Source organism: Myodes glareolus, chromosome 18, assembly GCF_982192425.1.
Source record: "Myodes glareolus chromosome 18, mMyoGla1.1, whole genome shotgun sequence".
NCBI classification, from domain to species: Eukaryota; Metazoa; Chordata; class Mammalia; order Rodentia; family Cricetidae; genus Myodes; species Myodes glareolus.
In genome coordinates, this window is record NC_142043.1 from 38,186,131 (window position 1) to 38,474,488 (window position 288,358).

The 288,358-nt window shown below is 45.6% G+C and overlaps 2 protein-coding genes across 2 annotated transcripts; both read right to left on the bottom strand.

Annotated features, from left to right (window-relative positions):
* Nucleotides 1-203: 203 nt before the first annotated feature.
* On the bottom strand, nucleotides 204-43,339 carry Creg2 (cellular repressor of E1A stimulated genes 2). The gene is made up of 4 exons (XM_048430258.3): nucleotides 41,967-43,339; nucleotides 39,106-39,275; nucleotides 7,186-7,299; nucleotides 204-5,921 (listed from the first exon to the last, which is right to left on the bottom strand). The coding sequence occupies exons 1-4, from the start codon at nucleotides 42,399-42,401 to the stop codon at nucleotides 5,774-5,776; spliced, it is 867 nt and encodes a 288-aa protein (XP_048286215.1). The 5' UTR covers nucleotides 42,402-43,339; the 3' UTR covers nucleotides 204-5,773.
* A 13,174-nt stretch (nucleotides 43,340-56,513) lies between these two features.
* Nucleotides 56,514-116,896, bottom strand: Rfx8 (regulatory factor X8). Its single transcript, XM_087897838.1, has 15 exons — nucleotides 116,808-116,896; nucleotides 114,020-114,143; nucleotides 108,034-108,095; nucleotides 106,548-106,634; nucleotides 87,640-87,703; nucleotides 81,800-81,910; nucleotides 80,346-80,423; nucleotides 76,386-76,499; nucleotides 74,360-74,510; nucleotides 73,040-73,098; nucleotides 70,972-71,128; nucleotides 68,955-69,049; nucleotides 62,838-62,952; nucleotides 60,196-60,512; nucleotides 56,514-56,847 (listed from the first exon to the last, which is right to left on the bottom strand). The coding sequence occupies exons 1-15, from the start codon at nucleotides 116,870-116,872 to the stop codon at nucleotides 56,653-56,655; spliced, it is 1,794 nt and encodes a 597-aa protein (XP_087753964.1). The 5' UTR covers nucleotides 116,873-116,896; the 3' UTR covers nucleotides 56,514-56,652.
* Nucleotides 116,897-288,358: the final 171,462 nt, after the last annotated feature.

Below are 288,358 nucleotides of genomic sequence, written 5' to 3' on the forward strand. Positions count from 1 at the left end.
GTTCGAGACCAGCCTGGCCAGACAGCAAGCTCAGTCTCAGCAGAAAAAAGGTCCTAACAAAAGTCGCCTGCTCGTTCTTTCCTTTCTGCTGGACAGTCTTCAGCGGCTGCACTGTAGTAGCCTCTTTCCTTAGGAATCTAATAATGTTAATTTATAACAGTTCATATAAAAGACTATGCACAAATATCTTGACACCATTAGGATAGTACAGGCAAGCATAGAAACTGTATTGGGAATGAAACAGTTTTTTGACAAAACAGGCAGGCATACCTAGTGTGAAAACAGACCGTGCTCCACACGCCTTACACAAGACAGGCAAACTATGACTGTCGTGACGACGTTTCCCATAAGCAACTTGCTATTGCAATCAAACAGACATCAATGAAGCATTCTAGAGAATTTTACCATCAATAAATACTTCACTGGTGACAGCTATATTGTTAAAGATAAAATACAAGGCTTTGGGGAACAATTTCAGGAACACATTTCAATCCTAAAATAGCATAGTCCCCAGGCATCGACGGCTACAGAATTTCACAACGTGCCAGCTCCATAGTCGTTGGAGGCCATGACAAACATATAGGGGTCTTGGTTTACTTTAGATGCCTCATTAGGAGAAAGCAAAGACTGGCCCCTCTTGGTGATTAGAAAATGGTTGCTGATAATCTAGTGAGAACCTTATTTACAAACTCAGTTACTTATCACACTTATTCAACAAGTATATATTAGAAACTTGAAGACATTCATCTCTCGTAAATGTCCCACAGAAAATCTGGACAGCAAATTCATCCAATTTTCTTTTTCATGATGCTTGGAGTCACTCCCAGCGCTATATATATATATATATATATATATATATATATATATATATATATATATACACACACACACACACACACACACACACACACACACACACACACACATATGTGTGTGTGTGTGTGTGTGTTCCATTGGGCTACACCCCAGCCCCATGAGGTTCTTAGTAATTTCTGTTCAGCACTAAATTAAATACATTTAAAAAGCTTTTAGAAGAAGGGTTGCATGGCTCTCACAAACGTGAATATCAGTGATTAACAAAAGACATGTCTCCTTTCTGCTAGGTGTTGATGTGTGGCTCTTTGTTCTTCATTTTGTTAGGGACTCACAGGCAAGATGGCATAAAGAATTTATTTCAGCAAGTTTTCCATTAAATTCTCCCTTTGAGGCAACTGCTGATGCTGAGATAGTTGTAGATAATTAAAGATTCAGATGCAGTTTTAAGAAATCATACCAAGAGGTTCCATGTTCATTTTACCCAGTTTCCCCAATTTAATATTGACTTAGGTCAAGCTATGGATGCTTCATCACCATAAGAATCTGTCATTATCCACTTCCAGCCACGTTCAAATTATGTTCGCCTGTCTCATTCTGTGCTCCTTCCAGAAAAATCACAGCATTCAAAATGTTACGTGAATGGAATTAAATAAAGTGAACACTCTACATGGCTTGTTTAATCACTTAGCATAATTTTCTGCAGATTCCTCAAGCTTCTGCTTGTATTAATAATTAGCTCCTTTATGTTACTGAGTAGTATTCCATGGTATAGATAATCTGCCATTTGTCTTACCAGCCATAGATTAATGGACATCTAGTTGATTGAGAGAGAGAGAGAGAGAGAGAGAGAGAGAGAGAGAGAGAGAGAGAGAGAGAGATTTGAGGTCTTTCTATGTAGCCCTGGCTGTCCTGAAACTTGCTATGTAGACCAAACTGGCCTTGATCTCACCAAGATCTGCCTGTCTCTACCTCCCGAGTGCTGGTATTAAAGATGTGTACCGCCATGCCCAGCTGATTCCAGTTTTCTAATGTTGGATAATTCATGTGGAAGTGTTTTTGTTATTTTTTTTTTGTGTGTGTATGTGTGTGTGTGTGTGTGTATTATGCAGCAGTGTGCATGAGGAGGCCAGAGACCAACCTTGTGAAGCCAGTTCTCTCTTTTTACTGTTTTAGGTGGGTTTCAGGAATTGAATTCTGGTCAGCGGAGTTGCCTGGTAAGAGCCTCGCTGAACCATCCTCCTGGCCCTCTATTACATAAGTCTTTGTTTTCATTTCCGTGGGATCAATGTCCAGTTTCTGGTTGGTAACTGCTTTAGGAAGCAGTCAAGTGGCTTTCCAGCCCCTGCTCTGTCTGATGGTCCCAGCACAGCATATGTCACCATCTGTCTCCTTTACACCCTTCTTGACATTTGTATATATTCTCAATGCTAGCCCTTGGCCAGATGTGTAGCCTGCAGACATTAGCATATTCTCTCAACACTAGGATTTTGCTAGATGTGTGGTCTGTAGACATTCTTCCACCATCATCTGTCTCTTCATTCTCTTAACAGAGTCCTTTGTATAACTAAACTTTTGCATTTTAATAGGTCTAACTCATCAAAATTTCCTGTGATGGAGTGCACTACTGTTATCAAGTGCAAAAGCACTCTGCCAAGCCCTTGTTCCTGAAGTTTTCTAGTTCTTTCTATTGCATGGTAGTTTCACATTCATGTGCTTACACACATGAGCTCCGCTGACATAGTTTTTATGTAAGTTAGCCCAGGGCTCACTATGGGCGTCCACATGCCCTATCACAATTGTTAAAGGCTGTCCTCACATGTTAAACCTCTGTAACTTTGTAAAAAAAATAATTTGGCCAGACAGTCATGGCACAAGCCTTTAATCCCAGCACTCGGGAGGCAGAGGCAGGTGAATCTTTGTGAGTTCGAGTCCAGCCTGGTCTACAAGGGCTAGTTCCAAGACAGTCTCCAAAGCTACAGAGAAACCCTGTCTAAAACAAACAAACAAACAAACAAAAATTCAATGCATCACATTTCTAGATTCTCTGTTCTGTCCCATGGATCTTTGTGTCCATGATGCTATTAAAAGCAAACTGTCTTGAATAGTATTGATATACAATAGATCTTCCCATTGGTTCGACAGATTTCTCCTACTTGTCCTCTTTTTAAAAGAATTTTAAACACTATTTCAAAGACTACACACCTTGGAACATGTAACTGTCTGTGTGCGTGTATGGTGCTTGGGATTGAACAGGGCTTTGAGCATGCTAGGCAAATGCTATGCCGCTGAGTTATACTCCTATTCTGCAGTACAACTTTTATAGTAAGCTTACATATGTTTACTAAAATTTTGCTGGGGCTTTCATAGAAATGAACCCAACCCAGAGCCCAGTTAAGAAGAATTGATCTCAACTCTGTTTTGTGTCTTTTAATCCGTGAACATCTTACTCGTTTAAGTCTTTGATTACTTTTGTTAGCACTAAAAATATTTTTTTATCATATAGCTTCCACACACAATTTGTTAACTTTATACCCCAAATATTTAACTTTCTTTGGAGGGACTGTCTACGCTTTTAATTTTGTCTGTTTTTTAATACGTGGAAATTGGATTGAATTTTGTGTGCTGGTCACGGATCCTAAGACCTTCCTGTGTCCTTCAGGCTTGTTGATTTTATTTTTTCAAAAATTTTATTTATTTATTCTGTATACAATGTTCTGCCTGCACACCAAAGGAGGACATCAGATTTCTTTATAGAAGGTTGTGAACCACCATGTGGTCACTGGGAATTGAACTCAGGACCTCTGAAAGAGCAGCCAGTACTCTTAACCTCTGAGCCATCTTCCAACCCTGGCTTATTGACTTTTAAAAAGTGGATTATTTGCAATTTTCTGTGTAGATAATCATGTCATTGAAAATAAGAATGTGTTTTTTCTTTCTTTCCACTTTGTATGCATTCAATTTTTCTCGCCTTATTGCTATTTCTAAAACTTCTAATTCAGCCCTACACATTTCAATTCAGTGTAAATTTTGTTTCGAGCCCATGAGCTTTCAATATTGTTCTTGCTGTCTGGTATATTCAGATGTCATTTCTCGTAGTTTTGATTTATGGTGTTTCTAAGCGGAACCTGCTCTTCAGAGCTTTGAAGCACCATCCATAAAAGGAACCTGATCATACAGGCTAACAAACAAATATCAGTAATTCAGCCTGGGAAGCAGTGATACTTCAGGGATTGTTATTTGAGATTGATTTATGGAATACCTTTAACACATGCTTGCTCTTCCAGCACCCTTCCCCATCTTATTCTAAATTGGGAGTAGCAATACTTTTAAACTTGAAATATAAAATATCTTTAGCAAAGCTACCCTATGACTACATATTAAAAATAATGATTGTTGGGAACTCTTATGAGCTGGATTGAGTCAAATAAAAAAATTGTGCAGTTTATTAGGTTTCTAGTAAGGAGTACTTCAAAATATTTTGGCAACAGAAACTCTGTTTGTGTCTTATTTTGTTAAACAAAATTGCTTTGTTTTAATAATGTGTATATTTTCTACATTAGTGATGTAATTTTAAGTTATATAACGTACCTGATCCACTAAAGAGAGTTTCTAGCCTTTATGGAAAGATAGAAAGCATGAATACTGTTAGATCCTTTCAGGCCTTGGTGGTGCATGCTTCGGTTCAATCAGGCCTCAGGTAAACACACAATTTCAGTCTAGCATCTTCTAAATGCCAGTAATGTAATTTGATTTGTTGTAAAAAAAAATCTTGTAAATGATTTGTTGAAAAACTTCAAAGTGTGCTCCCTACCTCTGCACTCCTGACACCTGCAGCAATGACAAGCGACCTCCAAGCAAGGTCGTCATTCTCCTTTATTATCACGATCCCAGCTGGATGACTACCTGAGCGCGTCAGTAACTCCTTCATTTTAAAACGGGAAAACGTGGAGGTAGCATCCCATCCTTTATGTGCAGTGAATTCAGGAATCTGCGCTGGGGATACCAATTGGACCTCTCTGAGCCTCAGCCTCCCTGTCTGAAAGGAACACTAAGGACACACATCCTCCTGGGTGAGGCAACTTCTGTTGAGGGTCTGGCCCAGGATTGGGCAGTGAGTAGACCCCCAGGAGGGGTCCTTCTCTTGCACATGGCCTTTGCTTTCTTGATTGACTCTCTCCCCTGTCTTCACTACATCACGTGGAAGGAGGCGCTTCTTATTTTGGATGTCACATATCATGAAGGGTAGAGGGGCACTTTCTACCGGAAATAGTAACAGTGGAGAGCTGGGAAACACTATGCCAAGGTTACCCCATTCTCGCTAATGGTCTGCTCATCCAGAACAGGGTGCGTGCAAAGCTGCACCTTCTTCCTCCACCTGCTACACTACAAGGGGGGGGGAGGGAAGGCTCGCCAAGTGACCAATATGTTCTAGAAAATGCATTGGCAATTCTGTGACATCTAGTGAGTGACCTTCAGACAGAAAACCTTCCACCTTGCCCTGAACCCACAGCAACTCAATGTGGTGCGCATTCAGCTCTTTGAATGCAATGAGCTTCCATTCAAAGCATCGCTTTCGGATAGTAAGTAACACGATGTTCTCATGATATAAGGCAATCACGTGGTACATACGATCATTGCTTTTTTTTTTTGAAAGAAAGGAACAGCAACCACTACTTCCCTTTGGACAGCCATGATTTCCAAATGGGTGTGTCTGGATTGAGTGCAGGATAAACAAAATCTTTCTATGTGAAGTGCCCGTACGAACGGTGGACCCACAAAGGACCACTCCAGTGAATCTGAAGTCTAGCCCAAGGTTCCCTGTTCACCCTTTCCCATTCTGCTGCAGGATGACAGGGCAGCTAGGCCTTCAACAAAGAGACAGCAGTCAGTGACTGTCTGGCTTCTTCACTTCAAAGGTCTTCACTTTAATGCAAAGCCCAGGACTTTTGTGTTACCGTCAGGCCTTCCTGGGAGCTGCTTTGAAGTACTCCTCCCTTGGGATGTCGGCTACACCCCCATACCACTTCTGAAGCCAGATGTGTTCTACCCACATCTTCATGAAGAACCATTCATACTGGCGGGGCCACTTTCTCATCCCTGGATGCCTGCAGAAGCAGAGGGAGAAGAACGTAGCGAAACAGTGCATCTCAGCCAGTCCCAGGGATCTCCCACCTCTAGGCCTGATTTGGACTCAACACCCCCCGAAATGTAGACACTGATGGGTTGGGGAGCAGGGTCTGGGGGAGCCTTAGCAAGGCAGGAAGCTATGGTCTCTATTCAGAGTGGCTAAGAGCTCTGCTCTGGAGCCAGGCTCTGGGGTGTGAATCCCAGTTCCATAGCGGATGAGTTCAGATGCTGGTGCTGCGTCTATGGCTATCTCCTCACCTGTCGTGTGGGTGAAGGTGATGATGCTCATCACAGGGCTGTATGGGGAGTAAGAAGGACGTGCACAGCTCCCTAGCATTTGGTCCTAGTGCTTAGTGATTGCTGATGACTGCCAGTGGGAAGCATCAAGAAAGACCTTGTGTGTTTCTGTATGAAAAGTAACAGAATGGTGAGCCCATGAATGTATCTCCTCCTGGAGAGATTTCCAGTCCTGCAGGAAGCTGAGAGCCAGGCAGCGTGGACAGGGAGCTCTGTCCTCCCATTGCTATACTGACAGCTACCTTCCAAATGCATGGGAATATCTTTGGAGGCAGGGGCTATAGTTGGTCTGTTTTTTTTTTCCTTCCAATTTTATAAAAATATTTTTTTTCACATCTAAAGATGTTATAAACATAATTCAAGAACCAATAACAAACGAGAAGGACACCTGCAACAAAACAAATGTCACCATGGTCTTGATAGAGATGTCCGAGCATGTCTGTGGCACTGGTAGGGCTAGGAAGGCTCAGTTGTTTTCATGGCAAGGCACACGTGGTGGTTGGTTTTATCGCTAGTTTGAAAAAAGCCAGGGTCATCTGGGAAGAGGAAACTTATATGGAGAAAAATGCCTCCATCAGATTGGCCTATGGGCAATTTCTTAATTAATGATTGATGCAGCAAAACCCAGCCCTTTGTGGGTGGTGCCATCCCTATGCAGGATGGTCCTGGGGAGTATAAAAGCCAACTGAGCAAGCCAGGAAGAGCAGGCCAGTAAACACCATTCCTTCACCATCTCTGACATCCACTTATTCTTGTCTATATTGGGACAAACAGGTTTTTTTTTTGCTGTATTTTTTTTTTTTTTATGATAAAGTCCCACTTTGTAGCTTAGGCTAGCCTTTAATTCACTCACTATGCAGTGTGGACTGGCTTAAATTTCTGAATCTTTCTGATTGCACCACCATACTTGGCTTCAGGGAGACCAGTTTTAAAGCACCTTCATACCTTGAAAACATGGCCTGCTTGGCGAATTCTAACTCTCCTGGTGGCACTGTGATCATCCGGCCAGTGAGCGTTAACCGGGCACATCGGGGGTCTTCTGGGTCGACGATGTTTTTTCTGCAGATGAAGAACATTGTTCATGCTTTCAGACAAGGATGACACAAGAGCCTGAAGTACCAAGGATTTTTATCAAACATTTAAAATGGTCACATTGCTGATTGTACCACCGCAGATTTTTATATTGTCCGTAAGCACTGTAGCATATGTTTTCATAGGCAACGTGTGCTTTGTGCATATGTTAGACGCAACCAGAGTAGTTACAGGACAGCTGAAGTACGACAGTCGTGGGGCCACATGCCATGGGAATGGTGGGTTGTCATTGTTACTGTGGTAGCTTGGTCTTTGTGCTAAGGACTTGGTCACTAGCTTTGCGATACTGAGAAAAGATGATGGCATCGGGATGTGGAAGGAAGGGTATCTGACGTTGACTGGTGATGGTGACATCAGGATGTGGAGGGGAGGGGATCTGACGTTGCCTGGTGATGGTGACATCAGGATGTGGAAGGAAGGGTATCTGACGTTGCCTGGTGATGGTGACATCGGGATGGGGAGGGGAGGGGATCTGATGTTGTGTGGTGATGGTGACATCAGGATGGGGAGTGGAGGGGATCTGATGTTGCCTGGTGATGGTGACATCAGGATGTGGAGGGGAGGGTATCTGACGTTGCATGGTGATGGTGACATTAGGATGTGGAAGGGAGGGAATCTGATGTTGCATGGTGATGGTGACATCAGGATGTGGAGGGGAGGGTATCTGATGTTGCCTGGTGATGGTGACATCGGGATGTGGAGGGAGGGGATCTGATGTTGCATGGTGATGGTGACATCAGGATGTGGAGGGGAGGGTATCTGATGTTGCATGGTGATGTCCCCATTCACTTGTTATCCGACAGCCCAAGGTGTGTCTCAGGAAACCCACAATCAGAAAATTCCTGATTGTATCTGAGGCTGGGGCTCAGCTCCATCCTCACCGCTTGAGACAACGTACTTGAACTGCTGTCTGTCCATCTATCTACCTATTCTGACCATGTTTGGGGACTTTCCTCCATTTTTCTGTCTCTGCAGCTGACTCAATCAACATCGTGCACCCCCAGGCCAGCTCACCTGGGAGACCTGCAGTTTTGTGTCTCCAGCAACACTTTGATGGGTTCCTTTTTTTTTTTTAAAAAAAATTAATTATGTATACAATGTTCTGTCTGCATGTATCCCTGCAGGCCAGGAAACAGTGCCAGATCTTATTCCAGATGGTTAAGTCACCATGTGGTTGCTGGGAATTGAACTCAGGACCTCTGAAAGAACAATCAGTGCTTCTAACTTCTGAACCATCATCCCCCTTGATGACTGTCTTTTATATTTTTATTTATGTGTGCAAATGTTTTTCTGCATGGTATCTATGCAGTAGGTGCAACCTCGTACCCAAGAAAACCAGAGGAGGGCATTGGATCACTTAGAACTGGAGTTGTAGATGTTTACAAGCCACTGTGTGGGCTTTGGGAACCAAACCTGGGTCCTCTGGAGGAGCAGACAGTGCTCTTAACCACTGAGTCATCTCTCTGGCTCTCTTTAACAGGTTTCTCAATATCTTACCTACTGACTGCAGTGATCCTGTATCTTCCTGTGAGGCTGCTTTAACCCTTTGCTGGCCATTCCATATTCCACATATATTTCCTCATGGATATAGATAAATGTACTCACTGTGTAACACGACATTATCCTCTCCTTAGAGTATTTATTGTTGGAGGGTTGTCACCTTTGGACAGCATCCTGACACACTGAAAGCTGACTAAACTAAGAAATCATGGGGCCAAAGAGAGCAAACCCAGTTTTACTTATGTATAAAACAGAGCCACAAACCAAGAAACCAAGGCTTGTCAAAACTGAAAGCGTGTTCTGAGAGGAAAGCCATTGAGCTGCTCCCAGGTTCAGCCCTTGGAAGCTGATGTGTCTCAGGCTGGTACTGAATTTTGTCAGCTCATTGGAATGTTCTGGATAGGAGGAAAGACTGGTCACTCCCGTATTTCTCAAACCTTGGAAGGTTCCTGAAAAGTGTTCCTCCGGGCATATTCATTTCCAGACACTGTGTCTGTGTGGCTGCCTTGTCAGCAAATTTTTAAGGCTAAGTTAGGAAAGATTCGTCCCATGCGTCTCTCTCTATCTCTCCACGTCTCCCCCCTTCCCTTTGTCTGTTTTGTAACCATTTTGATTTATTTTAATAATATGCATCATGCAACCTTGTCAGATCTTACAGTTTCAAAATCTTTGCCCATTTCGTTCCTTCTTTCTTCTCTTCGTCATTTTCCTTTATAGGGAGACAAGAGCAATGACGCGCCCTCCCCCCATATTGCCTCAATGCTATTCTCTTTATATCTTTTGGAGTTACCTTTAATTTAGTGTTTTACATCTAGACATCTTTTATTTTATTGTTTATAGGCACCGGCAAGTAATATCTTGCTTTCTGTGTGCTTAGCACAGTGTGCATATATCAAATCACAGCCCTGCAACTTGATGCTTTAGCACTCGATTTATGTTAAAGATTTGTCTTGACCATGGGTAGCTCTACTTCATTTATTTTGGTCTTGCCTGTAACAGTCTATGATAAAAACATTTCTGAAATTTATTTACTTATTTATTCTGCTTTAGTTGCCCCACCTCAATTTAATCTGGTTGTAAATGATTCCACGATAGTCAATGCTGCATATGATTCCCTTGGCATAGATCTGAGGGTTGCCGTTGGGTTGGCTTGATCTCTTTGGCTTTGCAAAGCGCTTTTGCAATTTCTATTCCAGGCAAGAAGGACCTTGTGGCTATTTGTTCTCTCTGACACCTCCTGATATTAACAGAATGAAGTTTTTTCCAACTGAAAGTTTCAGTAGTGTTTTAGTAGTTGCGTCTCCTTGATTGCACATAGTTAAACATATAACATGTTTATATATTATAAATATCATAATATATAATAATATATAATATTAATATTATATATAATTTATTATATTATAAATAAATAATATATTATATATATTATAATTTATTGCTCTTGCCTTTTCTTTTCCTGCATATTTTCCTGTTGGGTTAAGTGGTTTGTCTTTCTGTTACTGGTCTATAACCTATACATGTGTTCACACATTTTAGTTGCAACCCAGATATCTATATATTGAATATGTAATAACCTAATGAGAGTTATCAGATAAAAGAGGTGCCTGGGCCATACTCACAGGAAGAAAAGCATTTGTTGTTTATTAGAAATTCAAATACATATGGTCAGTTTTTCATCCCTGAGAAAAATAACTTAATGGAAGAGGGTCCACTTTGGTCCCTGACTTCAGCAGTATCAGTCTGGCATCAGCAGACCTAGTGCTGTGGATCCAAAGGAAGCTACACACTCTCACGGGGGAGCTTGAGAAGGGAGGGACTGCTCACTTCATGATGGACAGCAAGCAGAAAGGGACAGGAGGAAGGGACAATAATAAGGTATATTTTTCCAGGGCATGTGATTACTTCCTCTGTGCTGCCTATTCTTGGTAGTCCACCTGATTATATCTGGTATCAACTAAAATTCAAGTGTCTGGGCACACCTGTGAGGGATTCTTTCTTCTTAGTTAAATAATTTGAAATGGGAAGACCCAATTTTAATACTGATGTTTTGAGGTGGGAAGATATATAGTTTTAATCTGGGCCATACCTTTTATTGGTCGCCTGTACAAAGGACTTGGAAGAAGAAAGCTTGCTTTCTTTGCCTGCTTGCTCTTACTGGCAAGTCTATTTCTTCCCTGGGATTCTGGTGTATACGGAAGACCAGCTGAGACATCCAGCCTTGGGAACTAAACTACTGGATTCTTGGACATTTACTTGGTAGACAGCCATTGTTAGACTAGTAGGACCACAGCCTGTAAGTTACTCTAATACTCCCACCTACCTACCTACCTACCTACCTTCCTACCTACCTACTTACCTCTATTTATCTATCTATCTATCTATCTATCTATCTATCTATCTATCTATCTATCCATCTATCTAGAACTCTGGCTAATATATCCTTTAGCCTATATGATATGGGTTTCTCCCCTGTATGCTGTGATATGTTTTATTACCAGTGGTTAATAATGAAGCTACTTTGGCCTATGCTAGGGCAGAATATAGGTAGGCAGGAAAACTACACTGAATGCAAAGTCAGATAGATACCAGCAATCACTAAGGAAGCAAGAGGTGAGGTAACAAACCACGACCCTTGTGGTAAAATGTAAAATAATAGAAATGGGTTATATATTTAATATGTAAGAGTTAGTTAATAAGCCTGAGCTAATAGGTCAAAGAGTATATAATTAATCTTAAGCCTCAAAGTGGTTGTTTCATAAGCAGTTCTGGAAACAGGTAGGCAGAAAAGAAAACAGTCCAGGGGGGACCAGTGGAACGGAGAATACTTCTAGGTACATCTATATGCTTCACCTTCTGGAGTTTTCATCAGGTACCAAATTATGTTGTCAGCTGGGGACCGAGTTTTCACACATGAGTCCATGGGGAGTATTTTATTTCTAAACCATGCATTCTGCCTGGGCCACAAAGATTCACAGTAAACTTTTGATAGCAATATACATTTAGTCCATCCCCACTATTCCCCCAAGTCTGAATGGTTCTAGCAGGGCTTAAAAGTTCAAACCCAATGTTTCTTCTAAGACTCAAGACAAACAGAGTGGAAAGCCTCTATACATTTAAATGGCCAGTTACATACTTACAATGCACAATGACACAAAGTAAACATTCCTGCTTCAAGAAGGAAGAGTCAGGGGGCTGGAGAGATGGCTCAGAGGTTAAGAGCATTGCCTGCTCTTCCAAAGGTCTTGAGTTCAATTCCCAGCAACCACATGGTGACTCACAACCATCTGTAATGAGGTCTGGTGCCCTCTTCTGGCAGAAAGAATATTGTATACATAATAAATAAATAAATAAATATAAAAAAAAAAAGAAGGAAGAGTCAGGGAACAGAAAGGAGAGGGTGTAAGGAAGGCAAGACCAAAACATAGCAGGGTAAGCATTAAACGTGTGACGTCAGCTCCACTCGGCTGCTTTACCCTTCACAGCCCTCTAGGCTGCTCTCTTACGCTGGTTCCGCTGGTTCCGTTTGCTGCCTGCCGTTTTCCATAGAAGTTAGTTGTTCCACCCTTGGGGTTCCAACATCCAGTGTCTATTGCTCTTAGGGTCATCCGCAAGGCTTCGCTCATGGGCCTTTCTGGGGTTGCCGGAAGAGATTCCAGCCCCACCACACATTTTCTGGCCTTTTACACTTTCCTTGGAAACCTGGGTGTAAGCTTCCCTGACTCCATTATTTTACATTTTGCATGCATGCAAACATCAGGATGCCCGCGGACAATGCCAAGTTCTACTGTTAGATTAGCAGTAGGCGGTTCTTGGACCCCATCTTGGTGGTCTCTGAGTGCCTATGTAGCTGCAGACTGAAAGGAATTCTGGGAAACCAGCTTTCTGGGAGGCCCTCTGTGATCAGAAAGCCCCAGAGCCCTCTTTGCCAAGTCAAGTCTTCTGAACAAGTTTATTCTTTCACATCTTTAGACCCCAAATGGGTGGAGTTTGCCCAATTCTCCAGATGCCCTCAGACTATCTTTTACTGTTGTTCTGGTGTAAAGTAAGAAGTTTCTTTTTTTCTTGGCGTTAATCTGTTCTGTAATGCTGCCTTCCTTACACCCAAACTTGAAAACCACTTCTTTGGTTGTCTAAACAGCAAATTTTTCATTTATTTATGATCTTTCTTTTTGTTCTCAAATCTCATTATAAAAATAATTATAAAAAAAAAATCCAGAGAAACCCACTACACAGCCAAACGCCGAAAAACCTCCCCCAAAGTGTCAGGGAATAGGCACAACAGAGACCAGAACTTGGTCACAGGGTAACACACAGTCTCCAGTCAATTCTCAATACTTGCTCCCACCTGAAGTCAAAAGTACACAGTTTTGCTGATGCATCCCAGTCAGCCAGATCACCCACTCGATTCTGCCCACGGTGTTCTCTGGCGCTTCCAGACTTCTAGACTTCTACATTCATCTAGCAAATCAGCTCCAAGAGCTTCTAAACCACTGATCAGACTTTACCACAGGTTTTCACTGAGCAAAACCAATTTAAAGGAGGGTGGATTTGCTTTGCCTCCGGCTTCAGAGGTTGTAACCCACTGTTGCTACCTCTATTGCTGTGGATCCAAAGAGAAGCTGGGGATCAAGGCGGGGAGCTTCTGATGGAGCAAGCAAGCTCACCATAAGATGGACAAGAGGCAGAGAGGACCAGGAGGAGAAGGCAGGGACAAGGTCAATCTTTCCAGGCCTTGCCCCAGTGACCAACTTGCTCCAGCCAGGCACATCTCCTGAATTTTCCATCTCATTCTAAAGTAGTGAAACTTTCTAGGGACCCAGCCTTTACCAGTGTAGAGGATACTTTCCACCCAGACCATAATATATTTGTAAAACATAGACTTGCACTTTAAACACATAGAGTGCTGGAGATTGATGTATCCACAGACTTGTACCCCAGTCTAACTGTGAATGCTGGGATTAAAGGCATCTGCCATTACACCTGGCTCATAACTAAATCTTTTTTTTTAAAAAAAATCTATCCTTTGGGCTGCAGTGGTGGCACATGCCTTTAACCCAAGCACCTTGAGTGTAGAGGCAAGCTGATCTCTGAGAGTTTAAAGCTAGCCTGTACTAGGAAGGTTCAGACTATACGAAGCTCACAGGGAGACCCTGTCGGGGGAAAAAAAAACCAAAAAAAAAATTCTTTGAGGGTGGGACTACTAAATTAAGCAAATAAAGACACACACTTAGGTTTATGACATCATAACAATATAATTTCTGTAGTCTTTATAGTTTCCAGTGATGTGGTTAGCTATATGAATAGACTTCCTCTTTTTGCTCATAGCTCTGCAAATCTAGACGGGTAGCTAGGAATTGTGAGTGCAGCTTGCTAACCATGTATTTTGGACATCTGTTTCTGTGTGAACTATTTCAGAACATAGTTTCTATTCTCTGGGCAGCCTAGCTGGTATTGTTTATATTCACTCTGTAGGATGATCGGGCAGACGGCCCCCAAGAAACCACATCTCAGGTTGGCCGTCCTCTGGCCCCATGCTCGTGCACACACACATGTGTGCATCCACATCCCATGAAGAGACCCACGTATCACACTGCACACAAGTACATTCTGATTGGGTTCAGCTATTTAAATGTGCTATGTGGCTTGCCAACACATCAGCAGGACTTTCACACCACATGGTTAACCTTTCAGCCATCGGAAAGTCTCACTACCTCCAATAAAGCCAAGACTGAGTCCTGTATAATATTTAACAAGCACTGGATTGCATCTTAGCACCCTTATTATCTTTGACAGGAGGTTGACCTCCTGCTCATACTCAAGCAGAGGGGGTGCACAGGTGTCCAGAGATGGGGTGAAAGATGCCTGTGCCAGTGCCCGTTTCAAGTTCTGCTGCCACCCTTACGGGGAGAGTAAGAAACTATGACAAAAATCAGGAAACAGAAAACTCAACCAAAATGACGTCAGTGCTAGCCTGGGTGCAGCCATTTTCTTTCAAACCACCGCAGGTGTTTTACCTGCATGTATGTCTATGGATCAGTTATGTGCCTGGCACCACAGAGAGCAGAAGAGGGCATTGGATCTCCTAGAACTAGACTTCCAGATGGTTGTGAGCCACCATGGAGGTACTGAGAATGGAACCCATGTTCTTTATAAGAGCAGCCAGTCAGTGCTCCCAACTGCTGAGCCATCTCTCTGGCCTTGAAACCTATTGTCTACATCCCTTGCATCACCGAGGGCACAGCTGTGCTTATGGCAGATGCAGATTGTTGCTGCATTGAAGGAGATTAAATGAACAGGGTAGTGTATGAGACATGATGTGGTCAGGAATCGAGGAACACGAAAAGTTGAAAGTGTTTCGGAAAATTCAGGTTTAAATGTAGACTGGCTGTGTTTGCTACGGATCTTCTTCCTGGAAATTCAGAAGCATACGGGAAAATATGTCTTATACCTTTATTATCTTTAATATACCAAACGTGGTGCCCTGGGTTTTAGCATCAGGAGAATGACAGAAGAGATGCTGACGTCTGCCATGCCGTAGCGAAAGCTGGGCTCCGTTTTAGTCAGACCGTATCTTGTGGGATATGGAAATTAGTTCAAATCTCCGAACCTAGTTAGTTAGTTGTTTAGCTTTAAAGACAGATATAATTACTTAGAATGGATATATTTTATACATCAGAGGTTGATTAATCCTCACAATGTCCATTTGATGTAGCAATACACCAAGAACAGCGACGGTGCTGTTAGGAGAGGACTAACTTAGCCGGCTTGGGCTGTCCAAACCCAGCATAATCTAAGAAAGGTCCATCTTCAGGAGGTCTGACCCTTGAACAGGTCCTGCATGACAACTTCTGAGTCCTTTGAGTGTTCTGACTGAGGACCTTGGCCACGCACAACATTTGGTCCCTTGGGAAGTTGAAGTCTAAGGAGCCAAGATCAGATACAGCTACTAATGGTGTGCACAGGACCAGGTTACACCCAAAACCCGGTTACCAGGGTCCAGAGAGGCTTGATTGACAACACTTTGCACAGATTTCCATGCATCATTGCTTGAGAAATTGAATTTGCCCCATGCAGATGCCCCATGCTTGGTGGCTGGCTTATGTCTGATATCTTGTGGCCTTCACGGCACACACCTTGCGCCTTTGCTTATCTCTTCCTGTGTCTTTTCAGTGAAGTCACCCGTGAGCTTCTGAGTTCTGTGAGTGCTTGTAAGAAGTCACTGAGTCTGGGGGAGCCTTGGGGATCCTGACACACCTGACCAAGCAGACACTGACAATTCGTCGTAACACTGATGACAGATGTCATAAAGCAGCTGTCTGGAGGCGTGACTCAGCACCACTGCTTCCCACTCATTATGTTATGGGAAAGTCTTGAGAAAGATGCCTCTGCCAAGCCATATACATGTTTTGCATAGACTTAAGGAACTTGTCTTTACCTGCCTGGAAGCTTTTCTTTATCATACACCCTGTTGAGTCCTGACAAGAGAGGGTAATAGCTGGCCATGCCCACGTATTCAGACAAATTGCTGTATGGAAGAACACCATGTTCTGTCCAAAAGTATTACGGTCTGTGGTGTTTTCAACACTGCAAAAGTCTAGCTGCTGAGTCATGGATTTTTCTTGTGGGCTGAGACAAAGGAATCCCTGGATGCAATCACAAGAAAAGTAGAATCTGCTCGGCTCTAAAACAAACAAACCCTGAGTCACGCAGGAGACAATAAATACAATCAGCAAAGAAGAAACAACGTGGCGTGCATTACAAAATACAAACGGCGAAGAAGAAACGGTGTTGGGTACAAGAAATTAGAAGTTGTCCCGGTGAGAACACCATCAGCTTTATTTGTTCACGATTAAAGTCAATTTCTTCAACAAAAATCTCTCTTGAATGAAGCAATGGAATTAATAAATCATTATATTTAAAGGAGGAACCTTCTTTTCTTCTCTATTGGCGGTGGTTATACAGAATAGAAAAGAAATTATGTGTTTTGTGTATGTAGAGAACTTTACCTTTGTACAATAGGAAGTCCAGTTTATCTTGGTATCACCCTCCCCCCTGTCTTAGGCTGGCTAGTGAGGCCTCAGGGGTGTTCGCATTCACACCTCTGGAGTGCGTGGATATGCTACCTTAGACAACAAGCGAGAACTGAGGTCAGTAATCACCTGTCTTTGAATAATGAGGTTTTCCTGGGCTGTGGCTAGGTCCAAGATAATCACAAGGGTTCTGTTGTTCTTTCTTTTTAATACTGAATTACTGACATAGAGTCTCACTGCCTAACCTAAGCCGGCTTTGAACTTTCAATCCTCCTTCCTCAGTTTCCTGAGTACTTGGATTAAAAGAATAGGCCACCATTCATGGTTATAATTTCAAAGTAGGAGAAGAAGACAAAATGAAGTGTTGAAGGGCTAGGACGTGAGACAGATTCAGTTGGCATTCCTGCCTTCTAGTATGGCAGAGGGCACAAGTCGTAGAGGCTAGAAAAGCTAAGAGAGTGGCCATTCCCCTAGAGCCTTCAGAGAGGAACAGAGCCCGGACAACACCTAGACTTTAGTTCAAAGAGATCTGATGCTGGTTTCTGACTACACTATGATATAAGAAACCTGGGGTGCTCAATGCAATGCCCATCAAAATCCCAGCAAAATTCTTCACAGACCTCGAAAGAACAGTACTCAACTCCATATGGAAAAGTAAAAAACCCAGGATAGTCAAAACAATCCTGTACAATAAAAGAACTTCTGAAGACATCACAATCCCTGACTTTAAACTCTACTACAGAGCTACAATACTGAAAAAAGCCTGGTATTGGCATAAAAACAGACAGGAGGACCAATGGAACCAAATTGAAGACCCAGATATTAATCCACACACCTACGAACACCTGATGTTTGACAAAGAAGCAAAAAAATTATCAAATGGAAAAAAGAAAGCATATTTAACAAATAGTGGTAACATAACTGGATATCAACAAATAGAAGAATAAAAATAGATCCATATCTATCACCATGCACAAAACTCAAGTCCAAATGGATCAAAGATCTCAACATAAAGCCAGCCACATTGAATCTAAAATGGCTGAAAGATACTTAAGGAAATGTTCAACAACCTTAGTCATCAGAGAAATGCAAATCTGAGATTCCATCTTACACCTGTAAGAATGGCCAAGGTCAAAAACACTGATGACAACTTATGCTGGAGAGGTTGTGGGGAAAAGGGAACACTTCTGCTTTGCTGGTGGGAATGCAAGCTGGTACAACCCCTTTGGATGTCAGTGTGGCAATTTCTCTGAAAATTAGGAAACAACCTTCTTCAAGACCCAGCAATACCACTTTTGGGTATATATCCAAAGGATGCTCAATTGTACCACAAGGACATGTGCTCAACTATGTTCATAGTAGTTTTGTTTGTCATAGCCAGAACCTGGAAACAACCTAAATGCCCCTCGGTCGAAGAATGGATAAGGAAAATGTGCTACATTTACACAATGGAGTACTGAACAGCAGAAAAAATAACGACATCTTAAATTTGCAGGCAAATGAATGGATCTAGAAACATCATATTGAGTGAGGTAACTCAGACCTAGAAAGACAATTATCACATGTACTCACTCATAAATGGTTTTTAAATATAAAGCAAAGAAAACCAGCCTACAAATTACAATCCCTGAGAACTTAGACAACAATGAAGACCTTAAGAGAGACATACATAGACCTAATCTACATGAGAAATAGAAAAAGACAATATCTCCTGGGTAAATTGGGAGCATGGGGACCTTGGGAGAGAGTGAAAGGGGAGGGGAGAGGCAGCGAGGGGCGCAGAGAAAAATGTAGAGCTCAATAAAATCAATAAAAAAAATAAATCTGGGGTGCTCAATCCACTGAGCTGCACTAGCTGCTGTAGCAGCCACAGTGCACTGACGCATTGTGTAGAGGACTTTGACTCGAAGCTGCACCATTGGTTGCTGGCCACTGCTGCTTCTAAAATGGCAGCACCTTCACTGCCAACCAGGAGGGAGGATCCTGTGTACCCTGCGGGCCCCAGTGGGTGCTGCCAGTCTGTGAGCAGCCGCATTTCTGAAGAGGGCAGAAGGAAGCATTCTCTCTTTCTCCGAAACACATCTCAAATATTTCTCTGCCCTCTGTTTCTCTCTTTTGCCAGATTCAGGAATCCTGCTGCATTCTCAAGCCTCAAACCTCAGGAAGAATGCAATTGTTCTAGTGAATACATATGCAGCCTTTCCCAACCCTTTGTGACCAGAAGGTTAGTTATTTAGAGGTCTATATGTTCGTGTTAAGGGGAAAAAAAGAAAAATTAAGGAAAAATGTTATAGGAAAAACTATGTCATGATCTTTGAGGGTTTGGAAAGTTATATCAGTACCTACAAATATAAAAAAACAAATTATATTAAAATAGTTATTCAATATCACTTGGATCCTCTTTTTTTTTTTTTTAATTTTTTTTTTTTTTTTGTACATTTTATTAAATTATAAAAGTTTCCATTTCCGCCCCCCCCTCCCAACACCCTCCCACTCCCCCTACTCCCCCTCCTCCTCCCTCTTCGTCCCCCAGGGCAGTCAGGGTTTCCTGCCCTGTGGGAAGTTCCAGTTCCTTCCCCCTCCCTCCAGGTCCAGGAAGGTGAGTGTCCAAACAAACTGGATCCCCAAAATCCATTATATGTAGAGGAAACAGGTCCCAATGTCATAGTCAATGGCTTTTCAAAAAGACTTCGGGTCAGCCACAGTCAGAGAATCCGGCCAAATTCGGAGAGTCTGGTTAGATCACGTCCTCGTTCAGTCCCGGTCCAACTGGCCTTGGTAAACTCTCATCAGATCCGTTCCCTTGTATCAGTGGGTGATAGCATCCCTCGCAGTACTGATTTCGTTTTTCATGTTCTTCCTCCATCTGCTCCTCATTTGGACCTCGGGGGGCTCAGTCCGGTGTTGCAATGTGGATCTCCGACTGTATCGCCGTCCTTCGTCAGATGAAGGATCCCCTCCACAGGATCAGAGCCCCTCGCTGTCCAGAAGTCTCCTTGCCTGCGGTCTTAGCTTGCTGCAGGCCGGCTATCAGAACACCGGGACTCCCGTCCCTTTGCACTCACCGCCTCCACCCCGGCCCCTCCACAGGATCAGAGCCCCTCGCTGTCCAGAAGTCTCCTTGCCTGCGGTCTTAGCTTGCTGCAGGCCGGCTATCTTTAATATCGGATATGCCAACGTCACTATCGTTTCCGCATAGAGATCACGTCTAGATGCCTGGCAACAGGCGCAAGCGGGATTCCAACCTGCGACCTTGGCACCAGGCACTCAGCGTTAGGCGCTCCTACCGCTCTGAGCCACGGCTCGAGCTGCTTTGGATCCTCTTTAAAATTATTTTTCTTTAGTAATTTCAGATATGAACACAATATATTTAGATCATAAATACTCTCACTTCCCTCCTACCTATAAGTCCTCCTGGGCCCCATCCCCCTCTTGTGACTGCCTCACTGAAAAAGGTACCGAGCCATGTGGCTAGCATAGACAAGAATAATGGGCTAATATCAGTTATAAGAGTTAATAAGAAGCCTGAGCTAATGGGCCAATCAGTTTATAGTTAATGTAGACCTCTGTGTGATTTCTTTGGGACTTAACGACTGCAGGAACCAGGCAGGACAGAAAACTCAGACAACACCCTCCCAACTTAATGTCCTTGTCTTTTTCAAATACCACCGAGTCCATTTAGTGCTCCCCATATGCACATCAGTGCAGTTAGTGCTCCCCATATGCACACAATGTTTGCAGTATGCACATCAGTGTAGTGCTCCCCATATGCACATCCGTGTAGTTAGTGCTCCCCATATGCACATCCGTGTAGTTAGTGTTCCCCATATGCACATCCGTGTAGTTAGTGCTCCCCATATGCACATCAGTGTAGAGTATCATCCATGGGAACATGAACAACCTACCACGGATCACAATACTGAAGAAAACTCGCTCCCTCCATTTGGCTACAAACTGCCAAAGCTCATCAGATGGGCTGGGACCTTGTGAACCCCCTCCCCTCCCCACGCTGGACTATGGGTCAGCTTAATCTTGTGCCAGCCTTACACCACCAGTCATAGCTGCCTTGAGTTTATGGTCAAAACAACTCTGCTTAGTGTCTTTAAAATACAGAAAAAGAGAATCCATTCTGTTGAATTTCCAAGGGTAAAGATTTCAAGAGACTGGACACCCTATCACTGGCAAAATAATAGTCACTGCACGGTGGTTTTCAACTGCAGAGAATTCTTTTTAGAAAAAAACAGTTGAAAATCTGTGGTCTGTCTTTGGTGTCCCAGAGGTTAGGGAGGGCTCTATTTGCATTTAATGTGTGGAGACCAGGGATTCACTATGGTCTACGATCATGGGATGATCCTACAATGAACTGTCCCACCAAAATGGCAATAACCCACTGAAGCAGGCGGTAAGGCTTTCTTTGATGTCTCTGGCCAGATGGAGAGTGAAGGATGGTGTAAACCAGAGAGGCTTTTTGGGTTTTGTTTTATTTTTGTTTGTTGATTATTTGGTTTGTTTTTAACCTCAACACTATTGACTTTTGGGGTTGTTAATTGGTTTTGTGTGTGCATCTGTAGGGGTGTGTGTATGTGTATATGTGTAGGGTTGTCCCATGGTTTGTAGAATATTTGACAGTTCCCATACAATCTACCAACTAAGGTGTAGGTAACATCCCCTACCTTCCATCCAAGCTATAAAAGCAAATTATTTCTAGGCATTACAAAATTTCCCTTAGGAAGGGTCTTCCAGATTTTCTTGCTGGAGAATCACTTGTGTAGCCATAGATGAAGACTCAGTTAAGGAAGAGGAGTGAATTGTATTGAGTGGCTTCATACTTTGATATAGAAGTGTGAGTGTCTTCTGCCCCTGAAGAGAATGGAGAGGAATGATTAGATTTGATCTAAAAATGGCAGTGGGGTGGGGAAGAAGGTGTGAAACTGGAGGCAGGAAAAGCGGCTTGCAGGGAAATCAAGTGACATTTCCCAGTAGTGCTTCGGGGAAACCTGGGGATTTTATTTATGAATGGAAAAGCAATGCAAGAGCCATTTGGTCTGCCTCAGCTATGGCGAGCTATATGAGCGTAGGCGCAGGGGAAGCAAAAACAGGACGGAGAGTGTGCCCTACTCCAGAAAGAATATGGGAGGAAGATGTCCAGAGCTTATATGGGCGAAAATAAAGATAGACCACAAGATCTTGAAGGACCCCAACTCGTTTTAACCACAGTTATACCGTTTTGCAAAGGTTCACAAATAACAAGCTCAGGGCCTCCGGAATGCTGAACAAATAACAAGCTCAGGGCCTCCGGAATGCTGAACAAATAACAAACTCAGGGCCTCCGGAATGCTGAGCAAAGATACCTGAGGTTAGAGCAAGGACAGCCTTATCTGGCTGCAGGATAGGGGATTTATGGACTGAGTAGGAACAAAGACTTCAAGGGATGAAGAGAGGATTGCGAGGCCTGAGTCACGTATAAAGCGGGACTCGTCACGAGTCAGGGGCTGTGCAATCAGACATCTGGTCGCCAGCCAGGAAAGGGGAACAGGATAAGAGGAACAGTAAACCGCTGAGTAGTCCCCTCATTGTCATTTAGGTTAAGAATTTACCACCCTGCATCTTGCTTCTGTAAACCTCGCTTTTTGCTCTCCTATAAAAACCCCTCACCCCCAAACTGCAAGCGCGCAAGTCCTCCGAGAGACTTTGTCACCCCAGGTACCTGCGTATCCAATAAACCTCTTGCTGTTTGCATCCGGCTGCGTGTTTTCGACTGATCTTTGGGCACGGGGTCTCTCCCGAAGGAAGACGCCCTCGGGAGTCTTTCAATCTAACCTGGGCAAAGAGAAAGGGGTGTTGGGTGGTATAGAGAGACAGACGATGCTGTGGATAAGGGATTGGCAGACTCTGAGTGTGAGCACCTTGCGAGGGTTACTCCTCCAAGCATGGTTCTATGTTAGTAGAACCTAGGAAAGTTGCTCAGAGGGAGGGTCTGGGTGTGTTGTATTTGCTAACATGTCTGGGATGTAGTCCTGGATGTAAGCCTGAGAACATGTGTAGGAGGGGATGTATAATGGGTATGCATGATACCGAAGGCAAATATGAGAGTTACAGAAGGAGCTATGAGGTCGCTGTGGTTTGCTTTTGTCTAGGAGATAGCCTAGGAACAGACATACTTTGTTTTTGCTGGCCTGGCCTCACAGACATCTGCAGAAAGCGCTTATGTCTTTCCTAAGACTGCCTTTAACCAGGCTGGCTGTTTTTAGTTAACGTGTAATACCCTTGTTGAACTACACTGTCCTTGACTCCCTAGCAAAGGGAGGCTGGGGATCACATCCACTCCCTCTGCTCCATTCTTTTAGGGGAACAGTTAAAGAATGTGCTTGTTTTATTTTAGTGTAGTTTAATTTAATTTTGTGGCATGCCCACACAATGCTTCATCCTACCTGGTTAGCGTCAGGTCCAGAAGAAATTCCATCTCACCAAATTCTAGTGGCTAGACAAAAGCCAGCATTCATCAGGAACTTGTGAGGCTGGTTCCCCTCCACCAAAGGAACCATTTCCCTCACCACTTCCAGAAGGGACAAATGGCTATGTATGATGCCTACTAGCCTACCAAAGTACATGCTGGCCTTCAGACACAGTGTCACACAACAGAGGCAGAGACACTTTCTTCAGTGGTGTAGCCACCAGTATGTTGCCCATGCTCCTGTAAATAATCATTCCCCGGCGCTCTTGGAAGTGGAAGGGGATCTAGCTGGGAAAGGGATCAGTGGTTAACACAAGTGGTAGGGGACATGAGAGGGTGTTGCAGAGGAGGCAAATATGATAAAAATACATTATGGACATGCATAATGCAACAATGAAATTCACTACCATGTATAATTTATATATTAATAAAAACTTCTTAAGATGAGATTCTTCTCTTTAAGAAGGTTGATTTACTAAATACCCGAGCTCCAGGAAGCTGACTAACATGGAAGCCTGTAATGATTCCCCCAGTTATCATTGGGAAGCTATGGAAGGAAGGCTGGCCTTTTGAGGTGCAGTTCTCCCCTGTAGGTGGTCATCTCTCAACAATCTGAGAAGGAGTCACTCCTAAGTCACTTGTATAGCCCACAGTCTATACTTGTCACTTGTATACCCCTCCCAGTCTCTGGCTTTTCCAGCTCTGAACATTTGTCCATATCTTCAGGCTCTTGCTGTGCTTTCCAGAGCTCGTTCGCAGTTCCTATCCATGAATTCCTTGTGTCTCTTAGAAAGAAATTGGAGTGGTTAGAAAGCTTGGCACACAGATACAAAGGATTTCTGTATTTGTCTGGGACTAGGAATGTCTCTCACTCCTTGTCAGGTCTTGAGATGCAACAGACACTGGTCAGCCACACACAACACTGGCTACACACAACAGGGCCAGACAGGAAAACCTGGAAGGAGAGCCGCTCCTGGGAGGAAGGGTAAAACCATTGCACTGTGAGCGGCAAGTCACTATCTGAATGAAGGTCTCCATGCTTCCCTTCGTAACTGCTCTCATTCGAGTATGATTGGAATATGGCAAGATTTACCTTTCCAACTATATATAATATGTATTAGAACCATACATACATTAGCATGCATACATACATACACATGTATCTACATACATACACACACATACATATCATGTGTGAAAGAAAATTCCCCCTAAAAACAGGGCCCTAAAGCAGGAGCATGGTTCTAGAAAGTCAGGCTCGTGGAATTCCCGATGAGCAGCTAACCCCCACCACTTACCCAGAAGTCTAGAAATTGCAAAACCCTCACAGCTTAATTTAGTGCCCACCCCACAGTTTTGAAGCCATGCCCTCCCCACTCTCTGCCCACATTTACAAAAACTGTGCTCAGGCTCTGGGCACCATGTTCCCCTGCGCCCTGCGATACTGTGCCAGGGGGCCACGAGGCTCCCCTCTCAGACAGCAAACGTCTGCCCTTGTCATTGGGGTCGACCTGAGTTTTCATTCTTTCATTCCCTCTGCCAGTTTCTCACAATGTGTGGGGAAGAGATAAGTGTGCTTGTGTGTGCCTTTTGGCTTGTGCATGTGTGTGCATGTGCATGTGGAGGCCCAGGGGTTGGTGTCAGCCGTCTCCTTGACCCGTCTCCAGTCAACCAAACTCAGAGCTCACCGATATGGCTAGTCCCACTAGCCAGTGGAGAGATGGCCTGTTTGCTCCTTCTGAAGCTGGAAATACAGGGAAGCTGCTATGACTACCGGCTGTGAGTTCTGGGAATCCTGGGAATCCAAACAGGTCCTCTTATGCACATGGCACGCACTCTCACGGCTGGGCCATTTCCTTAGTCCAATATTCCCACTCCTATATTTTAAACCATTTAGACTATAAGTAAGTACAATCGTGACACCCCCAAAATACCAAACGGAGGCACTGCATACATTAGCATGAATTATCGTGTGTCTGCCCCCATTGGCCAGCACATTTAAACTAGCACAGCCATCTTCCGTGGGCTCAATTAACAGCTCCTCCAGAGAGGTCCATATCCCAACCCCCAAAAGCACCGGCTGCATCTGATTCCACAGATGCAAGCGGGTTCCACTTCTGGAGAGAGAATGATGACCCTGTATGAGCCCACAGATAAAGGGTAATCAGCTGGATCTTCACAGCAGGGGTCAGAGTTTAAAGTGGGCAGAAGGATCAGGAATGACAGAGGCAAGGGCTGCAGTGGTGAAAGTTTGCGGCTCTGAGCCGAGTTCTGTGCGTGTTCTCTGTTCTGAGCAAAGCAGGGAAGTGAGTTTTCCCTTGGAACCACCAGAGGAAAGCGATCCCAAGGCCTCCTTGGTTTTAGCCTTGTAAGACTCACTGTAGACTTTGGTGATCTTGAGTAGAATCGATCTGGTGACCGGGGAGAGGCAGAAGGACACAGCTTCAGAGGCAGGACACAGCCCCAGGCCTCCTGAAGCTCGCAGCCCAGCAGGAAAGTCTGGCGAGCTTGCTACATAATTAATGGTGGTTTATTTTCTAGGTCCTGCTTGTGTTCTGGGGGCCAAGGACAGTTGAATACTGGGAAATTATTTTAAATTAGATGAGGTGAGGATAGGAAGGGCAGTAAAAAGGAAGTGTCCCCTGCAATTACAGAGATCACCACCTGTTCTACCACCTGTGGATGACAAGAGAAGTTGCCATCTGTGAAGGAGGAAGTTACTGAATGGGCCTTGCCCTTGGGCTTCTTGACTCCAGAGCTGTGAGAAATAAATATCTGTTGTTTACAAACTAATTCAGTTCATGGTAAATGCCTGTTGAAGAGCCTCCGGTCTATGGTGAATATCTGTTGTATGGGGTAAGCTGCTCTGTGTCTAGTCCTGTTACAGCAACCCAAGGGAGTCTCGTTGTCACTGAGACCAAGAAAAAGCAAAAGGGAGGGTGATGTTAGTCTACACATGTGGACCACCTGGGACTTAAAGGACATGGTAAAATATTTTATATTTGAGGCCAGCCTGGTCTACAAAAGTTAGCTCTAGGACAGGCTCCAAAGCAACACAGAGAAACCCTGACTTGAAAAGCCAAAAAGAGAGAGAGAGAGAGAGAGAGAGAGAGAGAGAGAGAGAGAGAGAGAGAGAGAGCAAGAGAGAGAGAGAGAGAGAGAGAGAGAGAGAGAGAAGAGTTTCATATTTTAAAAGGTTCATTTTTCTTATTTTAAATTATGTTTACACATGTATGTTCATGTGTGGGTGTGTACACGTGAATTCAAGTGCTCTTGGAGGCCAGAGGCATCTGATCCCTCAGTCACCTGATGTGGGTGCTGGGAACTGAACCCAGGTCCTCTAGAAGAGCAATTCCAGTATGTACTCTTGACCGCTGAGTCATCTCTCCTGCCTAAGAGTTTTAACTTTTATCCTGAATGAGAGAGCAATGAGCAATTTTAAGCAGGCTGGGAGAAGGATGAGACAGCCATTATGAGCTAACCTCTGACTTCAGGATGGAGAAAGGGTTTAGAAAAGGGGTCAGTTTGGGATCCAGTCCGGACCATGTGAAAGAACAAGAGTGGCAATGGGGTCTTGGTGCAGAGAAACAGGGAGCAGTCTCAGGTGAGTGGGGCTATCCTACTACCTGCTAGAAAAGGGAGAAGCAGCCAAGAGCACCACATGGGGGTCTTCTCAGAATACCGGAGAGGGTGGGGACCACAGCAGAAGAGGACTCCGGGGATCTAAGAGAAGGCTGGTTTCAAGGTGTCCTTGAAGTGTCCAGGAAGCAGAGAATAAAAATTTATAAGTCACCGGCACATGTAGGAAGTTGTTTGGGGTGGTAGGTTAGAGTGGGGAGAGATGGAGGATGAGAGGATGCCAAGCATCTCCAGCCTGATGTTGGGAGAGTCTGCTGGCCTGATTTCTGTGGGTGTATTTACCACGAGCCTCGTGAATTACCTCGACTTCACTGCGAGGCATGGGCTGGAGATGATACACAAACAGCACAAATTAGCCTACAAAACAGTGTAGCAACTGAGTCTATTCTTTTTGAAACTCAGGTGGTCCCCTCCTCCTGTTTCAAGGATGTCGCTTGTGATTGTGAGTGTTAGCTGTTCACTTGAGGAAATCTAGAACTCTCTGGAAGATGTGCATGGCTCTGAGGGATTTTTTTTAATTAAATTTTTTATTTTGTGTGCGTTGGTATTTTGCCTGCATGTATGTTGTGTGAGGGTGTCAGTCTTGGAGGTACAGACAGATCTACGCTGCCATGTGGGTGCTGGGAACTGAACCCGAGTCCTCTGGAAGAGTGGTCAGGACTCTCAACCTCTGAGCCATCTCTGCAGCCCTGTGAGGAATTCTCTTAATTGGGGTAACTGAGATGAGACTGTCCGTCCTGCAGGTGGATGGCGCCACTCCAGGGGCCAGGCCCTGGAATGAGACCGAGCACTGGCAAGCACGCATGAATTCATCGTTCTCCGCCCTTGAGTACAGATGCGATGTGACACCGTCAAGTTCCTGCTGCCTTGACCTCCCCCACAATGACGGACAGAAACCTGGAGTTGTGAGACCAACAAACCCTTCCTCTCTCAAGCTGCTTTTGTGAGGGCATTTTTATCCCAGCTGAAAAGGAAACCAAGACGAGCTATGTGAAGAGGCGGGGGCAGGGGCGGCAGGTAGATGGGAAAGTTGGGTCATCTGGAATTGAACCCCAGCCCCATTATAATTGGGTGTGTTGATCTCTGTGCAAGTTCCTCGCACCTGTAATGCCTCAGTTTCCTTATTTGTTGAGACAAATCACAGCACCACTGTCATGAGCTCCCTGAACACTTTGTACATCACATGTGCCAAGTGATCCTTAGAGTTACGCAGAGTAAACAGGGCTCTACTGACTCATTTCTCCCTGCTTCCTCAGTCCTGCAGGGAGGCAACATCTGCCAATGACAATCACTACCCTTTGTTAGTGCTGAGCCAGGGGCCACACACTGAGACAGTTCATCCCCACAGCAGCCTGACAGCCACCGTGACTCCTATTTTAGGGTACAGGAAGTTGAAAAGCAGACATATTGAGGTACTTAAAGCAAGGCTGACATCAATTGGAAGACTTAACACACAGATCCATTGACCGCAAATCAGAGGCTCTTTCATCTCCCAGAGTCAATTCTCAAATACAAGGGTGCATCATCCGGGTTCCCTGGCTGCCCTCTGAAGACTCCTTAATCAGAGACTCCTGGAGTCGGTAACGGACATCTATGAGTGGGCGAAGTAACCGCTGGCCTCAGCTCGGTTTCTGCTGTGGTCCAACAGGGTGGTCCCAGAAACAGCACTGATGGGGTCAGGACTGGTCTTGATCCTGTTCCTACTGCTAGTCCTACCTGGACAGTTGGATTGAAACTGGGGAACTCCAAGGTCAGTTTTAGGGCCATGTTGAAGCTTTACCCTCAAAACCACTGACCGGTGATTCCCTACCAGTCTGACTTCCTGGAGCCAGTGCAGACCCTGACAGGACAGCATGGTGGCAGCGCTCCTGAGACACCGTCTAGTGCTCACCCATTCCGCCAACACTGTCCTGGGCAGGGAAGGTCTGGCTGCTGAGTCCTGGTCACTTCAGATCACCTGTGGCTCCTAAGTCTCTCTTAGAATCAGAGCAGCACCCCGAGAAGGCACACTGAGACCCACAGACCTTTCGGGGTGACTTTCCTTTCGACTTTATTCTGCATTGCAGTACACCAGGGTTGTCCCTGTTCTAACATGTTTGACATGGGCATCTTCTAACGATGATCTGAATGGCTCACTCAGCTACAAATTCTACTGTCCTCCTTGCTTAGAGACGAGCAGGGCATGCATGGAGAGGAAACTCCCTACTATGTTAAAGGAACGAAGGCATTTTTAGTCTCTGTCTTGTTTTTTTAAAACTAGTGAAGGTGCCTCCGTCTCCTGAGACTGCAAGGCCTTCATGCATCCCAAGCAAGTGCTCTACCATTGAGCGACACCTAGTCTGAGTCTGTGGATCCGAGCCTGCTTGTTTCAAAGCACTTGGCATTCCAAAGTCTTATGCTTTGAGGTACTGTGTCAGAGTTTTACCGCTGCTCATTCGCCCTGCCGTGGAGAAGCATGGGTTTAACTCCCAGGAGGCTCCTTACACATGAGAGTGTGTCAGAGCCTCCTATACCGAGTCAGCTCATCGGTACCAAGCAGTCAGGGAGCAGTCAGTGTCGTTAAGTCCTATCCGTGCATGACAAGTATACAGTAAGTGCCCAATAACTATCATTTGAAGGAAAAAGACATTGTTTCAACCACAATATTTAATATGTTGCTTCATGCATAGTATACTTAATAGGTTTAATTGGATATGTGATAAATCCAATTAAGGTTTAATTACTTTTATTATCCCACTGTTTTTATATTATTGGAGTAAGAATTTTCCCTCACAAAATCTTTTTAATCTGATTAATTAAAATCTGGGTTTTGTAGGTGTGTGTGTGTGTGTGTGTGTGTGCACATGCTGGGAATTATGCCTAGGGTCCTGCACATCAGCAGTCAAAGTTTGTTTTCTCACTCAGACATTTTATTACCAATTTCTACATCCTAGGCAATTTACTCTACCATATTATCTTGGGAATATTAGTTTAGCTCTTTGCTAATTTCATGGGAAAGGCCACATCTATAGTAGCAAAGGGAAGCTGCTTGTGTGGTGACGCACATCTGTAAGGTCAGTCACTTAAGAGGCTGATGTGGGGATAACTGAACTCCATTCCAGCAGGCCTCTGTCCTACACACACACATACACACACACACACACACACACACACACACACACACACGATAAAATGCTAGCAGAATGGCACCGTAGCAGAGCACTTACTTAGTGTGTGCAAAGTTGTGTTCAAACTTTATCACCAAAGAGAGGACATTGACATTGACCAAGAATATATAGAATTAGTATGTTAATATTGAATATTTAGCAAGTTTATGTTTCTCCCAATGACAGAAGAAAATTAAACACAGGGGAGAAAAATCTACTTGCAAATCATTTGTCCAGAATCATATCTAGACTATATAAAGAAATCCTAGAATTCAATAATAAAACGATTGATAATCCAATTTTTTACATGAGTAAAGGATTTGAACGATGGTTCTCCCAAGAAGAGTACAAATGATTAGTCAACCCACAAAAGAATACTTACTACGACCAACTCTCAGGGAACTGCAAAGTAAAACCGCTGTGTGGTGCCATTCCCACAGCTGGACAGACTGAATAAAAACGTCAGGATATGGAGCAAACAAAGCCCTCAAATGTTGCTTGTAAGAATATAGAGTAGCATGGCCACTCAGGAAAACAAGCTTGGCAGGTTCTCAAAGAGTTAACCATGGAATTAGCATATGATCTAGCAATTCTACTCATAGGTACCTACTGAAGACACCTGAAGCGTATGCCTGCCCAGAAACTGGAGAAGGATGCACACAGTCACATCCATTATTCACAGTCCCTGCAGCGTGGGGACAAATGCCCATCAAAGCACCCAGAGATGGATAGAAACTGAGGAACATGATACAGTCAAACAATGGAACGTTATTTGACCACTAAAAGGAACGGATTATTGATAAACCATGGCCTTTGAAAGCACAAAGGTAGGTTGTTGTTTTTTTAAAAGTCAGTAAGAAAATATCACATATTATATGCTTCCATTTATACGATATTCAGAATAAATAAATAAAATGGCCAGGATATCTAATTCCATAGGGACAGAAATAGATGAGCAATTGTGTGGGGTCTGCGGCCCTTTGATAACGGGTTTTCAGCCACCTTCACAGCGATAGTGCGGAAGCCTTTCGAAGAGTCTACATTTACGGGTGTTTACCACCTTGTCTCATATTTGAGTCATTCCTGTTTACGATAGAGACACTTCCAACAACATTTGTGAACCAGATGGGGAGGAATTGTCAGAAGACAGAATGAAAGGACGGTGCCACGGCAGAGGAACTGAAACATCGGTGAATTAACGATTAGCCGGGAACCCCAGGGACTGAACTTCATAGCGAGAGCCAAGTGGCTATCGCTTGCTAAGAGCTATGCCTGCAGAAATGAGCAGAAGATGGGAGAGAATCCTGGACTCCCGCTCATCAGACTTGCTCTTTGCGGAGTCTCCGCGTGCTCTTCTAAAAGCCACTGAGGTTGGTTTAGCTCCAGGAACACAGCAATGTTTAGGCAAAGGAGGAGAGGGCGTGACAGCTGCACAGAGGGCCACTTACTTAGAGGATTTATCGATTGCCTTCAAGAGGCATGAATAAGAACTAGAACAGAGAAATTGGGTTCAGTTCCCGAGTCTGATTAGGGCTGGACCTGTACATATGTCGCATGACACACGTCATGGAGACTCATCACAGCCACTGCCAAACAAGTTGCTGCCAGCAGATACTTATAACGTGTCCCTTGGATGAAGATCATCCTGGGAGCTGCTGAATGAACAGGGCACCTTTCGAAGCTGTCTAAGGAGTCTGCCCCAGAGTTGTGCTTGGTATTAGGCTGAGCTGATGCTTACGGCAAATATGCACATTTAGTCTTCTGTTTGCTTTTGTTTTCGAGACAAGGTCTTGCTATGTAGCCCTGACTCGTCTGGTGCTCATAATTTAGCTCAAGCAGGCCTTCAACTTGTGGGAATCCTTCTGCCTCAGCCTCCCAAGAGTTGGATTACAGGAGTGTATTTTCCACCCGGCTCCACATTTTATTCTTATAAAAACAGTTAACGGGCATCTATGTGAAATACAGGTTGGCCACCCCTGGCCCATAGCTGCAATCCCAGGGTTGGCAGGCATTGATAGGTGAATTCTAGAAACAACAGCAACAAAAGATATGGAGAGTGATAGAGGAAGACTCTCAAGACTCCCAGCATCCTCCTGTGATCTCTGTAATCACAGGGAGGGTTCAAACATGTACACACACACACACACACACACACACACGCACATACACACAAATGCACACACACACACACACACACACGGTTAAATAATAAAGTGGTCACATTGGCCATTGGTCTTTGTAGTTTCTACAACCTTTTCTTACACATCACAAAGGAATCATTAAACTCAGACGTACTAACTCAGATGTTTCTGCTCAGTAAAGATTGGGGGACTCTGAGCCCTGGCAGCATCTCCGACACCCTTTTTATCAGAAGCCTTGGGGGAAGAAGGGAAATGTTTCTTAATCCTTGTTTATGAGAAGCAAATCAGTGTACCTAGCATTTGTCGAAAGTGACCCTTCAATTCGTTTTGACTTCGGGAAAAGCATTTGATAACTCTTTGGGTTCCGTGGATAGCCCAATCTCCCAAGTGAAAACTGTCCCATCACCACTGAGTGGAATATGAATCAATGGAACGGCCCTTCCTGGTCCAGAGGGTTTCCTAGCCTGCTCATCTAGAGGATGCAGTACTAAACCCATGGTTCACGTATGCTTACAACATACGTGTTGTATGTTGAAGATGAAGAAGGTGAGATGCTACAGTAGAATTTTTGCTTCTGTTGATAACAGTCAGTTAGATGTTCACACAGCCAAGTCTAAGTGTCTGAGTGTAGAAAGGGAAACGGAGGAGGGCTAGCTGGTTGCCGAGATTTCTTTTAAGGTGGAGTCTTTTTCAATTTGCCATATTAACCTGGGCTGGGAAATAGATTCCCAGCCCTAATTCATTTAATTAATTAAATGAAGAAACCACAGCACCCAAAAGTAAACAGACTAATTAAATAAACCACTTGAGGTAAACTAATGATTGTTAATAAAGACAAATTTGCAGGCCGTGATGCCGACAAGCAGAAAGGTCTCCCTTGCTGCCTCTCAGACTGTAACCTTTTCATCTAAAATGTTTGGTTGTCAAATACAGACAAAATACATTGAAGGGACACAATGCAATGACTTGCTGTATGCATACATCGTGTAATGATTGCCACAATCAGCTTAGGTAGCCTATGTACACTGAGCCACATGAGCATTTGAGCCCCAAACCTGACTGTCTTACGGCTGGAAGTCCTCACAGTGTCCAGCATTATTGCATTCCTTTCTTTCTTGGCTCCTGGAAACAGTCTAGTCCTTGATTTTGGGAGCTCAACTCCTGAGCTCACACTTCTTTTCTTCTTCTCCACCTCCTCCTCCTCCTCTTCTTCCTACCGTATTTTGAGACAGGTTTTGCTGGTTGTGCACTGTGCAGCTCTGGCTGTACTGGAACTCACATTGTAGATCAGGCTGGCCTCAAACACATAAAGATCCATCTGCCTCTGCCTCCCAGTTGCTGAGATTAAAGGTGCATCACCACCACCCTTTTTCTTTTTGCCAGACTCATTTTAATTTCGATTTACAATGGACACAAGTCATCATATGGGCCAAATTGTAGTTATTCATAGACTTTTCTCAGAAGCACTGGAAATGCATTTAAGACTCATGTACGTGTCCATCTTCCAGAGACCTCAGACTTACCCTGGAGCACCTTCAGCCTATAAGCCCTCATATCATGTAAGAGGTCTGGTCCTCGGGCTGAGGGAGGAATGGAGCTGTCGTGGAGAGGTCTCTTTTGTCTCTGCCTTCCAAGTGATTGAAAGGAATTCTTCTCTCAAGTTTTGGGAGCTTGTACTTTACAATATACAATCTTTGTAGAATATGCACAGCTATCCCTGGGGGTTATGGGAAATTGCATTCAGAATGCTCTTTGGATGCCAAAATCTGCAGGTGCCTATGGTGGTTGGAAAGAAAATGGCCCCCACAGGGAGAGGACCTATTAGGTATGGCTTTGTTGGAGTAGGTGTATGTAGTCTTGTTGGAGGAAGTATGTCTCTATGGCGGTGAACTTCGAGGCCTCCCATGCTCAAGCTACACCCAGTGTGGCACACAGTTGCTTCTGCTTCTTGTGGATCAAGACGCAGAACTCTCAGTGCCTCCTCAAGCACTGTATCTGCCTGTGCACTGCCATGAAGATAATGGACTAAACCTCTGAAACTGTAAGCCAGCCCTAATTTAATGTTTTCCTTTTTAAGAGTTGCTGTGGTTGTGGTGTCTCTTTACAGAAAAAAACACTTTAAGACAGCACCTAAGGCCCTCTATAAAGTAAAAGTATTATATTATACTTTATTTCTGTAGCATGTGTGTGCATAAACACGTGAACACACATATAAACACACATGTGAATATGTGAACATATATGTGCATGCCACATCACATGTGTGGATGAAAGAGGACACCTTGGGGGAGTCAGTTCACACTCCATGCCATGTGGTCCCCAGGGATCAACCTGAGGGCATCAACCTTAGCTGCAGATAGCCCTATCTGCTAAGCCATCTGGTCTCTACAAGTATTTTAGTAGTAATAACATTTGCATATCATCCTACCCTCCACATAACGTAAATCATGTTAGGTTCCTTATAATATCGACCTGATGCAAATACTATCCAAAGAATTGCTATATTGCACTGTTCGGGGATGGGGGCAGTCACAGCTAGAAAATGTCAGTTATGTTCAGTATGGACACATTTTTTTTTTTCTGTAGTGGGTTACATCTATGGATGAAGACGTCACAGGTGGGCGGTCCCACTGTTTAACACAGAACTTCCTAGGTGACTCTTCTTATTCAGGATTCACTGCTGCAAGGTGTATTCAACCACAGATCCAAAGAGCCCTCAGATTCAACCCCCACATCCTCCAAAATGCCAAGGAAAGTCTGAATAGACAGCATATTGGACTCTATGCCAGCAGCAACTTTTCTTGGCTACACAGATGCATCAAAATGACTAATCTAGTACTTTTCTAGTATTGAGTTGCTTTAAATATGTTTATTTATTTTGATGTGTGAGTGTTTTGCCTGCATGTGTGTATGTGTACCACATACATGCAATGCCTGGGGAGGCCAGTAGAGGTCACATGCATGCCCAGATCTGGAGTTGTGCACACTTGTAAGCTGCATGTGGGTACTAAGAATTGATCCCAGGTCCTCTGCACGAGCATTCTATATTCTTAACCACTGAATCATCTCTCAAGCCCTCATTGTCACCTTTGAAGGACAGGGCAAAGGCACTCAAATCCATATGCCCTGGCCAGGACAGTTTCACTCAACTAATCTTAGAAACTTTACTATGACTTTAAGCAATAGAATGCAATCAAAAGTTTTGGTAAAACCTCAGACAAGATAAAGTGGCACAATTCAGGTTCGTTTTACAGATTCACGTAAAAACCCCTTACCGGGACAGAGAGAGAGCTCTGAAAGTAAGAATGAATTCACGGTCAAGCAGGCTGGGGTTGGGACGCCAGCACCCAGGTCATAAGCAGGCGTCCCACAAAGGCCTGCAACTCTAGCTCTGAGGGCTCTGTCACCCTCTTCTGGCCTGTGCACCTGCACACACACACACACACACACACACACACACACACACACACACACACACGTGCACCCACTCTCACACACATCATCTACACGTAAGTAAAACAATCAATCTAACAAGGACAGGGCTTTCTGGTCGTCTAAAATCTGCCTCTTAGGAAGGAGTATTGCATTCCATTCACCAAGATACCAGCCTCTCTCTCCTTTGATCAAAGAAATTACACAAGCAGAATTTTCTCCATGGTTCCATTTCCAGAGACTCTGGAACCGTGAGATTCTGGAGTCCCGAGTCCTCAGTTTCCTTCACTCTTTCCACTTGGAATCAACCTCTACAAAAAGATTTATTTTTATGTGTATGGGTGAGTATATGCCGTATGTACACAGGTTCCCATGGAGGCCAGGAGAGGGTGTTGGATCTTCTGAAGCAGGAGTAACAGACGGCTGTGAACTGCCCAGCATGGGTGCTGGGACCAAACTCAGGCCTTCTGCAAGAGCAGTAGGCACTATTAATTGCCGAGCCATCCCTTCAGTCCCTGGATCAGACCTTTTAATACACAGGCAGCTGATGGACTGAGACAGCATTCTGAGTGACTTGCTGTGGGGGTTACTAAGTGGAAAGTGTTTCCTAGCTACCTGCCAAAGTACTTACACGAGCTTTGATCACAACGAGCCTTCAGGTCAGACTTTTAATTTGATAAAAACTGGGTATAAATAAAATATTAAGAGAGCTGGCAAAGAGAAGCAGCAGGCACAGCGATCTGCTCCGAGTAGGAGCGAATGCCTGGTCACACAGGGCCTGGGAGGGTTCTGTTAATTTTCTTCATGAAAGATTTTAGCAGAAGGTTGGACCAGTGCCTTCACTGTCATCATTATCAGGAGAGCTGGAGGTTTCTCAGCCCCTGCCCCAGATCTTGGAATTGCTGTAAAGCACTTGACCATGAACCCTGGTCTCACGGTTGGTATTTCCAGGCCCTGGGGACAGGCAGGAGTTGGCTTGCTGGTCTTTCTAAACTCTACCAACATGGTTGTCTGCAATGCAGTTCTGGTAGCTGCTTCTACCGGATGTCTCTCTCTGGTCGGATGGCCCCAGAAGCTCCAGGCTTGCTAATTTAGGGGGGTTCTGGCCTCCATCTGTCTTTGAACACAGGCTTTGACTTAATTCAGCCCTTGTATTCAATGTTACTAACATTCTAGGTTTCAGGAGTAAGGTCAAACGCAGTGCTGAACTCTGAACCTCACATCTGGGCCAAGTCGTTCACCGGAAGGTGCAGGCTCACTCCAGAGCACTTGCTTGGAAGTCTGATCCTTTCTAAGGCGAGTTTGATTTATATCATGTTTCAGTACTTCATGACTTTAAGTTAGCTGCTAGGGACTGGCAGTTTTGGAAAGCAGTTCCTTGAGAAGATTCCAGATACAGGGTACCAGTGGGTGTGGGTTTTTTTTTTTTCCCTATCCATAGGTTAAGGATACAGGTGTACCCTTGACCCTGGAAGCATCACTTCTGGTCAGCTGCTGTCTCATTTCTTCCATAGATGTTTGTAATTTCTCTGTCTGACCTTGCTCAAAGGAATTACACACACACATACACACACACACACCCTGAAAGTTGCAGGCAAAAGTAAGTGACTGGACTGAGGCTCTCGGAGACACGCCCCTCCCAAGCCTCTGTGGAGATGGCCTCCTCATTGCTTCAGTTTTCAGTCCTTGCACCCGCCTGCCTGCCTGACGCATGCTGGTAGGCAGATCTTGTGCAGTCAAGTGCAACTGCACATTGCTCCTGGAACTGAATTCTGTGGCTTGTCTTCAAGAGTGGGTATGCTCTGGGTTCTGGGATCAACATGTTACAGCATGACTGCTTTTAGGGACCCTGGAATTAGGGAGCCACTATTCTCATGAAATTCTCCTGGGAACAAACCTCTAGTAGCAGCGAACTTGCTGACTGACAGTAAGGAGACTATTCCATGACAAAGGAGTACTGCTTCTCTGGCTGCCAAAGTCTGGTGGGAACAGTGGAAGCCCTGTAGTTTGAGTCTCTCATTGATGAGCATAGGTGATGGGAGTGGGGTTGTCAAGGCCTTTCACGGGCTGCATTTGATACCCCATTGTTGCTCTAACTGGTTTCCACAAGAACAAACAGGATGGGTGCTTGTTTTCTATGCTGTGCGTAGAGAATAGGGCTTCGTTCTAAATCACGTTCTGAATCACCTCTGTATTTGCAGATGAAATGGTAAATGCTAGGGGTTATTCTTCCCCCCCCACCGCCAGGCCACTCAGTGACAATTGTTAATCTTTTGGGGTGGGGAGGAGACCTCCATAGGAACTCAGTCCAGTGTCTCCCTGGCAGCAAATGATTTGGGGCTTTGCATTTTGAATTTAGACGATGATATCTGAATGGAAGCTCTATTTTTGCTTAAATGTCTTTAGAAGGCTTTTCTTTTAGAGATTTTTTTCGAGAAAGTGTATTAAAGGATGCTGGCTTTGTAGTACATGTATTTCTTGGGGAGAAAGGAGCTATAAATGAATTGGAAAAGCAATGTGCTCCAGCCCGTACACACCAGAGAGACAAACTGCTGGCTCTCCTCTCAACTCTCAACCCATCCTTCCCTCTATGGGACCAGATCTTTGATGGCTCACCTGGATGTCAGATGAGGCACCTTGGCCTGGGGATGTAGCTTAGCTGGTAGAGTGGTCATCTAGCATCCATAAGACTCTGTGTTCAAACCCCAGGACAGCATTAACTAAGTGTGACATATGCATCCTTGGCTACAGAGTAGGTTCAAGGCCAGCATGGGCACACAGGACCATGCCTCCAAAAAAAAATTGTCTCCCAGAAAATACCCTGCATCTATTTCCAAGGCTCATAAACACTCTCTAGGATGAAAATGATATGAATACTAACTTTCTATGGCTCAGCTTATGAATTTTCATTTTTATGTTGGTTTCGAAGAGATATATATTCAGCAAAGTCTACATTACAAATTTTGCTCTTTTCCTAGGCTGTGGATACAGAAAAAAGCCTCTGCTTTTCCTTCGAATATGGTAGTCAACAAAGTATATTGTCAAGATTTTGTTATAAAATAGGCTTTGCGTTAGATGATTTTGTCTGCCCGCAGGTCAATGTCAGCGTTCTGAGGAAAGTTAAGGTGTGGTGGGTTGAGCAGGGGTGTTCCATAGGTTATGTGTAGCACATATATTTCAACTGACATGTTCAGTCTATAACAGGCTCACAGGACATGTGACCCCAGTGAAAGTCCAAGTCCAGGGACCCTCCCATTTTATAGATGAAGAAATGTTAGATAGCTTGTTCCCAATCACACTGCTTGGTCTGCAGTACAATTCTGTGAGTAAAGGAGTCGGTTTCCCTCTGTGACAAAGAACAGCCCACCTCCCACCTCTGCCCAAATCTGTAAGAACAAACCCTGCCCCTCCTTTTCCCCCTCTCCTACCTGCAAAAGTCTCCTTCAGATTCCGGCAACATCAACGAGGCAATGGGGTTCTTCACTAGGTCAGCCACCACTGGGTCCTTGGCTGTCATGTAGAAGAACGGAGTCCCCGTGCTGTTGTGGACGGGGCCATCGCTGATGGCCAGGCAGCTCCCAAAGGGCAGGCCTTGGATCTAACAAATGCAACAATAACAACAAAAAGGCTTTTTAGCGGTAGAGCTATGGGGAACACAAACTGGGGGAAAACTTTGTGTTGCCGGGTAGGAAATACAGCCCTGGGACCTTGTTTGGACCGGTGGATTTGACAGATAGATTAAGACTAGGTGGGCCCAATCGATGCAATTCACCCAGCGATGGTTTCAAAATTTCTCTGCTGGGAGAGGCAGGTAAGAGCATTCTGTCTGGGAGCTGAAGGATTCTGGAAGCTGTCTTCTCACAGAGGATGTACTCATTTTATTGAAGGGTAAGGACAATGAGGCCTACGGAGAAAAAGACAGTGCCAGGCCTTTCCCACAGCTCCTCTTCAACGCCTTCTGCCTGCATCATCTCCTCCATTCTTTTTAAACGTTGGGGATAGAATTTATTTTATGAACTGTTTGATCTTTGGATGCCAAGAATACTCTATACTGTTTCAATTAGAGTAATATTTCTTTGTTTATTAGTTGTATGCTATGTTGAGGTCAATAACCTTTTGGGGTATGACTGAACAAGTTATGGGAAGTTGATATGTTGGATACCCTTTTAGCCTAAACGGAAATCACAGAAGTATGACATACTGATCACTGCCTGTGTTCATCTAGTAGATGGGGGAGGGTCTCATGTCATGTCCATGTGACTTAAACAGAAGCAACAGCATGTAAGTCTTAGTGTTCCCCCAAACTCTCCTGCACCTGCTTTGTCCCTTACAAAGAGCCCCCTCCTAGTGAGGCTGCCATTGTTGTCCAAGCACTAGACAGAGCGTGCAAGATTGTGAAAGGAAGGGTTCAAATCATTTAGAAACATGAAAAATTAACGAGTTCTCCAAATGGCACTATTACATCATCCATACATTCTATTTTCAGCCTATCATGAACCGCTTAGCAGTTCATGCAAATGTTTTCTGAATTTACCGAGCTTTGGATTGAAAGTCAATATTGCAAGGGGAAGGCCTACGGACGCTAACAGAAGAGCTGTCGGAGATCAAAATATCTTCAATACAAGGACACTAGATGCGTTTTCTTCTTTGGTTGTTTATGTTTTTGTGAGGCAGGATCTGGATATGTAGCCAGAGCTGGATTTGAACTCACAATTCTTTTGCCTTAGCCTAGATGATGCTGGGACTACAGGGGTGGGCCACCAAGCTGGACGGGCACCAGATTTCTTTTGTGTGTGTGTGTGTGTGTGTGTGTGTGTGTATGTGTGTGTGTGTGTGTGTATGTGTGTGTGTGTGTATCCATGCATTCTAGTGTGCCCATGCACGTGGTGCTTGTGCATAGTGTGTATAGAAGGTCAGGGGACAACTTTCTGACTTTCTGGTGTCATTCTTTAGGGTCTCTTACTGTTATGATTTTTAGATAGGGTCCCTTGGTGGCCTGGAACTCTCCAACTAGGATAGACTAGCTTGCCAGCAAGTCCTTAAAAAAACCCACCTGTCTCAACCTGCTTAGCACTGTGATTCCAAATCAAGACACCATGCTTGGCCCAAAACAAAAACAAAAGAAATCAAAGCAAAGCAAAACAAAGAAACCCCAAACAAACAACAACAATAACAACAACAAAACATGGATTCTAAAGGTTGGATAACTAAGTCCTCAAGCGTTCTATTGCTGAGACATTTCCCAAACTTTAGACACTAGGTTTTTTGTTTTTCTGTTTTAAACCATGATTAGCTTCATATTTAAGCCCCATATTTTATTAAGGTATGTGTTAGAAGTATAAAAACTGTTCGCACACTGGGAATACAGAACTGGCTGGGATTTTGACATAGAAAGAGGACAAGATCGTTGTCATTATTAGGATAAACTTGGCATTAGATATTTTTTAAGAAAATGAAAAGAACTTTTCAGCTCTGCCTACCGAATTAGTTAATTTTTTTTCAAGACAAGGTTTCTCTGGAATTATTTAATTTTATAGATGGAAAAACAGGGTGCTTTGGCCAAGCTGTGGCTAGTAAGACCCAGAGTTGAGGTAAGAACTCGACTCCCACACGGTGTGACTTGTATCCTTCCGTGCACAGATTAATCAGTAGCTCGGATCACATCTCTGTCTCTTAGACATGACTGGAAGCTTTCTGGAGGCTATTCTGATGGAATATGCGGCTTCAGGACGTCTCCATGCTGTTCTGGGAGGAAGCAGGCTTAAAGGTGAATAAACCTTTGTGGCCTGAAAGAGAAATTGCTGTTCAAACAGCTCCCTTCAGCTTTGCCTAAGTCGTTTTTCTCAAAAATTCGAGTTCCATTTTTTTAAAGTGTAAATTTCTATCAGTGCGTGGATGGTGCCTTTCTTTCACGCCTTTCTGGTGTGGGAGGTGGTGCGGGAGTCTGCCTGCGGGACAGTGTTCAGAGCCCACAGGGGCTGAATGCGCCTCATCTGTGATTCCAAAGGCGATCCCGTCTGCTTTCCAGGTCTCTGTGTGACACTGATTATTTGACCACCTCTTTGGCCATTTTAAGACAGGGATTAAGTCACTAACCACCAGACTGTTTCCCAGGGTCGCTTTCCTCACACTCACGTGCAGATGAACCGACTCCTGCACTGGTCGGGTTCTGCTATTCACAAGGCTATGCACCTGTGAAACCCTAGTCTCCTGTGCCTGGGTGCTCGCCCCAGAATTGCCCGACCACGACGAGACACGCACCACCCCCGCGTCTCGACCTCTGGCTTACCTTTTCTTGGGTGGACGCGGTGGCCAGACAGCCCCAGGAACTGGCGTGGACCAGGGAGCGGGCGGTGCTGGCACTCACCCTGGGTCCAGGGGATGCTGCGGATGAGCCGCTCTCCCGCCTGTAGGAGAACATTCCACGCGGGACCGGTGCGGGCCTGGCGCGGGCGGAGCCCCGAGGCCTCAGGTGCGTGTCCTCCTTGTGCGCCGAGGCCGGGAAGCTCTGCTGCCAGATGCTGCCCGAGTCCTCCAGCAGCGCGGGCAGTGCCTCCTCAGTGGACGCGCTGTCCAGCTCCTCGTCTACCTCGTTGGTGACAGCCCAGGACACGGAGCTCACGATCACGTAGCCGGCGACCGGAGACAGCAGGGCGCTGCAGCATAGCAGCCAGGACAAGCGGGTCCCTGGACCCGCAGGGCGCTCCCCGCTGGACAGCGACATCTTCTCGCAGGCGACGGGCCCTGTGGCGGGGACCGATCGCCTATCAGCGGCCGGCCAGGGGCGCCCCCCTGCGGTGGAGCGTGAGCCCCTTCTCCTTGTTGTAGGATTGTCAGGTCTGCCTTTATTGCTCTACACCCTGGGGAGAAGAGATGTCTGCTGCAAGACCAGACTCCCGTCAGCTGTGCGCACCGCCGCTACCGGACTCAGAGTCCAGGCGTGCCAGGGCCGGATGGCTTGGTTTTCCGCAGACTGGCACGGGTTCTGCAGCCAAAGGGTGGGCGTTCACAACTCCAGCTCAACGCACTCCTCCGCTCGACAGCTGTGAGACTTCCTCCAAGCTGTTTAACTTCTCTCTGCCACCCCAGGACCGTGCCAGCACGGAGGACATCACAGGTTCAGTCACTGCACCTTGAGTCCCAGAACCATAAGGCACAATACACCTACATCGTCCTTAATTCTCCCAGTCCGTGGTGCCATGCCATTAGCAACAAAGACTAATAGCACATTTTAAAACATCTAATTCCAGTAAGGAAAAAGCTTAATAGACATCAAAACAACTTAAAATTAATTATTTCTTACCTCGTCTTATGACATCTAGACTTAGTCTCACTAGGGGACATGCTCTATAACTTGCATCCCTAAAATGCAAGAGTCCTTCTCTAACTAGTCCCCAAAGAAAATAACTTGAAATAGCATTTGCGTTTTTACTACATCATGTACCCAGCTGCCTTACCTCCTCTGCCCCATCCTGCTGCTCCTCCTGGATGCCCGGATGTTGGAGCACCTGCCAGTGTGGGCACAGCTGGCCTCTCCCTTCTACACGGAATCGGTCTTGGTTTCTTTCCCTGGCGACTGCTCTTTTTCCCTTTCTGCGCCCTTTTCTCTGCTTCTGAACACTGACGTTGTCTTCAGCATCTCCCGGAGACATCTGGTGTCTGCTCACTGCTCCTCCCGTTGCCTGCTGCTGCTCTCCCCCCCAACCTCCCACTTGCGCTCCCTCTCACGCCCCGTTCCTGGGAAGAGGTGTCCCGTAGTTTTATAGAGGCAGGATGGTAAGTCTTTGAAATACCAGCCTCTGCAGTCAGCTGTGATGGCAATGCGCCTGTTATCCCAGCACTTGGGAGGTGTAGGTGGGAGAATGAGGAGTTGAAGGTCATACTTAACTAGAAGGCAAATTTGAGACCAGCCTCGACTGCTTGAGACCCTCTCAAGATCAAACAGGTAAAAGAAACCAAACGCCCCTCCTACTCAGATGTGCCTTCCGGAGTAAGAACAATCCAGATTTTGCTCCTCAGGTCCTGATGGTGGGAGAGTGGCGTGTCACCGGACACTTTCTGTCTTTGTGTCTTAACTGCAAAATGGGGACAGTTACATCTCCCTCGCCAGGTTTGGGATGTCAAGCAGACTGTCTCTAAGTGTCCAGGGAGTGCTTATGACAAGTACCGACTCTTGCTCTGTTTGCTCAGAGGGAAAAGGAAATCTGTTCCAATCTCAGAAAAGGATGCAGAACTAATGTATCAGTCCCATGAGACAACCTGCACATGGTGGTCTCAGCCCCTAGTTAACTTTTCACTGCAGGATCAGCCTACCTTCTCTTTCCTCATGCCTAAGCTGGCCAGCTGCGTGGGAGGCATGCATCCTCTTTGCCTAACCTGCAACTGCCTAACCTATGAGCAAGTTCAACCGTAGAACCCTGTAGGAATCTGGCTTGTCCCACTGTCTTTATTATTATCTCCATTATCTTTCCCATAATCCCCATCGTGCTTTTGGATTCCTGTATTTTATTGCCCAAAGTAGGATCCAAACTCAAAGCAGATGTAAGGCAATCAACAGCCAGGACATGACAAGTGTTGCATATATGACAGCAGCTTTGTCTTTGGCCTTCAGGGATCTACCAGGCCTGTCACTCAAATTTGAGGAGATAATTTCCCTCAGATTTCTTGCATTCCTGCGGGGTCCAGACCTGTTTGATTAGTCTGAAAAGCTAGAGACTGTATATTCATCTAGATTCACACACTGCTTTTCCTTCACTATGACTAAGTTACCCGACATACCCAAATTGAAGGAGGGTATGTCAATACCTCCTTGGTTCCTAATTTCATAGGGGTCAGTCTGTCACCGTGGGAAGGCAATAAGGAACAGAGAAGGTCATGTCGCGGTGCTTCAGGAAGCAGAGGAAGGGGCATTCCAGTGTGCTCCCGTGTTAGCCTTTTCCTGTTTGTTCCCAAACAAACACCCAGAGCCAGGCCTCACCATTCTAGGCTGTTCTAAATCCAGTCAGGTTGACAGTTAAGATCACCCCAATGAAACAGGTCATGTTTCTGTTTAGGGACCAGGATAAAGTCCTTTGTGAAATGCCACTTCAGGGTGTTGGCTTCCCATCCCAGCCCCCTCTGGTGAAAGCCACAGCATCAGGTTTTTCATCTATGTGTCAGAGTTCAGCACTGTACTGTTGATGCCATGTGCCTTGCTGCACGGGGATCTGTAGAACGTTTGCATCTTGCCTGAGCCAGCAATGTCCTGCTTCCTTTGCTCGGCCTTTGGCAGGCCCTGCTCTGCCTTCTGTTTTGACCACTTTCATACCTCAGACAAACTGGATCCTGTAGACTTTGTCCTATGACTGGTTCATTTCCTTCAGCACGATGTTCTCAAGGTTCATCCATGTTGAAGCATCCCACAAGTTTCTCTCTTTTCAAGACTAATATTCTGCTTTTGGGGGGGTACTGATTTCTTTATCTATCTGTCCATCAGTGAGCACTTAGGTTGTTTTCATTGGGGGGACGCTATTATGAGCTATTTTGCAACGAACTCAGGAATATGGATATATGTTGGGAGCGTTGTCTGTTCTCTCAGATAAATACTCTTAAGTGGGATTAATGAGTCTTATGGTAGTTTTATTTAAAGGTTTTTTTTTTGAGACAAGGTCTCTCTGCATAGCCCTGACTGTTTTAACTTCTTTTTTCCATTTTTTCCATTAAAGAGTCAATTAAAATGTATTTATGTCATTTGCCACCTTCCCTTTCCTCCCACCCAGTGCTTTCCTTCCAGCCCCTGCCATCTTCCCCTCACCCTGTCTCAGCTTCATGGTCTCGTTTCTCTGATTATTATTGTTTACATATATATATATATGTACAGAAATACATGTACTTAGCTTCATGTTGCTTGTGTGTCTATGGTTTCACGTCTGACCTGTTGGTATTGCATAACCAGTTAGGGGGCTCATCCCTGAGACAGACCGATTCTCCCTCTTTTGGCAGCCAGTCATTAGGTGATTACAGTTCTCTGCCTATGGATGGGGCCCCCATGAGAGGTCTCCTTCCATGTTAGCATCTCCATGTCAGCTGGTACACTTCTTCAGGTCCTGTTTTGATAGCCGTATGTGCTATCATGAATGGCTTTCCTGTCATTCTAGGAGACACAACCTCATGGCAGACTTCTTGTTTCTCTGTTCTTACAATTTAATTCTTTGTATTATCTCCACCCCCGGTTATTTTCTAGTTCTGTTTGTGTTTGCTTTTAAGGAATGGCCATCCTAGCCGATGCGAGGTGCTACATCTCTGCATTTTCAGTTTGTTCTTTCCCGACGGTTGGTGATGTTAGCATCTTTTCGTGTGCACTCTGGCCGTCTATGTATCTTCCCTGTAGAAAAGTCTATGCAGGTTCTTTGCTCATTTAAAAACCAGGTTTTCTTCCCGTTGTTGAATTGAAGGGGTCCCTTATGTATTGTAGATGTTAAGACTGTGCCCTGGTTTGCTTTCTGTGGTTGTGATTAAGCACTTGGACCAAAAACAACTTGAGGGGTGTGTTAGTTTGGGTTCCGTTGCTGTGATTAAACACTGACCGAAAGCTGCTTAGGAAAGACAGGGTTGATTTCATCTTAAAACTCCCAGGTCACAATCTATTACCAAGGGAAGCTAAGGCAGGAGCAGAGAGGCAGAAACTAAAGCAGAACTCATGGAGCAATCAGTCTACTGAACTGCTGCCGGGCTCACGTTCAGATACTTCTCTTACACAATTCAGAACCACCTGGCTGGGGGTGACACTGCCCACCGTGGGCAGGCCTTAGCCTATCAGTTAGCAATCAAGAAAATGCCCCATAGATGTGCCCACAAGCCAATTTGACAAAGACAAGCCTTCAATCGAGGTTCCTTTTTCCCAGGTGTCTCCAGTTGGTGCCAAATTAGCAATATTAACTGCCTCAGGGTGAAAGACTCCCGCTGGGCGTCTTCCCTCGGAAGAGACCCCCATGCCCAAAGATCAGTCGAAAGCACGCAGCCGGATGCAAGCAGCAAGAGGCTTATTGGGAATACACGGGTACCCGGGCGACCAAGTCTCTCGAAGGACTTGCGCGCCACCGGTTGGGGGTGAGAGGTTTTTATAGGAGAGCAAAAAGCAAGGTTTACAGAAGCGAGATGCAGGGTGATAAATTTTTAACCTGGATAACAGTGAGGGGAATACTCAACGGTTTATTGTTCCTCTTATCCTGCCTCCCCCTCTCCTGGCTGGCGACCAGATGTCTGATTGTACGGCCCCTGACTCGTGAGAGCCCCGCTTTATATGTGACTCAGGCCTCGCAATCCTTTCTTTCTTTGTTTCTATGGCCAGTTCATAAATTCCCTGTCTTGCAGCCTGATAAGGCTGTCCTTGCTCTAACCTCAGGTATCTTTGCTCAGCGGAGGCCTTTAATTAAGCCTGTTATTTGCTCAGCACTCCGGAGGTCTTGGGCTCCAGAGGTCCTTAGTTAAGCTTGCTATCTGAAAACCTTTGCAGAACGGCATAACTGTGGTTAAGACGAGTTGGGGTCCTTCAAGGGGAGGATAGGGTTTATTTCAATGTGTAGGTTATGGATTGATATTGAAGGAACTCAAGGCAGGAACTGAAGAAGAAACCACGGAGGGTCGCTGCTTGCTGACTCACTCCCCAGCTCACACCCAGCTAGCTGGTTTGTACAACCCAGGAGCACCTAGCTATGGCGGCAGCCACCATGGGCTGGGCCCTCCCACATCAACCATAAATCCAGATGGTCTCTTACAGACATGGCCACAGGCCAATTTGTCTGAAGCAATTCTTTCTTTGAGATTCCTTCTTCCCAGGCGGCTTTAACTTGTGTCAAGTTGACAGTCAGAATGAGCCAGGACGCACCTTGTCAGATATGTCTGTCATTCATATCTATCTTCTCATTCTGTAGTCTGCTTTTCATTCTGCCGATGCGTCTGCCATCCACTGCGTTTGGGGCTTTTTAATTTGGTGCAATCCCGCTTGCCTGGTTTGCTCTTATTGCCTGCAGGTTTGGTGCCATTTCCAAAACATCCTTGTCGCAATCAACCTGAGACGCCTTCCCCCTGTGTTCTCCTCTGCAAGCCTCACCTGGATTTCATGTTTAAGTCTTCGGTCCATTTCGAGTTAATTTTGTTTGTGGTTAAGATCAAGGTATGCAGACATACAGTTTTTAAAAGAACACGTTTGTAGACAAGACTATCCTCTCCCCATTGTGGTTTTGGTGAATTTGCTGAAGACTGATTGACATATGTGAGCAACTTTTTTTTTTCTTTCGGTTTTTCAAGACAGTTTTCTCTGTGTAGCCTTGGCTTTCCTGGTACTCACTCTGTAGACCAGGCTGGCCCAGGCTGGCCTCCATCTGCCTCCGCCTTCTGAGTGCTGGGGTTAAAAGCATGCACCACCACTGCCCGGCATACCAAACTAACTTTTTTCTCTTCTCTTTGTGTTTTATTTCTACTCTAATCTTTAAATTTCCTTCTCTCTACTAATTGTGGACTTAATTTATTGGTAATTTGCTACAGTGTAAACTTGGGTTATTTGCTTGTTTGTTTGTTTACTGAGACCGTGTTTTAGCGTGTAGCCCAGGCTGGCCTTGAACTCACAGCACGCCTCCTGCCTTGAGTGCTGAGATTACAGGCACACAGCACCACACCCGACCTCCTTCTTTCTAAATGTAGGCATCCGAAGCCGCAAATTTCCTTTGTTACTACTTTTTTTGTTGTGCCTGGTAAATTTGTGTGGGTGTCCTGGGGCTGTGTTTTGTTTTGTTTTGTTTTGTTTTGTTTTTATGACAGCTTGGCACAAGCTAGAGCTATCTGCGAAGAGGAATCTCAGGTGAGAAAATGCCTCCAATCAGACTGACCTGTAGGAAAACCGTAGTGCATATTCTTGATTATTGATTGATGCACAAGGGCCCAGCCCATGATGGGGTGGTGCTCCCCCTGGCAGGTGGTCCTGGGTCCTGGGAGGTTACGAAAGCAGGCTGAATAAGACACAGGGAACGAGCCGGTAAGCAGCCCTCCTCCATACAGTTCCTCCAGGTTGCTGCCCTGACTTCCCTTCATGATGGATTGCCGCTGTAAGATCCCCTGCCTGCCCCGCCTCCACCCCAGTTGCTTTTGGTCAGTGTTTATCACAGCAGCGGAAATCTGACGAAGACAGTATGTTATGCTTACTTTTCGTTGTTTCAAAGTGTTTTCTAAATTGTCTTTTGATTTCTTCTTTGACCCATTGGTTGTTCAAGGGTGTATGATTTTCACATATTTTCAAATTTTCTTTCCTGGCTTTTGATTTCTTGTTTCATGACATTATGATCAAAAGGTACTTGGTATAATTTTAGTCTTCTGGATTCTGTGTTATTTTTCTTCCTTTATTTCATCTATGTGTGCTGTATTTACATCATTCCCCTTGCTCCCTCCACCTCCTCCTTTATCTGTCCTGCTTCCTCTCACATTCTTGGCCGCCTTCTCTTAAAATTATTGTTTTACACACACACACACACACACACACACACACACACACACACACGCACACTAATATGTAAATACAACCTGCTTAGTCCACTCAGCATTTCTCATATATATGTATTAGAGCTGACAACTTGGTAGTGAAAAACCAATTAGGGGGCTCATCCCTGGGGAAGACTGATTCCCTCTCAGCAGCCATTTAATTGCCTGTACCTCTCCATCTAGGTCAGTCTTGTGAATGTTTCTGTCTTGTCTTTACGGAAATACAATGCATTGTGGAGGAGATTTTGTGTTTGTTTGGGAAAAGTAAATGTTCTATTACTGGTGGGTGGAATGTTCTGGAATTTTCTATGTAGATCAGGCTGGCCCCGAACTCACAGAGGTCTACTTGCCTCTTCCTCCCAAGAGCTAGGATTAAAAGCATGTGTCAACACACCTGGTTTATTTATTCATCTTTGAGACAACGCCTCATGTTAGCCCAACCTGGTTTCAAGTTTGTAATGCAGCTGAGGATGATCCTGACTTTCTGAGTGTTGGGATATAGGCATGAGTCAATATGCGAAGTTTTATAAGTTTCTGGGGATCAAATCCAGAACTTCATGCATGCCCTGAAAGCTATACTCCCAGTCTAGACTGGTATTTTAATTTTGAAACATTTATTACTATTTCTATCATTGTGTGTGTGTGTGTGTGTGTGTGTGTGTGTGTGTGTGTGTGTGTGTAGGGGTAATGTAGATGACTAAGGGTGTGCACATGCTATGGTGAACATGTGGAGGTCATAGCACAGAATTCAGGTTTTCTTCTTCCACCATGGGATCTGGGGGATTGAAAATAGGTCCTTGGGCTTACACAACAAGTGGTCTTCACTGCTGCTGAGCCATCTTGCTATCCCCAAAGTCACACTTTACATTGAAATCTACCATGTTTGTGTTGGTGTTTTTGTCTCTATTCAGTATTTGTTTTGCTTTTTGGCATGTTGAGGATGGTATCCAGGGCTTTCTGTGCTAAGCATGCGCTATCACTGAAGCCTTGCTACATGCTTTCTCACACTTCATACCTGATATCCGGGTGTCTCAATGTTAAGTGCATATGTGTTTAAATGTTTTTGCATATTCCTGGTGTATATTCACTTTTATGTGGCTGTGATAAAATACCATGACCAAATCCATTTTTGAAATAAAGAGTTTATTTTGGCTTATAGTCTGGAAGAATGAGCATCCATTATGGCAGAGGACGTGACAGTAAGTAGCAGGCAGGGTGGCAGGGACAGGAAGCTGGGAGATCACATCTTTAAGCATACACAGGGAGCAGAGAGAGCGACCTGGAAGTTGGACCAGGTTATGAACTCTCAGAGCCCCATCCCAGTGATATACTTTCTCCAGAAGGGTAGCATCGAACCTCTGAGCCTGTGAAAGACCTTCTCCTTCAAGTCACCACACCTGCTAGCTGATCCTTTCAACACCACAGAATGTCTTTGTACTGTCTCAGCTGTCGACCCTAAGTCTATTTTGTCTTGAATAAATTTGAGGACTCCTATCTCCTTTAGCCACCATTGGCCCAGGGCATCTGATCTGTCTCCATTTTCCTACAGGTCTGTGTATGTCCTGACGTCTAAAGCCACCCTGTGCGGACAGTAGAGTTTGATTTTACCCTGTAAACATTTTACTTATTTGGTGTCTTCCCACTGGACAGTGTAAACCAATTACATTTAAAGTGTGTTCTGATGGGGAAGGGCTTTGGTTGCTTTCAGTCTTGTAGCTTCTGTTCCCCTTTCCCTCTCTTACCTTTTGTGTTTCTTTGATTGTTTTCCCATCAGGACCGACACACTTTGATTCTTTTTAGACTTTCCCTTGTAAGTCAATCTATTTCAAACTAATGAGAACTTTGCTTTAATTGCACACACAAATCTTACTCTTTTGTGTCCTCTGACCTTGTTTAGTTAATGTCACACATTACATCTTGTTGTATTGTATAGACAATATATTCTTAGTTATGGTTATTTGTTCTTGTCCTTTGATTTCTTTTTCTTTTCTTTCTTTTATGATTTGTTTGTTTGCTTTTGTTTTTTGAGACACGGTTTCTCTGTGTACCTTTGGAACCTGTCCTGAAACTCACTTTGTAGACCAAGTTGGTCTACAAAGAGATCTGCCTGCCTCTGCTTCCCAAGTGTTGGGATTAAAGGTGTGAGCCACCACTACCCAGCTTAATTTCTTTTTAAAAAGATTTAATATTATTTTGTTTGTGCCTTTGGGAGTCTACATTAACCATGTGTGCTCAGGTGCCTGTAGAGGCCAGAAGAGGATATCAGATTCCTCTGGGACAGTTACAGGCACTTGTCAGTTGCTTGCTGTGGATGCTGGGAACTGAACTCAGTTCATCTGCAAAGAGCAGCAAGTATTCTTAACAACCAAGTCATTTGTTCAGGTTCTCATCTTAATTTCTATAACAGAATTAAATGTGATTTTTGCACTATACCAGTATCATAATATTTATAGCTGCCTCTGTGATTACCTTAGTATCTTAGTCAGTGGTCTATTGATCTGAAGAGACACCATGACCATGGGTACTCTTATTGATGTAGGAGGGCCTTCTTTCTATGTGTTGCTTTCATTGGTCAAATAAAGAAACTGCCTTGGCTTTTTGATAGGGCAGAATTTAGATAGGTGGAGTAGACCGAACAGAATGCTGGGAGAAAGAAAGCAGAGTCAGGCAGACACCATGGCTCTCCTCTCCAAGATGGATGCTGGTTAGACTCATACCAGTAACCCACAGTCAAGTGACAACACAGATAATTAGAAATGGGTTCAATCAAGATGTGAGAGTTATCCAATAAGAGGCTAGAACTAACGGGCCAAGCAGTATTTAAATGAATACAGTTTCCATGTGATTATTTCAGGTGTAAAGCTAGCCGGGAGCTGCAATCAAACAGGCAGGGCATGCATGTGAGGAGCATGCAGATAAATTAGATTCTTCATATATTGCTGATGGTTGTATAAAATAGTGTCACCACTAGGAAATCAGATCGCCAGTTCCTCTAAAGGTTAGACACAGATGTTACCATCTGAGCCATGTTAGTGCTGAGCATATATTGAAGACAAAACTGCTGCACAATTGTTTACAGAAGTATTACACATCACAGCCCGAACTGGAAACTACTTATGACCACCGTGTAATAACTACAATGCACTAGATCCATACAGTGGGATGTATTTGTCAGTGAATGGCTGAGAGAGGCAGGAAGAAAAGAAGGAACAATTACCAGTGCATTTGAGTTTCTTTTCAGGGAAATGAAAATGTTCTAAAATTAGATCATGGTGGCAGTGAATTATTTCAATGTTCTAAAATCCATTGATCGCATATGCTCAGTATTAGAATTTTATTGAATATATGTTATGTTTCAAAATTTTGCTTAAAAACTTCCCTGGTGTAAACAAAAATAACAAAACAAAAAAACCCGCTGTGGTGCAAAGGTCAAGACCTCCAGGACAGCCATCCCACCCTGTCATCTGCGCAGTGGCTTTCCATGTCTCTTCTGGAGCAGAGGGAGAGGTGGCTTACATTCACCAGAGTATGCAGTGGGTCGGCTTTTAGACTTCACACCCTGGTTGGATCTAACTTTGGACAGTTGTCCTGTTTATCCTGAAGTCATCAAATCTGAAACCCAGGTTTGCCTGAATTGGAGGAATCAGATGCCCTGTCTTCCTTCAGCTGCTTTAATTAATTCCCCTGTTATGGTGTCTATCATCCAGCGCTTTGGCAAAATGTCTAGCCACCCCAAACGCTGGTACTTCCAGGTTCCAGGGCCGGACAGGAGCCATCAAGCGCCCAGGCAATTTACATAGCCAACCAGGGCAGCATGGCCACGTGGTCTACGCATGCCGCAGCTACAGCTACGTAAGCCCCTGTGCACATGCGCTAAGCAGCCTTTAAAAAGCTGGACATACTCACCCCACGCTCTCCCAGCACCAGCTTCCTCAGACCTGTGCACGGGTCTTTCTCTGTCTTAATAAACTCTTAAAGTGGGTGTCGTTGTGTGGTTTGTGATCCGTTTTTGCTCGTGCCTGGTAATTTCATCCTATTCAATCTCTGGATTTTTCTGTCATCTCAATTTAAGACTTTTAAGAAAAAAATGTGGTGTGTGTGTGTGTGTGTGTGTGCATGCGTATTGATACACATACACGCACATATAATAGTGTAACATTAGATATCACGGTGTGCCAAGTGAGCTAGGTGTCTTAGGTCTAGAGCTTTTATTTACTGGGGATTGTATGTAGGCTCTTTCGTGTCCAGGACAATAGCTCAACCATTGGGTTAGTTCTCCCTTAGATAACCATACTGAGTTGAAATCCAGGAATTGCTTTAAATTCATGGCTACTGACTCCAAGGGTGGCCCCAGACTATAAGGCAGGGCTACCCACCATTTTACTCTCCCTTCCCTTCTAGAATCCGACTTTTCCTTTCTTTACCTTCCTCACATCTGTTTCAAAGCTACATCCCGGGAGACGGCTCTGCTCCAGTTCCTCCAGGCAGCCTCCTGTCGGTCACTCAGGACCGGGTAAGTTATCCTGCTTTGTTTATTGATTCAGTGTCTGCCTCCCCTACCTGGCACATAAGCTTCATTGTACCAGGGTCTTATTTATTCATGGTACCTGAGAAAAGAATAAATCTATGACAAATAGTTAATTTTGGAACATATTGCTATAAATTTTAAATCAAATATCCCTTCCTGGGAAATCTGTCTGCTGCCAGAATGTTAGTGGGCTTCTAACTTATCATCATGAGGGAGAATTTATGTTCCAAGACGTCTGTGGGTGTAGCTATTATTACCCCAGTGAGAGATGTGATATGCTTCTCTTTCCGTAAGCTCCGCATTGGCAAACAGTGGTATGCCTTAAGGAGATTCCTGTCTGTGCAGGGTCTCATCATTATCCCTACTTCCAATGATTGTTCCAGAAAGTACCGCCGCTAGCGTGCATTCCTAGGGGGCTTTTGCTTCATCGTGAGTTCAGGACCCCATAGCGGTGACACGGAGTCTTCAGAAACTCTGGTCTTCTCTCTTGTCTTTATCCTGGAGTCACAGTTCAGACTGTCCTAACAAGACGATTGGGGGAAATGTCTAGACAATAGTTGAAATGAGTTGAAGTCCACAAGGTGTGGCAGTTCCAGAGGTTGGACAACCCCCATTCATGTTATAACAGAATAACCCACATCTGTTATTGCCATTTTCTCTCTGGCTCTGGGCTCAGCAATATGACTCACTTGGGCCAATGGCACAGGTATAAAACTAAGGTACCATGCTTGTGTGTTTTCTTCTCTGCTCGCCTCAGAGCTCCCTCTGTTAGAATAAACACAGGCTAGCTTGCTAGAAGCTCCCTAGGGGATAATCAAGCCATCCCAGCCAAGGCTATCCTAGCCCAGTCAGCCCCCAGCAAGCCTGTGAGGGGCCATAGCTGAGATCCAAGTGAGCTTTCGACCCAAAGCACTCAAGTAAACCGTGGACTCTGAGGACTTCTAAGTGAACGGCGCTGTGTCAGAACTCGAGGGGTGTTCATGGTGCGGCAGCAAAGCGATTCACAGGAGCAGCGGATAACAAGTTGTGAGTCTGCTCTGCGAATTATTTGTGATCTTTGGATAAAATTCCAAATTTGAGGAATGGGGTAGAGAGGTTTCTTGTTCCCATTTGTGATTAAAAAAAAAAAGGAGGCTTCCATATTCCACCCTTACACCTGTATCCCACGGAGAATGACTGCAGGCCTGAGGCCAGCAGAGGGAGATTAATGCGATTGCTTGTCACCCCCAACCTCCTGCCTGACTCAACAGGAAGGGGCACTGGGAGTTAAAGTATGGCACTTCTCTGGGGTGGACTTCTTCTGTCCACACTCCAGTGCATGTGGCTCTAGTGGCTTTTCAAGCCCAGCTTGTTGTCTCTTGGAATCCTTTGGGTGCCTTTTAGTCCCACTCTCCGGGAACCCCCGGTCCAGTCCTCATCATGTAGGCAATCCACCCTAGTAATTGATCGACTAATTTCCTCCTCTGGAGACGGAGCCCAGGGTCCTGTTCATGCTACACAAGTGCCGTACCACTAGCCACATCCCCAGTGTCTCAAGTTCTCCATTTATTATTATTTGAAATTTTTATTTTATTATTTTTTATCTTTGATTAATTAATTAATTGTGCATGTTGGGGGCAATCAGAAGAGGACCTGTGAGAGTCGGTTCTCTTCTTCCACCATGCGGGTTCCTGGGATTGAACTCAGTCATCGGGATTGATAGCAGTGCCTCTACCTGCTGAGCCATCTCACCCGCCACTATAGTCGCCTCTGCCAATGACTCAGCTACCAATTGTCTGTTTATATGTAGCAAACAAGAGACAGGCAGAGTCTCTGGATGGCAAGGTGAGCCTCAGTGTCTGAATTAGCCCCCAAGAACCTCCAGGATGGAGATGATGCAGCTACAAGGGGGTCGAAAACAGGAGCGCCTCCAAAGCTACTATGATGAATACTTTTAAATGATTTTCATTTGAAATTTTGATTTTTGTGTATATATACATTTGCCCATGAGTATAGTGAACATAGAAACCAGAAGAGGTCGTTGGGCCATTGGATCCCCAGAACTTGAGTTACAGGTGGTTGCAAGCTGCCAGACATGGGTGCTGGGACTAGAACTTGGGTCCTCTGAAAGAGCCACAAGCACTCCCACACGCTGAGCCACCTCTCCAGCCCCAAGGATGAAATTTTCTAGTGTGACCTAGTTCCTGTTTCTTAACATTTCTATGCATATAGGAAAATTAAATTCATTTTGTAAGTAAATCTAATTTACTTCATATGTGGAACTAAATGAAATTTAATTTATCTCACATGTAGTAAGAGACCAATAAAATTTCTCCAAGTAATTTCATTTATACCAGAAATCATGTTAACCATGAATTCTAAAGTTCATTTTAAACATCCTAATCAGTAGCAGAAAATATATCCGCGTGGCAACGACACACAAATTTCAACAGCTCTGAGATTCCACTTCACAAAGGGAGCACGGGCGCCTGCTGTGGACACTCTGAATTTACAATTCTACCTCATGTTCTGAAAACTGGGGTAATGAACCAGGCGTTGAGCCTGGGAGTCTCAGGAGGACTTGAGCTTCCTCTTGCCTGATGGAGTTTTCTACAAGTTCTGTTGTGACTGGGTCACAACAAAGCAGAAGAGAAACACCAGTCTGTAGTTCTCACACCGTATCTTTCTCTGGAAACAGCCGTTTCTCACTCCTAATGAGATTTCTTACATCGCTCTTCTGTACCCAAAGAGAAGTGTCCAACAAGACCCAAAGGAAAAGCACGAGGCAAAAAGAAGGATTCTGCAAATTAGTTTATAGTTTGATCAAAACCAATTCCTCAAAACACATACAAACATAAAGTGCTTCATCTATTATATACATAAAATCTCTCAGGTCAATACAAAAAGCTGTAGGATTTAATACATATTTTAAGATTCAAGCCTGTCTCCTCACGCCCTATTCCAACAAACTGCCTTGCATATTCACATTGCTTTTCCTGCAGCAAGTGTTTTCCGAGCTTTGGGGCACGTCCGATATGTGAATCACGAATCTCTGTCCATTGCTTAGGGTTATGAGGGCTTCTTGTCCCACAGGGAGACTGAGTTTAACGGTGCTTTCGGTGGCCTTGTCTTCGAGCAATACCTGGATGAGCTGCAAGGGGGAAGGGTTTGAAAGGAAAAGACAAAGGGATAGTGTTATACTAGTCCTGGTTGCAGAAGCCACCCGCTTGGGGGCCTACAGAACGTGTGTGCACTTCCTCCGCTCCTGCCAGAAGATCCTAATTTCTCAGGGGAACCTTTGGGGTCTGGTGGAGATTTCATGGGAGGACACATGATCGTGGGAAAAGGCAGGAGAGATGGCTCACGTCAAATGGATTGCCTTTAAAAATGGGGTGAGGGTCCATGGTTTTGAGAAACATCCTAGAGCTGACAATTTCCCACAAAGACCCCCCTCCACCGTTCCTCAAACGTACAGTCAGATTCGGGAGGGGCTGTGAAAACAGTTGCCCTCTACTGGCTGAGTTGACATGAGGTTGAGAAGTAAGAGATTGCAGAGGTTCACAGGCTCGTGTTCCCTCTCTCAGTGACCTGCCTACACCCCGGGGAACGGGGAATGGATAGAGTCATAGAGTCGGCTGTGAGTCCGTCAGCTCTGGGGGAGTTGGAAAACCTGCAAAGCTTTGGGCATGACTGACTTTAGAGTAGAAACGAGTGTCTCCGCTTGATCTGACTTCATCAGCAAAGACGCCATAAAGTGAATATATTTTTACAAAGATGTGCACGAAATACATGTTAGATGCTAAAACTCATAAAAGTATCTCTCTCCAGCTGCAACAGTAACACCCCTCCCCCACCACATCCCCAAAAATCTGTCTGTCTTTGGGCTAGCGAGATGGCTCAGCTGGCAAAGGCAGTTGCTACCAAACCAGATGAGTTTGATCTCAGAGACCTGCATGATGGAAGGGAGAGAATCAGCTCGCACAAGCTGTCCCTCTGACCCTCACATGAGCACATAGGGGTGCTACACACACACACACACACACACACACACACACACACACAGGGAAATAAATGGAACGGACAAAATAACTATCTTTATCTTTGACCCCAGCATCGATACAATAGTCCTTTCCCGCCACACATACACCTCTCTCTCTCTCTCTCTCTCTCTCCTTTAAATCTGAGAACATGAAGGCAGAAAACATAGTTTGTCTTTAGAAAAGGGTTTCCTTATGTGACGTCATCACCACCTTTTGGTTTCTCTCTTAAACATGCCTTGGCATCTCAGGATCGTAGGACTGCCGCCACTGCGCCCAGGACTGACAGATGGATGTGTCAGTCTGGAATGCTGACACAGCTGTTACCCTAGGTGCAGGGCAGCGCTAAATTGTTCTGAGAACGAGGCTCTCACAGATGTGCAGTGCACGGGGCGTTAACTCTCAGCAGATGAATACAGATGGGATGGGGGGCGGAGGGGGAGAGGCTTTTTTGGCTGCCAATGATGAGCGCGCACGCCGAATAATGAGAGCAAAGGAAATTAGAGGCGTGTAGCTTTCCGGTGTTAGCTTGTTTAAGTCATTACAGCTGATTCAGCAGGCGTGAAGAAACAGGGAGTTTTAATTAATCCCTAATGCATATTACCTTGGATTATCTGTCATTCATCTGCTTGTACTGCTTTATTACCAAGTTCAATTAAGTTCTTAATATCTTCTCTATTGTTTCCGCCAATTAAGCATAAGTCAAACCTCATTGTGATGAACTTCTGGGGCGCTATGGGATTGGGTGGAGGGTTAGGGACGGGTGCTCAGAGCAGGAGGCTCGAAGGGAGAAGCGACAATAACGACCAGTGGTTGGTTGGTCTGTGTTCTGAGGAATTTTCTAAGCCTTTCTCAGGGATTGGCTGACTGAACTCCTATAGTCCTAAGGGATTAAGCGGCTTGCTCTGGCTTCTCAGGTAACAGATGAAGAGGTGAAATTCTGGGGTTCATCTGCACGAACCACACACTCACCAGTCACTGACTTTAGAGTTAATCCCATCAGTGAAAGGGTCGCTGAGGATAGATGCTGGCAGGTCAGTCTCGGAAAGGATGTGGACCCTGCATGCTGCCGGTCCTCAGTGAGGTGACCTTGGCAAAACCTCTCCACCACCACAAGCCTTAGCTTTGTCTCGTGTAACACACAACCGGTGACGTCATCTTCCCACACAGCCGGGTGATGCCCCTGCCTGCTCTCCATCCTGTCCAACTGTGGCTCAGGAGGTCAGAGTTCACTGTTTATCTTGCTGGCTAAGAGCGGGCAGCCAAACTTGAACGCGATTCTCTTCTGCCTGGACAAACTTAACTCTGAATCTTCTTCTAGAACCATCTATGCACTTAAGGAAATCTCTAGTCAATTCGGGGAGATCCTACTACCCCTTGATACTCTATCACCCTCCATATATGGTTCCTCAGTCTAATCCCCAGAATCAGTATAGTCACCATGGTCTATCTTCAGGGACAGGCCTAGCGAGCTGATTTACCCAGACCCTTCCTGACTTGAGATGCCCTCTTAGTGATTCCTACTCACTGACTGCTCCTTGACACTTATCTATACATCTCTCTATATCTTCTTCATGTTTTTAGAGTCGAGCAAGACCCTGTTCTGTGGTCCTCGCACCACCATAGTGGTCTTGAGTAGTGGTCCTTATGTTTTAATCAATATCATGAAGCAATGTGTTTTCTTTAACAAATCCTCATGCTGCAGCCCCATACTCTTCCTGGAAGCGGAATACTACAGCCCAGCACTAAAGCTGGTGGTCCTACAGGGTTCTACAGAATGCTCTAGAATAGGTTCAGATGGGCCTGCATGGATTTTTCCAGAAGGCTGTTGTCCAGGGAAAGCCATCGTCCTGTTACAGCCTTTGTCGTAGAGGTCCGGGGCTCCTTTCCGTCACTGCTCCTATGACGCTATGAGAGCACCGTGAAGGTAAACTCGCCGATAACTTAGTCACACTGTGTGAGCAGTGTGAACACAAACTCACCGACAGCTTAGTCACACCGTGTGAGCAGTGTGAACACAAACTCACCGACAGCTTAGTCACACTGTGTGAGCAGTGTGAACACAAACTCGCCGACAGCTTAGTCACACTGTGTGAGCAGTGTGAACACAAACTCACCGACAGCTTAGTCACACCGTGTGAGCAGTGTGAACACAAACTCACCGACAGCTTAGTCACACTGTGTGAGCGCCGTTTACGCATTTCACCTTTCTCCTCATGCCCGGCACATCACTGTACCACATACTACACTACATACCTGTGCTTCCCGGCAGTGAACAGACAAACTACCCTAATCGCCCTTCACAAAACGACTACAGACCCAAAGAGAGTTCTGGAAGCCCTGATCATTGTTCAGTCTGTGTGGTCTTTATGAGCTTCCTACCTCTCATGCATTTTTATTAATTCTGTTTCTGTCTCTTTGTCTGTCTCTGTGTGTGTGTGTCACTGTGTCTCTCTGTTTACCTTGTTGCCTGTGGCGGTGTCCACCAGGAAGCCCAGCACCTGGAGGACCATGCTGCTCACACCCACGGGACTGCAGCTCTGGTTCATGTGCTTCAGTGTCACCTGAGGTGACTCCACACTCCGGCTTGCACACTCCGATGATGGCAAAGTATCCAGAGGGTGGAAAAGGGCCTGGTCTGGCTGGGTGAGGAATTGCTCATCTGACAGCAAGTCCTGGAGACTCCCCAGGTCCTCCTCTTCCTCTTCTTCCTCTACGAACGACTCCAGAATGTGAATCACATATTCCAAAAGCAGCAAATGGAACAGATGCCAGGCGCCTACATTTCAATAACACCAGAGATGAATACATACAATAGACGGCAGACAGACAGGCGTAAGTCAACCTCTCCCGAACTGATGCTTTGAACTCCTTGCTACCAGAGAATCAACTGAATAGCTGCTGTGGTTGGTGGTTAAGGGTCCTGTGACTCTTGCAGCCACCATCCACATGCAAGAAGCCTTGCAGGTCAGCCCTCAGAGACAGAGATCCAAAGACTCGAGCTGAGTCCCTACGAAACAACTGAAAACTCACCTGGTGTGAGGTAGGAGAAAAGCCCACCACAGAGATGGGTGCTGTCCCTTTGCTCTTCCAGAGAGAAGTCTGCCCTTGATGTTTGCCCAAGAAACAGAACGGGAGATCTGGCCTGTGCAATCTTTAAAGATACTTTTAAAACTAAGGCAGAACCGTGGCTCTGATGTGATTTACTTAAGGAGAGAGAGGATGAGGGAGCTGCAGTGGGTGAATGGAAGGAGAACTGGAATTGTGAGTATAGGGCAGCAGCGGGGACTGGTGACAGGTAGGTCACAAATAAATGCAGACGTGACCTGTTCTCTGGGCGGTGGTCAGTTTCACACGAGGACACCAGCAACGTGCGCCTGTGTGAGTGGACATCGCTAGGGGTTTCAGGTGGCTGTGGTTTACAATGGTGAACGTATATGCCAGAAGTGTGGACTCCATCTTTTTTTTTTTTTTTGCCTATTTCAAAGCTTCCACGATGTCCCCTATCCAGTGTTCACCCATCCCTGATGGACGCAGGGGGATGGACACTCCCTGTGAGACAGTAGCTGACTTGCCTATAGTAAGGTTGGTCAACGATGCCCAACCTTCTAAGCCTTGTGAAAGCTAGTCTACATGAGGAGGGGAGACTGCTGGTGTGGATGCTTTGACTTTGAGTGACAGGCCGGGAGCTGGAATGACGTCCTCAGACCCGCGCATTCTTCTGGGCTCACACATTGGTCGTACTCCACTTCTTTGCCGGGATGAGTGTTAGCATCAAGCTTGGACCTCATTAGAAGGGAGTGCCTCATTAAAAATGGGTGTCACCCACACGGTAACTTCTAGCAGCCATCCTCCCAAGAGCTACAGGGTGTTTGCAAACTGATGTAGAAAATGGCTTGCCTTCTCCTTGCTCGGTCTGTGTAGGGTGAGGACACCTGGCAGCCGGTGGGGCAAGGCTGACTCTGACCGCCTAATGCATCGGCTGTAGGAGTGGAGACTCAGTCTGCCGCGTTAGCTGTCACCAGTGGGACTAAACACCCGATGGAGGCAGCCTAAGGGAGGGAAGGCTTGGCCTACAGTTTCAGAGGGCTCAGCCAACCACGGTAGGGAAGGGATGGTGGACCTAAGCCGTCCACACCAGAGAACACAGACTGCCTTGTCCCCTCTACTCCGTGGTGGGAGACAGCAGACCCTTTTCGAGTTGGATCATCCTTCCTCAGGTACTTTACTCTAGAAATGTCTTCACAGACACACCTGGAGGTGCACCTCACCGGTCTGCTAGGAGATTCTAAACCCACAAAAGTTGACACGCTATCTGCTCGGTGCCCATGAAAATGCCTTGAACATTGCAGGCGGGTGTGGGAGGGAGAAAAACCTGTTCAATGAATGATTCATCCCAGGAAACCGCCAAAACAAACAAACAAACAAACAAACAAACAAACAAACAAAAAACCAGTTCCCTCCCCACAACTCCTGTATGCATCATCCCTCACTGGCATGGCTGGCCTCGACAGAGGAAATCCAAGTCTTGAGCAGGAAATCTGCTGCGGCACTTCCTTCTGTCATTGCACGCGGTGGTGGTTTTAGCGGTGGCTGTTCCTAACAGTTAAAAAAGGGCTTCAAAGCACATGTTTCCCCTCCAGCTCTGAGCACTTTTCTCAAAAATGTCACAATTTATGACTCAAAAACAGGGATAGTTTCCCCGTGTGTTCAGCTGTGACGGATGAGAATGTCCCACTGTCCGGTTATTCGATGGACAGTCAGTCACCTTGCCACCGACGAACAGATAACCATGTTTTTTTGTGTCTGTGGTGCACATTGTACAAAATGTTAAGGCAAAGAGGAATAGATTCTACACAGCAACATTAATATTTATACTACCGTAACATTCTTTTTATTTATTGTTTACCTTATCATTTATTATTATTTAATAAATAATAAGACATTATTTATTGTATATGGTTATTATTTCTTTACTTGCTTTTCAGTGCCAGGGCTTGAATGCAGGGCCTCACACACGTCAAGCAAGCGCTGTCTCATGGAGTCCGCCCCCACCTCAGTGCTCTCTCGACCCCTTAAACAGGTCTCCGAGTCTTGGACTTACCAAAACTGTCTCTGTGGCTCAGGGTCATGGCTTTGCTCACAGCGGTGAGAAGGAAATTCCATCTTAGCTGGAAGCTGGAGGCCAGCTTGACAAATTCCTCTTTGCTTTTACTTGGCTATTATTTGTATGTATGAGAGAAAAAAAAATATTGGTGTCTGCAACAAGATTTAAAAAAAAATATCCAAAACACACCACCACCACCAAACCCCATGTTTCCAAACACACATATTTGTCATTTTAAAAGGAAACATTTTAAAAGGAGAAGGCCAAAGAGCGTGACAGAGACGGCCTGAGTAAGAGCAGAGGCAGACTTGGTGTGAGGGCTTTGCCTTGTCTTATTGGGTTTTGTTTTGTAATGTTTGGTGTTGCCCTTGGAGGCCTGCTCTTTTTTGAAGGGAGATGGAGGTGGGTAGATGGGAGTGGGGTGAAGGGAAGGTGGGGGATGGAGGGAGGGGAAACTGTGGTTGGGATGTACTATATGACAGAAGCATTTGTTTTCAATAATAATAATAAAAAAGAACCAGAGGCAAGGGAAGCAGCGGGCCTATTTCTAGTCTTGTAAGAAAGACATTGTGTCCACTTTTGCTGTTCATCCTGATCCCGCAGTTGGACCTACAGACACTTGATGGATCCTTATGTTAGACTTAGAGTTGGGCTCAGGAGACAGCTGTTGATAAAGTGCTTGTCTCATAAACAGGAAGACCTGAGTTCGGTCCCCGGAGTACACATGACAAAGGAGAGTCCAGTCAGTCTAGCCTATTGATGAGCCCTTAGCCAGTGAAGGACCCTGTCTCAAAGAATTGCCAGGGAAAGCCAGGACCGGACAGCAGCAGCAGAACGAAAGAGAACCTGCCTCAAACACAAGATAGAAGGAGAACCAACGCCTAGAAAGTTGACCTCTGACCTCTTCATACAGGCTGCATACTCACCTGCCACCCCACCCCCAATCACCCGTAAAATCTTTACAGTGCTTTCAGGGAAGTGCGGGGGGGGGGGGGCGACTCTTTCTCAAGAAAAGAAAAGGGGTGGACAGTGTCTGGGCACAGGACCAGTGTTGTCCTTTGGCCCGCACACATGTAAACACTGCCACATCCACAAACAAGTTTGAAGTCTGACATTTCTGCTTCTGTCTGTCTCCCTTCCACTGAGTCATTTTTGAGGAAGTCCCCCTTGATTCCAGAAGCAACATGTGAGGTGGATAAGCCTCTTGTGACAAGACTATGTCTCTTCCCACAGACAGGAGCAATCTTCTTATGACTGGCACAGCCCAGCCTGACTAAGCCTGATCAAACCACAGTTGAATCAAGGCTGAATAATCATGCCCACTTCTTAGCCATCTCCTCACATCCTGACCCCACGTCCTGACCCCGCATCCTGACCCCACATCCTCACCCCACCTCCTCACCCCGCATCCTCACCCCACACCCTCACCCCGCATCCTGACCCCGCATCCTGACCCCGCATCCTCACCCCGCATCCTCACCCCACACCCTCACCCCGCATCCTGACCCCGCATCCTGACCCTGCATCCTGACCCCACGTCCTCACCCCACATCCTCACCCCACATCCCTACCCCCACATTTTACCCCATCCAGTTCTGCCCTTTCCATATACAATTTAGAAATGCATGTTGACAATCCAAAAATTAGTCTGAGGAGGCTGGTTCCCTCTCTCTCTCTCTCTCTCTCTCTCTCTCTCTCTCTCTCTCTCTGTCTCTCTCTCTCTTTCTCTGTGTGTGTGTGTGTGTGTGCATTTGCATGTGCTCGCGCACGTGCGTGCACTGCCTGTGGAGGTCCGTAGGTGGCACTGGATTCGTTGGCCCTGGAGTTACAGGTATGAGCTTTCCCCTGTGGGTTCTAGGAGCTGAACTTTGAGTCCTCAGGAAGAGCAGCAAGTGCTCTTAACCACTGAGCATCCCTTTAGACCCTACTTTTCCCGTTTGTTTTGTGGTATGAGTGACCAGACCTGATTTGTTGGGGTCACTGGGGTCAGGTCACCAGTCTAGGACTCTAGCAATCAGCTTGCTTCATTTCCTTTGGGTATGGGTCTGAGGTAGAGCCCTTCGAAGTAGGTGGAGAGAAGCAGGGAGGTAGGAAATCAACCTATTTCATTTTCAGTCCCCATACAATTTTTAAAGCGAGGTCAGTTGTGAAGTACATTGAGTAAACTTTACGGGGGGGGGGGGGCATTGATTTGAACTGAGTTCTTGTACCGAGTCCCAACAGGTCCACATGGATTCACTCAGACTAATGCTCTGTCACCAAAAGAAAACTAAGGCCTTTATTTGACCCAAGAAATCAGGACAGAGGGGTGGGCAGAGGAGAGGGGAAGATTAGGAAGGAGGGGAAGGAAGGAGTGGGGTCTAGCCAAGGTCTCAGGCCATAATACGTGGCATGATATGACTTTGTTGAACCTTAGCAGCCCATTGACTTTTCGTCCCTATTTCTTCCCTTCTTTAGCTTTTCCTGTCTACAAACACTGCTGATGTGACAGGGGTGTCCTTTCTGGCTTTGGGGGTTGCTCAGTGCAGGAACCATTCTTTGCTGAAATTAGCTTTGCTCAATTCACTTTCTTTAGCAGGTACCACAAAGAAATGCTGTGGAGAAGTACCACTGGTGCTTCCTGTAAACCAGCTCTTCTGCACGCCATGTCTAACTGACAGGGGGCACAGAACCCACAGCACTAGAGCGTGGGGGCGCCAGTGTGGGAAACAGCTCTGGTTGCTAGGGGTGAGTCCCTGCCTTTGCATTCACAGAACTCCGGTCAGCTCTGGTCACTAGGGGTGTGAGTCCCTGCCTTTGCACTCACAGAACTCTGGTCATTTGATGACTGAGGTGGCTGGCACTAACCTGGATGCCAATCGGACGCTGCCACACGTGACTATGATGTTCTCTGTGGAAGACTAGGAGCAGCATTTGGTCACACGGGCACTACAACCATGGAATGCTGCGAGTTTTAAGTGTGTATAATCTATGAGTGTCCTCAAGCCCTGTCTAAGTGCCCGTGCGTGAGTGGCAACTGTATGCCTTTGAAGAAGAGAGGGAAAGTTTGGTTGGAGACAGGGAAATGTCTTTTCTTCTTACTGCCCCCTCGGAAAACCTGCACAGGTCAAAGGGCTTCTCTGAGCCTCGTCATCTTTCTTATCATGTTTCTCACCTCTGAGGGGCTCCCACTAGTGATCAAGAGGGTGGAGTGAGGGTGAGGTTGAAGGACACTGGGACTGCAAAACCACGGGAGTACATTTGTTTGTTTATTTGTTTATTTATCTATTTTTGAGGTAACCCTGAAGCCCAGCCTCAAGTTTGGTGATGCATTTCTGGTCTTCCCGCCTCCATCTCTGAAGGCCAGATGCACCACTGGGGGCTAGGATTACAGGGGTGCATCACTGTGTATATACCTCTGAAGGCCAAGATTATAGGGGTGCATCACCGAAGGCCGGGATTACAGGGGTGCATCACTGTGTACACACCTTTGAGGGCCGGGATTACAGAGGTGTGTCTCTGTGTATATCTCTGAAGGTCAAGATTACAGGGGTGCACTCCTGGAGGCTGAGATTACAGGGGCACATCTCTGTGTATAGTTTTTATGAGATGCTGGGGATTAGACATCATCTATGCTAGGCAAGAACTCTACCAGCTGAGCCACATCCTCAGTTCACAGGGATGGGGTGAGCTCTGGGTGGCCAGAAGCACCAGTGAACGTTTGTCCCACCACCATCGCTCCAAGGCACTTCTTATTTCTACACTTAAAAGGATTCTTGGGTCCAAACTGAGTAAGACGAGAACAAAGTTGGGCATTTTCGTCGCTAGCATCCCGCCAGATGCTGACAACCGAGGCCATTAGTCACCTCTGACAGGCCTAAGGCTCTGCACTGACTGTTTGATTGACAATCATCTGTATTTTTTTTTAAAATCAGCTAGACTATTTTATAATAACAAGCCCTTCCAGGACATGCTCTCCAAAAGCACCATTTTCTTAACACGCCTCATTGGTGAAGACTGCAGAGAGGGTGCTGAAGATGGGCAACACGTGGGGTCAGGTGATGTCATGTGATTTGCACTGTGAGCAGGTCAGCAGCCTGGCTGCTTAGAGGCAGGACTGGCATGAAAGATTCCTTGGTTCAAGATGGAGTCTGAGTGACTATGCAGACACAGGGTAGACCCTCAGAAGCCTGCGTCCTTGACAAGGAACAGCCCTTCAGCTGTCCAGTCCATCACTTTCTAGTAGAGAATCTGGAATTATTATCACCCCTTTTTGTTTTTTTACACTGGCTATGCAGCACAGGCTAGTCCTGAATTCATAATGTTCCAGCCTCAGTTTCTTAGTCTTAGGTGTGCGCCCTCCTCACATAGCTTGGGGGTGATTATCTTTTAAGAAGCCAAGAATGAGAGGAATCATTGGAAAGAGCTTCTGGGCTCTTAGGCATTTTTCTGGCTCATCTCTTGGAGATGCAGATGCTGGCCAGGGCTACCAAGAAGGCTGGGAAGTGCTGGTAGGAGAATGCCTGAAGCCCTTTTCCAGGCCTCAGGCCCCAGGGCCTTGGATCTGGCCTACAGGTCTATGCTAGGGTTCTCTTCCCCGAAACTTTGTCCCTCTCACTCAGCTGATATTTAGGCTATGCACCCTTCACTCGTCACTTCAAGTCCCTTGAAGGCGAGTCCTGGATTCCATCTACGTTCAGATCCAAAGCCCTGAGCTGCCCCGCTCAATAGGGACCACAGGCACGCGTGTGCACAGAGGTGCACAGAGGTGCGCGATAGCGCCTCTCGAGTATTCGTGGCTTTTCGTGGCTCGCTGTTCACTTGGATGGTGATGGAAGTTAAGCCCAGAACCGCAGTGAAAGGAATCCCAAGAGGCCCACATGCCAGAAGTAGCTATCCACTCACACTCATTGACCACCCGTCTGTGTATGCGCATGTGTGCATGCATGCGTGCGTGTGTGTACATATGTGTGTGTGGTCCTGGGAGTGGAAACCTCAGCTTCACACATGCTAAGCAGTTCTGTGCCTACGCACACCCCCTGACCTATACACAGTTGCAGCCCCCTTTCAGCTCTTCCTTTCTTCTTCTTTTTGTTTTGTTTGTGTTGCTGTTGTTTGAGATAGGGTCTCTCTATGCAGTCCTAGCTGTTCTGGAGCTTGCTATGGACTCATAGAGATCCTCCTGCCTCTTCCTCTAGAATTCTGGGATTAAATTAAATTAAAGACACCATGCCCAGCCTTTGAGGTTCTTCAAACCACTTTACTGGGACATGTCTGTAAAACACCCAGATGGACACTGCTATTCCCAGGGAAGACCCTTCCTCCTCAGCAGTCCACTTGATGCGCATGCCCTCACCCCTCACTCTCTCTTTCTTTTCTTTTAAAATATATTTATTTATTATGCATACAATATTCTGTCTGTGTGTATGTCTGTAGACCAGAAGAGGGCACCAGACCTTATTACAAATGGTTGTGAGCCACCATGTGGTTGCCAGGAATTGAACTCAGGACCTTTGGAAGAGCAGGCAGTGCTCTTAACCACTGAGCCATCTCTCCAGCCCTCATTCTCTCTTTCTAAGGTTTATGTGTACACCTAACTCCACTCATCTGTAGACACATCCCTATTCTAACAGACTCCTGTGTACCCAAACACATGTACACGCACAACCATGTACCTTACTCCTCCCATCTTGCACTTCTACTCACATGTATGCTACCCCATGTTCACTTAAATACAGTACACACACACACACACACACACACTCATGCACGCATGCACGTGTGTGCGTGCGTGCGTGCGTGCATGCGAATGCACAACATGGCATGCCATCTCCCAATTCTGTGCCTTGTTAGAGAGTTAGAGAGGCCAAGTCCCTGTCATAACACCCATACTACACCAACCCACTTGTGACCATCAGAGAACTTCTTTCTCATGCCCTCAGGACAGACAGTACTTCAAAGGGACTCTCCCAAGGCCTGTGCTCTTTGGAAACAAAGACTGAATTCTGAGCCCAGCTTCCCACCTCCAAGGCCATCAAGGCCAGAGTCATACAGGTAAGTGCTGGGTATTAGAGGCTATAATTTAGCTGGAAGGATCAACACCCTCCTGTCCTGTAAGAATTCAGAGTTTTCTACCTGGAAGACGAGCGCTTGGAGGCTTGAAGAGACACAGTTCAGGAGTTCAGCAAGATCCGTTGAGGTTTCCAGCAAAGAAATCAGACAGCCCAAGCCTGCAAGGGCACAGAGTGGAATAAACCAAAGATTGCATGAACTAGGTACTCATGCCCCAGTAACCCAGGGGCCAGACCCAAAGAACAGTCCAGAGGGAATTCCTGGGACTCATCTTGATCGCAAAGGATCACCCCAGTCATTTCTGGGGCCACCTTGTTGGTAATCGTAGTCTTATCTCTGCCATTTGGTGCAATGGAAAGGCATGTTTGGAGACAATAGCTCTACCTTGCAATTACACCGAGTCTGGGCTTCAGATGAGCTCACTGCACAGTGCAGACATGACCTCACCTATCCTTGACAGTTTCACAAATGAGCTAGTTTATTAGTGTCACTTAAATGATGGGGGCATCAAAGGCAGTCAGTGCCTTGCCTGGGGTTATGTACTGTGTGTGACGTCAGGTCTGGGTGTCCCAGGTAGCATAGGAGGAGGAAGAACTCCCCTTCCTTCCTGGGGGCAGCTGCCCAGCAAGGGTTTAGGAAAGCAGCAGGGTGCCGTGCCCCTGGATTTCAGAAACACGGGGCCTTCAGGTACCAAAAGTAACTAGCAAAGTGCTGACTGAACGCTGCAGCCTCTCGGAGGGACACAGAGGGATGCTAGTAGACACACATGTGCCCTAGGCAGGCCAAGAGGAAGTTTGTAGGCGTCTGGGGCCCCTGTGTCTTCATTGGGCTCTATGGATGGGCTGGAGCTAGGGACAAGAACAGTGTATGGATGCCCAGTTGGGTTTCCTGGGGAAGCCGGTGCCCTTGGAGGGAGACTTTTAAGCCTCTCACTATTGGGAATTGATGCCCAGAGCTCTGAAGCTTGCTGAGATAAGGGAACTGGGGCATGCCAGGGGCATCTAGATTGGAGACAGCCAGGGTCTTAGGGACACAGGACTTATGTGACAAGTGAAAGAGGGTTGACAAATACTATTACCCAAAGCATAGATTATTCCAGTGGCTTAATAACTGGCATAGCCTTGGCAAGGCCACCTCTACTTCTAGGTCAAAGAAAAGACTATTTTACAGGCGGCTTATGTGTTACTGAATCCACACATCCATTGGGTCACAGAAACCGAAGTGCTGCTATGTGGCAGGGGCCCTCTGGGTGGCCCAGTATGAGCACAGCTGACATCGGAAGGCGCTTGCATCTTTGCAGGTGGCTTCAGTCACAGTGGAGAGGGCTGGGGAGGGGGTTAAGCGTTCAGAGGGAGAAGCTACTAGATCTTCCTGGGGTATTCTGACTGGAAGTGGAGCTTGGCACCCGTTGCCACCTTCTGGTAACTACCAACTCCTCTCCTGAAAGGTCCTCTGGGAAGGTTCCAATCACTCTATCTGTTCCTGCCCCACCCCCACCCCCCAAACTCAGTGGGTCACCAGCAATTAGCTGGGCCTCTTTGTAGAAAATGAATTTCCCTTTCTTGGAAAAGGATTATAGTTCTCGAATGTCAAGACGGGAGGAATCTGGCGCGCTGTATGGGTTGTTTGTGGAGTAGTGCCATGGTGAGCAGCCGGACCCCTACACCCCGCATTGTTAGAATTCTATCAGGCTAACATCAGATCAACAGGGCTTGGTAAGGCACGGAGCTGACTCCACCCCATCACACAGGATGGATTAGTGTGCATACAAGACAGATGCCGAATGACCCACCCTGTTCCCCTGAGGAGGGTATCTGGATAGAAACGCTGTCAAGCAGCAACACTGAGGCTTCATCTCACTGCGTCCTCTCTCCCCAAACATGCATTGGCACTGACACCCTGTCTGGCCCTCAGGAAGGCCCTGGGAGCAGATGCCATAGGGGATTTCCTGGGTTTCCTGTCGCCCCCTACAGGAAGACATGCGTTGAGCATGGTATGTAACTCTTGCTCAGCTGTCCAGGGATCTTCCTAGCGGTGGCTATGCCAGCCCCAAAGGGAGAGTGCTGTGAGGGAAGGTTACATTTCATCTCCGTGTGACTCTCCAGATCCTCTTCATGGCCCGAGTCACCTGCCAGGACCTTCTTCGAAATATCCAAAGTGCCTTCGCTGATGATGGCCCGCAGATCTGACTTCAGGAGGCCGACTCGCCTGTTATTCTTCAGGACCATCTTCATTGTCTAAGGATGCAGAGGGAGGATAAGGATTACCTCGTGTGGTGGTACTGTGGCTCATCCCCCTGGACATCCCAGAGCTTCCTATTGCTGTTGAGGGGAAGGAAAAGTGGCTGTGGGTACATCCATCAACACCAAATCTCAAATGGCATGAAATGTTCAGACTGTGTGCCTTCTAGCTCCCGAAGCCAGACCTGCCAAACTTCCTCTTCCTTAGCACCCTACTCAGGCCCAAGACCCTAGAAAAGAATCTGGAGGGAAATTGATGAGTATCTTATAATGTTGCCCTTGATACTAAGCATATGGCAGTGGGGTTTCGGAAGCCTGCCTTCTCTCCCTCTCCCTTGCTCTGGGCATCCAAGGAGTCACTTTGTCTCTGCGATGCATTCCCAGCCCTGTTTCTGTGCCTCCTGCTGGGAAGCTTCCAATAGAAATGCAACCTTTAAGAGCTGATTTGCTGAATTATCAGGCGGGAACTACAGAAACCTTTGCCTTTCATGACTTCATAGTATAGGTGCTGGCCAGTCTTCAACTGCACCAATCTGCATTTCCCAGAGGAGGGAGCCGCATTAGGCTGCTTAGAATATTCAGTAAATATCCTCACGGGGGGGGGGGGGGGGACAAGAGCAGAGATCAGGCTCGGTGCAGGGCTCACTTCGGAACCCAAACGCGCCCCCTGACGGGGATGAAATCAAGGGCCCACTACATAGTCATTGCCAGACAGACCCGTGAATGTGTATGCACTCCAGACTAAGGAGTGCCTGAGGACCAGCTCCGAACCCAGGGAGGGCTGCGTGCTAGATGAATGGACTGGTTAACAGAGGACCCGGTGAGTTCCTCTCCAGCTCAGAAGGACTTGGGGCATAGCGCTGGTGTCCGAGCTGTCTCCTGGTCTGCTCTCTGAAGGATTTCAGGCTCACATCCAGGGTCCCTTGGCATCAGTGCGGGGTTGGTTTCTACATGCTCTGTATGCCAAGGTACAGAGAGAGCTGAGGTGACTGGAATCTCCCAGTGCAAGGGCCAGGGTGAGCTTCTTGACGAGCACCATGAGACCTGAGGGCCTCCCTAGACAGTGGCCAGTGGGCTTTCCTGTCTACCTGTTGCTTGTGGGTGGGCTGGGATGGATGCCAAGGTTTGTGGGTGCTCGAGCCCCTTATAGATGCAGTGTTTGTGCACGGTCCATACGGTCTTCCATACAGCTGAGACCATCACTAGGGCGCTCGGAGCACCTGATACGGTAAATGCTGTGTGGCGGGGGATTGCAGCAGGCAGGCACGATGATGAGGAATGTCTGTCCACACTCAGTGCAGACACGACCGTCAAAGGCCTTTGAATCATTTTCAGGCTGAGGTGAGTTGAGCCTATGGGGAGAAACCTACAGATTCACTAGACTCGGGCTGCATCGCCAGCCTCTAGTGTGTACGCCATCAACATAACCGCCACAGACGCCAAAGGCTCAGAGCCGAGGAGACTGGAGCCCCAAACACACAGGGTCCAGAGGGTTGCATATAGAGGGGGAGGGGTTTGTCTGCCTGCCCATCTGTTCATCATAGGGTCTACTGTGCTGCCTTTAACCTTTCACCTCTCACCTTTCACCTCTGACACCAGCTGGCCCAGGTCGGCACCCCCGGGACATCCCTCCCATGTCTGTTAAATGCTGCTCTGCTTTCTCTCTTGTGCAGAGATTAGAGGTATTGGAGCCTTCCAGTGCCAGGGGCAGGGTGGGCTTCTCGCATTGCACCACAGGACCTGAGGGCCTCCCCAGCCAGTGGCCAACAGACTCCCAGATTCCCCTATCTGCCTATGGTTGGGATGAAATGGCCTCCCTCCTGCAGGCAGGGACCCCCTGCTCTCAGGGAAGATATGGAGCTTCACCGTGTGCCTTAGGAAGACGCAGGGAGGTTGAGCTGGGTGTACCTTTGCCATGTTGGAAAGGTATGTCTTTCTCCTGAGTCTTTTGACGAATCCGGTGACTTCTGTGAAGAATAATACACAGGGCCGTTACTCCTTCTGTACATTCTAGCTCCTCTGGGCAGGCGAGGGAGGCACCCATGGCTAAGCAGAAGAGCTGGGCTGCCCGAGTCTGGGCCTCCTCACCCATCTGCTGGGCCTTTCCCCAAAGGCTGAGGGAGTCTGGGAGCCATGCATGGCCAATAGAGGCCCGCTGGCAGAGACTTGTATAATCCTAGCTTCTGGATTGGGTTGCTACGGGGTGGTTTGTGTTCCCCCTTATCCACACGGTGAAGCATCGCTCCACAGCGATGATACTGAGAAGAGGTGCCTCTGTGAGCAAATTAGTCATGAACGTGGAAATTTCCCAAAGGGGATTGGTGCTTTTAAGAAAGAACTCAGGTAAATTCCTCACCTCTTCCCCAGGGTGAAGGCAAAGCAGACGGACTGTCTATGAACCAGAAAACAGGTCCTGACTAGATCAGATCTGCCATCGCCCTCACCCTGGACCTCCAGCCTGTACAGCATCCCTTCCTCACAAACAGCTGAGGAGCAACTCTTAGCTGTCGCATGATGGGGCATGATGCATTATAGCAATCTGAGCTAAATAAGACAGGCATTCTGAGGAGTCTAGAATTTTCACCAAGATCTCCAAATACCCCAACTATCTCATATCTTTGGAAAAACTATTAAAGGAAAGGATGGGAGGGAAAAGCTGTGTGTGTGTGTGGGGGGGGACGAGGCTGTCTGTGTGTGGGGGAGAGGCTGTGTGTGTGGGGAGAGGTTGTGTGTGGAGGGGGAGAGACTGTGAAGAGGGGAGAGGCTGTGTGTGTGTGTGAGGCTGTGTGGGGGGAGGCTGTGTGTGTGGAGGGAGAGAAGCTGTTTGTGTGTGGGGGAAAGGCTGTGTGTGTGTGCGAGGCTGTGTGTGGGGAGGCTGTGTGTGTGGGGGGAGAGGCTGTCTGGAGCGGGCGAGAGGTTATGGGGGGAGGCTCTGAGGGGTTGTGGGCGGTTGCTTACTCTTTCCCCTCTCCTCCTGAATGAACTTGGCTATCCATTTGACAGCTACTGAGGAGAACATTTCCAGGCAGTGTTTGCTGTGGGTGGCTTAGCCCAGGAAGCCATCAGAACCACTGATGACAAAATCACCCAGGCAGACGGGGCTCTGCATCCATTCCTTGGGCCAGGGGCCAGGGGTTACTGTGTACGACCCACCAGTGGATGGAGCTGCCCTTGTGGCAACATTCAACTCTTCGTCTCGCAGAATCTGGGTTTTGTGTGGCACCCTACCTTTGAGTTTGGAGATCTGTAAGATGGCTGGAAACCCTTCCAGAGCACTGAGAAGCCACAGTTTGAATCTCTTACTGAACAGCCGGACAGATTTCAGGTACTGGATACTAAGGTCCTCCAGGAAGTCGGGGAGGAGCGTGTCCTCCAGGCCCTGCAGGGAAGAATCAAACAGCCTGACCCGGCCTGCTGCCGCAGGTGCTGCCAGCAACTGACACAGGGACCCAGCAGGTCATGGTAGGTCTGAGGGAGGTCACTGATGACCTAATGCAGCCACTGTTTTTTGTACAGGACATCCTGGCACCATTGTGTGCCAGAACTGAAATCTGGATTTCCAAATATTGATACCGGAATCTTTTTTTTTTTTCTTTCTGATCCTGCAGATGGATTGTGCATACCAGGCAAATACTAGCCACCGAGATCCACTCTAGCCCCTGATTCAACTAAAGCAAGCAAAAACCCAGAGCCAAACCAAATCAAACAAGAAAGCAGCCAGCACTCTGGTTAACACCAGGAGGGTCAGAATCTACACGTTTAAGGGCAGGGTCAGCTTCTTTCATCCTTCTGTGGCGAAAAGCTAGAAGCTCCAGATCTTGAAAGCCTGAAAGGTGAGATTTGTGATGAGCAAGACAAGATCACCACAGAAACAATGCCTGTCTGACCTTCAAAACCCAGGGGCTGCTCCAGAGACGGGAGCGACAGAGCAAGGCAAGCCCCCAGACCATGAGTAACCAACCATGGCTCTGCATTCAAAAACATCTTTTCTTCTCTGAAATTTTATTTGTTTCTATTTTATGTGCACCAGTGTTTCCCTGAAGGCACATCTGTGCACATGTGTGCAGTGCCCGATGAGGCTAGAAGAGGCTTTGGATCCCCTGGAACTGGGGTGACAGAAGGTTGTGAGCTGCCATGTGGGTGCTAGGAACCAATCCCTTGGAAGAGCACTCAGTGCTCTTAACCTCTGAGTCACTTCCCCCGTGACTGCCCTGGAAAATGTCCTTCTAAAAGACTGGCCTGGGAACATCTATAATCCCAGGACCAGAGACTGAGGCAGGAGGATTGTGAGTTCAAAGTCAGCTTTGACTGCATAGGAGGATCCTGTATCTAGGAAACAAACAAACAAGCAAACAAGATAATAATAAATAGAACATCTTTGGTTGGGAAGTCCAGAGATGGAAACTGGCTAAATTCTGAATTATGGGTCATTGTTTTCTTTGTGTGAGGAAATTAAAAAAAAACACAAAAGGCCCTGGTTCATCATGTACTGGTCTGTGTGTGTACTGGGGTGTTTTTCTGGGCCAGTGTGTGTACTGGGGTGTGCTTTTCTGGGCCGGTGTGTGTACTGGGGTGTGCTGTCCTGGGCCGGTGTGTGTACTGGGGTGTGCTTTTCTGGGCCGGTGTGTGTACTGGGGTGTGCTGTCCTGGGCTGGTGTGTGTACTGGGGTGTGCTGTCCTGGGCTGGTGTGTGTACTGGGGTGTGCTATTCTGAGCTGGTGTGTGTACTGGGGTGTGCTGTCCTGGGCTGGTGTGTGTACTGGGGGGTGCTGTCCTGGGCTGGTGTGTGTACTGGGGTGTGCTGTCCTGGGCTGGTGTGTGTACTGGGGTGTGCTGTCCTGGGCTGGTGTGTGTACTGGGCTGTGCTGTCCTGGGCTGGTGTGTGTACTGGGGGTATGCTGTCCTGGGCTGGTGTGTGTACTGGGGTGTGCTGTCCTGGGCTGGTGTGTGTACCGGAGGTGTGCTGTCCTGGGCTGGTGTGTGTACTGGGCTGTGCTGTCCTGGGCTGGTGTGTGTACTGGGGTGTGCTGTTCTGGGCCGGTATGTGTACTGGAGGTATGCTGTCCTGGGCTGGTGTGTGTACTGGGGTGTGCTGTCCTGGGCTGGTGTGTGTACCGGAGGTGTGCTGTCCTGGGCTGGTGTGTGTACTGGGGTGTGCTGTCCTGGGCTGGTGCGTATTGGGGGTGCTGTTCTCACTCGACCACTGGTGTCTGTTTCTGGCAGGGATGCCCAGGAGGATCAAGGGTCTGCCCACCTTAAACAGTTGCATGTCATAGCATCCAAAGAGCTGGCGCACGTCGGGCAGCGACAGGAGCATGGCGGTGTCTTGCTGCAGAGATTTCCAGAAGGATGTGATTAAATCCTCCACCTAATGTGACGGAAGGCATCATCAGAAAGTCAGGCTGTGCCTTGTGGGCCTCACTCCCATACAGTCAGTGACCCCGCAGGCTAATTGTGCCTTGTGGGCCTCACCCCCATACAGTCAGTGACCCCGCAGGCTAATTGTGCCTTGTGGGCCTCACCCCCATACAGTCAGTGACCCCGCAGGCTAATTGTGCCTTGTGGGCCTCACCCCCATACAGTCAGTGACCCCGTAGGCTGTCAGAGGCCCTGAATGCCTGGCACAGACTTCATCCCAGGGCACACGAGGCTGTGCTATCAGCCTCACCAGCCGTGTTCGGAGACTATTCTATTTCGTGTGCACTGGTGTTTTGCCTGCGTGCGTTTCGGTGTGAAGGCCTCAGATCCCCTGCAGCTGGAGTTACAGACAGTTGAGAGCGACCATGTGGCTGCTGGGAATTGAAGCCGGGTTCTCTGGAAGAGCAGCCAGTGCTCTTAACCACTGAGCCATCTCCCCAGCAGAAACTACTCTTCAGCAACCAAAGCGGGCCTGCCCTGCCTTGGTCTCACACCAGGAAACCTATTTCCTTGAGGGGGCTTCCTAGATGTAACGCTGTTTCTGACCACCAGGGGGCTCCAGTTGCTCATAAGACGAAGGTTGAGCCACTGGGGCCCAATCAAGGGTTGAGAATAAAAGTTCACGGATTGACTGGACGAATCCCTTTGTTCATTTTCCAGCTCAAAAAGAAAAGGGAGGGCCTCGCGCCTCGGGCCTCCCTCTCAGCACCGACTGTGAAGTCAGGGGAGGCAGCACGTTGAGGGGCAAATTGTCAGTTTCCTTCTTTTCCTGTTTTATCCGCCCATTTCCATTTTTTAAAAACTAGATTGGCAGCTGCCAGTCAGTGAAGACTGCCGCCTTTAAAGGTTTGTTATTATGTGTGTGTATGTGCACGTGTCTCTGTGTTAGTATCCACAGATGTGTGTGTAAGCCTGCAGCGTCAGAGGCATTGCATCCCCTGGAGCAGGAGCTGCAGGTGGCTGTGAGCCACCATGCTGGTGCTGGCAACTGGACTCGGTCCCGACGAAAGCAATGAGTGCTCTTAACCACGGAGCCATCTCTCCAGCCCTGAGATTCTTGCCCTGTGGGGTTTATCCAGGCGGAGACATCCTGAGGCAGGACAAAGCCCTCCAAGGACCCCAGGATAGGCTGCCAAGGAAGTGAGAGCCACAGCGAGGACCTTGACTTGGGATCCTATTGACAGGAGACTTCTCCAAAGAGTCAGGAAAATGCTATGTTGGAGGGCGGGGTGTGTGTCTCCATCCACTTATAGCCTGGTTGGTGACTCTTGCTCCAAGGTCCCTGCTCCTGCTCACTGGTGAGCAACATTCACAAGTGTTTCTCTAGTATGTCCCCCACTCCCTGATAACTGTTACTGACCAAGGCTTCACAAGTGTTTCTCCAATATGTCCCCCTCTCCCTGATAACTGTTACTGACCAAGGCTGAACTGTGTCTTTTCTCACATTGAGAACTCCTGTCCAAACACATCCAAAATGGTGACCTTCCCTATTTTCCCACTGGGTTGGAACTTTGGGGAGGGGGGCAGGCAGAAACTTTGCTAGTCCAGCCTCCTCCACCATCTCCTTTAGGTTTGGAGTCTTTCATCGTCATGTCCCGTTGGGGAACATCTTGCTGCCTCTGCCCACAGCACAGGCTCCATCTGGATGCCCTTCTGTCCCCAGGCTCTGACTGCTAAGCCTCTGCTTTTTCTGCTGGCATTGGAAGCAGCATGGCAGCCTGCTTTGGGAGTCCTTTTAGCTTCTGCTCTTCCTCTCTGGGTACCCAGAATATTCTAACATGCAGCCTGCTATGGTTTTTCCTCCTCTAAACTTATGCAGGGGTTTAATGCCATTGTGGAGGATGAAGATATCAGTGTTTAGAGACAGGGCCTGACTTGGATTATAGGAGGTCATTAGGGAAGAGGCCTGTTGACTGGATACTCATGGTTCTATAAGAAGAAGAGAAATCTAGGCGTTCATGCGCACGCACACACGCACACACACACACACACACACACACACACGATCTGCTGTATTGTGCTGAGCTGCCAACAAGAACGCTATCATCAGACCAAGTCCTTAAGACCTTGAACCTTTAAAACTATGACTTTTTTAGTCTTTATAAAGGGGCCCTTCCCAGGTATTTTGTTACAGTAACTGTGATAGTTTGAATGTGGACTATCTCCCAAAGGCCTATAGGTTAAAGGCTTGGTCCTTGGCTGGTAACGCTCTTATCAGGTTAGGCCCAGTAGGCAGTGTCCCAGCCACTGGGGGTGTGTCCTTTAAGAGAACTGTGACACCTGGCTCTCTTCCTTTCTCAAAGTGTCTCGCCAGGGGGAATACTTTGTTCTGATGCTCACTCACTGCCTTCACGTATTCTGCCTCCTCAGAGATGCAAAGTGATGAGGTCAAACAAACACGGACCGAAATTTCCCAAACTACAGGTGAAAAGAAATGCCCCTTCATTGTAAGTTTGTCTCAGGTGTTTTGCTGCAGTTCACAGCAGCCGGCTAACACCGGCAGGAAAAGGTGACCAACAAACAGCTCTAGGGCCCACCAGGCTTATTGGGTAACATTGTTCCTTTCCTTACCGACTCAGACATTTCTCAAGCTTCGGGGAAAATGCCTTCCTAGTCACAGAGATGGAGCCAGTCACAGGACATGGTTTAAGCAAATCTCTGCTGAGCAAGTGGAGGAAGCTGTGAGAGACTCGGGGTCGCGATGCTGCAGACAGAAGAGGGGCCCGCTGGTTCTCTCTCACTGTCATGCTTCACACTGGCTCCGTAGCCCGTGTGTGCATGCTGAGCGGCCTGCCACTCGAAGCTGAAATGCTTAGGTTCGAAAAGCATCGGGGAAACTTTCACTGGAGTGTGCCCTTGTTTCCCTGGATTTTTATCTCACGCTTAGAAAAAGTAAAATCCAGGCAGGCAAAATGGCCAAGTGTACGCTGCCAAGCACGGTTTCTTGAGTTCCACCCCTGGCCCACATGGTGGAAGGACGGAGCTAACACCTGAAAGTTGTCTCCTGACTTCACACATGTGTCATGTCCACACACGGAATAAAACTGTAATTCAAAAATTAGTTTTTTTAAGCCCAGCACTTGGGAGGCAAAGGCAGGCAGATTTCCGTGGGTTTGAGGCCACTCTGGTCTACAGAGTGAGCTCCAGGACAACCAGGGTTACACAGAGAAACCTGTCTTGAAGAACCAAAACAATTTTGTGTTTTCCACAGCCCATTCTACGCCCCTCCTTCTGTAATGGGGAGGCCCCATTTATACTTTATACTATAGGTAGGTGATGTATCACTGAGTGCCACACAGTCAGTTCTAGAATAAAATCTACAATGCCTATGCCAGATCACCTGCCCCAAAGTCCTTTTTCTTCTTTCTTTCCTCTTTTTTTTCTCTTTTAGGCTGAAGACTGAACCCAGGGTCTTGTGCTTACTAGCCAAGCTCTCTACCACTGAGCTAGCTAAATTCACAATCCCTAAGGTTCTGTTTCTTTTGACATGACATGTGTTGATAAAATGACTTGGGCATTACTGGAAAAAAAAAAAGGTAGCTATTACCACCCCGTACTTTATTCAGGCTCGGCTGAATCTGTTCTTCAACAGTGATGATGCCCGATGCCCGTATTTAGAACCTTGAAGAATTTCCAAATGCCTATGTTGAGACTAGACCTCACCAATGACCAAACGGTTGCAGGATGAGTTGTTTGATGCAGTGGGATAGCTCTGGGTATCCCTGGAGGGATCTGATCAAGTTAAGTGGTTGACCACCAATCACAAGTGCTTGTACTTTTATAGACAAAAGCCTACCTTTTCCAGCTCTTGGTTCCTCACATTCTGTAAAATGTCTTGACAATAATTGCAGTACTCGTCAGCAAGGAAGACCACCTAGGAAAGCACTGGATGTCAGCTCATCTGTCAGGCTACTTGGAGAGCAATCATCCTGAGAGAGCCCATGGAATCTGCTCTCTGAGGCCATCCCTGTCACCGTTCTGACATGACTGTGGCCGGACTTTTCACCCTGCCTGTGTTCTTTGTTTGCAGGGAGTCAGCACAACTTACGGGCCGATACCTCATGGGCTCTAGTTTCCTTGTGGGAACTCACCTTGCATGATTGGTTCTATCACTGTAACTTTTTTTGGGGGGGGTGTAGTGTGTTGTATGTGTAGGTGTACATATGTGTGTGTGAACATGCACATGTGTGTGTAAAGGCCAGAGGCTGACTTCCAATGTCTTCATCTACCTTTAATTCCACCTTTAATTTTTTTAAAGACTTTTTTATATTTATTTATTCATGCATGTGGGACCATGTATGCCACAGCACAGGTGTGAGGTCATATTCATGTGGGTGTAAATGGGAACATGCACGCCACAGCACATAATGTGAGGTCATATTCATGGTAGAAGTATATATGGAAACATGCATGCCAAGCACATGTGTGAAGTCAGAGGAATTGGTTCTCTCCTTTCACTGTGTGAGTCCTAGGAACTGAATCCAGTTTATCAGGCTTGGTGGCAACTGCTTCTCTCTGCTGAGCCATCTCACTGACCTGACTCCCTCTTTTTGCTTTTGCTGGTGTTGATATTGATGGTGTGTGTGTGTGTGTGTGTGTGTGTGTGTGTGTGTGTGTGTGTGTGTTTGTGTGTACCTGTGCATGCTTACATAGGCCCATGGAGGTCATTGGGAATTCCTCTCCATCACTTTTGCCTTGTTCCTTGAGACAGGGTACCACTGATCCTGGGCCACTGATTGGCTAGATGATCTGGCTAAAGAGTTCCCGCGATCCTCCCGTCTTCAGCCACCCCAGCACTGGAGTTGCAGACCTGGGCCTCTGCCGGTGTCCAGGCTGCCGGGATCTGGACCTGGGTCCTCATGCTTGCACAGCGGGCACTTACGTTATTGACTGAACCATTTTTCCAAAGGCCACCAATGTTTGGCACTTTTCTTCCTAAATACTAGCACCCTGCATTATTTCCCAGCTCCACTTTCTAGAGAATCCAATCCTCTGCCTCCTTGTTCTGGCCCCCTCCTTTCATGCAGGAGACCTGCTTTAGAAGCTGAACGGCAGCAGTCCAGGGAGCCTTGCATCTGCTCTGAGGGCCAGACCTCCATTTTCAGGCCCATGCAGAAGGTTGGTCCTCTCAGGTTTGAGAGGAAGGAGGCAGTATCCCAGGTGATGACTACCTCACAGGCAAAGTAAGAAGGCCCTGAAGTAAAACCCACACAGACTAAAAGGCCAATGTCCTGCAGGACACAAACCTACCAGCTTACAGGAGTACTTGTTTGCCAACTCTTGCTCCCAAAACGGACATCTTCTGAAGGGAGACACGGGTGATCCCATCCGTTCCGTCTTTATTGGTGAGTGATTTTCACACTATAAGTCATTTATACAATGATTAGTTCTTTAAAACAAAATGAGTTCTCTGGCACATAGACTAAGTCACAGATATAAGTCACAGTGATATAAGTCACTCTGTCTCACAGTCTTAGACGTGGTACCTGTTTCTGCAACTTCCCTCATAGTACAATGCTAATGGTTCCTATAGTACTGTCAGCTACATGGCCATGAAAGGAGGGGTTTAGGCTTTAACACGTCTTAGGGTTTCTGTTGCTGTGAAGAGACACCATGACCTCAGCACCTCTTATAAGGGAAAACATTTCATTGAGGTGGCCGCTTACAGTTCAGAGGTTTAGCCCATTATCATCGTGGCAGGGGCATGGCGGCTGGGAGTATGGCGGTGTGCAGGCAGACATGGTGATGGAGAATTTTACCACTTGATCCAAAGGCAACAGGAAGTGAACGGTACTGCTGGGCATAGCTTGAGCATATATGAGACCTCAAAGCCCACCCTCACAGTGACATACTTCCTCCGACAAGGACACACCTTCTAATAGCGCCCCCTTTGGGGCCACTGTCTTTTAAACCACCTCAAATACATTACCCAAACGGATCATTCTTGGGGGGGGGGTCCTGTGTTACAGTCAGGAGCTGAATAGTCATGATCAACAAAAATATCAGCTATGAGCAGCCTAATGTCACTATGTATTTCTAGAACCGTCGTCTGTAGAATGTTGCTTCTTGATATAAAGTGGAGTCCGAGCTGTGAAGAGAGTTGTTTCAGAAATCCTGGGCTGACCGGAAGATGACTGTCACAGGCTTCACTTTAGAATGACAAATTTCAGGCTAGAAGGGAAGGGGCCAAGGATGTAACGGAACCACAGAGGCCCTCCTCACACTGCTGACCATCTGGGCAGGGCTGGGACTGCTCCAGGCTAAATGACACCAATTTTACTTAGTGTGACATCTTTGGGATTTTTGAAAGCTTTCCCTATAATAGAATCAGCTGAAGTGAATTCCACTAATTGAACTTTGATGCAAAGCCAACCACACAGATTGGAGGCTTTTCATCTCCTCTCCATCTTAAGGATATGCTCAGTTCTGGCCTTGGAATTCGGGCAGCTTCCGGGTCAAGGTTTCGCATCCTACCCCTGGTTCCCTCAGTTTCTACATGGGCATGCCGAACTCAGTCGCTTGCTGGTCTCTGGGGTTTGGGTATGTTGCTGTCTATCAGGCTTCTGAGGGTCAGCAGCTTCTTTGAACTCCTGGGCACTCTTCCTCAGGCAGAGGGTTGTGCTTAGTCATCAACCCACACACAACAGCTGATGACTGAGGCATCACCCCAGGAGGCATTGCTCCTTGTCTGTCACACCCCTTGTTACTACTGAGCATCACACTGAGGACTGGGGTGTTGGAGAGGCCACCCAATAACCAGTGCATCTGGTAAAGCAGGTGACCCTGAACTTCAGAAAATGCATACATACTGTGAGTTTAGAGTTTCCAGCATGCTGGACCGACACCCTTTCTGTAGACTCTTGGAAAGCAGTGGGACATCAATGTCTACACACACACACACACACACACACACACACGCACACACGGCAGGAATATAGAGTGGTGTCGCTCAAGGCTTGTTTCTATGGATGCTGCCCGTGCCCCAGTCCTGCCGTACCCTGCTCTCCGGTCTGTGGGGGATAGTGAGGAGACTGACCATTAGGAAGGGCCTGTCTCACAAACTCACCAGTCTGATCATCAGCGCTTCTCTTAGAGATGACCCAGAGAATCCACAGTTCTAGCTCTGGGCAGCTTCTCACAGTGAAAACCCCACTTCCACCCACCGCCTACCTCAGAGTCCAGATGGACCTGGATGTAGCTGCTCTCCGGCTGCTGCTGCTGTTCCCAAAGTCATGTTTCTCAAAGTGTGGTCCTGAAACTACACCTTTGTGATAGGGGTACATACTCTGAGTCCCCAGGGGTGACTCAGAGGAGGCCAGAAATCTAGCATTTCCACCACCTTTCCAGCACACTCGGGTTGAGATCAGGCAGGTGTGTGGGTGTGCACACACGTGTGCTCCCAGGCAGAGGCCGGAGCAGGATGCCCGACATCTTCTATTGCCGCTGGACTGGATGCTTGATGTTTTGTCTAGGCTTGCTGGCTGCTGAGCTAACTGGATCCACCTGTCTCTGCTCCTCAGTGCTGGGTTTATAGGCATGTGCAGCTGTGCCTGGCTGTTTCTATGCGTGCTTGGGATCCAATATCAGATCCTCATCAAGCGTTCTCACTCACTGAGCTACCCCGGAGTCTCTAGGCAGACTTTCTCTTTTCTTTTCCCTTCTTTCTCCCTCCCTCTCTCCCTCCCTCCCTCCCTCCCTTTTTCTTTCAATTCTGAAGCCACTGAAGTTCTCTATTTCAACATGACCAATCACTGTCCCGCCACCACCCAGAAGGCATGCTAGGATGTACAGGACACTGAAGGCTCCTCAGCTCTAGACTGAACTTCCCTCCCCCTGTGAAGCTGGGGTGGGGAAAGAATGTAAGAGCCCGAGGCGGGGGAGGGGGTGCTGTGCACTCACAGCAACTCCTGGTGGCTGCAGTGAGCTGCATAAATCCACACAAGGTGAAGCTACCCAAGTCCAGCATGGTTGCAGAGGAGCTCACAAGGCCCTACTCCTAGCTAAGGAGCCATTGGCAGTTGTGAGCTCCTCTGCATCCATGCTGGACGTGGGTAGCTTCACCTTGTGTGAATTTAGGCAGCTAGCTGCAGCCACCATGTGTTCTGCTAGAGGAGAAAGCCACTTTTCTTTGGGGATGTGGCCACTGGCAGGTTGCCCATGCTACAGGGAATGGCCCCCCACCTTTGGGCATATGGGCAGAGCGAACTGAACTCAAGAGGACCTGAAGTGTGGAGGGGGCGGGTTGGGAAGCTGTCTGGAGCGGGTTGCTGAAAGGGAGCAGGGTAGACATGATGAAAATATGTATGCAAATATGATCTTGTCAAATAATATAGATAAATATAAAAACAGATAGATATAAACGATTCTAAGACTATAAAGGTACTTGGCTATGGGACATCAGAAGGACAATTCACAGGTGCCTGGCACGTAGGGCACTTGGGTCTCTCTCCCTCATGTCATGGCCATGGGTGAACAGCTGGGCTTCAGCACACACACCCCACCATGACCTTCTGCTTCACCACAACCCCAGAGGAAGTGTGAGCCAAAGTAAACCTCTTCAGCTTTTAAATTAATTGGAGCAGGTGTTTTGTTACAGCAACAGAAAGCTGACTAATACAATGCTTATTGGTCAATCCCTGAGGATACAATGAGGATGCCATCTTAGTGTTGCCAGATGTCTCCCCCAGGCCTTCCCTGAGTTACGTCATCAGTTCTCTCGATCGCCTTTTTTCTTTCTATATCTTTGATCACCCCCATATTCTGTCCTCCTTTTGAAGAGGCTTTGATGGTGCCCCACACCCCCATGAATGAGGGATCCAAATCCCTCAGTCTGGGATTCGCAAGCTCTTCCCATTTGGCACCTGCCTACCTTCCTCACCCAAAGCATAAGGCCATTCCTCATTGCTGCCATGCTGTTAGCACTGCCTCCCAGGTCAAATGCAAGCTACACCCCAAGATGAATACTCTTCCAACGAGGATCCGGGGAATCCCCTTCAGGACCAGCTATGTCCTAGCATACCAGGAAGAAGCCCCAAGTTAGTCTACTCTCCAGATCCCAAGACTCTGCTACTTTACATGGCACGAGGGACAAGGGACATATCCAGATGGCCTTTGGAAGCTAGAAGGTGAGAAACAGATTCCCCCAGGGACTGCGGTCAGGGGAGAGCTCTGCAGACATGGTGACCTTAGCCTGGTGGGAACTGCTGGGGACTCCTGTCCTCCAGAACAGCAGACACTCATTTTTGTGCTGTGCAAGGCCACCGATACCTTGTTAATTTGTTACAGCACCCGTGTCTTCTGTGGTCTCTTCCTAGTCATTCCTTGTGGCTGAAATAAACGTCAGGGCTAAAGCAGCGCGCAGGAGGGGACGCAAAGGGAAGATAAACAAGAGTGCTTGCCCCTGGGTGTGAAATGGCCAAGCTGGTCAGATAGAAGGAAGGACAGGGACCAACTGAAACAAGTTGAGTCTGTCCTAGCTACCCCCACCCCCTTCCACACGCACACCAGGAGCTCCACAAGGTAACTTGCCCTTTCCCCTAGCTAACTTCTCAGTTTTATGGATGGTTACACTTCTTTCAAAAGGATTAATTTTATTTTATGTGTATGGGTATTTTGCCTGCATGCACAGATAGGTGCACTGTATGCATGCTTGGTGCCATGGATTCCCTGGAACTGGAATTACAGCTGTGAGCTGCCATGTGGGTGCTGGGAATCTAAGCTGTGCCCTCTAGAGGAGCAGGACCGCTCTTAACCACTGGCCGTCTCTCCAGCTCTGGGGCAGTAATATTTTTAAAAATACATTCTTGCATCTAACTGTAACAGACATTTTGAATTGTGGGCACAGACAACTTGCCTCTTAAGAAAAGCTTCTGCCTGTTCCATGAAGGAGGCCGCCCCAGACCACCTGAGGGGAGGAAGGGGAGGAGAAGAGCGTACCAAGACTGGGAAGTCCAGATGCGCCTGGCTCTGTGTGCTCTCACTCTGGGGAGTGGTGCACCTCGGCTCTGTGCGCTCTCACTCTGGGGGGTGGGCTCAATTGTTGCTGACCCAGCTGCTGAGCCTCCCCCTTGATGGCCTGCTCCACCCACCTGTGTCCTGGAGTGAATCCAGCAGTACAGGAGCTAAGACCACCAGTACAATCAGGGGACTCAAGAGGAGGGTCAGCTCTCATTCATAATCGCCACTCTGACCCCCACAGACCCTCCTGCCTTTGCAGACTCACGGCCCTTCAACACTGTCCCTGTCTCAGCAGGTCAACCGCAGCTTCCTGCCCACAGACCGTGCTCCTCAGGTATAAGGCTGTGGGATTTTTGTCTTTACAACTTTTGGGTTATATCCCACGGAGCCCCCAATAGTACTGGTTACAAAATAGATGCTTTAAAAATAATTTTTCGTGAGATTGTATCTGTTAGGGACAATGTTTCTGTCCCTCCAAATCCCTGTGATGCTAATCTTAACCAAACTGTGCTAGAATTTAGAAGTGGGACATTGGGAGGTGATTAAGTTAGGAGGGTGGGACCTTGACTGACAGGAACACTCACAAGGTCAGAGAAAGCTGTGCAAACCAAGGTCGGCGGGAGCAGCCTGCTGCCTGCAGTTCAGTATAGAGCCCTCGCCAGCGCCACCCAGAACCACGAGAAATCAGTGTGTTTAAACTGCGCAGTTCGGAGTAGTTTGCTTTAGCAAACTGAGCTAAGACATGATCAGAGTACTGCCATGATGTCTTGGCCAACTAAAGCAAAGCTCCACTCAGTGTCACAGATTAGATGTTAATGGTTCTGATGTACTGATTCTAAGAGTTGAAGGGATACCACAGCGGCGCACTGTCGCAAATTTATGGCTAGCCACCTTTGCAGCCTTTAGAGTTACACCTCAAGAAATGCAGCTCAACAGTGACAGCGGTTGAGCAGTGTGGTCCTTCGGGACAGGGGCCAGGTCTGTGCTAGGTGAGTGTAATGTATGCTGGATGCTCAACAACGAGACCAATGGGTGGTGGATTAAGGACTGTCCAGGACACCACACACAAAAACAGTTGCAACTCCCAAACACAAGGGAGTCTGTTAACCACATCTATTTTACACCATACTCACGATTTCCTCCTGCTTAATAACATTGTTAAAATCAGTAGACTTTCCAAAGGCAACAGCATCACCACTGTGGAAGAACAGACAATAGAGAAATCGCATGACTAAGACGCCGCTCTCTGAACGGGAGGAAGGAATTTCTCCTGCAGCAAGCTTGTTTGCTTAAGATATAACTCTTTATCAAAAACTTGTCCTCCAAGGTCCTATTCACAGATGGTGATTGTCACATGTTTGGGATTTTTTTTTAAAAAAAATCTATTTCTGTATCTGGGACAACCTTGCGTTTTAATTTTAAAAAATTTATTCCCTCCAGAAGCAAGGTTATGATACCATCAAGGATATAACTTCTCCTGTGGGAGAAGAAAAAACCACGGTAAAAAAAGGGATCTTTATTACTTTCTGATCCGGGTGTTTTACATTGGCAACCCAGATATGGTAATGCCACTAGGTGACGGAGGCGAGAGCATCTTCCTCTCTCTCTGCCCTGGGGCTAAGGCTGAGCTGATGGCAGGCATGGTTGTATAGCTTTGTCCACCACCTCAGTCATCATATTGTCTTTGCCTCAGAGTACTAGGCTCTCTCCCCTCCCCTCAAAGCAGGGAGCCATTGTCAGGTGGACACTGAGGGAGTGGGCCAGCAATGGTGCCCCACTTCATATATTGGAGTGTTAGCCTCTAATGTAGCTATATATAGAGATAGAATTTGTATGTGTGTGTGTGTGTGTGCGCGCGCGCACGCGCACGTGTGTGTGGTTATGTTGCAAACTGCCTTTTATTTTGTAAGGGCTTGCTTACAATTAAGAGATTGCCTTGAGGTCTTCCAAAAGTATAAAGTTTTGAAGAGTGGAAACTATGGAGATTATGGAGGCTGTTGAATTTGGAATGGTACATTTTGCATTATGAGACAACCATGACCCTATGGGATCAAGGGTGCTATGCTTGGGTATCAAGTTGAAGAGGGTGGGCTTGGGAGGGAGAACCTGAATTGTCAACCTGATTAGTTTTAGGAACACCTGGGCCATTAAGGAGGCACGTGTTTGAATGAATCTATGAATGTGTTTCCAGAGCCACTGACGGAGAAGGGGAGACCCACCACGAATGTGGCAGAACTGTCTCCTGGGATGGGGTCTTGGACTGAATAAAGAAGGGGAAGGCAGAAAGTCAGCTGAGAATTTGGCAGTCCCCACTCTCTGCTTCCTGGTCAGCACTGAAGACAAGCAGTCCACTGTGTCTTGCTCTCAGTGAGGGAATGTGTCACTCTGAACTGCAAGCCAAAACAAAGCCTCGCTTGCTTTGCCATTTTGTCGGGTACTTAAGCCACAGCAGCAACAACAACAAAAACACAACCAATCCATATAGATTCCAGGACATTATATCAATTAAAATGAAGAAACTAACAATGCATGAACTGTGAATTAATCCCTAGAGTAAAACAAGACAGAAGAAACGTCTGAAGTGAAGATTCACGCAACAACAGAAAAAAATTTCACCAGAAAACTATGGTTGTCAGCATTTGGGGACGTCTTAAGAATCATCACTAAAGCTTTTCCCTTTTTGAGACAGGGTCTTATTCCGTAGCTCTGTCTGGTCTGGAACTCTCTTTGTAGACTAAACTTGCTTCACACTCATAGAGATCCATCTACCTCTACCTCTCAAGTGCTGGGTCTAAAGGCATGAGCCATCACACTGAATCCCTTCCAACAAAGTAGGAGGAAATGCAATTTCTCTACAATTCTACATTGTGTCAATACAGGATTCCTAGTATCCTTCCTATGTAAAAATAAATACAAGATTACAATATGAATATTAGATCCATTTATCCATCCAACCATCCTTCCTGCTAGTGACCATGTAACCCATCTATTTGTCTATCCGTCTGTCTGTTCAACTGTCCATCCATCCACCTATTCACCATCCATCACTTAACTATCCATCGATCTGTATCTCATTCGGTCATCACATACTTGTTAAGTGTCTACCACATGACAGGCATTTTGCTGGCTGTCAGGCATAACTGTGTTTGAGACACACATCTGTTTTCTCAGAGCCTAATCTATTGAGGAAGAAAACAAAATGGAAAGACGTTGAGAGAATCATGACAGCAGACACGTGAGGCATTATGATGGATGTCGGAACAGTCCTATGCCCCTGCGAATTCAGTGGTTCATAAACATGCCCACTGGTAGTTAGATGAGCTTACAGGAGCTGCCTTTGCAATTGGCCTCACGTGACTGAAACGTATACAAGACACTTGGATAATACTTATTAAGCCCTTTCGATGGTGAGGGTGAGCTTCACCAGGCATTCCTTACGATATTCAGACAGAAGAAAGTGGCAGCTAGCCGATCCGGGTCAGATGAAGGGAACTACGATGGGACATGTCACCCCCCTCTCTCACCCCTCTCCCCCTGCTGACTCACAGCCTTGGAGCAACTAGCGCCGCTCATTAGGACTGAGTCAGGTCCTCAAGTATTTCCAGCTTTTACACAAAACTCCCAAATTCCTGCTAGGTGACTGGTGTTAGAAATGGGTTTAACTCAAGGCTAACTGGAAGACCAAGGGGACCGCGTAAGAGAATACAGGACCTGTCTGTGACTAGTCTCACTACGGCAGCCAAGTTATCCTTTAATGTTAATGAGGATACTTTGTGCATTGAAATAACAAGAGTGAGAAAGAGAGAAAGTTTCAGCCTCACAGAGTGAGGGGACTGTCCAAACAAAATCCACTTGTCAGCCAGAGAGAACCAGTGGGGCTGTCTCTACCCAGTTTTGGTTGATGATGCTCAACACCTGGGGCAATAAATAGGTTTGGCAAGTTCAAACCAGTTTTCCTTCACAATCACCTCCTATTAGAGCAGTGATTCTCAACCTTCCTAATACTGTGACCCTTTAATACAGTTCCTCATATGGTGGTGACCCCCCAATCATAAAATTATTTTTGTTGTTACTTCATAACAGGTATTTTGCTACTGTTCTGAATTGCCTGTGTTTTCTGATGGTCTTTGGTGACCCCTGTGAAAGGGTCATTTGACCCCATCAAAGGGATCGTGACCCAGAGGTGGAGAACCACCGTTTTAGAGCCTCATGCAAGCAAAGATGCACAGAATTCATGGGATCGGGCATGCAGATCAGCCTAAACATGCGTCAGACATGCACAAAGGCCTGAGATGATCTCTATTAGTGTACTGTAGATTAAACAAAATATACATCGAAGCAGAGGGGGAGATGTTTTTGGGAGAGGAAGGAAGGGAACCAGGCGAGGAGGAAGGGAGTCAAGAGAGGGTAATGAGGGGGTAAATATGATCAAAATAATCATAACTGTGTGCGGAAATGTTCTAACAAACACTATTTTTTTACAGCAAGTATATGCTAATTTAAAATAAAAAAAGAAATCAGCATGAGTTAGGATGCAAACTGGAGGCAACAAGGTCAATGAACAGAGAACCTCTGTTGGGTCTAGCTGTAAGGCTAATACAACATGGCGTGGGGGCCTGGAGGTCTCAGTCAAAAGTGTTGGTGCAGTGAGGGCCTGGTGGATTGGACCTAGAGAGAACTGCAGACACTTGCTGGGCTTGAACTTGGAAAACTGAGCTAGCAAGTAAGACTGTGGTAGACTTGAGTTCCACTTGTCCTACCCTGGGGTCCCCTGCCACCCAGGAGCAGCCACAGTGAGAACAGGGTTGGAGCGGGTCTGTCCAGGGTGCCAGCAACAAGGGCTGCGTGTCTTTGGGCGCACTGGCTCCTGCGTCATTTCCTCACTGCGGTTCTGAATCAGACCATGGGGACATTTATTAGGCTCTGAGTCAAAGCAGAGTCATTGCTGAGCTATGGCCCTAGTGAAGCCACACACAATACTCAGAGCTGGCCTTGCTGAGAAGGACAGGCTTCAGGTCCCCCTCTGGGTGTCTAAAGCCTTAGTAGTTTCCAATCACCAAAGCAGAGCCAAGAACAAGCCTATGGCACAGGAGTGGCCATGTGTTAGCCGGTCCCATGAGGACGTGTGGCCCTTGTGGGCTACCCCTTCAGCTGCTGTGCCCTACCTAGGCTATTAGGATTTAATAAACTCTGGGCAAGAACAAGGACAGTTAGACCAGGGGAAGACAGGAGACCAGGGAGGAAGGAGGTGGCATCCTGTTGTAGCCGCTGAAGACTCTTGGGCTCTGGAAGTCCTGAACAGGAATGGCGTGGAGCCAGATGACTCTAAGTCCTATTTAAGGCCCAGAGTCTCTAAATATTTGGTAACATGTGAACTCAGACTTCCTTTCCAGGTTCACCTATAGTCAGATTCTTCTGAGTCCCCCTTGGAGAAAACCCAGGGAACCCTTGTTTTTTTTTGAGAACCAGCAAACACCCAGAGTGCTTTATGTAGTATGAAAATCACATTACTTTAATCAGTTGTCCCAATCATTTGGCACCGAAGAGACCAAGATACTCTTCCAGGACACACAGTTAATCTTAAATAAATAGATAAATAAATATCCCCACAAGCCTTTCAAGTGTGGCGTTAGCTCTACCTCTGGTTTGTCTCTACATTCTTGGGCTTTGACATCATTGTCATTAATCCAGACTTTCATTACATCACTCGGACACCCCAATCTCTCTCACACATTGCTCAAACAGTGGGAAAAACAACTTGAAGCAACTACAAAGGCAAGAGAATAAAAATGCAGTAAAATCCAATTCTCAGCCCATGCTGGCCTAGCATGAGCGCCCAGGCAGAAGCATGGCCTCGCAGCCACCGTGGACCCGACTGCAGTGCTCTCTCACCACGGGTGACATAATTATTTGGGTTTTGATTGAAAGACACTCTTCATGGATAGCTTTGGAAATAAAGTTAAAACGTAAACATAGATTCAGATAGGGACACACCATGATGTCACAATTGCAAAATTTGTACAGTTTGATTATATTATAATTACAGGCATTTCAGAAATACACCAACCACTTGTTTGGTGCTGTGCTTTATTCACCCTAACCATTAGGCCACCAAGCAGAGGTAGAAGCTAGGAGCTGCTGTCCTGGTTTATAGATAGGGCAGGAGAAGGAGAATTTGGAAGAGGAGGTTCTGATCTGAGTTCAGAGCGATTACCTATCATCCTGGTCTTTTAGGGCACACATGTGCCAGACAAGGTAATAATAATAGGGGCTGTGGATATAGCTGAGTTGTAGAAACCTTACTTACTATGCACGGGGCACAGGGTTCCATCTCTCCCAGCACACAGACACACAGACAGACACACAGACAGACAGACAGGCACACACGCACGCACATGTACACACACACACACCTCCACACACTGGTTCCATCCTTCCCAAAACACAGATATAACAGACAGACAGACAGACACACACACACGCACGCACACACACACACACACACACACACACACACACACTGACACTGGTTCCATTCTTCCCAAAACAGAGATAGATAGACAGACAGACACATGTACTCACAGAAATGCACGTGTGCGCGCATAGACATGCAAACACACACACACACACACACACACACACACACACACACACACACTGGTTCCATCTCTCCCAGCACACACAGAATGACAGACAGACAGGCACACACACACACACACACACACACACACACAAAGGTTTCATTCCTTCAAGCAGACACAGACACAGACACACACACCACTCACACATGCACAGAGAAACACACAAAACCCATAGAAAAAGTGTTTCGAAACTAAACATGTACAAGAATTATGCTACTGGAAAAAATCTGCTGGCAAGCTGAGCACTAGAGATTAGTCATTTTCTTCATGGAGGGAGATTGCTACTCAACTATTTAACTGTCTCCTGACCCATTAGATTTAATGAACAACTTAATTGCAAAATGACGACCTGTGGGAAAGCCTCCGTAAGTGTTGAAAGTATAAGTTATCCGCATTTGCCTTCCTGATGCAAACTTCAGCCCCTGGGTGTGTGTGGTGGTGGTGGGGGGTCAGGTTTCACAGGGAGACAGCAAATAACAGCAGGCCCTGCAGTGGGTGGTTCTCAGCAGAGATGGCAGGGAGGGAGGGGTCCTTGAATCAAATGATCAGTTCCTGAGGATGTCAGGGGAGCTTGGGGCTGAACCCTGCTACCAAAGTCTTTGCGAGCCAGAGTGTCATCCAGGGGCATGATTCTTCCAACACAAGTTTCTTTTCTTTCTTTCTTTCTTTTTTTCTTCGAGCTGCTAGAACACAAGCGGGTAATGCATATGTTTAACCTTAACAAGTCCTAACCAGCCCTGAAAGCATAGGGTGGACAGGGCCAAAAAGCTGGTTGCAACTTGGACACCTCATTAGTGGGGAGACTCATCAGCGGTCTCGCTGGGGGGTCCTGGCCCCAAAGGCTCTGTTTTCATCTTAGCCCCTTCTTGTACACTGGCTGCCTAAATGGAAGGAAAAGAGGGCATTGCTGGGCCAGGGGACCCTTTGGCACAGCTGCTGTGACCTGGCACTGTCAGGTGGTGGTGGCCACAATTGCTAGGCTGCAGCCACCTCTGCTGAGCTTGCTTTCCCCAAGGGGTGGGGGGAGGCTGGAAGAGGAGCGCTCTGCCTGTCCTGCGTTGCTGGTACATGGATCCAGCTGTGGACGGATCCACAGCCACATTCCACAGGCTCAGGCTGCTACCCCAAGGCAGTCCCCTGAGCTCATGAACTGGCAAGAGAACAAAGAAATGGAAGTACAAAGGCTCAGCATTTGAAGGACAGCTTAGACACTTTCAAAGGCCTTTAGCTGGAAAAGTCCCGTGTGTGTGTGTGTGTGTGTGTGTGTGTGTGTGTGTGTGTGCGTGTGTCTATATATGTGTATGTACATGTCTGTATCTGTGTACTGGGAGAGATGAAACCCGTGTGTGTATGTGTGTTGTGTGTATATGTCTATGTGTGTGTTTATATTTGTGTGTGTGTGTGTGTGTGTGTGTGTGTGTGTGTGTGTGCATATCTGTGTCTGTGAGCTGGAAGAGATGGAACCCATACCCAAGTGTGTGTGTATGTGCGCGCGCGCCTGGGCGCACACACATGCTGTGGCAGAGAGGAGGGCAAAGATTAGTTCCATTACATCTTGAAGAGAAACATAAAATCACATGTAATTCTTTTTGGAATCTATATGAAGTAGAATGGAAAAGGATAGACTAGTTTTTTTTTAAATGTTTTAACTTGGGATTTAAGTTAAGCAGGACCACTTCCCCAGGTATGATTAAACACACATGTACATACAGAGATGTACACACACACTCCACACTGACAGGAGAAAGAAGCATTTTGCACCTTGGCCTCAGTCTGATTAATTTCTAGGTCAGCAATTACACCATGTCCAGGTCTTAGTTTGGCTGCCTGCTAAACACAACAGGACCCTGGGAGGCTTGTCCCTGTAAAACCACACTACCTTGGAGAAAGAGAGAGAGAGAGAGAGAGAGAGAGAGAGAGAGAGAGGGAGAGAGAGAGAGCGAGAGCTAGCTCTGCACTTCATGAGGGGGTCTTTTTCATATAGTAAAAAGCAAACAAAATGTCAAGATGTTGTTCATAGTGTGGCCTTTCTTGGGTCTAGGGTGAGATTAACCACACCCCTTCCATCCATGGATACTGCATCTATCTTCTGTCACCTCTGCAGGTGATAAGCAGACACTGTGTCCTGGTCCTTTACTGTATCTTGGGACACTTCTCCCCAGCACAGGCATGGAGAAAGTGGCATGGTGGTAGTTCTAGAACTTGAGTGCAGACTGTTTGGGCTGATGGGATGGGCTATAGCAAAGCGGTAAGAAACAGACAGACGGGTTTGTCTCGACATTGAATGTATTTTAGCTAGGCTATATGCCTCTTTGAAGTATTTGGGGACAGGGGCACAATGCTGAAAGCCACTTTCCCTGTTCTTAGCCAAATCTCTGTACTAATGCTTGTGTGCCTGTGTGTATGTGTGTGTGTGTGTGTGTGTGTGTGTGTGTATTTTCATTACCTTCCCTAACACAAAGTCCAGAAAGTGTGTGTGTGTTGGGGTTGGGCAGGGCTATGCATTTAAACCAGACCCTTGAACAACCTAGGCAAGGGTTTGCGTCCCAGACAGTTGCTTTAGCTTGCTTGTATGCACCACTCTAAATCGGTTCTGGTAAGAAATGCTTATCTTTCTTTCAGCTGTGGCGCTGTAACTCGGGACTTCACAAGAGCACGTGCTAGACAAGTATTCCAACCACTGAGCTACACCCTCAGCCCAAGGCTGCCTCCCCAGAGGAATCTCCATCCTGCCCCTCAGCAAATAGCAGAGCTGTTGTGCATTAGCCGCCATCCCTGAACTCATAAAGAAACGCCGGCCTCGGAGAGGCAGACTACTTTGGGGGAACCTCAAAACCTCTCATCTGAAGCCTTGCCCAGGGCTCTCCCTTGGGTCTTAAACGCGGGGAAGCGAGTGTAAGCAGAGCCAGCTGTGCTCTCTCGGGTTGATGACTTCCAGGTGTGCAGAGCTGGGCCCTGCTTGCTGGCTTCCCTTTCCAGCACTCAGATCTGTTAGAGGCAGACAGTTCCCGTACCTCCCAGGCACTGTCACCTCACCTCTCCTGTGGGGAGAAGGGCGAGAGCTTTGAAGGGAAGCAAGGACTGGGGTGGCTGTAGCCTGTGTAGATCTGAGATCCCTGGCCACCCCGAGGACTGGGCTGGGAGACATCACGGGGCTTACCACGCCTTTTCTCCTAGATTATGGAGCTATGCTTGTTTTATTATTTTTAATTGATTTTTTTACTGGTGTAATTATAGATTTATGTGTGGCTGTAAGAAATAATTAAGGGAGAGGTCCCTTTTATGCTCTGCTCGGTTCCACCCAGCGATAACTGTTTGAGAACTGTTGTACAATCTCCCTTCGGATCTACTGGGCACTGATTCCAGAAGCCACCAACCCGCTAAGGAAACCTAATTCCATGGCTGCCAAGTCCCCATATGAAACGTATAGAATGTGCGGAGACCTTGCACACACCCCTGGACACTGTAAATCAGCTCCAGTTGGCGCATGCACCTAGGACAAAGGAAATTCTATGAAAAAAAGCTGCAACACTATATCATGTAGGGAATGATGCTTTAAAAAAAAAGCAGTTCCTATATTCCGTGCAGACAGAATTTCTCTTCCACATAATTCCCACCCACGGTTGCTGAAATCTGCAGAGGCAGAGTCTGCTGTTCCATGTCACGCTCAGATATTGCCACTGATACCACTCGCCTACCTTACTCACATTTTGTTTTACTTAAACTGTGCTTGTGTGTGTATGTGTGCAAGTGTGTGCACGCATGCGTGTGTTTCTAAACAATTCTATTACCTTCATAGGCTCCTATATCTCTCACCATAACTGAGATGCTGTTATCGGGAAATTCATGGGATAAGGATGGAAAGACAAGATACAGAATTCACAAAAATATTTGCAAGCCACATAAACAACAAAGGACTAGTATCTAAAATGGAGGAGGAAGATAACCTGGAAGTACTGAAACAAGGATGTCTCACGCTTTTAGAGCCAGGCTCGTCTCCAGCCTCCCTCACCCTGGACCACTCAGTTCTGCCAACCGTCTGCCCCTCGTCTCATCATTTGAACATGCCATAGAAGCGGAATCTCTTAGGGTTGGGGCTGTTTTCACTTAGCGCAATTCCACAGAGATTTATCCAAGTTTCGACATGGGTCAACGGCTTAGTCCTTTTCACTGGTGGGTGACAGTCTGTGGTGTGGATGTATCACAGTTAGATGAACCTGCCACCTGCTGCAGGGCATCTGGGCTGACTCGAGTCCGAGGCTGTTAGCACTGCAGCTGTTGGGAACATTCTTGGGGGGCGGGGGTGCATGTGGATAGGAGGTTTCATTTCTCAGGGACAAATATCTCCGAGATTGATGGAAGCTTAGACAGTATTCACGTGCCGGTTTTGATGAAAACCTGCCAAACCATTCTGTAGGGTGACTAATTGTTTTACATTCCCACCGGAGATGTGGGAACAGTCCGCTTTCTCTGCATCGTCAGTAGGATTTGGTCTTGGTAGTTCCGTTCCTCCCACAGGTGTGGAGGCACAGCTCACAACAGAAAGGGCCAGCGGTGTGGGGTGTGTGCTTGCCTTTTGTCTAATAGGGTCGATTTTGAGTTTTCATACTATTGAGCTTTACATGCTCTTTCTAAACTCTAGATTCTGGTCCTCTGTCAACTGTGTGCATTGCAAGTATTTTCTGTCTGTGTCTTTTGCACCCCCTCTTCAGGACTTTTGAAAAAGCTCAAATAAGTTTTTCCTTTTAGGGTTCACGCATTTGGGGCTAAGCCTGGGAACTTTCTGCCTAGCCATAGGTCCCATTAAGCTTATTCTACTTTTTAAATTAAATATTCGTATAGTTTATATATTTGCTTTTTGTTGTTGATTTTGTACTATAATTTTGCAAATAATACCTAGGAAAATCTCAAACTCTTCAACAGTTGGGAACCTCAGCCTCCCTACTAGCTGGGGTACAGCCTTATTCTTTTGTGGAGGTTGAGACAGGGTCTTTCTACATAACCCTGGATGTCCCGGAACTTACTATACATAGGCCAGTTTGGCCTCAAACTCATGGATGTCTGACTACCCCTGCCCCTTGAGTACTGGGATTAAAGACGTGTGCCATCACACCTGGCACAGCTTTATTCTTATCTTTATATTTTAGGTTTAAGCTTCTGACCCATCTTGAGTTAATTTTCATCAAAGCTATAAAGTTTATGTTGACATTCATTTTTCTTTTGCATGTGGGGTTTCTGTTAAATGTTACCCCTCTCCTATCAGTTCTCAACCTGTGGGTTGAAATACCTTTGGGGATTGAACGACCCTTTCACAGGGGCCACCTAGGACCACTGGAAAATACAGGCATTTACATCTACAATATGATTCATAAGAGTAGCAGGATCACAGCTATAAAGTAGCAATGAAAATGATGTTGTAATTGGGGGGGTCACCACAACATGAGGGACTGTATTAAAGGGTCACAGCATCAGGAAGGTTGAGGAACAATGCCCTTCTATAACGTTATCTGTGTACCTTTGTCATCACTTGAGGGGCTGGCAAGGTGGCTCAGTGGGTAAAGGCCCTTACTGCCAGGCCTGAGAACCCAAGCTGGATCCCTGGAAAAGCAGTGTGGGGAGAGGCCTCGTTCCCACAGGCTGTTCTCTGATTCCCACTGACACGACATTGTAGGCATGCATATGCACACATGATTATAGATAACGTGTAGTAATTTTAAAATTAAAAATCAGCTGGTTGCATCTGATGGGTCTGCTTCTAGAATCTCTCCCCTGCTGTGTCCCCGTCCGGTCAGTCCAACCAGGAGACCTTGACTGTCACAGCCACTCGGAGCTCAGTAGATAGAGCGCTTCCACGTTGCTCTGCTCCGTTGAGGCTGTTGGGGCTGCTTGCCTTCCCATACAGCTTCTGAACAAGCTTTTATGTGTCAAGGGAAAAAATCTTGCTGGGATTTTTGTCCTTTAAAGCAACCTCAGGAAGAGATGCAACAAAATCATTTAAAGAGAGGAATTCAAGGTTTTCTTAGTATATTCGCAGACTTGTGCAACTGTGTAGATAACAGGTCAGGGACACTGAGCATTAGGAAGGTCTTTTCAAGGCTGGTTTTGGCTGGAGTCTGGGAACTCGGCCTGCTGAGTGTTCCCAGTGGCAGTTTGCTGGTAGGAGTGGCTCACTGAGTGGAGACTATACAAATAACACAGCTTCTGCAGAATGCCTGCTTTCTTCGGGGGTATTTTGGGGTGTTCTATTATTTAGAGTTGTGCTGTTTTATCAGTTCCTGATTGGAACTTTAAATATCAAGTCTCTAGTGTGCTTCCTCAGGCCAAAAAAAAAAAAAAAAAGATTATTCACATACGGCTACATTTTGTTGGCTGAGGAGGGGGTTCAGCAGGACTGAGCTCGGAGAAAGATGACAGAGCACATCCTCATAGAGGTTCCCACCACTCTTTCTGTCTCCCTGTGTGTGTGTGTATGTGTGTGCGTGTGCATGAATGCATGCACACATGAGTACATACGCATGTGCACATGTGGAGAGTAGAGGTCAATGTCAGATGTCTTCCCTGTTGCTCGCCAGCTCTTTTTTTTTCCTGACCGAATCTCTCACTGAACCTGGAGCTCACCGACTCAGCTAGACTTGCTAGCTAGCTAGCAAGCTGCCTCCCAGCACTGAACTGCAGCCGCATGTCACGTGCTGCTTTTCCATGGGTCAAACTTGACACTCCAGCCCTTCCCTCCTTCTCTCTGTGATCTGGTCGGGTATCTGTCCATCACTGTCACAAATCTTAGACACTACAGTCTTACTCCAAGTCTGATGAACTTCCACCGGATCCCTGAATGTGGAGATGGTCTTGGGAATCACTTAAACAGTGGTAGCAGTGATGAGGGACCCTAATTCAACGAGGCCATGCTATAACACCATCCATTTGGGTTAAAGGTAATGGGCTAGGTTGCTAGGTGGGCACACATTTAGGATAATCATCTCCTAGCGTTGTATAAGGTCCTCTCTTTGTCCCAAGGATCTTTCTTTATTTTGAAGTCTATTTTACTGGATATGACCACAGTCACTCTTGCCTTTTTGGAATTTGTGTGTGTGTGTGTGTGTGTGTGTGTGTGTGTGTGTGTGTGTGTGTGCGCGCGCGCGCGCACCTGAGTGTAGGTGCTTGCAGAGGCTGGAGGTGTCAGATCCCCCTGAAACTAGAGTTATAGGGAGTCATGGGCCACACGATGTGGGTGCTGGGAATTAAACTGGGGCGCTCAAAAGAGCAGAGCGTGCCCTTTACCACTGAGCCATCTCCCCAGTCCCCGAAAGACAATTGCGTTCCATACGGAAATTGGAGTTGACAGACCTTCTCCCCAGCTCCTGAGAACTCTGGGGCCATCTCCTTCTGGCTTTGATGAGAAAGACGCTATTGGAATCTGCTGCAGGTCACATGTCACCATCTTGATAGATTTCAGAATTTTTTTTTTCCTGTTTGTTAATCCCCTCCCCCAAAGGCTTCACTTTCAGGGATGTCCCCATTCTGTTTCTGTTTAGTGGTTTAGCTGGTTTAGCTGTTTGTAGAGTGGGCAGAAGGGTGTGGGAATTTCTTCCAGTGGGCTCTGTGGAGGTCATGCTCACCTTTCTCAAGTGCCTCAGCTCTCTGGGGAAAAGAGACTTGGGCTCTGGGGCAGGCGGTCTTCCTACACCAGGAGTCTCACTGGATCTGTGTCTTTCTGGACAGGCCAGCTCCCGTTCCTCAGTTTCTCGTGGGTGGAAAGAGTGTCTCAGACTCCCGGATAAAGGCAAGTGCTGCCTGGATTGTTCATTTTTGACAAAAATTCCTCTCGACACTCAAGGGTCAGAGAGAACTTGAAAATCTTGGACTTGTGCTAGGTTGGGACTATGGAGCACTGTTTCTTGGTGTAGGGATGAAGGAGGACTGGAGATGGAGGGGCCCTGTTCCTGTGCTGGGCCCACAGCCCCGGGGTCCCAAACCACCTCTTCTTTCCGCTCCAATCTCGCTTGGGTTGCTTCTTGTCTCCTGGGTTTAAAATTGTGCCTGGAGAGCAGGGTCAGGGAGAAACAGGTCTCTATGCACCTGCTGTCCCAGCTGGAAGTCCCAGCACCACATTTGAAGGCAGGTTTAAATGTACTCTGCACAGTTGGATAATTAAGCATTCTGCGAATGAGCAGCGTTGGTCTACAAGGTATACACAGTTTGCTTCCTAGAAGTATCTGAGGTGACTTATATAGACGATAAGAGGATGTAGATTCCAAGACGGTACGGATTTGTGCTGCCTCACTAAACATCTGAACACCTGGAGACATTGGATGCACAGTGTACCATAAAAGAGCTCCAGGTGACGCCACTCAGTGGTGGTGCATGCCTTTAATCCCAGCACTCGGGAGGCAGAGGCAGAGCCAGGTGGATCTCTGTAAGTTCGAGGCCAGCCTGGTCTATAGAGTGAGTTCCAGGACAGGCTCCAAAAGCTACAGAGAAACCCTGTCTCGAAAAACCAAAAAAGAAAGAACAAAAAGAGCTCTAAGCACTGTGAAGGATGGCTGGAAGCTGGGGACTGTGGGAGTGGAAAGAGGCCTGGAGGAGGAGAGGGAATCCTAGCCCTCTCGGTAGCAGGACAGAGGCTGGTGACCCCAATGACCACAGCACCAGTCTCAAAGTTCTAGCTGTGAAAACTCCCAAACCCCACTCAGCACCCATTCCACATTTGGAGCACCCAGTGGAAAGGTTCTCTGCTATCCACAGGGGCAAAGAGAGCTAGCAGGACCCAGGTCCACCTCCCTACTCAACAGGGCATAAAGAGAACCAGGCCCCTCAGGAGCCACACCCCACAGAGATGAGGACACTGCCAGGGACTGGTAGATGTGCCAGGAACACTGCAAGGATGGAGCACAGGGTGGCATGCCAGTATAGAGAGCGGGAGAAGTCCCTGAGAAATGCATGTGCGTGCGTGTGCACACACACACCCCGCCCAGATATTTACAGTCTAAAACCTGGTCACCCACAGAGACTACCCCTACCTAGAGCTTTAGAAACAATCTCTTAGTGGCCCAGACGTCAAAGTTCATTGATGATTAAATGTGTGTTGGCCACACAGTACAGGGGACAGGACATGTCTCCCTGTCCTTATCTCTGTCTATGGTTAACCCTTCTCTCTCTCAGGGCTGATAAGGTCATTGTCATCCCTCCCCCACCCCACCCCCGGTCCTGTCTCTGTACCACTGAACAAGCGCAGACTCCCTGTGTATCCACAGCCCATGCCACCATGGATGCCTGCTGGTGAGATGTTTCTTTAGGGCATTCCAAGTGCCTGAATGTCTATAGGATGATTGACAGCAGGGTGGCTTGAACAAGAAAACACAGAAGTGCAGAGTCAGGCAGAATGCTCTCAGGGTGACTGAAATCCATCTCTTGCCATGCCCGTTCCCTCTCTTGATGGTTTGGATAATGTGACCATTCAGGTGTTGTGACTACGGGGTGGCAGAGAGGTCTAGGAGAAGACCTGCTCAAGGCAGAGCATGATGGCTGTATTTGAAGTTGATCTTAAGACTTGTGGGCATGCTTGGCTATGCCGTTTCTCTTCCTTTCTTTTAACACGGAGTGCACTGGCTGTCAGTCCTGAGAAGCTGGTCTCAGATCTTCTGAATGGCTCCTGGCTGGTGAGCACACATCTGATGACTGCAGGGCCCAGGTACCCATCCCTCTCTCACCCAATCTCGTCTTCTGAACCCTCACTTTCTAGTTTTCAGTTCTTCAGCAACTGTTCCAGCACCTGCTCTAACTGGGGCCATCTCTGTCCCTGCAGCTATGACAAAGCACCATCAGTGAAGTAATACATGAACAAAAGAAGTTTCTCTCTTACAGATCAAGGGGCTGAGAAGTCCGGTGGTGGCACCAGCAGATCCAGGGTCTGGCAGAGGCTCCCTCTCTGGTTCTAAGGCTCTAAGATGGTACCATGTTCTATATACCTCCATAGTGAATGCCAGAGGAGCAAAAAGGACAGATGCTCTATTCTTACAAAGCGGAAGAGATGAAAGGGCCAAGTTGTGGCACGAGGGCAGAATGTCATTCATGAGGGCAGAATGTCATTCATGAGGGCAGAATGTCATTCATGAGGGTATTGTCCTTATGGTTTCAATCACTCATAAAGATCACCCCCCCACACACACACCATGTCTGTTTGTGTGTAGATGTGTGTGCATAGGTGTGCGCTTGAGGCTCCAACTCCTAACACTACTACACTGGGGATTTTAGTTCATCTTGAGTTTTGGTGAGACATTCAAACCACAGCACAGTAGAAACAGGCGAAGCTCCATGGTTCTGCTGCTGTGAAGACTCTAATCATGAGCCCACACCGTCTCTCAGGAGACCCCTGGACCTTTGAAGTGGTTCTGCTGCTGTGAAAACTCTAATCAAGAGCCCACACAGTCTCTCAGGAGACCCCTGGACCACGGCAGCCCCAGCCTCACAGGCCGTGGCCTCTCCCCCGCCTCCCATGGTCATCTTCTGCCCAGTTTCACAGCTGCACAGCAGGGTGCCCAAGCTTTCCCATCCCTTCGTCTCCTCCACAGAAGCCCTGCCTGCTGCCCTCTCCCACTTCACCTGTCAGAATCCTAACCTGTCTGACCTTCATGGCTCGGCGTGGAGCCCAAGACCCCCATCACTCCTCCATCACCTCCTGTCAGAATGTCCGTTCCCCTTCTCACTGGGACCTTGTACATTTCTGACACTTACGTCATGTGTGAATCACATTAAACATGCATCTTAGTTCTCCTATTAAGCAAGCAGTGGGAAGGGGCCATGTCTCATTCGTACTACAGGCTCAGCAGCCACTCTCCAGGGAGGGCCCCTTATACAAACTTGTTACAGTCAAAGCTAGAGGACTTTGGTAGTGAGTGGGGTGTTGATGATGCTGCTGAAGATGCCGTGCTACAGATGAAAAAGAAATTGCCCTTGGTTTCTCAGATGCACAACCACCAATTTGTGCCAAGTGAAGGTTCGGTAGATAGCTAATGAGCAGAGCAGAAATGCTGGCTGGGTAGAGAGTCTATGAGCCGTGTGGAAGTGTGGGGGCAAGAGGCTTCCCTGGGGCTGGCACTGTTGAGGATGGTCCCCCTGATCCCATCAAGAATGGTGGGTTCAAGAGGACCCCAGCAGAGAATGAGGAGCAGGATCGCGGAAGGCCACGCACATCATGGTCACAGGAAGGTGAGTATGGCTGACAGTAAGGCTTATATTATAGAGAAATATGAAGTGTGGTCAGAAAAGGAGCAGGATTGGAAGGCTGCCAGTGGTGCCTAGTAGGTGGTCTTTACCTTAGGTGCTTCTGGGAAGGGAAGAGGCAGGCAAATTAGGACGCTTGGTCTAGTGGCTATGTTTGGAGTAGGGGGAGACTGAGAAGAGGGCGGCCATATGAGCTCCATGGGAATCCAGATGTCCTCAGCATCCACAGGGGACCGGCCCCAGACCTCCTCCAATGTTCAAGCCCCTTCTATAAAATGAGTATCTGCAAATAGCATAAGTGACTCCTCAAATATGCTTTGAGTCATCTCTAGATTACATAATGTCGAAAGCAATGCCATGTGCTGTGGAAGGACTCTTAGGCTATATTATTTAGGATACGGTCATAGGACGAGATGTCTGTGCGTGCTTAGGACAGATATGAAGACCACAGACTTAATTGCCAAGCACAAGGCCTCGGTTTGGTTGAATCTGAGGATGGTGAACCTTTAGCATGGCTCAATCTGTAGATGTGGAGCCCATAACCACTCTCTAAGCAGAATGACGACAAGGGCTTACATGAAATATCAGTATCTCAAAGGGGAAGAATGAACAAGGCTTTGTAGCCTGATGGAGTCAGTGGTGGCTTAGGGTGACTATGAGTTGTCACAAATGGAAAGTCAAGAAGTGGAGGCAATTTTCAGGGAGGTTCTAAGTTAAAGTTTCCACACCCTGAGTGTGAGGCTCCCATGGGTCATCTCAATGGGAATGTCTGGCATACAGCCAGAGAGGGCTTCCTAGGGAGTGGGCAGGGAAAGGCCTGGAGATCATGAGATGAAGCAACATCCTTGTGGAGTGAAGGGTTAGTGAGAGACAAAAGGTAAGAGGCTCCTGGCGCTGATGAGAGTGACAGTCTCTACTCACTGGGAAGGGCAGAGGTTAAAGGAAAGCACAGTGTGCGTGAAGGGACACGTGGAGTCCTGAAGGCCATGGATGCTTGCAGAAAGACTTGACCAGAAATGGCTTGGGTGGCTAAGAAATGACTAGAACGAATCACCTACAGAAGTCAACCAGAAATGGATCTCTGGCCAATAACATTGCCAAAGACTGACAAGGCGTGTTGGCCACATGTCATGCATGTTTCTGCCCTCCAAAAGGACTTGAGGTAGGATAGCCCACAAATCAGTTAGGTATGACTAAAATTGGAATGATTTTCAAAGAAACAAGACTGGCAGGGGAGAGAGCTGGCCCTGGGGTCACAAGAGTGAGAGAACCAGCCCTGCCCCACAACAGCTGCAGCACACGGGAGAGCGGGCCCTGCACCCTACCCGGGCAGCACACTAGAGCTGACCCTGCTGTCTGGTCAGAGATGGTCCAGCCCTGAAGGCATGAGAGCTGACCCTGCCCCCCATCTCATATGCCCCCTACAGGAATCAGGAGAGAGGGCCTTGGATCCTGCCTGGACAAAAGAGCTGAGAACCTGAAAAACAGAACTGATCCTGCCCCTTACTGCAGGCTGCATAGGGTGAGCTAGCCAAGGCAGTGCTGGAGAGCTGGCCTGGGTAGTTGCAATGAGGGAAAGCTAATGAGCTGACCAACCTGCCTACCACCCAGGTCCAGAACCAGGGTTATGAGTTGGCCTACACCAACATCTACCAAATCTACGAACTGTTGGAGCCTGTGAAGGGGACAAACCTCCAGATTCAAAACAACAGGATCTCCATGACACAGGGCAACAGCAGGATACCCCAGAGGAGCCACAGTGAGAGCCCATTATTGGTGCTTTAGCAGAAACCAGAGGCCTCGAGCCAGACCGATGACTCATGGTAACGAACACTTGAGAGTAAAGACGAACAAACTGAAGGGCAAACTGTGTGTCTCAACCAGTCACACTATAGCTTCCACAAAAAGTTTCTTCTTTGTTATTGCTTTTGTTTTTATTTTTATTTTGTTTCTTTGAAATTTGTTTTCTTTTGGGGGGGGATGCAAGGGCAGAGAGCGGATGCAAGAGGACAGGGAGATAAGTGGGAACAGAATGCATGATGTGGAAGACACAGAGGATCAATGAAAATACAAAGAAAGAAAAGAAGGAAGGAAGGAAGGAAGGAAGGAAGGAAGGAAGGAAGGAAGGAAGGAAGCAGACTTGTGTCCCATGACCAAAGAACTCAAGGACAGACACTAACCTGTGACAGCTTTTTTTACCCAGGAGGTAGCAGTAATGGGAGTAGAAGAAAGAACTTTTCTTGATATAGATCCCATCATAGTGGTACCTAGAAAACAGAGGGCATCCATTAATGCTTGTCCAAGTGCATGATTTGTGTGCACAGTTCCTCTCAGTGAGGACCGCAGCAGGTTGGGTGTACCCACCGCATCTCTGACCCAATGGAGGCTGGAGCCCAACACCAGACACATTTCAACAGCCCTACGAAAGGGCTTCTCAATTTCAAGCTTTCTCATCTCAGAGAGATGTCCCGGGGCAGGGCTTCCTGTCCTACCACCCTTCATGCAGACTCCTTCATGGCCCCATCTCCTCTGCAGAGTCTGCAAAACTACAGCACTGTGCCCAGGCTGACAACAGACCCAGATTGCTTCAACTTAATTACTGCCAAGGTTAGATTTGGCACTCGCCACTGTCTCCAGCCTCTTCACGGGCAGCCAGTCCTTCCTCTAATGCACTTCTGTCCCTGCTCACTGATTTCCTGTCTCGATTTAAAACAAACACCAAATGACGATGATAATTGCCTGGTAATTTTGATAAGGACACATTTGATGGCACTGGAATTTCCTTTCCTGTTAAAACTATCAACTTGGGCCCCAGCCTCTTCCATATAACCCACAGGCTAATTGACCAAATTGACATTTTAGTTCAAAGTATAATTAAAGCAACTGGCATTATTCTATGTGTGTAATGATTTAAACTTTTTAATAAGTGGACACATTTCTGTGGCATGAATTCTAATTGGTATTAATAATAAAAACCCAGAGTCAGAAATTATGGGGTGAAAGCTAAGAGATCAGAGAAGCAATGTGGCCAGCCACTAGAGAGACTTTTTACCTCGACCGAATCCTCAGACCAAAAAGGCGATCTGTCCCCAGACTGCATCTCCAGACTGCATCTGTCTCCACCAAACCTCAGACTGTTGTCAGAGACCAGCTTCAACAAAAGGACCACTCACCAGGGTAGGGGCATGGGGATTTTGGGGGCCTCCGCAGACTACCCTGCTCCTCAGACTTGTCCCGCCTTATATTCCTCTCTCTGCCCAGACACATCATTCCTGGCTTCACCTCTCTAGTGCTGGGGTTAAAGCCCCGGGACTCCCAAGTACTAGGATTAAAGGTATGAGTCACCACTGTCTGGCCTCTAGTGGCTTAGCTCTGCACTCTGATCTTTAGGCAAGCTTTATTTGTTAAAACATAAACAAAATATCACTATGCACATCTAAGCATCTGAAGTATATTTAGCGATCCTTATATTTTAATAAGATTTTGAAGCAAATGAATGCAGTGCTGCCTGAATGGCTTCAGACACGGATTCAGCCTAGGCCACGGCACCGACTGGTAAACGCTGTCACGAGTGGCTCATTCTGTGTCACTCGTCTTGTCATTTCCTGTGATGTGCCTGTATTTTCATTTCCACCATTTAACACAAAACAAACATCATTACTCTACCTGGCACTTCCTCGTGTGCCCAGCCTCCGGGTGCCCAGGTCAGGGAAAACCAAGCGCACGAGCTGCAGGAACAAGCGGATTTGAAGATGCAGTTTGAAAACTGAAGACAAACTCATTTTTATCTACACTTACCAAAGAGTTACACAAAGTATTATAACCGATTATGAAAAGTATGCATGCAAATGAAATTAGGGGAGTATATCAGATATGTAAAATATGACACAGAGGGAATGGTGCTATTTTAAATAAACCTTTCTGTCCAGGCTGTGGTGTGTAATGTCCTGGCTTACATCCCCAGCACCAAACCTCTAAAACAGTGGTTCTCAACCTGTGGGTTGCGACCCATTGGGTTTGCCTAAGACCATCAGAAAGCACAGACTTCTACATTACAATCCATTACAGTAGCAAAATGACAGTTATGAAGTAGCAATGAAACAATTTACGGTGAGGGACCACCACACATGAGGAATTGTACAGAAGGATCACAGCACTAGGAAGTGTGAGAACCACGGTTCTAAAACCAAACTTCAATTTAGAGTCTCAGTATTCACATGCATCCTCTGTGTTTCTAGACGAAATCACAGGCATCTGATGGTGTGTGCGGTCTTGCATTCTGCTCTCTTCAACATCACACCGCAGACTGGAGTCTTGAACTTCTCTTCAAACTGGAGCTGTGGGGTCCAGCCTGGGGCTGTCATCATCATTCCATGGCTTTCCTCCTTTCCTGGTATCACTGTGTTTTCATGGCTCCCTCCTTTCTCGCATCCCAAGGTTTTTAGGAGAGAACGGCACTAAACTGTTAAAATAACAGCCACCTGCATTCAAATTCTCATTCTTGGGCTGGGTTGCCTTGATGTGCCCATGTTCAGTGAGACCCCGAGTTCCACTCATCCACAGGAATCTATTATAGTTGCCCGATCAAGGCGTTAACCACAGGCACAGTCTCCGGGCTCACGGCTGCTAGGAGAAATCTTGCATGTGGGGACATGTTGGAAGCCAGAACAGGGAATGCCACATCACTGCCGGTGATGTCTGCTCTTTCTCTGCAGAGCGGCTCGGCCAAGCTCCTGCTTCCCTTGTGCCACCTGCCTCAATCATGGATTATCTTCCAGGAGCTGCATTTGAGAGAATGAGAAGGGGCTTCATCTTATCCGCCTTACCATCTTTCTCTCACCCCTATCTGCCTGTCTGTCTTCCTATCATCTATTTATCTATCTATGTATCTATGTATCTATCTATCTATGTATCTATCTATGTATCTATCTATTTATCTATCTATGTAGCTATCTATCTATCATCTATCTATCTATCATCTATCTATGTATCTATGTATCTATCTATCTATCTATCATCTATCTATGTATCTATCATCTATCTATATATCTATGTATCTATCTATCACCTATCTATCCATCTATATCTATCTATCAATATCTATCTATTATCTATCTATCTATCTATCATCTATCTATGTAGCTATCTATCATCTATCTATCTATCTATTTATCTATCTATGTAGCTATCTATTTATCTATCTATTATCGATCTATCTACCTATCTATCTATTATCTATTTACCTATTATCCATCTAGCTATGTATCTTCTGTCTGTCTACACATCAGCCCAGCATCCTTCCATGTGTCACTCTCTAATCTATCTATCCTTGCCGTAGCTATACAACAAGGCAAAGCAAAAAGGGGGAGAGAAGAATGAAACAGTGAACTGTGTGACAGCCCAGCCTCGGGGCTTATATCTTCCGGGCATTTGTTATGAAATGAGCATTTACTTAGGAAACTAAAAGAAAAAATGCCTGAGCTCATTCATGCATGATGACGTAGAGATGAGGAAATACGAAGGGGCTCTCACTAAGGGACCATGCTCTCTGCCGCGAGAGGTGTGTAGGAAGGGTGGTCCAGTCACTCACAGTGTTTCCTGTTGCCATTCCGTGACAAGCCAGAACTCACGTGGGTAGGACAAGAAGGGCCTTGGTGCTTAAAGAGAGAGAGAAAAGCTACGGCTCTGGTTCCGTGGGCGCCACCCACCGTCTGCTCAGGCCAAGAACAGCCAAGAACTTCCTGCGGCTAGAAGTTAGCCATGTGTGATAAAGCTGGAGTTGGGGAGAGTGGAGACTTTCCTGTATCACTGCAGAACACGAAGAAAGCAGACTCCAGCGGGCTCCACCAGAAAACTTATCTACCAAGCCAAGGGACACGTGATGAGAAGCACTCAAGGCAGGCACTGAAGAAGCCGTCACCAGAGGGTCCAGCGGGGGCTGGAGAGATGGCTCAGCGGTTAAGCGCACTATCTGCTCTTGCAGAGGACCTGGGTTCAGTTCCCAGCACCCACATGACTGCTCACAACTGTCTGTAACTCCAGTTCCAGGGGAACCCATACCCTCAAACATGCTGGCAAAATATCAGTGCACATAAAATAAAAATAAATAAATCATTTTTAATAAAAAAAAGGGTCCAGCTGGCTCTTTAAAGGAACTCTTGGTCCTTCCTCCCAGAAATGTTCAACCAACACCTGGCAACTGAGTGAGGCAGGGATGCAGGAAACAGGCTCCCACACCTGGTTCTTTGCGGCATGCCCCAGAGATGGGAAATGGGGGAGACCAGGCCACTTGGAAGCTGTATTAGGGCTCGGACACTATGTGAGACTGGACATTTCAAGCAAAGTTGTCGCCTAGGGTTTCTAGGGAGGCCTGCTGCCTGCTCACAAGAGAGTGCTAGGAGAGCACCAGGAACACAGTGACAGGGACACGAGAATAAAGTCTGTGACTACCCCCAGCTCCTGCTGCTCACGTAGGTGTGTGTGCATGCGTGTGCAAACGGACCACGCCCGTGGCTATACCTTCGAAAGGGAGGCTACAGCCAGCATTTATTTTCCCCTTCTTAGCACTTTTCCATTTCCACATTGCCCACGACGGAGATGCAATTCTTTCCTAATCAGAAAAACATTCATCCAGTGTTATTTTAGCAGAGGAAGTCGGCCTCCGGAAACTCCCCGATCCATGGAAGATATCATTTGCGGCCAGAATGCGCATCGCGCGCACTGGATGCCCGTTCGAATCATCTGCGCAGGAACTCCTTGGGAATCAGCTCAGTTCCCAGGGGAGGAGGGAGGAAGTGAGAATTGGATATTCTGTTGTTTCTCTTGTAAACATGCTTTGTGGTCATATCCTCTTCCCCTTCCCTTCCCTTCCCCATTTAGCCAGAGCTTTGACACAGGATACATTCCCAACAATCAGTCCCATTCCACTGGCCTATTCTCCAGGCAACTTGCCTGCCAAACTTAATGTTAGAGCCTTGGCATCTTGGGGAGTGGATTCTAAGGGAAATATTAAGACAAAGAATTCAAAATAAATGTGGAGGTCAGACACCGGAGTCTCATTTCTTTCCATTGGAATGTACTGCCGTCTAACAACCCACAACAACATCTTTCTCTCTGTTTGGTGCACAGACTGGACACACAGGGGCTCCACATGCTAAGCAAGAACTCTCCCGCTGAGCTAGATTCCCTAGATCTTAAAAGGAGGTGGAAGAGAATTTTCTAGAACTGAACAACCTCTAACAACACCATTCAGAGAGATGAGAAGGAAGCCGTCGCTGCAGTCTTAGCCAGGGAAAGATCATGCCCTGCTGACGTCACCCACTTCCCTTTGAGAAGACTGGCAGGCGGGCAGATAAGAGAAGGCGGCGATGCCAGGCTACTCAGTACTCCGCAGCGTCTTTGATGCTGTTCCCTAAAATTCTGAGTGGTGAAATCGCAGACATTTGGGCTGCATGAAAGCAGGTGGGGAATTCTCAGTGGGCTGGAAAACCTTTCTGAGTCATCCCATAAGATCTGGTGATAAAGGGACCTTGAGTGTAGTTTTCCGCTTTGGTTTTGGTCTGCTTATTTTCATGCAGTATTTACAGCTTATAAAACAGTCTCGGGAGAGCAAACTTCATGCTCACTTATGGGAGAAAAATATTTATTTTTGTTGGTGACAAATTTGCAGTGGAACTAAGGGAATGACAAGAAGGAATAAAGCCCCAAAGAAAATGGAAAAGACAAATGGAAAACAAACAAAGAAGAAGAAAACAGTCCTGTGTCTGAGCACACTTTAGAGGCACAATGTGGTACTGAGCGGCACTGGGAGGCAGTGGGTGGCATCCTTGAAGCCACTTTTAGGGGGGAATAGCCACAAACTGAAGTCACGACGAAATGGATGGGCAGGAAGCTGGCCTTTTAGGAGCCAAGAGTAGTCCTGACAGAGGCATGGCAATAAGGGCAGTTGCTTTCTTCATTCAAGCAGCAGCCACACTGGAAGATTCGACCACACATTCCAAGCACAGAGGGGTCCTCAAAGACTGGGAGCTTCAGCTGTGAGAACTGAGTTGGAAGGGTAGATCTAAATATAATAGATATGGAGGCCAATAAACCCCCAGGACCCGCCTCTCTCTGTCTCCTAGTGTTACAGACACGCACCCCACCACATCCAGCTTTTTGCATGAATGCTAGGGACAGAACTCAGGTTCCCAAGCTTGTTCAGCAAGCAAGCACCTTTCCTCCTGAGCCATCTCTCCAGTTGATCTAGTTCTTCTGTCTTTACAGGCTCTTTCGTTTTCTTATCCAGACAAGATGATGACGACAACGATTCATTTTTTAACCATCAGGCTATCCATTCACCAGCGAGCCAAGAACACCCTAAAGCAATCCAATCCTGTGTACACAAGGACCCTTACAGAGATAGGGCAAAAACATAACTGGCAGCTCTGTGGCCCCCATGAACAAGCTCCTCACCTAGTCCTTTAAGATCAACCTGGCTATGCGGTGCAGGTTGCCGACTGTGCCCAGACCCCTGAGGAGGGAGGAGGTGAGTGATTTTCATCCGTCTGTGTTCTGCTGGCCGAACGACAAATCGTGGCCTGCGCTGTGTTGTCTGGAGGAATGGCACCCTCGCCTTTGCAGAAATGTGCTCTTCTTCACTGAGCTCTAGGTCTCAGCCTAGGGAGGGCACACTGTTCTCAGATGAAGTCCACAGACAAGGTAAGGTGCTTAGAAGGCTCCTCTTGGTCTGGGCATCACTCAGACCAGGTGATCGCCGATGTCTCCATGCTCTAGGGTCTATTTTAGTGACATCAATAAGCGGAGAGAACTCTGTGCCTGCCTCAGGAGGCTAGATCCTGCATCGTGGCCAGCTGTGGGACCCTTGGCTTTCATCCCTCCAGGTTTATTTTGTGAGCAATAAAACAACCCCCGAGGATCCCTGCCGAGGCCTGGTGGCCTGAACACCTAGAGTGCGGTGGCTCGTTCTCTGTCAACCTCACCACTGCAGTCCCAGCATCTAAAAAGTAGGGTCTACCCTTAAGGAGTTGTTCATAAGATCTGTGGAATGAAGAGGATCTCATCCTGTAATTTTGTTGCGTATTAAGTGTTCTCCGAAGAAATTCTTGGATATGAATACTAACTTCCAAAGCCAAGGAGTTCTCTGAGCCCAGCTGAAGTGCAGGAAGCAGCCATCTGTTGGGTACCAGAGTGGTTCAGAACTGTGTTCTGGGAGCTGCGGCACTTCTAGGCAGGAGGAAGCTCCTAGCAGACCAAGCTCTTTGGCGAATGTTGGGGTTGTCACCAAAAGAGTACTTCAACTTTCCCCCAAACCCCTGGAAACCGTGGGTATGGAAAGAGGATTTTCAATACAAATGAAGGGTATTGTGTGGTGGCTCCTGAGAACAAAGCCCATGAGACCTGTAGAGACCCCATTGAATCCAAATGCGTGTTAGACTTTCCTTAGAGGCAGTCAGCAAGGGTCTACATATATGGGGTCCTATAAGGCTTTGCCATCAGCAACACTGAACCTGCCTCAGCCTGTTTGAACCACCACATAACCTGACAACATTTCTCTGAATGTATCTTCACACTTAAGCGCCCCCCTAGGGGGCTGTAACTTACAAAACAAAATGTCTGCATGAACACAGCTCTGCGAGGTCTCCGTACTTACCTTTCCGAATGTTGCTGGGTTAACCTGGTTCTGAGCACTCTGCCCACAGGTCTCCACATAAATCTCATACATGAGACATCGAGGCACACTGAACCCTTCGCAGACGCAGAAATTGTCAACTAGCCTGCAGAGACAGAGGGGAACCAGAAACAGGAAATTGGCAGCTATTTTTCTGGAGTAGGACACTCTGTCAAAACCCATGACCGGCCACATATGTGGGTCCAGCCAAATGACCCCCTCTAGCTTACGGGAGGGAGCAGAAGCTCACAGGCAGCAGAGGAAATGATCTCTTTTGTCCTCGGGCCAGTGGTAGGAATTCAGACTATGGGTTTCCAGTTGTCAGCACTGTAAGGCTGGGGGGTTTATTGGAGGGGAAGTTACAGGCTAAAAAGTAGGTACTGTCGGATGAATCTTTTCAGAGGCTGTAGCTAAGGTCTACGTAACTACAGGATAGAGGATTATTTACCTGGTAAAGCAACGAACTAATACCACAGGGTACACTCAAGGAGTCAAGGCAGGTGGGAGGGTGTGGTGTTAATTGGTCCCAGAGGCCCACAGGCTAAGAGCTTGGCCACCGCCTGCTATGTGCTAAGACAGGGGGATGGAGGGACTGGTATAAGGACATTAAGCCTTTTAAGGGGATATTAGGACCCCCCATCTGCTTTATGACTGCCATCAGCATCATGGCTCTCCAGACACTCTCCATGATGCTATGTCTTGCTGCAGACACCAAAACTATGGGGCCGGTTGACCCTGGACTGGAACCTCTGCAGGAGCCATGAATCAGAGGAAGTCGTTTCTTTTTTTCTCTTTTCCTTTTTATTTATTTATTATGTATACAATATTCTGTCTGTGTGTATGTCTGCAGGCCAGAAGAGGGCACCATGTGGTTGCTGGGAATTGAACTCAGGACCTTTGGAAGAGCAGGCAATGCTCTTAACCACTGAGACATCTCTCCAGCCCCCCAAGCCATTTCTTCAATAACTTTATTTTCTCAGGGATTGCCATTTTTATCTCTCCCATCATAATGCCAAGCAGAAGCGAGAAAGCCATAGGTATTGGAGGTGTTAGCAGACTGCCCCCTGGGAGCGCAACCCCAAGGAGAAACTGCTGTGGTAAGCCTGACCTCTACCACATGTGGCTCTGGGGAGAGGATGTGAGGCAAAACTACCACAGGCACTCTGGTTAAGGGGCTGCCATTGTGCCACCAAAATGCCATTGTATTTGTCTGCGGTTCTGGATGCTGGGGCCCATCCCGGCTATGTCCTGAGGGTCTGTACCCATTCTTATGTTTCCCAGCCTGACGGTCTTTTCCTGTCTCTGAAATGGAAACCTCTTCCTTCCATTCCCCTAGACTAGCCAACATCCCGACTTTTCTCCTGGGAATAATTCACCATGAGCAGACGACAACAGCACTGATGTCCCAGAAAGATCCCGCTTGACTAACAGATCATTGCTGTCCCACCTAACAAATCACTGACTGGAAGAAAAGGGTGAAGTAAAGGAGAAACATGGCTCTTCTTCCACTCGACAACAGTTAAGGCCCCACCCTACCCTCTCCTGAGCTTCCCAGGGCCCTGGCTCTTGGCCATTGCTCTCTCTGTAGATCCATCTACCCCTCTCTTTGGGAAGCCTGGTCTTTTCCACCCCAAGGCTATCTACCTTAGATAGGCGGTGTTCTGAATGCTAATGCTAAGTGAATTGAAGTTTTCCAGGCCCCTCTCCCAGCCCTGAAGGTCATGTCAGCAGAGGCCTGCCTACTTAAAAATTCTGGGCGTGGGACTTGATTTGGACTTTCTGCTAAACCTCTTGAAGACATCAGTTATCTCTGAAAGGGATTTGGGGCACCTGCTTTGCTCCAAGCCCCAAGCCACCTAAGGAGGATGCCCAAGTATTTTAAATTTTATAATCATTCTTTCAAATCTGTATAGCAAAATTCAAAACCCCAGACACGCATTGGTGAGCTGAAGCAGTGAATTGAGGTACCAAGTTGGCTCTTCCTGCTGAGGAGGCGTACAAGGGGACCTGGTCACACGGTGATGTTTTTTCTCATTCAGGATGAGAAAGACCATAATTCTTTTTGGAGGAAAATAGTAACTATTTATAACCATAAAACTCTGATTTTTTTTTTCTATTTCTTACTCAGGTGACTCTTTAAAAAGAGGTTCCCCTGAGAAAGATTTTTTTAAAACTTACAAAAAGAAAAACGTAGGCTGATATATAATAGTCACCTTATAAAGCCACAGTCTGAGGACTGGTTTCAATTATTTCCCCATTTATAAAGAGCCACAAACCCCTTTGAGTTTAGTCCCACGGGATGAGGGTATTTTTCTTTCTAGTTTTTTTTTTCTTTCTGTATTTAAAGAGCCAAGAAATGAATTTCACAAATAATATGGAATGCATGGTTGAAGCTAAAAGTTGTTTTAAGTTAGGCACATTCATTCTAGAGCTTACGCCAGGAGAAAAACCAAAAACCAAACAGCAAAACCAAGAAACGTTTCCTCCCCTGGCCAACGCCTGCCTGAGTTCCAGGTCTCCTACCAACAGGCCTAGGTCCGGGGCAAGCAGGATTGCTTCCCATGGGAAGTGTGGCCCACGGGGACTGTCGAATGTAAAACTGGAGCCCAGTGCAGATGCGGGACCGCGTGTGTGGGAACCGGCGTCCTCAGCCATGGTTTCCCGCCCTCGACCTACCAGGGCTCCTTCTCTCCCTCGGCCTGGGCTCCCCGCCCCGCCGGCCTGCGACCTGCCCTGTCCCTCGGCCCTCGGCCATGTCCCCGCCGCTCACCACTGGATGATGCCCCGGTGCAGGCCGCGGCCGCCCGAAGGGGAGGCCGGCACCGCCTCCGCCATGGGTCTAGCCGGCTGCAGCCGGGCAGCGAGCGGGCAGCACCGGTCCCCTCTGTCGTGTTTACTTTAGAGCTGGGGCGCGCGGGGGACGCGCGCGCGCGCGCGCGGGGAGCCCTGCCGCCAGGGAAGAGGACGCTGGGCCCATGCCCTGCAGCCAGAGGTGCGGGTTAGGATCGCCCCCCCCATCTAAGGCCTGATAGGCACCCCACCCTCACCCCACCCCACCCCGTGGCAGCCAGCTTGGGGTCAATGAATCAAGCCAGGAAGCAAGAAAGAATAACCGAGACACATGATTCCAACCAGGTCGCGAGTTGTGTTTGATCACCAAAGGTCCTCGACTGGACTGCACTTGGAAATTATTTGGTTATTTTGGCACTTTTGAAAAATACCGATGTCCAAGTAACTTCTTCCTCCAAAGGGGTTCAGTATAACTGGTCCGGGTCGGGGTGGGGCATGGGGAGTGGAGGTGACCTGGGAAAAGCCACTCTTTGAATGAAGCTGTATTCCAGGTGACTGAAAAGCTGAAAACAGCCTGGCCTGCAGGCCTGGAATTCTAGATAGATAGGCAGATCCCAGGTAAGGCCAGTGTGCAGCTTCAGGTGACTGCTGCTGTAGACAGATCCCCAGAGCCGGCCAGGCCAAGTACTTCCCTGTCCTGCAGAGCCAAGTCTCTCTCTCTCTCTCTCTCTCTCTCTCTCTCTCTCTCTCTCTCTCTCTCTGTGTGTGTGTGTGTGTGTGTGTGTGTGGTTCACTTCTTTCTTGGGGAAATAGGCTGTTGTACCCAGTGATGCTCCACAGACATGTCATGCCTCACAGCAGGAGCCCAGCAGCCAGGAGGTGACACCCACTGCCCGCTGCTTCTGAGTCTCCTAACGCTGTCTCAGTCTAGATGAAAAACATTTGACAATCATTTTCACACGGTATCAAAACTCAACTTAGAAACAAATGGAATACATGGGCATGCCTTTCTCCAAAGAAGATGCACAAGTGTTTGCTAAACACCCAAAGTGATGTTCAACTTTAGACATTAAGGAGAGGCCAGCCTAGGCCGTACCCATTGGAATGACTTTTAAAAGTCCTTAGGCAACAGCAAATGTTGGTGAAGATGTGGAGAAACTGGACCCTGGTTTCTTGCTGGTAGGGATGTAAAGTGGAGCAGTTGCTATGGGAAACGGTGTGGCTTTTCCTCTAACCGTGGAATTATCAAATGTTCGAGTAGTGCCCAGCTCTAGATACACACTCAAAGAAACAGAGAGCAAGCATTGAAAAATGTGTGGCTGAGTTTACAGCATCCGTGGGGGGAACCATCTGAGTGTCCACGGACAGACAAACGGGGAAAGAAAATGTGGGATAGCCAAACCATGTGCTGGTGTTTATTCTTAAAAAGTAATTAAAGTCTGACGCATGCTCCAATGTGGATGGATTTTAAAACTGTTAGTCTGATTGAGGAAGAGTCGAAAGGGTACTCCTATTTATATGAGGTACGTCGGGTAATCAAACTCAGCGAGACAGAAAAATAGCTGGTGCTTATCTAGGGGTAGTTGCAGAGGGTGATAACTAGGGGACACACATCCGTCAGCGTGGAGTCCAGTCTATCATGATGGAAACGTTGCAGAGATGGATGGATGATCACTGCACAACATGTGAATGTACTTCATGTTACTGAGTTGTGCGGTTAGAAATGAGTAGAGTGTTTTATGTGATATATATACTTATCACTTTTTGAAACAATCTGCCCCGTAACGCACCTATTTGAAAGCCACTTCTGCAAACAGAGCAGAAATCCATTAAGCACGTGGAAGTGCCGACTGCCTCCCATGCGGGGGCACATCACGGGTTGTGGCAGCCTCCCTTCCACGGGAACACCATCATCACGGGACAGGTTCAAGGCCGTTCCAAAGCAGCAATGACAGGACACCCAAGGAGGAACCTTCACCTTGAGGGGTGACTAGGTCACTGGAGCTGGGACAGGATGGCATCCAGACCTTCTCGGGGATACCACACTACACTGGGGTGAATTCAACCTTGTCTTGAAGCAGGGAGAATCTACAGGGCTGGCGTGGGTGGGAGTCGGGGGAGTTAGAATAACCCGGTCCACAAGTGACACCAAAAGAGACACCGTTGCCGTTTTTCTTCTTCATTCGGTGTTTTTGTTTAGGAAAGGCTGATTTCAAAAGCCATCTCTAGGGTCAAGTGGCCTTGCATCAAGCTCTCGGAGTCAGGAGCTGAGACTCTTCGCGTCTCTGGAGAGCATCCCTCACGGCAGGGAATGGCAGCTGTGTGTGCGCGGGTACACGGGTACGAAGCGCGTTGGAACGCCGCTCTCAAGCTCACCTAGGAGAAACTGCTGAATGGAGGGAGGGGCATAAAATGCCAGCTTCGTGGAAGAATTCGCATCAGGAAACACAGAGATGAAGTGCTGGGAAAGACTCTGCAAGGTAGCTGTCTCAGAGTCAGCCATCTTTCCCCTGAATCCCCAAGTGCTGCTAGGTCCTTTGCTGCTTCCACAGGAGCCACTGTGGTGCTCAGAGGCTGGGCTTTCTGAGGTGACGCAGGAGGCTCCTGCTCCTAGGTTCAGGGAAACAGAGGGCGTGGCTCCTTCCGGTCCGGTCTGACTCAGTTATGTTTTATTGCTGTGAGGAGACACCATGGCCACAGCAACTTGTATAAAGAAAAACATTTAATTGGGGCTGGCTTACTGTTTTCTGAGGTTTAGTCCATTATTGTCATGGTGGGAAGCATGCAGGCAGATGTGGTGCTGGAGGAGGAGCTGAGAATTCTACATCCAGATCAGCAGGCAGCAGGAAGTGAACTGACTTGAGTTTCTGAGACCTACCAGCGACACACGTCCTCCAAAAAGGCCACACCTACTCCAACAAGGCCATACCTCTGAATAGTGCCGCTCCCTTTGGACCAAGTATTCAAACACTGTGGAGGCCATTCCTATTCAAGCCACCACACTACCTCACATGTTGCTTCATCACTCAGGCAATGTCTTAAGACACCAGGTCCTGGCCCCTAGAAAATAGACAGAACCAAGTCAAGTGTCTGTTTGTCATTCCGGTTCTTGTTGCCCACCTTGACTCTGTAATATTTGCTTGTGCCGCAAGGACCATAAGTTCCTGGCATGGGACTGGACTTTGAAAATACAAGGGACAGCACACCGTGACCCTTGGGACGACTGCAGGTTTCTGCCAGATGTTACTTCCAGTGAGAGAGGGTGCGAAGTGCAAACATTACTCATTGTAACCCCAAGCTACTGAGGCCTGTTAATTAGAGGACTCTAGAAATGAGCCATGGGGTCAATTTACCTTCTACTCCCCAAGGGTCTATGGATTTCAGATGCCACCTGTGTCCTTTTATGATCAAGCGTGTTAGAGATTCAGACTTTGACTAGCTACATGCTAATACAGTGACATTCTTAGGAGATTTATCCTGAGCCTCTGCCGTCATGGTCTACACATGCAAAGGACACTTCTCTTTGCCCGTGACATTTTATCAGCAGACTATCGATGGTTCTTATCCGAGTTGAACACACAGCTACCTAAGTGCTAAGCAAAATTAGATCTACAGACCATTTTCATTTCAAAGGTTCATTCACAGCAACTGACGGAAAGAAACCCCGATCTTGCAGCAGAGGGGACAGCCTGGCCCACGCTTCTAGCTCATTCTAGAGAAGCCCCACCTCTGACTCCAGCTCAGCATCTTCTCTCTGCTGTCCTGTACCACGACCATGAAACTCAGTCTGCACGTTTCTATCACACAGCAATTCGGTTCCATAAGCTGCACCTTCATGCGAACAATGCCTTTCCTGCTCCCGCTGAGGATGCTTCTCTTACCGCTAAACCAACCTCTCTTTCCCCCTTCAGGCTAATTGGTTTCTAGATTATCCAATTAGTCTCAATTCACCTTCCAAGAAGCACCAGCTGTGCTTCATCCTTGCACAAAGCCACCTCTGATGATCCTGGGTGTTTAATTTTGTTCAATTCTTGCAATTATTTGCCTTCTGAGAATGGACCCAGGTGTCTCCAGGCAATGATAGGTTTTAAATAAAGCTAATGAGTACAGGGAACGCCCAGAAATTTCACAGTGAAGCAGGCAACTGCACAAAGGGGCCATTGCAGAGAACGGCCCAGCTCTCACTGTCCGTCTGGGTGTGCAAGACACTATTTAAAGTGGCAGGCTGCAGGCTTTCAAATCATATTGGCGTAAAACACGCCCATTGGAGAGAATGAAAATCACCTCCGCATGTCACAGGAGTGTAAAAACTGCTCTTCACTTACTAGCTGGGTGTTGTCCCAGATGGAAGCAATAGGAATGCTGAAAATCTAACAGTATCCCCTCTTTCCCATGGAGGGGTGTCTCACTATGTAGTCCAGGCTAGCCTGGGACTCCAGGGCTCAAGTGATCCCTTTACCGCAGTCCCCTAAGTAGCTAGGACTATTCAGACAAACATAACGGGATGACTGGCTCCCTGCCACTCTTCATGCGGGGCACCGTAGAGACGCCCACTTGCCATAGAGGTCTCTTTCCCTTCTCCTGTTTCCCTTCTGTTTCCGCTGGCTGTGTGTGGTATAACAAACAACATTATCTGCAGAGGAACTCAGAGAATGTGTGGAATGAGAAGGCACTGCCTTCCTTTGTCTCAGAATGCGGAGCACATTACAGCTCAGAGGGTCATGTGTTTGAATGCTGGCACACTGGCAGAGGTCTTCTCCAGAAGGCTGATAGACAATCAGGCAAAATGAAGATGGGAAGCAGTTTCCTGTTCTTTGCAGGACTGGCGGGGGCTTCATATGTTGTTGCATGAAAGCTGTCAAATGAGGGAGGCAATTAGGTACCGTTTCATTCATAACTACCCACAAAGGCTTACGTCTTTGCCTATTTTGTTAAGTAACAGTTAAAAGAATGGGTGAAAAACACACTAAATGACTTTAGATGTGTGTAAATGTTAGTTTATCGGGTTTTAAGGGCGGGGAGGTTACTTTGCAAAGTGGATTTTAAGTGACAGCCCCGGAGCCTGACTCATCTTCCTCCTCTCTTACACTCTGGTTCACTCTTCGGTATGAACACAGCCAAGCAGCTGCTTGCTCCCATCAATTTGAATGGAATCATTTCCCCGTACTGACCCCACCGTGAAATGAATTCAACTGAAGCATCTTCAAATCACGCCTGTGTTTGAGATAGCTTCCTGTAGGCCGTGGGATGCTCCTACTAATTACCCGTTGGGATTCCCCAGTAGAAGGAAGTCGGAAGGAAGCATTATTTACAAGGGCATCTGCTGGAACTTTCCCAGTGGCTGTCTGCAGATGGTTACAGTAAAGCAGGCTTCAGAAGCCTGCCTTCATAAACGCTGCCAGTGGTAAGACCCCGCAAAGCCAGTCCAAGATGGAAATACAGGTTAAATCTTTTAACTGAATGGTGGAACCAGAAGAATTTCTTACTTTAGATTTATTTATTAAATTTGGAACATTTGCATATATAAAATTATTATATATTATATATATATAATTATATATATTATATATATAATTTGTATATATATTGTGCATGGGAAGGAGTCTAGTCCAAGCACAAAGTTTCTTTCTATTTCAAACACGCCATAGACATACAGTTTGGGGTTGTACTTGGGTGAAAGACATCCACTACTCAGAAAGTTCTGTCTCTGGCGCCCTTCAGATTTCTCGTGTTTGGATTAGGTGTGCTCAACTCCTACGGCCAAGGTCATCTTTTAAAGTACAGCTTTCACACGTGACAGCTGTGCCAGGCTTCTGACAGTGTGTGCAGAGCCTTTGCACGGACATGTGTGCAGACAGCGTGTACAGTGCCTTTGTACAGACACGCAGTTAGACCTCTCCACCCATCCCCACCCTGCCCAACCACTCAGCGTGGGCACAGCTCTCAAAACTTTGCTCAGGGAAGCTGGGGTAAGAGGTCACAAGACAGACAGATGCCTGAGAGTTCTCTAACTCCAAGTAGCCCAGCTGTCCCTCCTGAAGGGAAGGGCGACGTGGTTTCTGTGCCTCCCCTGACACACTGCCATTCCACTTGAGCTAATCTGAGCAGGTTTGCGTTCCCCTTTTCAAAGGGACAAACTTCTAACAGCTGTCATTTGTGCTCTAAAGGGAAGGTTCTGGGTTACTCCCACACCAGCCCTGAGGTGCAGAGCCGGGGGAGGGTGTTCACTCACCCGCTCACACGGTGGCTCTCCAGGTAACTCCTGTGTCCATCTGTGTGCTGGGGCTGGGAGACCCCAGTAAAGGTGTGCTGCAGTGTTTGTGTTTATGGTATCCATGGTAACTACCACCTTTCGTTAAAGACACAAGAAAAAAGCTGTACAGGTCTCCTACAGGGTATAGCTGGACCACAGGGACCTATAATGACATGGAATATGCAGGAATAAATCTGAGACGAGAGGAAGGTGGGTACTGAGGTCCAACCATGCCCAATCATATGGATGCCCTGGTTGCCATGGAACAAGCATTGCCCAAAAGAACAAGGGGTTAATGCAGACAGCAGTCTTGGAAGGGAACTGCCTGGGACAGTGCCTGCATGTGCCTGTCACCTCCCCACAATTCTTCCTGTGTGTCTTACTCACTCCAAAGGGTGTTGTGACTTGATCTCTGAGTGACAGTTGCCCTCCGCACACGCAGATCTAGCCAACATGCTTAAAAATGTTTAGGGAAAATTAAACATGAATAATCTCCTCAAATCTTGGTAGATAGCATGAAGCACTCTTAGACTGGAATCAGAGGTGGATCTCACCTTCAAAGACCTCAGCAAGCCATGTCCGTAAGACAGACCACAGTCCCCAAAACATCATGACCCAAAAAACCACCTCTGTCGGATGAGGATTAAATGTTCAAACACATGAGCCTGTGGGGGACATTTGTCTTTCAAATCATAACACCTACTGTAGCTTTAATGTTCCTCTTTGAAACTTGATGTTGAAACTTAATGCTTGTGTTGGGGGTATTAAGAAGTGTGGCCTTTGGGGGCAGTGATTGTATCATCCTCATGAATATTAGTGTCTTAAAAATGACAAGCTTTGCCCTTTATGTGCTTCTATCTTTTCATCTTTCTGCTACACATGTTCGGTTTTCAACATCCCATCTTGGGGACTGGAGAGTTGGCTCAGTGATTAAGAGCTGGCTCTGCTCTTCCGGAGGTCCTGAGTTCAATTCCCAGCAACCGCATGGTGACTCACAACCATCTATAATGGCATCTGATGCCCTCTTCTGGTGTACAGGGGTACATGCAGAAGGAGCACTCATACCAAAAACAAACAAAAAGCATAAATAAAATTTTATAGAAAGATCCCATCTTGGAAGCAAAGCTAGTGTTCTCACCAGATCCAAATAGGCTAATCCCTTGATCTTAAACTCCCCATCCTTCAGAACTGTGAACAATAATCCATATTTTTTATAAGCTACACATAATGGCTGGTGCTTGTAATAGGAACAGAACTGTTCCAGTAAATTACTTGTGTGTTTTATACTTAGTTGCTATTTTAAACAATGACAATATTCATGTTAAAGATAGTTCTCAACAAAGAACAGGAATTCATTCAAAAAGCTCTCTAACATAAGTACTTACCTGATGTTTCACGTAATGCTCTGAGAACTCTTGAAACTGTCTAGGGAATTACATCATGTGCAATTAATAAAGGTAAACTTTAACCAGAGAGTTTGACTCTTCCTGTGCAGTCTTTTCTTAATTTTGTTAACTAGTCTCAAAAACTAAAATTGTCTTAAAAATGTGAAAAGAAACAAGAGATCAAGCCCTTGCTTAGCTATGTATTACTATAGCCATAAAATGTTTGGGTCTTTGATGTTCACCCTTCTTTTTGGTTTCAAAACTCCTCAAACATGTTAAAAAGAATATTGAGACTTGGAACTCTGCCTTCAATAAATTTATGAGAAGACAAAAAATAAATAAATAAAAAAGATATGGCTTGCCTCTTGCTTCTCCATTCCTTGCATCCAGAAAAGAGGAAGTCCCGGTGTCCCCACAGGAGTAGCATCCCTGGCTTTGGCTGTAGAAACATTTCTAGCCCTCGGGTCCCTAGGTCTGAGAGACAAGCAAGGTTCAAGTTGCATTGTTTAGCCCTGTTTAACATTGCCTTTGTGGGACCTAGCGTCGCTTTTGTAGGTTCTTGGTCCTGTGTGTTAGAGAACCTCAAACAGACACAGAAGGAGGAGCAGGCAACAGAGACCGAGAAAACAACAGGGCAGACAAGTTTGGAATCCTCACAGCTCGGAGGAGGGAGATGGAGGGGAAAGGGTGGGGAAGGGGAGGTGGGACTCTCTGAGTTAGAAGCCACAAGAGTCCAGCTCAGCAACGGAGTTTTCTTGTATGAAGAAAGGAAGGCTATGGGGTCCATACGTGCACGTCTCATTAAGGGGACGTTGTTTCTTCCATTGCTTTATCTTGCCCCATGCTGTATTGTATCGTCTGGTATTCTGTAAACCCTATCATACTGTACTGAACAGTGTGATATTACATCATATCACATCATGCATCCCACATCATATTACACTGTATCATATCACACTATGCGATACCATATCATACTGTACTGAAGCATTTATCATACCATGTGTCTTATATCCGATTTCTTTGCATGTTGCTTCTTTATGTTGCAAAATGAGATTCTCTCTTTCACATGGGAAGGGTCTTATCTCAAAAGAGACAGCCTCAGTGGGAGGCATGTGTTTACATTTGTAGAGGGTGTTACTGACTGCTTGGATGGAAGCCACACCCCAGTCTGTGGCATCTATATCCAAAAAGTCTGGGATGTTCGGATGGAGGTTCTACCCCAAGCCCTCTCCCCTCCCGACTCCACCCACAAGAAAGCCCGACAAATGATGACCCCTCCCCAGAGATGCTAAAGGCCACTTCCACAGGATATTTAAACTACCCCCAGAGAACAACATGGGTGGTTTTCCAATCTTCCTTTCCCATCTCCTCTCTGGGGGCAGGGGTTAGAAAGCCATCCAGAAGCATTTATATCTGTAAAACCTGGGCTTTTTCTAATTCGGTTGATTTGGTCTGATCTGCATTATGGCTTTGGTGGGGGCGGGGCTCCACCGGCTGTGTCTTTTGTCAAGGGTGTCGGTGGCATTTTCCCTCTCACTTGTGGCAGAGGGGTGCCCACACGTTGATATTCATTTGTCCTGAGTTGGCAGGAAACAGATGGCTGAGAGGGTTCTCTCTTCCTGCCACGATTCCTGAGTCACCATTGGACAAACACACATCCTCTGGTTTTCTCCTCGGCTAGCATGGGAACTCATGTTTCAGCGTGCTGGCACACACTCGGAAGCCCGAACACACTTAGCACAAAGGACTTGCTTGGCTCTGGGGGCTTTACTTTATTTTAGTTTTAAATCAAGGGTAAGATAACAACTTTGCAGGGAATACGTGGGATCACCAAGTGCAGGGTTAAAGACTTTATTGCTCCTTCTCTCAGCACACAGCTGACCACCCTCTGCTTGGTCAGTCCAGCCTCACGGGCCCTCCTCACTCTCAGGCAGGCTTTCCTTGGGGGTTCCTCAGTGTGGCAAGGAGGGAGCTGCTTGTTTAGTTCCCGGCCGCCTGGCTAGCTTACACCCGAAATAATCACACAGAAACTGTATTCATTAAAACATTACCTCTAACTTCTTAATTGGCTAATTCTTACATCTTAATTTAACCCATTTCTATTAATCTGTGTATCGCCACGTGGCAGTGGCATACTGGGTAAAATTCCCAACGTCTGGCAGATTTGTGACATCACTCTGACTCTGCTGCCTTCCTCCCAGAATTCAGTTCTGTCTTCTCCGCCTACCTAAGTTTTGCCCTATCAGGCCAAGGCAGTTTCTTTATTCATTAACCAATACAAGCAACACACAGAGGGGACTCCCACATCACACCCAGGGGCTCTGGAAGGCTGGAGTTCTCTATACTCTCTCTTTTCGTCTCCCCTTCTCTATCTTTTCCATCTCCTGTCATTCCTAGGGGTGGAGTGATGAAGATCAGAACGGAAATAACGTGGGTGCCGAATGAGCGCTCTGTGATGGGATCATTGCTGCCCTGTCACAGTCTCTTCAGACGCTCACGTCTAACACTAAGGCTAAGATGCAGTTCCACTGCACAGAGCGTGCTTGGCGTGGTGACCCGCTTCCATCCTTCACACCAGAACAAACAGAAACTCATCAAATGCTTTCTCGTCTACTGACCTATGCAGTGCCTGAAGCTTAGAACCGGCCGGTCCTTGAGGAGCAACACATTTGCATGCTCTGGCCTCTGCATAAACTGCCCTTTCTGCCCAGCAAGGAAGGGTTCTCTTCCTCCTAGGGGCCCATGCTCCTTCAGCTAATCTCCCTTTGCATGGAAAGCCTTCCCCAGAGGCTCCCATTCTCGCTGACCCCCTGCCTGTGGCTCGTGTGTGTCGTAGCATTGCACAGGTTGGACTCTGACAACACATGCTTTGTGCGTCACTGTCCTGCTCACTAGTGAGGACTAGCTAGGACTAGCCTGGTATTAGCAGATACCTGGGTGTGCCAAATAAGTGTTCATTGCATGGCTGAAAAAAAAGAGAAACGTCTCCCACACAGAAGTGGTAGAACTGGAAGCTGTGCTTCTTCAAGACTGTGTTTTGTGGTTTGTTATTGTGTGCGCACGCACCCGTGTGTGTGTGTGTGTGTGTGTGTGTGTGTGTGTGTGTGTGTGTGATTTTTGCTGTAATGTCATGGCTTCTGTTTCTCGGGGTGGGAGTATTGCTTTTGTTTGGAGCCACCAGGAGCTGACACTTGTCACTTGAACTTCCTGACTTTGTTGGCTCTGCCAGACATACAGAGGCCTCTGCGTTTGATTTCCTCTGCAAGGAAGAAAAACAAAACAAAACAAAAGTCCCAATTTATCATGGGACTCGGCACAGGAAAACTTGCACAATAGCTCCCAAGCTCCCTCGCTTTTTGGAAAGCTGTCTCAAGCCAGGAAGAGAGTTCCTCAAATTCAACAAAGGCCTCTTGTCTTCCTGGAGAGAAAGCAGCTTTGCCAGCAGACATTCACGGGGCAGTGGATGGCTCAGGGGCTCTGTGAACCTGCAGGCCAGTCAAGGAAGGAAGGCTGAGGGTTCCCTGGAGAGCAGAACCATTTTACTGGGGTCACTGAATGATGGCAGCTATGAATTACGACTTCTTTGGATAATGCACATGTTTGAAAACACTGTGAGGTCAGCAAATGTTTAGGAGGAAGTCAGAAGGCCCCAGGGATTCCAAAGTCAGCGAGATAAACATTTGCCCTAGCTTGCCTCACTCTTCCCTGTCTCCTCTCCTCCCTCCCTTGGCTACAGTCAGTGTGGAGCGCCTGTTATTGCCCCACCCACATGCCCCACCCATTAGACTATCTGATGTCTGTCAGTCTTGGTTAACGATGCTGATTTCGTAACAAAACTTTAAAAACCTTCCTCCATTTTCTTCCTCCCTTTTGGATTAACTTAATATTTTTATCACTTCATTTGGAAAAGAATTCCTGGAGTTGAATGGCAGTAATAACCTGATTCTCAGCCGTTAATAATTATTACAGAAATTACAGCATACACTATTATGTCTAAATCAGTACAGCAGCCTCACACTGACAGTAGACATGCATAAACATTCTGTTTGCTTGTCTTCCTGCCGAGGAGACACCAGACATTTCCATACCACAAACACCGGACAGGAACAAACAGACCAGCTAAGCCAGGATGTGACCAGCACCCAGCTTTCTCAGGTTCTCCCACCCACCCAAAGACGACACCCACAAATAAGCAGGAAACAGTCTTGCGAATCTGCCGCCCCAATTCCTTTAACCTAACCTCCTGCATTTTTATTATAAAAAAAAGATGGGAATGTAATGATCTATTCTGTCCCTTTAAGAGACAAGCCACGCCCACTCCCTCCCCACCTCATCTGCTGAAACAGGCAGATCTTCTGATCTTCTGCTTGCAGCCCGAGTCTCTTCTTCCTTTTTTTTTTTTTTTTTGAGACAGAGTTTCTCTGTGTAACAGCGTAACAGCCCTGGCTATCCTAGAATTCTCTTTGTAGCTCAGGCTGGCCTCGAACTCACAGGCATCCACCTGCCTCTGCCTCCTGAGTGCTGGGATTAAAGACATGAGCCACCATGCTCAACTCCCCTTGTCCTTTTAATAGTGTGAGCTGCCTTGTTCTCCAGTTTAACAATAGCAGGATTTGGGGTGCATTTCTTACACTTTGTCTAGTTTGGTACCGGTTCGATTTCTTCAGTCTTATAGCTTAGAGTCTCACTGCAGTTGTAAGAGCTCCTCAGTCACTGTCTCTAAATACCTCCCCGCCCTCTCCTGTTCTTTTTGAGTTGTTGCTGAGTGTCAGTGCAGGGTCACTTCCGCCTTCCACATCTGTCCGTCTCTTTCATGGATCTTCTCTTATTCTGTTTAACTCATAGATTTTAATTTTTTTTTCTGTTTCTCAACGGTAAGAGTTCTGTTTGGTCATTATTCAAGTCCACTGTATCACAAGCCACTTGTGGTACTCACCCGTACTCCTAGCATGCAGGGATCTAAGATGGGAGATTTTGAGGAGGAGGGTAGCCTGGGCTACATAACAGACCTGCTCTTTATTTCCTGAAATGTGAGTTTTATGCCTTTTTCCCCCTAGAACCACACCACATGTTGTTTTAGATTCTGCCAGAGAACTGAACTCTGAGGCCTTTGTAGTTGGGCCTCCCTAATTGCCCTCTCTGCACAGAGCATCTGGGTACCTCCCATACGTGTTTGATCTGCCTGGTTTGGCCCCTGCCCTTGACGATTTGTCTTTGGGTTTTAATCTTAGGCGAAGGAAGGTACTTTCCCCTGGAGGGAGTCTCTGCTTGTTTCCTCCAACAGTCTTAGGACCTTGTGAGTACAGGAGATGTTTAACTTCAGAACCTGAACTCTCTGGACCACCCAGAGAACATGGTTGTGGTCTGTCGGTCCAACCAGAGCCTGGTTTGTGGTCATGATCCTGTAGGCGAGCGTACCATGCCTTGTTGGTATTGATTGAACGTTCCTTAAAGTCTTTTTGATGGATGCTTATTTAAGGAATGGCCATTTGTTGATTTTAGCTTTATGGAGGGAGCACCCCAAGAGACCCAGGCCACTCTGATCATGTCCAGTGTTGATTTTTATCCACTCTCCTGTGAGGCCAGAGTTTTAGTGCCTCCAAAAATACAAGTGTTAGAATTCCAGTCACCCACTTAGAATTCTGGTTTGCTAGTTTCTTACTCTCTCGTCAGTTCTGTGATCTTTAATGTATTTTTAAAAACATCTCCTATGTTAGTTTTTATTGACATATTACTATTTTCTGCCTTTTTTGAGAAAATTCACATGATGCTTTTCCTTTAAACTGGACAGCATTGTGTGGTAGTTGAATGAGGTGTCCCCCATATGTCCCTGGCATATGAAGACTTGGTCCTTAATGGGTGGTACTATTTGGGGAGCCTTAGAGGATGTGGCCTTACTGGAGGGAGAATGCCACTGTGGGCTTGCTCTGAGGATTCTAAAGCCTGGCACCATTCCCAGTGTTCTCTCAGTTTTGGGCATATGGTTATGTAAACGGAGAGCGCCCAGACCTGAATAAATACACAGGACGTATATTAATTACAACACTGTTTGGCCAGTACCTTAGGCGTATTCCTAGCTACCTTTTACATCTTAAATTAACCCATTTCTATTAGTCTGTGTATCACCAAGAGGCAGTGGACTATGGGTAAGGTTCCTGAGTATTTCTCCTTTGGCAGCTACATGGTGTCTGCCTGACTCTGCCTTCTTTCTCCCTGTATTCAGTTTAGTTTTCTTGCCTAACTCTATTCTGCCCTGCCATAGGCCTAAGCAGCTTCTTTATTAACCAATGGTAATAAAATGTATTCACAGCATACAGAGGGGAATCCCACATTATCTCCCCTTTTCTGTCTAAATAAAAAAGGAAGGTTTTAACTTTAACATAGTAAAATCACATATAATAAAACAGGTATCAAGTAAGAATTACAGCTACAACATTTCTTTATGAATCTAAAATTTTATATCTATTTTATTTTTTATCATAACGAAGGGAAACTATAACTATAATTATCTGTCTTCAACTCCGTCAAAGACCACAGAAGTATATAATATTACTTAAGTAAGTAGGAAGTGTATTGTAAGAAACTTCCAAAACTATAGAATTGTCGGAGACATCTTGCTGTCTAGACAGTCACCCAAAGTTCTTTTGTCCATTGAGGCATCCATCTTCAGCCTACTGGCCCATAGTATCTGGCAGACTTTTCCGTGGAGCAGAAAATTTCAAAGACAGTTACACCTATACTGGCAGTTTGTCAGTCACTTTCTTCTGTGTCCTGCAGAATGTTTGGCAGACTCCCTCATGAAGCAGGAACCTTGAAGGACTGTTTCACCTTCTTTAGGCAAGTTCAGCAGTCATTTTTCTGTGGGCCCTGCATGTCCAGTTCATATGCATACCATCAAGCAGTCCAGGCAAGAACAGTTCCTTGCCCAAATGACTAGCCTTGTCACATTGAAGGCAAATTAATTCTATAACAAGTTTCTTCAATGCCCATCAGCCTCTCTGCAGTAATTGGTGCTGCCAGAAGCAGACGTATCTCAGTGTTGAAAAAAAATTCTAAGTTCTTAAAAATTTCTAAATGTCATATTCTGTAGGTCTTTGAAGTGTTAAAGATTATCTATCTACCTGAAATATATCTCTGTATAGTCACAGCATCCATAAAAGAATCCCACATCAGGGTTGGAGATGTGAGCTCTCAGCTGCTGTTCCAGCTGCCGTGTCTGCCTGCTGCCATGCTCCCCTATCAAGTTGGTAATGGACTTTGGAAATAGAATCTCAAATAAACTCTTTTCTATAAAGTTGCCTTGGTTACGACATTTTATCACAGCAGTAGGAAAGCAGCTGATACTCAGCAACTTATATTAGCTGTCATTTTTAAAATGAACTCTACTTGGTCTAGCATATTACATCATTAATACATCTGTTTGAACTATTGCTACTGGAGACTATGTTTTTCTCCCACTCAGATATGGATACAGAAATTGAATCTTCAGTGTGATGAAACTTTAAGGTCAGAACTAATGGCTAATTTAAACTGTCAGCTTGGGAGAATTTAGAATCACCATGGACATCTCTGAACATGTCTGTGGGGGGAGTTTGTAGACTGAGCTAATTGACGCTGGAAGACCCTACACTCAAAGCGATGACCCAGTCCATAGACTGGAGCCCTGGATGTAATAAAAAAAGAGAAAGCTGGTTGAACGAGCATTCATATCTCTCTGTTTCCTGACTGTGGACGCCATGTGACCAGCTGCCTCCAAGTCCTGCCACCATGACTTTCCCATCATAAGATACTGAACCCTCAAACTGTGAGCCAATTTAAATGCCTTCTCCTTTCCTTTGCCTTTGTTGTAATATTTTATCAGAGCAACAGAAAAGGGACTAATACAGGAAGAGGCTTGGTGTGTCTGTGAAGCCACACGAACAGGATTGGTGTCCTTATAAGGAGGCCATAGGGAGATAGACCACCAACCCACCCGTGAATCAGGACGCTTCCTTCTGTCTTCTCTGAGACAGCTATACAATATTGGTGCTAACTTGGGAGAAATTGCCTGGGTCTGGATGTCCCTGAAGGGTTCCAATGCCATCATGGTTACAGTTCCAACGTCCGAATACCTACTGAATCAGTGAAGTTTTCTTTTCATTTGTTTTTTCCTTGCTACCAATTTGGTAAATTGAGCTTCCCTGGGAGGTTTTAAAATAAGAATTTTTCACAACATTCTTTTGTCATTTTAGAGTCTGCAAAGACATCCCTCACCAACTTTCTCGGCATTCTGAATCTATGTCTTTTCTTTTTTCTCAGAAGTTCTTCAAACACACACATTAGGTTTGTTAAGCTCCCAACAAATTATTTTTTTTACTTCATTTATTTTCTTTATTATTTGTTTTCTCTAATCTTTTATTTTCTATTTTTTTAAATGTTCTCTGTATTTTGGGGAATTAATTTTTATTTTTTTCCAGACCTTTTTCCCCCTCTCTTTTTTATTTTCCAAATCTTATTATCTTGTAGTTCTTGAAAAATTATTATCATTGTGCGTGCATGCATGGTGTATGTGTGTATGTGTGCATGGAGTGTGTGTGTATGTTATCTGAGTGTGCAAGTTTGCACCACCGTGGATATGTGGAGGCCAGAGGACAACTTTGTGGAGTTGGTTTTCTCCTTCCACTTTTGCATGCATCCTAGCACACCAACACAGGAGGACAGGCCCACACAAACACCTCACCCAAGCCTCAGTTTTGTAGTATTTTCTTATCATTTTGTGCTGATTTCTATTTTGGTTTATGAGAAATTGGTTTTTAACTATAAACATGATGGAGTTTTGTTTTTTTTTTTTTTTTTTTAAGGAAAGTAAGGGTGTATGTTGAGACAGAATCTTGCCATGTAGCCCACCCTAGTATTGATGCTATACTAGGATTATGGGTGTATGCCAGCACAAAACAGGAGTTGTGGTTTTATGATTTGTCAGAGAATATACTGTGACTCATTATCAATCCTTTGAAATGTGATGTGTCCATCATAGCGTGGCTTAGTGTGTCATGTGCTGTAAAGACTGTAAACTTGACAGGTCGTTCAACATCCCCATTTTGTTCTGTCTGATGAGTGCTTTCATGTTTCCCCTGAGTAATATACAAGTAGTAGGCATTCAGTTTTCATTTAAAAATATCCCTACTCCCCACTCCCCATTCTTATGGTGGCAGTGTGTCATACAGGGCAGTCTGTGGGCATTTACGAGTTCCATTGCATGAGTCAGGCATGCCCCGCCAGTGCGTGGACTCCTGCCTCTAACCTGATTTTGTCAGTTAGGGGGGTTTGTGTTTGTTTGTTTGTTTGTTGTTTGTTATCCTGAGAATGAAACCCAGAGTGTCAACTGTGCTTTCATTGTGCTTTTGAGTTTGGGGACTGTCTTAATCGCTTTCTGTTGCTGTGATTAGACACCATGTCGAAGGCAACTTATAGAAGAAAGAGTTTGTTTAGGACTCACAGTTTCAGAGGTTAGAGTCCCTGACTGTCAGGGCAGGAAGCACTGCAGCAGGCAGAAAGGCATAGCTGGAGCAGGATCTGAGAGCTCACATCCTTGTTCACAAGGCAGAGGTAGGGGAAAGGGAGAGAGACAGAGAGACAGAGACAGAGACAGAGACAGAGACAGAGAGAGAACTGGGACTGGGAATGGTAAGAGCTTTTAGAACCTCAAAGTCAGCCCCCAATGACACACCTCCTCCAACGAGGCTACATCTCCGAATTCTTTCCAAAACAGATCCATGGTGTGGGAGGTCCTTTTGTCCATGTGTTGATTTTATTGGTTAATGAATAAAGAAAACTGGCTTGGCCTATTGCATGGGAGGAGGAGTTAAGAGATGCCATGGAGCTGGTGCCAGAGCTAGACATGCTGAAACGTTGCTGGTAGGCCATGACCTCATGGGTTAAATTAAGATGTAAGAGTTAACTAATAAGAAGTTAGAGCTAATGGGACAAGTAGTGTTTTAACTAATATAGTTTCTGTGTGATTATTTCGGTTCTGGGTGGCTGGGACGAACAAGCAACTCCTTGCAACAGGTCCACCAACTGGGGGACCAAATATTCAAATATATGAGCCTTTGGAGACATTCTCTTTTAAACCACCACAAGTAATTTTAAAAAGAAGCTTCATATAGCTTAAACTGTTAATATCTGCCCTTCCACTGCCTGTCATGTGGAGAGACACAGGACTTCTCCAGGCCAAGGATGCAGCTATATCTTGGAAATAGAAAGCAGCCCTCACCAAACAGTTCAACTTGTCAGTATCTTCATTTTGGATTTCCAAAGCTATGAGGGAATAAACTTCTAACTTCTCTTATAACTAAACCAGTCTCAGGCAGTTTGTCAAAGCAACACAAAATGAATTTAATACCCAGGCTTCTGCCTGTTACTTTAGTGCTATTTCCTGTTGTATTAGTTCTTGAATCTTCTGGATTATTTTTTGTTTCCCATCTTTTTACACTGCTACAGTTAGATTGGGCAGATCACTGACTTGACACCCAACACCTTGTGATTGTTTCCTTGTATTTACTCATCATAACCAAAGATTAGAAAGATCAAGGACCGTATTGCATTTATTTTTATATCTCCAGAACTTAGGAGATCTCGCTGGATCTCAATGAATATTAGTTTATCAATGTATCCCTAGAGTGGGTTAATCCCTCCTGATGTGGCAGGAAAAAAAAATCAGAATACTTGTATAATGTCAAAGTCAAGTTTGTACAAGGCAGCAAGAGTAGATTTAGGGGCATGGTCAGGGCCAGAAAGGACAATAGCTGCCCAAAATACTCGCATAGGGCAAAAGGAGCAAACCGCCACAAACAGACAGGAAGCAGGCACAGGGCGTGAGATAAGAGCGTTGGTTCGCATTGCTTATCCTTCAAATAGCAACGACCAGGAGCTTTTAGGTAATTCTTATAATTTTTATTTATCAGTGTGTGTGCACGCACCGTGTCATGCAAATGAAAGTCGGAGTTCTACCTTTTCATGGAATTTCTTCTCTCCTTCCACCTTCCTGTGGATTCTGGGGATTGACCTCAGGTCTCCAGGTTTATGTTTTCAGCCCCTTTGCCCATTGAGCTGGCTATCCTGCTGGCTGCAATGAATGAAGTTTTGTTAATTGTTTTTTCCTCTTAAAAATGTGGTGTACTCCGGGGTCTAGAGATAGACGGCTAGGAGCTCTCTCTGCCCTTGCCGAGCCTCCGAGTTCGTGTCCCAGCATCCACATCGAAGCTCACAGCTGGCTCGCGCCTGTACTCCTGTGTGCATGCCAATCTTCATATACACATAACTTAAAATAAACCTGCCAGTGGTATGGCACACCTTTAATTCCAACACTCAGCGGGGCAGAGGCAGGCAGATCAGGCCTTCCTGGTCTGCATAGTGGGTTCCAGGACAGCCAGGACTACATAGAGAAACCCTGTCTCAATTAATAAATAATAAAGCAAATCTTTTTTAAAATGCTATGTGATTGTTATTAGCATATTACTCACGAGATGAATAAAGCAGTTAAGGAAAATTCTCCTGGACTCCAGGCTACCCACGATTCTTCCGGTGACCCTCTTTAGGTGCTGGCTGCTGGTGTGACCTAACAGAACATGGCCTTCAAGGTCCAGGGTAGGCACTAGGTGACTGTGCATGGAATTCTGAACCATGAGTTCATGTCCTCCCCTGCTCAACCGTGATGAGGCATGCTGCACCACCCCCGGAGAGCACAGAGCTCACCCCTTCCAAACACTGGCATTTAAAAATGTGTACTGCTCCTTCCCTCTTGGGTGATTTTCCTGCTTCTGTCCCAGGGCGCACTCAGTGAGGTTGCTATTGTCCAATCGACTCCGCTTTTCTGCATCCCTTTCCCATGCAGCTTGAATTCAGCCTGAGTTACTATCTGCCAGTTATTAATTAATTATCTTAATTAATACCTTCATTCAAATGTATTTAATTACTACATATTTATTGCAGATGCCCTTATTCCATTTTCTGCATTGGACTAAGAGTTTCCTGTATTGGCTCTTACTCCCTAGAAGAAGGAAATCCTACTTTTTAATCCTATCCACGCACACAGCAGCCTGACACTGCTTGGCTTCCGACGTGATCAGGCACAGCCAGGGGAGTATGGTTGTAGACTAATCCCTGTCTTTCGAAGCAATTGTTTCTAAACAAAAGGTACTACTGTCCTTCTTACTGTGGAGATGAGGCCTGTTTTCTGTATTTGGGAAGTATGAGAAGCGTAATCAGTACTATTGAAAGCTGTTTTACCCATGTACATAAGCGGGGTCTTGCTGTGAGTGGTGGGTGAGATGACTGGCCCAGATGAACCACAAAGGGCTCATGTGAGATTTTACGTCTTCTGAGGTCACTGAGCCATTCTGATACAGAGTACTCCATGTCACACTCCTTTGGAGCCTTGGTGACATAACACAAGGCTTCTTCAGCCCATAGCACCTCCACTTCTCCTGGCACTCCCTGGGCCTGGCTTCACTGGATCTGAAAGTCTCCTGTGGCAGGTGGCCCTTTGGATACTGAAAACCTCTCGGGTCTGCCTGACCTAGGATAACACTAACAACTCTTGCATGCACTGGAGGAGGACTGGCCAGGCAGCAGGCTAGCTCAGGTCCCCTGGGGAGGCTCGAAGCCATAGGAAAAGCTGCTGAGAACGCTGATGGCTGCCCCAGATAACAAGGGAACCAACAATAGCACATTCAGAATTGAGTGCAGGTGGCACAAGGCCAAACAGGAGGCAGCCAGGGAGAGGATTTTATTGGGTTGTATTTTTGCTTTGTTTTCTCCCCACCTCCCACTTGTTTTGTGTTTTGTGGGGAGGAACAAGGGCCTCACTTTGTCATCTAGGTTGGTCTTGAACTCTCCTGCCTCAGCCTCCCAGGTGGTGGGAATAAAGGCACATACAGCCTTGTCTTGCAAGTCTACGGCCAATGTGTGTATATATGTATGTATTCCTAAACACATAAATACAATCTTCTCAGTCTCTGTAATGTTACTTGTATGCATGGTTCAGGGCTGACCATTTGGGAAACCATAACTGGAAACCTAGCCAACTAGCGAGGGTTAGTGAAGTCATGGGTCTTGGGGGAGAAACTGTAACTGTCACTTTACAGACCCACCATAATCCCTAACTACATTCTATGTAATTGTCTTTATATGTGCAGATAAGTGGAGTCCTCATCTCTCATCAAGGACACTTTTCTCTGCAACAGACGGGAGTGTTACAGAAATCCACAGTTCATCAAAATGCAGAGCTGTGGAGCTTAGTCCCGTCTGATACATTTACAAAACACTCCCGCACCTAAGGCTCTGAGAACATTGTGGGAGAGGGGCCGGAAAGACTGTAAGATTCGGAGGATCGGGGAGTTTGTTGTGTGATTGTCTCTCTTAGGAAGCTACATCCATAAAGTCTCACCAGCATGTCTGCCTAAACATTAGCCAAACAAGGACGATGCCAAGAGACGTGCCCAAGTGGATGGAGGAAACCCCACAAAGCCTCAGCCCTACACAAAGAAGCACAGACAAGTAGGAGATGCTGGGAGTGGGAGACACAGTCTTCTCCAGGAAAGAGCCCACCAATTAGTTATCCAAAACCAAATGGTCGGCCCTGAATATATAAGCGTGTGTGTTTAAAGCATGTTACATTGCAACATTCAGTAGGTAAAAACAAACACGGAAACCGAGAATGTGTTCAAGGGCTGGAGATACATTAATAGCTTGGGGCAGAGGGCTTGTGAGTGTGGCTCATCCCAGTACTGCAAGAAAAACAACGAAGTTTCTTCAGTCAGGCAGGGCAAGCTGAGATGGCACAGCTGAGAGAATTACTTTCCTGGGGAAGCCGTAACAAAATGTCACATACAACCCACGGCGTAAACATCAGAAACGTATTTTCCCACAGTTCTGAAGGCCAGAAGTCTAAGATCCTGGTGTTGGCAGGGTTCACTCCCTCTCAGGTCTCTTTGTTTTTTTATACATCATGGTTTCCCCCACCCCTCTCCTGTCCACGTGGTCCTCCCTCTATGTCTGTGTTGTCTGGGTACTGATACCCTCTTCTTATGGAGGACACCTGTCATATTGGGTTAGGGCCCACCCTAGTGGCTTTATTTTGACTTGGTCAGCTCTGAAAGGCCCCAGTTCCAAATGCATTCTGAGGAACTGGGATCAAGGTTTTGATTTATGAACTCTGGACACAACCCATAATTCACCCTCCAACTATATGTAGTGAATGAAGCTGGCTAATATCCTGAGCAGGGAAAGGAAAGCATTATCTTGGACTTTTAAAAAATATTGTTATTTTAATTATCCATGTGCTTGTGTGTCTCTGTGTGGCTATGTGCAGAAGAGTGTAGTGCCCTTGGAGGCCAGAAGAGGGCATCAGATCTCTGAGAGCAGGGATTCTCAACCTACCTAATACTGCAACACTTTAATACCGTTCCTCATGCTGTGGGGAGCCCCCAACCATAACATTATTTTCATTGCTATTTCATAATTGTAATTTTGCTACTGTTATGTATCATAATGTAGCTATCTGATATGCAGGGTATCTGATATGCAACCCGCAGGTTGAGAACCACTGCCCCAGAGCTAGAATTACACGTAGTTATAATCCTTCAACATGGGTACTGGGAACCAAGTTTGAACCCTCTGGAAGAGCAGCAAATGCTCTTAACCACTGAGCCATGTCTCTATCCCTGACATAATAAATTTTAAAAGTCGATCGAAACCATTCTCAAATCTACTGCATGAAGGTAAAAATAAGCCCTGGGCCATCATCAACTGTAGTAACTCCAAGGAAGGTACATTCCTGGAACCAGCCTGAACTAGTTCAACAGTGTTCCCAAATGACCTTGAAAAGAAATGCAGTCAGTCTTTGAAAGTATTTCCTACTTTCCGCTTCCCCTTTTCATATGTATAACAAAAACAACAAAATGGTAAAAACACAGGAATGACAACGCAAAGGCTGGGAAACCAAGCAATGCACTGTGTACAGCACAGTCATCAGCCTCGACCTCCACTCAGTGCGTCTCTTTACTAACAACCCATTTACTAACACTCAACTATTTCATTGGTTGTCTCACTTATTTGTGGAGTAAAAAGCCATGGGCTGAGAGGTTGCTTCCAGTTAAAAGCCTGGCTCCTCACAGTTGTATGTAACTCCAGTTTCAGCTTCAGGGTGTCCAATGCCCTCCGTGGATATGTACACAGGCACACAGGCATACAGGCACACACACACACACACACACACACACACACACACACACACACGAGTGCATGCACGCACACACATTTAAAATTGTAAAAATAAGTCTTTAAAAATTAGTATAAAACTCTTGTTATTCATTTATTAACTTGGAGGCTCAGACTGGGCATGTGTAAGAGACAGATTTAAGAAACAAACTTAATTTTCCCATAAATACTTGAGTTTACTTTAGCAAGCGTCCTTCTCACACTGATGTGTCGATTAATAAGGATTCTGTCTCAGGACCGTAGATCTACTGATTTTGCCTTTCCTGCTAACACTGTCAGCTGACACTGGCTTTGGTGAGCCCTTCAGTGTTCAGTTACCTCCGCATTTCCCAAGTAAGCTCAAGTCAATGAACTACCAGTGTTTTTCTCTGTGATTTATAAAGTGGAAATATTTTGCCATGAAACTTTGGAACATTTCAATCACATATTTTAGTTTTGAGCTTCCGTAGAACTGGGCTTCTGGATGCTTCTCTAAGGCAACGTCGTCCAGTGTTTGACAAGCAGCAAGAGTTGCATCCCACCTCCCACCCCACCCCTGTAAACAAGGAGCAGCAGATAACCATCTATAGCCAGTGACACGCTGCATGCATTAGTGGTATAGGTTCCTGGAAATGGAGCTGTCGGGCTAAAGAGCATGCATGCTTAAATTATTTATTTACTTTTTTTTTTAAATGTGTCTCTGTGTGTGGTGTCTGTGTGCATGCGTTTGGTTATGAGTGTTGATGCCAATGGAGGTCAGAAGAGGGAGTCAGATCCCATGGAGCTGGAGTTACAGGAGGTTGGGAGCCATTTACCATGGGTACTGGAGGCAGAACCAGGACTCTGTAAGAGTATCGAGTGCCCTAGCCTTGGAACCATCTCTCCAGCCCCGTGTTAAGTTGTAATGACACCATCAGATTGCTCCAAAGAAAGGCTGGGATTACTTTTCCTGTCATGCACCGTTCAGACGGTTGCCCACTCCTGAATATCCTACTCAGCGTTCTTCTGGACAGCAGGTGGTCTGGGCTAGTCTTTAGAGCAACAGCTGATGTCTCCAATCAATAATCCCATCCTCTTATTTCTTTTACACGTGGCTTAGCTTTCATTTTCATTTGTTTAGATAGCATCTTGCCTTGTAGCCCCACTCCGGCGTCAAGCTTGGTGTCCTCGCCAGTGCTGGGATCACAGGTGTGCACAGTTCCTCCTGTTTCTGTTACTTGGCTTTCACACGTTCTTTTGTGAATTGATTATAGTTGTTTCCTCTTTCCCTATCACTGTGGTTGATCTTACACTGATTCATAAGGGACCTTCCTATAGTAAGGATTGTTACTGTATAGTGACCATTTCAGTTAGAAACTCTTTCCCCCTAGGTTTTTTTCTTTTTATTGAATGATTGATTAGTTGGTTGGTTGATTTAGTTTTGGCGAGTTCTTGCCAAAGATAAATATATATATATAATGTTATCATGCTAAAATAATTATGTTTTTAAAGTAATTCCTTATAGGGATGTAGGTTTCACCTTTATCTGTATTCTGGATGTTGATAATGAAGAAACAACACATTTAGGTACAAAATCAAAAACCAGTTACAGAGCAACAAAAACAGGCTAAGAAAAAAAGACGGACAGAACAATGTCCAAGGATGTAATGTAAAGAAGTCACACCCTATGTGAAATGGTAGATCATGAATGCAGCAATCACTTCACTGGGGACCTTTCTGCCAATGTAATCAATCGATCTTGAAAAAGTTGAAGTCTCTAGAAAAATAAAGGCTTTGGGAAAGTGTGCTAATTTTGTTTAAAAATGCATAAAGCCCTTTGATAATAACGGCCTGTTTGGGAGGACGCCAGGATCTGAGATTTAGCCACAGAACAAGGCCTAAGTGTCTTAGGCGAGGAAACGAAGGAAAATGCTCAGAGGAGAATTCCATCCACTTCTCAGCTCACAACCACAGCAGGCAGCTGCCCCCAGGAGTTGTCTGTGTTCTCTCAGCATGGGAGAAGATGAAGGACGTCTCAGGGTTCAAACAAGTCTGATTCAGAGTCAAGAATAGCTCAAGCGACAAGCCAGCCACCAAAGAAAGCTTCAAGCTCGCATGTAAAAGACTGAAATGGAGTGTGGATCTGTAGCTTTAAGAAAATTCAGGAGAACCAAAAAGATAAGCCATGCTGTCCCCATTGCCTCTGTATTTTCTAAGTGGGAAATTCTGCAGGCTCCTCCTCCTACAACAGGTGTTCAAATGCAGCTTCCAGCCTGAAATCTGGGCCTGTTCCAGGTTTATTCACCCTGACATCCAGGCCAGAAAGGCTGGCGTTAGCCTTTTGTTTCCTGCTTTTTATGCAAATAGCAGACATGATGTTTCCTCTTCGGGGCTTCCTCAACTTCCAGTGAAAACCAGTTTGTCCTTAGACTATGATGCTCTTCTTCCGTGCTTTTTCTTCTTCTTTTTTTTTTTCTTTAAAAGATTTTATTTCAACCAGGTAGTGGTAGTGCATGCCTTTTATCCCAGCACTAAGGAGGCAGAGGCAGGCAGGTCTCTGTGAGCTTGAGGCCAGCCTGGTCTACATAGTGAGTTCCGGCACAGCCAGGACTGTGAGACAGAGAAACCCTGTCTCCAAAAAAAGAGAGAGAACGAGATTTTATTTTTAAGTCTCTCTCTCTCTCTCTCTCTCTCTCTCTCTCTCTCTCTCTCTGTGTGTGTGTGTGTGTGTGTGTGTGTGTGCGTGTATGTGAGTGTGTGTACCTGCGCGTACAAATGACTGCAGGTGCCTTCATAACTGAATCTACAGGTGGCTGTGGGCCGTCTGACCTGGGAGCCAGGTGCCACCATTGGGTCTCCTGTGGTAGCAGAAACAGCAAATCTACCTCTTTAGCCTCTGTTGTCTTTCTTCTCAAAACAAAGAGAAACACACCCTTATTCTGTTACATTTTTCTTCTTTTAGCATGTGCATGTGGGTTCCCACAGACACATACCACAGCACATGTGAAGGTCAGAGGTCAGCTTGAGGGAGTTGGTTCTCTTCTTCCACCAGGCAGCTCTTGAGGATTCAGCTCAGTTCGTCTGACCTGATAGCCCGTGCCCGCACACAACGAGCCATCTCTCTGACCCCAAACATAATTTTCAAAGAAATGTTTTTCTGTAATTGGGTTTATGATGGCTGCTTGGTATTTAGTGATCTGTGTACCCTCTCTTTTTAAAATATACTTTATTTTACTTTTATTTATTAATAAAAATAATACATTTTTCATATACTATATTCTGATCATGCTTTTCTCTTTCCCCAACTCCTCCCAGATTCTCCCCACCCCTCCACTCATCCAACTTCAATCTTTTTTCTCTCTTTTTTAAAAAAACACACAAAAGCAAAGCCTAAATCAGACAAACAAAAACAAAAAAAAGGAACACACAGAAAACACTACATAAAGAGAAGACGTTTATATATTTTATATAAAATATATATACAAAAGACAAAAAAAAATGCCCAAACAAAGCAATAAGAAACAAGAAGTCTACAAAAACATCACCAAGTTTCTTGTGTGTTGCCAGCTACTCCTGGGCATGGGACTTAACCCGGAGTGTGGTTAATTTGTACCCAGTGTGGCTCCATTGGAGAAAACTATCAAATGCAGATAGCTTTTTGGTTAGGAGTAGAAGAAGCCAGTGTCGCCCCCCCCCCCCCCCCGCCCCTGGTGCAAGAATTCTGTCTGGCTAGAACCCGTGGTGCAGGCACCGTGCATGCTGCTCCGGTCTCTGTGAGTTCATAAGTGTGTCTGTCTTGCTGTGTCTGGAGGACACTCTCCTTGGAGTGGTCCATCCTCTCTGGTTCTTACACTCTTCCCATCTCCTCTTCCACAGAGATCCCTGATCCCTAAGAGGAGGGGTTCGATGAAGATGCGCCTTTCAGGACTGAGTTCTAAAATCCCGCAGTCTCTGCACATCGTCCAGTGGTGGGGCTCTGTGTTAATAACGTCTACTACAAGAAGCTCTCTGATGATGACTGAGCACCTAACACAATAGGATGAGCTCTTGTTGCATCTGTTTTCCGGACAATGACATCCATGGCATACAGGTACCACATTTCCTCTGTCCATTCATCGTTTGACAAACAGCTAGAACAACCCTATAACTTGGCTCTGTGGACACTTGCCATACCGAAAAGGATGCAGTGATGTATAAACTAAGAAATAGATCCGCGAAAGTAAGAATAGGTAGATCAATTTGTAAATAAATGCGTTGGGACGTGGCCCAAGAGTGGAGCCACGTGAGGAGAATTCTGAGCGCTCGTGAGAAACTGCCAAGAAAGCAAGAGTCTTGTCGTCTCAGTTTTTTTCAAAACACGAAATCGCTCTTGGAATGTGGTTTTGTACTCCTCCTGGCTGATGATGAGGTTACTTCAGATTATTCTTCCCCACCGGCTATTTGTATTTATTTAAATGCCTCTGTGGAAAAGCATGTTCTTGCCATGTGTGGCTTGTCCTTGTGACTGTACACGTTAACCAGGTAACTCTTCTGAGCCCTCAGAGTACAAATGGTCTGATGTTCAGAATAAAGCTGGCTAGTTTGAATGAGACTTCAGTCCACCTCATTTTTAGGTTCCGCTCTCCCAGGCTCATGCCACCAAAAGGAGCAGTGCCCATAAATGTTCCCTTGAGTTCACTTGATAAATCTCTCTTAATAGTTACCCAAGAAAAGTTGGCAAAACGAAATAGAGACCAGTGTTGTTCTCACCTGTTTAGGGAAAGGGACCGAGACGTGGCTATTTAATGTCAGCAGCCTCGGATTGGCCATTACAGGGCTCTTGCTATCTGCTGTGGGAAGCTGAGGAGAGCAGGACTCCTCCCAGTACTTGAGTATTTGTTCTTCAGAGAGGAGGAAAGCAATCGTATCTGGCTAACTTGGGCTCTGGGGAGGTGATGGCTTTTTGGAGTGGACCGAAGTTAATGTCCTTCAAGTTGTAGGGATCCCAAAAGATGTCTCTTTGTTTTGAATTGAGGGCCACTGTTTCATTGGGAGAATAAATGGGAGTTGTGAAGGGGATGAGTGAGGGCTGGGGTCTCAGGAGCCTTCCTTCTGCTCAGGTTGCTGAGAGGCCACCCAGAGCTTGGAGACTGCTGGCTCTGCTGGCCCGAAGGAGAGGGACAGCTGCAGCAAAGCCATCAGACTGTCCATAGCACAGTGCCCCAGTGCAGACTCAGAGACACCGTTTCCTGTCTGCTGTGGCTGGGCCCAGGATGATACTTGATTCAGCCTTTGGTTTCTGACGTAAACAGGCACGGGGAGGGACGGAAACCCAGAAGGGAGCCAGAATGTCTTCTTGTCTTGGGCTACCAGTCAGCAAACAGTCCTCTGTGTTTCTCAAATGCTTGTTATACTGCAGGATCTTTCTTTTTCATTTTTTCCTTGGGTCTCAACTAGAATCCCACTCACTGGATGGGTTGTCCGTAAGGCAACCAGCCCCAGAGATTGAAAGAACGGGTTCTGCTGCAGGAAATCTGTTGTCAATTACTAGGCCAACAGCCCATCTGTTGAGCACAGAGATTAAGAACTTTTTAACTTCTCAGTGGGCTCATCTGTCTTTGTCTATTTCCTGTGGCCACAACAAAAATACTGGAGATGGGTAATTAATACAGAATAGAAATTTGTTTGGCTTATGGTTCTGGAGACAGGGGTCTAGGAGCATAGGTCAGTCTCGTGTGAGGGGCTCTGCTGAATGAAGGCATGGGCGCCATGTGGTGCCAGAGCCGCCTAAGGTCTGTCCTCTTTCTACTCAGAGACATCATTGTCGTCGTGGGGTTTCATGTCTATCCTAATTAACTCCCAAAGGTCCCACCTCGAGTGCCAGCAACATGAATTTGGGGGTTAAATTTTCCAACATAGAAACACAGGGGGACATTCAAACCGTAACAGTAACTGAGGGGAACAAAATGAAGCTGCCATTGATGGTCTATTGGGCTGTGTTGAAGCCAAGGCTAAGACATTAAGCACCTCTTCCTCATCATGGGGTGAGATGCCCCTCTGCATGCTGGGAATATGTTTTATTTCCATTGGTTAATAAAGAAGCTGACTTGGCCAATAGCCAGGTAGAATAGAGCCAGACAGGAAATTTAAGGAAAGAGATAGAGAAAACAAGGATGGAGTCTGGGAGACGCCAGCAGCCACTGGAGGAGTAAGATACCAGAACATTACCGGTACGCCACGGGCCACGTGACAATGCACGGGTTATTAGACGTGGATTAATTTCTATGTAGAGCTAGCCAGTAAAAAGCCTGAGCTAATAGGCCAAATAATTTGTAATTAATATTAAGCTTCTGAGAAACTGGCAGGAGGGAGGGAAACCTCCACTTACATCATCATACACAACATATTTATTCATTTATTAATTACCTATGTGGGGACAGTTGTTAATACTGTGTCTCAGATTCAGTGGGTTAAAAGTGGGATCCAAATAAGAAAAAAAAACAACAAAACCAAAGCAAAACAGTATAACAACAACAATGAATAATCCCTATTTGACTTTCAAATTAACTCACTCATTCATTCATTTTTTTCAGTTCTGATGAAACGCAGAGAACTCAGAGCTGTATGATAGACAGCCCTACTGGGCTCACGGCAGCAGCCAGGCAAACATGGTGAGGCTGCTGTGGACAGACTGTGACGATGTGGGATGCCATGCAGACCCTCAGGAGAAGGGTTTGCAGAAGGCACTGTTCTGCTTGGATTAACCCTGCTTAGAGCACAGCCTTGAGACAAGGAGCAAATAGATTCCATTGGTCTTCTCCTTTTTTTTTCTCCTGAAAGAGAATTTGGTATTTTGTTTTCCTCTGATACTGAGAGTGTGCTTTCTCTCTTCCTACAAAGTCAGAAGGCCTTTTCTCTCCAGAGCCTACATTCTGCAGCACAGAGCTGAGGACCAGTTAAGAATGATGGGACACAGAGGCCAATGGGAATGGAGAGTTCTGGGACTGGTTCTGGGCTCCTCCCCCATTGCAGATGATGAAATGAAGGCCCCCAGATGCCAGCTCAGGAGATCTGCACGTGTCCAGGGCATGGAGGATGGGGAGACCCAGGGAGCATGGACAATATGGCTGCTATGGATTTTGGCAGAACCTTGACTCAAGTGAGACTCCCAGGGTAGTCTCAGGATGTGTGAGAGGGAATTGGAGAATTAAAGCCCTCTGAGTAGACAGTGTGCCAGCCAATGGGTCTCATGAAGGGTGCTGGGAGTACTGGTGACCCTGAGACCCTCCAGGGTCTGTGGCCAAGGTATTTCCATAGTCACATGACCCCTTCACTACCCTTTCACCTCCATCACTTCACCCTGCGAAGTACACTAGGAGCCATCTGATACACGATGCTTGCCACCCCAGGCTGAGTACAGAAACAGATATGCAGATCCAGTTGCCGTCTGTAAGATAGACTTTAACAGATGTGCCGAATATAAAACAATTTGACGATGTTTTCTTTGTCTTCCTTTCCTTTCTTCCTCCCTCCCTCCCTCCCTCCCTCCCTCCCTTCCCTCCCTCCTTTCCTTCCTTCCTTCCTTCCTTCCTTCCTTCCTTCCTTCCTTCCTTCTTTCTTTCTTTCTTTCTTTCTTTCTTTCTTTCTTTCTTTCTTTCTTTCTATTTTTAGATAAGTTCTCATGTGTCCCAAAGTCTCCTTGAACTAGCTGTGAAGCTAGAAGTAAACTTGGGCTTCTGTTCCTCCCCGAATGCTAGAATTCAGGAATATACTACCAGGGTTTTGCATACTCTACCAACTGAGCTAAAACCTCAGCCCCTGTTAAAGGGTTTTCCAATACATCTTGTTTTTCATAGTCATGCATTACTTAAGTCATGGATTTGTTGTTTTAAATATTTATTTTATTTAATTACGCGTGTGTGTGTTTGTGTGTGTGTAAATATGTGCAAATGTGCTCAAAGTGGCTCACAGAGTGTAGAAATCAATGTTGGAACCCCCGCAGTTGGAGATACAGGCAGTTGCAAGTTCCCCAAAGTGGGTGCTGGGAGCCCAACTCTGGGTCTCTATAAGAGTACATGCTCTCCGTCTCTAGCCCTTGTTGTTGTTTTAAGAGTAAATTAATAAAGATTCTTTTTCAAAAATCCCCAGTTCTAGTAAGTTAGTATCAGCAAATAGAACATATACACTAGTCATTTGAATAGGAAACCCCTTAAATAGGCTCGTGTGTGTGTGTGTGTGTGTGTGTGTGTGGTGTGTTGTTGTTTTTCTTTTGTCTTTTGAGACAAGAGTCTGACTATGCCACCTTTGTTGGCCTAGAACTCTCTATGCAGACCAAACTGACCTTACATTCACAGATACCCTCCTGTCTCTGCCTCCCAAGTGACAGGATCAGAAGCACGTGACACTGTACTCAGCGGGGTTTGAGCACTTGGCTCTCAGTGAGTCACGCTGCTTGGCAAGGGTTAGGAGATGTGGCCTTGTTGGAGGAAGTGTGTCACTGGAGACAGACTCTGAAAATGTAAAACTGCTCTTTCTATTTGTGTTCTCTCTCTTTCTCCCTCTTCCCTCCCTCCCTCCCCCTTTCTCTGCTCTGAACCTCCTGTTCAAGATTGAGCTCTCATCTTACCGTCTTTGCTGTCTGCTGGCATGCCTCCCCACCATGGTGAACACTTTTTTGTTGCTGTTGTTTTTGTTTTATTTTCAGGACAGGGTTTCTCTGTGTAGCTTGGTGCCTGTCCTGGCACTTGCTCTGTAGTCCAGGCTGGTTTTGAACTCACAGAGATCGCCTGCCGCTGTCTTCCAAGTGCTGGGATTAAAGGTGTACGCCACCACCACCCGGTGCCATGATGAACTCTTATCCCTCTGGAACCATGAGCCCAAACTCTTTCTTCCCTGAGTTGCCTTGGTCATGGTGTCTTATCACCACAACAGAACAGCAGTCTTTGTGCCATAGGATCCTGAGCCCCACACTGATTTAGGGGCTTAAACTTAAAACTTGATAACTCATGTAGGCTATACACCTGAAGCCGCAGGGCGATTGGTAATGAAAAATCCCCAGACTATCTTAATACAAAATATACAGCTTTAATAAACAGAATTAAGACTTACAACAGCTTACACCAGAATCCAAACGATCCGTCCAGACGCAGGAGTCAGGCAAAAAAAGAGCTAGCTGGAGCACGCTTGCTAGTTTTATAGGCAAGCTTTAGCCTAAGGGCGGCATGCCCCCAAAACAGAATGTGATTGGCTGAACTCCCCTATCATCTCCCCCTTTTCTCTAAAATAAGACAGAACCAAACCAAATACAACTATATACAATAGAAGCAAATAATAAATATAAAGTTACAAACAACAAACAATGTTAAGCAAGAAGCATATAACAAAAGTTTTACTAAACATTCTATCTCAGGGAGTCTAAATAATGTAGATGGTAACTACAACTATCTAATCTTCAACTCCATCAAAGATCTGAGAAGGAAAATAATTTTACTCAAGCAGCCCAGAAGTACAAGCAGGAAACTTCCGAAATGTGCAACGAATGGAAGAGACAACTGAATACCTGGGCAATCACCCAAAGTCTCGTATGCAATGTTGAGTCAACCAACTTTGGCTAAGGCCTGATGTAACTGACATGCCATTTTTCAAAGGCAAGAAACCTTTTAGGACTCTCTCACCCTGTCTTGGCAAGATAAGACAATCCTGCTTTTATCCATTTATGGATATTCTGTAATTCTGTCAGTGTTTGAGGTATGGGCTTTTTCTTTGGCCAGTTCTGCCAGGAAGAAGACAAGCTCCATGTGGAGTGTCTTTGGTGCTCAATGTTCTCTCGAGAGTAGAGCAGTGATGCCAGGAGCGATTGTGTCTCACAACTATAGAACTATGAGTTAGATTAAAGGCCATTTTCCACAGCTCTTCGAAGAGGTTGAAGATTATACTATCTTTACTAAGTATGATCTCTATGCACCTAAATAACCTGATTAGCCTAAATATAAATATAATAAACTTATATGACTATTGATTTCTATCTATCTAACTTGAAGACTAAGAGAATGAACAACTGTGCAATGAGTGAGGACAATGACCTCCAAATGTACATAAATATCTTAATGTACATAAATATCTTAATCAGAGGTAGGAATGTAAATATATGTATATATATTAATACAAATAGAGGTAGAAGCATACTCACATACAATATTCAATATATCAATGTACAAAAATCAACACCAATACAATTTTCTAAAAACAATAACTCACAAATACCAATATATTATTATTCCAATCTATCCCCTCTTTTTTTTTTATAAACACCCCTGAGCTTACAAAATACCTCCCCCATTCCCTCATACCTATATCAACTATAACCAACCCCTAAATGATGTCCCTAAACCTGAGGGCAAATTCTACTGGGAGAGGGGACATCGTCCTCTAAAATTGCTTCTAGCTGTCATGGGGGCGACATTTCTCTTAGGGGGTCCTGTGAAAATAATTGATGGTAAAATTCCCATATAAACATTTGGTGTGAGAGAGCTGTAAATAGTCTCTGAATAAGTTAAGGAGGTCTGGGCAGAGTGTTGTCAAATATTGTGCATCATCTGGAACTGTTTTGTGTAGCTAGTACCAAAAAACAGGTCTGAAAAATAGCACTATCAACACTATGATGTCATAGTAACCAGATGGAGCTGGTGTTGTGGGGCCCCATCTTCATCCTAGAAGCTTTAAAGATTACTGCAGGAAAGTTTATTGTTTGTTATGGGAAAGTTAAACATTATCTACGAAGACATATACAGACATATATATATAAAGATAGAAACAGATGTGGGGAAAGGCAAAGAAAATTTATCAATTATAGTTATTCTGTCCCGTATCTTGGCTCTTGACATGAGACAGAAACTCTGGGATATCTCTTATCAACAGGCTTGGAAATGAAGAGGGACTGAGCCATAGTCTAACTCCAAAACCAGCTCTACATATTTATAAATAAATGCACATTAGTACATATTAAAAAAATAGTAATACTTTCCTAAACTATTTGGATTCATTGTTGATCCTCTTTTGGTCACAGGCGGTTTCTGTATTCAATTATCCAGGGTCCCTTGGATCCTTTGAAAATGAGTGTTCTCCTGTGGAGACAAGAAGAGAACCCTGCCCCCAACCTATATATTTCTCTTACCTTTGGTGTGATTATTATCCTTGTAAGTGAGTTATCATTTATCTCTTCCAAGAGGCTTCTCCTCTTCAAACCGAACCTTTATTAATTTTGATGGTATCCACAATTTTTCCTCTCCTGTGGAAACAAGAGCAAAACCCCTTCCCCAATGCAGCACATCTCCTGGCTTCCACTGTGAGGTCAGCACATCCTTGAAATAAATTGGTTGATTTAATTCAGCAGACTTTTCCAATATCCAATGTCTTTCTGCAGCCGTTGTCCCCTTCTCATTAGCGTTGAGAAAATTCAAGGTTAATAAAGCATTATGTAACATATTCCTGGGGGTATTTTCCACCACTTTTTGTTTGTTCAACATATCTTTTATAGTTCGATTTGATCTTTCTATAACTGCTTGACCTATAGGATTGTACCTGTAACATGCTTAATATTATAATAAGCAAAAAATCGTTTCATTTTCCTAGAAACATAAGCTGGGCCATTATCTGTCTTTATCTGTGTAGGTATACCCATGATGGCCATAACGCCTAATAAATGAGTGATTACTGAATCAGCTTTTTCTGAGCTTAAAGCAGTTGCCCATTGGAAATCTGAGTACGTGTCAATGGTGTGATGTACATATTTTAATTTGCCAAATTCTGGAAAGTGAAACACATCCATCTGCCAAATTTCATTTCTTTTAATACCCTTTGGATTAGTCCCTGCAGGCAATGGTGTTTGGTTATAAAAAGAACAAGTAGGGCATTTCTTTACAATCTCCTTAGTTTGTTGTCATGTAATAGAAAATTCTTTTTTCAAGCCTTTGCTATTGACATGATGTTTTTTATGAAATTCAGATGCCTGCAGCACACCACCAATCAATAATTGATCAATATCTGCATTACCTTGTGCTAGAGGACCTGGCAGACCTGTATGGGATCGGATGTGTGTTATATACATAGGGTAAAGCCTATTCCTAATCATGTCTTGTACCTGGATAAACAATGAGGGCAGTTCTGTATCATCAGGTATAAATTCAGCAGTTTCAATATGCGAGATAACTCTTTCTGCATATTGTGAGTAATGATACTTACATCTGCACCTGTGTCCAGTAAGCCGGTAATAAATTTGCCATTTACACACACTCTTAGCTTTGGTCTTTGTTCATTTATAGAAGTCTGCCAGAATATTTGTTTACTTTGTCCTCTAATATTTCTTGATTCATTCACCACATTTAACTCATCCTTCAGGCCGTTATTGCTTTTAACAGCAGGCATGGGGCATTCTAATTTCCCTGAAAAGGCATGTTCTCTGCAGTGATCGGAAATGACTGGACCACATTTGCCATGGGGGCCTTCGAGAGGCCCCCATTGAGTTTCCCGATGGCAACGGTTTGCCCTGTTTATCTCTTGTTGACCTACACTCATTCGTCCAATGCCTGCCCTTTCCACATCTCCTACATAAACCTGAAGGCTGAGTCCTCCTATTCCTGTTATTCCTAGAAGAGGTATTATTCCTGGAATTCCATTGTCTGCAGTCCCTTTTCATGTGTCCCATTTTGCCACAGTGAAAGCATTTTGTAATCTGATGCCTCCTTTTACCTTTGGAAATTGCTTCTTGCACCCATGTTTCATTGCCATAATCAAATGTATCAACATTCATTGTATGTAAAACCCATTCATCCAAAGGCGCTGATCTGATCTTTAAAGGCCCCAGGATCCTTTTGCATTCTACATTGGCATTCTCATAAGTCAAAGACTCAATTACTATATTTCTTGCTTCTGGATCAGGTATCCCTATTTGTACAGCCTTAGTTAGTCTTTGTAAAAAGTCACTAAAGGGTTCTCTCTGACCCTGTTTTACCCTGATATATGATTCTACTCTCTGACCTGAGTCTTGAACCCTGTCCCAGGCCCTAAGAGCTGCTGTGGCACATATGGATAAAATGTTTTCATCATAAAGAGCTTGTTCCTGAGGATCAGAGTAAAGTCCTTCACCTAGAATTTGATCTAGAGAAACCTCGATTCCTTTCGCTGATTCTTGTTGTTGTAAAAGTCTGGCCTCTTGCTTGAATAGGCATTTGAAATGCCATAAAGGTCTATTCTCGAGGACAGCTGACGTGAGCTGGTTCCAATCTTGAGGGGTGGCCCTGCTACTAAGAGCCCAGGATTTTAACATCTCTCTAACAAAGGATGAATGTAGTCCATAATTCACAATTGCTTCTTTAAATTCTTTCAGATCACTCATATGTACAGGCTCCCATTTATGTTCTTTAATGACCTTAGGGGTTTTGGAGCCAGTTATCTTTTCTGATGTTATTACTGGAAAGGCAGGTATAACTCTGTGTAGACTCAGAGTTTTCAGAGGTAAATGTTGCCTTTCTACCTTTTGCTCCTGTTCATCGGAGTCTATGATTTCCTCAATCTTATTAAATCTGCTCACCATGGCCTTCTGTAAGTCCTGAATCTCCTGTCCAGTATTATGCTCCAAAGCCTTCATTAATGATTTTAAGGCATGGAGTTTGTCTGTCAGAGACACCATTTCCTCCCTGGACACTATCGCCTTCATTGATAATTATAAGGCGTGGAGCTTGTCCGTTAGAGATACCATATCCTCCTTGGACATAATTCTCATGGCATGTACTGTGCCTTCTTGTATGGAAATCCTGTCAATTAATCTATCATATTTTTTTGATAAAGTCCAATTTTCACATTCAATGGTTTTAATCCTCTCAGCTAATGTTTCAGCACTTACAGTCACAGACTGGAGGTTACGAGTCATTTTGGTTGTCTCCTTCTTGAGAACTCCAAACTCTGATCTAGTCTCCTCCTTGAAAACTCCAAACTCTTTTTTGAGGAGGTTGGTGTCAGTCTGAATTGTCCTTAAGGTTTTAATCTCTGCCCTCAACATTGTGGGTTCAATCTGTAATGATTGTATTATCCTTATAAAATATCCAAACACCAGAAAAGTGACAAGCCCCAGAAATAACCAAGCAAGAGGAATATCAGAGACATCCTTCAGAATATCCTCCATAGCGCAATTAAAAAAGCCATTGAACTTTTGGATAGTAATATTTTCTGACATTTTCAATCAAAAGAAATCATACTTGTATGTATTTATTTATTTATTTTCAACTGAAAAGAAAAATCTTACCTGTAATGACCGTTGCCTGCCAGTAGGTGGCGGGGCACACGTGAATCCACGTGGCAATGGCGTCAACCCAATAAGCAAATTCTAAAATATATACTCTCAAATCCAGAGGTTAAATTCACAGATCGAGTGCTGGGAGAAGACAGTGCCCAATGGGGGTATCAAAAGCCAAGGAAGTTAGTTGCACGGCACCGCGAATGTGGCTAGGAGCTGGCTAGTCGCACTCAAGATGCTAGGCCCGCACCACGAGGGGGAAAAAGGCCCACATTCGGGTGCCAGATGAAGCCGCAGGGCAATTGGTAATGAAAAGTCCCCAGACTATCTTAATACAAAATATACAGCTTTAATAAACAGAATTAAGACTTACAACAGCTTACACCAGAATCCAAACGGTCCGTCCGGACGCAGGAGCCAGGCGGAAAAAGAGCTAGCTGGCGCACGCTTGCTAGTTTTATAGGCAAGCTTTAGCCTAAGGGCAGCACGCCCCCAAAACAAAATGTGATTGGCTGAACTCCCCTATCATACACCTGCACTTCTTTTCCTAATTTTGGAAGGATCTACATAAACAAGGCCATGTGGGCTATTACTTCTTGATCATCCACAGAAACTCAGAGAGGACCAAAAGAGACACATCATCTACCCACAGCTCTCTCAGAAGCATCAGTCAGCTGTCTGTCACTGTATTAAGCGTCTGAGGTCATCAGCTTGGAGAGACAAGAAGTGGCCTTTGGCCCACAGCTTTAGGGGCTTCTATGCCTAATAATTGTTCTGGTCCTGTGGTGACACACGATGGAAGCGGCTCTCGGGAGTCAATGCCATTTCCCTCTTCTTCAGGAAGCAAAAGGGAGAGAGGGAGAGACGAGGGTCCCACCATCACTTTGAAGGGATGCCCACAATGAGAGAAGACTGCCCATCTCCTGAAGTTTCTACTACCTCCCCATAGGACCAAACTGGAAATAAGTCTAACACATAGACCTCAGGAGAACATTCTAGATCCAAACTATAGCACCTATTCCAGGACTCCTAAGCATTCCTAAATGCTTGAATCTTAATATAAAATCATGTAGTGTTTGCATCTAACCTATGCACATCCACCTAGAGACTCCACACCATCTTACCAAACTCGTCAGTGCATGGTATGCATGCCAGGTAAGGAGCTCTTACACTGAACTCTTCAAAGAGCGTTTTATTAGGGTCCCTGTTGCTTTGACTAAACACCATGGCCAAAAAGCAAGTGGGAGAGGAGAAAGGGGATTATTTGGCTTACACTTCCATGTTGCTGTTCATCACTGAAGGAAATCAGGACAGAAACTCAAACAGGACAAGATCCCGGAGGCAGGAGCTGATGCAGAGGCCATGAGGGTGGGTGGGAGGGGGGAATGTTGCTTACTGAATTGCTTCCCCTGGCTTGCTCAGCCTACATTCTTATAGAACCCAAGACCACCAGCCCAGGGATGGCATCACCCACAATAGTCTGGGCCCTCTCGCATCGATCACTAATTAAGAAAATGCCTTGCAGCTGGATCTTACCAAGGCATTTCCTCAACTGAGGCTCTAATGACTCTAGCTTGGGTCAAGCAGACACACAAAACTAGCCAGTACAGAGTAAGAACGAGCAGATGCTCCATGAGTGTTCAGTGTTGATGTGATTCTTCGAAAATCTGCTGGGTTGAGTCTGGGTACATGGAAGCTGTGAACAGAGTAGGCCGACCGCATTGTTCCTGTCGTTAATGCTTATGCAGAAAACCAAGTATTGCCCAAAGCTTTCAGATGCTGTCCTGTTTCCGATGCTTTCTTGTTACTCCACATCATGGTTTGAACGTGGAACGTTCCTCACAGGCCCCTGTGACTGAACACTTGGTCCCTAGCTGGTGGTAATGTTTTGCGAAGTTGGGAAACTTTGGGGACAGACACAGATATTGCCAGACACAGAGGCTGATTCAGGGATGGGGTTTATGGGTTACAGACTATGGGTTATCTGACGTCTCTACTTCCGGCCCTCGGATACGAGAGACCTGCCTTGTCTCCACCAACACAGATAGGAGACAGTCCCATCAACACAGGTCCAGCTGGCCTCTGCCAGTATGACTTCCCTTCCGTGAAGGACTGCACTCTTTCAAACCTAAATCCCACTCCCTCAAGTGACTTCTTGTCAGGGATTTGCCTCAGTGACAGAAAATGATGAACTCAGGAGAATAGGAGGGTGCAATTATCACCAGGAGACGTATCGCTCAGCTTTAGCAAGCAGGTCCTTACTACCCATCCAGGGATGTGTTCTCACGAGTTCCCAGGTCCCAGGGGGTTGAGAAATGAAGCTGTCTGCAAACGAGCAATGTGTTCAGTTGTGTAAGACTACAGGCTGCCGCAGTGCCTTGAAGACCAACTGCACCGCCCCGCTCAATGTTATGTGGTCTTGTGCAATGAGTGTGCACAGTGGCCAGCCTGCCCAGGCTGTCTGCCACTCTGCGGCTCCTGAAGCATGTATAGGGCAAGTGACCGTCACATGACCAGGGTGAGTAATGATGTTAGTAAATGGAAACACCTCAAGGAAGAATGAGAAACTGAGAGTCAAGGCATTCGCTGCCAAGCCTGATGACCTAAGTTTGATTTTTGACACCCAAACAGTGGAAGGGGCGAATTGACAGTCCTGTGGGTTGACCTCTGAACTTGTAAAAACAAAGAACCCTAGAATGTTATGTGTGTGTGTGTACGTATGCATGTGTATGTGTTCACGTGTGTGTGTGTATGCGCACGCACGTATGCGTATGTGTGCAAGTAAGCATGTCCGTGTGTGTGTGTGTGTGTGTGTGTGTGTGCACATGTGTATGTGTTTATTGGGGAATAAACTTAGGGCCCCTCATGTCTGCTAGGCAAACACTCTACCATCGAGTTATATTTCTAATCATTAGCATAAGATCTCTAAGATTCTTTCCAACAACACAGTCTCTCCTCCAGCAGACCCGAAGTCTGCCCATGGCACAGAGGCGCATGTATGATGGCCCTGTGTGTTGGATGTTCACACGCTCCATTCCAGTTCATGTGGAGAGGATTTCACCCCTGCCTGGGTGGTAGTATCAGGTCATGGAGAGTGAGGGGTATACGATGGAGTTAATGTATTTATTATTATCAGTGTCTACCATCCCTCCTCTAAGGGGGCACAGCGAGGTGTCTATAAGTTAGGGAAGAGACACCAGAAACCAATGCAGCCGCACTCAAGCATGGACTTCCAGACTCTAGAACTACACACAGTAAACATCTGGCTTAAGGCACCGTGCTTTGGTGTGGCGTTCTCTCAGCCTGCTCACACTAATGCCGCTGCAGCCTGAGCAGCCTCCTGTTACGGCCTGTGTGATGTCCAATCAGCTTGACTGTGGCTTTGGATAGGGCTTGACAGACTTTCACCAGTAGCTGATTGTAGCTGGTTTCCCACGAGTTTTGCCAGAAAGCTTTTAGAAGACTTGGGCCAACCAATTTGTCTGAACACATGTGCAGCCTTCACCTAACAAGAGGCCGCCCAACAAGGAGGAAGACTGGAGTGGAGGGCCGTGGGGTCAGGTTTCCACTCTGCTCCTCTGTAACTACCTGATCAGGAAAGTTCTTAATCTGTGTTCTTCAGGAGCTACCGACTAGCAGCTCACCAAGAGCAAGGCAAAGGCAGTGGTCCCTAGCTGCAGTCAGGACTGTCTATGTGATAACACACGTCTTCCTGCAGGGGGCGAAAGGAAACTCAGGGAATTCCCTAAGCATCTGCTCCCAGAATCCTCCTGAGGGTCAGACAGGGTGTCAGTGCCAATGCATGTTTGGGGAGAGAGGGCACAGTGAGATGAAGCCTCAGTGTTGCTGCTTGACAGCGTTTCTATCCAGATACCCTCCTCAGGGGAACAGGGTGGGTCATTCAGCATCTGTCTTGTATGCACACTAATCCATCCTGTGTGATGGGATGGAGTCAGCTCTGTGCCTTACCAAGCCCTGTTGATCTGATGTTAGCTCCGTAGAATTCTAACAATGCGGGGTGTAGGGGTCCGGCTGCTCACCATGGCACTACTCCACACCTGATATTCAAGGAACTGTATTAAAGGGGTGCAGCTTTAAGAATGCTGAAAACCACTGGTTAAGAATCTGAAAGTAGAGGCCAGGTTGTGTATGAACATGGGTGTCTTGAGTTTGGACTTCCTGAGTCAATGTAAAGCCAGCTGTAGTGGTGAACATTTGTAACTCCGCCATCCTACAGTAGCATGGGAAGGAGAGACAGAACGGCCCTTAGAAGCCCATGAACAAGCTAGCCTAGCATATGCAGTGGCAAGCGAAAGAGACTCCATATCAGACAAGGTGTGGATGAACAGACACCCTCGGTTGTCCTCTGCCTTCCACACATACACCATGGCATGCGACTACCTGCAGTTGCCATGAATACGTGATGCACATGTGTATATACAAAAATGTAAAAACACAGCAATAACAAAATCAAGTAAAGGTTCAGCCGCTTAGTAATCTGGCAGGTCAGAGCAAATCAGTGATGGAATTTCCTACCCCCATCCCTAGGGCCTTTTTTGTTTAAATCCCGAACAATGGCTATGGTCACTGTAGACAGGGTGTACTTGTGGCCACATTTGCATGCTTGTATTGTTTATCCACTACTTGGGTATTCGTTTGTTTGTTTCTTTTTGTTTTTGATCGTGTGTGTGTGTGTGTGTGTGTGTGTGTGTGTGTGTGTGTGTGAACATATTACGCTATCTCAAACTCAATGGCTCCCAACAATCAGGTTACAGGTCTGGAGGTCAGAGGTCCAGCACAGTGTGCTTTTGTAAATCTTCACAATGGGACACAGGGTCCTTATCCCAAGGCTCTAGGGAGATACATTTCCTATTCCATATCTGTTCTTGTCACAGGATTGAGGTCCCAGTCCCTTGACGACTGCCAGCCAAGGCCTCTTCATAGCTCCTCAGACATCCACATTCCTCCCTTCGTCTTCTAAGTAGCCATGTGTGTTAAATTCTTCTGAAGCCATCGATCCCTGGTTTCTCACAGCTTTTAACTCTACATTCAGACCTAAAGAGCTGGGATACACACTGAACATCTGGATGCCTCCCCCCAACTTTATGTCATTGTCATCGTCTTCTTCTCCTCCTCCTTCTGCAACCCACTGGGTCAATTTTTTTTCTACCAATATATGCATGCATGTGGAACTATACATTGGAGCATGATTGTCCTTCCGGGGCCTCACATCCTCAAATAAAAGTGAATATCCCTTCCCTAGTAGCCATAGCTCTCAATAACTCTTCTGCTAGGGGTGGGTCTTACCCTCACCTGCATCTGTGCTGGAATGTTGATTGGTCTGATCTTGTGTGGGTCTTGTGAAGGCAGCCATGGGCGCTGGGAGTGAGTTCACGGGAGCAGGGAAGACGGACACCTTTCCCTTATTGCCAGCTTCGCTCCTGGACTTTGGCTCTTCCAATACATGCGCGTGGGGGCTGTCCCGGCACCCTTGCTTTGGATGGACGTTTTTTAATAGGTCTGCTGCATGTTTGTACTGGAGTTCTTTTCCTCAGGGACCGTGTGAGGCTATGGGTGATCTCAGCACCTCTCAGGGTCCTTGGTCCGCCATCTGGGTCTAAATGATGTTTGTGGAAACTTAACCTGGGTGGCCAAATGAAATTTACTGGATTAAGGAGCTGTTTGGGAATTCTCTGGAAGTCTTGTTTAACAGTGTGAATCTAATCTCCCCAGTGGATGAAAAGTTCCTTCCTCTGACAGGAAGTAGCTGTCGGCTTCCACACTCTGAGATTCTTTCCCTCGTGACTGTGAGGACATTAACACAGAAGGAGCAAGCCAGGCTCAGAGTCAGGAAGATCAATTAAGGTCAGCATGATTGACACCCAGGTCCAAGTTCAAGTACATTACTGATTACAGGATAGTCTAGTGGTTCCAAAAGCCATTCTTGAATATTCTTGTCCCCTTTTGGTACAATGTAGGAACGTACTTTCTGTACCCATTGAAGCCAGGCAGTGGTATCAGGTTGACTGGGACCACTGAAACATGAGAAGAAATCGTGAGAGTCCGTGTGATTCTCCGTGATGCTTCTTTTTTATGCCACGGTGATCACAGTGTTGTGGGCAGAGAAGGAGCCCCAGCCACCTGGGTTCCTACTTGATTGTAGAAATTGCCCACTTAATACATACCGAACATTCGACACCAGGAAGATGAAACCTCTTATTATGTCAAGTCCCCAAGGTCTGGGGTGGGGGTAGTGTTTTATCAACACAGCACTTTGTATTTCCTGATTGGCACAGGAGACCTGAGGTAGATAAGACACCAGGTGAGGAGGGGTACGAAGCCTGCAGCAGACTTGGTTATTTCGAGCATCCTGGACAGAGCGGGCCATCACATGCTAAAAGTGACTGGCAGCTAAAGACGGTTTTGTGGCATACGCTGATTGTTGGTCACGAGTGGCAGGGAAGGGGGTGGCAGGTGAAGTTCCCAGGAAGATATCTATCCGCCTGAGCAGTTTGACCTCAGAGACAGCTCACTCTTCTGGATGAACGAGTTAGCGATCAACCAAGGAGGTACAACTCAGACTTCCTATATGGGGAGTGGGGGCTCAGCTGTGGGCGAGTTGTCATCTAGTCACACATGCTGAGAAGCTGAGGTGCTGGCTCTGAAGCTGCTCATATAAGACAGGGTTTCTTTGAAGATGGCCGTGTTATCATTAGTGCCTTTCTCCCACAACCATTTACAACGTTAGGTGCTGAGACTGCCACAGTGAGCAAACACATTTCCTGGGCAGCGTGGCAGGCGCATAGCAGATGAACTAGCAGCCGTATACAATATGGATCGTGAAAGCCACCGGCCAGGAGAAGGCATATAGCTAGTCTAGGCTGTCTACATAGAATGAAGCTGCTAGGCACTGGACCAGGCATTAAGGGCTTGCTTCTGTGCTCAAACGTCCCCCACAATTACAGATAAATGCAACCCTTCCCTGCGTGGCTGGCAAGCGCAGGGAAATACAGAGTTGCCTGAAGATCTGAACACGGCATGAATAGTTCTCAGAGTTCAAGGTCTTGGAACAGATCGTTTATGAAGTGAGTCTTATGATTCACAGTCCTGGGTTCACTCTGTGGTCAAACCAAAAGAAAATGAGAAGGAAGCCAGGTATCTGGAATGAATTAACTGTCCCTCCCTCCCCCTCCCTCCCTCTTCCCCTCCTTCCCTCCTCCTGTTTCTTTCTCCTCCTTCCTCTCTCCCTCTCCCTCTTTCCTCTCTCTCTTTCTAATTACGGGGAGCACTAGAAACTCAAACAACTGGACCTTACAATCAATCCTCTCTATCTGTCTGGATTTTCCATACCGACAGTTTCAACAGCAAGGCACAAAAATCTTTGGGAAGAACATCTGGACGGAAGATAGAAGAATCTCCTCTTGTCCTCATTCTCTGAGGCATGGCATTGCCAGGTACCAGGAGTCTAAGGCATCTTAGGGATGACCGAAGCATCTGGAAGATGTAGGCTGGGTCTATGCAAACATGATGCAATGTTGCATACAGGTACCACGGGTTCTGGCTCAGACCACCTCTCTACAGATGCAGAGAGAAGATTGTGTTATGACAGAGGCATTTGGCAAGTGATAATGGGACCAGGTCCATCTGGAGTTAGTACCGTCCCTTCCTAAAGGTACCACTGTTTCTCCCACCAGCAAAACGCTCTCATCTTCCAAGTCTCCTTCAGAATCTACCTTCAGAATCTCTATTACACAAACCCAGCACATTGGTAACAACTCAGGAGTAGGTGTGCGTGTGGACAGGAATTGTGCACATTTATTGATTTATTTTTATTTCATTTTTTCCCTTTTCACTATATGCATATATATATACATATATACTGTACGTGGCACTATATCACATATTACATAGATTGACTATTATATATCGCATGTTACATATATATTACATAAGGACCGTTTCATACACTCATATATTTTTTTCTTTGTGTTTTTTAAAAGTTGTCTACACATGTATTGTTTAAATACAAAGAAAAGCCCAGGGTATGGGGGGAATCAAATTCTACCTCCTTCGTGAAAACATCTCTGGCTCTGCATTTCTAAGTGACCTTGTGACTCCACATCCTTCTACCTGCGCCACACCCAGGTCTTCACAGCTGAGTCCCTTTCTCCGTTTGGATTCCATTCTAGCTCTGTCTATAGAACAATCTCAGCGGCAACACTGGGGCCTCAGCTAATAGTTGGCGGATGAATAACATCCTGTAATGTGGGGCCCTCGGCTGAGGGGTGGTGGGAGCAGGGCGATGCTCTGGGCCAGAATTCATGCTAGTTCAAAGTTAAGGCCCCAACCCCCAGAGGCTTAATAAGGAGCACAACCGCTCGCCATGTTTGCCGGTTCCCACACGCCCACGCCCGCCCGGAAGAGTGAAGCGATGGGACACCCGGGAGTTGGGGGCTCTGCAGTTCCGCCTCCTGTGAGAACGCCAGTCTCTGAGCTGGGCCCATCCCCCTGTGCCAGGGGAAATGATTTTCTTGTTTCACCCCGGGCACTTTTCCCAGGAGGGTCCACTAGATGGCCTGCGACGAACACATTGGCTTTCAGGAGCCCGCGGAGGGACTGAGCGCCTCCTGGCCTGTTCTGTGACTGTTTTCTCTTTCACAGGTTTTTCAGGCTAATCTCCTGCCCTGTAACCATATTGACAAACGTAACAACGTTTACATTTGACAGTAGACATCCGTGCAGCAGGGCATCCTTGTTGAAACTGGGCCTTGGGTGAAGAGTGATTTCTGAGTGTTGGCATTCTGTCAGTCACGACAGGAACACGCACCGAAAGAAGTGGTTAGTTAAATAAATCCCAGACCTACTACACAGAACTAGTCTGAATGAAGAGAAATGGCAAGACCTCGTGTTGGCGGGACCAGGATAGCTCCACATGGCATCATTCTGCATGCAGGTATGGCTTTTTGGGGGGAAAAAAGTTATAAAGCCAAAGATGGTTTGAACTCTTAGACCAGCAAACGCCAAGGGTTCTAAAAACTAAAGACAAGCAGTCAGTATAAAATTGTTCGTCTCTGCTACTTGTAGTAATGAGAACTTGGAAAGAACCCCAGGGGCTGACAGGAGGGAGATGATGCAGCCAAGCGTAGCATATGGGCACCGACAGGACGGAAAGTGTGAACTGCCCTGCGTCTGGATACAGGAAGTCCTGCTAAGCGGATGCTTTTTTCTGGTTAACCGTGAGTTTGCTAGTTTAGGGATGAGTGTAAGAGCAGGCTTGCGTCCTAGTAAGCTCTTACACAGACAGTGAGTGTTGTGTTGAAGAAACAGGGGTTGAAAGAAACATTAGCCCAAAGCTGAGCAATGGTGCTGAATCATGCAATCCATCTTAAAAGGCGGGGGCAGAGGATTGTGAGTTCTAGGCCAGCCTGGGCTATTCAGTGAACGAACAAACAAACAAACACACAAAAGGCAAAGCAAACGCAAACAGCTATCTTCCCTGGCAACCATGGAGGAAGTGAACTGATTCTGGGGTAGATCTCTGGAAGCATCAAGGCGGTATTTTAGTCAGTGTGATCTACTGTAACAAAATGCTGGCAGAATCACTCAAAAGCTTACTTCTTGGAGTTCTAGAGTCAGACAGGTACCTTAGGAGTAGTTCTGAAAAGGACATGGGTCAGTAGTCCTCACTGTGCGCTCCCCTGCCTGCTACGCAGAGATGTAGCCAGGAGACCGTCGGTGGGTAGAAGCCTCTTGATCTTGGACTCCTAGTCTCCTGAGTGGTTGAGAAGGACATCCCAGCTTTTATAACATCTCCAGTCTTGTGTCCTCTGTGACAGCCACACCAAACAGACTTCGATGCTGTGCCACGAGAGACTAGGGTTTGACAGGCAGTTCTGGGCAGAGGGATGCAGACACTCAATCCTTATCAGGAGACATTTCCATCTACACATTAGGTGGTGCACAAAAATACCTGGGCTGGAGAAAAACCCCCCCGAAGCTGCTTTCCCAGCGGGCTGCATTGGGCGTGGTTAGGGCTCCGATGGGGAAGGCTGGGCACTCACGGGCTAACCCACACATGCTAAGATAAATTACCATCTGCTCATTGTAGCGCTAACTGACAGCCATGTGCTTTCAATTTAGACCTAGCATTTGAACCTAAAATCAGGCTGTTACAAGAGTCTGTGCAGTCCCATCTTGTCTAACTCACTGTCTACCATTAACTCAAACCAGTCTTTGTTTGACTTTAATTTGCTTTCTGTTAATAAAACCTTGAGCAGTTCTTTGGGAATTTCGTACAATGTATTTGGATCATGTTCATCTCTTTCTATTTATAACTCTTTCCAGATCCCCACCCCTCCCAATTTCATGTTCTTATTTATTCATTTTTGGTTTTTTGAGATAGGGTCTCCCTAAGGACCCCTAGCTGTCCTAGACTAGCTCTATTTTACTCTAGTATACTAGTTAGGTATACTAACCTCAAACTCAAGACTTCTGCCTGCCTCTGCCTCCCGAGTGCTGGGGTTAAAGGTGTGCACCATCGCTGGTGCCACGCTTGGCCCCTCTTATGCTTAGTAGCTCATCAAATCCAATGTGTGCTGTCTACTTACTTGTGCATGTGTGGCCATAGACTACATGGCCATGTGTGAGGTCATGGTTGTGACCTCAACCATGTTGAGGTCAACATGGTTGACCTCAAGGGCCATACCCTTAAAGAAAACACTGACTCTCCCTTTCTCAGAAGCCGGCAACTGCCTCAGCTAGGGGATTCATCCTCTCCCATGCCCATGCTGGACTGTCCATTGGCCTGAAAACATGCAGGTCTCAGGCAGGCAGTAATAGCTGCTCTGTGATCATGAACACGGTGGTTCCACTATTCCCAGAAGACACAGTGTTGCTCCTTGACTTCTGACATTTGTACCCTTTCTGCCACATCTTTTTGTGATCTTTTAGCAGGTAAGAGGAGTTGTGATAGAGATGTCCCATTTGTGACTGAGAACTCCTCTGAGACTTATTCTCTTTGCTTTGATCAGTTCTGACTTTCTCTGTTAAACACTCCCCCCACACACACAAAAGGACGCTTCTGATGAAGTCTGAGAGTTGTAGAGGGTACAGAGATATGAGTTTAGAGGGTTATTTGATTCTATGTCAACTTAGTAGAATAACAGACTCGCCCGTGGGGTCTATGAGCTCCCTAATCATGGGTTCTTGACAGATTTAAAAAGCTAAGCATGTATTTCTTCCTGTGGAACAGGCCTTAATAACCAGAAAGCGGTTGGTTACTCCTAAAGCAGTCTTGCCACTATCACACACAGACACGCCATGCCAACCATTATTATAGGCCACAGGCGGGTAAGACTCTTGATCCCCACCCCATCTCCCGCAGCCTTCATGGCCCCTTCCTGTACTTTGAAAGCCATTGGGGAGAAAACCTGCCAGTCGGTACAATCTTGACTTCTCCATAGTCTCTGATGAAAACGTGTGGTGTCTTCAGCAACTCACGCATACCTTCAGGCCCTGATGGGCCACCAAGAGTGATGACAATAGCATGTACTGTCTTGGGGGTCTCCTGGACACTCCTAAGTGGAACTCTTTTAAGGGACGATCTAACCAAAGAGAAAAAACACCATCTGTTTGGATGGATGCTTCCTATCAAGAAGACTTTCCCAGCATCTCCACTGTGCAGCCAAAGGCAGAAGACAGCGCAGACCTGGTTCCTATGATGTGCAGATGCATCTTTGAAGGCTTGCAGGCACTGCATGTTAAAGGGGTGACGTGGTCTAGACTGTTTCTCTCTTCTAAGATAGTGGAACAAAAGTAAAAATGCAAAAAGTAACATAGAAAATTTATATAAATTTATGAGGGCTGAGAAGATAGTTCAGTTGGCTCCATTTGCCTAGCAAGCATAAGGACATGAATTCAGTCTCCAGAACCCACAAAAAACCAAAGAGGTGTATTAATGTGCACTTGTAATTTCAGCCTTGGGGAAGGGAGAGTCAGGCAGATGTTTGGAGCTTGTGGGTCAGCCATCCAAGACTATTCAGTGAGTACCAGAAAAGACAGTCTCAAAACACAGGTCAGCACCTGGGGAAGAGTACCTGAGACTGACCACACAGACACACAGACACGCATGCACACAGACTCGTATACCGGAAGTATTTATCAATCACATATTATGTTCTGAACCCTGGGGAAGTGCATTAATCTATTTTACTGCTGCTATAAAAATGATTGACACTGGTGAAGGAACACAGAAGGAAAGGTTTCATCAGCTCAGTTCTGGCCAATCACAGGGTCCCTTCAAGTTGACCTCTGCTGAGGGCCTTCCGGCCACATCCCAACATGGGGCAGCGTCGCAGTGTGGGAAAGAAAACAAGAACCATCACCTGCAAAACCAGTGAGATTTGAGGCTGCGTGGCTCGCTCTGTGCCAGCCGGTTCTCATAGGAACTGACAGGAGTCCTTTGAAAGCCACATTTATCCCTTCCAAGGACAGCACCTGTGTGATCTGTCACATTTCTCTAGGCTCTCCCTGTTAGCATTGCTATACTGGGGAACAAAACTTCCAGCATGTTAAACCTTCAGGGACACACTGAAACCACATCCAAATGACAGCACGCAGGTATTGAAGAAACCTCCTTAGGCAAGACAGGTGTTCATCAGACTGACCCACTGAATGCTACCACGGCAGGCGTTACAAAGGCGAGAATAAATTTGGCGTCAAGGGTGCCCAGCCAAATAAGAATGCCATGTGAGTGAGAAATCAGAGCAGGTGCAATCCGTAGGAGGTCTGAAGGGTAATGAGAGGTTACCAAAGTACAGAGGAGAAGAGGAAGGGATGGAAGGGTGGGGGTGAGGGGAGATGGGCACAAAGGCCCAGGGGCAGGGAATGAAGGATCATCCAAGTGCTGGGATGGCCAGTGTGGATTTTATTCTACCCTAGAAAATGGAAACTCATCAGAGGGTCTAAAGCAGAGGTCAAACGGTTGGGAAGCAAGAGATGATGGGCATGGGAGAGAGGAGAGCTTGTGAGCTATTTGGAAACTAGACGTAACAGGATTTAGCAAAGGCTTGGATGTGGAAATGGAGGAAAATAGTTTAATTTGAGGGCTACAGATGTTGGCTATTGACCAGGAAGGCTTAGGAAGAACAATGTTGGAGAGGAAATGGTGAGTTTAGGCTTGGATGCACTCAAGGGACGGTGGTAGAGCTACAACCTCCTAAAATGATAATGATGTGGAGAGAGCTTTGAGTTGGAGACCACATCTAAGAGTCAAGGGAGTAAGAGCAGCCAAGGACAGGAGGTGGGGTAGATAAAAGCAGGAAGCCTAGGCCTGAGCGTCCAGCTCTTAAGCTGAGTAGGAGAGGTTGGTACAGCGAAGGAAGCTGAGAACAGGTTGGTGAAACCTGAGAAAGTCTAAGAGAACACAATGTCACGGAGCTGGGTTAGCATTCACGCTGTGACAAACTACCATGGTAACTTGTAAAAGAACACATGATGACACATAACATCCCAGCTATTCCAGAGGTGTAACACGAGGGCCGGCTTGTAGGGGTTTCTGTCCCGCCCGGTACCCCAACAAGCCAGCAAGTCCCAAGGAAAATCACACGGAGTCTACATTAGGTTATAAACTGATTGGCTCATTAGGTCAGGCTACTTATTAGCTCTTATAACTTATGTTACCCCATTATTCTTATCTACATTAGCCACATGGGCTCATTACCTTTCTCAGTGTGACGGCTTACATGTTGCCTCTTCGGTGGTCTGTGCAGGAGTGGCTGAGGAACTTCTCTCCTCCCTAGCCTTATCCTATTCTCATTACTCCGCCTCTACTTCCTGTCTGGTTGACCCGCCTATACTTCCTGCCTGGCCAATCAGCGTTTTATTAAAATATGATTGACAGAATACAGACAATTCTCCCACACCATTTCCCTCTTTTTTTTTTTTTAAACAAAGAAAAATACCCATAGTCCATTTGTTGGGAATGTGGGCGTAGTATTTCAGGCTACTTCCTGCTGGTTGGGGGCACTGATGATCTTATGGGGACCTAAAGAAAATTTAAAGTTATAATCAAGTCCTGACTGGAGTATCCTGTGAGTCTTGATCATCTCAGGCAGCAGTCTTGAATCTGTTCTGGATGTAGAACTCTGTCATCTGGGCCATCTCTTCCTACCGGAGATTGCTCAGGAGGTCTCCCTTGGCCAAAGATGATTTTTCTTAACTCTGAATAAATCCAAAGCCTCTCGTTTTCTGTGGAAACAAAAGCAAAATCTCTTCTCCAAAGTAACATACATTTTGACTTCAATTTTGAAGCCAAGGTATTTTCAAAATACCTATCTTGGGTTAGTTCAGCAGCATTTATAAACAAAAGTCTTTTAGCAGCTGTTGCTCCTTCCTCAGCATTCAAACAATTTAAAGAGAGCATAATAGCATACAGTATCAAGATTCTCTGTGTATTTTCCATCTTTATGTAGCTTTATTTTTAACCTCTATTTCTTTTATTTTTACTTTTACTTTTTGACACAGGTTTTCTGTATATCTTTGTCCTGGAATAACTCTGTAGACCAGGCTGTCTTTGAACTTACAGAGATCCTCCTGTCTCTGCCTCCCCAGTGCTGGGATTAAAGGTGTATGCTACCACACCTTGAACTCACAGAGATCTGTCTCTGCCTCCCAGGCATTGGGATTAAAGGCGTGTACTACCACACCTTGAGGTCACAGAGGTCAATCTACCTCTACCCCTTGAAGTCACAGAGGTCAATATGCCTCTGCCTCCCAGGCATTGGGATTAAAGGTGTGTACCACCACACCCAACTACTCTCTTTCTTTCCTTTTAACTTTAAGAACTTTAACTTTTAGCCTGCATATACACACTGTAAACCATTTAGAGGTTTTCTTCATCTTTGAATCTCTCTTTACTGTTTATCTCTCTTTTTCTGACCACATGAGCCTTTAATTTACAAAGCAATATGGGAAGCCGTGGCTTTGACAGCTAGATCCAGCTCATTCCTTAGCTTTCCAGACTCATAGCTGAGATACCAGCCACAGCTGTGTTCACTGCCACAACTTGTCGTGTTTCAAGGTCCTTGCTAGCAAGCAAGCTGCATCATTCTGCTCACAGACCACACTCAGTCGGACTGCCTGCCTGCAAGAGTCAGAGTTTGTCCTGGCAGGACAGCCCAGAAAGCCGGCACTTCAAAACAGCACAGCTTTTTTCCTGCTACGACCGAAAAGCATGCACTCAGCTCTCCACCAACAGCATCCAAGTGTTTCGTGGCAGGACCTCCCAATGAGCTGCAAGGTTTTGCAGCCAAGGCTGAGTCAAGAAGCCTCTCCTAGATGAGAGCACTTGCCCGCCTCTAGCAAGCAGAGCAGAACCGAAAAATTGCTGCCACCAAGAAAACATACCCCACTCTACTCTTTCCCAAACTCTCCCAGGCCTTCCGTGGACTCACCTATCCACGTCTGGGCGCCATATGTAACATGACGGCCGGCTTGTAGGGGTTTCTGTCCCGCCCGGTACCCCAACAAGCCAGCAAGTCCCAAGGAAAATCACACGGAGTCTACATTAGGTTATAAACTGATTGGCTCATTAGGTCAGGCTACTTATTAGCTCTTATAACTTATGTTACCCCATTATTCTTATCTACATTAGCCACATGGGCTCATTACCTTTCTCAGTGTGACGGCTTACATGTTGCCTCTTCGGTGGTCTGTGCAGGAGTGGCTGAGGAACTTCTCTCCTCCCTAGCCTTATCCTATTCTCATTACTCCGCCTCTACTTCCTGTCTGGTTGACCCGCCTATACTTCCTGCCTGGCCAATCAGCGTTTTATTAAAATATGATTGACAGAATACAGACAATTCTCCCACACCACAGAGGCTTCAGCAGGAGGATTGCAATTTCAAGGCCTGCCTGGGCTACATAGAGATCCAAGGCTCGCCTAGCTAGGGCTGGAGAGATAGATGGTCCCGTGAGCAAATGCACTAGCTGCTCCAGGCTGAAGGTCTGAGTTTAAACTCTAGGACCCACGTGTAAATCTCAGAACCTAGTTGAGCGGAGACGAGGATTTCTGGGCCATGGTGGCCATCAGCCTAGCCTCTTGGGAGGACGATCTGCCTGGGTCATATGTTGGGGAATTTGAGATCAACACCTTCAGCTCTCTTCTTTTGGGACCTTTGAGAAGCTTCCAGCATCCTGCCGAGCATGCAAAGACCTACCTGATCTGCAAGCTGAGAGAAAATACTCTTATTTGCGCTCCCACAGTTTCCATGGTTTTCGGACTCTGGCCCATTGTTGTATCTGTTGCAGTCCTGACACTCTCTGTCTTCTCCACAGACTGAACCTCCAGCCGCCTGATGGAGTTGGGGGAGGCAGCATCAACTGCTTCTCTAGCCCTTTCAGGTCTGTACCCGTAAGACTCTCTTCCAGTGGTGCCCCAGACAGCCATTTCCTGTTTAAGAATTCTGTGTTTCAGATCATGGGAGCTCACTGCCCTGCAACGCCAGACCTAACTCCCGTTTGCTGCCCAGCTCCCAAAGCCTTGTTGTTCCGTCTCTTACTCTTTCCTACCTCACTATTTACGGTAGCATGGTGGGTTTTCTGGAGACGCTGTAATAAGATTCAAGCATTCAGTCTATCATCTGTACCCAGATATCCAGACAAGAACTTGGCTATTCTGAAAGCACATTGGCTTTTGTAGAAGAGGAAAAGCCCCAGTGAGTCTTTGCCCCTCAGCTACCACGTGCATATCAACGCCCTAGGCCAAGCTTGCTCCACCTATCTGTGTAGAGACGGAACAACCAAAGCAACCCAACGGGTGGCCGACTGCACACTCTCAGGCTTTGGAGCACATACTTAGAACTGTCATCATCCAGTGCTACTCATGGGGAACTGGCTCCAGGGCCTGACGCTGGAGGATGCTGAAGTTCCTTACATAAAATGTTGGAACTCTTTGCATATAACCTACAAACATCCACTCTATACTTTGTCAAAATAAAACAAAAAAAAGATATTTTAAAAAAATTATTTCATTATTTTATGTGTGGGGGTGTTTTGTTATTGTTTGCTTGGTTAGTTGATTTATGGTTTTGGTTGGGTTTTTTTGTTGTTGTTGTTGTTTGGTTGGTTTTTTGAGACAAGAGTCTTACTTTGTAGCTCTGGCTGACCTGGAACTATGTAGACCAGACTTACACAAACTCAGAGATCTTATCTGACTGGCTCCCCTTCCCAAGTGCTGGGATTAGAGCTATGTACCACATAACATGGGCAAAGGAGAGATGCCTTCCCCACCTTCTCCTTCCCATCAATGCCTGAGAGAGGGGGAGGAGCTAGCTCTGGGGTTATAAGACCAGGAGGGCTGTCCCTACCCCTCACCAACTTCTGTACTCAGGAGAGTGGCCCCTGTACCTCTCCTGGGCAACACAATAGAGCTGGCCATAATGGCGCAGGTGTGGAAGAGTAGACCCTGAGGGCTTGAAAGCAGGAGACCCGGCCCCACCCCTCGCTCCTTTGCTGCAAGAGGTGGATTAGGTATGTGCCTGGCACACAATGCTGGAGAGCTCACCCTGGTATTAAGGACAGGGGAGAACTGGCTGGTGGACCAACCTTACAGCTGCCCAGATCCAGGGTTATGACTTGACCGCCACAACATCCTCCCCATCTCTGATCTGCTGGAGCACATGAAGAAACCTAACTCGCAGATCCAAAGCTGCAGGATCTCCACAACACAGGGCAACAGGATATCCAGGGAGAGTCCTAGTGATGGCCCAGCATTGACAGTGCAGCAGAACCCAGAGTTCTCAAACCAGACCAATGCCTCTTTGCAATGAACACTTGCAAGTAAAGATATATGGACAAAGGAGTTCATGGCACGACTCACTGTGTGTGGCTGCTTGTGTATATGGGTGCCACACTCAAGCCTGGTGTCTGTGGAGTCAATTCCTCTGGAACTGGAGTTACAGACGATTGTCTATAACTGATGGAAACAGAACCCGGGTCCTCTGGAAGAGCAACCAGACCCATCTCTATAACCCCTAGAGAAGGATAGTGGAACTTTAATTTGTGAATGAAGATTAAGAAAGATTGTAAGTAGCCCTCTCTAGAGGATGCCTAGCGTGCACAGATGCCTTGCTGATAGTTGTAGGCAGAGAGTGGAATCAAGGCTGTAACATGAGGGCCGGCTTGTTGGGGTTTCCGTCCCGCCCGGTACCCCAACAGCCGGCAAATCCCAAAGAGAAATTACACACAGGACTCCATAAGGTTATAAACTGATTGGCCCATAGGGTCAGGCTTCTTGTTAACTCTTATAACTTATATTAACCCATTATTCTGATCTATGTTAGCCATAATGGCTCCATACCTTTTTGAGCTGGGCAGGTTACATGCTGTCTCTTCGGTGGTCTGTACAGGAGTGGCAGAGGAACTTCCCTGCTTCCCAGAATTCTCCTGTTCTCATTCCTCCACCCCTACTTCCTGTCTGGCTTTCCCGCCTATACTGCTTGCCTGGCCAATCAGCGTTTTATTAAAATATGATTGACAGAATACAGATAATTCTCCCGCACCACAAGGCTCTACATCTCTGTACTCAAATGAATGAAACTAAGCGCTGGCAAGATGGTTCCGAGGGTAAAGGGACTTGCTGCTAAGCCTGACAAGACTGACAAGAGTTCAGTCTCTATATGATGGAGGCACAAAATTGGGCTTTTACAAGTTGTCTCCTGACCTTCATGTGCATAGCACAACACACGGACATACACGGCACGACACATGGACATGCAAGGTGCAACACATAGACATGCACGGCATGACATACGGACATGCAGGGCACAATGGCATGACATACATGCACAGCACAACACACAGACATGTACCACATGACACACATGCACCCAGTAAATAAATAACAAGATGTAAATTGTTTAAAGGAGCAAGAGTGTAGACCTGGATGTGTGCACAGGCTAAAGTGAGCTCTGATATGTTGGAGAACAAAGGAACAATGAGGGTAGAACAACAGAGGAAGCTGGGCAAATTTCAAGATTGTCCTCCAAGGTCTGACTAGGAAGCATGAGGGAATTATTATGGAAAGGCCGCCTTTGGGTCCATCTGGGTAGTTCTGTGGTCTATGGTTAAAGGAAAAATAAAAAGAGAAAGAGAGCAAACAACCTCTTAAAGATAAGACCTCAGCTGGAGTGACCTAGCAGGGCATTTTCTCTGACACTCTCTGGATGACGTAAGCCTTCTCCCTGACCTCTCTGCTCTTTCTTAGAAAGAAACAACAAGCATGTTTTCCTCAGCGTGCTGGCCGACAGCTTGGAGTTCTCTGCAGATTACTTGTGATGTTCCGACAACCCTAGCGTGACAAAAGACAGTGGCGCGTGGAGAGTTAAATCAACTTAGTTGAGGACAAAGAAATTTCCGTTTAGCTGAGGCCAGTTGGAACTGCAACCGTGGGAAGCACGGGTTCACGGACTGCGCTTTTGTGAGATGGCAGTTGTTGTTATGGTTTTGAATGAAGAGCGGGAAATGGCATCGCTTGCAGGTTGGGAATCACGCTCAGAGCTGGCGGAGTTAAAATGGATTTGTTCTCTGCCTTTGGGTAGCTTGGGGTAAGGGTACCATGGGGTAAGGGTACCTTGTACAGAAGATCAGTGAAGGTCAGCAAATAAGGATTCAGGAAATTGGTTTGACCCTGTAGGCCTGAGGGGATGTACCAATAGTCCAGCATTTCCCCATAGTACAGCTGTCTGAGACCTGGTTTAACAGTGCCCCCCACCCCAACTCCATTTTAAGTGCCCAGAACCAATGTTAATCCATTTTAACTTTCTCCTTTAGCGTTTCTAGAACAATACAAACAATACAATCATGACACAGTGGACACCAAGAGCCTATTAGCTCAGTCTTCTTATTAAGTCTTACATATTACATCTTCACCCATAATTCTTGTCTATGTTAGCCCCGTGGCTTGGTACCTTTATCAGCAAGGCATTCTCATCTTGCTTCCTCTACATCTGGGTGATGGTTGCAGACCCAGCCTTTCCTCTTCCCAGAATTCTCCTGCTCTGGTCGCCCCGCCTTTACTTCCTGTCTGGTCGCCTCGCCTATACTTCCTGCCTGGCTACTGGCCAATCAGTGTTTTATTAAAATACAAGTGACACATCTTTACAAAGTGCAAGACCACTATTCCACAGCATCTCTCTCCTTCCCGTCTCCATATTGTCTGCTGTACGTCACGCACCAGGAACTTGGTGAAAGCCTCTTAGCCATTTGTCCGCTGGCTTTATCTCCAGGAAGGAAGTGATTCCTTTCTCCCAGCTGCAGCTTGACCCCTCCAGTAGAGCTGTGACTGGTCACAGAAATCTAAGTTCACATGGGGAAGGAAAGCAAAAATAAAAAAACAACCTTACCATAATCCTATTCAACATTTTTTGTTTCTTTGTTTGTTTGTTTGTTTGTTTCTCTCAGCTCCCACCAGTGCCTAAGCCAGGCTACTCTGGAAAAACACAAGCTGCTTCAGAACACTGTGTGCCACGATGCTCTAGTCATCTAAGATGGTTGGAAGCATTGCCCCCTCCTCTGTGAAGGTCCTTTGTTCCAGGGCCCAAGCCTCATCCACAGGGCCCAGTAATGAATGTGGGCTGCGCTTACCCTGGCTCCCATCTTCCTGTCTGCTGCTGTGGTACCTCTTCCCTTCCTCAGAGAGTCTTTCTGGAAGCTAAGATTTGAAGTCACACCGCAGGGCCTGTTTTGCTGTGCTAGGAAGGGTTGTAGAGGTCATCTGGCCAGCATTCCTGCTGGAAGCCAGCTGGCTTACTCTCCAGAGTCTGGAATCCCACTACCAGAAAGCTCCCAAGGAGCCTGAGCGTAGCACCAGGAGAGATCCATGAAGTCTTTCACTCTTTCTGCTTATTTTAATGTGAACTAATTATGATCTGATCTGGGAGTCTGATCCAGGTTGGACCAGGAAGATTACTGCATTAGACTTTGGGGGACCCAAATGCAGCTTGGAGTCCAGATTGAGAGCCAGGTCAGGCATGAATGAACAGGCTGGCAAGGAGAGAAAGCCTGTGTGTTAATGACCCAGGAAGCCCTGACAGCAGGCTACCGGCTCTGCTGTGTGCCAATCCCCACAGTCTGTCTACAGCTGTGACTCCTAGGCCTGTCTGCTTTTCCTGTGCATCTCCTGTTGCTCCGTCCTCGTTCACAGCCAGTGTCCACCCCTCCTCATCCCAGCTGAGGCCCTGGCAGCGGAATCACCCCTGTGGGGCCTTGCAAAGATCTGAAACTCACTGTGGAGGATGTTATGTGGACTATCCCAGTCCCCTAGATAACATCAGAAAGCCCCAAACTACATTTCCCAGGCTTCCTGGTGACCGGAGCTCTGGTGTAGTCATTCAAGAACCTAGAAGGCCAGAGAGGGCCAGGCAGTTACTTTGCCAGCTGGGAACTCCTGGGAGGAGGAGCTCTTTGGTCACTGCTGACAGATGGCTTTCTGTTGGGAATTGTTCCTGGAACCCTACCCTGGAGTAGACTCTCCAGCTCTTGCTGTGACTTTGTGAAGTATAAAACACCCTGTCATGGGGACACTGAGCTGGCTGAAGTATTTTCTGATGATCCCAAGAAAACCTTTTTTTTCTTTAAAAAAAAAATGTGACCTCAGAAACTGTTTGACATATGCTCCAGTCACACCACATGCAGTGGCCCTCTGCACCCTCAAATTCAACCAGCCCCAGATGAAAAAAAAAAAGAAACTGGAGGAAAAAAATTCACCTCTATTGACATATCCTCATCATTATCGCCCCCGAAAACTACAGTGTGGCGGGGCTTCCCATAGCTTTTACATCACTGCAGGTATTGCACATCATCTGGATGTGATTATCCAGGCAGATGTGCAAGGAAGGGCTAAGTGCAAACATTGCTCTGTTCTGTAGAGAAGACCTGATCATCTATGGAGTCCGGTATCAAAAGCCATCTGGTACCAATCCACTATGGGCAGCAAGGGACATCTGTATGCAGATCCATGCATGCATGAATATGCACATATGAATACATGAATATGCACATGTGTGTAAAATCTCCTTTAACATAAGAGGAGTCTAAGGTGCAACATTCACCATGTTTTGGAGATAAAGAAACTGAGCCTTTTAGAGTCCCAAGCGACCCACGGTTTTATAGCTAGTCTACACTGCCAGCTCCGTGAGTCCCCCAGGAGAGGCAGCCTTCCTGAGTCCCAGGTAGTCATCTCAGGTGGCCTGCAAGGCTGCCTCTCAGGAGCTGTCACCGTGCATGCCTCATCCGTGTCCTTCAAAGTGTGAGACGTCCAGTGCATGGGAACTGCACCCCGGGGCATCTGGCTGGGCCTCAAATCCAAACGCACTACCCTATCCATAATCCGGAATTTCAGAGGGAGTGGTACCCCAGGTTCAGCTCCACGTCCTGCATCTCTGGAAACATGACGCGGCTCATTCTGTTTTCCTGCAGAGAGAAGAGCAAGAAAGGGTCACATTTCCTCGGCACCAAGGAAGAAATCTGGCCGAGGGCCCAGGCCTTGGGGCCTCAAGTGTGATCCCAGCCAAGGCTGCCACCTGTGAACAGATGGCTCCTCTGTCGGGCAGGGTAGCTGTGTGACATGCAAAGCTACCCCATCCCTCCTTTCCTGGAATCGCTACCCATTCACGTCAGTTAGTGTGAGGCTTTCGCGGTGGAACTTTGTTCTTAAAGGCACACACACAAAAAAAAAAAAAAAAAAAAACGGGCCTTGAACTGAAACTTGCAAGTTGGGCAATTAGCATATTTGAAAGGAAGCCAGTGGGTCTTTTGTCATTCTGTGGGACTGAAAAGACTTTTGCTGCTCTTCTAAAAGACAAAGGCAGTTGTGTCGAGAGCATGTAAGAATAAACAGAGGGCATGGGTTTGGGCTGCTTGTACATAGTGGCTCCAGAGAAAATTTTCTCTGGCTGCCAAGATGGTGTCCATGCTGGGGGATTCAGGACCACAAGATTCATAGCCCTCCCGCCCCCGAACATTTGTATATGAACACTGGAAGCCAAGGAACCTTGTGTTTGAAGTGTACATGGTCCAAGGGGCCAAGTTCATTGCTGCCTTCTAGAGTGCTCCTAAAGAAAACACAGAGCACCATGCTGACAGGTATTTCTTAAGAGCCTTCCCACAAGAGCCCAGAAGCAGAGATTTGAGGGATGGGAAAAAGCTTGCCACCTGCTCAACAGTGTCTGTATCCAGGAGGACAGCAAGCACAGGGTTAATAGGCACCCAGGAACCGTTACTGAGTGACTGCCGCAGTAACTGTGAGGGGCACCAGGAAAGGCTGGATGGAGACTGGGAGGCAAATATAGGCTGTTGCGGGTGAGGGGAGCTAGGGAGGAACAAGACTTTGGAACACTTACTAGTGCATGATCCTGGCAGATGTCTGAGTTTGGGGGAAAGTATCTGAACCAGAAGGATAATAACAAAAGGTCCCAAGACTGCAGAGCTGTGGCGGTTAAATGAGGTAATATACGTCAATGCTAATCCTCACTTTAAATGACAGGCGTATGAGTTGCTGCAGCCAAATAGTAGAAAGCCTGGTAAGAGGCTGATACGCCAATTCAATAGCCAAGAATGGCAGGACCCTCTCTATACTGTAGAGTCTGTAATGGCCTTCCTTGTTTAATGCATTCTAAACAGGTGACTTTTTTCATAGATGGAATGAACTGAACAAACACACACAGATATATGTGGTGCGTATATATGTATGACCATTTTTGTGTTTTTGTGATCATGTATGTGGGGGATTACATGTATGTGTGTGGATGACCATTCTTCCACCTCATTCCCTGAGACAAGGTCTCAGTCAGACCTGGAACTCGCTCATATGGCTACCCTTGCTCGCCAGCTTGCTCTGGGGATCCTCATTGTTGCTTCCTAAGGCTGAAATTTCAGGGGGCTGCCACGCTGCCCCTGGCATCCCCATGGGTTTCTAGGGATCTGAACACAGGTTCTCAGGCTTACATGGCAATTGCTTTAACCCCGAGCCATCTCCCCAGCTAAGACATTGTTCTCTTAGGCTATTTTATACAGCTATTCATATGACTGACAGCTGGAAGATACAGCATAGGCTCCAAGTCCCAAAGGGACAGGTCTGTATCAAAATCATCATTTTAAAGTTATCCATTCTGAAATTCAGTTCATCAAGATATCCTAGGGTGTGTGTGTGAGACTCTCTCTGTGTGTGTATGTGTGTGTGTGTGCGTGAGAGTGTGTGTATGTGCGTGTGTTCATAAATGCATAGAAACCAAGTAGATGGCCTCTGGGTTTTACAGATTTACTTAAATATCTTACTGGATTACTTCTTCTGCTCAGCACTTTGATTTGAAACATGAAATATTGTTGATATAAATATTAGATGTGTTATACATAATATATAACCATTTCATAGTACCTTGAAGAGTTGGTTCTAGGACCCTTGCAGATATTGAAATCCATAGATGCTTAAAAAATCCTTTACATTGTGTGATGTCTGTGCCCACCACCCTGTCAATGACAGGTCATTTTTGGTTGACTTATAGTAATGAATGTGTCTGTTGTACTGTATTATTTAAAGAATAACAATAAGAACAGACTTGAACATGTTCAACATGAACACGTTTCCCCCAAATATTATTAACTCACAGTTGGTTGAATGAATAGACATGGAAACCGTGGACACAGACCTCACCTATAAGAAGAAAGCACACACCCATGTTCTGAGCACCCAGTGAGCCGATGTTGGTGGTTTTCAAGAGTCTACCTGCTCCCTTCCCAGTTGTACCTACCCCACAACCCCCCCAGTTCCATCGGAGGTAACAGTTTCCTTGTTATATTTCTCTTCTGAATGTACACACTCGACTGTTCTATGGTAGGTTTGTTGTTTTTTGTTTCTGTCACATGCAGACATGGACATTTGACTCCAGAGCTGTCAGTCTTTGAATGTGGGCATGAGCCAGTAACTATCCAGGTAGATTCCAAGCCCTTTGTCTCTAATGCCGACCCCTTAGGTTCTGAGGCTTCCATTCCCTTGGACTGAAAACCCAGTAATTTTGGGCCCAGAGGCTTGCAGACAATCATTCACCCTCTCTATGTTAGCTTATCATATTAGTCTCATGTGCTGGCTGGTCTTCTGTCAACTTGTCACACTAGAGCAATCAGGAAGGAGGGAACCTTAATTTAAAAAAAATCCTCCATAAGATCTGGCTGTAAGGCATTTTCTTAATTAGTGATTGATGAGAGAGTTCATTGTGGTTCCATCCTTGACTTGGTGGTCCTGGGTTCTATCAGAAAGTGGGCTAAGCAAACCATGTGAAGCAAGCCAGTAAGCAGCACCCCTCATGGCTCTGCATCAGCTCCTGCCTCCAGGTTCCTGCTCTGCTTGAGTTCCTGTCCTGACTTCCTTTGATGATAAACGGCGATCTAGAAGTACACGCCAAGTGTCTGCAGTAGTCTCATTTGCTCCTCAATAAACAGCATTGAAATACAAAGAGGCTTGTGTGAAACTTCAGCACTGTCTGTCTTTGATTCCTTTCATGTTTTATTATAAGAGTGATCTGATTGTTTTTTAAGGTGATAGTTCTGGCCCTGAATGTTTTACCTCCACATTTCCTCTCTGCTGTGCAGCCTCGAAAGTGTGTCTCGGCCTTGCTATCTTTGCCTTTATTTAAGCTCAGTTATGATGTCACTATTCTGTTCAAAACCAGTATTCTTAAGGTCTGCAGATTCAACCAGCGTTTTAGAACTAGGCTTGCTCTGATTAGATCAAAAAGATTTCGGCTTAGTATTTTCATTGCAGATTGTAATTGCTTTAGAGCAACACACAGCATTTGAACTTTTTTAATTTTACAAGTATTATGGCTAAAGTTATCTATTGGAAATTTCAGTAAAATGTGTGAATTTTTTTCCTTTATGTATTAATCTCAGAACCGTAAGTGACTAGCTGTTGTTTCTTTAAATAATTTTCTAAGGGATCTTAATAGATTTCTGTTGGAACCTCAGTGTAAACATTTTCATGGTTTGTACTCAATTTAACTGCGATACAAAAGTGAGTTTTATGCATTAAATCAGAATTTAAAATTAAACATTTCTTTCTTTAAAAACAAATATGTATAAGCCAAATGAGCCCTTTCCTCCCCAGCTTGCTTTTTACTCATGGTGTTTCGTTGCAGCAATAGAAACCCTCAGAAAGGCAGCCCTGTCTTACCATGATATGTCCCTTTGATTCTCCTCTAACCTTAACACCGTGAAGATCTGTCCCCTTTAAGGAGTATAGCTGTTTTGCTGAGTAGTTTTGACCACTGCATAGTGTTCCATTGGAGTAACATACCATATCTTTGGTGGCTAAGGGGCGAATTCCATGGCTTTCCATGTTTTCTACTGTAGACCCTGCTGTTAAAATCATTATTGTATTTCTCACTGAGATGCATGTGAGTGTATAATGGATTAGATATGAAATACCGGCACAGAGCCTCAGATTTTGAACTGTTAGTCTCCAGCTGGTGGTGCTATTTGGGGCAGATGTGGTTGTGGGAGCTTGAAGCAGAGCCTGTGCGACAGAACTAGGTCACTGGGGACCCTAGTCATTCACTGTCCTGTCCTTTGCTTCCTGCCAGTCATGTCCTCAGCGTCACTCCCACATGCTCCAACCTCCATGATGCGTCAAGTATGTGGGACCACGTGGTTGACAGGCTGAACAAACTCTCTGAAACTGTGAGCCCCAGGGCCCTTTCCTCCTTGTCAGTCCGGGGTCAGATATTTTGTTAGACTGTTAGGATAACTCACGTATCTCCGAATGTTTCGGTGGTCAACATCGAAGAGTGGGATTTGGGGGTCTTCGTTGTAGTTTTTTTCCAAAACATTCTACCAGTTAGTTAATCTCTTTGCCAGTGTTGTGAGTGGGTCTTCCCCAGCTGTGTGCATATTGAGTGTTTCATATTCTTTCACCCTCTGCCAGAGATGCTGCTCAGATTTTATCGTCAACTTGATGCAACGTAGAGTCATCTACACGGAGGGAGCCTTAGCTGAGAAATTACCTCAATTAGCTTGATCCCTTGGCACATCTGTGGCACAATGTCTTGATTTCTAGTTGATGTAAGAGGGCCCAGCCCACTGTGGGCAGCACTACACCTAGGCAGATGGGCCTGGTCTGTGGACAAGCAGAGAACAGGCCTAGAAGCAAGTCAGTGAAAAAACTCACCCAGCCCTTTCCTCTATGGCCTCACCATGTTCCTACCTTGACTTCCTGACCTATTTCCCATCAGTAATAGGTTATGACCTGGAAGTGTAATTTGGAATACACTCTTTCCTTCCTAAGTCTTTTTGGGTCGTGGTGTTTATCACAAATACAGGAAGCAAACTACAATACCTGATGTGGGATGTCCTTCTGTGTATGTGTTGCTTTTATTGGCTAATGAATAAAGCTATTTCAGCCAATGGATTAACAGAATAAAGCCAGGTGGAAAAATCAAAACAGAGAGAGAGAGAGAGAGAGAGAGAGAGAGAGAGAGAGAGAGAGAGTAGGCAGAGTCAGGGAGACACCATGTAGCTGCCGAAGGACAAAGATATCAAAACTCACTGGTAGGCCATAGCCTCATGGTGATACACAAATTAATAAAAATGGGTTAGTTTAAGATGTAAGAGCTAGCTAAAAATATACCTAAGCTATTGGTTAAGCAGTATTGTAATTAATAATGCTTCCGTGTGATTCTTTGGGTCTGGGTGGCTGGGAAACAAGCGAGCAGTCTCTGTTTACATAATGGTGCCACGTGGGGCAACTCCATTCACAGAAAGTCTAGGAAAGCTTAAAAATGAGGGCTTCTAGACCCACAAAATGGAAGCCAAATGCAGCTTCTTGGTAGCCACATCTTTTTTTTTCGGATAGGCTATGTTTGCAGGCAGTGAGCAGAAGTGTGGATCCTTTAAGAACCAGATTCCTGGCAGGCAGGGGGATTTCTGACTGGCAAGTGGCACTGATCCTGTAGCAGAAGATACAGTGGAGGGAACCCTCATCTGGCGATGGATGGAGATAGAGACAGAGACCCACATTGGAACACTGGACTTAACTCCCTAGGTCCAAACGAGAAGCAGAAGAAAAGAGAACGTGAGCAAAGAAGGCAAGACCAGAGGAAACCTTCATCCGACGATGGATGGCGATACAGATGGAGACCCACATTGGAGCACCGGACTGAGCCCCCCATGGTCCAAATGAGGAGCAGAAGGAGGAAGAACATGAAAAAGGAAATCAGGACTGCGAGGGGTGCGTTCACCCACTGATACAAGGGGACTGATCTAATGAGAGTTCACCAAGGCCAGTTGGACTGGGACTGAACGAGCACGTGATCCAACCAGATTCTCTGAATGTGGCCGGATTCTCTGAAAGTGGCTGGCATGGGGCCTTTCTGAAAAGCCATTGACAATGACACTGGGACTTGTTTCCTCTGCATATACTGGATTTTTGGGATTCAGTCTGTTTGGATGCTCACCTTCCTGGACCTGGAGGGAGGGGGAAGGAACTTGAACTTCCCACAGGGCAGGAAACCCTGACTGCTCTTAGGGATGGAGAGGGAGGAGGAGAGGGAGTGGGGGGAGTGGGAGGGTGTTTGGAGGAGGGGTGGAAATGGAAACTTTTATAAATTAATAAACTTTGAAGAAAAAAAAAAGAACCAGATTCCTGGTTCTTGCTGGCAGCAGAAACTCTGGCTCTTTTGGGAGGTCCTGCACTTAATTGGTCTTTGTGAGCAGCATGCTACAAGTTGCCTAATGGAGACATAGACCTGCTGCGAACCTGGAGCTGGGCCGGTGAGTATGGCTCACAGAGGCAGTAAACATGCCTCCAACATATTGAATGGGGTGGAGCAAACAGGCAGTGCTGCTTAACATTTTTTTTTTTAAAAAAAAGTGCTCCTGGCCAAAAAATGATTACAGACACACAATAAGACAAATTTAGATTTAAAAAAAAAAGACCTCTAAAAGGGTCACAAAGTTAGATAAATGTACATAAGCTTAAGAGAATGAAAAAAATATAGACAGTCATAGATTCAAGGAACAAAAATAATTAAATAAATATTAAAAAGTAATAGAGTAATAAAAACCCACGGAAATAAAAAATGCACAAAGATTCTGGATTATGTATATTACTGTGTTTTCTTTAAATTTTTTGGCTTCAGAAAGACATTTGATTCTGGGAACTGCTAAGCTAAACCAACACATACATTTTAAAGGTATCTTGACTTCAAAATTTGAGTCTAAGGGTATGTTACTTTGAAAAAAGAGATTCGGCTTTTGTTTCCACAGAAGATGAAAACTTATGGATTCCTTCCAGGCTAATATGATTTTGGAACAAGACCCCTGGAAAGTTCTCTGTAAACCCTAAAAATACTTTACCAAACAAACAGCAGGAAGCAATTTGGAGAAAACTATGCCCAGATTCCCAAAATGATCATTTATAAATGCTTGTTTTCATTTAAAGGGGGATATGATATAGAGATAAATACTTTTCATTGTTATGGATCTTAGTCTATTGATACAAATTTAAGGTAGATTTGTTACATTGTATGTATGTACTTCTGCTCTTATGTGAGGTATTGTGTTTGTGTAGTTCATTTAAAAATGTACTGTATAATTTTAAAACACAGATTAATAAATAGTCATCTATAATAGTCAAATTGTAGTCATGTTAGTTAGGTTTTCTAGATATTCAGAGAGATAGTTCAGATAAATAAGCATTCTTCAAACCTTTCAAAGACCTACAGAATATGGCATTTAAAATGTTTTAAAAACTTAGACTTTTCTCAACAATGAAAAAAGTAGTGTTACCAATCTACTTCAAGAGGTTGATAGGCATCAAAGAGGCTCCTATGGAATTTGCTAGCCATTTGGACAAGAGATTGGTCTTGCCTGGACTGCTTGATGGTATGCTGTGTCAACTAAACATGCAGGACCCACAGAAAAATGACTGCTGAACTTGCCTAAAGAAGGTGAGAGAGTCCTTCAAGGTTTCTGCTTCATGAAAGAGTCTGTCAGACATTCTGAAGGGCACAGAAGAATGTTACTGACAAATGGCCAATACAGGTGAAAAAGTTTTTTAAATTTCTTGCTTCATGGAAAAATATGCCAGATACAATGGGCCTGTAGGCTGAAGATGGATGCTGCAATGTTACAGAAGAACTTTGAGTGACTGTCTAGGCAGTGAGATCTTTCTGTCAATTCTAGAGTTTTGGAAGTTGCTTACAATGTACTTCCTGTTTACTTAGGTTCTATTATATCCTTCTGGGGTCTTTGATGGAGTTGAAGATAGACAGTTATAGTTTCCTTAGTTATGATAAAAATAAATTAGATATAAAACATTAGACTCACAAATATGGGATAGATAATAGAGTATTTTCCTTAATTTGTCAAATGTTAATGAACTAAATATTATAACTATAATTCTTACTTAATAACTGTTTTGTATATGTGATTTTACTATGTTAAAGTTAAAACCTTTTTTTTAATTAGACAGAAAAGGAGAGATGATGTGGGGTGTCCTGTATATGTGTTGCTTTTATTGGCTAATGAATAAAGTTGTTTTGGCCAATGGCTTAACAGAATAAAGTCAGGTGGAAAATCAAAACAGAGAAAGAGAGAAAGAGTAGGCAAAGTCAGGAAGATGCCATGTAGCTACCAAAAGAGAAAGATAGCAAAACTTACTGGTAGGCCAGAGCCTCATGGTAATACACAAATTAATACAAATGAGTTAATTTAAGATGTAAGAGCTAGCTAAAAATACACCTAAGCTATTGGCCAAGCAGTATTGTAACTAATAAAGTTTTTGTGTAATTATTGAGGTCTTGGCAGCCAGGAAATGAATGAGCAGTTTCCTTTTACAAATGCCAGGTGATTGGGAATAAAATATTATCTTGCTGTGGCCTAAATTTCTAATATTCCTGGGATTAATAATGAGTGTGATCATCAATTCATATTATTGGTTATTTCATATCCTTTTTTATGAACAGCCTGTGTTATCCTCTGTCCTCTTTCTACTGGGCATATTTTATTTCCTGGTGTAAGAATTCTTTATATTCTGGTTATTAGTCTTTGAATGGCTGTGTACCTGAACATGCTTACTTTGAGCTTGTGACAGGCTCCTTTGTTTCTATATCATCTTTCCATGAAGAAACATTTTCACTTTAATGGAGCCTAATTAGTCATTTTATTTTTATGGCAACACTGTATTCTTATATAAGAAAATCATCTACATACAGATACAATGGTCATCCTCTTATGTTTTCTTCTTACAGATTCCCAAGTCTGGTCTCTTGTGCTTAAGAATTTAATCAATGTATGGGAGCAGAGGAGCTGAACTTGCTCTATCTCCTTTGAAACATTTTTTTTTTAAGCCAAACTGTATTTTTCATCAAACAGAAGAATGTGCAGTATTACACTATTCATAGTTTACTTGAATTTTTCTCCTCCTTCCCTGCAAAAGCTTGTTCATTACCTAGCTCATTTCTTATTCATGTCACGTGATCATCATTGCCTTGTGTTGCTTGTATTCTTACTGATTTGTTGATTGTTTTAAATTCTTATTACTAACCCTCTATCATTTACACTGGTTTAAACTGTATTGTCCAACACTCTCAGGGCTTGCAAACACAGGCCCTGCTCCTGGGATTGTTTTTATACAGCTCTGAGCTCATCCTAATGTAGCTGCGTGTTTCTATTGTTTTATAAATTGCTTTTTAAAAGGAAGCAGGGAAAGAAAGAGGAATCAGTGGCTATCTTGGACACAGGGATGTACTTGGCCTGTAAGGCCTAAGCCATGTATGATCTGCCTATTCACACAACAACATTTACTAACTAACACTGCCATTGACTATTTTCTAGTTGAGTTTTTCTTATATCTCTGCTGTCGAATAGAAGCCTTTAATCTGAATATAATACAGTGGATGTTTTCATCGTAGTACTGCTGGTTCTATCAGCCTGGTGCATCTCTCAATACTAACACCACTGCATGCAGAGACTGCTCGCTTGATCCCAGTTGCCCAGACCCGAAATAATCACATGGAAACTATATTAATTTCAACACTGCTTGGCCTTTTAGCTTAGGCTTCTTATTAACTAACTCTTACATCTTAAATTAACCCATTACTATTATTTTATATTTTACCACAAGGCTCATGGTTTACTGGTAAGGTTTCTGGCTGGAGGCTTGCTTCTTTCTACTTTGGTGGCTACATAGTATCTCTCTGACTCTGCCTTTTTCTCCTCTATCTCTGCTTGAAATTCCCACCTTGCTCAATTCTGCATGGTCATAGGTCCAAACAGCTTCTTTATTAACCAATGGTACTAAAACATATTCACAGGATACAGAGGGGAATCCCACATCACACCACCTTAATATTCACTGGAACTCCAAAATAAATAGAGATATCTGACAGTGGAAAGGAAAACTCGCCCCCTTCCGAAGCCATAATTTTCTCCGACAGCCCTGTCCACCAGGGCCTCCCTCAGTCGTGCGTGAATTGACTTTTTACCTACGCATTTCAGTTGCCAGTGTGTAAGAGTCATAGACTGGTTAGCAGTTTCTTTTTTCCTCTTTGTCGGCAGGTTTCTGGCTGGTTATTTTTACTGCTATTTTCCAACCACGGCACAGGAGATTTGCTAGAAGAACAAGATCCTTTTGGAGGGCACCTGTCTCCTGGTCTTCACTTTCTGCCTGCTTCCTGTGCAAGGGTTGAGCTGATTAATGACTGTGCTGAGTTCAGATTAACTCTGAAAGGCGAAACAGCACATGCTGGAGAAAGCACATAAAAGAGTAACTTACTGGAAACAACAGCCGTTACTGCACGTTCATTTCTTCAGATATCATTAGGTGCAAAGACCATCCTTCAAGGCTAGCTGCCCATCACGATCACATGATCATGCCAGCTCAGCCACTTTCAGCAACAGCAATGATTAGTAGTGAAGTGGGGCCAAATGGTTTCTAATTAAACTTTAGATTTCTTTTTTTTCCTATTGTCATATGGTTAAATAGCTTCACAGCTTTAAATTAGCCACTGAGAGTGTTTTATTCAATGGTTTTTAGCAAATGTATGGAGCTGTGTGCCTATCAGTTCAGTTTGAGAATATAGCCATTTACCTGATAAGCTCTCCTGATTTTAAACAATGTTTTTCAACCCCAAGGTTGGCTAGTCTGTTTTCTCTGTGTGTACACTCACCTTTTCTGGACACTTGGTATAAATCTAATAGTTGTTTAAAATGTAGCTTTTTGTGTCTGGTTTCTTTCACTATATTTTAGCATACTGTTTGAGGTTCATCTATGACATGGCTTATAACAGGTGTTGCTGTGGAATAATCCCTTTGTACACTATGAATATTTGTTGCTGTGATTGGTTTAAAAAAGAAGCTGACTGGCCAATAGCTGGCCAATACGGGGAGAGCCACAGAGAATGCTGGGAAGATGGGCAGAGTCAGAGAAGTAGCAAACAGACGCAGAGAGAAACAAGATGGACACGCTGTACTGAGAAAAGGTGCCAAGCTACATGGAAAAGTGTCAATAAAAATGTGGGCTAATTAAAAATGTAAGAGCTAGCTAGTAATAAGTTTGCACTATTGATGGAGTATTTATAATTAATATTAAGTCCTCATATGTCAGTTATTTCGGAATTCGTGGTCAGGAAAGAAAAGCCCCCCATAGAGTGTTTTTCTCTTTTGATTGCTTAGGCATGTTCCATTTTCTCCATATAACAATCTAGACAAACTTACTTTTTGGTGAAATTGTTTAAGTTTTGTCCGTTCTACTGACTAAATTTTGAAGTGTGTGTGTGTCCCTGCTACATGGACATGAGTGTACAGATGTGCCAACACATGCCATATGTGCAGGCAGAGGAAAAGGTCAGTTGTCTTTCACTGTCCTTCTCCATCTTACCATGTTAAGACATGATTTCTCACCAACCGACAACCTGTCATTTCAGCTCCATCTCCCCAGAGGCTGTACGCACACGCATGCAATTCAGATCAGCTTTTTAGGAGGGTATTGGGAATTCGAACTCAAGTCCTCATGCTTGTAGAGCAAGTGATTGTACCCAATGAGCATCTCCTACAGCCCTACAGCCTACATTTCAAAACCAACTAGACAGGTTTGCCCTGCTCTTATTATTCCTAATTTATTCTTATTCCTAATTTATTGAGAGAGGATTATTTTTGATCAAATGATATTTTGTGGGTTTTTCTCCAGCTTTTGAGACAATCATTTACATCTTGTCCTTCATTTTGTATTATACTAGAGTTTATTATGAGTTGTTTATTTATTTATTTAAGTTATTTACTTTGAAGTCATTAATAACACCCTCTTGTCCTTCTAATATCTTCTATAAGATTAATGGTGACATTCTCTTTTTGATTCACAAATTTAGAAATTTGTTCTTTCTTCTCTTCTTATTTATCAATCTAGTTGAAGGTTTCTGAATTTAGTTTTTTGCTTTTTATTTTCAAAACACCAATAAACCTATTGTGGTTTCATTGATGTTTCTCTTTAGTATTCTGCTTCCTATTGAATTAATTTCTCCTCCTAGCCTTTATTCCTTGCCTTTCTCACTTGCTTTCAGTTTATATTAATCATCTGCTATCCTTTTAATGTGGAAACTTAGGTTATTGGTTTGAGAGGTTTTGTGTCTCCTGGCATACTTATGCAGCTATAAAATGACCCAGTTAAGTCTGTTTTACTGCATTCCACAAGCTTTTACATGGCTGCTTTCACTTAATATATTCCCTAACTTCCCCCTTTGGTTTCTTCCTTGACCTATAGGTTATATGAAAGTTTGTTTTTAAATTTTCAAATATAATGGGATTTTCTCGGATTTCTTTCTTTCTCATTGATTTGTAGTTCTGTTGTGATCAGAACATGCCCTTTATACAATTTCTCTGATTTGATATTTGGGGACTTGTTTCATGGCCTACCAAATGGTCTACATTAGGGAATGGTCCATGTGCTTTGGAAGAGAATGTACATTCCTCAGTTAGAGTATCCTACATTACGTCAGTGAGGCTGAATTGACTGATGGACTGCCCAACTCTCCCGTGTTCTTGCTGACTGTATACCTAGTTCTCAGGAGGAGGTAAGAATATAAACCATTTTGTAGAGTTTCAACTTCTGTAAGCAGAGATTACGTGTTCATTTCCTGGCCACTCAGACCCATATTAATTACAACACTGCTTGACCAATGACTTAGGCATAGTCCTACTTAGCTCTTATATCTTAAATTCACCCATTTCTATTATTCTATGTATCACCATGAGGCTGTGGCCTACTGGTGAGGTTTCAGCACCTTCTCCTTTGGCAACTACATGACATCTGCCTGACTCCTTCTTCTTTTTCCCTGCATTCAGTTTAGTTTTCTCCACCTAACTTTCTTCTGTCCTGCCATAGGTCAAAGCAGTTTCTTCATTAACCAATAGTAATAAAACATATTCATAGCATTCAGAGTGGAATACATTTTTAAATGAGATATATAAACATAATACCTTCAACAAGAATATATATATATATATATATAGTGTAACAAAATTGACCTTAAATTTGTATCAATAAATCAAAATCCATACCAGTGTAAAGTATTTATTTCTGTATTATATCCCCTTTATTCTTTTTTCTTTTTAGAAAGAGACTGACTGTGACCATTAAACACTTATAATCAGTCCCCTCTAAATGAAAACAAACATTTACAAACAATCATTTGGGGAATTTGGCATTTTTTTTTCCAAACTGCGTTCTGCTGTTTGTTGGGTGAAGTACTTTCCAGGTCCATAAAGACCTTTCAGGGGGTCTTATTTCATCAAACCACATAAGTCTGGAAGGAATTCATGGGTTTCCATCCTCTGCGGAAACAAAAGCAAAACCTCTTTTCCAAAATAACATATCCTTAGACTCAACTTTTGAAGTCAAGATACCTTTAAAATACATATGTCAATTTAGCTTAGTAGTTTATACAATAAAATGTTTCTCTGTACTTAGCTCAATTCACAGTCAAAAAATTTAAAGAAAACACCATGATATACATAATCTAGATCCTCTGTGAATTTTCCATCTTTATGTGATTATTTTTCTATTACTTTTTAAGATTTGTTATCTTACTCCTTTTAATCTCTGTCTGTACTCTTTTATATTACTTTTACTGTCTCTTTAAAGATTTTGTTTTATTTTTTAAAAAAAAACTACTTCTTTTTGTAACTGTCTATATTCTTTTTCCTCTCTCCCAAGCATATGTACAGTTTTTAAACACACTGTGTCTCATTTGGAGGTCTTTTATGTCTGAATGTGTCCTATTGTGTATCTGGAATTCTTTCCTGAAGGAGCATTTCTTTTTAAATGGTAAGAGGTGTGGTTGCTGCGGCCCTGAATGCTGGCTCCACCTCTCAGCCTTTTAATGTGGCAGAGATACATTTACCAGCAGCTCTGGGAGCCATGTTCACTCCACAGCCCCAGGGATGCAGTGGGTCTATGTCACCGTCATTAAGCAACTTGCCACATGCTACTCACAAACCCGTTCAAGAGCTCGGTAACAGAACCTCCCAAATGAGCCAGAGCCCTTTGTACCACCAGCATGGACCAAGAAGCTGTCATTAAAGGAGTCACGCAGTTTTTGCTGCTAATGTTGAGACAGGAAGCCTTCTCTTCAAGGAGTCACACCTCTGCTCACTGCCAACAAACAGACCCTATCTGAAAAAGGAAATGCTGCTACCAAGAAGCCATACTTAACTCTGTTCTTTCGTGTGTATAATTCCTTCCCAAGCTTTCTCAGGTTTTATGTGTACGTAGTTGCCCCACGTGGGTGCCTTTTATAAGCAGAGACTACTCCATTGTTTCCCAGCCCCCCAGACCCAAATAATTACACAGAAATTTTATTAATTATAGTACTGTTTAGCCAAAGACTTAGGCATATTCCTACCTAGCTCTTATATATTAAATTAACCCATCTCTATTATTCTATGTATCACCATGAGGCTGTGGCCTGCCAGTAAAGTTTCAGTGACTTTCTCTTTTGGCAGCCTCATGGCATCTGCCTGATTCCTCCCTCTTTCTTCCTGCATTGTTTATTTTTTCCCACCTAGCTATATTCTGCTCTTCCATAGGACAAAGCAGTTTCTTTATTAACCAATAGTAATGAAACATATTCATAGCACACAGAGGGGAATCCCACCTCAAACTCTAATTATAACAGTTTCTGCTTCATGCATTTGAAACTGGCTTTAGGTATTTATATACTTGAAATTGCTGGACTTACTGGCATATTGACTCTAATTCATTTCTTTTTCTTTCCTTGGTTATCTTATTGAGATGATGGATAGAGGTGAAGATAGGCTTTTAAAGTAACTTCATTTTATAAATGCCACTCCCCATGTCATACTGAGAAAGCTCTCTAGGAGCCTCGGAAATCCACAGCAGACTAAGTGATGGTGTCTCTACATTATGCAGGTTGGACAGGACTCTTAATTTTCTGTACCAAGGTAATAGTGAGATGAGAGCCACTATTGGCCTGCAATTGTTTTTCAGAGCTGACTTTTTACACTATCAGGGACTGCCTGAATCATGAACTTCAAATAAACTTTGCCCATCTCTCATAAGTGAGAGCCCCTTTGGTTGACTTTTGTTTCCTACAACACATGAAGACAAAGTGTGGGTGCCTGTTTGACATTGGGTGCTTGTTAGAAAGACATCAAAAGGTCACAGGCAGAGAAGTTCCTGCTTACACTCTGCCTGTAACCTTTCTTGTTTCTGTCTTGGAAAATAGGTGCTTAGTACTAAGATCAAACCCTGAAGAACAGAGGCAAGACAGAAACATTCTTTGGTGTAGAGAATGCCCACTGGTGTCTAGCACTCCAAGCCCATAGGCTACTGTGCTGGTACCAGGAACATTCCTGTGTTTTTAAGAAGGCTCCTGGTAATAGTCTGAGAAAATCCAAATGAGCTTAGGCAACCATGGTTATAGTAGTCAGCTATGTGGAGGAGGACCTCGCCAGCAGGTAGGAAGAATGTGACAGATGCTGTGGTGACCAGGGCAAGCTAATCCTAACTCTTCCCTTTTTCTGCGACTGGCAATACTGGTGAGTTCAGGGACCTATTGCCTAGTTCAGAGTTTGTCTAACATAAACTGTGAACTAACACACACACACACACACACACACACACACACACACACACAACCTGTATCTGTGTAATAGCTTATCTTTATTACCTGTTTCTAGCATACAGCTTTGAAAACTTGTAATTCTTGTAATTTCCTAAATCTCTCTGTCTTCCTTTCTCTCTCTCTCTCTCTCTCTCTCTCTCTCTCTCTCTCTCTCTCTCTCTCTGTGTGTGTGTGTGTGTGTGTGTATGTGTGTGTATGTGTGTGTGTGTAGGCCAAAGATCAACCTAAGGCATATTATTCTTTAAGTAATAAAGGATTCTTTTTTCTAATATTGGCTTAGACAAAATACTAGTGAGTGGTTAATGACTGGTTTCTTTTATCTTTCTTTCTTTCTTTCTTTTTTCTTTTTTCTTTCTTTCTTTTCCTTTTTGGTTTTTCAAGACCAAATTTTTCTGCATAACAGTACTAACTGTCCTGGAACTCACTCTGTAGACCAGACTGGTCTCACAGAGTGAACTCACAGAGACCCACCTGCCTCTGTCTCTCGAGTGCTGGGATTAAATACATGTGACACCACTCCCTAGATGTGAATGGGTTTTTTTCAACTACAGGAGTGAGTGGCTTCTGTCTTGTCATTCTTCTTTTGGGTTTGGACCTACCAAACAACTGTTTTCTAAAGTGGAAATGAGAGAGGTTAAAGGCTTTTAAATTAATGTTTCTAACTCTAAAGTCCTTGGGATTTCCTGTGTGCCAGCAAGATGTTGTTCTGATGAGGTGACTCTTAGTGGGCTCCTATAGAGGGACTGGTCCCCAGGTAGTCTCAGCTATGATTTAAAGATTGGAGCTTTCATCACCACCTCATTCCAGGGATAGAAGAGAAGCTGAAGACTTAGGGATTGTTCATGCCTGGGAAATGCAGCCTTCATATAATGTCTCTAAGTCAAGGGGTCCAGGGAAGGCCCAACTTGGTCGTGAGGATGAAGGTGTACCTAGAGAGGGCAGGAAGCTCCACGCCCTGCTCCTCTTCCTATTCCTCGCCCAGCGCACCTCATACATCTATCCGCTCCTAGGTTGTATCCTTTCCCAGAGAACTGGTAATCAAGTTTAAGGGTTGGCTTCTGTTCTGTGAGCCAGTCTACCAAATTAGCAAACATGAAGAGGAGTCGTGGGAACTTCTGATTGGTGGTTGGTGAGTCAGATACTCAGGGAACAGTGTGAATTTGCAACTGGTATCTAAAGGAAGTCGGAACAGTGTTGTGGGATCGATCTCTGGGCCTGTTGGGTCTGTGCTGATGACAAATAAATAGAACTGTATGAATTGTAGGTTTTGTAGCAAAACACACATTTGGTCCTACAAGTGTTGTTTACAGATGGTAAAAATATGCTTATGTTGTTTTGTTTGGATTATGACCCAATGTCTTTGTCTGGCAGCTGAGGAGTGTTCTTAGGGGAACTTTGGGTTTCTATAAAACTGTGAGGGCCAATAGGCAACAGTCTACCATTGTTCAACGGTTATTAGAGCTGAGACACTAGCTGGAAACACACTTTAAGAAGCTATTAGAAGTGGTATTTGTGATCACAGACAGTTGAGCAGCAAGGCAGCTTTAAAGCTGAGTGACTAATAGGTTTCCTTAGCTCTAGGTAAAGGCAGATTCCATCCAGAATGGCCTTAGCTTGGGAATACAGGCAGTTGAAGATGGACAAAATCTGAGAGACTCAAATGAGTGTAAGCCCCCCACACCACAGTGTTCTTGTCCCCTGAACATTTACCCAACTCTCATGATGTATTGGATAAGAACTGGGGTGGAAGAGGGGTCAGGAAAGACAGAAACAAATTATGTAAAAATGCTAACCTAGTTCTGGCTATTACAGATAATGCTGCTGTGAACGTAGCTGAACAAATGTCTTTGTAGTATGATAGAACATCTTTTGGATATGTGCCCAAGAGTGATATTGCTGTATCCTGAGGTAGGCTGATTCCCAATTTTCTGAGAAACCACAATACTGATTTCCAGAGTGGTTGTACAAGTTTGCATTCCCACCAGCGATGGATGAGTGTTTCCCTTACTCCACATCCTCTCCAGCATAAGCTATCATTGGTGTTTTTGCTCTTAGCCATTCTGACAGGTGTAAGATGGTTGCTTTGATTTGCATTTTCATGATGGCTAAGGATGCTGTACATTTCCTTAAGTGTCTTTTGGCCATTTGAGACTCTTCTGTTGAGAATTCTCTGTTTAGTTCTGTACCCTATTTTTAAATTGGGTTATTAGGAATTTTGATGTCTATTTCCTTGAGTTCTTCATATATTTTGGAGATCAGTCCTTTGTCAGATGTTGGGTTGGTGAAGAACTTTTTCTATTCTGTAGGCTGCCATTTTGTCTTATTGACTCTGTCCTTTGTTTTACAGAAGCTTCTCAGTTTTAGGAGGTCCACTTATTAATTGTTTTTCTCAGTGTCTGTGCCACTGGGGTTATATTTAGAAAGTGGCCTTCTGTGACAATGCATTGAAGGCTACTTCCCACTTTCTCTTCTATCAGGTTTAGTGTAGTCAGATTTACATTGAGGTCTTTAATCCATTTGGACTTGAGTTTTGTGCATGGGGATAGATATGGACCTATTTTCATTCTTCTATCTATTGACATCCAGTTATGTCAGCACCATTTGTTGAAGATGCTTTTTTTCCCATTGATAATTTTTGCTTCTTTGTCAAAAATTAGGAGTTCATAAGTGTGTGGATTAATACCCATGTCTTTGATTCAATCGGTCAACCTCTCTGTTTTTATGCCAATATCAAGCTGTTTTTATTACTGTAGCTCTGTAATAGAGCTTGATGTCAGGGATGGTGATGCCTCCAGTAGTTCCTTTATTGTACAGGGTTGTTTGACTATTCTGTTTTTTGTTTTGTTTTTCCATATGAAGTTGATCATTGTTCTTTCTTTCAAGGTCTTTGAAGAATTGTGTTGGGATTTTGATGGGGATTGAATTGAATCTATAGATTGCTTTTGGTAGGATTGCCATTTTTATTATTTTGATCCTACCTATCCAAGAGCATGGGAGATCTTTCTATTTTCTGGTATCTTCCTCAATTTCTTTCTTCAAAGACTTAAAGTTCTTGTTGAATAGGTCTTTCACTTCTTTGGTTAGTGTTACCCCAAGTTATTTTATGTTATTTGTGGCTATTGTGAAAGATGATGTTTCTCTAATTTCTTTCTCAGCTTCTTTATCATTTGTATAGAGGAGGGCTACAGATTTTTTTTAGTTGATTTTGTATCCTGCCACATTGCTGAAGGTATTTGTCAGCTGTAGAAGTTCTCTGGTAGAGTTTTGGGGGTTACTGATATATATTCTATCATATTACCTGCAAAATAACAAAAGTTTGACTTCTTTCTTTCCAATCTGAATCCCCTTGATCTCATTTTGTTGTCTTATTGCTATAGCCAGAACTTCATGAACTATGTTGAAGAGATATGAAGAGAGTGGAGAGCCTTGTCCTGTTCCTGATTTTAGTGGAATTGTTTTGAGTTTTTCTCCATTTAATTTGATGTTGGCCTCTGGCTTCCTGTGTATTGCTTTCATTATGTTTAGATATGTTCTTTGTATTCCTGATCTCTCCAAGACCTTTATCATGAAGGGATGTTGGATTTTGTCAAATGCTTTTTCAGCATCTAATGAGATGATCATATATTTTTTCTTTCATTTTAATTATATGATGGATTACATAGATGCCCCTCAACTGAAGAATGAATAAAGAATGTGGCATATTTACACATTACAGTACTACTTGGCAGTAAAAAAACAATGACATCCTGAATTTTGCATGCAAATGGATTGAAATAGAAAACACTATCCTGAGTGAGGTAACCCAGACCCAAAAAGATGAATATGGTATGTACTCACTCCTTAGAGGACTCTAGCCATAAACAAAGGACATTAAGCCTGTGCACAAGCCTAGAGAAGCCAAACAACAAGGTGAACCCAAAGGAAAACATATATAGATCCTCCTGGAAATTGGAAGCAAACAAGATTGCTGGGCAAAAGATGGGGGCATGGGGGTGCAGGTGAGGTTAGGGGAAGGGGAGAGGGGGGGAGAGAAGGGAGAAGGGAAAGACTGGGGAGAGCTTGGGGGAGTGGGAGGGTGGAGACGGAGCAAGGGCGGATATAGGAGCAGGGAAGAAGATATCTACATTAAGGGAGCCATTTTAGGGTTGGCAAGAGACTTGGCTCTTGAGGGATCCCAGGTGTCCATGGGGATGACCCCAGCTAGGTCCTTGGGCAGCAGAGAAGAGGGTGCCTGAACTGGCCTTGCCCCACAACCACACTGATGATTATCTTGAATATCACCATAGAATATTCCTCCGGCAACAGATGGAGATAGAGATAGAGACCCTCATCAGAGCAATGGACTGAGCTCCCAAGGTCCAGTTGAAGGGCAGAAGGAGGGAGAAGATAAGCAAGGAAGTCAGGATCGCGAGGGGTTGGTCCACCCACTGAGACATTGTGCCTGATCTAATGGGAGCTCACCAAATCCAGCTGGACTAGGATTGAACGAGCACATGATCAGATCAGACTCTCTGAATGTGGCTGCCAATGGGGGCTGACTGAGAAGCCATCAATAATGGCACCAGGACCTATTTCTACTGCATGTACTGGCTTTTGGGGACCCTAGTCTATTTGGATGCACACCTTCCTAGGCCTGGATAGAGTGGGGAGGGTCTCGGACTTCCCACAGGGCAGGGTACCCTGCCCTCTCTTAAGGAGGGAGGAAGATGAGTGGGGGAGCAGGAGGGGAATGGGAGGAGGGGAGGAAGTATAAATTTTTGAATGGAAAAGAAAAAAAATTAAGATTTATTTATTTAGTTTACAGTGTTCTGTCTGCATGTGTGCCTGCAGGCCAGAGGAGGGCACCAGATTTCTTTACAGATTTGTGAGCCACCATGTGGTTGCTGGGAATTGAACTCAGGACCTCTGGAAGAGCAATCAGTGTTCTTAACCTCTGAGTCATCTCTCCAGCCCATGATTACGTTTTCCATTTTGGTGGGGACTTATTTTGGAATTTCGATGGAAATTGCATTGAAGCTGTGGATTGCTTTTGGTAAGATGGCCATTATCATATTTATTTTATCAATCCATATGCACGAGAGGTCTTTCCATCTTGTGGTATCTACTTCAGTTTCTTTTATCAGTGTACAAGTTTTTTATTTCCTCGGCTAGAGTTGTGAATGACGATATTTCTCTGATTCCGTTCTTGGTGTCTTCATCATTGGTATGTCGGAAGACTGCCAGTTTTCGTATGTTAATTTTGTTTCTACTACTTTGCTAAATATATTTATTAGCTTTAGGGTATTTCTAATGAAGTCATCAGACTTTTATGTATAGAATCATATGCAAACAAGAATGTTTTGGGTTTTTTTTTCTTTTTTCTTGTCTTACTGCTCTCACTAAGATTTCAAGTACTACGCTGAACATCAGTGGAGAGAATGTTTTGTTGATACTTTTATTGGAGAAATTTAAGTTTTCTCCATTTATCATGACATTGGCTGTGAGCTTCCAAAAAGCTGCCTTTATTATGCTGAGAAGCATCCCCTGTCATACTAGATTCTCCAGATCCATATTTTGAATGGTGTTGGGTATTATCAAAGGCATTTTCTACATCTAATGAGATGACCGTTTTTTTTTTTGTCCCTGAATCTATGTATATGGTGGGATACATTTGCTAACTTAACATGTGTTGAACAATTTCTGTGTGCCTGAAATGAAGTCAGTTTGATCATGGTGAATGACTATTTTATGTGATCTTGAATTGCTTTTACAAGTATTTTATTAAGCTTTTTTGCATCTAATAAGATAACTGAAGGAGATCAGGGCATAAAAATAGGAAAAGAAAAAGTCAAAATGTCTTTATTTTCAGATGATATGATTTTATACATAAACTAACCCTAAAAATTTTATCAGGAAACTTCTATAGCTGAAAAAAAAACTTTCAACAAAGTAGCAGGATAAAAAATAACACATAAAGATCAGTAGCCTTCCTCTCTATGAGGACAAAAGACTGAAAATAGAAAAGGTACTATTGCAATAGTACCTTTTGCAATAGCCTCTCTCTCTCTCTCTCTCTCTCTCTCTCACACACACACACACACACACACACACACACACACACACACATACACACACACACACATATCACATCATATCTTGGGTAACGCTAACCAAGCAAGTAAAATATTTATATAATTAAAACTTTAAGACATTGAAAAAAGAAATTGAGAAAGATATAAGACAATGGAAAAAATCTCCCTTGTTCATGGATTAGTAGGATTAATAAAGTGAAAACTGGCATCCTTCCAAAAGCAATACACAGATTCAATGCAATCCCCATCAAAATTCCAATGCAGTTCTTCACAAAAATTGCAAGAACAACTTTCAGCTTCATATGGAAACACAAAAACCCTCTAGGATAGCTAAAACAATTCTGAGCAATTAAAGAACTGCTGGAGGTATCACCATCCATCTCAAACTGTACTACAGAGCTTCAGTAATTAAAAACAGCATGGTACTGGCATAGAAACAGACATGCTGATCAATGGAACCAGATCCAAGACCTAGACATAAATCCACACACCTATGGACACCCGAGTTTTGACAAAGAAGCCAGAAATTCACACTGGAAAAAGACAGCATCTTTAACAAATGATGTTGGTCAACCTGCATGTATATAAATGCAAATAGATCCATATTTATCACCCTGCACAAAACTCAAGCCCAAATGAATCTGGAGCCTCAACATAAGACCAGATACCCTGACTCTGATAGAAGAGGAAGTGAGGAATAGTCTCGAGCTCATTGACACAGGAAAGAAGGTCTTTCTGAACAAGATGCTGACAGCACAGGCGCAAACGACCGCTATTAGCAAATACAACCTCATGAAACTGAAAAGTTTCTATATAGCAAACTACACTATAATTTGGACAAATAATGGCAGACTATGGAATGGGAAAAGACCTTTGCCAATTATACATCTGATAGATAGCTAATGTCTAAAATATATAAAGAACTAAAAAAAAATCCCTGTACATCAAGAAAACAAATAACCCAATTAAAAATGAGGTATAGAGAGTTCTATAGAGAGCTAGAGGGGTCTCAAAAGATGAGGCACAAATGGCTGAGGAACACTTCAAATGGCTCAGCAACCTTAGCCATCGGGGAAATGAAAATCAAAACTACTTTGAGATTTAATCTTCTACCATGAAGAATGACCACAATCAATAAAACAAATGAGAGCTCATGCTGGCAAGGATTGGAGATAAAAGGAATACTTGATGCATTGCTTGTGGGAATATAGACTTGTATAATCACTATGGAAATTTGTGTGGTGGTTCCTTAGAAAGCTGAAAATAGATCCATCCTCAAGATCCAGCTATTCCACTCTTGGGTATATACCCAAAGGACTCCACATCCTACTACAGAGATAATAACTCATCCATGTTCGTTGATGCTCTATTCATAATAGCCAGACATTGTAAATAGCCTAGATGTTCAACAACAGGTGAATGGATAATGAAAATGTGGTACATTTGCACAATGAAATATTAATGATCTGTTTTTTTTAAAGAAATGAAATAATGAAATGTTCAGGCAAATGAATGGAGCTAGGGGGAAAAAATCACCCTTAGGTAATGCAAATCCAAAAGTTAAGCCTGCGATCGGCACGCTCTTATCAGTATTACCACAGAGGTAAGGAGTAGAGAAAGGAACTCCTTTTTTATGGTTTTTCAAGACAGGGTTTCTCTGTGGCTTTGGAGCCTGTTCTGGAACTAGCTCTTGTAGACCAGGCTGGCCTCAAACTCACAGAGATCTGCCTGCCTCTGCCTCTCAAGTGCTGGGATTAAAGGGGCGCACCACCACCACCCGGCTGGAAGGAACTTTTAAAGTAGGGAAATGGAATGTATGGCTATGGAGAGATGGCGGGGGCACCAGAATGAGAGGAGCAAACAAAGAAGGGGAGGCAAGAGGCAGGTAAGGGATGGACAACTAACACTAGTGGTGCGGGAGAAGTATCCGTATTCTGTCAATCTGTCAATCATATTTTAATAAAACGCTGATTGGCCAGGCAGGCAGTATAGGCGGGAAAGCCAGACAGGAAGTAGAGGTGGAGCAAAGAGACTGGGAGTATTCTGGAAAGCAGGAAGCTCCCTCTGCAGTTCTGTCCAGACCACCGGAGAGGAAAGATGTAAGCTGCCCAGCTGAGAAAGGTACTAAGCCGTGTGGCTAACGTAGATAAGGATAATGGGGTAACATAAGTTATAAGAACTAATAAGTAGCCTGACCTAATGAGCCAATCAGTTTATAATCTTATGGAGTCCTGTGCGTGATTTTCTCTTTGGGATTTGCCAGCTGTGGGGTACCAGGCGGGACAGAAACCCCAACAAGCTGGCCCTTCATGTTACACACTAGGGCCACTTTAGGGATCATATGGAAACCTATTACAGTAGAAAGTTCCTAAAATATGTGAAGAAATATAAGCTGAATCATCAAATAATGAAGAAGACAAAGCCCCAACTAGGCCTTTCTTGCTACTGAGTGAAAACTCCAGGGCCAAGAATGGGTCACATCCAATTGAGTTATTGGCCAAAGGAGCCAAATGAAATCCCCCAATTAACTCAGGCTATTGCCAAAGCTACTGGTTGCTCTCTACAAACTGATGGCAAGATTCTATTGCTGCAGACAACACCTACACAACTCATCGAACATCAAGGCGTCAAGCTGGTACCTAACTCAAGTCTTCACCCCACTAACTAGTGTTCACGACACTGGTCCTAGTACTCGCACATGGTACTGCATGCTGCCAAGGAGAAAAGTAAACACCAACAAAGCTGCAAACTCTTGGATCTATAACGGTGACTTGCCTGCAAGATATGCTGGTGCAATTGTGGCAAAACATTGTAGGAGTAACCAACCACTCTATGCCTGGATGTAAGGCTCACTCCATAAGACAGAGCCCATACCTGACACAGCTTGGGTGGCCAAGAACCTGAGACTAGACAGATCATGGACCTAAAGGAAACCAAATACTATTGTTCTTCTGAAGGAACATAACAATAATATGAAAATAATGACATTCTACTCTACCCATATGTCAGTGCCTCATTCAGCCTGCACCAGAGAAGCTTCCTTCTGCAGAAGATGGGAACACATAGAGGCCCCCACAACAGGACAATGTGCAGGGAGTGAGAGGCCTTGGAATGCTTAGTTCTAAATATGTCTACTATGTCCATATACCATCAGCTGGTATGCTTTTACTACCAGGCATGACAAAAAAAAGGGGGGGCCATTCTGGCTGGCCTTCCCTTATAAGTGACTTGGTCTTTCTTTTTTGCAGTTTTTAATACCCATTCTTTATTCTTTATTCTAAATATTTTAGCAATAATATGTCATGAGGATTTTATTTTCTGGTTCTGTTAGAATTCTGTAGGCCTCTTAAACCTGGTTGGGAATCTTTTTTCCTAGGTTTTAGACCTTTTCTAAGATTTGCTTGAAAATATTCTCTACTACTTTGCTATAGTCTTATCTATGCCCATGATCCTAAGATCAGGACTTTTCATGGTGTCCCAGAGTCCTCGCACTGACTCTTCATATTTCTCTTAAAATTTGTTGTTGATCTTCACTCAGTGATCCAATTTCTCTGCCATGACTTTCACTCCGGATTCCGTCTTTTGCATGACCCATTCTCTTGTTGAATCTTTCCACTGAAGTTTTATTTGGCCTGTTGAGGTCTTCATATACGGCATCATTTCTGGTTTGTTTCCTTCAGCCATTCTATCTCTGCTTTCATGTCTTGGGTTGACGTCCATCCTGGTGTAATCCATCTCTTTGGTTTTGTTGTCTTAGCGTGTATTTATGTCTTCTCTGAATTGTTTGAAACACTTATAACCCTTCTTTTGTACTCTTTGTCTGGCAGTTCATCCAAGTCATTTTTATCAGATCCATTGTTATGGGGCCAGTGATGTGCTGTCTTGGTTTTCCATGTTGTTTTTCTTTCTGCATTGGGACTTGTGCATCTGGAGTTGTTTCTTTTATGTGTTTCCCTCTTTCTTTTATGTGTTCTGTAACTCTTAACAATTTTCTTTTCTTTTAGTAGTGGCCTTTACAGTGTTTAGTGTTGTGCTAAGTCCTACTAGGTTTTCCTCCTGTGCGGCTGGTGTTTAGGGTTTAAAGGTTCTCCCTCACATGTTTCTCTGAGGGTCTGGTATTATCCTAAGTCAGTGAGAGCCTCCCATCTGGGTCCGCAGCAAAGGCTGTAGCACGTGTAGAAATCTCCACGTGCCTATGGGCGTAACCTGGAGTGAATCTGGTCCCCAGCCTAGATCCTCAAGCTTCCTCTGAGGCCTCTGGGAGGTAGGAAATTCCCTCATCCCAACAGGCCTTACCCAAGTTGAGGATTGATCTGCCCCCTGGGTCTGCAGGTGATATGAAATGTTCCAGGTCCCTTGAACCCAGTTGATTCGCATACTAGCTCTACAACTTCCTCTGAAGCACGAGAGATATGAAACTCCCATAACCTTACCCTGGTACAGGTCTCTGGACTTTATGTGTTCAACTTATTTCTGCCAAGTATTAGGAATATAACTGTAAGCAAAAACAGACACTGCTCCTGCTTATAAACAAGTATTGTGGATGTTTCCGACCACAATACCCAATAATCGTTGACGTCTACACAGTTGGCGTATAATATAATTCTGTGTCCACAAGCCATCTCAACAGTAATAATCTCTACTTCCCACAACTCCCTGCTGCTCAATTTATTTTGGAGCAAATGCAAGAAGATACCGTGTTATTTCATTTCTGCTGATAGCATCATGCAGTTGGAAAATGCGGACATCTCAGAAATTACCTAGGGTGCCATTTTCACACTACAAACCTTAACAATTCCTTAGCAGGCTGAAAAACTCCACTGAATTGTTTGAAACAACAAGACATCTCATCTATGAATAATTTAGTCTTTACCTCTAGAAAAGAAACACTTTTTAATTTTAAAAGGAAATTATGGTAATATTATAATGTTAAAAACCGAACCCCTATATATGATCATGTTTTCAGTTTATGTACACATTTTCCTAGCATTTTCATAAATGTTGTTTTACAACTGAGTTGATTGAGTCTAGATTCAAGTAAATCTATGTATTGTATTTGATAACCCCCCATAACACGTTTCATTTACGAATTGTCCTTTCTTCTTATTTTTACAGATAAGTAATATGCTGAAAATTGTGCATGTATCTGGTTTTTCCAAGATTTCAGTTCAGTCATGATCTGGGTTTTACCCCTATACTTAACGATCATTTATTTGCTTTTAAAAAAGTTTTACTGAGGCATGTTTGACAAGCAATTAAACTGAACACACTTAAAGTCTACAGTCAGCCCTCCATGTCTGTAGGCTTTGTAAATTCAACCATCCATGAATCGGGCATATTTTTCATAGCGCCTGTGCTGAATATGTGCAGACATTGCCGCCTTGCTATCGTTCTCTACACAATACATTGTCACGCATGCTATGTACATGGTGTTTCCAATACATTAGACATTGTGATTGTGATTAGAGGTGGGTCAGGAACAAAGGAAGCACTGACTAAGTTACATGCAAGTGGCACAACCTGTTATAAGTGTCTTAAACATTTGCAGACTTTGGTATCCATTGGGGGTTTCTGGAATCAACCACCTGTGGCTAGAGAGAGACAACGACCTTTCGGCAAGTGTTTGCATGTGTCTACACCAAGACACCATCAGCTTAATCAAGAGAATGAGAATATTTGTTACCACCATATTCTCTTGGCTCTCTCAGCACAAAATCACACACACGCACACACACGCGCGCGCGCACACACACACACACACACACACACACACACACACCTATTCTCTGAAAGAAAAGAAAATCTGCAGAGCACTAGATGGTCATCAGGGCTCTGGCTGGCCAGAATGTCTATTATTCTTCCCCTCTTGACCATCATCCCATGAGTTCAGATACATTTGAGCTCAAAGTTTCATCTCTGTAAATAAAACATACCGATGGACACTGTAGGTCTAAATTTTATACGCCACAGGCCTTTCATTTAACTTGAATAAAAAGTGGGGCTGTTTAGATGCTTTCTCTCTCTTCTATTTCAGGAGCCTGCTGCTCATTGTCAAAACCTGGCGTGTTTCTATATAAGTTGCGGCATCACACAGCTCTCATTTTGAACATTTGTCAATCATTACTGTTTTCAAAGCAGAGCCAACATGATGTAGGTGCAGGGCCCTGCCAACTCTCGTCATTCCCCAAGCCGGGAAGTGCAAAATGATGGAAGAAACTCCTTGTGGGGAAGAATTCAGGAGGTGAGCGGTTAAAACATCCAAGGCATGATCAAAAGGAATTCACCAGAAGGGTGTTGAATAAAGTGATGTTTATACCCTCAGGTCTGGACAGAAACGGGGGACGGGGGCGGGGGTCAGGGCCATGAGCAAATCAGGACCAAATAGTATAACAAAAGTATGGTGAAAATGTTCCAATTCCCACGGGGCAGGGAACCCTGACTGCTCTTAGGACCAGAGAGGGAAAGGGAGGTGAGGAGGGGGAGGGAAAAGGGAGGCGAGGAGGAGGTGGAAATTTTTAATAAATAAATAAATAATTAAAAAAAAGAAAATGTTCCTAGTAGTTTAACGTTGTCAGAGACTCTACAGCCAGTTGAATAACATACTGGTTTGCTCATCTACTCACCAAGTTGGTGCTAAGTATCTGGTGGGTTCAGGAACAAAAGCATACATAATTCATGGCTCTCTAAGGAGCTTATTCTCTCACGGTGGAGAGGAGGTATGTGCTTGATATGAAGCAGTTATTAAATACCCCACAAACAAGGCCTCAGCTTCTCATGATTTCAAAGGTAAAATATCCAAGGATAAGTTCAAACAAAAGCCAAAAATTTCAGTTTATTGTATCTTTAAGCATACGTGTCCTTCCTTATGAGTATTTGTCCAAACACACCATGTTGATAATGCACTATCCATCACCCATCACACATGTATCCATCTAATATGTTTCATTGCTTTGGTTGAGCTATGTTTTTCTCCGCTCCCCTTCCTTCCTATCCATATAATATCTAGCCCTCTGTCTATTCATTCAGCTCTCATTCATTCTCAGACCTCTGGTCTTCTGGACACAGCTCTTCCACTTTGGAGGTATCTTCTGGCTAATTCCGTCCCCTGTTTGTGTCTTACGTTAGGATCTCTTGCTTTGGGAAGCCTGCTGTGTTCTCCAGAGTCACACCGTCCATCCTGCCTCCACCCTTGCGTCCTCCCAAGTGACACTTGCTGCTCTCGCCGCACAGAGGGAAAGAGTAACTTCTGGCTCTCTCGGTTAACCGCTTGTCCAGTTAGCAGAGAACTCTCCAGGCAGAAGCTTCAGAAGAACGACTGCCACAATGGAGTGTTTTAGTGCCCAGGCCAGGCCTGCTGGGGCGCTTGTGCTCTCTAGTCAGCTGCTAAGGCAAGGCAGGAGTCGGGAGATAGAGGGGCCTCCCCCTGGCATTGTCCCCGCTGCCCCACGTGCTCCCCCACTTAGTGTCATCCTAGGTAAGATCTACCCAAGAGGGACAGGTTCTAAGAGGAGTATTCTGGAAGCCTTGGGTCACTCAAAGCCACAGCTGAGAATGGTCCCACCCCCCTCTCAGTTTAGCCAGTCCTCGTCAATAGACAAGATGGATGTCAACAAATAGACTCCATCTTCGGGTGCGAGACGCTGCAGAATGTTGTGGCCATGGTTACAGTCTAGAGCCTTGATTTTCAAACTGATAGGGCCTTCCCATGTTGGGAACCTCTGGTTCCTATAAGAAGCCCCAGGGGGAATGTCATTGCAGGCTGGGAGTGAGAAGAGAGAAGTGAATTGCTTTGAATAAATTTTCCGTTGGTTCTAGAGAGTGGGGGGTGGGGGAGCAGCTAGGAGAGTGGGAAAGAGAAGTATGGAGAAGGCAGATCTCAGAGGTCAGGGTGAGCCTGGAATGTGTGCGCTCTTCAGTGCGCAGGTGCCAGGCCTGGAGTACCAACAATGACATGAGGGTCACAAGTCATGAGTGACACAGGGCTGGAAACATGTGGGGGGACACCCAGGAACACACACCTTTAACACTAGTGAGCTGTCCCTTCAACACAGGTAACATTTAGAGGCATCTTTGGAATCTATAATTTTTGCTATGCATTTTGATACTGTGTATTGTGTGATTAATGATCAGTACACAACTATCTGTGTCATTGTCATTTATGCCTCCACCATCCCTAGTTACCATGTTACACACACACACACACACACACACACACACACACACACACGAGAGAGAGAGAGAAAGAGAGAGAGAGAGAGAGAGAGAGAGAGAGAGAGAGAGAGAGAGCGCAGGTATGCATGTGGAGATAAAAGGACACCTTTTGGGAGTTGAGTCTGTGTTTCCAGCTACTTTTGCCTGGCTGCAGATTCCAGGACGACTGTCCTGGGATTTTTCCCGCTGGCTCCCACATCCCCTCAGAGGCACACAGGGATCACACGTTCTTATAGTCCTGCATCCTGACTTTTACACAGGTCCTGGGGACCTACCTCAGGTCTTCAGGGTTTTGCAGTTAGTACTTTAATCCACCAGGCCCTCTCAGCAGCCCCAGATCTCTTGTCTGAAAATTGAAAATCTCAACGTGTATTTTCAGAGTACTAGGTTTAGAATACGGAACCACAACACTGTGGTCTCCACTTCACAATGCAACACCACCTTAGCATGATCTAATGCCAGTCAGTGCTCACGTTTCCCATCTTTAGAGCACAGGAAACACACTGAAAGAGATGAGTCAGCTGTTGGCGTGCCGGTCACTTCCCAATCTTCTCTCTGCTCTTCTCTCTCTCTCTCTCTCTCTCTCTCTCTCTCTCTCTCTCTCTCTCTCTCTCTTTCTCTCTCTGCTCCTCTCTCTCTCTCTTTCTCTCTCTCTCTCTCTTTCTCTCTCTGCTCCTCTCTCTCTCTCTCTCTGGACAGGGTTGCACGAAGTACCCAACACAATGTGAATGCTGTGCAGAGAACGGCAGGCTGTGCTGTTTAGGGAAGGGTGACAAAAGAAAGGTCTGCACACACCCAGTGCGATGCAATTTTGCCCTCCAAGTGTTTTCAGTCCACAGGTGGTTGAATCCCAGAGACACTGAAGCCCCAGATACCCGTACTGAAGGAACTAGATCAGAATTTTGTGGCTGGCAAATTCCTGTTGCCATCTGATGAGCTTGTTCATCTCCTGGATCTCCGGTAAATGGGTAATGAGAACTAGAGGTTTTTGTTTTTTGTTTTTTTTTAAAAACATTTTTAAAATAATTGATTTAGTCTTATTTTGTGTGCATTGGTGTTTTGCCTGCATGTGTGTGTCTGTGTGAGGCGTGGGATCCCCTGGAACGGAGTTACAGCACAGCTGTGAGCTGCCATGTGGGTGCTGGGAACTGAATCTGGATCCTCTGGAAGAGCAGCCAGCACTTTTAACCTCAGAGCCACCTCTCCAGCCCTGGGAACTAGAGTTTTGATTCAGTGATTTTGGAATAGCTTTATAGGTAGGTGTGTGTCTCTGTGTGCGCGCGCACGCTCACACATGCATTCTCATGTGTGTGGAAGTGCCCTCGGAAGCCAAAAGAGATGGTCAAGTCCATGGGAGCACATAGTTACAGGCAGTTGTTAGGCTCCTGCTGCGGGTGCTGGAAACCAAACTCCTGTCCACTGTAACAGCAGCAAGAGCTGTTCCCCACTGTTAAGCCATGTGTCCAGTCCCCGCTGTGTTTTGAAGACCTCCACCTCACCACCTCCACCTCCACCACCTCCACCTCCACCACCTCCACCTCCACCACCTCCACGACCTCCACCTTCACCACCTCCATCTCCACCACCTCCACCTCCACCTCCACCTCCACCACCTCCACCACCTCCACGACCTCCACCTCCACCACCTCCACCACCTCCATCTCCACCACCTCCACCTCCACCTCCTCCACCTCCACCACCTCCACCTCCACCTCCACCTCCACCACCTCCACGACCTCCACCTCCACCACCTCCACCACCTCCACCTCCACCACCTCCACCTCCACCTCCACCTCCACCACCTCCACCACCTCCACCACCTCCACCTCCACCTCCACCACCTCCACGACCTCCACCTCCACCACCTCCACCACCTCCATCTCCACCACCTCCACCTCCACCTCCACCTCCACCACCTCCACCACCTCCATCTCCACCACCTCCACCTCCACCTCCTCCACCTCCACCACCTCCACCTCCACCTCCACCTCCACCTCCACCACCTCCACGACCTCCACCTCCACCACCTCCACCACCTCCACCTCCACCACCTCCACCTCCACCTCCACCTCCACCACCTCCACCACCTCCACCTCCACCTCCACCTCCACCACCTCCACGACCTCCACCTCCACCACCTCCACCACCTCCATCTCCACCACCTCCACCTCCACCTCCACCTCCACCACCTCCACGACCTCCACCTCCACCACCTCCACCACCTCCATCTCCACCACCTCCACCTCCACCTCCTCCACCTCCACCACCTCCACCTCCACCTCCACCTCCACCTCCACCACCTCCACGACCTCCACCTCCACCACCTCCACCACCTCCACCTCCACCACCTCCACCTCCACCTCCACCTCCACCACCTCCACCACCTCCACCTCCACCTCCACCTCCACCACCTCCACCACCTCCACCTCCACGACCTCCACCTCCACCTCCACCACCTCCACCACCTCCACCACCTCCACCACCATCTCCATCTCCACATCCACCACCTCCACCTTCACCTCCACCTCCACCACCTCCACGTCCACCACCTCTACCACCTCCACCACCACTACCACCTTCACCATCACCACCTCCACCACCTCCGCCACCATTCCTTGCTTTAAAATCCCAAGCTTCCAAATATGCTAATTGGTATATTGACTAAATAACACGTTCGCAGCTTTTTCTTCCCAATTAACAGACAAATTTTAGTTTTTCCATGTTTACTGGCAAGAATTCAAAAGTAAAGAATCCGTACGATTTTTGAAATGCCAGAGATATCAATTCCCACATTAGTTGAGCTTGGAAACTCCTCCGTATTGGGTCCCAGAACTGGGCAATCGGACGTCATGAGAAGACCTGGTAAGCTGTCCCACACACGAGGGTAAGCAGTGAAGTGGAGGCTACTGGGAAAAGAAAAAGAAAGCCCCTGTGGGAGGGCCGCTGCTCTCAGAAAATTCTGGCACTCTGTGTCAGCATTGGCTATCTAAACAAGGCTTTTCTGTCCCAGTCAGCTGTCAGTGAACGCCATGCTGGTGAAAAACAGTTTGAACGCTCGCGGTGAGCCCCGATCTAGGAACACAGTTGTAACGTGTGTTTGTAAACACATGTCCAGGGCCTCGGCCTACATTATGCCTTTAAATCGCAGCACCTTCCCTAACTGAAGCATGCAGCTATGCAGCCTAGGAAAGCAATACTGTTTTTTATTATACACTTTAAATAACGTTCTCCTTTTTTTTTTTTTTTTAATCCGTGACTTTAAGAGCTGGCTCTACCACCAAATATGAAGAGGAAAACTGCAGGCAAGAGCAGCCCCCCTTCCCAGCATTCCCCCAGGGTGGGGATCTGTTGCAGAGCTCAGAACGGAGCAGCCTCTGGAGAAAAGCGTGGTCTAACCGGCATGCCTATATATAGCAGCCAGGAAGAGAGGGTGACCTCTGGGCTTTGGCTCTGAAGGATATCGGGCTGCAGGGCTGGAATTTAATACGCCTTTGGCCTTGCCAGCCTGGTCCCTTTGTTTGATCTTTATGAGAATCTGTATGGGCTCACTCTTTCTTTCTTCCTTTCCTTTTGAAACTCTTGTATTGCCGTATTTTTAGGACCCGGAAAGCAATGAGCAGAGGTGCCATCAATGGAGAGGGTCTAAAAAGCTACGTTTTTAATTCAGCATCCTTGACACCCCCTAATGGACGGCACTGCCACTAAATGTCTGGTTTCTGCCTAACAGTCCCGGATTGGGTATGGTGTGGGTGAAAATGTGTCCGAGCCACTAACATCCCTGACAACGAGGGTGGGCTGGGCAGGAAGCAAACACTGGGGAACACACATGAGTTGTAAGGCCAGATGCAGAATCTGCCGAGTGTTAAAGGAGTTGGATTTGAATGCTTGTATTTGTCAGGGCTCCCTAGAGTTACAGAACTTACTGAGTGAATGAATGAATGAATGAATGAATGAATGAATATACACATATATACATATAAATATACACATATACATACATATATATTTATATTTGGGGTTTATTTATTAGAATGGCTTACAGGCTGTTATATTTGCCTACAAACAGAAGGTCTAAGAATCCAAAAGCTATTCCGTCCATGAGGCTGGATGTCTCAGCTGTCTTCAGTATACATAGGACCACTGAAGAAGTAGGGCTCTAATGCCAGTGAAGGAACGGGCTTGCCGGTGAGAGCAAGCAGGTAAAGAGCGAACGTTTCATTCTTCCATGCCTTTTATGTAAGCTGCCAGCAGAGGGTGTGGCCCAGATTAAAAGTAAATCTTCCCACCTCAAAGATCCGGATTAGAAGTCGAGCTTTCTCCTTCAAATGATTTAATTAAGAAACAATTCTTCACAAGTGTGCCCAGCCATTTGAGTTTTAGTTAATTACAGATGCAGTCAAGTTGAAAACCAGGGATGGCCATCAGAGAGCTCTTAGTTATTAGATGATGAAGTGAGTGGGGTTCCCTCTGAGAATCCCTTTGACGCTGCCTGCTTCTCAACTCCCAGGTGGTGTATGAGTCCCCTACACTGCTGTAACAAATCACCCAGAGCTCCATAGCTTGAAGCAGCACTAATTTACGTTGAAGTCTCAGAGGTCCAAGAGTCTGACATGGTTATCAGTAGCCTTAAATCAAGTTTGGGGGCTGGAGAGATGACTCAGTAGGAAAGAGAACTGGCTGCAGAGGACCTGAGTTCAGATTCCATCACACACATTGAAAGCTATGCATGGCCCTGCATGAGTCTGTGACCCTAGCAGTGGGAAGTGCATGTGTGGGTATACACACACGTACACACAAGTACACACACATACACACACACACACACACACACACACACACACAAGTTTTGACCAGAGCTATGGTCCTTTCTGGGCTCTTGAGAAGATAATTCATTCCTTTACTTTTCTAGAGTAACTCAGACCATGGTCTCTACCTGCATGTTCAAAGCCAAGGCCTGGACCTCCTTGGAGTCATTGTTCTGTCTGCTATTAGCATCAAGTTTTCATCAGAACAAGGGAAAGGGAAGTGGAGGCAGAAACCTTTCAAGGGGTTTCTAAAATGAACAGTTCATCGTGCTCTGTTATTTAAGGCCCTAAAACCTGCCTTTCTAGAAATATTACCCAGGGCTTTGGGTTGTTCAGGAGGCATTTGTCCCTGGAGGTCCGTATTCTGGACGCCATGGTCCTCATGTGGCAGTGTTGAGAGCTGGTGGGTTTTGAGGGTATGGGGTTCAGTGGAAGAGGTTGGGTTATTGGGGGTTCTGCCTTTAGAGGGGACTAATATGGTTCTGTGGAAGTCCAGTTAGTTTGCATGAGAGTGGGTGGTCACATTCTACGCCACGTGACTGGCTACTTCTGCAGACAGCCATTTCTCTTCCCTTTCCTCTGCTGTTATGATGTGGGCAGAAAGCCCCCACCACAATCGAGATAACAAAGTCACTTGACCTTGGGTGTTTAGCCTCCCCACAACCACGAGCTTAACCACACTCTTTTCTTTCTAGGGTTCAGCCCCAGGTATTTTGCTATAGCCTCAGAATCGGTGCCGGTGCCTGTTTATCTCCTTGAGCTGGGCTATACAAGCCTTAGCATTGTCTAAACTCCCGTGCACTCTCTGCCTAGAGCCTGGGCCACCCTATCCCTCCCAGTTCTGGCTAATGCACTTTCCTTATGACACCTTTCCTTACCCTCAAGAGGAAACTGAACCCTCCACATAGTGACATTTAGTGCTTGCCAAACCTGCCTCTTCCGACCACCCAATCAAGGATCCACGAGACTGAAAATTCCCAGCTGCTGATGCCTGGAAACTGACCCCAAGGTTATTCCAGTTGTTTTGCAAGACAGTGGGTTGTCATAAAGTGATTCTACCCGATCGACATGCCTGGCTCCTTCTGCAAACAGCCATTTCCCTTCCCCTTTCTCTGCCTTGTTATGATGCATGCGGAAAGCCCTCGCCCCACAGAGATGACGAAGTCATTTGATCTTGGGCTTTCAGCCTCCGCAACCGTCAGTTTAGTAAACCCTTTTCTATGTAGGGTTCAGACCCAGGTATTGCACATCCCACGCAAAGTAACCCCAAGATTCTCCTACAGAGAACAGGAACCCCTTCCTTCTGCCTGAAGTGAGTCTCAGGAAAGGAAAAAGACCATGGGAGTGGCGGCATCACACAGACGACGTTCTGCTGCACCACTGAGTCCTTCGATTATGTGTGACGCTCCTCAGCAGGTGTCTGCACTCATACTTACACACAGAGGACCTACAAGTCCAAACCAGAGGAACATTCCATATGCTCTCTAATGGAAACAGAGACTGCCTGGTGAGACAGGAGGTTCAGCAGTTGGGGGAGGAGCTGGCGGAGCATCTCTTTCCTCCTCCATCCTGCAGAGAACATGCACATGTACAGGAAGGTGTGTGAGCTCCATGGGTGCTGCGGGAGCACCTTCCGCTCCTTCAGCCAATAGCCGCTGAAGTACGAGTCCACTGGGGCATGGTCTATTTCTCTTTTAAAAAGAGCGGCAAGCTTCGGCTCGCTGTCTTGGTTCTGGCTCCTGCTCCAGCGACTAGACTCCTTTCCTGAAGGTTGGTGTTTTGTAAGTTTTACCCCCCCCCAAATAAATACCCTTTTAAATCCTAACTGGCGTGGGATTGTTTCGCGCATTACATGGGAACAGTAGAGAGCCAGTTTCACAAAACATAGAGTCTTCCAACCCGTTCACCGGCGAGCTGAATTATATCCCCTAACCCTGAATTAACATGTTAAAATGTTTACCTCTGGTACTGTAAAATGTGGTTTCATTTGGAAATAGGGTCATCATGGATGGAATTAGCTAATTCTAGTGCATTCTGGAGTAGAGTGGGACCCTGGGTGTCCTTTTGGAAAGGGGAAATCTATATACATGAACCTGGAAAATACCATGCAAAGGCTGAACTTATGTCCCCCAAGCCAGGACTATCAGGAGCTAGGACAGCATCCTGGGATAGATAGCGCCTCCTCTGCTGCCTGCAGAGAGAACCCTGCCCAGCTAATGCTTTTGTCTTGACCTTTGGGCTTCTAGTTGGAGAACTGTTCCAAAACACTGGGGTGGTGGTGCTTTGTTCTGCAAAGAGAAGAAATGTCAAATCCCACACCAACCACCACCGTTGGCTAACTTTTATTTTCCTCCATTTTTCTTTATGTGTGTGGTGTGTAGTGTGTATGTGGTGTGTGCAGTGCACACACATCTGGAGACCCAGGGCTGATGTTAAAAGTCATCCTCTATTATTCTTCTACCTTACTCATTGAGGTAGGGAATCTCAATCAAGCCTCGAGCTCAGGGATATAGCTAGTCTCGCTTGCTTGCTCTGGGGGAATCATAACCTGCTTCCCTTATCCCAAGGCTAGAAGTATGGTGGGATACCAACACTCACAGGGCATTTTTGTGGGGATTCAAGCTCCTGTCATTACGCTTGCATGACAAACATTTTGACCACTGAGCCAGTTCTCACGCTGACAACATTTAAACCTGCTACTTAAACCTTTCAGTACCACACTTTTCCATTGATATAAAAGAAGCCAGATGATAAAATTACGGGACGTAACCATGGCACCTGACATCTCTTCTGCTTTGCTTGGATCATTCACTTCTTCATCTGCCCCACCCTACTGGCTCTGGTAGTTCGTGACTGTTAGGTCCAACATGGACCCTCAAAATGGCAGCGTTGGTGACAATAGCCGAAGCAGAAGGACTCCGACCAGGTAAACAGAAGGAGGGTCGCTGAGTAGAGCCTAGATTCATCATTCCCCAAGAATCTCGTAAGGTTTCTGCTTACCAGGAAAACCATTACCTCCCTCTCTGCACCAAAGGTCATCTCTCTCAGGCAAGGGCATCCAGTTCCGGATAGGTCTGAACAGTTTGTATCTCTAAGACCCTCCCTACCCTGCTCACTGTCATATAAAATCTCCTTGCTTTTCCACCCTTTTGTTTCTTTCTGCCCCCATCACCTTGGCAGTGTGATCCCCAATAAACCTTTCTTTCTATCTAGCGAATGGTCCAGTTCAGTGTCTCATTGTAGTCTCGCTTACAATGACCACCCTAGTTGCTAGCCCAAAGGGCAGTACCAAGCCAGCTAGACCGTGAGGTCTAACTTAGAGACATGGCTACGCAGAATAAATGAATGATGAGCAAAGTGGTCAATGATGTGATGGGTGAATAGACCTGGGCTCCATGGACTTATCAGATTTGCCCCCTGGCACTTTGTGAGAACAGAATTGGGTCAGCACCCATGATATTAGTCCGTTTTCTTGTGGGCAAACATCCTACAATATCCTTGCGTGTACTAAAGTGGCTACAATTCCGACATGCCCTGGGGCTTGTGGTTGACCAGGATGCTATGATGGTGTGTGACCAGACTCAATACCTAACGCTAACTTGTGTGTGTGCACTGCAGGGCTTTGTGCATGCTGGACACGGGGTCTACCATCGAGTTCAACTCTCAGCCCAGACGTAATCTTCTAACTTAACTTAAGAGGCCTTTGACACAAGCATTTCCCTCCCTTCCCTCCTTTTTGTATTTTCTTTACACCACCATTTGCCCAGCCTGACTCACCAACCGGATAACCCCACCACCTGTTCGCTCTCCACCCACAGACACATATTTGTACAGTCAGCGGTTAAGAACTGGGCCCCCGCTACCCCAGCATCCCACCCCCACCCTCTGGGGCTGCCATTCCAGCCAGGAGCACTAAAACAACAGCAGAGAATTCCTCTTCGCTTACAGCCAGCGTCACTTTGAGACGTCCAACGTAAGTCAGCCTTGCTCCTTGCGCACTGGGACTGCCAGCGCTGTTGCCCCATTCCGACTCATCCTACAGCCCGGCCAGCGATGTGGATTTCTGGGGCAGAGTCCCCACTCCTTCCCTGCTGGGTTCCTTTGCGGTTAGACTCACTGGTTATGATCCCTGGGACCTTAATGATTTCTCGGAATTTTCTACCTTTTGCCCTTTCTCTCCTTTCCCCAGTCTCAAGGTCGTTCTTCTCAAACACCCACAGAATTTCCATGCCCCTTCCCAGAGGGTTCCCAGCTTCATCCCCACCCCCTGTCCCCCTTTCTTCACCCCCCCACACCCCAGGCCTATGCTTATACAGCGCTCATGTGCTTCTTAAAGGAACCCTGTGCTTTCAGGAGAGATGTTTGGCTTGGTTTTCCAAATGCCCTCGACACTTAATAAAGAAGAATCCAAAGAGATTTCTGTGTCCAAAGTAATGACTGTTTTATTGTGGGGTTGGTTTTTAAAAAATGCCATTTGAATGCCACCCTTGTGACTGATGGAGGCTTTGGGATTACAGAATCCCTGAGATAGAAGAGTCTAGACTCATGTGTAGACTTGTCAGGGGACCCTGACTGCAGCCAGTCCCTATGTTCCCAGACATGCAAGCCTGTGTCCACTAGCGTCAGGGAAGGGGTCCTTGTCGTTTTTATGAAATGAAAACCCTAGTGCTGCTGGAGACTGTGAGTGCGGCTCCACTGAAAATGACCTTCCCCTCTCAGGTGGGACCCACTCTTCTGTGAGGCTCCAGGTGGGTGGCCAAGATGGAGGACGTTGGGGACCAAATGAGCGTTGTGTGAGCCCTGTAAGAACTGTTATTTATTTAGGAGGCTTTGAACATAGTGATATCCTAAACAGAAAATACCTTAACCAAGCTCAATTATTTAATAAGAATTGGAACTGGCTCCTCTAGACAGTCCCACATACTTAGAACTCTATATATAGTAATAATACAGAAACCTCTTATTTTCCAAGGGGCAATGGGCAATGGGGTAGGAGTGGGGGTGGGAGTATGTGTTCTAAAACCTCTAGTACAATATACTTTATTGTAGAAATGTATATATATATATTTCTACAATAAAGTTTAATTTATAAATTAATCCATTAATAGTAACAATATACTGTGTGGTTAGGATTTCTATTGCTGTGAAGAGACACCTTGACCACAACAACTCTTATAAAAGAGAAAGCTTAATTGGGGTGGCTCGCTTACAGTCCAGAGGTTTCATTGATGACGTCATGGTGAGAAGCACGGCAGCATGCAGGCAGAGGTGGTACAAGAGAAGGCACTGAGAGTTCTTACATCTTGACCCGCAGGCAACAAACAGAAAGTGGTCTGAACTAGACCTAGCTTGAGCATAGGAGACCTCAAATCCCGCCTCCAACAAGGCCACACCTACTTCAACAAGGCCATACCTCCTAATAGTGAAATGGCACGGTGCGATCGGTAATAAAAGATCCGCCAGACTAGCTTAATACAAAATATACAGCTTAAAGTTCCCCATCATAATAGTGTCACTCCTGTAGACTGAGGCTCCTTGTTTGTTTCCCAGCTACATTAATTACAACACTGTTTGGCCTATTAGCTCAGGCTTCTTATTAACCAACTCTTACATCTTAAATTAACCTATTTCTATTAATCTGTGTATCACCATGAGGTTATAGCCTACTGGTCAGGTTCTGGCATCCTTCTCCTTTGGCAGCTACATGGTGTCTGCCTGACTCTGCTTTCTTTCTTTCTGCATTCAGTTTAGTTTTCCTGCCTAACTCTATTCTGCCCTGCCATAGGCCAAAGCAGCTTCTTTATTAACCAATGGTAATAAAACATATTCACAGCATACAGAGAAGAATCCCATATCACACTCCCTATGAGCTTATGGTGCCAATTACATTCAAACTACCACATACTATGAGAAAAGTTACTTAATATTTGTAAAATTTTCATTTCTGGAATTTTTTTAAAAAAAATATGCATGTACATACACATGTCACAGCACACATTTAGAACTTGGGTACAACCTCAGGCATTGGTCTTCACCTTTCACCCTGTTCGGATCATGGTGTCTTGTTTCCCAGTGCATCTTCCAGGCTAGCAGGTCATAAACTCCTGGACTTCTGTCTCTTTCACTTTAGTGCAGGAGTGCAGGGTGACAGCATGTGCTATTGGGACTGACTTTGTGCAGGTTCTAGGGATCCAAACTCAGGTCCTTGAACTTTATTCGTTGAGCCATCTCCCCAGCCCATCATTTCTGAAATTTTCTATTTCCTATTTCCACTGAAACCAAGGAAGGTGAAGCTTTGGATGAAAAGAGATCCCCATAATATATAGTGTTAATGTAAGCCATTTTCAAAGTTAGAGTGACTTTCATCATGCATGGATACCTGCTTTTTAATAAAAACCATTTTCACACATGTATGTTAGTATCCCCTTGTGTGAGTGCATATGTACATACATGTGCACATGCAAGGCTGATGTTGGGTCTTCCTTACCCTTCTCTACCTTCAGGCACCTACTCAGATGAATACACACCTTGACTATACAGCTCTGGCTAACCAGCTTGCTCTGAGAGGAACCCTTGTCTCTCTTTCCCTAGGGGTCATGTTGTTTTCAGCATGAGGCTGGTTAATTTGAGATGAGGGGGTTATTGAAGGAATTTGGTGTGATGTTAAATCTCACGGACTTTCCAGCAGCAGAGAGGTATCTGCTTTGTGTGAGAGGCACTCTGGTTGGTCCTCCCACGGTTCGGCTCCAGGGACCCACTTTTGTCATACTCTCTGCCCGGCAAGGAACCATTCTGGGTGGGAACTGGCTGTAACCATCAGAGGGAACTCTTGAGTGGGTCTTCACATATCCCACCAGCAACAGAGTCCTGTGCTATCAATGGCTCACAGGTCCCTGTCTTATACCTCCAATCCCCTTGCTACCTTTGGAAAGGGTGATATCAGCCACGTCCATGTTTTCCCTAAACTCTGCGGCTCTCTCATGGAGGGAATAGACTCAGTTCCCATCATGGGGCCATGAGGTAGAGTCGTCCCGCATCTGTCCCTCAGTATTCTTCTGGTATATGGATACTAACTGTAGTCAAGCTCTGCTTTCAATTGAGAGATAGTGCCTGAATGAGTAAGGCAGAAAAGGCTAAGGAAGACCCCCAGTGTCAGCTATGGGCGTCCACATGTATGTACATAGGCACTCACACATGGAAACACTTACATCTGTATGTGCAAGAAATAGTTACATGAAAAAGCAGGTATCCATGCACAATAAAATTCACTCTTGTCTTTTAAGATGGCTTGTATTAATCCTACATGTGCAGAGTAGACACCTTCTCTGTCCTTCTCCTTATGTCTGCACATCCATGAGTGGCTTACCTTAGTGTCAACCTCATCCAACCAACACACATACACACTCACATGTTGCAAAAAAGGAGTGGTGGGCTGCGTTCCCGCCAGGATCCCAGGTCCCCGGCTAGTTTACACCCGAAATAATTACACGGAAACTGTATTCATTTAAAAACTGCCTGGTCCGTTATCTGTAGCCTCTTATTGGCTAACTCTTACATATTGATTCAACCCATTTCTAATAATCTGTATGTCACCACAAGCTCGTGGCTTACAGGGAAAGATTCAGCATGTCTGACCTGGCAGCTTCGTGGTAGTGGCTCTCTGACCCTGCTTCTTTCTCCCAGCATTCTGTTCTGTCTACTCCGCCTATCTAAGCTGCTGTCCTATCAAAGGCCAAGGCAGTCTCTTTATTAACCAATGAAAATAACACATAGACAGATGACCCTTCTACATCACACACACACACACACACACACCACCACCACCACCACCACCACACCACACCACACCACACCACACCACACCACACCACACCAAATGGAAAAACAAAAGGTGAGGACTCTGGAAAGCCAAAGGGCACCAAGAACACCAAGGTGGGAATCTGTGTCCTGAATGCCTCTCAGTGGTGCCCGCCGAGCCTAAACACCGCTAGGCATTCTTCAATGGTGGGGCTGGTCCAGCCTAATGTGTGGCTAGTCGGTGTCATCATTGTGAGGACTCCACAGTGTGTGTATATACACACTGACACGGGGTATCCCTGGATGACAGAAAGTTTACTGTTACTGCTGACACTATTTTAGAATGTGAGGCAGGTCCCAAGACGTTCGTACGTGAACACAATGCCCCTTAGTCATATTATCCTCACTTCCCTCTCTGTAGTCTCCCTCCCCAGTCACTTGGGGGGGGTCTCCCCCTTCCAAAGTCTCCCTTCTACTTACATGACCTATTAAAATCTAGATTTTTGGATATGAGAGAAAATATATATTATTTGTCAGGATCCAGTCTATTTTACTTAGTAATTGCCAGTTTCCTCATTTTCCTGCAAATGCTATAGTTTTATTCCTTTTGGCTAAATAAAAGTACACACACAGACACACACACACAGACACACACACAGACACACATGCAATTTTTAACCCACCCATCTATTGATGACACCTGGGCTGATTCTCTCCCTTGGCCGTCGTGAGAAGCGGTATAAGAGCCATGGTGTGCAGATACCCTTACGGCATGCTGGCTTAGAATCCTTCAGGGATATGTCTAACAGGAAGTAGCTGAATTCTATAGTGCTTCTAGTTTCAGGGTTTTTTTTGAGGAACATCCATACTGATTTCCATAGTGTCCGGGCTAATTTGCATTCCCACCAACTGTGTAAGGATTGCTTTCTTTCTCTCCTCCATGGTTGCTTGTACTCATGTTTTGTGATGATCGTGATAACATACATAGCGACTGACAAGATGGACTCTCGTGGGTCTTTTGTATTTTTTTTTCTTTTTGAGACAATCTTCCCCTTAGCCCAGGCTGACCTGGACTGCATTATGAAGTCCAGGTTGGCCTTGAACTCGTGGAAGTTGTTCTGCTTAGCCTCCCAAATACGAGACTGGAAGAATATCAGTGTGATTTTTTTTTGTTTTGTTTTTGAGCCAGGGTCTCATGCATTCCAGACTGGCCTTGAACTTGCTGTGTAGTCAAGGATGACCTTGAACTTCTGTTCACTCTGCTTCCATATCCTAAGAATTGGGGTTTCAGGCGTGCGATACCATGCCCAACTTCATCAAATCCAGGACTTTGGTATACTAGGCAAACACCCTGCTGACTGAGCTCCATCTCCACCCGCCTCAGTATAATTTTGATCTGACTTTTCCAGATTAGGAAGACTGGGTATTTATTTTTCATGTGTTTTTCAGTCGTTTGTATTTCTTTTGAAACTGTCTTTTCAATCCATTTGCTGTTATTGATTAGCATAGTTGTCCTTGTGTGATTTTAAGTGTCTTAGTTCTTTGGGACGCCCATCCCTGGTCAGATGAGCAGTTGGCAAAGGCTTTTCTGTGGTTCTGTGGGCTCCCTTTCCCTTTGTTCCTGCGCCCTTTGCTGCATGAACACTTTTGTAATGACGTGTGTGGTCCATTTTTAACCAAAATACCATTATACAACATACGACTGCTTGCAAGATCCTTTTGTTTCTCCATTTTTCCATGTTTGACCAAGTACCAGTAAAGGAAAAAGAGAGGTTCCAAGCCAACAATGCTGAGTATAAACACACCTATCAGCCTGGACTGAAGTGGCTGTGTGTCCAGCTCAAATACTACAGTGTCTTAATTAGGACTGATGTAGATAACTTTTAATCAATTTCATTTTTCCTTTCATAATACTTCTACTTTGAGACAAGCCCATATTATCTGCATCTCATCTTTATATTTCTCTGGGTTTTGAGCCATTGTGAGCACCTGGCTTTCTTCTGTGGGCGGCGTAGGTCTGCGAGGAACTTGGCACTGCTCTGGGAAGGGACTGAGTGCCAACTCTGTCTGATATACCGTGTCAGATGACTGGCCCTTGGCCTTTGAACAACTCCTGAGCTAGTAACCCTGACTCAGAAGCCTGTGCTAGGGGAGGCAGATGGCTGATCTCAACTACTGGCAACTAGAAAGTCTCCCTTTGCCGACCTTAGCTGCTACCACAAAGGCTGACCAGGCAGGCTCCAAGAGGCCCCATCCATCACTGGGTGGGCACATGCCCTGGTCTTAAAGCTTCTTCCTGTTCTGATGAGGCTCCAGCCCTGAGGAGAACCTCTGTTTTTTTCTCCATTGCTGATCACAGAGGAGTGAGTGGTAAATCCACTGTCAGGCACAGAAAATGGCTTCCTTCCCATTTTCCCCAGTCTGTTACCTGGGCAGACAGCAAGACGATATGGCCCAAAATTTGGGCAACAACCTGGCCAATATCTGGGAGCACTGCAGAGTGAGCACATTCTCATTTTCTCTTTGTTTATTGCTGGTTTAAAAGCAGAGTCTTGCCATAATAATCTCTAGGCTGGCCTCATTCTAACAATCCTCCTGTCTCAGCTTCTTCAGATTTGAGATGACAGATATGTGTAACCATACCATCATTTTCACCACTGCTGGGTTGTGCAAGCAGGGTTGACGTGAATGAATAGAAACATCACAAAAACAAAGTTAGAGTGAGTAGGTGATTTAGAATTCATGCACGCTGAAGATTCATCCAAAAATTCCTTTTCTCCCATAATGTTCTCAAACTTGCCATAGTGCGTAAAAAGGTCCTGGGAAGGGGAACTGATAAAGTGCAAAGGGCAGATAAGGTGGGAAGCACACTAGCCAAGTAGGCACCAAAGCTCTGTTTGGACTTCAAAGAGGCTCAAGGACAGCACAGCTGTCCCCTGCCAGCTTTCGCTTTGATAACAAGACCCCCTCACCCAAGAGCACCGAGGCCAAGCCAGCAGCCTGTGTGCAGAGCAAAGGGACAATATCCCTGAGAAAGACAGGCTAAGGAAGGCAAATAAGGAAGATCAATACCTGGGCCCTGTCTAATATGGGATCAAAGCAGGCAGGTAGTTGACACATGAGCAAATACCATCAATCAGTTGCATAAGAGCAGATTTAGAAATGGCAATATAAAAACACACGGGCATCTGAAGTGCCTATAAAGGTAACAAATGTGTCACAGTGTATATAGCTATAAATTAGCTTTCTAGTTCTTCCTGATGCTTTGGGAATCATATCATATGATACTTTTTAGATTTTATTATTATTTTTTTTAATTATGTGGCTATGTGGGAGGGGGTGTTACATTTTGGTTACAATCCATCATACTTAAAGACAATCATGTAAGAAATCATATTTACATATGACAAATCACATTTATTATGAAAATTATATGCTCATTATGATAGATACTCTCAATAGTTATAATAGAAATTCACTGTGTAAGAAAAGTTTCAAAATGTTGTGGTTGCACTGAAACGGTGTGATTAGAGTTTTCACACATTTATTGTGTGATGGGCTAAGCGGTGGGATACTTTCGCACAGAGCTATGTGTTACAAAGACAAGGGCTGTGGAGAGGATGAAATGGAAACACAGGCTCAAGAAAAAAAAATGCTTTAGTTCACTTTTAAAATGGAAATTCTTGGGGCTGGAGAGATGGCTCAGTGGTTAAGAGCATTGCCTGCTCTTCCAAAGGTCCTGAGTTCAATTCCCGGCAACCACATGGTGGCTCACAACCATCTGTAATGAGGTCTGGTGCCCTCTTCTGATCTGCAGACATACACACAGACAGAATATTGTATACATAATAAATAAATAAATATTTTTAAAAATGGAAATTCTTGAATACCAAATGATTATCACTCTGAGATTTCATTAGAAATTGTGTGTGTGTGTGTGTGTGTGTGTGTGTGTGTGTGGTGTGGTGTGTTTACATACACACACAGGGAACACGGAAGCCACAGGTCTGCATCAGGGTTCTTCCTCACTCACTGTCCGTCTTCCCAGGAGGTTTCTCTCACCCAACCCGAGCTTACCCATGAGGCTTGGCTGTTGGCCCGCTAGCTCCAAGGGTCCATCTGTCTGCTGTGGACGTGTGCCATCGGGCCTGGCTCTTTATGCCACTTCTAAGAATCTGGTCTCATAGCGTCACGCTTGTGCAGCGCACCCTTTGCTGCCTGAGCCATAGCCTTCCACCGAGAACTTTCAAATTAATATTATATAATAGCTCAATTTTTGTGTCCAATAATGAAAGCTATCTAACCTTCTATAAAAAAATTTAAATGTCTATTTAAACAGAAAGAATAGCTTCGAATTCTTAGGAATGTGCCAAAAATATTTGTGAACAACTGTTCATTGCTCCTAATCCTGTCCAAAGTGTCCCACAAATGGGATATCGTATCTTGATCAGTTTAATAAATTTGGGGGTATGCTTCAAATCCATTTTGTAAAAACTTACAATCCCTATGGAGTGCCCAGAGAAACAACGCTGTGCAGAAGCGTCTCTAACTTTGTTTAGCTCTGGGCAACAGAAATTTGTTTGATCATTGGTCCCTACTTTCTCACATGATCCATTGCGACAGTTCAGGGTAAAGAGCATCCTGTCTTACCCCACAGCCACTGAGATCGAGTGCATAAATAAATATATATATATAAAGATATATATATATCTTTTTTTAGGCAGGCGGATCTCTGTGAGTTTGAGGCCAGCCTGGTCTACAAGAGTTAGTTCTAGGACAGGCTCCAAAGCTACAGAGAAACCCTGTCTCGAAAAACAAAAAAACAAAAATATATATTATAAATAATATATTTCATGCTTTTATTTTTTAATTATAAATTCCATTCAAGGAAGACATGCAAGTGTAGTAGGAGGGGACCGACTCTCCGATCCCTGCACATTCATACTCTTCACAACACACAAAATAAATACAATTTTAAAAATTAAAAGAGAGGCTTTAAAAAGTCATATTTTTTAATTTTAAATGAAATATTAGAAGACGATTGGAGCAACACAATGAGCCACTAATGCTGCAATTATGCAGAACTGGTTATCAGCTCGCCCGGTTTTTGTAGCAATGTAAATAGTTCAGCATTTCCTGTTCTCAGAGAATTCTGTTCCTGCTGGAGCAGGCTCAGCTTGGGTTGGGAGATGAAGCCATCGGGTTTAAAGAAGTGAGCAACACCATCACAAATGAAACATGTTGTCCTTTGCCATCCCCGGAGTCTAGGCCTGGAGCTTCAGTCCAATAGACCAGCGTTTTGTGCTCTTCCAGGTACCGAGGACTCGCGGAGGCCTGGGTCACATCACAAGAACAGTTCAGAGCAGCGTCTGTCCTCTGCAGGACCTGCGCAGCCTGGTTCTCTCTATGGACAATTATCCGAGTTTACAGAATCACAGATCTTCATTCAGTACGAGTCACCTTATCTATGAACTTGCATTCCTATGCGATGGCGGACCGCCCTACGTGCGCTTTCAATTACGAGGACCCACGTGACAGTCGCCTCATGTACAATCAATCAGCCATCTTTAGGAGTACTGCCCCTGCGCAAGCGCTAGTTCTAAGCAGTTTCAGAACTCATTCAGCATTGCAGCAAATCCACAGCAGTTAAGGGACCACTCCTGTCGCCCTCTCTCCGGCACCTCCTCTCTCTGTAATGTTCATTCAGTTCACAGTTTCGGAGAGGGAGAGACCACGCATGCAAACCCCAGAGACATCCGTGACCAGCAGTGAGAGCAGGCGCTGGGGTGGGCTCAGAAATCGCAGGAAAAGGCAGGAAGCAGAGTAGTTGCCCATCCGTCCCCCTCCCTTCTGTTTTTAGCCTTTTGTAATGGGGTCTCTTTTTTCCTAGGCTAGACTCGTACTCAATATATGGCCAAGGATGAGTCTGAACTTCTGATACTCCTGCATCCATATTGAGTTCACCACCACATCCAGTTTATTAGGCATTAGGGTTGGGGCCCAGGGCTTCCTGCCTCCTGGGCTGGCACTCTATCTGAGGACATATTCCCAGCACCAACTCCTGGACATTTCTAACCCTTCTCCTTCTCCTCCTCCTCCTCTTCCTCCTCCTTCCACTTCTTGGACTGCGGTGCGCATATTAATAAGGAATATTGATTGGTTTGTAGTTTTCTTGTGGTGTCCTTGCCCGGCATTGACATCATCATAATTCTTACTTGGAAAGGTATATTTGTTAGATGCCATTCCCACGTCTATTTCCTTGCAGAAATTTCAGATAGATTATCTTCAATTCCTGTTTAACATGTGAGTCAGTCAGTGGTGGTGGCCATGCCTTTCATCCCAGAACCCAGCATTCCGGAGGCAGAGGCAGGCAGATCTCTGTGAAGTCGAGCCAGCCTGGTCTACAAAGCAAGTTCTAGGACAGGCTCCAAAGCTACACAGAGAAACCCTATCTTGAAAAGCCAAAACCAAAATCAAAACAAAAACAAACAAAAAAAATTGATGGAATTCACCTAGTCATGAGATTGTTTTTTGATTACCAATTCATCTCCCTATCACAAATGTGCTTATTTCCCTTTCCTCCTGAGTCAGTTTGAAAACTTCTATGTTCCTAAGTATTTTTCTGTTCCATTTAGGCAATCTAACTTGCTGGCATGCAATTATTCCATAATATCTCTCATCCCTTTTATCTCCTTAAGGCTTGTTGTAATGTCCTTAATTTTATTTCTGATTTTAGTCACTTGTGTATTTTTTTTCTTAGTTTATCTATGATTTATTAACCAAGTTGATATTTTCATCCACTGAAACAGCTTGTGGCTCCTTTGGTGCTATGGTTTCCTCTGCTGTTACCCGGGTTTCCCTCCTGCTATCGCTGGTCCCTTGTCTTTGTCCCTGTCTCTGTTGCTACATCGGTGCGTCCTTCCCTCCCTCAGCTGCCCAGGGCAGGAAAGAAGAGATCTCTGCTAAGTCTCCAGACGTTTTCAGCTGGTCTTTTTTTTTTCTGCATAAAGTCAGGAATCTTGAAGGGGGGACCAAGTGTTCCAACACGCTGGGAGCATTCTCTCACATTTTGTTTATTAAGTGTGTATGTGTGCTTATTAAGCACATGTGTGAGGACAGGTTGTGGTAGTTGATTCTCTGTCCCTACAATGTGGGTCTGGGCCATAGAACTCAAGGTGCCAGGCTTGGTGAGAAACACTTTTTCCCCCACTCGCCAGATAATCTTACTGGTCTGACACTAGGAAAATGTTTTTCCTGAAACCTTTTGGAACATACTGAACCTGTAGAAACCTCATAGAATTGGTGAATGAAATGTAAATTCAGATTCTAGTTATTTGCCTTGAAAGTAGCAAAATTGGTAGTTACTTTCAAGATAAAACAAAGGGGTAGAAAAAAGTCTCTCCTGTCCTTATTACTGTCTAAGAAGCATACCTTATGGACACATTGCAAAAGTATATATAGTATATATATGGGCACTTGTGCATGTATTACATGCATATGAATGTGTATGCTCATATATATGCATGTGTGTATGTGTGCCTGCCTGAATGCATCTTTATTTTGCACTGCCCTAAAGCCAAGGTGCTGTGAAATTTTAAACAGATGTCTTGGGTGTAACAGCATAGCAATGGCTAATTCAACCAAAGCCAATTGTATCTGTTTTAAACTCACCCAGTTTCTTCCTCTGCTTTGAGTGCAGTAGGAATGTAAGCACTCTCTGAGCAAAAGCTAACCAGGGCCCCCACAAAGCAAACAGTAGACAGAAGGGTTCCCCGAACCCCTTGGCTTTCTGTCACCTATTTTCAGTCCCAAACCATGTCTTCCTCTGGAATAAATGGAAAACCGCTGCATCTTTGTGATAAATCCTGTTTGTTTGGAACCGATATCAGTTGCTGCTTCCAGTTAAATACTCCTTACAAAGCTGCTGCTAGCATTTAAATATAGTTTGTCCCTTCCAAAACTCTTTCTGAACTTGCTTGCTGTGATAAACACCATGACCGTAGGCAATGTGGGGAGGAAAGGGTTTATTTTACCTTACAGTTTGCAGTTCACTGAAGGGAAGCCAGCTCAGGAACCTGAAGGCAGGAACTGAAACAGAGGCCCTGACTTGCCCCCCCCAGCCTGTTTTCTCATACACCCAGGGATGGCACTACTCACAGTAGACTGGGCCCTCCCATATTCATCAAGAAAATGCTCCACAGACACGCCTGATGGAGGCGTCTTCTCAGTTACGTGTGTCTCTTCCCAGGTGTGACTAGGAGGTCTATGTCACGTTGACAGAAAATAGCAAAAGCCCCCAATGTTACCATGTTGAGAGGTGGGGGGATGTTACCATGTTGAGAGGTGGGGGGATGTTACCATGTTGAGAGGTGGTGGGGATGTTACCATGTTGAGAGGTGGGGGGGATGTTACCATGTTGAGAGGTGGTGGGGCCTTTGGGATGTGATGAGGTCATTAGGACCTAATGAGGAAGTATTAACATGGTTCTTAGAGAGAAGTTACAACAAAAGCAAGTTGCTACAAAGCAGATTTCCCCCCTTTTCTCTACTCTATTTAATGTGTCTATGTGGGTAAGCTCAGGGCTGTGCACATGCATGTGTGTATTTGTGTGGGTATGCTGTGTGCAGGTGCACGTGTGTGTGTGTGTGTGTGTGTGTGTGTGTGTGTGTATGTTTATGCATGGAGACCAGAGGTCAAGTCAGGTGTCATTTCATGGGTTCTGGCCACCCTTTTTTTGGAGCTGGGGTCTCTCTAACTTGACCTGGGACCTGATGATTAGGCTAGGCTGGCTGATCAGTGAGCTCTAGGAACCCACTGGTCTCCTTGTCCCCAGACTGCAATTGCAAGCAGGTGCCATCATGACTGGCATTTTAAATGCAGGTTCTTGGATCAAACTGTAGCCTCAGGTATATAAGGAACGCACTTTACCAGCTGATCCATCTCCAATCCCTCCCTCTCTTTCTCTTCTTTGGTGTGTGTGTGTGTGTGTGTGTGTGTGTGTGTGTGTGTGCATGTGTGTGTGCGTGTGTGTTAGTGTGTGTGTGTTACATGTGCTTGTGCATGCATGTGTAATGGCCAGCCTTGTGGTGTCTTTCTCCCTCACTCTCCACTTTAGTTTTTGAGGCAGAGTCTCTCACTGAACCTAGAGCTCATTAACTGACTAGACGGGCTGGGATCCTCCAGTCCCTCCCTCCCAGCACTGGGATTACAGGTGTGCCCTGCCTAGGATGAAATCCAGGTGCCCATGCTTGCAGAGCAAGCATTTCACCGACTGAGCTCTCCCCCACCCCAGCCTCCTTCCTCATATTGTGACCTTCCACTTTCCATCACAGGACCCAGGAGGACCTCGCCAGTTGTTGCTGCCCCAGGTGCAGATTTTCAGTTTTTAGAACTGCGAGCCAAGTAAACATCTTTCCTTTATAAATTGCCAGTCTGTAGTATGTTGTTAGAGCAACAGAAGGCAGATTATAAGCCACTTTGAAGAAGTCATGTGCCTCCATTACATTTTCATTTCTTCACCTCCAAAACTTGGCCAGGGTCCTTCCCAGCCCTAATTTCCATAAAAAGGCATTTTCTTGGGGCCTGCCTCTCCGATAAAGCTACGGCTTTGCTTACCTGTGACAGAGATGAGGAAAAGACTCCTGAGGTCTTGAATGAGTTAGCACAGGTAGAATGTCAGCAGCTAGGAGAGGGTTCCTCTTGTACAAAGTAGGGGGACCACACTCACTAAGAGAAATGAGTCTCTTGGCAGGGAGGACTCTTTACAGACAGAATCTGGAATGTTTCTCCAGATGGGAATTAGAGAAGTGATCCCCTAACCACAGAAACAGTCTGAGCCCTGGGCCTCCTTGTGTATTTTCCATCCATGGGAGGTGCTGTCATTACACACTGGTTTAGAGACTTTTCTTCTGTCCCTTAGTATGGCTCCACAATAACAAATCTTGTCTTCCTAATTAGATGAAGTGTCCTTCCAGAAGTCAGAACGTGGGCAGTCTGTTGAGTCCACCCTGCGCCATTTTCAGTATGTGGTGGTCAGTTACTCTTGACAAGTTTCTTGGCATTCGTTGACCAAATAAAGACACTCTTTCTGACACTGGAATTTTCTTTTTGATGTTGTTGTTTTTTGTTTCTAAATTTTTATTTTGGGAGAAATTTTGAGGAAGTAGTACAGCTTATAAAAGTATCAATTTGCAACAAGGAAATTACATGATGCTACCCTTGACAGATAATTTACCAAAAGTGGGCCGCCCAAGGTATTCTCTGCAAATATGAGATGATCCCATTCTTTAATGGCTGAACAAGTTTTCCGAGGTGTGCTTTGCCTGAGTTATATGATTATGTTAGGGAACGAGAGTTCTAGAAACTGAATCAGATGTAAATGCATACATCAAAACCTCCATGGGGCCCAAACTATGTATCAGCATGCACTCATCCACCCTTACCCCAGGTACCCACAGCCCAGCCTTCTAAGAGCAAAGGAGGCAATGTATCAGTGGTTCTTCCACTGTAAATGGCAGTGGCCTTCTTGCTGAATACGCCACAGCAGGACACTTCCTATGTACTAGATGCTGTATTGACCCAGGCTATTAGAGAAACAGATGAGTTGAAAACTGCCAGGATTTTTTATCAGTGGAAGTGTCTGTGTGAGAGAGGAAAAAAAAATACGAAGGAAACAAAAAAGTGATGAGAGGGTCACTAGGCAACGAGAGAAGCCAAATGCTGTGAAGGAAAGAGGTATCAAAGCTGGGAGGGATTCTGCCGGGACATCCATGACACATGAGAAGGCCCAGCCAAAGGAGTCCCCAAAGGACTCAGGGTGCAACCTTGTTTAGTGCTCTGCCCGGTTCAGGTGCTAAGTTGCTCACAGGAGGCCGGACCTGGGCACAAACCATGCTGGGTTTCAGAGAACCGGTAGGTCCTTGCATGCTAGGCCCCCATAAATGATTATCTGCAAAGTGTGGTCACCAGAGGGCCCGCGTATTTGTCCCATTGCATGGGTGATCTTTGGGAAAGAACCCTCCGCCTCCCCTTTCCTTACTACACCACTTCTCATGATGTCAGAAAGGCTACAGATCCTGAAATGTGGTGAAGCTGGTTGCGCAGTTTGGGCAAATTCCCATGAGCTCAGCTCATCGCAGGCACCCAAGACTCATGCTTTGGCCAGTTGTAGGTAGTGTAGAAGACCCAAGCCTCTTATTTCCTTGCCATTTTCTAAGATTTGCTCTCCAAGATCGGACGATCCAGTGAAGTGTGCATGTGTTCATTTATGCGCATGCCTGAGTGTGTGTGTGTGTGTGTGTGTGTGTGTGTGTGTGTGTGTGTGTGTATGTGTGTACGTAAGACAGAGACACAGACATAGAGACAGATGTCTGGCCCGTTTGGAATCTGTACCAGCCGGGCTCTGCGTCTATCTCTACCAGCATTTACTCCTCCTCCCCCTCCTCTTATTAAGATGAGAGAGCACAAGTAATTCAGCCAAATGCATTTGATATCAGTTCGTCAATTAAAAAGAATCTGTCTCGAGATTTTTTTTTTCCCCTCCAGATTCCCAGCAGTTTGGTGAAATTGCAACACAGCTTGGCAAAAATTCTCAAGATAACTAGCATCAAAATAGTCTCAAGATAACTGATAGAAAAAAAAGACCCACCACTTTCTGGAACTAAAAACTGCTTTTTATCAACCAAAAACAAGCAAGACTTACATATTCTAAGATGTGCTGTTTTGTGCCTGGTTGGTGGGAGTTGGTTACAGGCACCGCGGCTGTGTGAGTGGCCAGTGCTGCAAAGCTGAAGGTCAAGGGCTTTTCCCTGCGTGGCATGATGTAATCTCTTCCGCTTTTATTTTTAGAGCGCACCACTTACATGACTTCAGGAGAAATAATCATATTAAAATCATGTTGCCAGATAGTTCTCAGCAGATTAAGATTGACTCACAAATGGCTTGAGAAATAAGTCTGATAGTGTTTGCGAAAGACCAAGCTGTGACTGGAAAACCGGGTTCATTTTGTTCCTCCCTGGCCTTCTTGTACCATCAGCAAAAACAGTTAAATTTTTGTTCAGGGAGAGGCTATGTGACGAGTTTTCTCAGACCTGTGTCTTCAAATCTAATGTGGCCGAAAACTAAGGATGTGAGAAGCTGATTGACATCAACTCAAATGTTCATCTGTATGGACTGCTTTGAATAATCACACTTCCCTCTGGTCAGAATTACCACTGGATACAGGAGAATGCTCCATCCCCACCTCTGTGGCTGCTCCTTCTCAAACATTCTTCCACTTGGCCTTTGTTTATTTCTCTGTAAACTGACTCGGTTTGTTTGTTTGCTTGTTTTTGGGTTTTTTTTTTGAGATAGGGTTTCTCTGTAGCTTTGGAGCCTGTCCTGGAACTAGCTCTTGTAGACCAGGCTGGTCTCAAACTCACAGAGAGCTGCCTACCTCTGCCTCCCGAGTGTTGGGATTAAAGCCGTGTGCCACCACTGCTCGGTTTCGTACACTGCCTTGTACCTGTCATTGTACCAGGGTCTGTGGAGCACATACAGACGAAACACATTGGACCCTAGCTAGGCTTTCATTTCAGCTAGAGAAAGAAAGCAAACCTGTGCATTCCTATAGCAAATGACCAAACATAAGTCAAGTGGAAATTGCAGTTTGAGAGAGAAAGAGAAACAATGACTTCAATCCTTGGGTAGCATTGGAAGCAGAGGTTGTTATAGATGTGTTTGAGGGCTTTCTCTAGTCCCCTACAGTCTACAATTCCCCTGTGTAAGGAGTGATGCCACCCATAGTGGGATATGCTTCCCCACATCCATTAGCAATCAAGACCGTGCTCCGCAGATGTGCACAGAGGCCAACCTGATAGAGACAACCCTTCACTGGGACACTCTTAAGAGACCAGATTCGAGCTCTTGGTTCTCACAGAACCAAACCAATACCGGAGGGCATGAGTTGTTGCAGAGCTAGGTCACTGTGTTTGGCCTCCTCTCCACACAAACCTATTTGCCATCCTGCCACGTGCAGATAGATGCAAGGAGACTCTCACCAGAAACCAAGAAAAGGCTGGTGTTGTGCCCTTGGTCCTCCAGATTTCTGATCTAAATAAATTTCTTCTCCCTACACATCCCTCAGTTCCAGAGGTCCTATTATAGTCCTATATACAAGACACAGTCTATAACATATCTGTGGAATAGGGTGCCTGAATATGGTTCTCCTTCCATTATCATATTCTTTCCCAGACTGTTTAGTCCCAGCTGGATTCTAGCACTTCCCATAATCCCCTGCACCTGTGGCTCTTCTGTCCTCCCTCCACAGGACACACCCAGTGGGCTGGTGCCTGGCTGAGACATCAGCACCTGGTCTAGCTGGACTTCTCCAGATTCACCCACACACATATCCAGACAGTCTCTAGAAGGGACGTTTTTATTTTTTATTAGGACTTTGAAAATAACTGAAGGGCATTATGATGTTGAAGAGAATATTGATGTCTGCGTGCCAAATACGATGAGTAGATCTCAGCAGAGAGATCCCAGAGTACACTCATCTTCATGATGATTGGTGTGTGGGGAGGGGGAGGTCCTAGCCTACTGTTGCCTAGGGCAACATCCCTAGGAAGGTGATCCTGGATAAGCGGGAGCCAGCGAGGGAGCCAGTAAGCATCATCCCTCCACGGCTTCTGCTTCAGATTCTGCCCTGACTTCCCTAAGTGATAGACCGTTTCCTGAAAGAATAAGCCTAAGAACAACTTTCTTCCACTAACAGAAAGCCAACTGAAGTATTGAGTATGAGCTAGTCCGGAATGACAACGCAAGCATCTGGGAGAGCAGTCCCCCAGGAGGCTTTCTAGCCCAACATTCTGCATCTGTGCCTGCATAGCCTCTGAACTGCCCCAGAGATAACAAAAGCTGCCTCACGCACTGTAGCGATCAGCGTTCTCCACCAGAGCAGGACAGAATAAACATATGACAAAAAGAAACTGGTCGGGCTGATCTACACGGTACCAGATGGGTAGTCTAATAGCGGCTGGAGAAGCTAAGAACCTCATTTCTCCAAGCATGATGCTTTGGCAGTCCCAGGCTGTTGCTGAAGGCCTGGAGGATTCTTGGAGAGTCCTTAGCCTCCAATCCATGTTGCAAGATCAAGAAGCTGCATTCTGATTGTAGTAAAGATGGCGGCGGCAACAACAGCAGCCACAGTGGATGCATTCACCAGCAAGAAACAAAAGAGGACAGGCAGGCCTTTCTAGGGAACCCTGTATCTGGGTGCTGGTGCGTATGTGCGTGTATGTATGTGTGTGTGTGTTGCCCACTCTAGGAGAGATCTTCCTCCCAGGAGAGGATCTTCTCCCCAGCTAATCCTTCCTAAAAATACTACCACAGACTCACCCAGAGGCTTGCTACTGAGCTAATTCTAGATTCAATCAAGATTAACCATCACACACCCCTTGGGGAAACCTATCCACAATCCTTGGGACAGTGTTGTCTACGCATGAAAGGAAAGTGGTATTTTCCTACAGCGAATACCACCTGCCCAAGCTCCCTCGGCCTATTGTTGAAAGAGCACCTACATTTTTAACAGCAGAAGGATTTGGTTTTGCCCCATTCTCCACTCTAGGATAAATCAAGGTCTTAGTGTCCCTTTAACAGAACCTCCCACTCAGCAGAAACTGAAATCACCCTTGTCTTAGGAGGAATGGAGAAAACCAGCCAGCTACAGTGGCCACAACACATGACAAGGCACAAGGGTGGGCAGACACACACACACTGGCAGTTTTCCCCAAGGTGGGAAAGAGACTGGAGATTGGATAAGCTGTATGTATTGGGGTTCTCAAGAGGAAATGAACTGATGGGGTGAACACCTGTATTAAAAGACCGTCTGAAATCCGCTTATGTTAAAATAATAACAGCTGAGTCGCGGCTGGCAGGCTCAGCCCCTGACAGTTGCCAAAACCTTGAGGTTGGTTGCCTTGGCTGTTGGAATAGTCCCACGGGGGCTCGCTCTCGCTGGGGAGGCTGACAACACAGTAGTTTCTCAGTTCTCAAAGCTGGGTGCTTCAGCGATCCCAATTTGGCAGCCAACCCTGGAAGAGTCTTGAAGCACCGCTGGCCTGCAGACACTGGCTCCGCTCTCAGTGAGGGAATCAGCTGGTCCAGGGTGAATCTCCTCAGCAGCAAGAGCAAAGGCAAAACACAGCCTTCCTTCTGCTGTGCCCTTTGTTGCTGTGGTCGTTGTTTTTGTGTTTTAATCAAGGCTGCAAGCAGAAGGTTCACTCAGGTTGAGTCTTCCCCCGTCAAGCAAGGCCAGGAGGAGACAGGTGAGGCTCCCAATTTGTGGCAAGCTAGCACTGAAAGCTACCAACACACCACCGTTTCACTTGCCACAAAGAAATCAACATGGACGGAAATGACCGAAAGGAAATCGATTTTCTCTGCCTGGAAGTCACTGATGACCTTCTATAGATTCTGAAACGGGGTGAAAGGGCAGCAGCAGCCACAAGCTTTCTTCTGAAGAAATGAAGTCACCAAAAAGAAGGGGAAAGGTGAGGTGGCAAGACGGTAGATTTCCAGTCAGATTGAGTAAGGGCTCCTCCTGGTCAGCACGAAGAAGAGAGTGGAGACCCGCTCGGGCAAGGTGAGCTAGGAGTGTGGGGGCGGGAGGGGAATGCTGGAGCCAGATAAAGAAGAGTCTCAGCTGCTCAGATTCTGAGAAGGGAAATAATCAGATTAAATGAATAGTGGTCCAAAGCCATCAAACAACAACAACAACAACAAAAAAGCAGTCTCCACCCGGCTGAGGCAGAAGGAGGGTGTAGAGAAAGCCCGGCTTTCCATGTGGGTTACCTGAGTTGAATCTGAAGAGCAGAACGGGCACGGAGACTTGAGGCCTGGGCGGGCGCTGTGGCTGCTGGGTAGAATTCCAGAGGCTCAGGGAGCAAACACCTGCTCCCTCTTTGGGCGACATCAAGCTCATCTGGAGACAATAACCAACGCCCAAGAATTACCTACCCAGTGCTGGGAACAGGCTGAACGATCTGTGCAGCTCATTCCTGAGGACGGCCCTCCAGAGAGGTCAGCCTGGCATTCGCCCCCCTTCCCCGCGGGGTGTCTGCCAGCTCCTGCCAAGAAGCCAAGCAAGGCTTCTGGCCGATGATGGGGTTCAAAGAATAAATGCCTTTCATTTTTATGAAGTCCAATTAATTCACCTGCGGCTAGATTCACCACCCTAACTTAGGAATTCTGTTTGCACAGAAATATCTTTCCCCATCATTGCACACTCAGCCTGTCTGTGTGGTAATCCCCCTGCATCACCAATGGGAACGTAAAATGAGTAAGCAGCCCTTGGAATAAGCTTGGTGGCTCCTTTCAAAGTTAAACGTAGAATTACTATATTCTTAGCAATCCACTCCTAGAGGTACATCCCAAGGAATCGAAAACAGGGTTCAGACCAGCGCTGTTCGTAGCAGGGCTGTCCTAAAAGAAGGAAGCGACTCAGATGTCATCCACGGGTGAGTCACAGTATCTTGTGTTCTGCAGAGGAGTAATTAGTAGTGTATGTATATAGAAGCCGAACGAGAGAGGACCAGAGACAGGGACGCACAGACGTATAGATAAAGAGATGATCAAAACCATGACCAGTATTATATTACATAAATTATATATGGGTGTATATATATACATATATATGTACAAACACACATGTATATGACTCAGCAGTTATTGAAATCAAAATGAGAGGTTCCTATACTCTGAGGTAGTCTAGGAAAGGCTTCCAGAAGGGTTGGCCCTTAGCTAGACCATAGGGGTTGAACAAAACATGCATAGCTAAAGATGACCAGGAGAGAGGCTAGGACAGGGCAAATGGTACGCATTAGCCTGAGACTCCGGGGCACAGGGTGTCTCTCCAGGGCTGGACATTAAGCCAATGATTGCAGCAAGCCTGCAAGAGAGACAATCATTGAGCTGCATGCCAGAATACCAAACTCACCAAACAGAGACCCTTCTCCCATGAGCCCTCCAACAGTTGGCTGCCTCAGTAAATCCAGAAAACTTGAGTACTTCAGGGGTGGAGGAAAGAGATTCCAATTTAACCAGATTTAGAATTTTAAAATACCTTTTATTGGATAATACGGTACATAATTAACCTCAGGGTTAGACCTGCTCTGAATTAGGTCCTGTTTAAAATAAATCGACGTGGGCATGGGGATATTCGACTGTGTTTTCTTTGCAACCAGGCCATCTGAATCATTGCCATTGATCCCATCCCCAGCCACAGAGACCAGCCAGTGCCATGTTATGCCCGCCAGCCAACAGCAAGCTCTTCCCAAGCCTCCTGGTCCAGATACAAACAGTCCTGCTGGGTGCAGAATCCAGCCAAGGAAGAAGGCACGGCTGAACAACGTGGGCATGTCTTGGGATGGACTGAGATGAACTCGCATGAGGTTGGTGGGAAAAAACAAGAAGATAGATGCCAGAAGCAGACTAATGGATTAGGGGCAGTGAACTCACATTAGCTAGACTGTGTACCCTCTATTGTCTGCTCATAGTGTGACCTTTCTTCTACATGAATTTTAGGAACATAAGGAATATACAAATATGACTCCAAGTGCTGTATTAAAGTTCCATGTCCCCACCCCACCCCCAGAAGACCCTGATTCCCCATAGCATCCTTGCAACAGCTCAGAGAAATCCCTCACGCCCACCTTTGCTTTCTCAGAAGCCCTCACTGACAGAGATTTGACTAAAGGTATAAAGATCATCATAAAATCAGAAAATTCTTGTGGTTGTTTCCTGTGCTTGCCTTGGGTTCTCCACAGATAAAAATCAATCAATATTTCCTTGCCAGTCTTTCATCTCCTAATGGCTATTCATGACCTCCCTCCCATTGCAGCTCACTTGGCAAATGAGAAAACATCACTTCATGAGTTTTATTGATTTGCCTAAGGAGGCAAAATTCCTAAGCAATGACATCAGACCCAAGCCTGGGACGGCAGTGTCCAGTTTGTTCTACTCAGTGTAAGACCGTCACAGACCATAGACCTACTTCTGGCCAGTCTATCACTACATCTGGGCCCCCACAAGATGTACACATTTGTCTTGTATAATTTTTATGATTCCAATTTAGAGCTTTGTTATAATAGGCTTTTTCCTCAGGATTCAAATGTAAGTGTAGCCATATAAGGCTTTAGTAGACTGACAGCTGAATTACTGATATCATGGGACATGTCACAGGTTCCCCCGCCTTTTTTTTGTTTTGTTTCTTTTCTCAAAGTTTATTAAAATACAAAAGTCTCCATTTCCGCCCCTCCTCCCAACCCCCTCCCACTCCCCCACTCCCTCCCCTCCTCCCTCTCCATCCCCAAGAGCAGTCAGGGTCTCCCACCCTGTGGGTAGTTCAAGCTCCTCCCCCCTCCCTCCAGGTCCAGGAAGGTGAGTATCCAAACAGACTGGATCCCAGAAATCCAGTATATGCAGAGGAAACAAGTCCCTGATATCATGGGACATGTCACAGGTTCCCCTTTTAAAAAAAAAAAAATCTCTCATATATTACCTCCTGACTGCAGTTTCCCTTCCCACAGCTCCTCCCAGTCTCTCCCCCTACCTTTTCTCTCCCCGGAGATCTATTCTCCCTCTGCTTTCTTTCAAGAAAAAGAACAGGCCTCCCAGAACATGGCATAACAAAATACAATAAGACTAGGCACATACCTCATGTCAAGGCTGAACGAGGCAACCCAGTAGGAGGAAAAGGGTCCCAAGAGCTGGCAAAAGAATCAGAGACACCCCTACTCCCACTGCTGGGAGTCCCACAAGAACACCAAGCTACACAAACGTAAGGTATATGCAGAGGACCTAGATCAGACCCGCACAAGGTCCGTGTTTGTTTCTTCAGTATCTGTGAGCCCCTATGAAACCTGCTTCGTTGACTCCGTGGCCGTGTTCTCGTGGTGTCCTCAACCCCTCTGGCTCCTACAATTCATCCTCCCACTCTTCCCCGGGGTTCCCCTGGCTCTGCCTAGCATTTGGCTGTCTCACTAACTCCTAATCAAATATTTATTCCCATTTTAATGTTTTATTTTCATGTTTCGGGTTGATCTGTGTCCTTCCCCAATCTTCAATAGAGCTGTGGATCTCTGAAAGACGGGTCATGACCCCAAGCACTGAGATCAGCCTGCCTGGCAGCAAAGAAGAGCCTGGAGCCCAGCCCTGAAGCACAGGGGTGTGATCTGAGCAACAACTCCCAGACTGAAATTACAGAAGCAGGTGGAGGTGGCCGTCACTGACCTCGCAGCTGGAGCTGAAGGGCAGGGAGGGACTGGTTGGTCTCTGACCTTCTAACCCCAAAGTTTCCCTCTACAGATCTTCCTTGGAATGGCTTGGCAGCTTCACTGGAGAGCAGGTTAGACACCCACACTATTATACCATTAATCTATACAGCCAACTCAGCCTCCAAGGAAACTTCAAAGATGACCATAGATTTCCCTATGTCAAAAGTGCTCTCCCCAGGGTTGGAGAAATGGCTGCACTTATGAGCAGAGAGGTCTTGCAGAGGACCTGAGTTCGGTCACAGCAGCCATGTCCAGTCACCCACAACTGCCTGAAACTTCAGCTCTGGGGATCTGAGGTCTGCTTCTGGCCTCAAAGAACCTGCACTCATATGCACACACCCTATACAGGTACACATATAGACACAGAGCTTACATTTTTTTTCATTCCTTTTTAAAAAATGTTCTCCTTAACACCAACCTCTGAGGCTTGTATTGGGAACTCAAGGGTGCTGAGGTTTGAAACCAAAGTTAAGCTACTCCTTTATCCCCAAAGGGTGGAGGAACTCAGGGAGAACAGGGAAGAACCCTCTTTCTGTTGCCCTGGCCATGTTAAGAATCCTCCCGCCAAATTTAGGGTGAAGGCTGTTTCTTTCAGATCTCCCTGCATTTGAGACATAGTCCCAACAATTCTGCCTAGTTTGTGTAAAAAAGCAAACAAACAAACATTTTAAATGCCCTGGCTAGGGACACCGAGCAGTTTAAAGATGTAACATTTCAAATCTTTTGGGTAGGGGTGGGGGAAAGAGACCAATTTAGTATGTGGAATTATATTAAATTAGGGCGCATTACTCCAGAATTTTCTAGAACGTACGGCATCGGGCCTGGGGTTCAGAAAGAAAAGCAAGCTTTTGTTTCTATCAGGGCTCCCTCCCTTCAGTAACTGAGATAACTTTGAAGACATGGAGAAACCTGAGGGTTGGAGTAAGGCTCTCTCTCCACTCTTCAGCTCTTCTGGTTGCCATGGAGAATAACAGATTTAAAGACATCTTTAAATGAAGTCAGCCCTGAGCGGAGAGCTCTCTTTTTGTGTGAAAGGAAAGGTGGGGGAAAACCTAACTAAAGAGATGGCTGAGAAGTTTCTTTCCTGTTCTCAAGGGCAGATAATCTCAGAGCGCATATCCGTGGGAGGAACAACAAAGCCGAGTTTGCTGGCCAAAACGCGCAGAACCTACCGCTCACCTTGAGGTCTCATGTCTGCTTCTCAGAGTTACAGGAAAAAGACTTTGACCGAAGCTAAGAGGCTTCATTTACCAAACGCTTTGCCTGTTCCCAATTGTGTGGCTCCAGAAACTCCAGAGTAAGGCTTCAGACTGTACCCACCCTTTCCTGTTGCCTACAAAAAAGTTTCTTTTCCCACCAAGTGTTGCCTTCTCTGCCCTTCACTCCTTAATAGTCTTCCTTGGATCCTGGATCCCTTTATCCCCCAAGCAGCTGCATGTACCACTGTGATTGCAAGAAGGACCACACTGGCAGGAAATAACACCAGGCATTTCCTTATCCACTTTGAGACATTTCGCACGTATTGTCTTAATTGCTCTTTGAGCCATCCATGTCAGAATTGGTCCCATTTTACCATGGAAGAGGCTGACCCGGAAGTTCAAATAACTTGCCCCCTGGTAGCACACTGGGGGTTCCACACAGACCATGCCTTAATTTGCTTTCTGTCACTGTGCTAAAATGCCAAGACCAAAAGCAGCACCGGGGAGGAAAGTGTTCATTGCATCTTCCAAGTTAGAGTTCATCAAAGGAAACCAGGGCGGGAGCTCAAGCAGGAACCTGGAGGCAAGGACTGAAGTAGAAGCAATGGAGGGGTGTTGCTTACTGGCTTGCTCCCCGTGGCTTGATCAACCTGCTTTCTTATACCACCCAGGACCACAATCTCGGGGGCGTGGCATGGCTCACAGCCAGCTGGGCCCTCCCACATCAATCATGGATTAAGAAAATGCTTACACAGACTTGCCCACAGGACAACTGACAGAAGGAATTCTTCAAGTGAGGTTCGCCCTTCCAAGGTATGTCTAGGTTAGTGTCACGACGACGAAAACTAGTCTCCCCCTGCCCCAACTTGGCCTTTCCATTCAGGCACCCATTCACTTATTAATACAGCGAATGTTTATTGAGTTCTCTTGTCTGGCAGTACTCAAAGCCTGTTAGCAAACTTCAAAGAAAGCCGCTGATATTAGCAGAGACAAGGGAGCAGGGAATAAGTACCTATGTCAGAGAATTGCTGAGTGGAATAAAGCAGAATAAAGTAGAGCAACGATCCTCAACCTGGAGGGAACGCAGCATCGCCTAGCCGGAAGTTCCTGATCTGGAGTAGGCCGGGAAATTCGCGTTGCTGCAAAGCTCTGGACAGACAGATGTTGTTCAGGAACCGCACCTTGAGATTCACCCGAACGGACTTGGTTGAACTTGGAGCAAGGGCTGGAGAAGACTCCACAGGGTCATCTGGCAGCGAAGTTGAGATCTGACTGCTGAGAACAAGTAAGGTCAAAAATACGAGGGAGAAGGATTCTCAACAGGGCAAAGCTCCCCGGTGAGCCTGCGCCTCAGTGCTCAAAAGTAAAACAAAGGTCGGCTGGGAGATGTTGAGTGGGAAAAAAGAAAGAGGCAGAAAGGGCCCACACAGTTTGGCTCTCTCTGCTCTTCCTCCTGCCCCTCTGGGCTGTGTTGTTTTACCGTGAAAACCAATGTGTTTAATTGTCAAGATAATGGCGGTCAGCTGACTTTAAAGCTAAAGATGTGTTGTAAGGCACGGTGTTCCGTTATTATGAACAGTGTTGAGAAGATCAATTCGAGTGGAGGAATTATTTATTTTGGCCCATAGTTTCCAGCGAGCTCCATTGTTTTGGGCCTGAGATGAGCAGAACCTTATGGTGGCAGGAACCCGGGGAAGAGACAACTCACCTTGGGGCAGCAAGGACGTTGAGGAGAGGGAGAGGAAAGAGAAAGGGAAAGACAGACTCCCCCAGAACAATCTTCCCGGACCCACTTCCTCTACCTAGACCCTATCCTGCCTTTCACCATCTCCCAGTGATTGTGTAATGAGTCCACAGAGGGATTAACCCCTTAACCGGAGTCCTGGAGCCCAATCGTTTCTCCAAAGCACTGCTCATCCAGCGGAGCGTGCGTCTAACCTCAGCCTTCAGTGGGCGTTTCATAGCCCAACTCTAACGGTCGGGTGACTTTACACGAGCATCCTCTACGGCACATTTAAAATGCCTCAGGTGCCCTTCAGTTTCAGACCGCCCTTTCTCGCTGTTATACTCAATGAACGGCAGCGCCGTGTATCATTTTCCTTTCTCTCCGTAGGCAACTCTCCAGACTGCAAGCTGCTGAGAGAGTCAAACCCAGGCAGTGTGGCCTTTCCTTCTCGGCTCCTCCCCCTCAGTGCTTTTCTGACACAGCCATAACTGCAACTGTGCTCTCTTAGCAAGCTTCTTGGACAGAGGCTTTCGTTAAGGAAGAGTGAACTGGTCTTGCTAGATACTCTCCTTCCGCCCCTTGGTCTCCTTTTACCCAACATTCCTAAGGTGCTTCTACAGTAAAGCATTCCTTAACCTACTTTGTGTTTATCTATTCTGATAAAGTGATGATTTCCTGTGTGATTAAAATAGCTTGTTTATCCTATTTTTTTTAAAAAATAATTGAAGGCCAGTGAGCATTCTAAATTGTCTAAATGCTGCATAATTGACAGATGGCTGCAGTGTTTAAAAAGAACCAACAACTTTGTTATTTGCTGTTAAAAATTATGGGTTGAACTTACCTGTTGAAATCCCCAGCCACAGTATCTCTGAATGTGGCTATTTTTGGAAATAGAGTTTTCAAATAGATAATGAAGGTTAGCTGAAGTCATTAGAGCATACCCTAAGTTCACTGGGTTGGTGCCCTTATAGGACAAAATTAGGATGCTGGCACACACAAGGAAACAAGAGAGAGGCAGTCACCAGAATGCCAGACCAAGGTCCTCAAGAGAAACCAACTCTGCTGGCAACCTGGTCTTAGACTTTCAGATCAGGACTGAGAAGATCAATTTTGGTTCTCAAAGTCACCCAATCTCTGGCACTTTGGTATGGTCTTACATTCATACAGAAACTTTTATGTGTATTTGATTCCCAGTTTAAAAGAAAAATAAGAAAAGAAATTCCGTCAAGAAACCCATCTGTCTTCTCTGAGTGTTTCATCTTGTGAGCTTCAGCTTCACAGTGTGTAGTACTCCCATTGCTGTGATAAAATAACGTTCCCAAAGCAACCTAAGACAGGAGACATTTATCTGGGCCTGTGGTTTAAGAGTGCAGTCTACCATGGTGAGGAGGACATGGCAGACACCCAATTCACAGTAGCAGGAGGCTGAGGTGGCTCCTTATCAACACGATATGGGTTAGGAAGCAGATATCCAGACAGCAAGGAAAAGCCAGCCCATTGACCCTCAAAGTCTACACTTAGTCCTGAGTCTGTTGTCTGCACTCCAGGACCAAGAGGATCACAACCTCCCAAAATACCATCGTATGGAAGCCAAGTGTTCAAATCCACGGGTCTCCAGCAATCATCTCACACCCGAAGCATGGCACTCAGGAAAACTGTGTGGGAATGACCAGGTAGAACTGTGTCCTCCTCTGCCTGCCATAGAAGGTTCTCTTGCTTTCTGATGACGTCTTGATGTCCATTTTCTACTTGTAAGACCTTTCTCTCTCCATTTCTGTTCTCCTGGCCTTGACCTGCCCGGGAAACAGGAGTTTCTGGGTTATTGCCTCTAATTCATATTTCACCTTGGGTTGAAAAACTTTCTGACCCAAATTGCTCTGTTCAGATAGTTTGGAAGAAAGGTCCAGATTGCTTTCCTATCTCTGAGGGTCAAAGAATGCTAAGAATGAATAACCTTTCTCTGGGCCAATAATGACAAAATAATTGGTGTCAGCTAGAAGGCAGCCAGAGCATGCCGAGCCTTATAACATGGCCCTGACTGAGTCCTGCTAAGGGAACTTCCTGTCTTGATAAATTTTAATGTCTTTGGCTTAAGGAGATGTGTTTGTGCCAGAGTGAGAATTTAAGCCTATATAAAGTGGGATGTTCAAGGCTCAATGGGTCCTGGGTTCAGGTTATGCCATCAGAAAGCTGTCTTTGTGTAAATATAAATCGTCTTCCTCTAGCATGTTGGCAAAGGCGGCTACAGTTTTATCCTGTGTGGGACTGTGGACCCCAAAAGAAAAGAAATGTATCTCGGTTCCTAGAGTTCTAACAAAATTCTGTGGGAAACCCCCAGGTGATTCATCCTGAGTTCCCTGCTCATTTCCAAGTCAGTCATTGTAGTCAGGATGCGAGATGACTCTGGCCACATGCCACCTGGGTAGTTGGTCTCACTGGATCATAGGAGACACATAAAATCGTATCTGCTGTTGCACTAGGCAGGCTTCTTTAAAAACAAGTAAATGAACACACGAAAAACAATTATATGTATGAGAAGGTATGTGTACTTGTGAGTGTGTTACCTGGGGAGATCAGAAGAGGGCGCTGGTTCTCCTAAAACTGGAGTACTGGCGATTGGAAGCTGCCTAATGCAGATGCTGGAACTAGAACCTAGGACCTCTGCAAGAGCAATATAACCGCTGAGCCATCTCTCTAGCCCAACTAGTTAGAGTTCTAGAAAATGCTCAGGGCTGGGTAGCTTATATAACAAACTGACTCATAAAGGAAGAGAGGTGTCTCAAAGACGCAGAAAGTTGTGGTGTCAAAGAAGGAGCAGAGTGGACAGAAAAGGAAACTTGAATTTATACTTGGAAATTGTGAAAGACACAGGTTGCAGTTCAACAGCTTGGAAACCCTTCCAGGATGGGACAGGAAGGGTTTGCTTCGTGAAACTGTAGGTTCATCTTTTCAGAGTTGAGTTACAGCAGCGAGAAGAGTCCTCCATTAATGCAGAAAGAGGGTTCTAATCCAGTTGATTCCTGAACTGCTTGTTTTCCAAGCAGAAAACACAGCAACAGCATAGAAGAGGCAAACCTAGAGAAGTCCTTCAGGCACACTGAGGAGTTGGGTGTCTGACAATTCCTAAAGAATTACCGAATATTCTGATCACATGTGCTTTTTAATCCTCCTAGCAAGACTCAAAATTCAGCGAGTGCATTAATGAGAAAGGAGACTGGTATAGTAATATGCTGAAAATGACACAGTGAATGGCTGTGCCGGAATGTGAATTGATGCTAACTGCAGCTTGAGGCCCAGCTCCTGTCCCTTATCTGTCCGTGGGATGCAGGCAGGCCTGTTTTTTTGCAAGAAGCATCACCACACACCTCCCTCTGCTCGCTTAGCTCTTCTCAGCTGCTCAGGATGAATGTCGACAGCATCCAGACGGCAGGACAGCAGGTGGATCTAATGAGATGTGAAGGGTGTTCCTGCCAGGGTCTGCCAGGAGTACCTGGGAGAGAATCCCAGATCCTCACCCACCGTTTGAGATGTCAAAAGCGAGCATCATGACCATGTGTTAGACCCCGAAGGCCAGGCATTGTGGTACCTGCCTGAATTCCCAGCGCTCGGCAAAAGGAGGCAGGGAGATTGCAAGTTCGACACCACCTTGAGCTATTATAGTGAATTTATGGCCAGCTTGGGTGATATAGTGAAACCTTGTCACACACAAGCATTCAAATAAACAAACCAGAAAACAACAGAACAGCAAAGCTAGTAAAATAATTGAACACTTCACAACATTAGCTAATCCAATTGATTAGGTTGGGATGATATTACACTCCCTAGGTATGACACGGATTCCCTGCGCCCTACATCCCTGGTTAACAAGGCAAAACTTCCAGTGCCCACATAGTCAATGTGAGCCACCGGCCTCTTTTTTTCATAGATGCCATTTACTGTTTACACAAAAATTTCCCGAAGCATCTACTTGGATGTCCTATGTATGTTGAGCCCTTTATTTCTAAGTTAAGAAGAAGTCACAACTGTCTGTAACTCCAGGTCCAGGGGGCCCAATACCATCCTATAGACTTACACGCAGGCAAAACACTAATGTTCTTAAAAGAAAAATAAGAAAAGAAAATTAAAAACCAGGTAACAACAGCAATAACAGCAGCAAAAAAATGCAGCACATCTCCTTAACCCCTGTCAAGTTCTCCTGTCATTACCTGTGATCATATTTGATGGGATGATGTCTTCCAGCCCTGACTGATCTGGATCTGGCTATGGAGTATGGCCTCAAACTCACAGAGATCCTCCTGCCTCTGTCTCCCAAGTGCTGGTTAAAGGCGTGGGCCTCCACCGCCCACCAGAGAAGCACGTTTAGAGGTAAGCCAGCCATGGTTTTAGACAGGATCTTAGAAATCCCGTTACTCATCTTCATTTAACTTTTTTCTCATTATTTTGCTAAAAAAAAAAATAAGTTCCTAAAATTGAAAATCTGGTCATTAGAATTTGAAACAGATGTTGTGCCAGCCAAAAGACAAATGTAGTCCCTAAAGCCAGTTTGATTGAAGAACGAAGCTCTCACGTCACATGCGTAGCATCCTTGCCGTGTAATCAAGGTGTGATTCCTATGGGAGGAAAATGCTTCGGAGCAGTGGTTCTCAACCTGTGGGCCGCGGCCCTTTGGCAAACTTTATCTCCAAAAATATTTACCCTATATACCAGTAGCAAAATTATAGTTATAAAGTAGCAATGAAAATAATTTTGTTGTTGGGAGGGGATCACTGTATTAAAAGGCCGCAGCATTAGGAAGACTGCAAACCATTGTTCCAGAGTCTACAGTGTACAAGAAGTCTTGAGTTGCCTCCTCCTATTTCCCATGGATCACTTTACCATAGAAGAATTAACACACTCATGTTCCTAGGTAATTAGGGCTAAAAGAGAAAAAAACTCAGACATCATATTGACATGAACAAAGTCAGTTTTGCTTTCAGTTTTTGCTGACGAGAACATAGGCCCAGAAAAATGTATACACCACAGGTGTCAGCTGAGTGAGTCCTCCCAAACCGAATGTCCCTGTTGTCCAGGGCCTCGCCTCTGCCTGACTGGCCCCTCATTCCGGCTCATTCCCTACTCATGAACAGCCACCATTATCCTGATTCTTACATGACAGATTCACGTTGCCTGCTTTCTGTGTCAACTGAGCAGAAGCGTACAGTACGACGCTTTCGTGCCTCAGGCAGCATTATGTCTGTGAGAGCGTCCATATTGTGACGTGTAGTTATAGATCGGCCGTTATCTGTTTGGGCTGGTGTTCCATTCTGCAAATATTCCGCAGTTGATTTAGCCATTGTGCGACTGATAGACATTTGGGCGGCTTCCAGTGTGGACTGTTACAAAGAGCCAGCTGCGTGCGTTTTTTTTGTTTTTTTTCATTGGTTACAGTGTGCTGGGGCCAGGATTTCGAATTTGCGTGAACACGTCGTAGAGCTGTCTAAAACGACACAAGGCTCTTCGGGGTTCTGATAGCTTTGTCCTTTTGCGCCCATCTGCTGACAGATGCAGGCCTTGCTGAAGGCCGCAGCTGCAAAAACCAACTCTTGTTTCCGTGAAGAAAAACGCTGGGAGGTTTTTGTTGTTGTTTTGAAGATCAGCAATTGAAAACAGAAGTATGCATTGTGGGCCTTATCTGGGTAATAGAGCAGCTGGTCTTAAGAATCTGGATGAGAGATAACCAAGTACGTAATCTTATTGAGGCAGGATATAGCCTGACGGTCCTTGGACAAGGAGAAAGACCCGCGTCTGGGGAAGCAGAAGATGGGGAGCAGAGAGCTGAGACCCTACAGAAAGCACTTGCCTGAAGGGAATGGATCAGTCTCTGAACGAAGGAAAGCTTCCATGGTCTGTGAGGTTAAAATAAGGGCAAAGCCAGGGATCTTTGGAGGCAGAAATCACTGGCTCCTTGTTTTCCTCACGAAGCTTGGCCTGCAGCTCTTCCCTGAGCCGTGCTGGGCCACCGCTCAGGTGCTCCTGAATGTCGTTTGTTTCATCTGTGATGCTTTGGTCGCTGTTGCCTCATGGGGACCACCAGTGTCCACGAGACGGGGAGGGAGAAGTTGCATTCTCCCTCCACCCGCAAGCAATGCTGTTCACACAGAACAATGTAACGCAGGAGAAAGTTCAGGGATCAGGAACCACTGCTCTCAACCTGTGGGTTGCAATGCCTTTTGGGGTCAAATGATCCTTTCACAAGGGTCACCTAGGATCATTGAAAACACAGATAATTGCATTATGATTGAGAACAGTAGAAAATTACAGTTATGAGGTAGCAATGAAAATAATTTTATTGGGAGGAATCACGACAACATGAGGAACTGTATTAAAGAGCCGCAGCATTAGGAAGGCTGAGAACCAGCAGGCTAGATCGTGGTAAGTGGGAGAGGGGCATGGGGTTAGGGGAGGGGCTGGGTTTTCATGGTAAGTTCTAAGTGGCTGCATTTTAAGTGACGAAAAGATAAGAGCATTTCTAAATGTAAGTAAAGCAAGTGTTTTCTTTGCTTAAAAGCCATCATCACTGTGGCAAAAACATACATAAGAGGGAGTGGATTCTGGTTCCAGACACTCCAGCCCAGTGTCTTGGTCAAAGCCCTGCAAGCCTAGGACGAGGCCGAGCACCATGGTAGAGAAGGCAGAGTGGAACACAGATGCTCATCTTCTGACTGCTAGGAAGAGAGAACAGACAGAGATGGGCCTGGACAAGGAGAGGAGACACTAAGGGGAGCTGCCGGCTCTCACTGTGCTCCACCCCTGACTTTCCATCACCTCCCAGGATGGCTCTTCTGTGTGTAGCCATCAGTGAACTCGTTCATTGATTAGGCCAAAGCCCTTATGATCCAATCACCTTTCAACAACTAGATCCAACAACTGGAGACCAAAAGCCTTCAAGACACGAATCTTTGGGATCACTTGATACCCAAACTATTACCTTCCCACTGCATTTGGAATAAAATTTGAACTCCTCCCCAGGGCTGCCAAAGCCCTACAGAAACCAGACTCTGAGCCCTTCACCTTACTGACCCATTTGCCTCCAGCCTGTACCTGTCCCTAATCCTTGACTCTTTCAGGTTCTGGTTTCAGGACATGTATACTCCAGGAAGACTTGGATTCATCCTCCCTAAATATTACCTAGGCAGAGAGCCTCTCTGCCAGCCCCTTGGTCAGTATTACAGAATACCCAGTGTATTTTGCTTTATAGTACGTATTTGTAACTTTATAGTTTGCCCCCAACCATCTTGTATGTATACCATTGAGTCTGAAGGTAACATCTAGGTGAAGTAGCCTAGAGCCCCTAGGAACAAGAGGGAGTGGTAAGTGGGTTTGGGTGAGAGGATCTGAATAGAATAGCTGATGGGCTTGTGTAAGGACTGGGTAGGGTAGTGGCCAGTGGAGTTGCTTCCTGGGCCTGTGTGAATGCTTATGCTAGTCATTGACCCTGGTTGCCCCAGGTGAAGGGACAGGGACAGGAGAAGGGCTTTCCACTCACTGGGAGCTTCTGGGGCAGGCCAGAAGCCTATCAAGCATGCGGTGACTGCCTGGATCTAAAGTTCAGAGAGGTCTTAGTGGCAGGTGTTATGTTCTGTCAGCCACAGGCCCAGAAGGCATGAAGGGAGATGGGAGAAACGATGTGGGCCTTGGGGCAGCAGGTGAGGAGCCCCCTGGGGGAAGAGCCGGTTAGGGTGAGTGATGCAAACTCAACATCGAACCAGGAAGGTAGAGAAAGCAAGCCAGGAGTTCACAGCGTCCCTGGACCAAAACGCAAGGTTGTGTCACAAGATGTGGGCATGGGTCCTTGGCTCCCAAGATGGACCCCTTAAGAATTCCCACCAGCCAGTCTCTCCAGTGCCTGATCCAAAGACGTGTGTTGGGTGGATTACAGAAATGCTTTGTTCAAGTGACCTCTTCTGTGAACTTTACAATCATGAACTCAATTGAGTCCCATGAGAACCCTTATTCATTATTCAATTTTTCCAAGAGAGAAACCAAAGCATGGGGAGAATAAATAACTTTGCCATATCAAAGGGTCAGCAGGGAGTGTGGGGATTTGAACCCAAGCAGTGTGGGTTCCAGAGTCCACAGCTCTTACCACCACCCTGCCTTAGAACCCCAACCCATTTTCTGGCTCTTCAAAAGAATAATTTTTATATTGATTTATTTATTGGAGGAGGGGGAGGCATACATGTCATAACACATGTGTGGAGGTCAGAGGGCAGCCTGAAGGGTCAGTTCTCTCCTTCCAATGTGGGTCCAGAGGATGAAATTCAGGCCATCAGGACCGGTGGCCAATGCTTTTATCCATTGAACTATCTTGCCAGCCCCTGGCTCTTCTTGGATGGTAAATCATTTGCATTCTCCAAACTTCATGGATCAGAATGGCAGCTGTGGGTGTAAACACACAGAAGGAGTCAGACTCATCTTCTAAGCCATTATTTGATTAAGGCAATAGTACAGTCTTGCTTTGTTTTGCCCTTCTCCATTTCCCCCAAGAATTGCTTTATCACAGGTTAGGGAAGGTTTCCAAGCTCCAGGATCCTTCTCTTCAGTTTCTGGGGTCAGGATGCCCACACAGAGGGTACTCAACCATCCAGAGTTCCTACTCCCAGGGTGGGCAGGGATTCTGAAGCCAGAGCCCACTGGAGCTATTTGGGGAAAGATGGTCTACACAGCCAGCTGCCATCCACACACATCTGTGCAGGGCATGTCTCCGAGCTTCTTGACTGGAGTCTAATCCAAGTCTGTTTTGTTCTGAGCCCCGTACACCAGCACCCTTGGTGACAGGCAGGCTGCACCCATCTCTTTATGACTGAGTTTCAGAAGGGGCCACCTTCCAGCATTATTCAAACCATGATTCTTTCCCACAAAGTTAATAATCTACATGTATGTCTCTGTTGGCATTCATCTTCAAATCTACATGAGCCTAGAAGACAGCCTGCAGAAAAAGAGCTCCCGACAGGCGGCCAGTTGTGTCTTTTACAAAACTGAGCTGCAGTTTCTTTGGCTGATGAACTCTCGGCGTGGCCAACTGTGGAGGGTATGTTAGGTATTTCACACGCAAGCAACACTCCAGAGTTTTGCGTTCAGTTGTGTTTTTACTATATTGACCTATAAATATGTTGAAAGCATCAACATGTTATTGTGCTAGCTTTTCTGAAAACCTACCCGAACTTTCTCCACTTCAGAAATGATACGTTTTAAAGCAGAACTTCCTGTTTCTGAAACCACACAAATTCCCCACCCTTCCCCCTTCGAACACCTCACCAACCTGAGTGTTGCGGTTGCCGCTTGAAATATGTTAACTTTTTCATTCGTGTAACATTATGTGGATTTCGTAGTTAAAGAAACAACTTGAGGCTGGGGAGATGACTCAGCAGGTGAGGGTGCTTGTGCAAGCATGAGGATCTGGCTGTGAATTCTACAGGAAAAGTCTGATACAGCCGCCCATGAGCCTGTCCTCCAGCACTGTTGTGGGCAGAGACAGGAGGATCCTGGGATTTGCGGGCCTTCAGAGAAGATCCAGGTCCAGTGAGAGACTGTGCCTCAAGGAAATAAGGTGAAGAGTGACAGAGCAAAACATCTGTCCCCCTCTGGCCTCTGTGCATGTGTACGGGTATACACACCTGTACACATGTGCAAACGGGGGAGGGGGGAGTCTCCACTCTATCGTCACACTCTACATAAGAAATCTCGCCTTTGACTGACAGTTTCACCAGCTAATTTGGTTCTGCACTGATTATCCTACTCATTCATTAGGAATAAGTGGAAAGCCAGGCCTCCATGAAGAAACAGTGGCTTCTTCACGGAAGCCCAGGCTCAGACAATTCCTCTGGGTCGGTGTCCAAGCTTTTGAGCCTCAGCTATGATCCGACTTAATGTCCTGAAGGGCTGTCTAGGCAGAACAAACTGAGTGCAAATTCTCCCCGGATAGCTGTCTAAGCAGGAGCTTGGCTTCTCTGCTTCCCCCCTCTTCATCCACTAGACACACACACACGCACACACAAATTATAACTGGGCACAGTAACACAGGCCCATAACCTCAGCACTCAGGAAGCTGAGGCAGGAGAATGACTTCAAGTTTAACACCAATTTGGGCTATGTACCAAAATCTTCTCTCAAAAGCAAACAAATTAATAGAATTATGCATCAGCCTTGACTAGTTTAAATGTCATCAGTGAGTGCCACCAGTCACCTCTGAGGCACCTCTACCTCTGAGGCACCTCTCTGTTAGCCTCCTGCCTCTCTCCATAGCCTTGCTTGGCACTCCTGCCTTTCCAGGTTTGTCTCCTATACGCCCACTTGTACCAGCTACCTCCAAAAACCTCTCCAGTATAAAAGCAGCACATACCCTCAGGCCTGGGCCTCTGCATTCCTCCCAAGAATTCCTTCTCCTCTCTCCACTTTGCACCTCATTATTGGGCTTCTCCTTCTCCTCCTCCTCCTCCCCCTCCTCCTTCTCCTATCTTCTTCTCTGTCTCCCTTCTCTTCCTCTTCCCCTCCCCCCTCCCTCCCTCCCTCCCTCTCTCTTTCTCTCTCTCTTTCTTTCTTTCTTTTTTCATGACAGACTCTGTAGCTTTGAGACCTATCATGGAACTCACTCTGTAGACCAGGCTGACCTCACACTCACAGAGATCTGCCTGCTTCTGCCTCCTGAGTGCTGGGATTAAAGGCATGTGCCACCACCACCCTGCAGGACTTCGCTTTCAAGGGTTCCAATTATCTGTAATCATTCTATATTATGTAGAATATTGCAGATGTAAATGATCTGTGATGTTCAAATTATTTTTGTATAGTTTATTGTTGTTGTGACTCTGATTCATTATGAGATCTCGATAATCTCTTGCTGTACCTAATTTACAAGTTAAGTTTTGGGGCTGGAGAGATAGCTCAGAGGTTGAAAGAACAATATTGCTCTGGAAGAGGACCAAATTTGGTTCCCAGAATCCACAGTGATATGGGATTCCCCTCTGTATGCTGTGATTACCGTTGATTAGTAAAGAAACTTCTTTGATCCTATAGCAGAGCAGAACAGAGCTAGGTGGGGAAAACTAAACTGAATGCTGGGAGAAAGAAGACAAGAGTCAGGAGAGGCCATGTAGTCCATCAGAGACAGATACTGGATGGAATCTTGCCAGTAAGCCACAACCACATGGCGATACACAGATTAATTGGTTAAATTAAGATGTAAAAGCTAGCCAATAAGAAGCTAGAGCTAATGGGCCAAGCAGTGATTTAATTAATGCAGTTTCTGTGTGGTTATTTCAGGGCAGAACAACCAGGAAGAAACAAGCAGCCTCCTACTACACACAAGTGACTCACAACCACCTGTAACTCCAGCTCCAGGGAATCTGACACCCTCTTCTGCCCAAATGTATACAATCACATACACAGTTTTTTAAAAGATAAATCTTTATAATTTAAATTTATCATAGGTACACATAAGAGAAAATACAGAATATTTTGAGCTTTGTGCTATCTGCCTTAGACTTCTGCAGAGCGTTTAAAACATGCACCTGCCACAGGTAAGAATTCATAGTCTCCCATCAAAATCCCATCAAACTTCTTCACAGACCTTGAGAGAACAATAATCAAGTTTATATGGAAAAACAAAAAACCCAGGATAGCCAAAACAATCTTATACAATAAAGGAACTTCTGGAAGCATTACCATCCCTGACTTCAAACTCTATTACAGAGCAACAGTATTGAAAACAGTTTGGTATTGGCATAACAACAGAGAAGTCGACCTATGGAATCAAATAGAAGACCCGGGTATTAACCCACAAACTTATGAACACCTGATTTTCGACAAGGGAGCTAAAGGTATACAATGGAAGAAGGAAAGCATCTTTTACAAATGGTACTGTATTAAAATGATGCTTTGTAAAAGAAAGCATCTTTTACAAATGGATGTCAACCTGTAGAAGAATGAAAATAGATCCATATCTATCACCATGCACAAAACTCAGGTCCAAATGGATTAAAGACATCAACATTAATCTGACCACTTTGAACATGATAGAAGAGAAAGTGGGAAGTAGTCTACAAGATATAGGCACAGGAGACCACTTCCTAAGCAGAACCCCAGGAGCACAGACAATAGAGAATGAATAAATGGGACCTACTGAAACTGAGAAGCTTCTGTAAAGCAAAGGACACTGTCAGTAAGACAAAAAGGCTACCTTCGGACTGGGAGAAGATCTTCACAAACCCCTCATCAGACAAAGGTATGATCTCCAAAATATACAAAGAACTCAAGAAACTAGACACTAAAACTCTAATTAACCCAATTTAAAAATGGGGTACTGAACTGAACAGAGAATTCACAACAGATGAACTTCAAATGGCCAAAAGGCACTTAAGGTCATGCTCAACCTCCTTAGCGATCAGGGAAATGCAAATCAAAACAACTTTGAGATATCATCTTACACCTGTCAGAATAGCCAAACTCAAAAACACCAATGATAGCCTATGCTGGTGAGGATGTGGAATGAGGGGAACACTCATCCATTGTTGGTGGGAATGCAAACTTGTGCAGCCACTGTGGAAATCAATGTGGCGGTTTCTCAGGAAACTGGGAGTCAACCTCCCTCAGGACCCAGCAATTCCACTCTTGGGAATATACCCAAGAGATGCCCTATCATACTACAAAAGCATTTGTTCAACTATGTTCATAGCAGCACTATTTGTAATAGCCAGAACCTGGAAACAACCTAGGTGCCCCTCAATAGAAGAATGGTTAAAAAAGGTGTGGAACATATACACATTAGAGTTTTACTCAGCGGTAAAAAACAATGACATCTTAAATTTTGCATGCAAATGGATGGAAATAGAAAACGCGTTACTGAGTAACCCAGACCCAAAAAGAGGAAAATGGTATGTACTCACTCATAAGTGGATTCTAGCCATAGTTAAAGGTCTTTGAGCCTATAATTCGTGATCCTAGAGAAGCTAAATAAGAAGGTGAACATGAAGAAAATCTTATAGTTATCCTCTTGGATATTGGAAGTAGACAAGATTGCCAGGCAAACTTGGGTGCAGGGGGGTGGGGGGTGGAAGTAAGGGGAGATGGTTAGAGAGAAGGGAGAGGGGGAGGATTGGGGATGGCTTGGGGGAATGGGAGGGGGAGGAAGGATGGATATGGGACTAGGGAAGTATATATCTCAACTAAGGGAGCAATTTTAGGGTTTGCAAGAGTCTTGATTCTGGAGGGGTTCCCAGGCCCAAGGAGAGGTCTCCAGATTGTTCCCTGGGCAGCAGAGAAGAGCATACCTGAACTGGCCCTGGTCCATAACCATACTGATGAATATTTTGTATATCACCATAGATCCTTCTTCGGGCAATGGATGGAGATAGAGATAGAGACACACATTGGAACACTGGACTTAACTCCCTAGGTCCAAATGAGAAGCAGAAGGAGGGAGAACATGAGCAAGAAAGGCAGGACTAGAGGGAACCTTCATCTGACGATAGATGGAGATAGAGATGGAGACCCACATTGGAGCACTGGACTGAGCCCTCAAGGTCCAAATGTGGAGCAGAAGGAGAGAGATCATGAAAAAGGAAATCAGAACCGTGTGGGATGCGTTCACCCTTGGATACAAGGGGACTGATCGAATGAGAGCTCACCAAGGCCAGCTGGACTGGGACTGAACGAGCATGTGATCAAACCGGAGTCTCTAAATGTGACTGACATGGGGGCTGACTGAGAAGCCATTGTCAATGGCACTGGGTCTTGTTTTGTCTGCATGTACTAGCTTTCTGGGATCCTAGTCTGTTTGGATGCTCACCTTCCTAGACCTGGAGGGAGAGGGGAGGAACTTGAACTTTCCACAGGGCAGGAAACCCTGACTGCTCTTAGGACTGGAGAGGAAGGAGGGGTGGGAGTGGGGGTGGGAGAGGGAGTGGGGAGAATGGGAGGGTAGGGGGAGGAGGGGAGGAAGTGGAAATTTTTATAAACAAATAAATTAATTAATAATAATAAAAAAAAGAATTCATAGTCTCCGGAAACCTGCTGTGTCCCCACACACTGTGCTAGCAGCCCCCTGATGCCTGTGGCTCTCCATTCACTTGTCTTCAGAGCCCTTGGAATGTGTCACATGCACTGTCCTGGATGGAATTTCTCTCTGGTTCTAGCTAGTTTTTCAGGCCAAAGTCTCACTTTGTGTGCCATATTTTGTCCTGTGTCTTCAGCTACATGTGGCCTCTGTCACAGAGGAGGCATTAAATACAGTTTTGGTTACTGACCAGGTTCAGGCTCAAGGTGTCTTTTTTGTTTGTGTTTTTATTTTTGCTGTTTTGTTTTGTTTGTGAGACAAGGAGTCACTCTGTAGCCCTGGTTGGACTGGAACTGACTATATAGACCAGGTTGGCCTGGCACTCAAACGTTCCCGTCTGCCTCTGCCTCCGGATTTCTGAGCTTAAAGGTGCATTCCTCCATGCTTAGCTCATTCCAAGTGGCTTTCAACATATTGGCCTGATCCATGCCTCACCTAACATCACTGAGGGTTTTGCAGATGTTAGATTCAAATTTCAGCTTTAAGATATTGTTAAATTTTCCTCGTTTATGAAGACTTGGATTATATGTTTTTGTGGATTTTGTTTTGGTATTTCAATAGCGCCTGCCATACTATTTTCCAGTGTACACTGTCTCTCTGCTGGTACTTTGGAATTCAGTTCTCGTCACTGTTACTTTGTAGCGCTCCAGAGATAGGACCATTTTAGAATAAGTTGGACGGATTAAAAAAAATTAGTAAAGCAAAAAAAGCATTCGAATGAAATCTACAAAAAAAATGTCAGTGGAGTGGCGATGGGAAAAACAACACAGGCTTTATAGTTTACAATGTTCAGAGGATGTGAAAATACTTAATAAAATGCTTATTGTGAACATTCACAAAAAGATATTTTTAAATTATGCTTTCATGCTATAGTATAATAGATTCGAACATATCATTTACAATGTATACAGCACATTGCAGGCCGGTGGGCATGTTATAAAATTGTTTTGTTTTGAGGACCTTCAGAGATATCATGCATATCCTGTCATTTTCTGATTACTTACAGAATATTTTTCAAGGTTGCAAGGCTGGCCATTTTTAAGAAAAATGTTATGGTTTATAGTCCTTTATCTGTGCAAAAAAGGAATTTCTCATTAGAGTGTGACCAAAATAAACTGTAGGAATAATCCAAACCCGGAGGCTGGCTTCAGACAGCAACGGGTCCGTGGCCTTTCTGAATTCCCCGTCTATAAAGCCGTCCACAGCTCACACTGCCGGGCTCCACAGTGTGCGACTACAACAAGTGTGAGGCTAGACTGGGAATACATGTGTGTAAAATGAACCATTAGGTATTTGATATTTTAGGGATTTCTGGAATGTTATTTGAAAGATGGGTTGAGCCATTTCTTTGAAAGTTTCAAAACCGCTAGCTGAGGAGGCAACGTCCGAGACCCGAGCCTGCCAGTAATTCAACAACCAGTGCCTAAAAAAACAAGGCAGCTGCCTGGGGACTGAGCCCAGGGAGGCCCAAACAGGAAAAAACACTTTAGCATTTTGCTGAAGAGTGGGGAGAACGAGAAAATGCTCTGCGTTTCATCTGGACACCCAGATCCCTGACCTCAAAGATTTGTGGCTTAGCCTCAGAATTGATTTCAAAATGGTCTGGCCCCTCCCTGCTCAGCAGTTGGGGAATCCCTTGAGGAACAGACACAGGTGCCTGACCACTAGAAGCTGAGACATAGATCTGGAACGTTCTCAATTCAATGACAATAGAGCTCAGAGCGAGTCAGGTGACGCTAAATGAAAAGGGGCAGTCTGGGCCGCTCTGTTCAGAACCAGGATAGGACACAGCAGCCCGTCCTCCTCCTATTTCCAGATGCCCTGTTCAGCACGGGGGTGGGGGGGTGGGGGGGTGGGGTGGGTGTTAACTTTGCTTTGGGCTTCATGGCTCCCCCTGGTCATGTGACTTTCTCAGCAAAGGTAGATCAGATACCAGACTCTCTTCTGGTCCTTCCTCCTCGTCCTTTTCTGCTTCCCCAGCACTTTCCCCCACCCTTCAAAAACATTGTCTCTCCAACAGTTGGTGGTGGGGGAGAGGAGACATCTCCTTCATTGATGTAGAGCTGGTAAGGTGCCCATTCTCCTGCAAACACCTCCTCCCCATGTTCCTGCAAACACCCCCTCCCCATCCTCCTGTAAACACCCCCTCCCCATGCTCCCGTAAATAACCCTAATGAAACTTATTGGGTGATGAAATAAGGGGGCGGGGCTCGAAGAGTAGAAGGTGGACTAGTTGGGGAGAGGAATGGAATTAATTGGGTGTGGGAAGAGGCAAGATGTTGAGGTGATAAAATGTGATCAAAATACATAATGAGAATAATTATGTGCAATTAAAATTTGATAGTAAAACCGCTTTGTAAAGTCCTCTCTCAGTTCTGCCTCTGTTGCTACTGTCCTATCTGTCCCTAAGCTTCACGCGAAACGTGACTGTTACTTTGAGCCCTCTCCCCAACCCAGTGCACCTGGATTTCCCCTGCTGTACCCATAGCATCATCTTCTCAAAGGTCACTGGCAACTTCCTGATTTAAGTCCCAGAAGCTTTCTGGAAACCCACACTCACACTGGCTGTTTTCGTAAGGATTTCTACAGGCGACCGCGCCTCAGTTTTGAGATGCCCTTTGCTGTTGTGACTTCACTTCCTGCTTCTTCCTCCCCCACTTCCTCACCACTTCTGTCTCCAGAAGCTTTTTCTGCCTCTTTCTATGCTTCTAAAGTAGTGGTTCTCAACCTGGGTGTCATAACCCCTCTCGGGTTGAACAACCCTTTCATAGAGTATCCTGGGTATCAGATATGTACATTATTATTCATAACAATAGAAGAATTATAGTTATGAAGTGTCAATGAAATAATTTTATGGCTGGGGGTCACCACAACATGAGGAGTTGTGTTAAAGGGTTGAAGGAAGTGTGAGAACCACCGCTCTACACCAAGATGACTGTGTTAGTCTACAGCACTGCTATTACAGGATGTAGCAGACTAACAAGCTTAAAATAATTGATTTTCTACTCATTCTGAAAGCCAGAAGTCAGAGGTGGTGTCAGTGTTGGTATATCAGGATATTGTCCTTTGCTACAAACAACAAACAAACAAAACCTGACACTGGGTTCTTTATAAAGGAAAAAAAAAAGGTTTGTTTAGCTCACACGTCTCCAAGCCAAGAGCACAACCCTGGTTCTCACTGGATCCCACTCAGCTCTGGTGAGGGCCTCTTCACAGGAACATGCACTGAGCTGAAATGGCAAGACAGGAAATCAGAGAGATTCAGTAACCAGTCTGTATATCTTGATCCCCAAGGACCTACCCAGAGTCCCACAAGAACTACACGAATCCCTTCCTGGCACAGCATCACAAAGACTTAACCACCTCCCTATAGGCCTCACCTCTTGTAGGTCCCGCCACCTCAACACTACCACCTGGGGACCACATTTCCAGCACACGAACCTCTGGGGACACTCAAGCCGTCTCTGAACCAGGACACTTACTTCTGTAAGTTTCTTCTGTACATTGTCTTACTGGTTTGTAGATGGTGCTGTCTTTCTGTGACCTTGTGCTCTCCTCTCTGTTTATATGTGTCCCTAATCTCCTTTTCCCCTATATGAAGTCACACTAAATGAGGGCCGCCTAATGACTTCATCTTAATCATCTCTGTAAAATCCCCTTTTGCCCAAATGCAGCCCATTCTGGGACACAGGAGATGGCCATTTCAACACATGGATGTTTGGAAGTGGGAGGAGAGATACAATGTGGCCTTAACAGTGCCGTTCTCATTCAATTATTGGTTCTTTTAGATACTTTTCCGTTATGTCCATTCTAAAAGTGGGTGTATTGCTATTGAGCAACATATTTTGGTTTTCTTTTATTGAAAAAGTATCGTATCTCATGAAAACATCAAAGATGTTGGGGAAGAAAGATCAATACGATGATGCGAGTTCTAAATGAAATTCAGCTCTCTGTTCTCACTTGCACTCTCAGGCCCATTCCCAGAGTGCTCCCAGCACTTCGGGTGAGTGCTGGCCGTTCCCACAGGCTGTGCTCCTGTCTTAGCAGCTCCCACCCCCCTTCCCTTTTGCCCACCTAAATTCCCACAACCTCTCCAGGCCCCTCCTTCCTCTACCTGGATACGATGACCAGATTGTTTGTCCCTTTCGGAGACTGACTGTGTAATTTGTTGTTCAATGCAATTATTTACGGGGCTCCTTATTGAAAAGTCTTTTTAGAACTTCAGATAATGATGTCAGAGGATGAAACTCACTGAGGAAACAGTCTATTAAGCAATCAGAACGCTATCGGGTCCTCTGTACATTCCCCCCTGCCCCCACCTTTTCTTGCATTGTGTAACCCCTCATCAGCTTGGGCTTGTGAGTCTCCATATGTCTGTCAGCTCCCACCCGAGGCATCACACCTTGAAGCCTCTGGTTGAAGCCTTTGGCATTCCCACACTTCTTACCCACTGAGCTCAGGGTTTTGAGCCAGTGTTTCTTGATCTCTTGACTTGAATCCAGCTCACTCACTCACAGAACACAGAGTATGAGGCAAATATTCTGCCCATTTGCTTTGCCCTGACTGTCCTCATACAGCTCAACCTCCATCCGTTGGCATCAACCCTGATGTTCTTTTGAAATACTGCTTCCCCATCTGGGCCATCAGAACTCCTAAAGTTGGGGCCCACCTCTTAAGGGAAGCATTTCATGGCCTCTCACCTGCATTGAGTACACCACTCTGGGAAGCTCTGTATCCAAGGTCTTGTTGAGGCAAGCTGATGACACGCCAAATGCCCAACTTGGGGCTTTTGTATGTTTTACATTCATACCTTTGATGTTCCTGTTCTTGTCCCTCTAAGGGCTTAATGAGGCTGGGTGGGTTGTGCAAGGCCACAAGTATTGGCAGGTGGTGGGTCAGCATTCAAAGCCAAATTGTAACTCAAAATCTGCGATGAATCTTGTGTGGCCAGTGTTGATGTGCTTGTCAGACCCACACAGAGAAAACTCACCTTTGTCCTTGTCACCTTGCGTGAAGTGCTGTGCCAGCCACGTTCAATCCTGGTTATTCATGTGACTGAACAATAGGCTTGGAATTCTAGATCAGTTCAAGACATTATAGAGAATAATCATATTACCTTTATCTTTGTCTGTGTGCGTACACATTTATGTATGCTTGGCAGAACAGAGATTGATGCTGGGTGTTTCTCTTAATTGCTCTTCACCACATTTTTAAAATATTTATTTATTTATTTATTTATTTATTTATTTATTAATCGGGGTATATACTCCAACTATGGAATGTGTGTGCGTGTGTGTCTGTGTATGTGTGCAGGTCAAAGGACAACTTGTGGGTATAAGTTCTTTCCTTCTATCATGTGGATCCCAGGATTAGAACTCAGGTCGTTGGTTTTTTGTTACAGCAACAAAAAACAGACTAAGAAAGGGCCCAGATATGAATGGTTCTCACCTTTTCTCTTAGTCCCTCCCCTGCCCAAGGAAAAGTGTTATAGCTGTATAGAATAAGAACTGGGGGAGGGCTCAGCCAAAGAGCACCCGTCAATGTACAGAGAATGCAGAGCCATTACCTGCCTTGTGTAACAACTTTGAAGGATAGGGGAGAAGCCCATCGCATACTTCCAAGTGAAGAGAAAATAGAATGTAAAGTCCTGTGCCTGGTGGGATCCCATTCTAATACTTTTACATTTGAACAAACGTGTTATGTCTTACTCATAGCAACTTGAAGCAATAATTATGGTGGAAAATGAAGACCTATGTCCCCAAAGATATTCCCCCAACTTGTCATATACATTTTGTATGAAATTATCATAACTACTTTAAAATGTATTTAACGTTGTCCCAGTTAAGACACATTATAGCTATAACTACAGGTAAAACTTCCAGGGTGTGTATTTCTTGGGACCATGTGTATGTGCCCCCTATTCAGTTGGAACTCAGAGGCAAATCTACGTGTGGCACATGGGCCTCGTGATTCCAGCAACTCTGTCCTTACCACACTCTGGTAGCTGTTGGGAGAAATAGAAGAAGATGTCGACAAAGGCCCTTTGCCTTCTGTCTGTAGGCATGTGAGTCTCTGAGCCTGGCACGAAGTTGGTCAGACATATACCACTTCCTCTTCATTGGGAATTCCAGGACTGACGTGGTAATGTGCTTTGACCTAAGAGCGGGTGACCAACCCAAAGTAAGACTGGTAATTGAGCCGAGTTCTGCTGACTCACTGTCTTGTGTCTTCCCACACGGCCTGTGAGGAAGGAGCAGGGGATGCTGGCTCAGATGGCTCCTGGCACCTCTGTCAGCCAAGGCCCCTCTCTGTTCCACTTGCTCCCACTGTTTCCAAGGTACCTGATTCTGACCTGGTCCGTGGTGAACTGCCATCTACCCACCAACTGCCCCTTGCTGGCATTCTAAGAGTGCGGGTTGGGTGTTCATGTCTTCCCAGGCTCCTTACCAATTCCACATCTCTTGTCACATCTCTGCTTAGACAGGGACTTCCTGACGCTCTGTGCTGACGTCCAGCTTCAGCGAACAGCGAGAGTCTCACTAAATACAGCACATCCCACGCTCTGACATCTCTCTGAGGCTGGAGACAGAGCTCAGGGGTAGAGCATAAACTTAGCATGCCCAAGGAAAAGCTTACTGGGCTTCAGACAAATGGGATGAATGAGAAAACCCACGTTAGCACGATGAAACAAGTCAGGCAGAAAGAAATGCTTGGTGCTGAGTCCAGCTGGGTCTGCCCACCCTGCGAGGAGAGAGACCATCCATGGTCACTGTCTTAGTTTGTTCTCTGTTGCCATGAGAAATACCATGAGCTAAAGGAACCTGGGGAGGAAAGGGCCTATTTCACCTTACAGTTTACAGTTCATCATGAATGGAAGACAGGGCAGGAACCTGGAGGCAGGAACTGATAAAGAGGCCACAGAGGAACACTGCTTACAGGTTTGCTCCCTATGGCTTGCTCAGCCTGCTTTGTTATACAATCCAGGACCACCTGACCAGGGATGGCACCATTCACAGTGGTTTGAGCCCTCCCACACTTTGTAATTAATCAAGAAAATGGCACACAGAGTAGACTATAGGCCAATCTGATGGAGGCATATTCTCAGGTGAGGTTCCATCCTCATGACCCTAGTTTGTGTTGAGGTGACAGAAAACTGACTGGCAGAGTCATTCATCTGCCTGGGCTGCTTTCTCCCCACTTCTTCTTCTGGTCCATCTGTAGGGGGATATTCAATCACACCATGAATCTTGAGTTTGCATTTGTATTCATTAAATGAAATTAATCTTGAGTCAGGAGGCTGAGTTAGCAACTTGTTGACAGAAAGTAATTCTAGAGCATTAGAGGGCATCTGGGAGAGATGGAGAGACACAGGAAGCAGTAGGGAGTGATTGGGAGAGGTGCAGCTTTTTCTGGTTTGGTGAAATGGAAGGACATTCTCTTTGGGAGATGCCAACAAAGAGGGAATGGTAACTAGTTGTGACCAGGTCTCTCTGAGCTAGCAGGTTTTCACTCCAACCTTTGACTCTCGAGTCTTATTTATAAAAAGAACAACAGAGATTTAGTAAAAGCTACCATTAGCAGCAGTGACATAGCCAGTGCCTGAGGGAACAGAATTCTCACCAGACTGTGACCTGAGTGGCCAGGCTGCGCCCAGAGAAACAGACAGGTAACTGAAGAGTCATAATTGCTGGCTGAAATAGCAGTAGATTAAGGCACAGCCACTGTGCTGAGGTTAAAACAATACCCATCTTTCTCCACAAGGCATCACAAATGTTACCAGGACAGCACTTAAATTATTTCATTGTTCCCTATGTATCCCCATCTCTTCCCAGACAGGAAGCTCTTTGAGAACTCAGACCACTATTCTGAGTGTATTAAACTTGGGATTGAGCCAGGTACATTGAGCTCAGCCCCTCGATGGTTATATGGCCACAGTAAATCACAGAACTGCCCTGGGGAATGATAATAATTATGCATGACTAGTCGAAGCAACAAGCACTGTATGGAAGCGACGTGGTATTTGTTTCCCCAGTCTCAACACTTGTAGAGTTTTGTAATGCCAGTCACGGGGCTCATCATGTCATAGATGGTCGATGAATATTTGCTGTTGACTGGCAGATGATGAATTATATTCCACTAAACATACATGGATCTCATCTATCTGTCTATTCCTTAAGCACTCTTTATGGAAGAGTTTGACGGTTCTCCCCTGAGAGCCATGGTAAATTAGAAATCAACATTACAGATTTTGCTGGGTTTTGGGATGGGATGGGGAATGGGTTTGAATCCATGCTAAGTACATCATGCACCACTGAGCCCTATTGATTTTTTTTTTAAAAAAATTCCTCTACAATTTCACCAAAACTGTTGTCATTAGTGTTCCATCAATTTTCTATTCATGGAGAAAACTAACAACTCTTTCTTTGATCTGCCTGAATCTTCCAGCTCACCCAGGGTGATCCATATGGAGCCTCGCCACATGCTTGGAGACAGGAGGGTCATGAGTTCAAGACCAGCTTCGGTTATATAACAAGGAAAAAAAAAGATTTGCACAGGGCTTGGTCACTCTCCTTAATATAATACCCATTGCCTTCATTGCCAAGGTTGTTAGCCACATGGATCGACACAGAAATTGTACAACATCAGAGGAAATTCCACACCAACTGCTGCTTTGGAGGACTTGTGCAAGCAGCCTGTGTTTTTTCCCACAAATGATACCTCCATTAACCAACACTACTAAACGTCGCAAGTGGCAGAGCCTTATACATATGTCAGAAAGCCATAGATTCTACAGATCAATGAGCAAGGAGTTTAATCCATGACACTCAGAAGGAGGTTGATTTTAATATTTGTCCTAAGTAGTGTCACATCTTAGGGAGACTTCCACATGCGTGCAGTTGTATTCCACCCACCCAGTGCAGGGCAGGCTTAGAAGGCACTCTTCCAAATTTCGTAACTACTTTCCGTTCCTAGTACTTAGCATGTATCAGGTGTTTAATAAATACCTAATAAAAGAGGAATGAGTGAGTAGCCAAGAAGTTCCCATTTTCCAGGAACTGTATTAATTAGTATAAAAACTGAAACCAGGCAGAATTCATTTTCATATTCTGTTTTGTTTATCTGGAATTCTCTTTTGAAAATGCCCTCGGTGTACACATCATTAAATAACTTTACATCCTCTTCAGTCTTCCCGTTGAAAGCCAGTATCTATTTCCCACTTAAAACGAATTTCACTTCAGTTACAAAATGTTCCTAAGCACATTTGATCAGGGGCTGGCTCAGCAGTTAAGAACACTTGCTGAGGGCACCAACTGCAGCCTCAGCACCCATGTTGGGCAGCTCCCAATCACATGCAATGCCAGCTCCAGGAGAGCTGACACCCCCTTCTAGCCTCTTCTGGTACCTGGACTGACATGCACATACCCGTTTGTACAATGCATATTAAAATTAAAATGCAATCTTTCAAAAAGAAACCTTTGTTTGGTTGTCAGTTTTTATGAAATTTACTGTTGCAGGATGTTTGATCCCACTGTGTGAAAATGTGTCTGTTTTACCTCGCCTGCCTAAGGGACCTGGTTGGTTTAAAAAAGAGCTGAATGACCAATAGCTAGGCAGAAGAGAGTAGGCAGGACTTCCAGGCTAAGAGAGGAATTCAGGGTTAGAATCTGGTGCAACAGGAGATGCCAGCAAGACACAAAGGAGTCAGATGTGCAGAATGGAGGAGGTAAAGAACCACTTGGCAAAACATAGATTACTAGAAACTGATTGATTTAACAGTTGGAATAGCTAGTTGGAAACAAGCCTAAACTAAAGCCAAGCTTTCATAATGAATACTAAGTCTCTGTGTCATTATTTGGGGTCTGATGGTCCCAAAAGGAAGTCCAATGAGAAAGATCAGATGAGAAAGAGGACAAGTTACTATTGAAAAGCACTTCCAATTACCAAGTTGTTGAAATCAGTTAAAAGTTTTCTAATACTCGACTGGGCGGTGGTGGCGCATACCTTTAATCCCAGCACTCGGGAGGTAGAGGCAGGCAGGTCTCTGTGAGTTCAAGGCCAGCCTGGTTTACACAGCAAGTTCCAGGACAGGCTCCAAAGTTACACAGAGAAATCCTGTCTCGAAAAAGAAAAAGAAATAAAGAAAGGAAGGAAGGAAGGAAGGAAGGAAGGAAGGAAGGAAGGAAGGAAGAAAGAAAGAAAGAAAGAAAGAAAGAAAGAAAGAAAGAAAGAAAGAAAGGAAAAGAAAAGAGAAAAATGTTTTCTACTACCGAATTGAACTGAGCCTCCTTCTTAAAGGCGCAGTGGCCAAATCCAGCTGCTACCACACAGACACCGTGGCCCTGGTCCATGTAAGTCCCCATGCAGCCTGCAGTCATCACTTACAAAGCATTCCACGGAAACCAGCCTTGTCTGTCTGTGACATGTTAGGCGATGGAACTTTCCATTTGGGTCTCTATGTAAAGTCACGTTCCTGCTGAGCCACTGGAAAGCAGTAAGATAACCTTGGACTATCAAATACCTTTCCCTGGTAGCTCAAGTTAAATCCTATGTAACAGTAGCATCTTCTGCAGATTCCTGTGCAGCTGAAACGGCGGGGAATTTTCAAAGGAATTTACAGCCCAAAGGACGCTGCTGCGAGAAGATGGTGAGAGCACCTGGCTCTGTCCTCTGGGGAAGAAGATGGGGACAGCACTCTCTGAACTTAGGATCATCACCTTTTACCTGTCCAGAGCTTCAACAGGCCTGATGCCAACACCCTGGGCCACCTCTCTCCTCCTCCTCCAGCTTGGCTCGGTCAGAAAAGAGGACCAATGTCAGATAAAGAAACTGAACACCCCAGTCAGGTCATTCTTTGCGCTCTGGCAGAGTGTGGGGGAGCTTCCTTACTCAGATGGCCTTGTCCTCTCCCAGCTGGCCCTTCCAGCCCAGGGAAAGAGTCGGGGAAAGTTCAAGGACCTCTCTGCCGACGTGCACACTGGCTTGCAAGGACAGCCAGGGCAAGGCTTTATGTCTAAGATTCTGCAACAAGAATTAAGGGATTTTACTCAGCCCGTGGACTACTGTGAAGGTTAAAACGAATGCACGAACTGTGTATAAAAACAGTTGAAAAGTATTTCAGCATTTCCCCCTCCTACTACAATATGGAAGCCCATCAGCTGCGTGGTTTTCCAACGTGCATTAGGAAAACCGGAAAAGGCTGGGATGCGCAATGGGTTGTGTTAATTTCTACTCGGGGCTAGAGATTGGGAAAGCAAATGCACAAAGTTTTTGGAGGAAAATGAGGCTTTCAGAATGTTAAAGGCTTGTATCCTTGAACCTGCAAGTACCACATTTAAGGGTCACTGGAGAAACACATGGCAGAGATTTATGTGCAAGGATTTCACTGCACTGTAGCCCGGAGTAGCAGAAAACAAAATCTGCCTGAAGTTCTAGCAGTGGGAGAGAGAGAGAGAGAGAGAGAGAGAGAATTGTGTGCTGCTGAGAAACAATGGGACCTATGTGTGTCTGTGTGCAAAGGAGGCTGTGACATTGCACTTGTTTTTAAAAGCCAATTCAGGCAGAATGGATCAGGAACTATAAATATGCCGTGTATCACATCACACTAAAATTATAGAAAGACACCAATAAGTAACCTCTTGGAAATGGACCTAGTTATATTTTATACTTTGTATTTTATGTTGTTCAGTTGTTTACATTATGCATGGGCCACTTCTTAATAATCAAAATAGTAAAGATAATTTCATCTTTAAAAGAAAAGAAAAGGGGGGAAGGAAAAATTATGTACAAAATGTGCCAAGCAATGAAGATTTTAAAGGATTTCAAAATACAGTACAGTTCCCTGAGCAGTTGAGAATAGCTGGACAGGCTTAAAAGAAAAGCGTGAGGTTCTGGAGATGGTTCGGTGGCTAAATCACTTGCCATGCCAACTTGAGAACTGAAGTTTGGATTTTCAGACCCCACATAAATGCCGGTGGGTGTGGAGACCAACTCTAGTGTCTGGAAGGGGAGACAGGAAATCCTCAGAGCAAGCTGCTAGCTAGCCTAGCCTTACCAGAGAGTTCTGGGTTCGAGTGAGCCCTGTGTCAGTGAATAAAGTGGAGACCAATCGGGGAAGGCTCCCAGTGTCAGCGCCGCACCTCCACGCACGTGCCCACAAGCATTGGAACACACATATAAATACACATGCATACGTGCATGCACAAAGGAAAAGAAAGAAACTCTTTCTTCCTTATCTTCATTACTCTCTCAAGAGTCATGTTTCCCAAATCACTGGGCAAACTTTATCTTTAAATGATTACTTGACCATGGAGGCTTTTCAGTAGGATGAGAACAGAAGAGACTTAGGTAAATAACAATAATGTAGAAGAAAAATTACAATAAGTATCATAAAGATATGCTGGATACAGGGTGGCAGGGTGCCACTCGGCAGACTGTGACAGACCAGAGAACACTTGGCCAGCTCTGGAAAAGGGCGGGTCAATTGGGAAGGTAAACATTACTTTCCAATTTTAGAAATGAACTGAGAACTGTCTGGTAGCTCGGGCAGACTCAAAATCTTTTATTTCCAGTGACTCAACCGACCTCTGCCCACAGCACTGCCTTGTTGGCTTCCCCCAAGGGTGAGCGTGTGGGCTGGGTGGGCTAGTGTCCTGACCTTGGGGTAAGTAGTTTCAGCTCTTGGCTGAATGTCTGCACTGCAGGGTGATTGCCCCTCAGCCCATATAAGCAGGCATTGGATGGACTCTCCTGGTTCATTTGAAACCTCTCAACAACCCTGGCCTCTGAAAACAGGCAAAAATCACACGCATGTGCCACCCCCATACACCGTATGCGTCGTAGTGTGACCCACGTGGAGAAGCCACTTCCACCGCGTGGATTCCCGGAACTAGCCCTTGAGCCAGGGCTCCCCTGTGAACCAGGCGTAGGAACCATTTCCTCCCACACCCTTACTGCCACATTCTAGAATGTTCCTTTGCAAGATGCTCATTTTCCTCTTTCTGTGTCTTTGTTCTCAGGGCTGCATAAGGGGCATCTGTGTGAAGGTCACCCTTTTCTCTGGTGACAGTTCTAAGTCCTGGTGAACAAAGGAGCCTGTCGGAGGCTGGCATCTTGGACCGAATAAGCCACACTCAGACAGGCATTCTGGGGAACCACGGGACTATGAGCAGCAGATGGTCAGGCGCCGTTAGCAGAATGGTCCTCTCCCGTTCTGCCTCATAGACATTCATTACTCGGCTGAAAGGTGCCAAGCACAGGGGGTACAGAAACGAACAACCTGCTCCCGAATCCCTGGGAGGCTGCAGTCTGTGGAGGAGAGGTGGCAGGTGATATTAAAAGCCATCAGTGACCAAGCGCTATGCTAGTCAGGGCTTCGATCCTACAAGGTAGATTTTGTTCAGGCTTCTTTTCATACGTGCCGAAGCAGGTGCCCTTGGAGCCCAGAGGTGGCGCACACGGCCCAGGAGCGCCCAGTGGGGCTGCAGTAGGATTTGTCTTATAGGAAGTTCACTTCATGTTTCGGTGAACAGTGCGGAAACAGCCGAGCTGGAAGGAAGGTCAGGCGAAGCGGGAGACTGTGAAAGATAGATAGGTAAGCAGACCTAAGTGGGCCAGTTCTCCAGAGACAGGGGCTTCATGAAGGTGGCTGCTCCTGTACCAAGAGACGCTCTAGAGTTCTGTCTCCCTAACAGAGGCTGCTTCAGCTCTCTCCTGGGTAACTCCTCTTTCCCCCTCAGTACCTGGTTGCTCTTACTCAGCATCTCCGAACCTACTGAGGACATATCCAAGAAGGTTGTCAAGGAGCGTTACCCTATTCTCTGGGTTCTACCGGTGAGTTTCCAGTCTCCAGAGAATGACCTTGCAGGAGGACTTCACCTCCTGAGAGCAGATCTTGTGTGTTTGCTCCAAGCAAGAATCCTAGCAGGATGGTTGGGGAAGGGGACCTGAACCAGTTGAATTTGCCCCGGGGCCACTTTTCCTGTTTCCTGAAAGCTCCACAGGTGGTGGCCAGCTGTGACCTGTGTTTTTCCGGTAGCTGGCTGTTTAGTCAATTGTATAATGGACAGGGTTGGGGTTGATACTTCCTCTGACACCACCCTGTCAGAAACACCCAGGAGCCTAAGTCAGTACTGCAAGAAGAAAGGTGAATCTCCATGCCCTTTTGTGCCCATTCAATGACCTACTTTTATTTCAAATAGTCACTCTTTACGGGTGGGAAAAATTATCCTAACCTGTGCTTGCATTGGCAGAATATAGAAATGTGGGTTCTGAAGATCTTAAAGGTAATTTGAATTGCTGTCTGGGTTTCGAGGTTCGGGCCCATTCTGCTGTAACCCTTTCTACCTTTGTCAATTGTAGGAAATTGTTGTATCAAGTAGACTGCTGGATGTTTCAGATAAGATGGCAGAGACAAGAGAGAGTATCAGATAGATAAGAAACCAGACCATGGTTCATTGGGAAGAGACTTTACAACATTCATCTCACGATGGGCTGATGTTTTAGCAGGCAAGGGACAAAAAAGTAAAAAGCTGGAAATGAACATAGCGACCACACATCAGGGCCATCAGTAAAGTAAATCCCGGCAAGAGCTTGCTGTCAAAAATAAGAATCATGAACGAAGTGGTTTGGTTCACATGAAGACAAGGGAGAGAGCTGCAGTGAGCAGAACAGAGGACCACAGCGGTGCAGAGAGAGGTCGGGCGTAAGCTCTTCCCGATGTGCCTGTCTCCCTTCCTACTGGAAAGTGAGCATGGGGTCAGGAAGTCTTGGAGTTCAGGTTGCTTCTCAGATTGCTCACTCGGGGATCATCTGGCTGCCCCAGTCATGGCATTTAAGAGTGGGAAAATCAGCCAGGGAAGGCGAGACGGCTAACCTGAGGTCACAGGGGGGAAGCAGAGCCACTGGCTTTGCAAGCAGACCAAAGCATGGGGGGGGGGGGGGGTTGTGGGCACTGAGGGATGGGATCCAACCCAACCAAGGCAGATCCCTCCTTGCAGATCCCACTAGGAATGAACTTTTACCTCCACAATTGGACTTCCCAGGAAAGACTGAGAAACACAAGGCAAACCAACTGGCCGTATAGTTTCCACCGTGCCAATTAGGGTCACTGACAAGAACGGAGCATTCTCCATCTCTGCTGTTGTCACATGGGGCCAATAGATTCCCCAGGCTATTACAAAGCAACTCTGTATCCTTATTTGCTCTATATGTAAAGAATTTTTTTTAAACTTCTCATCTTGTAAGAATGTGCCTAGTCCAAAAAAATATATTTAAATTTTTTTAATGATTTATTTATCTTTATTTTATGTGCATTGGTGTGAAGGTGTCAGACCCCCTGGAACTGGATTTTCAGACAGTTGTGAGCTGCCATGTGGGTGCTGGGAATTGAACCCGGGTTCTCTGGAAGAGCAGTCAGTGCTCTTAACTGCTGAGCCATTTCTCCAGCCCCCTATTTAAAAATTTTTTGACTGAAATTTTTATAAATTGTCTAATAAAAGTAGTATGTGGAAAACGTCCTATGTCATGGAGTCTACACTGAAAAGGTCAAGTTGTCATGCTGAGGAGGTGTTCAGTGGGTCCGATTGCTTTCGCATAAGGACCCCAGTGCAGATCCCCGGATCCCCGGTACTCACCGAGAAAGCCAGCCTTGGCTGCACTCACCTGTAACCCCTGTGCTGAGGACTGTTGGGACTTGTTGGCCACCAGCCAAGCAAATAAACTGTGAGCTCCAGGTTGGGTGAGAGACCGTGTCTCAAGGGAAGAAAGCAGAAAGCGGCAGAGAACATCCAACAGCCTTCTTCGGCCTCTCCACGCTCACGAATGGGTGTGTGGACCTACACGCACAGCTACACACGCGCATGTATCCCAATCACACGCATCCGGGTTTCGAAGCCGTCCTAAGGCAAGGCGTTTTGGAAAACAAGAGTGTCTCTGCTGGTGTTGCATGACCTGCAGAATACCAGGGCAAGCAGCTTCTGACGTGGGACTGAGGCAGAGACTGACCTCTGCAGGCTCCCGGGGCAGCAGTGAAATTGAGAGTCTTCTCAGGATCAAAGGTCCCGCGACAGGTCATGGGAGCAATTAATTCATCAGGACAGCCGATTGGTTGGGCTGTTTAGTAACCAATTTGCTGGTATGTGACCCTTTCAGAAGGTGAATGACCTTGTAGGGTGACTACTCTGTGTTCTAAGTGGCTTCCCTGGGCCTACTTTGTACAAACAACCAGTAACCATTGATTTGATGCTGTCATCCATAGAAAACTGGTGGAAGTTATTTTTGCCAGCCTAGTGTGCCTGTTACATAGGGCCTTCTACGTGTCCTGGCCTGAGCTGTCTTGCCTACCTGAGTACCCATGTGTACAGTAACCCAGTCTTGTATTTACAGATCTGTCTCCTGAGGCTCAGTATGGTTAAGGAACTCACTCAAGGTCACACAGCAGTTAAGCAACTTAGCGAAAGCTTATACCCACTTATGCCTGGTTCTAAATCCTACCCGAGATTCCTCCGACTACTGTATACTGCAGTAATGGCAGACAATTACCAGAGCCAAAATCTCGGGCAGTTCCTGTATCCAAATACTAAAGCTTATCAGGATTCAATAATCAAAACAATCATGGGCCTGATTATTTTCCTCTTTGGGTTAACACACTAGTTAGAGACAGAGCGCAGAGACCAGCTAGGCCAGGGTAGCACAGTGCTTCACAGAGGTTTTCAGAATAGCTGAGGACCCATGTCTGTAGGATGCCTGGTTAACAGGAGCTGGGTGTATTCAGTAAGTACCCATGAGCATCAGCAGTTCTAAGAATATGATCTAAGAGCAAATGCTGGCTTTAAAAGACCTTAAGGTGACGTATAAGGACAATGTCAATAAACCTGACTAATGCTTAGTAGGCATCTCAGGGCTCTTGTAAAAATAGTCTCTATTGGTTGACTCAGTAACTCCATGCAACTGGACCATTTAGAGAAGTGATTCAAAGAAACATGATCCTCTCTCTCTCTCTCTCTCTCTCTCTCTCTCTCTCTCTCTCTAACAATAGTTAGAGGTCTGGAAGACAAGAAGAGATATAATAAGATTCAAGAGATTAGCCTGGAAACAAGAATCTGTAGCTTGTACAATATGAAGGGGCCATGGCTGAGATAGGCGTTGTTTCCTTTTGACTCATTAGGGTGCCCGTCACCCTACTCCCAAATAAATTCATTTGGAGATTTATTCTTCCTTATGAATGTTTGGCCTTAGGCTGGCTTATTTCTAGCCAGCTTTGCTTTAATTATTCCGTCTTTTGCCCTGGGGCATTTATCTTTCTCTATTTCTACATATCTTTCCTTCTTATTCTGTGTCTGGCTGTGTATCTGGGTGGCTGATCTCTTCTTTTCTTGATCCTTGAACGTTTTCCCCCAGGTTTCTCCTCCTGTTTAGTCTCTCTACCTGCAAGCCCTGCCTTCCCTTTCTCTTGCCTTGCTATTGGCTGTTCATGTCTTTATTAAACCCATCAGGTGTTTTAGACAGGCAGAATAACACAGCTTCACAGAGTTAAACAAATGCAACCTGAAAGAATGTAATGCATGTTTGCATCATTAAAACAAATATTCCACAACAGAAATGAATGCAATGCATCTTAAATTAATGTTCCCCAACAAGCTGCTTATGGGGAAGGCCAGGGGCACGGGCCATTGGTGGAGCTACCCACATCTCCTGCATATAGCTCCTGCATTGTCCTCTCTCCAATACAAAAAAACCTGGGAAGACTGAGAGTTCTCACGGAGGTGGTAGGCAAGCCAAGAATATGCTGGTGCAGAAGACCTGAGGGGTATAACTGAATTTGGAATCACTGGTCCTATTTCCATTATCTCTTCCTAAAAAAAAATTCAGTAAAAAGATGCATAACTTGCAGTCAGTACTCACTGCTCCGGTTTGAATATGACTCACATGTTGAAAGCTGGGCTCCAGTGTGATAGTTGTGAAAGGTCATGGAACCTTCACAGGTTTGAGCTTAGGGCTAAAGAGATGGCTCATTGTTTTAGAGAGCACCCCACTCTTGCAGAGGATTTGAGTTCAGTTCCCAGAATCCCTTTCAGGTAGTTCACAACCATCTGTAACTCCAGCTCCAGAGGATCTGACACATCTGACCTTTGAGGGCAACTGTGCACATACTCCAGACAAAAACACACTCATACACATAATTAAAAATAAAATATATGTTTTTAAAAATTTAAGCCCGGGCTGTGAGATGATGCATGGATGAAAGCTCCTGCTCCCAGGCTTAACAATCTGAGTATGATGCCTGGAACCTACATGTGGAAAGACAGCCATCTCCTGCAAGTTGTCCTCTGGCCTTGACCTCTGTGCCCCCCCACACACACTACACACAAAACCCTGGGAAAGATACAGATCACCAGGGGCATCACCTCTCAGGAGGGAATAATGCTGGTGATTTAGTTCCCATCAGAGAAAGGCAAGAGTCAGCCTCCCCACACAGGCTTCCTTTCTCCCTATCCAATTGACCTCTCCCATAATGTGTGACCACGAACCTAGACCAGAGATGAAGAGAAACGGGCCATGCCCATGAGCTACATAGACTTACCCAGCTTCAGCTATTTTACTATAGCAACGGAAAAGGGACCAGTAGATCCACTGAGAGTTAGACGGTGTACAGGCACCTACACAGGTACAATTTCTGTTCTCCTGCCCACTACTCTGTGAAATTGCCTTTAATATCTAATTATTTTTGGTTTTTCTTTATTTTGTTTCTTTTTAAAGAAAACAAAACTATCTTTTTTGCATTATACATACCAATCCAAGTTCCCACTCCCTCCCCTCCTCGCATTCCCTCCATCTACCCTCCCCCAATCCACTCCTCAGTGTGTAAGGCACATTGTTTTGGGGGAAAGTCCAAGGCCCTCCCTACTAAATCTACACTAAGCAAGGCATCCATCCAAAGAGAATAGGTTTCAAAAAAGCCAGTACAAACAGTAGGAATAAATTCTGGTGCCACTGCCAGTGGCCCCTTGGTCTGCCCCAGCCATGCAACTGTCAACCACATTCAGAGGGACTAGTTTGGATCTATGCTTGTTCCTTCCCAGTCTGGCTGGAGTTGGTGAACTCCCATTAGCTCAGGTGGACTGTTTCAGTGGGTCTCCCCATCATGGTCTTGACCTCTTTGCTCATATTCTCACTCCTCCCACTCTTCAACTGGACTTTGGGAGCTCAGTCCAGTGTTCTGATGTGGGTCTCTGCCTCTGTTTCCATCAGTTGCTGGATGAAGATTCTACGGTGATATTTAAGATATTCATCAGTCTGACTACAGCGCAAGGTCAGTTCGGGCATCCTATCCTCTGTTAATTAGGGTCTTAGCTGGGGTCATCGTGTTTCTCTAGAGCCAGGTTTCTTGCTAGCCCCACAATGGCTCCCTCAATCAAGATATCTCTTTCCTTGCTCTCATTTCTCTCCTTCCTCCATCTCGACCATCCCATTCCCTCAAGTTTTCCTTCCCCCTTCCCTTCTCCCCTCTTCTTTCCCTTTTACCCCTCACCTCCTATGCTCCCAATTTTGTCAGGTGATATTGTCTATTTTGACTTTCCAGGTGGATCTACATATGTTTTTCTTAAGCTTCACCTTGTTACTTAGCTTCTCTAGGATGATGAACTATAGGCTCAATATCCTTTGTTTACAGCTAGTATCCACTTATGAGTAAGTATATACCTTTTTCTTTCTTCTTTTTTTTTTGGTTTTTCAAGACAGGGTTTCTCTGTGTAACAACTCTGACTGTCCTGGAACTCACTCTGTGGACCAGGCTAGCCTCAAACTCACAGAGATCCACTGCCTCTGCCTCCTGAGTGCTCAGATTAAAGGCTTGAACCACCGCCCGGTTTAATATCTAATTTTTATACATGAAAATAGCCTAAGCTTAGTGCGGTTCATTTAGTCAGGTTTGGATATCCAGGATTTCCACCCTCGCTTTCCTAGGACCCCAGGAACCCCCCACTGTCTCATATAACCTTTTACTCTTCAGTCCAACCAACTCTTACTGAGCCTTCTCTGGAACATGGAAAATATAGTGGAGGAACTGAAGAGGCAAAACAAAGGAGCAAGGGTTCCAGACATTGGACAGCTTCTAAGAAAATTAATCTACATGTCCCCTGTCACCCCAAGGACTGGGTGGGAGGGCCCCACTGTGATGAACTGGTGTGTGATGGAGAAATGGGAGAGAAGGAGAAACGGAGCTGAAGCTACGCTGCCGCCTGGGGTGGGGCCTTGTGATGTTTGGGCCCGCACTGCTGCTGAGAGCCATGTCTGGTCCATATTCCTACTGCAGCCAGAGTCTGCAATGATGTCCACAGCCTGTGTTACCACTGAAGGCTGCGTGGATGCCTGGGGTCTAGGCCGCCACCTGAGGTCACGTTAGTGTCAGAGGCCATGGTCTCACAGGGACCATACTGATCTGATTGGCCCATGCTGTCACCCAGGGCCATGGTGATGTCCTGGTCTGAGCTGTGGCCCAGGGCCATATCTGGTCCATGGTCCTACTGCACCCTGGGTTTGCATTGATGTCTGTGACCAGTGTTATCACCAGGGACCATGGGAGAGCTAGCCCCCATGTCCTGGGAACCAGAGAGTTTGTTCCCATCCCTGTCATCTACCTCAATGGGAGAGCTGGCCCCCACTCCTGGGAGAACTGGCTCCAGTGGTGTGGGCATGAGAGAGAGAGAGAGAGAGAGAGAGAGAGAGAGAGATAGCCCCAACTTGATTGCCCTGGAAGAACTGGCCCCCTACCTTGTCAGCCACTGCAATGGGAGAGCTGGCACTGCCATTCGCCTGGGGAGGGGTCCTGGAAGAGGCCCAGGCTAACCAACTTAGCTACCACGCAGGCCCACATCCAAGGTTTTGAATTGACCCACTCCAACATCTACCCTATCTATGACCTTCTGGAGTGTGTGAAGGTAGCAGTTCTGTGTAACCATAGTCGCAGGAGCTCCATGACCTGAGGAAACAGCAGGATATCCCAAAGAAGTCTCAGTGGGGGTCCAGTATTGATGGTGTTCCAGAAACCAGAGGCCCTGATGCGGACCAACGACTCATTGCAATGCAACGACTCATTGCAATGACCACTGACAAGAAAGCTGTTTGAGCAGAAGGGTAGAGTGTGACACACAATAGTTCCCAAGGCCACCACGACAAACGGATATGTGACAGAGAGGCGGGAAAGACGGAGGAGCAAAGGGTTTTTCGTTTTTGGTTTTCAATTATTTTTATTTTCTTTTGGGAGAAGGCTACAAGGGTGTAGGGAGGGCATGGAGGCCTGGGAAATCAGGGAGTATGGTGTGAAATTTTCAAAGACTCAATTTTAAAAATTATACTAAAAGAAACCTATGAAGAATCTATTCAAAAAAGAAAGGAACAAAGGAAGGAAGAAAGGAAGGAAGGAAAGATTACTACAAAGCAAGAAAGATGATTCGTGAAGAGGTGTGGAGTCACAGACAGGAGCAGTTCCCGGTGAGAGGAACAGAGGCGTAGGTCATCCTTGACTGACAGCTGCAGAACGAGTTGGGATTAGAACGAGACAGAAGCGACATCCATGGTACTTCAGAAGCTGAGAAACAGCCAGATCATTCTGGCGACATTTTGAAGATCTTACTTACTCAATTTTTTCTTTTTAGTTAAGAAGAAAGCATTGCAGTTTTAAAAAGCAAACTGTATTGCATACACTTCATACACTTCATTCCGCATAAAGAGAAATTCACAAATCTCAGGTGTACATTCGCGATTTTAAGAACTGTGTATACCTGTGCCATCACAATCCTAGTCAAAACAAAACACTCCAGTCACCCAGCAGGCACCCTTAATCAGCCCCGCCCCTCACTACCATGCCAGCCTCCTGATGTGTGCAACTTTGTGTCTGATTACTCTCTTGCTTTGTGGTATGAGGACCAACTTAGGCCTCCTGAATACTAAGTAAGCAATTTTCCACTGAGCCCAGTTATGTTTTTTGTTTCGTTTTGTTAATATGGGTGACATTTTCATATAGAAAACAGAAAGACTGAAGCTACGGCCTCTCCTACAGTCAGCGCACCCACGGAGCCTTTATGTTCAGACCTTCCACGTAAAGACCATCTGTGGAGTTTATAGGCACTTCCTCCTGTTTGTCGAGCATCCTAGTGAACTTGAAGAAACTATTTGCAAAGCTTTTGGAAACAATGTTTTAAGCTCCAGAACACACGGGGATTTCTACCACCTTCTATCCAGCCCTCGCCTCTTCCTCCTGAGTAAGGTTACAGGACCGAGTTCCTTGCCAGCAGCAAAGGTGCTTCATCCTCCCAGCTGTGATTAAAGAAAGAAAGAGGCCCAAAGAGATTCTGCATCTTCCATGCACAACAAACTAAAAGCTAAGGAAGGCTGAGCACAATCTAATGTTACTTTGGAGGGAGTGGCAGGGAACTGGGTTAAGCTAAGGAGTTCAAGATCAGCCTCTCTCTCTCTCTCTCTCTCTCTCTCTCTCTCTCTCTCTCTCTCTCTCTCTCTTTCCCTCTCTCTCTCCCTCTCTCTCTATGTCTGTGTGTGTGTAAAAAAGAGAGACAGATAGACAGACAGAGATAAAGAGACTCAATTTTAAAAAATAAATAAATAAGCAAATGAGGTTAAGAAACCAAGTGAGGAAGTTGAAAAGTTGACATAAATATTGAAAGCACCTACATGGTAGCTCATAACCATTCCAAACACAAGTTCCAGGGGGGTCTGACACCCTACTCTGAATTCCAAGAACACCAGGCACACACACAGTGTGCATACATATCTGGAGATGAAATACTCCTATGCATAGGATAAACAAATCTTATTTTTTAATTTAAAAAGAAACTAAGTGGTAGGAAGAAATTCAGTTCCCACACCACTACATCTTCTGTTTGCCACAATTTCCCTCTCCAGTCTTGCAGCTCAACCCTAGTCAGTGCTTTCTTTACAAACCAAATTGCTCTGATAACACTAATGACTAGCCAGGGGGCAACCCTGGTGAGGTGGCCTAATCTACCCTGAGTCACTCACTGTCCAGGTGACTTCCTGTGTTACCGCTCCGGGGCTTTTCTTCAACAGCAAAATTTGAGATCCACTAAGAAGAACCTCCCAGAGGCTTCTCTGTATAGGCAGAGGAACAGAGAAGAGAGAACAGAGAGGAGGGAAGCATTCACCGTTTGAGACAGTGTCCTGGAAGAAAAGGACACATTTGTAGATGAAGGAGACTCACCAACAACTGCAACTGTCCCCAGGTTACATGGCATTGCTCCGCAGCCCGGACAGAGACTCTTAAAGACTTCCACTGATTCAAAACAGTACCAAGGCTTTGGGGAGAGACTGGGACATCCATATGGATCAGCTTCTGCTGTAAGTGATAACGAGAGGACAATGAACATGTATACCTCCAACATCCTACAGGAAAACATGTCAGAATGAGATTCCCACCTAACCAGCCATGACCAGAGCGGAATGGAATTCTAATGCTTTGCTCTGCGTTTCTCTGTCCTGTGGTGGTTGTTTGATTTGGAAAGGGTCTAGATGTGTAACTCCTCAGGTTAATCTCAAACTTGGGATCCTCCTGCCTCAGCCTAAAAGTTGGGATTATAGCTCGGTTCCCTCCCACACCTAACTCCTCTTTTGTGTTCTTAAAGGAATGGTGGGTTCTACCAGGATGAAGGAGGGGGTCTAAGCAGAGAGCCCCCCCCCCCACTAGATTCAAGACACTCTCCGGCCCAGTGAGAGAGAAGTGTCCACACTGAAGATGGGCCTGTTGTGATGACAGAGAAGAAAGACAGATGGCCAAACTGTTAAAGAAAGGGTCTCCCCAAAGGAACAAAATGATAGTAATAAATTGTATCCTATTAGGACACCTAAAGGGGAAGCCGGTGTTTGGAAATAGTTATAAGAATAGGAAAAATCATCGATTGTCACATAAAAATCTAACCACAAAGATTTTTGAACCTGGTGGCTCTCACCTGTCATTCTGTACTCAAGATGCTGAAGTAGGAGGACTGGTGTGAGTTTGAAGCAGCTTAAGCTACATAGTGAGTTCCAGGAGAGCCTGTACAGAGTGTTCAGAGTATTGTGGTAGGAAGGATAGTGGAGGTTTAATGGAAGGAGAGAGCGTAACCACAGCAGGGCACAGGTCTGAGCCTTGAGGACCGTTTCCATTGTCCTGGTGACAGAAACAGCACTGCTGTTGCTGACTGAAGTAGAGGAGATTCATACTGAGAGGGAACTGTGACCTGTGAGGGCAGATTCGCTCCTTCTGGACAAGGGACGTAAATGGTAATGCTAAAATGGAAGCACAGAGACAGGCACCAAAAGCAAAGTTTTAAAAAGTATAAACACCTATGGTTAAGAGAACTGGCTGCTCTTCCAGAGGACCTGGGTTCAATTCCCAGCACCCACACAGTGGCTCACAGCCTCCTGTAATTCTAGTTCCAGGGCATCTAACACCCTCTTCTGCCTCTGTAGGCACTGTGTGCGCGTGCACACGCATGCACACACACACACACACACACACACACACACACACACGCAGACAAAACACCCACATACATTAAAAAAAAACAACAACAAAAACAAATGAAAAAAACCTTCAAAAAATTTGTTTTAAAAAGTATGGAGGCATGGTGGCTGGGGAAGATGGCTCAGTTGGGAAACTGCTTGCCATCAAGCAGGCCAGAGCCCTAGCACCCAGATAGAAGCTGGTGCCTGTGGTGTCAGTGCTGGGGGAGGGGTGGACAAAGAATCAAGTATATCTCTGGAGCTCATTGGACAAGCAGTCTATCTGAATGGGTGAGCTCCATCAGTAAGGGGTGCTCTCTCCCACACTAAGGTGGAGAATAATAGAGAATGACACTTTCATTGTCCTCTGGCCCACACACACTTATACACACCACACATACTTGTGCACATACACCTACACTCACTCATACACACACACAGATATGCATGTACCCACACACGCCCCTACACAAGAAAAAAAAATCCAAATAAACAGCTGACCTGGAAATTGGATAGGTTTTAAAGAGAGAAATGGAAAGGCTGGGGTAGGGCTGTTGTTTTGTTACAAGCTTGGAAAATGATTTTACTTTTTTATGTGTGTGTACAAACGTAAAGATGGCAATTCTCGAAAGAGAAGAAGGAAAGTTGCTGGCTGCCTTTAGTCTTTAGGTGTCTGGAGAGTAGAGTGCTTTTGAGTAATAACCCAGGATGGGAAACACATCCAAACCCCGCCCCCATCCTGCCAGATGCTGTGATCCACAGGCCCCCAGGGCAGTGTCTACACCCCTTCAGGGACTCAGCCGGTCTCTGGATCTTTGAAACCATTCTAGAGGTCATGGAAGGCAGACTGATTTCTCTTGGAGGCTTCCTGGGGAACAAAACACACAGGCCAGCTCCGGCCCTATCTTGTTTAGCTTGTGAAAGCAATGCATAGGTTGCCAGGCTAATGAACTAACTATTATATTTAGCTGGAAAGATAATGTTGCCCTAATGTTTGGATTTATCAAAACCAATTCCAGATGGCACACGAGCTGCGGAGAGAGGGCCATCTGGTAAAACAAGAGCAGGGCTTGTTTCTTTCTTTCTTCAAGGTGAAAGGTGATAAATGTCACAACTTCCTATGTGAGAAATTCATCTCTGCTGCTGGAAGGATGGTCCTGGGCCTCACATCTTATCAGGGTTCATTCAAACACCTGGCCCACTGTGCTCCTTCAAACAGAGTCAGCTGGCTTTGAAAACCACCTAGTGCGTGGGGAGAGGTTTCAGGGGATCCTGCATTCAGTGGATTTCAGTATTTTAAACATGCACTTCAAATATATACTCCTGGTGACAAAGGTAAGCTTTAATAAAGCCATTGAACAGGCCCTACAGTTAACACAGATTCCTTGAGTACACCAATAACATCAGAAATTATGTTTCTTTCTAAAAATGATTTAAGCCTCTGCTGTTATTTTTTTGTTTAGATCAATAGGGGTGTTTTGAGTGCACTTTCTGTTTGACAAGGTGTTTCTGGTATGTTCTTTTGTCTCTGATTGTTCCCTCTGAAACCAAGTACCCTGTACCTGTATTTATTCAACAGTTTCCCACCCTCCAGCATCTCTCCCTCTCTCCCTCCCTCCCCCTCTGCCCAGCTCACACACAACCGAACCAGTAAAATCTTCTTTAAACATTGCTCTGTTTACAGAACTTTACAGCACGGAAAAGCCACCACCTCTCCAGTGTCTAGAAGACACTGCACAGGTTGTTGTAAAATGACATCCCCTCCCTCCCCCGCTTACCTCTGCCCCTCAACCTCAGCCCCCCATCTTCCCGGCTCCAAGAACTGAAGACCCCTTTCTTACTGCACTGGGCTTACTAGCTTTCTCCCCAAGGGTCAGACCCTGTTCCCTGTTCTCTGGAGATTAATGTCTGCTGCTAAATTCAGCAGGAAGGAGAGAATTAGATGCCAGTCTGGTCTACAAGAGCTAGTTCCAGGACAGGCTCCAAAGCTACAGAGAAACCCTGTCTCAAAAAACCAAGAGGAAGGAGAGGATTCTGGGTTAAGTACATTTCCAAGTCTGCTCTAGAACCGGCACCATTTGCATGGATTTTGTGTGTTGGTCATCTTAGACGTTAGGCTACATAACACTCCCTCTCACTACAATGGTGTCCACGTCCTAGCCCCCGGAACCTGTGACTGTCCCATCTTCCATAGCAGAAGAGTCTCTGCAATGAAATCAAGGATTTCATTGATGTGAGGAGTTTATTTACTTTATATCCTAGTGGCTCCAAATAAAACACAAGAGTCCTTTCAAGAGGAAGGCAAGAAGTCAGAGACAGAACATGGTATGAGGCCAGAAGAGAGAAGGGAGGGAATGCAGGGGAGGGGTGGAGAAGAGGGAGATTTCAAAGAAGCTACACTGTTGGTTTTGAAGATGGAGAAAGAAGTCATATGCTTTAAGACGCCAGCAGCCTCTGGATGCCGGATAAGACAAGCAAGCAGTGGCTTCCAATCCCAGAGCCTCCAGAGGAACCGGTGTCCCGATTAGCATCAACAAGAAACTAGCATAGCTTCTCTGTAGACGCCCCTGAGCCTAGTCTCAGGCAACCCTGTGGGATCTCGGTGAGGTTCTACCTGGCCCAGAAGCTGAGGCTAATGACTGTTAAAAGTTGTCCTCCGTACATCTGTCACTAGTCACATGTGAGCATTTATATTTAAGCTGAATTAAAGCACAGTGAAGCATTCAATTCTCGTGCCATCCACGTTTTAAGTGTTAATAGTCCCGCGTGGCCGCTGAACTGGAAAGCAAAGACGGGATAATTCCATTGTCATGAAAAGTTCTCTTGGGCAACACGACTTGGAATAGAAGGCACACACCACTCCTTAAAAATCTACTGCCCTGGATCATCGAGATGGGTTCAATACCTAAGTGCTCTTGTCAAACCTGATGACCCACATTTGATCCCAGGACCTACATTATGGGAAGAGAGAACCACCTCCTCAGAGTCGTACTCTGCCTTCCACCTGTGCTCTGTGTATATACACCAATAAATGTAATCACCCCTCCAAAAAAATCTACTGAGCTGATCCAGTCAAATGAAGACACCCATGGAAGTTAAATGTAGGACAGCAGTAACTCAGAAGAAGTTTTGTGTCTTCATTCTACAGGGGATGTCCACGGTACTGTTGAGGACTCTGGCAGCAACAGCGTTAGCTTGGGAACAGTGTTCAAACCCAGGTGGATCCAGTTTATCTGGCTCCTATTGTGCTATAAGGTAGTTGGAGTGCCTCGGGGCATCTCCAGGCTGATGAAACAGGACTCAGAAGAACCATAAGCTCAAAGAGGCACATCTCAGAACTCTTACTCTTCGTGCAGGGTCTCACACCCAGGCTGGGAGAGCCCTGGGAGCTAGGACTCCCACCCCTAGAGCTGGGCTGGGCCACTGCCTTGCGTGGGAACTCTGGTCCACAGCCAGCAACCCTGCTCTTTCCCAAGTTCAAAAGTCTCTTTCTCTAAGTAGAACTGGAATCAGTTGGTGCCTGTGATGTAAAGCAGTGATCTGTGTTTTCCCAATGGATAGCAAATGTCCTACCTCTTCCCACACTAATTTGAAACGCCACTTGGGTGATGCAATAAATTCCCCCGGTATAAATGGCGCTTTTCCGGTTCTCTCTCCCGGCACTGCTATCACCCTGCTCTAACTGCTCTAGTCTGGCGGTTTGGTTTGCAATCTGGCAGGCGATTCTCCCCTCGCTATCCTTGCTTTTCAGTATCTCTGCCAGTTCTTGATACTTTCCTCTCCCCGATGCGCTTGGACTTAGTTTGCCAGCTTCCCCTTGAATATCCGAGTGAAATTCCCATTGGAGTTTGCAAACTGATGAGTTAGCTCACTGCCAATTTTAAAACACGAGAGCTCTTATTCGGATGTTTAGTCTCATATTCCCTGAAAGCTGCACATTTGTCTTCATTGTATTGTAAGTCACTTCTATGGCATTTGTATCTAAGGTGAAAGGCCTCAGAGCAGCTTTTCTCAACCTGTGGCTCGCCACCCGTTTTGCGTCTCCTAAGACCACTGGAGAACACAAGTGTTTGCATTACAATTCATAACAGCACAATTACATTATGAAGTAACAATGGAAATAGTTTTATGCCTGGGGGTCACCACAACATGAGGAACTGTATTAAAGGGTCGCAGGAGTAGGAAGGTTGAGAACCACAATGACGTAGAGGAGTAGAGAATACCCCAAAGGAAAATTCTTTCCTTTTCTAATTTACTTAGAGAGGTTGGAATTTGATGGACGTTTCGTTCTTTTATATATAGGATGGAAGATTCCAGTAACTTAAAGAAGAGAAATTATATATATATATATATATATATATATATGTGTGTGTGTGTGTGTGTGTGTGTGCATACATGTATATGTGTATATGTGTGTGTATGTATATATACATATGATATACATATATATATATCGTCTTTAAGTTACTGGAATCTTCCATCCTAGTGAGAGATTTCTCAAGGATGGACTGCCCTGGACTCCGGGGATAAACCCACATGGTGCAGAGTGAGTCAGAGGTCGGGTAAACTATACTTCTCAGCCTCCTTTTAGGATCCTTCCCTCTTATGTTTTCAGTAATGATTCTTCATAAGTTTCTTCTTAGCCTATTTATTAAGGATTTTGTCCAGTCAGGGCTGTGTTAGCCTTCTAGAATGATTAAGGCAATATTTTTTTTCTAGGAACCTTTACCTGTCTTGTGAGTCTAGGAAAAGTTTCTTATTACCGAAGCAGAGAATTTTGCAAGGGAAGAATTTTGTTTGTTTTTGTTTTTGAGACAAGTTCTTTCTGCATAGTCCTGGCTGGCTTGAACCTCGCTGTGTAGACCAGGTTGTACTTGAACTCACAGAGATCTGCCCATCTCTGCTTTCGGAGTTCTGGGATTGAAGGTGTGCGCTACCACATCCAGCCTAAAGGAGGGAGTTTTCACTGACTGACTCTGTTCCAAAGCAATTGATCTGTTGTTGGTTATTTTCTTCTTTCAAAGTCACTGTTGACCATGGTGCTCTGAGCACAGGATAGTATTAATCCATAAACGCTAATGAAGTTCTGATAGATGATATGGCCAGGTGGAACTTGAAGACATGCCCCTGAAATCAGAAGTCGCAAGACAAAAAGGTGTGTGGTTCTCCGTCCTGGGATAGCTAGAACGGTAAATTCACAGAAATTGGATTAGAGGTCTCCAGGGGCTAGGGAAGGGAATGGGAGGTGGTATTGCTTAGCAGTTATAGGATTTCTGTTTGGGTGAAGGAAAATGCTTGGAAATACCATTCCCAACATGTCTACTCAATTTGGCGTGTGTGTGTGTGTGTGTGTGTGTGTGTGTGTGTGTTTCCTACCACAATATAGTATTCAAAAATTCCCATAAAGTGATTTTTGCTTTTTAAAATGTCACTTTTGGTCATTTATAGCTCCCTAGATGTGTTTCATCTAGATGTTAAAACTTTTTCTTTTTTTTCCCCCAGCTTAGTGAATAAAAGAATCTATTGGAGTTGCTCACAGGAACATGGAGAAGGATGTTAAAACTCTTGATGAGAAGTCATAGTTTTGTCCCTCTTCTTAATTTTATTTATTTATATGTCTTTTTCTGTCATTTGTTCTGAGCTTTCAAAGTACATCTGTTTTCCTCACTAACTTCCTCAAATAATCTTTGGTTATATTGATTATATTGATTTTTTTCATTTTAATTAATTCCTCCTACTTTTATAGAGATCGTTTGTGCATGTGTCCATGAGTGTGCATGCATGTGCGTGCGTGTGTGTACATGTGTGTGTGTGTGTGTGTGTGTGTGTGCGTGTGCGTGCATGCGTGCGTGCCTGTGTGTGCAACAGAGGACGACCTTGGGTATAGTTTCTCAGGCTGTTGCCTCACACTTGGCCGGGAGCTTTCTAATTAGGCTAATCTGGCAGACCAGCTACCTCAGGGACCCACCTATCTCTGCTGCCCCAGGGTGGGGTTATAAGTGCACAGAGCCACACCTGGCTCTCCTGAGTGGGTTCTGGGTTGTGAATTCCTGCTTATCAGCAAGTAGTGGACTTGCGGACTGAGCCTTCTCCCCAGCCCTTCACACATCTTCTTCAAGAAGATTCTGTTGTCGCTTTTAAGATTCTGTTTTTGTCCATTTCGTCTTAACATAAAATCTGTTTTGTGTTAGCAACTGTTCATTTCAAAGGAGTTAATGACATCAGTAAAAATGTCTTTTTTTACTCTAGAGATAAACAATAAATGTTTATAAGTGACTTAATCTTTTTGCTGCCATTTTATTTTCCCTATTTTTAATTTTACTGTCTGTGGCCTGAGATTTTGTGGCCCTATATGTATGTTCCTGGTGAACTACACTAGAATTTTTAATATTTACTGATAAAGAATGCCTCTTAAATTTTTTAAAATTACATATTTATTTATTTATTTTGTGTGCGTGAGCAAGTGTGGAGAGTATACCATGGCACCCTTGGAGATCAGAGGACAGGTAGTGGGAATTTATCCTCTTTCTACCAGATGGGTCCTGTGGATGAACCTCGAGTCTTTAGTCTCCACGGCAAGTGCCTTCATGTGTTGAGTTCCCTCCCTAGCCCTTAATGTATTTTATGAGTGCGCTAAGATCAACTGAAAAGAATGTACATAAATATACGTGTGCAAATATTCATATAATTGTGTAAATATATTCTACTTAATCCTACTATTCATGTCTTGCTTGAATACAGAATTAAATTTTTTCTGTTTAATCTCAGCTTTTTGAGAAAAGATTTGGATGATGTTCTAATAAACCTGTTATTGCCAATGTTTCTAGTATATTTTAATACATGTTAAGACTATTACTTTATTATATGTAATTAAGAAGATAAAGATTCATGACAATATGTTTTCTTGCTAGACAGAACCATTACCATCTTGAAAGAACTTTTCTCATTGTAATACATTTAGCTTAAATCTCATTTTATCTGATATTAATATTGCCATGTCTACTGTGTTTACATTTTTAATCTATACAAATTTTAACTTGAATGGGTGCTTAGTTTTTTAAAATCAAAGAATTATATGAGACTTAAAGCAAAATCTCTTTGCATCATCCATTTACCTCCGTATTCCTCCCCCACTTATTCCATTGCCTCTGCTGGTAATTGCTTCCATATTTCTACATAATAATCTTTCATTACTATCTCCTGAATTTCATTTTAGATTCAACCTCTTTCCTGGGTGGGACATTTGCTAGTTAGGGCTCTTATATTCCCCCATCACACTCCCAGCTTCGTTCCTCGCTCTTCTTAGCAGAGTTAGAATTGTTGATATCTGTATTTGAAAGTATGATTCATAGCTAAACTACTTAATATCCTTTCATTATATATTCTTTTCCATGTAACATCTGCTCTCTTGGCAGTTCATAAAGCTCTGCCTTTGCTTGGTTTAAGTTCTTACACCCAGCCTTCATCAAGAAGAGTACGTGTTTCCTTAGCACCCAGCAACTCTCTACCTGACTGCCATTGGTTGACCCTGACCGCCTCACCCTCACCCTGGGTGTACCCTTCATTCCCTGTGTTGAGCTCAGCAGTTGATCCCCTGTCTGTTTCTCTTGGTTTGCTCTCTTGTTTTGGTGGACATGACCAGACTCACGGGGACAGGCTGCTTGAGAGAGGTTTGGTTTCATGTGTCTTTTCCTAGTCTTCATCCGAGTAGGAGTTTGGGGAAATCTGGGGTGTATTTTTGTGTTGGAAAACATCTTCCCCAGGACTTTTCCTAATTTTTTTTTTGAGACAGGGTTTCTTTGTAGCTTTGGAGCCTGTCCTGGAACTAGCTCTTGTAGACCAGACTGGCCTCGAACTCACAGAGATCTGCCTGCTTCTGTCTCCTGAGTGCTGGGATTAAAGGCGTGTGCCATCTCTGCATGACAACGGTTTTAACTTGCTTTCTATTGCTGTGATAAACAACCTGACCAAAAGCAAGTTGGAGAAGCAAGTGGTCTTTTGTCCACTTCATGAGGAATTTTCTCAAATTTCTTGTTGAGTATTTTCAGTTCCCCTCTTCCATCCCCAGTTTTATCTGATCGAATTTCTCAAATGAGCTATGGCAGTTTTTAATTTCCAAGGAAATTAAAGGCAAGGTCTACCACACGCTAGGCAAGCACTCTAACTGTGCTATCTCCTCAATTCCAGTGACAACTGTTTTGTTGTTGTTGTTGTTTGTTTTTTGTTTGTTTGTTTGTTTTTCAAGACAGGGTTTTGCTGAAGTTTTGGAGCCTGTCCTGAAACTAGCTCTTGTAGACCAGGCTGGCCTCGAACTCACAGAGATCTGCCTGCCTCTGCCTCCTGATTGCTGGGATGAAAGGCTGAAGAGACCATCTTTACCACAGTCAGTTACCAGTGTTCTTGGAGTCAAGCACAGGAAGGGAACAGAGGTCACACCTTCTCTAACCATAGGATTTCTTTAACTCTGCGCCTCTGCTCCTCATCTGAGC

Excerpts from the sequence above, each read along its gene's own strand:
- Creg2 (XM_048430258.3), bottom strand. The coding sequence starts at position 42,401 with ATGTCGCTGTCCAGCGGGGAGCGCCCTGCGGGTCCAGGGACCCGCTTG. Across the intron at positions 7,300-39,105 it reads TCTGAAGGAGACTTTTGCAG|AAAAAACATCGTCGACCCAG; the intron begins GTAGGAGAGGGG and ends CTTCATCTGCAG. Across the intron at positions 5,922-7,185 it reads AAGCAGGCCATGTTTTCAAG|GCATCCAGGGATGAGAAAGT; the intron begins GTATGAAGGTGC and ends CTGCTTCTGCAG.
- Rfx8 (XM_087897838.1), bottom strand. The coding sequence starts at position 116,872 with ATGGCGGAGGCGGTGCCGGCCTCCCCTTCGGGCGGCCGCGGCCTGCAC. Across the intron at positions 108,096-114,019 it reads ACCCAGCAACATTCGGAAAG|CTCGTGCGCTTGGTTTTCCC; the intron begins GTAAGTACGGAG and ends TTGTTCCTGCAG. Across the intron at positions 74,511-76,385 it reads ATGACATGCAACTGTTTAAG|GGCCTGGAGGACACGCTCCT; the intron begins GTGGGCAGACCC and ends TCTTCCCTGCAG.